The following is a 288,358-nucleotide window of genomic DNA, read 5'->3' as shown; positions in this document are numbered from 1 at the left end:
GCCCAGCACACTATCTATTGTACTGCCTAGCCACCTCTTTGTCTTTCCATTTTTTTCTTTCTTATAACTTTAACCACCAAATAAAATTAATGTTTTCATAAATTCATTAGAACAGAAAAAGATCATACATAAAACTCCATTATGTATAATTTGTCTTTCTAAGTATAATATATAACAAATTATGTATATAACTATTTCATATATAATAGAAAATATAAGTGATGCAATATAATGTTATATTATATAATGTGATATATTCAAAATACAATTTTCAAATCTGTACTGCTCACCAAATTAATTTTCCTTATGCACAAGTCGATTATATTGTTGTTGTTGTTTGTCCTTCATTTCGAAAAGGACCAATGACTTTACAGGGTGGTTTCTTTTTTTTTTTTTTCGGGGCAATGAGGGTTAAGTGACTTGCCTCGGGTCACACAGCTAGTAAGTGTCAAGTGTCTGAGGCCGGATTTGAACTCAGGTCCTCCTAAATCCAGGACCGGTGCTTTATCCACTGTGACACCTAGCTGCCCCCCAGGGTGGTTTCTTAACTCAATTGTGAATTGAATTTAAGCGAGGCAGAGTGACACAAAGTCATTAGCCTCACTCTCTCTTCCAGAGTCGTCAAAGGCCAAATAAAGTTCAAATTCCTTAATGTGGTGTTCAAGGGCCTCCATAATCTGGTGCTACTTTGCTTTTCCAACCTCATCTCATACACTTCCCTTCTGTGTTCTCTATACTCCAACCAAATTATTTATTGTATAGTCCTGTATACAAATTGTATTTTCCCACCTCCATGTTTTGTTCATGCTGTTCCTTGCTCCCTGAATTCAATCTTACCTGTTATAATCCTATCCATCCCTTAAGGCCCAACTCTAGCTTTAGCTCCTGCAGGAAGCCTTCCCACATTTCTCTAACAGTTATTAATCCTTTGCCTCTTGAATCTCAAATAGCATTTCATTTCTATTTCTTATGCATTCTTTTTTTTGACATGGAAATGATTATTAATAAAGATGTTGAAATGTGTGCATGCCAATTTAAGTACAAAGCATTTTTGATCTCAGCAATCATTACACTAATATGCATTCTTTTTTTTTTTTTTAGTGAGGCAATTGGGGTTAAGTGACTTGCCCAGGGTCACAAGGCTAGTAAGTGTTAAGTGTCTGAGGTCAGATTTGAACTCAGGTACTCCTGACTCCAGGGCCTGTGCTCTATCCACTGCGCCACCTAGCTGCCCCCACTAACATTCATTCTTTTTTTTTTTTTTTTTTTTTTTTTTAGTGAGGCAATTGGGGTTAAGTGACTTGCCCAGGGTCACACAGCTAGTTAAGTGTTAAGTGTCTGAGGCCGGATTTGAACTCAGGTACTCCTGATTCCAGGGCCGGTGCTCTATCCACTGCGCCATCTAGCTGCCCCTAACATTCATTCTTAACATTTTATATTATAGTTATTGAAGTCTGGGTTGTATCATGCTATGAGACTAGGAGCTTTGAGAAGGTTAATGTCAAGAAATAAGGAAGAAGGAAGAAAGTCCCTGTATCAGAGATGAATTTCTCTTGCTTGTGAGCCAGAGAAGAGAAAGTATTTAGGTGAGGTCAGCACTGCAATCTATGCTGTTGTAACAATTGTCCAGCTGGCTCATCCTTTGTGTTATGTAGTTTCAATGCTGATCCATGAGCACTTTTCTCTAGGGACAAAGTCAGGAATAAGCTCAGCTGGCACAATTCAGATAGGCAGCGCCCTCCCCGATCTGACCACAGTTTTCATCACCAATCACTTCCCCAATTCTGGTGCAATCCACTTTTAGACTTTACAACAGCAAGAGCCACACCCCTGATCCAACACAGATAGCCTTGAACAAACAGCCCCATGCACCACATCGATGGCACAAGGGTAGGAGGTCCAAGACAGAAGCTCTCAGTGCCAGAGCAGCATGACAAGTCTCAACTTCAGTTGGTCTCCCTCCAGTGAACATTCCATGGAGTCTTCTCATTGTATTCTAGCACCAAGTGTATATCAGCTTGCGCCAAGATATACCAGAAGCTGGGGGCAGCTAGGTGGCGCAGTGGATAAAGCACCGGCCTTGGATTCAGGAGGATCTGAGTTCAAATCCGACCTCAGACACTTGACACTTACTCACTGTGTGACCCTGGGCAAGTCACTTAACCCTCATTGCCCCACAAAAACAAACAAAAAAAATAAAAAAAGATATACCAGAAGCTTTTTCATTACTTGGCTCCCTTTGCCTCATCAGTGCCTAGCACATAGTAGGATGCTTAATAAATGTATTGTTTAAATTGAATGTGAGAAAGGGCAAGAGGAGATGGGCAACGGCAGAGAATCTAGTTTGACTGAAACACAGAGTTAATAAAAGGGATTAGTACAAGGGGAAGCTAGGTGGTGCAGTAGATAGAGCACCGGCCCTGGAGTCAGGAGTACCTGAGTTCAAATCCGGCCTCAGACACTTAACACTTATTAGCTGTGTGACCCTGGGCAAGTCACTTAACCCCAATTGCCTCACTAAAAAAAATTAAAAAAAAAAAAAAGGGATTAGTACCAAGAAAAGGAGGTTAGAGCTAGACAATTGAAGTCCTTAAATGTAATGCTAAGTAGTTTTTCTTGTATTCAATAAATAATAGGGCTCCACTGCAGATTTTCAAATTTTACAATTCCCATTTTATGGATGAAAAATTATAATTGAGAGAGATTAAAAAATTTTGTGCCAAAATCACACAACTGTTAGTGCCAGAACCAGGACTCAAACCTCTGAGGTCTCAACTTTAGATTGATTCCATTCAATTCAGCAATAAATCACTAATTACCTGCACAGTTCCAGGTTCTCTCTGCCCTCAGGAGCCCTGTGGTCTTTTCAAGATAAGATGACATAGATTGGAAGTCTTTATGGCTTACCTTTTTAATTCCTAGTATCATGATTAATCAAAAGAATTGTTTTGATTCTTATGATCATAAATATAGAGCTGGAAGAGACCTTAAAGGTTTTCATCAATCAATTAAGCATCAAGTGTCTGCTATGTGCCAAGCATTGTGCTAAGTACTGGTGGATACAAGAAAAGACAACAACAACAAACATCAAAAACTCTCCCTGCTCTCAAGGAAACTGAAGCCCAAGGAAGTTAAATGACTTGCCCAAGGTCATGCAGGTAATAAATGTCAAAAGCAGTATTTGGATTCATGTCCTTGATTCTATTTGGACTCTGTGTTCTTTCCACTGTACCATACTGCCTCCATCCCTAAATACTTTGTCTACAGCTTATAGAAATATTGGGAAATGATACCGCTGCCTGGAATAGCTATATCTGACTCTCTGTGTAGGCAGAGTAAGTGGATACTTTCTCGGTTTAATGAGAACTATCAAAAGGCTCACAAATCCCCAACTTCTTCCCACAGTGACTGGCCCCAGAAGAATTTGACTTCAACTTTGATATTTATTAAGAGCCTATTTTGCTCAGAGCCCTGGGCTGGGTGCTAGGAAAAAGTCAAAGATTATATAAAGTCCCAGTCCCTTCTTTCTTGACTCAATGTCCACTGCCAAGCATCCTCTCTTTAAGGACTGGGGATTGAGCAGAGCTCAGTCTGGAAGGATCAAATAAACTGCTCCATGCTGAATCTATGGAGCACCACAGGATGTGGCCATGAATTCTCTCTCTCTCTCTCTCTCTCTCTCTCTCTCTCTCTCTCTCTCTCTCTCTCTCTCTCTCTCTCTCTCTGTCTTTCTCTGTCTTTCTCTGTCTGTCTCTGTCTCTGAATATGCCTCTGCCTCTCGGTCTGTCTCTCTTTGTGTCTCTCTATCTCTTTCTGTCTCTGTGCCTCTCTCTGTATCTGTGTCTGTCTGTCTCTCTCTTCTCTCTGTCTGCCTTTCTATCTCTCTTCTTTTCTCTGTCTCTCTTTGTCTCTCTCTCCTGCTCTCTCTCTCTTATTTCCTTCTCTCTGTGTTTCTCTTTTACCCCCCTCTCTCTTTCCTTTCTCTCTTCTCTTACTCTCTTCTCCCCACCCCCACACACCACAAGAGGAACACAGGCATGTTAAATGAGTTCATCTGCTTCTCGTAGAGAGTCTGCAAACTAAAAAGCAGTCCCTGCCCTCAAGGAGTTTACATTCTACTGGACAAGTGGACATGCACACAGATAAATAAATGCAAGATAACAAGTGAGAAGAGAGGGCCCTTCTTTATGCCTGTAATGTTCTTCTTCCTCATCTCTGTCTTTTGAAATCCTCCCGTTGCTTTAAAGTCCAGGTCAGGCACCACTCCCTTCATGAGATCTCTGGTCCTCTCAGCGGTGATTCTCCCTTCTCAAAGCAGGAAGGAGCACAGGGAGTAGTGTGATTCTTTTGGAATTTCCTTTATTTATGGTGACATTCTGGTGCACATTTGCCTCATACCATTCATTAGAGAATTTTACATCTTCTATGGTAGGATTGGCACTATTAAAAAATGTGTTAATGCTTCTAAAGCACTTTAGTATCCCAAAACAGAAACTATGTTAATGTAGAGAAACATGCATCTTTCCGTCCTTCTTCATCCCCCTATATAGTAAAAGGAACAAGGGACAAAAGGAACTATAAAATTTGGGTTCTAGTTCTACCTTGCTGTTTGGCCATGGCCAAATGGAGTCTGTCTTGACCTCAGTTTCTTAACCTGTAAAACAATAGGATCGGAGTAGAGGATTGTAAAGGTCACTCAAGTTTATTAACATTCTATTATTCTATGACCTGGGAATAACCTAAGCAATCATGGGAGTCAGCTATGAAAAGTCAAACCAATTACCCATTGGAATTATTTTCATGGTACCGTTGGGTTATTTGACAAAGAGTAGCTCTTTAGCTATGTGTAGAGTGATCCTAACCCCAGAATTTCAGGGGTGCGGAAGGGGACAGTCTTCACATCTATTTTGCTCAGGTGGAGATCAACTCCTTCTGGTGGCTGAGCTGGAACAGCCTTTACCTTTAGGCTCCTGACTGGACTTTCAAGGTCTTGAGGTCATGGGAGTACAGACTTAAATCTGAAAGGGACCTTAAAAATCATCTAATCCAGTTCCCTCATTTTGCAAAGGAGCAAATGGAAGCTTAAGGCAGTCATAGATAATGCGTGTCAGAGGCAACATCTGAACTCAGGTTTTTTTGACTCCAAGCCCAACACACTATTTATTATGTCTCTCATCATGGAAGCTGGATAGAAAGGGGCCAGATGGTAGAAGGCCTTGAATGCCAGAGTTTCATTCATTTAATAAATACATATATGTGTATATATATATATATATATACATACATACATATATGTGTATCTATCTGTGTATGTGTGTGTAAACACACCCAAATTTAGCCATTACTTCTCTGCCAAAGTCCTCAAGGTTAAGGACGAGGACCCTCTGGCTTTCAAATGAAACTAAGATGTCAGAGAAGTTAAATTAGCTGGTACATTGATATTTTTGCTTAGGGCTCACCCTTTGCCCTATTTGTGGGGAAGAGATAAGATGAATTAATATTAGACAGAATATAAATGCCATTAGAGACATTTGTAGCAGATATATGCAGATAAAAGTCAAAATTGTTCCATCTTTCCCACCTGTGGGATGGATGGGCAGCCTGAGGGCACCTGTTTCCCAGGGAGACCCTGGATGGGGGGGAGGAACCATTGAGATTATTATTTCACAGAAGACCCCAAGATAGACCCTAGTCCATCACATCAGAAACTAAATATACAAGTTATAGGTGTAAACAAAGATTTGTGTAAGTTTTAAGAATCACCAACTCTCAGATTTGGAAGGTATTTCTTATGGGCATAGGGATGCTAAAAAGACTTCTGGAAGGAACTGGCATTTAGTCTGGGTTTTAAATTATGGGCAGAATTTAAACAGGATAAGAAAAGATTATCCTAGATTGGAGCTTCTTAAACTTTTTCCACTCACGACCCCTTTTTGCCCGAGAAATTTTATGCAGCCCTGGGAACATAGATTTATAAAATAGGTATACGTAATCTTTTACTGTTGCCAAATCTTTCATGACCCCCACATTCAGTTACACAACCTTATATGAGATCGAGACCCACAGTTTAAGAAGTTTTGCTCTAGATGGAGGAAATAGGATTCACAAGAGAGAAAAGACAGAGAAGTAAGATTTCATTGTGAGAATGAGGAATAGTTATGTTTGGCTATGTCATAAGGGGACAAATGGGAAATAGTCTAGTATTCAAGGTCTTCCACTATGTAACCTCGATTTATCTTTCCAGCATAAGGAATTGCTTCAGAAGGTAATATGTAAGTTATTAAAGTTTTCTGAGCAAAGGAGTAACATGATCAGAGTTGTTACAAACTGGTCAATTTAACTATAGGGGTGAAACTATGAAGGGAAGAAAGCAAGGATATGCTGGAGCCAACTTGAATTATCTCAAAATCAGGGCTTGATTTGTTTTGTTGAGTGTCTATACGAAAGAAAGTGTTGGATCAAATGTAAAATAATGCACATTAAACTTAAAGTATGTCGGGGCAGCTAGGTGGCGCAGTGGATAGAGCACTGGCCCTGGAGTCAGGAGTACCTGAGTTCAAATCTGGCATCAGACACTTAACACACACTTAGTAGCTGTGTGACCCTGGGCAAGTCACTTAACCCCAATTGCCTCACTTAAAAAAAAAAAAAAAACTTAAAGTATGTCAAGAGAAATTTTTCCCCCCTCAGAGAGCCAGTTGTTAAACATTTATTCACCAGCACATCACCGGAGGAAAATGAGACCAGAGCAGAGGTTTGAGAAACAGGGAGGGTTGAAGCAATAGGAGGTTGCAGTGAATACAATTAATACATTTTTGAGTATTAAGGCAAAGGGAGAGAGGAAAGGAAATAAAGTTGAAGAAGGTGAGGAGATGACAATTAAGGAGTTTAGACTTCTCTTGAGAGAAATTTGAAAAAATCAGTGAAAACAAAGAGGGTAATTGTGGGGAATTTGTGGGTTTTTCCTAAATGGTAATGGTGGGTTTAAGGCAGAGGAAAGTGGGCCATTATAGAAGGGGGAAGTGAGGAAAGCAAGCCAATAAAGAAAGGGAGAAGTGAGGAAAGTGAGTCAATATAGAAGGGGGAAAATAAGGAAAGTGAGCCAATATAGCAGGGATGAACTGGGAATGTATGAGATGGAAATTATGATGGGCCAATTTTCAAAGGAAAATCCTAAAGGAGATGAGGTCAAAAGCACAAGTGAAGAGGCCATCTTTCAGAAAGAGAGCTGCTTCTTTCCTCTAAAACAAGAAGGAAGGAGAAACTGAGTGAAGCAAAGAAGAAATTTGGTTATGAAGAGGGAACTTGAGGAAACTGACATCAGATGATTTTCAGCTTAGTGAAGTGGGACCCGAGGTCGTCTTCTATGAGTGAAGGGACTGAGATGAGAGGCCTGAGGAAAGAGGAAAAGTTCTAGAATTATTTATCTGGTATATGAGATTGGAAGTTAACAAGAGATTAACAATGGGATTGCTTAGCATTCAAGAGGGGCCAGTGGAGGTTAGATAGCTTGCTTTTTGTAGTGAGTCATTGAGTCAGCCTTTGGGACTCATGACTCTGCTGAATAAGTCACATTCTGGAATCGAAAGATGAGAGACTGGGGTCACCATGGAAATGGAAGTGGTGGGGAGATGGAGGACTTGTCTCTGTGGTTGGTGGATGTCCGGAAACAGCCCCTGTAGTCTAACTCTAAGGAACTGGGGTCAAGGTCAGCCTGCAGCTTGACCATAAGAAGTTTGTGGTGGGGGGAGATTCAGGGGAAGGAAGGAAATAAATTCAAAAGGAAATCCTCTTCAGAGGTCGGAAGGAAAGAGGATCAGTGTGCATCTTAGGGCCTCCCATGTCCCAGAGTGTGGAATGAAGGCTTCCAGGCCAGGAGGAGGTTGGAAGGTGTAATACCAATTAGCTCCCTACCCACTCATCCACCTAAAGTGGATGGGCATTCTCTCTTGTTCAGAAACACATTAACTATTCGTATTTTCTATTTTGAACACCAGGGACTACAAAAAGGCCAAGTAAAAGGCCAGGAATCAGTAATCTCCTGGGAGTAATAGTGAACAGTGAGAGTTCTCACTTGCCCAGACCAGAATCCCCACAACCGAAGTTTGAATTTGAACATCTTTAGGACAAAAGGTAAATGATAAGATAGAAAAGCAAAAAGGGGACCTCTGTCATTATTTTCAGTAGACCTCAAAAGCAAAAGAAATCAACTCAATTCAGTTCAGTTCAGTTCAGTTCAACTCAACAAGATAACTAGGTGGTGCAAGTGGTGGGCTTAGAATCAGGATAAACCTGAGTTCAAATTCTACCTCAGACACTTACTAGCTGTGAGACCATGATCAACTTCTCTTAACTTCAGTTTCCTCATCTGGAGTTGAACTCATTGGCTTCTAAGATCTCTTCTAGCTTTCAGTCTATGAGTCTATCACAGCTTATTAAGTACTCTGTGTGTGTGTGTGTGTATGAGAAAGGAATATAAGCTTATAGCCCATCTGTGAGAGAAGGTGGCATACTAATCCATTGTTGGTGAATTATATATTGCTTTGACTATTCTGGAAAGAAATTTGGAATTATGTGAGAAAAATGACAAAACTTTATACACTTTGACCTCCTCCATTGGTCCCACTTCTGAACTCCAAGAAAGCCAAAGACAGAAAGGGTCCCTATATTCCTAACAGCACTTTTTGATGTAACAAAAGCCTACAACAAAGAGCCCATAAATTAGGTAATATCTGAACAAATTATGATATGGAATACTATTGTGTTTAAGAAATTACCCCAAATGGCAAAAACAACAGATTCAGGGCAGCTAGGTGGAACAGTGGATAGAGCACCGGCCCTGGAGTCAGGAGTACCTGAGTTCAAATCCGGCCTCAGACACTTAACACTTACTAGCTGTGTGACCCTGGGCAAATCACTTAACCCCAATTGCCTCACTAAAAAACAAACAAACGCAAAAAAACCAACAGATTCAGAGAAACCAAGGAAGACTTGTATGAATGGAGGTGGTGAAGCAAGCAGAACCAGGTAAATACTTTATACGATGACTATAGCATTGTAAAGGAAAACAACTTTGAAGGACTTCAAAATTCTGATCAGTGCAATAGTCAACCACTACTCTAAAGCATTAATAATGAAACACACTTCTCACATATTGGCACAGAAATGATTTATTAGAGGTACAAGATGAAACATACATACCAAGACTCAGCCAATGTGCAATTTTGTTTTATTTGATTATAGGGATTGTTAAAAGGGAAGGCTGGGGCAGCTAGGTGGTGCAGTACATAAAACACTGGCCCCGGATTCAGGAGGACCTGAGTTCAAATGTGACCTCAGATACTTGACATTTACTAGCTGTGTGACCCTAGGCAAGTCACTTAACCCTCATTGCCCCACCCCCAAAAAAGGGAAGGATTTTATTTGGAGGGAGTAGAGAAGAGGGATATGTGGATGGGGTAGAGATAGTGATGCAAAAAAAGAAAAAAAAATTTAAAGTATATCAATAAAATGTTTAAAAAAATAAACAGAAGGAAATTCAGAAAGGAAACAGACAAGCGAGGTAGTGTTAGTTCTATCATGTTAAATTTAATAGACACATAAAACAAGCTGTGCATAATAATAGAGTTTCATATACAATCCTTTTTTGTTCTTCAAATATTGAAATATTCATCTTTATTGATTTTTGTTAAATTCATAATAAAAATAAAACTTGAAAATAAAATATTGTTGTGCCATAAACAATAAGCAATATAAAGAAGTCAGAGAAACATGGGAAAACTTGTATGAACCAATGTAGAATAAAATGAGCAAAAGGATCAATAGTATATATATTGAGTAAAATTACATAAAGGAAAAGAACAATCAAATGTAGCTGGTCCAATAAAGTCCAATCTTGGAACTGGAGGTGAGATGAAGAAATGTGTATCATGCTCCTTTTGTGTTGTATGCATTTGTGTTGCAACAGGCATGTTGCATGTGCCATCAGACTTGGTAGATGTGGGTGTGGGTATGGGTGGGAGGAAATGGCTATAATGAAAAAAGACATCAATATAACTCACACACAAAAGTATAGCCCCTGTTCTTAATAAGTTTATAGTTTATTGGGTGTTTTAGGCCAAAGTAGTGATAGAAATGGGGAAGTTTGAGTTAATCATCCATACTCATACAACCCCAGCCGGGGCAGCTAGGTGGCGCAGTGGATAGAGCACTAGCCCTGGATTCAGAAGGACCTGAGTTCAAATCCAGCCTCAGATACTTGACACTTACTAGCTGTGTGACCCTGGGCAAGTCACTTAACCCCAGTTGCCTCACCAACCCCCCCCCCCAAAACAAAACAAAACAAAACAAAACAGTGAAGGTAGGGAGCTGATTCCAGGCAGTCTGAGTTTGCTTTGCCCCCAGGTGGATCAATGTGGAACCAGCTCTGAGCTCTCTGGACAAGGAGAGGATTTAAAGTCCTTCACCTCTAAGAGCCTGTCAGTGAGCTCTTGAGACCTCTGAGAATATCCTTACTCTTTGCTTCTCTCCTCCTCAGTGAAAGTTTTTGCTTCTTCTTTTTCCTTCCTGTGGGCTACTTTTTAACTGCTTGGAGAGAGTTGGAATATTTGAATATGTTGCAATTCAATGGATTGTTTATTGAAACCTCAGGTACTGGGGTGATTCATTGCAGAGGGGGAATCACTACCAGAGCCGTGGGAGAAACAAGATAGATGGGTAGGAAACAATAAGACCCGAGTTCCAAGATGAGCCATCTGTATAACTCCTAATGCCTTGGAAGTTCAAAGAAAGGACAGATCACTATGGCCTGGAGTGGTCAGGGAAGGCTTCACAGAGGAAGTGAGATTTTTATCTGGATCTTGAAAAAAAAAAGGGGCAGCATTTTGAAGACTGATAGGGAGGAAAATTCTTTTTCCTTTTCTCTACCTCCATATACTAGAAATCTTATATTTAGAAGAAATGATGGTAATAACACGCCCTCCTGACTAATGGCCAGCCCTCTATTTCTAGAGAGATCACAGAGACTGACCTCAGGTCAGATCAGAACTATTTGCAATGGTTTGGTGGTGTGTGGGAAATGAGCCAGCACTTCCTGTGACAGCAAAGAAAGAATGTTGATGGACTTGGCAGGCTTCCATTCTTGTGGTTAAATTGTTCAGGTCCCATGGGGGACATGTTGTTCTCTAACTTTTTTTCGTGTATTGCTTGCTAAATTCCTGAGATGTACTGGGTGCTACATAAAATATAGACAGTCACAGTCACTGTTCATGGGGAACTTAATGTCTATTAAATGAGCCTAAATGTTCCTAATAGGGCCAACCTCAGGCATAAATGCAGAGTTATGGAGGGCAAAGAGAAGATCTCCCAATCTTGCAAAAAATTGCCAGTGTCTGAAATGTGACAAGTAGAGATTCACCCTTTCTCTCATGGAGGCAGTGAGGTGGTGGTGCAGCAGGAGTACCAGTCTGGAAGTCAGGAGGACTCATTTTCCTGAGTTCAAATCCAGCCTCAAGACACTAGTTGTGTGACCCTGGGCAAGTTATTTAACCCTATTTGCCTCAGTTTCCTCATCTGTAAAATGAGCTGCAGAAGGAAATGGCAACCTACCCCAGGATCTTTTTGCCAAGAAAACCCCAAATGGGCTCAGGAAGAGTAGGACACAACTGAACAATATCATGCCTTCACTGCATTGTCAGTAATGCACGCCTTCCCTCTTTCAAGAAACAAATGGTAGACTGTAGGGTATCAAATAAGGCACACATTTCAAGCATGACCAATGTGCTTTGTTTTCTTTGATTATGTTTGTTACAAAGGCAGGTTCTTTTGGGAGACGGGCAGTCACTAAGAAAAGATAGTGATATAAAAGAGAAAAGAACATTTAAAAAATGTTAATGAAATGAAATAAAATCGAAACACCCCTAAATGTTTAACACTGAAAAGTTATGAGTCACTAACACCTTTCCAAGCTTTAATTGCCATCCTTGCAGGTACTCTCTCTACACCTGTAGATCTTAATCCCTTCTCAAGTCTGGCAAGTCTTGTCCATGTCCTTCTAGAAATACTTCAAAGAAGAAATACCAAATGCTTTAGAATCCTTCTTATATTTATAGGTACCAGGACAGGATGTGAGCTATTCATCAGTTATCTATCTCTTATTGTTCATTCACAATACATGACCCATTAATTTCCTTTTTCTGGTCATACATGTATTTTATGATGGTTTTTATATCTGGCCTCTTAGTTAAAGGGCCATGAAATTGTGGCCTTTGGTAGAAAATTATCTATGAAAGCCTTGACTGTTTTCTTCTGTTGTTGTTTAGTCACTTCAGCTGTATCCAAATCTTCATGACCCCATTTGGGATTTTGTTGGCAAAGATCCTGAAGTGGTTTGCCATTTCCTTCTCCAGCTCATTTTATAGATTAGGAAACTGAGACAAACAGGGTTAACTGACTTGCCCAGGGTCACACAGCTAGTTAATGTCTGAACCTGAATTTGAACTCATGAAAATGTCTTCCTGATTCTAATTCCATTGCTCCATCCATGGTACCATCTAGCTGTATCTTATTTTCTTCAAGGATACCCTTGATTCATATATTAAAAACATTTATCACTTACTATGTGCCAGGCACTATGGTGAGTGCTGGAAATACAAAGAAAAGGTAAAAAACAGCTTCTGCCTTCAAAGACATAACATTTAAATGGAGGAGACAATATGTATATAAATAAATACAAAATAAATGGAAGGAAACCTTAGACAGTATGACACTAGCAGTTAGAGAATGCCAAAGGTGGTTTTTGAGAGGAATTTTGAAGGAAACTAAAGATTGTAAGAGACAGGTGAATAAGAAGATAACTCGAATCAATATGTTCCAGAGATGAGAAAGTAGACATTTGTATCAGCATCTGCTGATGTCTTGGTTGCCTTTTGCAGTAACCCATAATTCCTACCTCATAAGGTTGTTCTGAGCAAATGAGATCATATATGCAAAACATTTTATAAACTTTAAAATCCCATGTAGGGGGGCAGCTAGGTGGCACAGTGGATAAAGCACTGGCCTTGGATTCAGGAGGACCTGAGTTCAAATTCGGCCTCAGACACTTGACACTTCCTAGCTGTGTGATCCTGGGCAAGTCACTTAACCCCCATTGCCCCGAAAAAAAAAATCCCATGTAAATTTCAGCTATTATTGTAAATGTTTTTGGTACGATCTGGTTCATTTGAGCCCTAGACCACACTTTCTACAGACTCATTTTTCCTTCCAATGTTTTGTGATATTTTGTGAAATAATATAGTTAATCTCCTGTCATCTTTCTTCATGATGTCTTTTTGTTTGTTTGTTTTTTGTTTGTTTTGTTTGGTGAGGCAATTGGGGTTAAGTGACTTGCCTGGGGTCACACAACTAGTAAGTGTTAAGTGTCTGAGACCAGATTTGAACTCAGGTCCTCCTGACTTCAGGGCCAGTGCTCTATCCACTGCACCACCTAGCTGCCCCTATGATGTCTTTTTAAAGGAACATTTTACTCTGAATCCATGTTGCCCTTGATGGCAAAGAGATCAAAAATTTGCTGCCTGAAGGTGTTTATGGTCTCCTTTTTGTGATGACTGTTCTGCATTGCTTAAGTGAATGAATGAATGAATGAAAAAGCATTTGTTAAGTGCTTACTACATGGCAAGCATGGTGCTAAGAGATGAGGATATAATAGGAGCTCATACTGTCATTGAGAGAGACAACACATTGAAGAAAACTCCGCCTCGTGACAGATGGAAAGACCTGGAAGTCCTAAGGGTATTTCAGTAAGACAGATGGCAAGTCTCAGAGGTCTTTAGATTTCTAAAGTAGTTAAGATGACAATACCACATAGCCTGTAGGAAATAGAGGCAGGGCATCTGGTAAGGCTTGGAAGATGCAGTGGCAGGGCAAATGGTAAGGCCTCATGAACCTCTATCTCATTAGAAAGAATGGTTATTGACTTCTATCTCATTCAAACCCAGTGTTCTGTCAAGCAGCCATGGTCAGGAAAAAGGCAAGAGGGCAGAATACCTGTAGGGATGGTGACTCTTTCTACCAATCCTCAACATCTTTACTTCTGTCCATTTCTCCCTTTTCCATATAGCATCCAGAGCCCTTTCATAGTGGGCCCCCCCAAATTCAATGGCCAGCATTCACTCAAAATCACAGCTTACAAGCCCTTACTGATGTGTTCATTTTTACCAGACCACAAGAGTATACTGTTCAAAGCAAAAAATATTTAATCAAACTACATAGCAAATAAAGTGACAAGAAAAAAATCATCTTCATATATATGTGGGTTATACTTTCCCACAGGCTGTTATGTTATCAGTGGGATTGGGTACACATACAAGAACACATACGACCATACACATAGAGGGCAACACATGGAAACACACGGGGTCAGGGCACATACATGGCCAGAACCATTCATACCTCTGACTTTGCACTTCTCCTAATGTTCTCTCATTATGTCAACAAAGCCATTCTCTTCCGGACATGATGTCTCCACTATCTTCTGGGAGGGTCATCTCTGCTGCACATTGGGTACTAGTCTCCAAGCATTCTGCTCTATATTACCCACCACTATAAAATGGGCATCAGCTGTATTCAGTCTGTCAATTGTGGATCATTTACTATTTTCTGCTACCATATATTGGGATGGAATGGATAAAAAAACCACTTTCCTTGACACAATCAGACTGATTTTCTTTTAATGCAAAGCTAAGGGCTACAGCAAAATCTAGAAGAAGCCCCCAGGATGAGATCTGTTCTCTTGACCAGTGATGCAAGCTTTGTGTTCTTGGTTCTAGTCAACTGCCTGGCTTGGGGTTAAGAAAATTCCTTTGAACTCTTGCTCAAGCCATGATTGTGTAGCCGGATTCTGTAGGTTTTTTTTAATTACCATTCCTATTTTACAGTTGGAGAAATTGAGGCAGACAGTGGTTAAATGATTTGCCTGGGATCACATAGCTAGTAAGTGTCTGAGACTGGATTTGAATGCAGGTCTTATAGACTCCAGGTCCAGCACTCTATCTTCTGTGTCACCTGGCTGCTCCAGGATTGGTTAGAAGCCATGTCACATATCATCTCATTTTCCTTCTGACTAATAGCTGGGAACAGAGGACTTGAGGGAATAGCATTCTGATGGAAGCAAAGGAGAAGATGAATTTTAGAGGACTGAGGATTGCCAGAGGAGGTGATGTCCGGGGAATGAGATGCCAGGAAGAGAAGAGAGACACAGAAAAGGGAGGTTGGAAGATGCTAAAAATAAACTTCACCTTCCTAATTTTCCAGAAGGCCAATCCTTCTTCTTAATTCCACCCAACATGAATATGAGTTTGCAGATACCCGTGAAGGTATTTCCTTACTGATGATTTTCTTGTTTGTTTTTAGGGACTAGAGGAGGTGAGGAGAAGAGAGTATTTCCCGGTTGCATTCCAATGGACGCCACACCTCAAGTGGAATGAAGGCCAACCTCTCTAGACACTCCTTACTTACCCATCCATCCGTGCTCAAATGCAACATTCCGCATCTAACCCTTGACTTGAGGTTAAAGCGAGATCAAGGAAACAGGGTGGAATGGGAAGAAATAGAGAGTGATTTCTTAAAGAACTGTCCAAGCTCTGGAATGTCTGGAATCTTTGCTCTTCTCTTTCTTAACCAATAGATGAGGGGAATATTCTTTTGTCTTTGGGGTAGATGTGATAGGTGATCTCTACATTGGTACTAATAGTCTTTGGCAATGGTCAGGTGAACCATGATCTCACAGGACAAAGTGAGCAGTAAGGCAAAACTCAGATACAGGATAAATGGAATGGAATAGTTTAGGTTGGTAGGTTAGCAGACCCCCAAAGTTTTCCATTTCTATGTCTACATGGGAGTTGGGCTGTTTATCTCAGGGCAAATTATGTCCTAGGATGCTGTATGAATAGCAGAAGCCACCCTTTGAGAGAATGCCACCTTTGTTAAAAAAAAAACAAAACCAACCAACTCAGTTTTCCCACATAACTCAATGAGGAAACCAGTTTTTATGAAGCAGCTTTAACCAGATTTGGCCTGATATATGAAATGCCTAAACTAACTGTAATCTACAACTCTTCTTCCCACTTCTCTTTTTTTCCCCAAATTTTAAATCCTCTAAGAGGAAAATAACCAGGAAACAAACTAGTTTTAATTTGCTTATGATATCACCCTTTATTTCTAAATTTTATACTCATATTGATCCTGTTTCAGTATACAGTGTGAGATGTTGGTCTAAACCTAATTTCTGCCAAACTGCTTTCCAGTTTTCCCAGAAATTTTTGTCAGATAGTGAGTTCAACTCCCAAAAGCTTGGATCTTTGTGTTTATCAAACACTAGATTACTATAGTCATTCACTATTGTGTTTTGTGTACCTAATCTATTCCACTTATCCAACACTCTATTTCTTAGCCTGTATCAAATTGTTTTCATGATTACCGATTTGTAATACAATAGAATAATATTATTATAAAAAAAGAATCATAATTGAAGGAAATGGTGGCGCAGTGGATAAAACACTGGCCCTGGATTCAGGAGGACCTGAGTTCAAATCCAACCTCAGACACTTGACACTTACTAGCTGTGTGACCCTGGGCAAGTCACTTAACCCTCATTGTCCCACAAAAAAACCCCAAAAAACAAAACCAAAAAATTTCAATTAGAGGTTAGTGGTAATAAGGATGTCACTTTGTTCTGTAACGATTGGAATGACGCCACCTGCTGGATACTTACTGTAGAAGAGTTCTGCTCATGAAGGGAAGGTCTTTGAGGGCAAGACCAGGAGTCAGGAAGTGACCCGGGCTAGTGGGAGGAGGAAGAGACTGGCGCTCAGTCTCGCGCTTTTTCCTTTGGACTCTGGTGGAGAGCGGAGCTAGAAATGTGCTCTCCCTTTAATAGATAGGAATCTAGGCCTTTTTCTCTCTCTTTACCAAATTCTTATTCTCCTTAATAAATGCTTAAAAGTTTAACTCTTGCTAAAGCTTATAATTTATTGGCGACCACTCATTAGATATTTTAGACAGTTTAGCTAGAATTTTAGCCCTTAACAGTTCCCATCCAGGTTCATGGACACCTGACATCCATGGACCACATGTTAAGAACCCATGCTCTAAAAAAATTAAATTAAATTAAATTAAATTTTTAAAAAAGAACCCATGATCTAGGGGGCAGCTAAGTGGTACAGTGGATAAAGCACCAGCCCTGGATTCAGGAGGACCTGAGTTCAAACCCAGCTTCAGACACTTGACACTTACTAGCTGTGTGACCCTGGGCAAGTCACTTAACCCTCATTGCCTCACAAAAAAAGAACCCATGCTCTAGAGGAAGGAAACATGGCCCCCATAGCTAAAGGTACGAAGGAAAAAATCATTTATTAGGTATTTACTCTGTGTCTGGCACTATGCTAAGCACTGAGCATATAAATACAAGAAAAGAGATAATCTTTACCCTCTAGGATCTTTCATTCTAACAGGGGAAGACAACACACAAAAGGGAGCTGAAAAGCAGAGGACAAGGGTGAAGGTACCCATTGTGAGGGCATGGTTCTGAAGTCCAGAAAGAAACAGAACAGGGCCAGGAGGAGAAGAAAAGCAGGCTAAGCTAGACTGCTATATAAATAGAGTCTCCAGGATGAATTCTACCAATGGAAGGGGTAGGGGGCAGGATAGTCTAGGGCAGGGTTTCTTAAACTTTTTCTACTTCAAGACCCCTTTTTGCTTGAGAAATTTTTACACGACTATAGGTATATATAACCTTCTATTGTTACCAAATTTTTCTCTACCCCCATATTCAGTTACACAACAGTTCCCAACCCACAATTTAAGAAGCTTTGTACTAAGTTATTAACACTGATGACCCCGATGAGAAAGGGATTACTTGTCTGGCATACCCCAAGGTAAGTCTATGTTCTGTTAGAAGGTTAAACCCCAGAATGGTACTATGAATCTTGGAGGGAATATTTCAGAAAATAGAGACTCACTAAAAGTTCTATTTTTTAAAACAGAACTTGTTTTGTTTTTAAATTTCTGATAACTCTATTTCAATATAATTGGTTTCTTTCATAATCTTTTTTATGTTATGCTTTTAATAACATTATTTTGAGAGGGAGTCCATAGGCTTCACCAGACTGACTGCCAAAGGTGCATACACAAAAAATGGTTAAGAATTCTTACCCTAGGACATCAAAGGGTTACTCCGGTGGAAGCCTCAAGTTCAGTTTCCTTCAGAAGGGAGTTTAAGTGCTATTTGAGTACTTTTTGTGTTCTTATATTTCTTTACAAGCTCCTTTGAATCCTTCATGAATTTCATTTCTGCTTTTTCTTCAGGGAGTAATGAAGGCCGTTGTTTATGCTTTATTAAATGCCTAGAAGCTAAGACCTGGCTACCTATATTTGGGGAAACTTAGATATTAACTATATCTAAGCTTTATATTAAGAATAACTTTTTCTGGATTCTAGCTGTAGGTGGGGGCCATGAGTCAAAAGGAAAAACTGACCATTTGGGGGTCAACCCTCAAGATTGGAGAGAGTCTTTGTAAACACAAGGAGCTTTGGGGAACTCTGGGCCACAGATTATACTTAGACTAGGGATTTAGTTTAAAAAAATAATTCCAAATTATGTTTTGGAGTCAGTACCCGGTGAGCCCCCATTTCCAAGTTTTCCCCTTATAGGCCCGGTTAATGAGAATTTATGTTCAGAATAACTAACAATAACTTACACAGATGCTATGTTAAAACTTACAAGATGCGTTTCCCCACCCCTGTGATCTGTAAGTTCTTCCTGGTACCTCTGGTAACTAGGGGCTCAAGCTCATTTGTGCAATACTCTCCTTGACTTCCAGGTCACATGATAGAGGACTAGACATTTTTTTTGATCCTCATGACCTCTCAAAGCCTCTCCAATATAGGAATTATGCACAAGGTGTAAAGCAATTTCAACCATCTCCATGGTCTAGATCACCAAGAACTCAGAACAAGTTGAAAACCCAGTGAACTAATAATAGAGAAGACCTGGGGGCAGCTAGGTGGCACAGTGGATAAAGCACTGGCCCTGGATTCAGGAGGACCTGAGTTCAAATCCAACCTCAGACACTCGACACTTACTGGCTGTGTGACCCTGGGCAAGTCACTTAACTCTCATTGCTCTGCAAATAAAAAAAATTTAAATAAATTAATGAATGAGTAGATAGATAAATTTAAAAATAAATAAATAAATAAATAAATAAATAAGGACCTATAAAAATAATAGAGAAGACCTAACCCCTTAAACACTCAACACTCTCTCCCTTACCATCCACCATGGTCCTGTGGAGAAACTCATCATGAAATGTTGAATATGAAGAATTCAGAGAAATTTGGGAAAACTTGCATGAACTGTTGCAGAATGAAGTAGAACCAGGAGAACAATTTATGCAACGATGACTGTAACATAAAGGAAAATAACACTGAGAGATTTCAGAACACCCATCAGTGGAGTGGTTAATTATGACTTCAGAATGCTGATGGTGAGACATGACTCCTACATCTCTACAGAGAGGTACTGAATAACGCAAATCTTTTCAGATACAGCCAATATATTTATTTGTTTTGCTTGACTGCACTTATTTGTTACAAAGGAAAGTTCTACTGGGTTGTGAGTAGGTAGGAGCCATTGGTAAATGACATTTGTAGAAAAAGAAAAAAATTAGGAGGAAAAAAGAAAAACAGTTAAGCTCTTGGGAGTTGTTAGCCTTCTGGTGTTCCCTACAGATAATTACAGAAATCTTAGCTACTCCACATGCCTGGCTCCCCACAGCTGACTTCTATAAGCTATTTTTTAAGGCTGATTCAATGAGCTATTATCTTGTGCTGCCATCCTTTCTCCTAGCTCCCTTTCTCATTCTCCTCAACTTCCTGACAACCTCCCCCAGCCTTTACAAGACCTCCCATACTTGGAGGCTCCTTGCACTGTGAATTCATGCACAGTTTTCTAGGGGATATAGTTCCAAAGAGAGCACATTCCTTTTATACTATGTGAGTTATTATCATTATTATTAGAGTTTTACCTGAAACTTGAGTAACTTTCCACAGGGACAGTTAACACCCTTGTATTTATTTGTTCTAAGAAAATTATTCTATTCTGTTTTCTTTAAAAACAAGCAAAACAAATTGAAATTCTCTCATACATTCAGTCCTGTTTGATTTGTGACCCCATAGTCTTTGTCCATGGGGTTTGCTTGCCAAAGCTATTGGAGTAGTTGGCCATTTCCTTCTCCAATGTGTTTCCATTTTACAGATGAGGAACTGAAGCAGATAAGAGTTCAGTGACTTGCCCAGGGTCATGCAGTTAGCAAGTGTCTGAAGCCAAATTTGAACTTAGATTTTCCTGACTCCAAACCCAATGTTCTATTCACTGCCCCACCTAGCTGCCCACAAACCTATGTACTGTGCCATAAAGCATTAACTTTCCACGTCTCTCCCTTGTCCTACCATCCCTGACAATAACAAAACACTGAACAAGTTTTGTTTGGAGTCATTTTTAGATTTGAGTCTTTGAATAATTGTTACCAACAAAGCTGGTCCAAGGTAAAACTAAGAAGTAGGCAGATTTATTCCTCCTTCCTCCTTTCCAGGGCCTTTCCCTGTGTTAAAATGATCTCCCTTATTGTTTTCCCACTCCCTTATATTAGAATCCTCACTAAGGCTTAGGTGCACATGATTGAAGACACCTTTCCCTTTCAAGGAGATTTGCTTTTTAACAGGGATCAAAGCCTAAAGCTAAAGGGATGAGGCTCTGACACAGAATTTCAGACTTCAAGCAAGGACTGGAAATGATGATAGGGATGAATTTTTTTTTTAAACCTGACAGCCAGCCCTCCTCCACTCCTACTGGAGAGAGAGAGAGAGAGAGAGAGAGAGAGAGAGAGAGAGAGAGAGAGAGAGAGAGAGAGAGAGAGCGAGCGCGAGCAGGTTGGTCATCCTGTGATAAAAATTTCCATCAGTACCAGATCCAATAGATATCATCTCAACTTCCTCTTCATGGAAAATTATTTTTATTGTCAAAGGTCCTTACTTCCTAAAACTGATGATAGTAAGGTTCACTCATTCCCCCACTCCTTTCCCGTTTTCCCCTCCCTTCCATAAGCTTCCTAAAACTTATAATTTTTAAATGAAACCTGCTCTTTCTTTCTCTTCCTTTTTTTCTTATATCTTTCTCTTCCCACTCGTAGTTGCCCATTTCTCACTAACTCCCAGGGTCCTAAGCCATTAGGATGTGCTTTTCCTCCCACATCCCCCAACACAAACACCTCCCCCTCAGTCAAGAAATGGAAAAATAAAACAGCCCAAAGTAGATACTTTAGTTATTTTACTGGTCAAGAGAAAAATGTTACTGGTTTGTGTTGGGAAACAATATCGGGGTAATTCCCAGAGGCTACAGACACTCTTGTTCTTGCTCTACTCCTTGGAAAGCAAAAGAAAGTCTAGTTTCCCTCGTCCCCCTTAATTCTCTGTAGCAATCTGATCCTGTCCACGCTGTGCCCATGGATCAGGGAGAAGCAATAAGATGCCAGGTATCCTAGTTAATATTTTCTTGGGTTTCAGCAGGTCACTTGAATTCAGTTGCTCTTGACCCATAGCCACACTGGCAATGGAAGTGGGGCATTCTGCCAGGGCAACTGGATCACAAAAGTCTTTCTCTTCCCAGCCAGTTCAGCTCAACCATAATCCTTTGCAAACATGAAGTCCCAGTTTGTTTTCTTTACTGCGGGATGGATACATATCTGACTTTAGGTGGTCCTTTTTGGCACCTTTTATTTATTTATTTTTTAATTTAAAACCAGATGCTAGTTTTTTGTTTGTTTTTGTATCAACCTCTCTAGTGCTTGCCTTGGTATAGGTCTATTCAGAGCCAACTTTATACACAAAGTAAGTAATTCCTCCTATTTGGGCTTTAGTTTCCTTATCTGTAAAAAGAGGAGTTTGAACTAATTGATCTCTAAGGTACTTTCCAGCTCCGAATATAGATAAAATAGAATTACAGAATGTGATTACAGGGGTCCTCCTTCTTTCCCAAAATGCCTCTATCACTAAGGCCTGAATATCTATAGTTAGAGATTAATACCATCGCCATCATTACATGTATATATTTTCTCTTCTACTGGAATATAAACTGCTTGAAGGCAGGGACTGTACTTGTAATCCCCAGGATTTACAAAGTAAGAGCTTTATAAATGCTTTAAAAACAATCAATAAGTTAATTAAAGGGAGAGTTCAGTAGGGGAAGCCTTTTTTCCAAAAATGACTGATATGGATACAAAAAGCATCAATAAAATATTTTAAAATGAAATTAAAATTTTAAAGAGACTTGGCCAACGAACAAGCACACCAGGGCAGGGTATTGTGCCTCAGATTCATCAGTGGGGAAGGGAGCAGTCCTCCACATCTCTTTTAAGTCTTTACTTAATATTCACTCAACATCCAAAACAAAACTACCTGAAAAAAATAGCAGTATTTGTCTTTTTAACAACAGTTAGGATCTTTTTCTCCAGGTAAACATTTTACAGGCACTGAATGAATGAATGAAAAATTGATAATCGTTTCATGATTTGAACAGACATGCTAGGTTATACCTAGCATCCTGAACACGGATGGAGGGGGAAAATTGAACCAGAATAAAAGGGCCCCCCTTTCCCTTTGTTTCAGTCATGATCTATAGAAAGTGGATTCACTGAAGCTAATGGCTGAGAGACCAGAGAGCCAAAATCCTGCTAAGAATTTCTAAAGGTCACATCCTGTATGACTGGTTCCTATAAAGCATCACAAAGGGAGCAGGCATTTATTTTTCATTAGGTTCTTCTCATCTCACTCAGGCTCTCAAAACACTTTCTATCCCAAGCCTCCCAGCACCTCAGAGAGAAGTATTTCTAGGCTTACAGCAGGGATCCTTAATCTTATTTGTGTCATGAACCCCTCTGATAGTCTCTGGTGAAACCTATGGACCTCTTCTCAGAAAATATTCTTTTTTTCTAATAAACATTCTTATTTAAAATTTTGAGTTTCAAATTCTATCCTTCCTTCCCTCCCTCCCCTTCTCCCCTCCCCAAGGTAGTAAGCAATCAGATATAGGTTATACATGTGCAATTATGTAAAATACTTCCATATTAGTCATTTTGTATAAGAAAACTTGAATAAAAGACAAAAATGAAAGAAAGTGAAAATAGCATACTTGTGTGTGTTCCATCAATATCAGTTCTTTCTTTGGAGGTGGATAGTATGCTTCATCATTAGTCCTTTGGGATTGTCTTAGATCATTGTATTGCTAAGAATAATTAAGTCATTCACAGTTCATCAAACAATATTGCTGTCTCTGTGCACAGTGTTGTCTTGGTTCTGCTCACTATACATCAGTTCATACAAGTCTTTCCAGGCCTTTCTGAAATCATCCTGCTTGTCATTTCTTAAAACACAATAATATTCCATCACCGTTATATGCCACAGCTTGTTTAGCCATTCCCAATGGATGAGCATCAGAATAATATTCTTTAAAAATGGAAGGAAATGGGGGCAGCTAGGTGGCACAGTGGATGGAGCACCGGCCCTGGAGTCAGGAGTACCTGGGTTCAAGTCCGGCCTCAGACACTTAACACTTACTAGCTGTGTGACCCTGGGCAAGTCACTTGACCCCAGTTGCCTCATTAAAAAAATAAATAAATAAAATAAAATTTAAAAAATGGAAGGAAATGCTAGATTTCAATTACAAGTTTAATGCATTTTTTAACCACCCAAGTTCCCAGACTGCCTGAAACCTATCCATAGACCTCAGTTTAAGAACTGACCTAGAGGGGGCTACTAGGTGGCGCAGTGGATAAAGCACCGGCCCTGGATTCAGGAGTACCTGAGTTCAAATCCGGCCTCAGACACTTGATACTTACTGGCTGTGTGACCCCGGGCAAGTCACTTAACCCCCACTGCCCCGCAAAAAAAAAAAAAAAGAACTGACCTAGAGAAAACTGAGGCATAGAGGAGGAAATAATTTATCTAAAGCCAGGAGCTAATGACAAATAAATCTCCCAAATCCCAATCCAATGCTTTAACTAGAAGGCAGTAATCCTGGAAGATTGTTCAAAGTATAAATTAGAATAAGATAGAATTGAATATTATTGTTTCAAGGGACTTTATGTAATAATAAATGCATGGTTGAACTAGATAACCTTAGAGATTATCTAGTTCAGCCAGGCATTTATTATTTTACATTATTAACAGATTATTAAAATTTATTATTAATTATAAATTATTATGATAGTATTGTTCTGTTAGGGGCAGGGAAGTAATTTCTATTTGGATAACCATCCCTATCATTTCCTAGCTATAGACCCTGGCAATCTGAAGGGGAGATTCAAGACAGTGAAGCAGGTTCTAGGGGTAGTCAGTCCTATGGGTCTGTATGCCAAACACTGATCATCCCCACCAGATGAGCTTCCCATTGACAATTGGCCAGTAAACTCAACTAGATTTTACCAAACAAAGATATTTACACTAAAATGGTCCAGTAAGAACAGCTGGTGCAAAATATTCCTACCATGAGCCTGGAGCACATTCTCCCACAGATATACACAGCATCAATGGAAAGAGTATGCATAATTAGAGTATAACAGTAGTGAGGAACAGGTGTAGGATATGTTTATGGCAAAGGAGATTCATAAGTCTTGGGAATTCAGGACGTGGAAGTTCTTTCTCTCTTCATAAAGTCCTCATGCTGGATTCCCAGGGTCTTCTCTTTTCCACAAATTGACTCTATTGCCAAGAGTCACACTCCTTGAAACTATTTTCCTCTCTCTATATATGTATCTGTCTGGAGAGTTTCTGTGTTCCCACTGGATTCAATCTTCAGTAGCTCTGATGATATGACTGACAGAAATTGGGGTTCAGAGTAGGAAAATCCATTCCCCTTTTTGCTGCCCTCCACAAGTGCTTCCAATTACAAAACTCCAAAAGGGGTAGATATTTAAATCATGGCCAACCTTCTTGCTCAGCCAATCACTATTCCTTTCTTGATTCATTCAGAAAATTGCTTAAGCTTCATAAAGGAATAAGGAGTGTATTCATTTCATTTACATATTGTTTCTACATCATAATTGAGGGGAGGAATACTTGTTAAAGTAGGCAACCATCAACAAAAACAAACATTAAAATAAAATAAAAACATAATTATTCGTAAAGCTAAAAATGTCAAATTATTTCCAATTTATTTAATTAAAATGTTTACTTTATAAGACTTGTTTTAGCAGCAGCTGCCAATCCCTTTTCAGTCAATCAACAAGCATTTATTATGTGGCTATTACATGTAAGTTAAAAAGATAAAAATGAAATAGGCCTTGTCCTCAAGTAGATTACATTCTATTTGGGGAGAGAACACCTATACAAACAGGTCTCTATGAAATAAATTCTCCCCCATGAGCCCCTTTCCCTGAAAAGCTGCTCAGTTGACCTGCTTCCTGAAGCATTCCGGACGGGGTTCCAAATAACGCCCCCTTTTTCTCTATCTGTAGCCTGAGAGTAAGAACACATTTCTTGCTAGGTCCTTTTTGATCCCCTCTGCAGTTAGGGTTGCAGGAAGTGCAAAGAGTGATTGCTGATAATGAACCTGCTGACATTGACAAAGTCTGGGGTCAAGTGAAGATGTTCAAACACAGCAGCACTTTTACTCAAGGCCAACCTCCTGTCAGTCACTTGGAGCTCAACTGCAGGGAACTTGTGGGGATTTCTGCAATCTACTGAGGCCTGGAACAGGGATGACTGCTCAGTCTGGGGCTGGCTGGCTTTGGCCACTCTCCCCTTGGTCTCCTAGTTGGGCACTAGCATAATTTTAGAGTTTTCTCCTCCAGCTCCCACCACCTCTCAAACCTTCTCTCCCTTTATCCCTTAGAAGAGTGTTTTCAAGCTCACTGTCCTTCAAATCCAACTTTCAGGGAAAGATCAGAGACTTGCTGGTTCTAAATTGTCAATGGCTGTATTTGAGTTTTTTTTTACAAGGATAAAAGCCCTCAGAAGTGCTATCTCCAAACCATCTCTTTTTTTATTCCTAGTCTCCCTCTCCTTTTTGCCCTCTTAAAACTTCCTTCTCCCATTTCTTGTCATTTATTCTGTATTTACTTCTCTAAGTAGTGTTGATTCCCTCCATTAAAATGTAAACTTCCTTAGGACTATTTTTTGTCTTCTCAGAACCTCGGTCACTACTTAGTTCAGACAAGGTGCTTAATCTTGTTGAATTAAATAGAATTTTAATTCATTAAGCTTCTGGATTAAAGTTCCTAAGCAAAATATGAAGAATCTGGAATGTGAATAACTAATATTCTGCCAAGAGTAGGGGACCTCTACTACCTTCCATAAATTCATAAGGCCTAAACCTCAGCTCAGGTGATCAGGTTCTCTTTCATTCCAAGCCCTACCCAGGGATCTTTTTCTTTTTTTTTTCTTTTCTTTCTTTCTTTTTGGTGGGGCAATGAGGGTTAAGCAACTTGCCCAAAGTCACATAGCTAGTGTCAAGTGCCTGTGACCGGATTTGAACTCAGGTCCTCCTGAATCCAGGGCTGGTGCTTTATCCACTGAGCCATCTAGCTGCCCTTAAGTGGAGATCTTTACAGAAGGGCATGAACTTGTTTTTAAAACTATTTTGACGCAGTGGATAAAGCACCGGCCCTGGAATCAGAAGGATCTGAGTTCAAATCCGGCCTCAGACACTTGACACCTACTAGCTGTGTGACCCTGGGCAAGTCACTTAACCCCCATTGCCCCACCAAAAAAAAAAAAAAAGACTGGATTTTAGGGGGCAGCTAGGTGGCACAGTGGATAAAGCACTAGCCTTGGATTCAGGAGGACCTGAATTCAAATCCAGCCTCAGACACTTGACACTTACTAGCCGTGTGACCCTGGGCAAGTCACTTGACCCTCATTGCCCCGCAAAAAACAAAAACAAAACTATTTTGATCACCACGTTTCAATATAATTTGTTTCCTTGGTAATCCTGTGTATTTTTTTTTAGGCATTTAAAAACATTCTGAGAAGGGGTCTATCATCTTCACCACAATGCCAAAGGTGTCTGGGACACTGAAAAAGTCAAGAACCACTGTAAATTTAGCTGACTCCTCACAGTGAGAGTCTTAAGACACGCTTAAGAAGGTTCAGAAAACCACATACCAGACAGTAAAGAAAGCTAGTTTTATTGAGGGGAGATAGCCACAAAATGAAAGATGGACACAGGGCAATCTGCTGCAGTCCTGGTTGGACTTAGGTTCCCCAATCTCCAGGAACCCAGAGGAAATGGGGCACCCTCTACCCAACCGGTAGAGTCTGGTGGGGGTTTTAGAGGGTTCTTATCTGGGTCTAGCAGAACCAAGCCTAGGGGGAGGGGGAGGAGCAGCCTAGTGCTGATTCATGCCAGTGGGGGAAGGGAAGATTCCTGATGAACTGCCAGTTGTTATTAAAACTCCTGGGTGACTCTAGTTTTGCGCTTCCTCGAAGGGTGGGGAGGTTACTCAGCAACTTCTTCTTCTTCTTTGTCTTAATCAGGAACCTTCCTATTGGGCAGTCTTTATATTAAAATTCTGCCCAGGCTTTAGGATTTAGCTGATTAGGACTATTTTGACCTCTAAGAAATTTTGTTGTGTGTGTGAAGGCAATCAAGGTTAAGTCCAGGGTCACAAAGCTAGTAAGTGTGTCTAAGGGCAGATCTGAACTCAAGTTCTCCTGACTCCAGGGCTAGTGCTCTGTCTGCTGAGCCACCTCCCAGCAATTTGGATGAAGACTTGATCAGAGGACATTATGAGCTCTCCTAACCACATTCCTAACATAGAGTCTATATTTTAATTAAATGGTCTCGTTAAAGCAGATTTTTTTTTTTTTTGAGCAGTGGTGTGGCATAATGAAAAGAAATGAATATACTTTAGAGCCAAGAAGATCTGTGTTCAAGTCCCGCCTTTGATACAGTGCATGCTGATCTTGTGCTTAGGTAAATCATTTAATCTCTCTGTGCTCTAGGCCACTAAGACCATAATTTGTAGAGAAGGTACCAGCCTACATGAAAGAATATACTTATCTGGAAATTCCCTATCTTGAAAAAGGTTTTTTAAAATATCTTGTGCTTTTACACAGTCACATTTCATAGACATTTCTGGATATAATCATTAGATTGTAAACTCATTAGACTTTAAGTTCCTTGACGGCAGAGACTGTCTTTCATTTTTTTTTGTATCCCCAGTACTTAGCATAGTGCCTGGCACTTAGTAGGCCCTTAATAAATGTTTATTGATTAACCTATTCATATACTCCACCCCAGAGTACTCCTTTGAAACAAAGGAAAAAAAAGTTAAGAAAAACCAACCACCATTCAAACAATGTCTGCCAGCCAATGCAATATTCCAGGTCCATAGTCCCTTACTTCTCCAACTAGAGTTAGAATAGACAATTCCCCACCACTATTCCAAGGTCAAGATTGGTGATTTCAGTTACATGATGTTCAGCTTTGTTTTATTCTTCTTTTTGTTAACCTTGTTATAGTCTGTGTATATAATTTTCCTGGTTCTATTTTATTCTACATCCATTTATACAAGTCTTGCCATGTTTCTTGGAACACCTCATATTACTTGTTTCTTGTAGTACAAGAGTACACCATTACTTTCATCTGCCATAATTTCTTTATCCATTCTGTAATTGATGGGCACCTACTTTGTTGCCAATTCTTTGCCACCACAAAAAGTGCCGCTGGTAACATTTTAGTGAAGCTGGGACCTTTCTGTCTTTGACTTCCTCTGGGTGTGTGAACCAATTGGATCACTGAGTCAATGGATATGAAGTTTAGTCACTTTCCTTACATAATTTCAAATTGTTTTCAAGAATGGTCAGACCAGTTCTCAGCTTTACAAACAGTATGCCTATATTCCTTTAGCCCCTCCAGTACTGAGTATTTCAATCATTTGTTATCTTTGGCAGTTTGTGAGGTATGAGGTGAAACCTCAAGGTTGTTTAAATTTGCACTTCTCTTAGTAATTTGGAGCAATATTTCATATGGCGGTTGACTGTTTACAGCTCCTCAGAGAATGATTCTTGGTCTATATAATTATAAGTACTGAATTGAATTGTTGAATCCAGCTAAGGTCTCTCAAGAGCTCTGGAAACCCACTCTCCCAAACTCCTCATGTTAGTACAACTAACCATTCTCTTCTCCTTTAATACGGTTGATTGGTTAGTTCCTAACTGTGCCCTTTTTCTGTTCTCACTCCCTTCACAGGAGACAAATCTACCTTTCTGCAAACAACCTCAGGTAGGAAGGCCAGGCCTAGAGCTAGTTTCAGAAGTGAGGACTCCCAATGAATTTCTAAATACTTTGTTTAGTATTTAATAGTTAGCATTCATATAGTGCTTTAAGGTTTGTGGAGCCCTTCCCATGTTTCCTCATTTAATCTTCATGACAACCCTGTAAGATAGGTCCTGTTGTTGCTTCCATTTTACAGATAGGTTGAGAGAGGTTAAAGTAGTTTATCCAGTGTCACACAGCAGAATTTGAGTTCAGGTTTTTCTGACCAGCACTGTTTCTCCTGTACCACCTAGGGGCACCATTTAAAAAATGTGTTGAATTAACAGAACATTGTTCAGAAATTATGCTTGAGCTATTGGAATATACAAACACAAATAGGATTATAGATTTAGAGCTGTGGGGACCTCAGAGATCATCTAGGCCAACCCTCTAATTTTACAGATAAATTTTACAGGTTAGGAAACTGAGGTTTTTGTCTTGAAATCAAGATGACTGGAGCAGCTAGGTGGCACAGTGGATAAAGCACCAGCCCTGGATTCAGGAGGACCTGAGTTCAAATCCGTTCTCAGACACTTGATACTTACTAGCTGTGTGACCCTGGGCAAGTCACTTAACCCTCAATGCCCGCCCCAACCCCCCAAAAAAATTACATAGGGAGTAAGTGACACAAACAGGATGCTAACACAGGTCCTCTGACTAAATCTGGTGTTCTTGTCACCAGACTATACTGTTCCCCATACTTTATACCTACTTCTGTTTTACTCCTAGACACATTCTGTATCAACCAGGAACCCTAGAAGACAACCTTGATTGTGTTGTTTTAATGAATTTGATTCAAATATTTATCATTCACCTCCTATGTGAGAAGCACTGTGCTAGGCACAGAGAAAGATTCAAAGTTTAAGATAATGTTTATTATCCTATTCCCATGGAGTTTCTGTGTGGTTATAACAACACAAATGGCTACTTTATAAAACATACCAATATTATATTGTCGGTGAACACCATACAGATATTCTCTATTACAAGTCATCTTTTTTTTTTAAAACAGTTGTTGTTCCTAATCCCCCCTGTATCATATAATTAACACAAAAGGAGTTTTTTCAATAAACAGGTCCATCTCTTTAATGACTCATTGCCAGGCATTTCAGGTTCGATTAAGTACTCTACAGAGTATCACTTAACCCAAGTATCTATGGGAACTAGCCACTTCTTTGAAGTAGGGCAACCTTTGAAGGGGATGAGTTCACTACAGATTGCCTGAATGCCAATTTGACTAAACTCTTTACATTAAGACTGGTCTTTAAACTGTCCTCTTTAGTACTTTTTATCCCTGTGCCCTATTCCCAGTTTGCCTAGGGACCTATATAGGCAGGAAGTAACTGCCTTTTTTTTTTTTCCAGGGCAATGGGGGTTAAGTGACTTGCCCAGGGTCACACAGCCAGTAAGTGTCATGTGTCTGAGGCCAGATTTGAACTCAGGAATTCCTGAATCCAGGGCCGGTGCTCTATCCACTGTGCCACCTAGCCGCCCCAGTAACTGCTTTTAACAATGCTATTTTCTATTAGCCACCGCAGCCTCAATCCCAGCCTCCTAGTCCCTGTTTAGGCTTTCTGAATGACAATTCTGAACCAAGATTCATTAGAAGACATCTGTGGGAACTACATTCAAAACTGATTCTGTATCAGATCCAAGTTTCATACTCAGACGCATCTTCAAATAGCAGTTTGCTTTTTCTATGTGGGAAAAGCTTCACAGAGTATGACTTGGTTTATTCAAGTCCTGTCCCTCCAAACATAGCAGTTATGAAACCAAGGGAAGTAAATATTATAACTTCAACATTTTAATTTTTGTAAATGATGAAAACAAACCAGAAAATGAAGCTTAGAACTGGATACTTTAGCTCTTTCTCTTCTTGTCTCCTCTGAGTTAAAAATGGCTTAAATCTCTTTAACGGTTGCCAGCATCTTCTTTGATCTTCCTTCCTTCCCTCTGTTGATTATCTCCAAATTTATCCTGAATGTAGCTTGTTAGTATATAGTTGTTTGCTTGTTGTCTCCTCCATTAGATTGCAAATTCCTTGAGGGCAGGGACTGGCTTTTGCCTCTTTTTGTATCCCCAGTACTTAGCACAGTACCTGGCACATAGTTGGTGGTTAATAAATGTTTATTGATTGACTGTGTGACTGAGATCTGCAGCTGAGCTCAACATATTCAAAGCTCAGAGCAATTTTCTTTGTATTCTGCCCCACTCCTTTTTTTTTTTTTTTTTTTTGGTGAAAACTGGCTTCGTTTCACTACCATAACAATTCTGCTTCTGGTCCTAGTCCCTTTTCCTCTTTTTTCCCTGAACATCCTGGGCAAGAGTTCATAATCTGGGGTCTGTGAACTTTTGGAAAAAATATTTTGACAAGTGAATTTCAATATGATTGGGTTCCTTTGTCATTCTACACATCTTATTTTTTTTTAATTTTTTTTTTTAGTGAGGCAACTGGGGTTAAGTGACTTGCCCAGGGTCCCACAGCTAGTAAGTGTCAAGTGTCTGAGGCTGGATTTGAACTCAGGTCCTCCTGAATCCAGGGCCAGTGCTTTATCCACTACGCCACCTAGCTGCCCTGCATCTTATTTTTTTTACAAGCATTATTCTGAAAAAGGGTCCATAGGCTTTATCAGACTGCCAAAGAGGGCCATGACACAGAAAAAAGGTTAAGAAACCCAGGTACAGAAAGGTTCTTGCCTTTTTTTCAATTGTGCCACTTTTGTGAGGTTGGAGCTTGCTGCACTTCATGCAGTAAACTCTTTAGGTTTGTGTAACTGAATCTGTGATTGGGATTAGCAGGACAGCCTTCAAGGAGTCCTTCCACGTGAAGGTACTCAGGGATCTCCTTCAGAAAACTTGACAAAGCCCTTGGTTTTACAGATGCTTTCTTGGGTCCAGCAGAGAAAAGGAAACAGGGAGAAACCTCCCCAACTGTGCCACAGATCTAGGGCACTAATCAAAACGAATCCTGAACTTACTGAGCTGTGGGGTTAGGGAACTGGGCAAGGCTTTCCCAGAGTGCTCTCCCTAGACCAGAGAAGCTACGATGAGGCATCCAGCAATCTTTATGTTCTCCTCTAGTTATCCTAACTAGAGTCAGGGATTAGAGTATTATTTAGAGGGTTGTTGATGGCATTGAGTACCTCCTGGGTCAGGAAAGAAATGTTCTAATAAACATGTTTCCAAATAGGCAAACAAACAAAAATACTGTTAAAAATGTTTTTTTGTCTCTACAAGCCTTCACAGATTTCAGCCAGAAACAGATTGGGTCAATGAAACTCATAAAAATCTCCAAGGTCTAGCCTTTCAAACTCATTTTTTTTTCTGTACTATTTTTCATGTTGAAATTGGCACCTCGCTTACTAGCTGTGTGACCCTGGGCAAGTCACTTAACCCTCATTGCCCTGCAAAGAAAGAAAGAAAGAAAGAAAGAAAGAAAGAAAGAAAGAAAGAAAGAAAGAAAGAAAGAAATTGGCACCTCTCCCCCAATTTTTAAACCCTTGGTATTTTCATAGAGCAGTTAGGTGGTGAGGTGGATAAAGCACCAGTGCCTAGAGTCAGGAGTACATAAATTCAAATCCAGCCTCAGACACTTACTAGTTGTGTGACCCTGGGCAAGTCACTTAACCCTGTTTGCCTCAGTTCCTCATCTATAAAATGAGCTGGAGAAGGAAAGAGCAAATTACCCCAGTATCTTTGCCAAGAAAACCCCAAATGGGGTCACAGAGAATGACTAAAATGACTCACCAACAACATTTTCATAGTATAGTATAAAGAGCACTGGATTTGGTGTCAAGAATCTCCTCATCATCAGGATGACCTTGGCTATATCACTGAACCCCTTTGGGCCTAAATTCCCTCACCTGTAAAATGAGAAGGTTGGATTAGATGCTCCTCAAAGTTCCTTTCAGCTCTAATTACTATTATGCCCTTTCATTTTCCTTCTATCAAAACCTTCCTATCCAGAAGATACATTTACACCTGAGCATAAATGAAAATCACTGTTCCTTTTCCCAGAGTTACTTGTGTATTAAGCCTGATATCTGTAGAATGAAAAGCTACAGTATGGGGGAGATATTCTGATTATTTCAAGAGTTGGTAGTACTGAAAGCAGTGAAAACACTGATTTGGGAGTCAGAGGACCTGGGTTCAAATCCTATCTCTGACCTTACTTGGATCACTCTGGCCAAGGCAATTTAACCTCTGTGGGTCTCAGTTTCCTTATCCGTAAAATGAGGAGCTTGATTTAGATGGCCTTAAGAACCCTATCAGCTCCAAATCTATGCTCCTATGATTAGGAAAATAGGATAATAACTAAGGTTGTCTTAGTGGTCTGAGGGGAAACAAGGGTTGGACAATTTCACTTAGGTTTTGTCACTGATATGGTGTGGAGCAGGGGTTTCAGTCACCTTTTATACCTTTTTCCTAGTTCCATTACTAAAACAGGAATAACAAGTAATGTTTCTACTTGGATGTAGCAATATAAGTTCAGCTGTATGTAGTAATGGCTAATAATAACTAACTTTCCATATTGCTTTAAGATCCACAAAATTATATATACATATATTTATGCACACATACATATACATACATATTTTATATACATATACATATATATAAAAATTATTTCATTTGATCCTCACAATAGCCCTGTTAGGTAGGTGCCATTATTATCTTCATTTTACCAATGAGCAAACTGAGGCTAAAGAAGTTAAATGACTTGTCTAGGGGCAGACTGATAGTACCAGCTGAAGGATTTGAACTCAAGACTTCCTAAAAAGCTACTATTTTCCTATAAGCAAAATGGGACTATTTCTTTTTCTCTCTCTCTTTTTTTTTTTTGGTGAGGCAATTGGGGTTAAGTGACTTGCCCAGGGTCACAGGGCTAGTAATTGTTAAGTGTCTGAGGCTGGATTTGAACTCAAGTCTTCCTGAATCCAGGGCTGGTGCACTATCCACTGCGCCACCTAGCTGCCCCGGGACTATTTCTGAAGACAAATAATATTTATCTTAAGGAGATATAGACATAGATATGGCCTACATTTTGTGCAGTGTTCAACACAGTGTTGTGCCTTATTTTATTTAGGCTTATTTCTTCTAGAATTTTGATGAGCAGAGCCAGAGTTAAGTGAAATCCAGCTGACACCAGTAGAGAAGCTTCTCAGTGGCATCCTAGACTATCACAGTCATCAGATTTGAAGTCAGGAGACTTGGATTCAAATCGTAACTGCTACTTCCTACCATGTTTGACCTTAAGCAAGTCTCTTTACCTCTTAGGGCCTCTGAGTCTTCATCTATCCTATTGAGGGAATGGACCCCCAGGAACTTAAAGGCACTGCCTGCATAGAAAGTTTAAACTAGACTACCCTAAGCAAGGGGAAAATAGCCAGAAACTAAAGTCTGTAGGGGAATTTTGTCATAGGGTTCGCCTATGAGTTTGCAGCCTGGGAGACAACTGTTTGTTTTAAAGAAACTGTCTCGGGGGCAACTAGGTGGCACAGTGGTTAAAGCACCAGCCCTAGATTCAGGAGGACCTGAGTTCAAATGTGGTCTCAGACACTTGACACTTACTAGCTATGTGACCCTGGGCAAGTCACTTAACCCTCATTGCCCTGAAAAAAAAAGGAAAGAAGGAAGGAAGGAAGGAAGGAAAGAAAGAGAAAGAAAAGAAGCTGTCTCTAAGACAGTAACAAAAGAAAGCACTGAGGATGTGTGGGGGGGTGGGGGGGGGCAGGGTAGGGGTAGGTGGGGCTGACCTTGAAGTTAAAGGAGCTGAGCTGAGCCCCTCTCTTCTCCTTCCCTTAGGAATGTCTTACTAGCTAACCCTCTGTAAAACTCAAGCAGACAAAGGTTTCTTTCAGACCAAGATTAAAAAATTAATCTCAATGTGGGGAAGGGTCCTATTTGAGGACCATTTTACCTTTTCCCTCTGGATCTTTTCCTCTGCCCACTGGGGCCTCTTCAGAACTTCCTCCTACACTTGGTCTCCTCTGAACCTCTGGGATTACTGTCGCCAGGAAGGAGGCCACTAGTGTCAACAAGATTTTCCCCATACTAAGCCCAGGTCAAGCCTCTGTGGGTTTGCTTTTTTTTTTTTTTTTCCTCCCTCTGGGTTGATTGCATTTACCCACCTGGGAAGCAGGGGAGAAGGATTATAGTGGAGGAAGTCAGCATGAGCTTCTCATCTCTCTTCTCTTTACCCGCCAGAGGGAGTGAGCTTCTGGTGATCAGGAGCCCCTACCCAGGGATCTGAGTTTGCCTTGAAGCCTACTGAACCCAGCCACTGGAATTTGTTTATGAGACTATCCAGGGCCTGCTGGAATATAATGGGATGGGGATGATCCTGAACTTAAAGGGGAGTGGGAAGGAGAAAAACCTAGGGTTGATATACAGGAGGAAATGATCCATGATAGCTGGGCAGCCCAGTGGCCCGGCCTGGAGTCAGGAAGGCCTGAGTTCAAATCCAGCCTCAGACACTAGCTGTGTGACCTTGGGCAAATCGCTTAACCTCAGTTCCTCATCTGGAGAAAGAAAACGGCAACCCCTTTCAGTATCTTTGCTAAGAAAACCCCAAATAAGGTCACGAAGAGTAGGAGACAACTGAATAATGAGAAGCTGCTTGCAAGATTCTCTCTTGCCTAGGCTCTCCTTAGCTTTCCCCAGGGAAATATGGAGAGTCTTTTAGTCGGGGCTGTGAGATTAGTCAAACCCTGCAATCTTCTCCGCTTGCCCCAGAGGAAGCCGCTGCCCTTGGAGGGAGAAAGCTTTTTAGGATTCTGATGACAGCTGCCAGGTCAGGTTCCAGGGCTCCGTTCAGACTCAGCCACCCTCTTTAGTATGCACCCTCCTCCCTTTCTTTAGTTATTCATCTTCAGCTGTCTGGTACATGGAATGTAGTCTGGTGTCCACCCCCCCCCCCCCCGCCCCCAGTTCTCTGCTTTGTTTCAGAATAATCTGAAAAGGACAGCCCTTCCTGGTGGCATAGATCATCCCTTCTCCTTCACTCTTTTGCTTAGTTACTACAAGAACGTTTCCAAGGACTCTCTAGGTTTGATCTTGGGGATTGGGGAAGGGAGATGGAGAAGACTATCACTTTGCTGTCATTCCCTTTCCCTTCGTGAAGAGTCCAGGAGGATTCATTCGGGGTTCAGTTTTACTGATAAACTCCCCTAGCACTTAAACAGGGGCCCTCTTCTGTTGTGCTGTGGAAGGTGGATTCTATTTGGGCTGGTGTCTTTGGTAACCATTACTTCACCTCTCTGGCTTGTGTGATTCCGGTGAATGCTCATATTCGTGTTATTCCTGTTAGGGGAAGGAAGCCTATTTGGCTGGATGCCCCACCCCCCTCCAAATATTACTTGATTCCACTGGATCACTTAGATCCTTTGAAGTTTTCTGAGAAGGATCCATGAAACTCCTTTGTAAAGATGTGGATAAAGGGCAGGAGTGAGGCCTTCAAGGTAGGTTCTCCCTGTTAAAACAAACCTACAGGTATTTATTGAGCATCCCCACAGCTTTGGGTGACATTAAAAGAGAAGCAGAAGGACCTGTTCCTTACTTTGTAGGAGCTTGGGAGTTAGTTAAGACGCTTAAGATTTACATAGATGTACCTGCTAGCAAACAATTTAATTAAAGGAAAGTAGATTATGAATGCTATAGAAATTCAGGGCAAGTAAGAGCTAGGATGTAGCAGAGTATTGGGAGTGGGGGAGGGGAAGGTTTTACATAGAAGGTAGGACCTAAGTAGGTACTTGAAGGAATTGGTAGGGTTAAAAATACATGTAGAGGGGGCAGCTAGGTGGTGCAGTGGAAAGAGCACCGGCCCTGGAGTCAGGAGTACCTGAGTTCAAATCCGGCCTCAGACACTTAAAACTTGCTAGCTGTGTGACCCTGGGCAAGTCACTTAACCCCAATTGCCTCACTAAAAAAAAAAAAATAGATGTAGAGGGAGGCAAAAGTATCCTAGGGAGGAAAGATAGCTTGAGGAGGCAGGAAAGTATATAATGCAGGCAAAGTAAGGTCAAGCTTTTGTCATAGTTGTTTGTTAATTGTAGTTATATTTAGGGCAAGGAGACATGATTTTGCCTGGTTTTATAATAAATCCACCTAATGATGTGTTGTATTGTAATGAAAGGTCTGCTGCAGTTAATATCCAATCAATTTCCCAGCCAGTGGTGTTGTGGAACACTACCATTCTAGCATCATCTGCTGTAGGTTCTGAAACGGCCCTTAAAAGCCATCTAGTCCAACAGTCTCATTTTACAGTTGAGACAACTGAGATATAGAAAGAGGAGGTAGGGGGCAGACGTCACAGGAATAGCTGAGCTGGGATTAAAATCCACAATGTCTGTCTCTAAATCCAACCCCCCCATTTCTGTTGAAGCCATATGGGGCATGTCTTTTTTTTTTTTCCTGTGACGTGTTTCTTTTGGATCTCTTGACAAGATAGGGTAGATGAATTAACTTATCAGATAAGATAGAGGCAGTATGATTGAATGAAATGATGGTTAGATTTACAATCAAGTTGCCCTATTCTGGCTTTTGCTCAGTCATTAACTAGCTATGTGGGGGCAGCTAGGTGGCTCAGTGGATAAAGCACCGGCCCTATATTCAGGAGTACCTGAGTTCAAATCCGACCTCAGACACTTGACACTTACTAGCTGTGTGACCCTGGGCAAGTCACTTAACCCCCATAGCCCTGCAAAAACAAAAAAAACCAAAAACATTGGGCATCACTTCCCTTCTCTAGAGCTTAATTTCCTTATTCACAAAATGAAGGAATGAGGCTGGATTAGATCATAGAATTAAGAACTAGAAGGGACCTCATAGATTACTTGGTGCTGGAGTTTTTTAACCTGAGGTCTATAAACTTGGTTTGTTAAAAAATATTTTGATAAATGTATGTCAATAAAATTGGTTTCTTTCATGATCCTACTTATTTTATTCATTTAAAAAACATTATCCCGAAAAGGGATCCATAGGCTTCATCACATCCAACACAAACAAGGTGAAAGCCTATTTTCAGACCAATCTCTTACTGAGGGTGAAACTGAAGTCCAGGAATGGAAATTCAATTGCCCTTGAGTGATTTGTAACCTGTAAGGTCTCTTCTGGCTGTAAAATTCTATGCTTCTGTTTAATGGTGTTATAGGAGGCTATACAAGGGCTGGGTTACTTGTCCAGTATTCTTTCCACCACACATGAAGCTTTGTTGGCTCTGCCACTGATTATCCAAGTAACCTTGAGATAAGGACCCTGACTCATGATTTTATTTGTATATGATGCATTATAGCATTACAGGTCTCCTAAGCTGTTGGGGTCAGGCCTCTTTGTCTCTCCATCATAACTAAATGTGTAGCCTTTGACAAAAGTGTATAAACTGATTCTTATGTTTGAATAAGGGTATGAAAAAAAGAATAGCAAAGCCCTATTTTTTCTTCATTAACAAAAAGGGAGTAGACCCATGTATATTAATGCCAAGAAGGCAGTTTTTAAAAATTGCTTTTATTCATGCTTTTAAAAATCTTAACTGTTAAATAGCTCAGAAAAATTCCGGTGATTCACATCTAGCTCTATAGATCTTTTAAAGACATCCCAAACTACATGTTGGTTATGTGAATAATATCCAGTGAAGAAATTAATCAATCCAAGCAGATTATATTTTCTCTTTCCCTTAAAGTACTGAGCCGATTTGGCCCTACATTGCTAGGTGGTCCAGTGGATAGAGTGCTGGGCCTGAAAGACTCATCTTTTTTAGTTCAAATCTGGTCTCAGTCTTAGGGGACAGCTAGGTGGCACGGGGGCAGCAAGGTGGCACAGTGGATAGAGCACCAACCCTGGAGTCAGGAGGACCGGAGTTCAAATCCGAACTCAGACACTTGACACTTACTAACCGTGTGATCCTGGACAAGTCACTTAACCCCAATTGCCTCACCAAATCTGGTCTCAGATACTATGTGACACTGGGTAAGTCACTTTACCCTGTTTGCCTCAGTTTCCTTATCTGTACAATGAACTGGAGAAGGAAATGGCAAACCACTCCAGTATCTTTGCCAAAAAAGCCCTAAATGGGGTCATGAAGAGTCAGGCACAACTGAAAAAAGACTGAACACCTTCAACAAAAGCTGTAAGAGGGGGCAGCTAGGTGGCACAGTGGATAGAGCACTGACTCTGAAGTTGGGAGGACCTGAGTTAAAATCTCACTTCAGACACTTACTAGCTGTGTGATTTTGGGCAAGTCACTTAACCCCAGCTGTCTTAAACATCAGGGCCATCTCCAGTCGTCCTAATAACATATGTTGATGCCTCTGAGGCTGGTGACTTTGCACAGCCCTCCCTCACTTAAAACAAATTCAATGCAGGTCATGACATTTGTTGTGGTCCTCTTCAAGAATAAAGGACAAATGGTGGCAGCTAGGTGGCGCAGTGGTTAAAGCATTGGTCCTGGATACAGGAGGACCTGAGTTCAAATTTGACCTCAGACACTTGACACTTACTAGCTATGTGACCTTGTGCAAGTCAAAGCCCCGCCCCCCAAAAAAGAATGAAGGACAAACAACAATAACAACAAAAAGGCCAAGACTTATGGGGCACTACTTCAGTCCTGCCAGGTATGCCTTTTGCTTTTCTGCTGCTCCCCACAGGAGTAGGTCAAGGGATCATGCATTGTCTTCCACCTATGATGACATTCAGAGCCCCCCATGAATGGTTTGGGTTTTTTTTTTTCAGTCAGAGTAAATCTTGTAAGGGAAGAGATACAAGACAAGAGATTGTTTTTGTTTGGGGGAGGTTTTGGAAATAGAAAAGAGTAGAATTTTTTTTTTTTAGCTCTGCCTCTGGGTTTTTATTAGTATACATTAACTGTATGCTGGCTGCTGATGAATGAGCTTGAATGACAGGAGCTCAATATAACCCTTGGAGAGATATGGCTAGAAAAGGAGAAAGATTAGATTTAGGCTGTCTAGCTACATTCCATCCTAATTCTGAGTTGGATAATGCATTCTCTTTTCTCCTACCATAGCTTCCTTTAAAAATAATCATATTAGATCTCTCTGCTTGATGACCTCAGTGGAACTGTTGGCTTAGAAGGGCAGATCAATTGGCTTCATAATGTGGTCCTACAGGAAGGGAAAACATTTTTTGCAGGTATTTACATTTTTGTTATTGAATGTGTTCCAATTCTAAAAAAGTAACATCCACAAATATCTGAACTTATAAAACAAAGGCTGAGAATTCCCATTTGAAAAAGCTTTGCTTTTTATAAAAGGATTCCCAGTGGGGTTTATTTAGTGAGTCCTCTTCTAACCCCTCCAATCAGGTGAATTCTAAAATTTGTTTAATTCATGGATATAATTTTTTGACAGGTTTTCAGGAATACTTTTTTTTGGCAGAAATAAAAATATAGCTGTATCATTATTATTTCATGATTCATTTTTTCAGGCAACAATCCTTGAATATGTACTATTTTCATTTTATGGAGCAACTGTTTCAATCTTTGTTGAAAATAAACCCAGAATTAGGAGACATCTAAAGAATGGATTTGGTGCCAATTTGAAGGGGAAAAAACCTTTCCCTATTAAACAATGCATAGACTTTCTTTGCCATTGAAAATGCTGGTAAAAACTCAAAATGAGAAGCATTCAGGCACATAATGTTCTCCGCTATAATGAAACCAGCCAGTCACTCCTTCCTTTGGAAGGGAAAAAAAAAGCTGAAGTGGGGGAGGAGAGCTAATGAGCTCAATAATGTGCATGCTAAAAAGAAAAATTAACCAGTCCCACTTCACTTGTTTTCTGATGGTTTTTGGCTCTCATCTATCTTTCAGAGTCTGAATCCAATGCCACTCCTTCCCTTCCTTCTCTGCTAGTCTTTCAATTAGTTACAATTATGTGTTATAAGCTTGTACATTGCATACACTCATCCTTTCATGTGGAGATATTGCTACAGCCAACAATTATTGTCTGTCTGTATGAGTGTGCCTAGAGTTAGGTTGGATTCAGAGAAGCCCACCGACTACCAATTGTGAGCCTCCCTCTATGTTAAAGTGTTTGGTTGGGACTGGGTAAAATAGAGAGTGGCTTACAAGTCAAGAAGACATAGTATAATGATTTGTGAATTGTATAGTATGGGATCAAGATGAGATTATACAGTACAAACTTTGAATTCTGCTGGAAGAGTTTAGAGAAGAGAAATGTCTTTACTTGTGTGGGCTAGAATATGGGCAACATCATGGAATAAATGGGACTTTAGCCAAACTTAAAAGGATGATCTCCTGGAAACAAAGGCCTATAAAAAATTTTTTTTAAAAAGAAAAAACAAACAAAGGTCTATCTTTTAAATAATTTCCTTCCAGTGATGTTGGCTGGCTGCGGATCATGGAATGACAAAGTCTCCAAAGAATTTAAATTGAGGGTCATCCAAAGGGCAATTAAGAGGCACAAAGTGGATGCGAGTAGGCAACCAACCAAGAAAAGTGAAGATATAGCATAAAGGGCATCATAAGACATCTTGATGATCAGAAAAGATGGCTTATGTTATAAGAATGATGAACGACACACAGCTTGCATACTCACTTGTTAGGCATTACAATATCACAAGATGAAAGAAAGCCTCTAAGATGTTGGATGGCTTCCCTGTAGAAGATGAGAGGACATTGGCAAGAATCCCACAAGATGAGGGCATTCATGAATCAAACAAGTATGTACAAACAAGCTATATAGCAAGATAAATAGGAAATCATTAACAGAGAGAAGTCATGAGAATTAAGAGGGGTTGGGAAAGGCTGACGAGAGAAGGTGAGATTTTAGTTGGGGCTTGAAGGAAGCCAGGCAAGCCAAGAAGAACATTTCAGGCATGGGGGAGGGACATCCAGGGAAAATGATCAGAGCAGAGAATTGGAAATGCAAGGAGGCCTGTGTCACTTGATTGAAGAGTATGTGTGTGTATGGGGTCAGTTTGACCCCAACTCCAGTGCTTTTTCCACAGCATCTTGCTTCTTCCCTAAAAACTACCTTCTAGCCTAAGCCTCTACCACTCCTGGCGCCTAATGTATCAAGCAGTACTGTGTCTCTCCTCTCCTGTTTTTTTTCCTAGTTGGACAGCTCCTGTGGCAAGAGAAACCAGCCCTGGAAGGGAAGGATGCAATACAGTTTTCCTAAAGAATGCCCCAAACTGAGCATCTTCTGTGGGTGGTGTTTGAATGGGAGCCTTTTTTGGAGTGTGGCTAAAAAAATTCAGGAGCTAAAGGGCATATGGGAAAGAGCAAGCCCCAAGGTAAAACAATCAGATCTGCTACAGTGAGATTCTTATGGAGCTTGAAGAAGCAGAAGCTAATTTTAAAGTGGCAAAGATAGGAAGAGGTGGCAAGTACTTAGCCCTTTAATGAGGTTCTCTAGAAGAATGACCCTTTAAAAATTTCACTGAAACTTGGGTTGTTGGGGTTTTTGGTTTTTGAGATCACAGTGATTTTCTCATACATCTTCTCGTTTCCTTTGTTTTTTTCAAAAGTCAGCCAGTCAGTCAACAAGCATTTGTTTATCATTTACCTCATGCTAGGCATTGTGCTAAGCACTGGGGATACAGAAAAAAGAAAAAAAAAACCCAAACTGGGGCAGCTAGGTGGCACAGTGGATAAAGCACCCAGCCCTGAATTCAGGAGTATCTGAGTTCAAATCCAGCCTCAGAACTTGACACTTACTAGCTGTGTGACCCTGGACAAGTCATTTAACCCCCATTGCTCCCTCCCAAAAAACCCCAAACAACCAAACAACCCAGGTCCTGCCCTCAAGGAGCTCACATTCTAGTGGGGAGACAATTTGCAAATAACAATGTACATACAAAATATATATATATATATATACAATTTATATATTACATATGTAGTATATCCATTTATATATGTCTACTGTATGTGTATATTTACATATACATGTATTGTGTGTATTGTATTGTGTATTTATATATTGTATGTACATTGTATTTATATATAATGTACATATATATTTATATAAGATAGATAGATGGTAGGTAATCTCAGAGGTAAGGCATACACATTAAGAGGGATTGGAAAAGGCTTAATGCAGAATGGGGGACATTGAGTTGCATCTTGAAGGAAGGCAGGAGGTGAAGGTGAGGAAGGAGAACATTCTAAGTATGCTGAATAGCTGGTGAGAATGCACTGAATCAGGAGGTACGATGCCCTGTTTGAGAACAGGAAATGAGGCCAGAGTCGCTGCATCATAGAGCACATGGAGGGGAACAAAGTGTTAGAAGACTGGACAGGTTGTAAGGGTCTAGGTTATGAGGGGCTTTAAAAGTCAGAGAGTTTGATCCTAGGGGTTATGTTGGAATTTATTGAATGGGGGGAGTGAAATTGGTCAGATTTCTACTTTAGGAAGATCCCTTTGGTGGCTGTGTGAGATATAGACAAGTGGAGAGAGACTTGAGACAGAAGGCTATTGTAATAGTCTGGGAGAGGAAGTGATGAGGGTCTGCACTGGGATGGTGGTAGTGTCAGAGGAAACAAAGGAGGGTGCATGAAAGATGCTCTGAAAATGGGATCAGAAGGACGCGGCAAAAGATTAGATCTGAGGGAGAGGTGATGAGAGTGAGAAGTCTACGATGACACTTGGATTGTGAGCATGTGTGTGATTGACTGGGATGATGGCGGTGCCTTTCACAGTAACAAGGAAGTCTGAAGTAGGAGAAGTTTGAGGAGAAAAGATAAATTCCCTTTTGGACATGCTGAGTTGATGATATTCAGTTCAAAAGGACCAAGGAGATGCAAAACTGGAGTCCACAAGAGAGGTTAGGACTGGATGAGTAGGTCTGAGAATTACATGAAAAGAGATGATTGAATTCATGGGAGCTAATGAGATCACTCAATAAAACAGTGTCTAAGAGAAGAGGGCTCAGGATGAATCTTTGGGGGACTCCCACAGCCAGTGTTCAAGACCTAGATGAAGATCAAGCAAAGGAGACTCAGGAGGAGCACTCAGACAGACAGATGTAGAACCAAGAAAAAGCAGCAAGCAGCGAGAAATGGAGAGAGAAAAGAGCATCACTGAAAGGAGGGTGATTAACAAAGCAAAACTTGGTAGCTCATGCAACACTTCAGTCCTATAGTGTTTCTTCAATGAGTTTCTTCAACTGTTTTCCTATATGAAGCTAAGCAAGTCACTAAATTCTGTGAGCTTCCGTTTCCCCATCTATAAAATAACCCCTAATGTGTCTTCTATTTCCTATTTGATCCTATCAAAATCTATGAGTTGATAAAGGATTTTCTTATTTGTATTTTTATTAATGAAAACTTGTTTGAATAGTAATTTATGTCTTCGTGTCTAGTATGTGCTTTACTAGAAAATAACAAAGCTTTATTTCTTTTAAGATATTCTACAATCCAAACTTTTCACTCTGGCTGACTTTAACTTCCTTCCATCTCTTTTCCTCTCCTCCCCCATTATTTTGGGTGAATGAGATTTTATGACATTTTGCATACTTTTTACAGTATAATTCCAAACTGCATTTACTGCCTTTTATGAACATTATCTAGAAGCAGTGCTAGTTTTATGCTGACATGAGAATAAGCTGACTATATCCATTTGTTTATTTATTCTTTCAATAAATATTTCAATTCTTACCTTGTACACAGCTATGTTGGGCACTCTGAGGGATAAAAAGATTCAATTAAACAATTATTAGTGATTGAAAACGTAATCCCAGTCATATAACTGAGTACCAATCAATTAACCAAAAAGCATTTATTAAGCACATAGATGGTCCAGTGGGTAGAATGCTAGACCTGGAATCAGGAAGTCTCATATTTCTGCATTCTAATTTGGCCTCAGACACTTACTAGCGGTGTGATCCTGGGCAAGTCACTTAACCCTGTTTGCTTCAGTTTCTTCATCTATAAAATGAGCTGGAAAAGGAAATGGTGAACCACTCAAGTATCCCTGCCAAGAAAAGCCCAAGTAGGGTCAGGGAGGGTCAGATAAGACTGAAAAAAATGACTCAACAACACTCCGAGCAAGACACTCTGAAAGCTGCTGGCTTTCAAAAACAAAAAGGAAGGAGTCACTTGTATTCTACTAGTTAGGAAGACAATGTGTATACATATAAGTAAATACAATATTCAAATAAATTTAAAGAGGGAGTGTGAACTAACTGTTGGGTAGATGAAGAAAATGTTAGGAAATGATCCTGTTGGAACAGCCACTAGAGAGAGGAGGTGAAGGAAGCGAGATAGTCCTAAAGGTGGAAGAGACCTGGGGGACTGCTCATGGAGGTAGCAGATGGAATGTCATATGTGGGGAATAGTTAATAGGCCAATTTAACGAAAATAGAATGTATGAAGGGAAGTAACATAAAACAAGAATGGAAAGGTAAATTGGAGCCTTAAATACCAGGCTGAGGATTTTGTAAAAGAAATAGGTCACCTCTACAGATTTTTGTGTATCTAACAACTAGCTACACAAAGTAGATTTTTCTATAGCTAATAGCTAAACAAATGACATGGTTAAATCTGTGTCTTAGGAATATCAATTTGGCATTTATGTTAAGAATGGATTGAAAAAGGGGAGAAACAGGAAGCAGGGAGACCAATTAGGAGACTATTATGATTGTCTAAGAGAAAGGGGAGAGCCCAGAATGGAGGTCATATAAATGGAAAGTTGGAGATTTGAGAGGATGTTGTGGAGGTAAAAATTGAAGACTTCACAATTGACTAAATATGGGAGGTGAGGGAGAATGAGGAGTTGAGGATGTCCCGGAGGTGGTGAACCCAGATGCCTGGAAGAATGATGGTACCCTTAACAGGAATGGGGAAACTTGGAGAAAGTGTAGATATTTTAGGAAAAGTTAATGAGTTCTGTTTTAGATACGTAAAGTATGAGATACCTATAGGCACATCTAGAGAGAAACATCACTAGGTGCTAAACTGGAATTCAAGGGGAAGACTAGAATTGGATACACAGATCTCAGAATTACGGACATGCAGATAATAATTGAAACCATGTAAGGTCATTAGGTCACCAAGAGAGTATATAGAGGGACAGAAGAGTGGTGTCCATCTACATTTAGGGATCCGGATATGGCAAATGTTCTAGCAAAGAACGTGGGGTGGGAGAGGTCAGGCAGGTAAGAGGAAAGTCTGGAGTAAATCTGATCCTGAAAACCCAGAATGGAGGAAGTATCCAGAAGGAGGAAGTGTAACAGTGTCAAATGCTACATACGGAAAGGTTAAGAAAAAGGAGGGCTGAGAAAAGCTTATTGGATTTGGCAATTAAGAGATCACTGGTTACTTTGGAGAGAGCAGTACCAGTTGGATGAAAAGGTCAGAAGTCACATTATGAGAAGTTGAAAAGTGAGTAAGAGTGAAGGAAATGGATCCAACAAATGTAAAAAGCTCCCCTCCCTGTCCCCCGAGTTTGGTTGTAAAAGAGAAGAGAGACATAAGATGATAACTTAAGGGTATGTCAGAGTCTTGTGAGAGTACTTTAAAATTTCTTTTTCTTTTTTTTTTTTTTAAGAGTCAGGATTAAGTGACTTTCCCAAGGTTACACTGTTAGTAAGTGTATGAGGCAGGATTTGAACTCAGGTCCTCCTGACTCCAGGGCTGGTGCTCTGTGCCACCTAGCTGCTCTTAAATTTCTTTTTAAAGAATGTTTGTAGGCAGCAGCAAAGGGGTCAGTAGATTATGGAGAGGTAGAAAATCAGGTACAGAGATGGGGGATGATTGTGAGGACAATTTTCTAGTGAAGATGGGAAAAAATAGGATCAAGGGTATACATAAAGGTGTTAGCCTTGGTGAGGAGAGGGGCTACCTCTTCAGCAAAGACTGGTGTAAAGGAGGTGAAATGTGGGATAATATAAAAGAATTGTGAGATATAGTGAAGGGGATAAGAGGGGATGCAAGAGAATGGTTTCTATTTCTCAGTAGATTCAAGGTACTCAGATATGCAAGTCTGGGGGAAGAGGGAGGTGTGGGGAGGCTTGAGGGGTGTTTAGGGGAGAGTAAAAATATTAACTGTCTTTTAAATTACTCAACATATGAGAAAATTCATCTGTAGTTCTTGGTCCTTCTTGCATCTCTCTCTACATATTACTATCAACTCAGCAGTTATTAAAGGTCACAGCACCACTGAGGTGGTAGGTTCTGCCTGTATCCCCTCTTTTCCCTTAAGCACTATACCACCACATTCATTTTGGACATTTTGAATTGGATGTCCCAAGGACATTTCAAACTGGACATCTCTAAAACTGAACCCAGTACCTTTCTCCTCCAAACCCTCTTCTCTTCCAAACTTGCCTGTTGCTGTTGTAGGCATTATCATCCTTCCAGGCTCCCAGATTCAGAGCCTCTATTTTTTAATTTTTAAAAATTAAAAAAAAAATTTAATTTAAAATTTTTTCCAGATTCAGAACTTTAAATATTATCCTTATCTCCTCTTTCTTAGCCCCACATGTCCAATAAACTACCAGTCTTGTCATTTTACTTTCCACAGAATCACTTATGATCCCACCCCTTCTTTCAAATCACATAGTTACCTTCTTTAAGCCTTTATTGCCTCTTTCTTAGATAATAGAAACAACCTCCTAATTATCTCTGCTTCAACTCTCTCACCATCCTAATCTAATCCTCATGATGCCAAAGTGATTTTTCTTCTCTTTCTCTCTCTCTTTTTTTTTTTTTGGTGATGTAATTGGGGTTAAGTGACTTGCTCAGGGTCACACAGTTAGTAAGTGTCAAATGTCTGAGGTGGGATTTGAACTCAGGTCCTCCTGCATCCAGGGCCAGCGCTCTATCCACTGTGCCACCAGCTGCCCCCAAAGTGATTTTTCTTAAGCACAGATCTGTCATCTTCCTACTCAATCAACTCTTGTGGCTCCCTATTACATCCATGATAAAATAGAAATTCCTCAGTTTAGCTTTCAAAACCCTTCATAAGCTGGCCCCAAACCATCTTTCCAGGTTCCTTTTACATCATGGCCCTTCCTGCACCCTGTGATCCAGCCAAATTGGCCTTTTCTCTATCACCCATGATAGAGTGATAGAGAGATAGAACCTCCTGTTTCTGTGACTTGGCATTGTCTAGAATGCCTCCTCACTTCCATCTCTTAGAATCCTTCTCTTGAATTTCTTCTAGCTATAAAAGGATGCCACCTTCTACCTAAAGTATTTCTGATCTTCCCAACTCTTGGTGTGCTCTTCCCCAAACTACCTTTTATTTATTGTTTATGTATATATACTTATATGTGTACACATATATACACACATTTATATAATTTGTATATATATATATATATATATACTTATATATGTGTTCCATTATAATTTAGGTAGGGATTATTTCATTCTTTGTATCCTCAATACCTAGGACAATACTTGTACATAGCTTGTGATTAATAAATGCTCATTTGTCAGTTGTATCTCAAAGTACCACAGTCGGCTTGGGATTTAACCTTAAGTTTATTTTCATCCAAATGTGTACCTCTGGGGCAGCTAGGTGACGCAGTGGATAGAGAACCAGCCCTGGATTCAGGAGGACCTGAGTTCAAATCTGGCCTCAGACCCTTGACACTTACTAGCTGTGTGACCCTGGGCAAGTCACTTAACCCCAATTGCCTCACTAAAAAAACAAAACAAAACAAAAAAACCCAAATGTGTACCTCTTCTTTCTGAGGTTTCTGAAAAGGGAATGTTACTTGTTGATTGTCAGGGGCCTATTCATACCCTGGAACAAATCAATCATTTATTTATTTTTTATTTTCTTATTTCTTTAATTTTTATTTTTTGGTGGGGCAGTGAGGGTTAAGTGACTTGCCCAGGGTCACACAGTAAGTGTCAAGGGTCACACAGTAAGTGTCAAGGGTCTGAGGCCGGATTTGAACTCAGGTCCTCCTGAATCCAGGGCCAGTGCTTTATCCACTGTGCCATCTAGCTTCCCCCTAAATCAATCATTTTAAGGGGACTGGAAGAGTTGTAATAATGGCACCTAGTACATCATCATATACTTTTTTGGGTACCTAAAACTCAAGAGTTGAATGAGTAAATTAATCTTTCACTGATTGGTGGATTAAAAAGAACCCCATCATGAGCTAGAGGAAGCAGCAGTAAATGAGAAGCAAAATTACAGTTTTTTTTCTTAAAAGCAAATGTTAGGGGCAGCTAGGTGGCGCAGTGGATAGAGCACCAACTCTGGAGTCAGGAGGACCTGAGTTCAAATCCAGCCTCAGACACTTGACACTTACTAGCTGTGTGACCCTGGGCAAGTCACTTAACCCCAATTGCCTCACACACAAAAAAATTAAAAGCAGATGTTAGTCTGTCATTTAGTTTGGGATTAGGCTGCAGGTGATAGCCCTACTTTGTCAATTCTGTTAACTCTTGGCAGCTTTGGTAAGGAGAGGAGTCACGGGGCATTTGGTTGAGCTGTGAGTCTATCTGTTGGATTCCCAAGGTCAGCCCAAGTTTATCTTTTGATAACAGCCTAAGGCATTATATTTGTAAGAACTCTTCTACAGCAGAGTGGGCATTAGACTGAGGGCATTCACCCAGCACGAGACTGAAATAGAGTTCCAGACTTTCGTCTTTTTTCCTAAGAGCAAAAAATGTAATTGAAATCAGATCAGCGGATGAAAGAACATTGTGTGTCTGCGCCTGGCCTCTTTCTTTCAGCAGGCCATATCCGCTCTCCCTGTTTCAGTCAGGCTGTTTTTGTAATAAGTGGTTAGAGGACTACAAGTTCCCTTAAGTAAGTTATATCACTCAATGAGGATAACCGGAAGGTATCTCAATTGTAATGAATGAGATTAAAGACCTGTAGAAATGCTCCCTATAGTGACCTAGTTCAAGATAAGGTTTATAAATGTGCCGCTGACTAGATACTTTATAAATGTAAGCATAGAGGGCTGCAGAGCCTAGAGAAGGGAGCTAGACAATAAAAAATTATCAGTTGATTCCTCACTGTCTGAGACACACACACACACACATGCATGCAGTATCTGGCCCATTCCAGATACTGGAATAAGATGTACAGAAGGCATTCCTGGGAGGGAAGGTTACTCTGAAGAGACGAAATGACTGAAGAAAGTAATGATGCTTAACCTAAATGAGATATGGTTAAAGAAGCATGTAGTTTACCTGAAGGGTTGTCATGTAGAAGAAATTAGGGTTGTTCTGCAGTCCCCAAACTAGGAACGATGGGTAGAAGCCACAGCAAGGCAGATTTAATAACAATAGCAAACATTTATATAGTGCTTTAAAGTATGCCAGATGCTCTAAATAAATTATTTAATTTAAACCTAAAAACAGCCCTGGGATGTAGGTATTTTTGTATTATTGCCCCCATTTTACAGGTCAGGAATCTGAGGCTTGGAAGTTGAGACCTACCTATGATCACACAGCTACTAAATGTAAAAGGCAGGACTACAGTTTAGGTCCTTTAAGTTCAGCACTCTAGCCAATCTATTACACAGCTTCTCAGAGGAATTTCAGGGATGAGCAAGGAATATGCCTATAGATGCAAAGATGCCATGGAAGGAGTTCTTACATCGATAGGAAGCTGACTTGTAAGATGTCTTTTAAGTCTAAAATTCTATCAAAATAATTTATTTTTTAAAAATCTGGTGCTTACCCAATTAACCTTATGATTAATTATTTGATTTTCTAGGTACCTTGATACTAGAAAGGGGCTGCCCTGGATTATAGAAACAAGCATTCTGATCCTTGGAAAGGTATGATCCTTATTTTAAATTCATAGATTAGCATTCTGATTTGTTCATTATTTTCTTGGAATTTGGTTGGCTATAATCAATTATTCATGGGCTATATTTCTACACTGCCAATCCTAAAAAATTGGATTTTGAGAAGAATATTTTGGCAGCAGTGTGGGTACCTAGGTGGCGAAGTAGAGTGCTGGGTCTGGAGTTAGGAGCACTTAACTTCTTGAGTTCAAATCTGGACTCAGACACTTACTAGCTATGTGAGGCAAGTCACTAGGCAAGTCACTGAGCCCTGTTTGCCTTAGTTTCCTCATCTGTAAAATGAGCTGGAGAAGGAAATGGCAAACCACTCCAGTATCTCTGCTAAGAAAACCCCAAATGGAGTCATAAAGAGTCAGACAATGAAAATGACTGAACAACAATTGTGGAAGATATTATTCAAGGAAGAAGTGACCAGAAGTAGGATGACCAATTTGGAGGTTACTGAAGTAGTCCATGCAAAGGTAATAAAGGCCTTTTGAGTGGAAAGGAGCACAGTGCCTGGCACATAGTAGGTACTTAAAATATCTATTAACCAGTGTTTATTAAGTAGCATGTGAGAGATGCTAAATCTCAAAAGTCTATGCTTAGTAAGAATGATGTTTGTGGCTCTTGATGAGTATATAAGTAGAAGATAAAGGAAGTGGTAGTGTTGAAAAAATGATTAGGAATGGTCAGATAGCCAGAAGAGCAGTGTCATTGAAGCCCAAGGAGGAGAGAATGTATAGGAGGGGAGAGTGGTCAGCAGAGTTCAAATACAGAAAAGTCAAAGAGAAAATAATAAAAAATGAACAGTTTTCAGTTAAGTAATCAAAGCTATCTCTAGCCATATGGAAAAAAAGGCTCTAACACTATTGATTGGAGAGATGCAAATCAAAACAATTCTGGGGTACTACCTCATATCTATTAAATTGGCTAACAGGACAGAAGAGGAAAATGACAAATATTGGAGGGGTATATGGGGAAAATGAGACATTGACGCATTGTTGGTGGAGTTGTAAACTGATTCAACCATTCTGTAAGGCAATTTGAAACTATGCCTAAAGGGCTATGAAACCATGCATACCCTTTAATCTAGCAATACCACTACTAGGTCTTCATCCAAAAAAGAGATAAAAAACAAAAAGGAAAAGGACCTTTATGTACAAAAATATTTATAGCACCTCTTTTCTGGTGGTAAAGAACTGGAAATTTAGAGAATGCCCATCAATTAGGGAATGACTGCACAGATTGTAATATATGGTTATGATAGAATACTATCGTGCTATAAGAAATGATGAACAGGATGCTCTCAGAAAAACCTGGAAAGACTTATGTGAGCTGATGCAAAGTGAAATGTACTGTGTACAAAGTAACAGGAATATTTTAAGATGATCAGCTGTGAATGACTTAGCTATTCTAGCAATGCAATGATGCCAGAATTTGGAACTATGCCCAAAGAGCTATGGGACTGTCCATACCCTTTGACCCAGTGATGCCACTGCTAGGTCTGTGTCCCAAAGAGACCATAGAAAAGGGAAAAGGACCCAAATGTACAAAAATATTTATAGCAGTTCTCTTTGTGGTAGCAAAGAATTGGAAATTGAGGGAATGCCCATCAATAGGGGAATGGCTAAACAAGTTAAGGTATATTAATGCAATGGAATACTATTGTGCTGTAAGAAACGATGAGCAGGAGTTCAGAGAAACCTGGAAAGATTTAAATGAACTGATGCTGACTGAGAGGAGCTGAACCAGGAGAAAATTGTACACAGTAACAGCAACATTGTATGATGAACAGTGGGGATAGACTTGACTCTTCTCAGCAGTACGACGATCCAAAACAGTTTCAAAGAACTAATGATAGAGAATCTTCTCAACATCCAGAAAAAAGAACTGTGAATTATGAATGCAGATTGAACCATACTGTTTCTACTTTTGTACTTTTTCCCTTCTTTTTCTCTTGTGCTCTGATTCTTCTTTCACAAAATGACTAATGTAGAAATATGTTTAATGTAATTGTACATATAAAACCTATATCAGACTGCTTTCTGTCTTGGGGAGGAGGGAGGGAAGGGAAGGTGGGAGAAAAAAATTTGGAACTAAAAATCCTGTGAAAATAAATGTTGAAACCTATCCTTATATCTAACTGGAAAATAATAAAATACTTCTAAAAAAGAAAAGAAATACAATGATGCTAGAGAACTCTGGACTTATGATGAAAAATGTTATCTATCCCCAGATAAAGAACTGATAGTGTCTGAATACAGACTGAAGCATAATTTTTTGTTTTTGTTTTTTTTTTGTTGTTTTTTAAGTGACTCGCCCAGGGTCACACAGCTAGTAAATGTCAAGTGTCTGAGGTCGGATTTGAACTCAGGTACTCCTGAATCCAGGGTTGGTGCTTTATCCACTGTGCCACCTAGCTGCCCCCATGAAGCATACTTTTTTAAACTTTATTTTTCTTGAGCTTTTTTTGTCTGTTTTCTTTTACAGCATGACTAATATGAAAATGTTTTGCATGATTATACATGTATAACCTATATTGAATTGCTTGTCTTCTTAATGGTGGGGAGGAAGGGAAAAATTTGGAACTCAAAGTTTTAAATATGAATGTTAAAAAATTGTTTTACATGTAATTGGGGGAAAATAAAACACTAAATTTCCTATTAAAAAAGAAAAAAAAATAACCATAAATGTAGAGCTAGAATAGACATGTCATTCAGTCCAACCCTCTCATTTACAGATGACAAAATTGAAGCTGAGAGAGATTAAATGGCTTGTCCAAAGTCATACAGATGGTAAATGGCAGGGAGAGAATTTGAATACAGACCCTTGTGATTCCAACTTCATTGTGCTAGTCTTTCCACTGTCCCATGATAGATGAGAACTGAGGAAAAAATCATGGGGTTTAACAAGAGGCCCTAAGAGACCTTGGAGAAGATATGCTAGAAAATGGGCACTGGCTAAAAGGGAAAGGTGCAGAGGATACAACTTGCATGCTTTCTTTATTATGTGCCACCCTCCCCTTTGTTACTTTTTCCTGAGACTGCCAGAGGGAAACGAAGAGAGTACTGGCCCTCTGGGTTTTGTTGAGGTTCCATTGGTGGTGCTATTGAACACTACCAAGAACAGTTTTGTAGTAGTCATTTTTTGTTTTTACCAAACTTATTATTTTATTGGTGTAGGGAATGTCTGATTAGGAATTCCTTCTCCCAGTGAAGATTGGCACCTATTTTCAACTTATAGTCTTAGAGAGTTGACTGGGGTATAGAGAGGCTAAGTAACTTGCTCAGGGTCACAGCACTCCTAGGATATTTTGAGGCTTCTCCAATGTGGCTATATTCTATGATGTGGGAATCAAGTTTCTAATGTTATCCTCATAACATTAAATTTAAATTCGAGTTAATATTGAGCATATTGATGATGGGACCTTGGCCAACAAAGGAAGCTGACATTGGTGGTGGTAGTAGTAGAAGGGAGCTGAGCAGAGCTTGTTATGTTGCTAAATTGGGTGGCTTTTCTCTGTCTTCATCATCTTTAACCTCTGAAGCTTCTACTCCAAATGTAGCACATGGTCCCACATTCTAAAATATTCCTTGTGGCAGATTGTTCCTAGATACAGTAGGAGAAAGCAGGAAAGGTTGTGATTAGTTTCTAGGCTACCATTAAATGTATAGCAGCTCTTCTTCACAAAGAAGGTAGGTAGGAAGGACCTTTGGGAAAGTCAAAAGATTATCAAAAAGGAATCATATTAGGGGCAGCTAGGTGGCGCAGTGGACAGACCCTGGATTCAGGAGGACCTGAGTTCAAATTCGGCCTCAGACATTTGACACTTACTAGCTGTGTGACCCTGAGCAAGTCACTTAACCCCAACTGTCTTGCCAAAAAACAAAAACAAAACCAGAAAGGAATCATGTTCTTTGGGTTAGAACAATAGGTTAGGAAAAAGGGTCTGTGTTAATTATCCAGCTTGGATGTTGTTTTCTGGACCTCTCTCTGGGAACTTGTCTGCTCTTGCATATAATGAGAAATTATTCTGACCTTGTATATTTTCCTCTGTCCTTTCCAGTCCCGTCATTAACACCCTATTGAAACTCATTAAATCCATATCTAAACTATTTCAATAGCTTCTTTAAAGTTTTTTTTAAATGAGCAAAAGTTTATTTTCATTCCCATCTCTTCCACCCCATTAGAAAAAGAAAAAAGAAAAACAAAACCTTTGTAAGAAATATACATAGTCAAGTGAGACTAATTCCCACATTGGCCATGTCTAAAAAAAGGTATGTCTCATTGTATTGCAACAGCTTCTTAATACTATGTAGTGGAAAGATAATGAATTTGGAATCAGAATCCCTAGATTAAATTCCCAGCACTGTTTCTTACTACCTGTGTAAAATTGAGCAATTAACAAGCATTTTTTTTTTTTTTTTGCAGAGCAATGGGGGTTAAGTGACTTGCCCAGGGTCACACAGCTAGTGTGTCAAGTGTCTGAGGCTGGATCAGAACTCAGGTATTCCTGAATCCAGGGCTGGTGCTTTATCCACTATGTCACCTAGCTGCCCCCCATTAACAAGCATTTGTTAAGCATCTACCACTGTAATAACAAATACAACTGTATGTATACACAAAAATGAAACAATCCTTGCTCTCAAGGAGTTTACTAATTATATGAGAAGAAACAATTTGTACACATACAAGGAAATACAAACTATGTGCAACCTAAGTATAAGGTAATGGTGGGGAGGCACTAGCAGCTCCTGCAATCTGAAAAGGTCTTGTGTAGGGGGTAGCATTTGAGCAGATCTTCAAAGGAAGACAGGAATTCTAATAGATGGAGAGAATGAGCTAGTGAATTCCATGCATGGGAAGTAGCCTGTGCAAAGAGTTCTGGAGAACAAAGATGGAATGTTAAGTGTGAGGAAAGGGAAGTAGGCTGGTTTAGCTGGATAACAGAGACTGTGAAAGGGAGTAATGTGTGATTAGTCTGAAAAAAAAAATAGGCTAATGGGGCAGCTAGGTGGCGCAGTGGATAGAGCACCGGCCTTGGATTCAGGAGGACCTGAATTCAAATCCGGCCTCAGACACTTAACACTTATTAGCTGTGTGACCCTGGGCAAGTCAACCCCAATTGCCTCACCAAAAAAAAAAAAAAAAGGCTAGTACCAGATTCCAGCGGGCTTGAAATGTCAAATAGAGGAGATTGCATTTGGCTCTAGAGGCAAAAAAGGAACCACTGGAGTTTTCTGAGCCAGGGAGTGAGATTATCAGAGCTGTACTCTAGAAATAGAGAGGGACCAACTAGGAGGCAATTGTAATATAGTCAAAGCTAGATGTGATGGGGACCAAATTAAGGTGGTTATAATGAATGGAGAAAGGACTCAATACAAAAGAAGTGAAGGGAGAATCAAAAAAATATGGCATCTGACGTGGGGTGGGTGAGGTTGAGGAGTTGAGAATAACTGTTGGATTACTAAAATGATGGTGGTACCCTTGACAGAAATAGGGAAATCAGTGAGAGTGTAGATTTGGAAGGAAGAATGAATTCTATTATCCAAACGTGTTGAATTTGACATGCCTGTAGGATACCCCAATGGAGGTCTCCAGTAAGGACTTGGTGATGCAGGCCTGGAACTCAGGAGAGAGATTTGGGTTGGTTATATAGATATTGGCCATGAAAAATGATGAGAAAGTGTAGAGAAAGAATAGAAGAATAAGGCCCAGAAAAGACCCTGGAGGGGTGCATTCAAAGTTAGGGTATGGGGCATGGATCATGATACAGTAAAGGAGATGAAGGACTTGTCAGGCAGTTAAGAGGAATACCAAGGAATACCAAGAGGCAATAAGTGTCACAAAAATCCAGAGAGGAGGGGCAAGACACTTAACTTTCTATGGGGCTCAGTTTCCTGATCTGCAAAATCAAGTGCTTAGACTAGATGATCAGTGGTTCTTCATTTTGACAGAATAAATGATCTTGACGTAATAAACAATAATAACGATAATAGCACCTACTATGTACCAGGCACAATATACCAGGCACTTTACAAAGATTATTTCACTTGTTCTTCAAAACAACTCATTTAAGGTCCTCCATAATCTTGCCTCAGTCTACCTTCCAGCCCTATGTCCCCAGTCCTTGCTAATAATAATTATCTTGTCCAGTTTGACTGGTTCATTTACTGTCTTGTAAACATACTGATTTATCATCTCTTTGGGACTTTGTTTATAGGGTTCCTCTCATAAAGTCAAATCATCTTCCTTTTCCTTTCTTCTTCAACCTATCAAAATCAATTAAGATTGAGCTCAAATCCTAACCTCTCTGGAGAATACACCATCATCAAGCATGCTGTAATGATAACTACTTCCTCTGAATCTTGCTAGCATTCATGTTCTACATTACTCATTTTGCATTTTGCATATAACATATATTTTTAGTATATTATGAGAGCAAGTAGAGCAGTAGCAAATAAAGTGCTAGACCTGGTGTTGGAAAGACCTGGGTTCAAATTCTACTTCTAAAAATTACTAGCTCTGTGATCTTGGACAAGTCTCTCTTTTTTCCATTTTATTTACTTTTCATAATAAACATTTTAATTTAAAATTTTGAGTTCCGAATTCTATTCCTCCTGCCCTCCCTCCCCTCCTCACTCCATGAGGCAGTAAGTAATCAGATATAGGTTATACATGTGCAATTATGTAAAATATTACCATATTAGTCATTTCGTACAAGAAAATTTGAATAAAAGGAAGAACTGGAAGAAATAAAGTGCATGCATCAATCTGTGTTCAATCAATATCAATTCTTTCTTTGTAGGTGAATAGTATGCTTCATCATTAGTCCTTTGGGATTGTCTTGGATCATTGTATTGCTGAGAATAGTTAAGTTATTCACAGTTATTCATTGAACAATAATGCTTGGACAAGGGACAGCTAGATGGCTCAGTGGATAAGCACCGGCCCCGGATTCAGGAGTACCTGAGTTCAAATTCGGCCTCAGACACTTAATAGCTGTGCGACCCTGGGCAAGTCACTTAACCCCAATTGCCTCACCAAAAAAAAAAAAAATGCTTGGACAAGTCTCTTAACCTCCATGTGTTTCAGGTTCAGCTCTCTAGGATTTAGCAGCTAAGTCACAGGTGGTTGAAGTCTGCCTTTGTGCAGGGAGTTCCTACGGTTATGTGTCCAAGTCATGGATTTAAAGCCAGAAAAGACCTTAGAGGTCACCTAACCCAATTCCCTGTGTGTGTGTGTGTGTGTGTGTATGCACACACATAAATAATACATGTATATGTTATATGTTTATATGCATATACACACATATATTACAAATAGGGATGGGAACTATGATTTTTTTGGGTATAGGTAATTCCTGGGCAAGGAAACACCATTAATGCTACCTTCTTTATAACTTATCATCTTAGTTTCCTAGAGCAGAGATATCAAAACAAGAGGCCTACATGAAGGCTACAACATTACTGAGTAGGGCAAAACAATTCCGAAGGACTTAGGATGAAAAATGCTATTTAGAGAAAGAACTGATGGAGTTTGAATGCAGAATGAAGCATACTTTTAAAACTTTATTATTCTTAGGGTTTTTTTGTCTGTATTTTCTTTTGCGACATGGCTAATATGGAAATGTTTTTAATGACATTTATATAATCTATATAAAATTGCTTGCCTTCTCAACATGGGGGGAGGGGAGAGAGGGAAAAATTTGGAATTCAACATTTTAAAAAATAAATGTTAAAATTTTTGTTTGCATGTAATTAAGAAAAATAAAGTGAAAATTAAATGTGAAAAATGTAATGGGGAAATATTTAACAAAATAAATAAAAGTATAACAAAACATAGATAATATTATGTCATGGTTTTCTAAGTCAATGTGCCCCTGCAGATTTAGCAAAATAAATAAAAATGCAATAATACATAGATAATATTACATTGTGGTTTTCTAAGTCAATATGCCCCTGAAGAGATTCCTTTGTATGATTTAGTGGCTTTTATTTCTATTTGAGTTTGACTATACTTGCTTAGAATACCAAGACATTAAGTTATTTGCCCAGGGTCACATAGCCAATGTGTATCAAAAAAGACTTGATCTCAAGTCTTTCTGGCTTGGAAGTTAGTGCTTTATATACTATAACATGTTGCCTCTGTATACATACATACACACACTGTGTAATTTTTAAAAATTCAATTTTTAAACAACCTGTAGTATATGATTGTGACAGAATATTATTGTGTTATAGGAAATGATAAGCAGGATGATTTCAGAAAGGCCTAGAAAGACTGACATGAACTGATGTATAGTTAAGTGAGCAGAACCAGGAGAAGGTTGTATACAATGACAGCAATACTATTTGATGAAGAACCGTGAATGACTTAACTATTCTCAGCAATACAATGATCCAAGACAATCCCAAAGGACTTTTGATGAATCATACTATCCACCTCCAAAGAAAGAAGCGATATTGATGGAACACAGGCTGAAGCATGCTATTTTTCACTTTTTTCTTTTATTTGAGTTTTCTTGAACAAAATGACTAATATGGTCATGTTTGACACAATTGTACATGTATAACCTATCTCTGATTGCTTACTGCCTCTTGGAGTGGGGAGGGGAGGGAGGGCAGGAGGGAGAGAATTTGGAACTCAAAACTTTAAATAAAAATGTTATTATTTTTTAAAATTCAATTTTATTGTATTTTCAGTTTAAAATTCTCTCACTCAAACCTCTTCTTTTTCCCCAAAACAAAACCTATTAAAAACACATGGTCACGCAAAACAAATCCCCGTATTAGCCATGTCCCCAAATCTGAAAATATGCTTCAGTTTGTGCTCTCAGTATACCACTACATCTCTATCTAGAGGTGGATAGCATGGTTCATTATGAGACCTGAATTTTAGTTGGTCAATATGTTGATCACAGTCCTCAAGTCTTTCAAAGTATCATCTTTATTGTTGTTATTACATTAATTGTTCTCCTGGTTCTTCTTATCTCATTTTGTATTAGTTCATACAAGTCTTACCAAATTTCTCTTCATTATTTCTTATAACACATTCATATACTGTAACTTGTTCAGCTGTTCCCAAATTGATGGGCATGCCCTCAATTTCCAATTTTTTATTACCATGAAAATAGCTGCTATAAATATTGGGTGTGTCTGTGTCTGCGTATATGGATATATGTGTGTGTGTGTATTTCTTTATATATCTGTATGTATGTGGGATGGCTAGGTGGTGCAGTAGATAGAACAATGGGCCTGGGTCAGGAAGATTTATCTTCCTGAGCTCAAATCTGGCCTCAGATACTTACTAGCTGTGTGACCCTGGGCGAGTCATTTAACTCTGTTTGCCTCAGTTTCCTCATCTGTAAAATGAACTGGAGAAGAAAATGGCAAACTACTACTCCAGTATCTTTATCCAGAGAACCCCAATTGGGGTCAGGAAGAGTCAGACGCTATTGAAAAAATGACTGAACAACCACATATATGTATGTGTGCACACATACATATCTATTTAGGGGTATAGTGGTTTTGCTGGATGAAAGGACATGGGACAGTTTAATAGCTTTTGGGGCATGGTTCTAAATTGCTTTTTAGAATGACTGGACCAGTTCACTGTTCCACCAGCACTGCTTTAATATATCTATTTTCCTAAACCCCTCCGTGATTTGTCATTTTCATTTTTTGTCAATTTTGCCAATCAGATTTTTATTTGTAATTTTCTAAATGATTAGTTTTTTTGAGCATTTTTATATGGCTACTGATAGCCTGAATTTCTTCCTCTCAAAATGACCTAATCATATCCTCTGGCTATTCATCAATTGGGGAATGGCTCTTATTCTTATAAATTTGACTCAATTCCCTACATATCTTAGAAATGACTTTTCTCCCTGACCTTCCTTAACAGTTTTGCTTCTTTACTAATCTCTCCTTTAATCTACCCTCCCTCTTATTCCCCACCATTCTTTTACCCCTACTCTCTCCTGTTTCCCTCTTGATTGAAAAGTATATCTGTATCCAGCTCTGCATATGAGTATTTTTCTATTCTTTGGCTACTTTAGATGAGAGGGAGGTTCAAATGTCACCCACTCACTCCCCATCTCTTCCTTGTACAGAAATCTACTTTTGTGCCTCAAAACTGCAGCTGACCAATTTGTTGAAGTTATATGTGAATCTTCATGAAATTCATGTGTCATGATTTAATGTACTGCTCATATGTAGATTTTAAATGTACAGTTGCTCTTTTCTTCTGACAAGACCCATCTAACAAAGGGGTCCTTTCCTCTGTACACGAATGTGCTTCCCTTTTTAGCTCTGAACAGTTATGCTCCCACACAGTCACCTTAGGCCTTTCTGGGTTCTTTTCACATCTTTATCTCTGTCCTGACTTTATTTTCTAAAAAAAAGAAAAAAAACCCCACCCTATATCTTTTGTTGATTTTTCTTTTCATCTGCTTGGTGCTTCCCTGGCAAGGTATAAAACCATAGAATATATGGGATAGAATAGGAGAAGTGATATAGGATAATGGACTATGTCCAGTTTGGGCAAATTGGAGTTAGGATTTGGAGATGGGTAGCAGATGGAGATCTTTGTTACTGGGAGCATTATATCTCCCACCTTCCTGCCTTTACACAGGGGGTCCAGTATGCTTCTGATTGTTACCTTCACCTTTTGGTGAAGCTTCCTTTAAAGCTTATTCCAGGTGCAACTGCTATTAAGCCTTTCCTGATTCCCCCTTGTTATCTCCTTCCTCAGATAATCTTCTATTTACCTGTTTACATATCACAAAACCCAGTAGAAGAGAAACTCTCTGAGTAAAGAAACTCTGTGTGTGTGTGTGTGTGTGTGTGTGTGTGTGTGATATCTGAGCCAAATCACACTGTGTGGACTTCACAGTTAGTAATTTTTTTTTGTGGGGGGCAATGAGGGTTAAGTGACTTGCCCAGGGTCACACAGCTTGTATGTGTCAAGTGTCTGAGGCCGGATTTGAACTCAGATCCTCCTGAATCCAGGGCCAGTGCTTTAATCCACTATGCCACCTAGCTGCCCTCCATAATATTTTTAAAAAGTTGAAATCTAGTTAAAATGACAATAGGGGAGAAAGAGGGAGAGGCCTAGGAGTTGTAGAAAAGGGAAGGGGATTCTTGATGCCAAATATATTTACCAACTGCATAATACTGTTTTGCTTGCTTATTTCCTTTCCCCTTTCATCTCCCTCCAAATTGGGTTGAGAGAAGAATAATTTATCTGTTGTTTTTTTTTTTGCATAGATGTGTATATGTCTATCTAAAGGGATACCTTATCTATACTCAAAAGAACAGAAAATGTAGCTTATAAATTCAAGAAAAAACACAATAAAATGAATTAAGGGCAGTCTGTTAGAGCATAGTACATTGTAGTAAACACTTTGTAAGCAAATGCTTACTGAATGTTTAATGAATGGAATTACCAATCATTTACCAAATTATATAGATGATGGTACTTGGATTAATGGTCTTACTTTTTCTGTCTTTTCTGTCCCTGCTCCCCATTTTTGTTCAGTCATTTTTTTCAGTCATGTCTGACTCTTCATGACCCTATTTGGGGTTTTCTTGGCAAAGATACTGGAATGGTTTGCCATTTCCTTCTCCAGCTCATTTTATAGATGAGGAACATGAAGGAAACAGGGTTAAGTGACTTGCCCAGGTTCACACACAGCTAGTAAGTGTCTGAGGCCATTTTTGAACTCAGGAAGATGAGTCTTCTTGACTCTAGGCCTGGCACTCTATCCACTTCACCACATAGTTTTCCCCCCCAATTATATTATCTTAATAAAAAATAATGAGGTACAGGCAAAGATATTAATAACATATGAAAGGTACACACATAATATAAAATATTATATAAAAGATATACATAAGATGCATAGAGAATAATTTATATATAAAATATATTAAGTGATCCAGATATACACATGTACTTTCTAGTAGGTCCTGTCCTTTTTTTGAACATCTATGGCACATACTATCTGTACAATGTGTTTAGTATGGTATTTTTTTATTATAGTTGTTGGCCTCTATAGTTCCTTCCTATTCTGATTTTACAAAAGTGCTTTGTAAACCGTAAGGTGACATATAAATGTAAGCTATTATTACTATTAGATTTCAAGCCTCTGGATGTTGATGATGCACCTTTTACTATGTACATGTCTCACCCATGGGCTCAGTACATACTACTGTACATAATAAAATGGCCAACGATATTTGTTGAATGAATGAATGAATGGGTAGGTAGGCAAGTAAAATGACTTATTGTTTATTGATCAGAAGAAAGAAGTGTACAGAAAGGAAAGTGGAGTCAACATTGGAGAGAGTGTTATGATCACAGGATGCAAGTCCTTTAAATAGTCATCTGCTAAGTACTCTGTAATAGAAAAGAATTCCAAGAAAGAGAAGGCCCTGTTCAATGGGTTCTGTCTTCCTTTTGCCCACAGCTGGGTGACAAGATAGAAGTAGGTCAACTGAAACACTTGAATGTTGTTGAACTTGACCAACCACAGGTTTTTAGCCCTGTGAGATGGCAGATAAGAGAGTTCAAAAGGCTGCGTGAGCCAGTTAGAGATAAAGAGGTGTGGCTCCCGATATTTCCGGCCAGTTGTCAACTTTTTTTCTGCTAGAGAGCAAAACACGTGTGCTCTTGGTTTAGTCTGAAGCATTTGCACGGGGGTTAATGGCCTCGAGTCTGGTAGTGTTCCCTTATCTAGATAAAATTTAGTCAAGTGGGTGGCATGATGTCTCTCCTTCCCCCCCATCAAAGATCTGGAGACAGAAGGTAGTTTGCTAGCCATCCTGGTTGAAGTGAGGAATATGTACTCATTTGGTACATTGTAATATCCGTGACTATGCAACTTTCGGGCAATTGTGACTTATTGGTGGTGGGGGGCTGGGAAACAATTTTTTTTCTTTTCTTGGTGAGTTAGGAAAAGTGAGACGAGGTCTCCTTGATGGCAGATGGAGTGTGCTAATACAAGCAGCTTTCCAAAGGAAGACAAAGAACAAGGTGGGTGTGTTAGGCATGCAGTGTGAACTTGGCATTCTGTTTTTCCCTCCTCCTCCTCCTCTTTCCAATTAATTACATTTCCATTCACCCTTCTACCTCCTGCCTCTTTCCTAGGCTTCCACCTCCTTCCCTCTCTCCTTCCCTCCCCTCCCCATCTGGACCCGAAGTGCTGAGGTTGGGGGGAGGGGAAAGGGGAGGCGAGAGAGGGCTCCAGGCTGCGCGAGAGTTCCACCCAAGTCCCGCGAGACTCACTCGCCGCTTCTTACGTCTTTCCCTTTGACAAGTCGCCGCTGCTGCAGCAAAAATAAAGGACGCGGCCGCTGCTACCGCTGCCGCTGCCGCTGCCGCCTCGGAGCCGGAGCCGGAGCCGGAGTCGGAGCCGGAGTCGGAGCCGGAACCGGAGCCGGAATCGGAGTCGGAGCTGGAGCCGGAGCCGGTGTCGGCTCCTTCCACCCAGCCCCGCCAGCTCCCGGAGCTGTTCACGGTAACGCCTCCTACCTCTTCTCGGCTCTCCCTGCCTGCCTCCCGCGCCTTCGGGAAGGGTTGGCCGGGGCTGTGCCGGTCCTGACCCGCCGCCACTGCCGCCACTGCCGGCGGGTGTCCCCCTGAGGGTGGGGAGTCAGGGGCTGGGGGCGAGGCCTGAGGGGGCTCCTCCCTGGGCCCGGCAGCAGCTCCTTGGACTCTCTCTTGTCTACCCCCCCCCCCCACACCTTTTCTTCTTCCCGGGGCCGTTCGGAAGCCTTATATCACCCCGAAGCTTCCCGGGTTAACCGGCAAAGGGACCCCATTCCTATCCGTTTCGCCCCAGCTGTTGGGTGGGGGAGTCGGGGTGTCGCGCCTCTGATCTCCCTCTCCTTTTCTCCTTCCCCTCCCCACCCTCCCCCTTTATCCGCTAACGAGCGCCCCTCCCCCCCCCCCCCGCCCCGGTCCTCTGGGAGCCGGAGGAGCAGGAGGGCGGCGGCCCGAACCTCTCCCCCGGGGCTGATGCTGGGGTGTGGATGGGGGAGAGGGAGCACCTCTACCAGCCCCGGCTCCCGCTTTGTGGGGTGGTGAGTTCTAGAAGGAGTTTGGGGTAACGTGGGTCTTAGCTGCCTTTGGGCTTTGCTCTTAACTGGGTAAAACTATATCATATTCTCCCCCTTTATTATTATTATTATTTTTAAATAACGCCTCTCCGACTAGTAGGTGAAGTTAAACGCAGTATCCAACCCTGCATATGTTGATAGATTTAGAAATGGAAGGCACCCTTAGAGGCCGGTCCAGCATGATGGAGATGGTGCTGTTGATAGTCGAGTCCCAGGGAATATTATGTAGATGGTGCATTTATGGGTGGGAGGTGGTTGGGCAAGGGGGCCAGGCTACAGGTGCGCTTTTTTTTTCTTCCTAGAGGTTATGTAAAAGACAGGCTTATTCATCCTAAAATGTAAGTGAAACATAGGAACAGCATTTAAAACGTTAAAAAAATATGGCCCTTGATTATTGACACTCCAGGGTCCTCTGTTTGATTCCTTGCCATTTGAATATTTACCAAAAATGCCTTTTCTTTTCTTTTTTTTTTAAAGAGTTGACAGAGACTCCCCCACCCATTCTGGTTAAAATTGTGTTTGCTTGTTCACCATCATGACTGGGCTCTCTTTCTTCACTATCTTTTCATTTTAACCCTCCCTGTTCCAATTGATTCTTGGCTGTATGGTTTTTTAATGTATTTTTTCTATTCTGTATTTGGATTTAGTACATATAAGGTTCTCTCCTCCCACCCCCATTTCTGTCTGGTATTGAAAATGAACAGGGTTTTTTAAAATAGAAGGAACTCTTGATAGATTACTCATAGAGGGGAAAAACACCTTATCTGAAGAGTTTTTACAAAATTGATTACCAGTATTTTTGTACTGCAAGGTGTTACGTTGTATTGCTAGTTTAGAAATGCTTTTAGGGATTTGGGGGATTAGAAGAAGGGTGTGAATGTGACAGTCTGATTATTTATAGTGTACACATGTATACATAAACCTTGGGATTTAATAAAGGACAAAAAACCCCACTAATGTAATATTTCCCCAGTCATGTGACAGTCATTTCATGTTGAAATGAATTTACTAGGGAGGTTGGGAGTCTGGAGTTAAAAAAATGGTATAGTTTCTAATGTCTTGGATAATTGTAAGTGGATGAATTAAATGACCTCCTAAGGTCCTTGAGTTGCTTTGATTTTTGTGCATCTTATGATTACCATTGCTTTGCCTTTTAAGTTTCCACATATGCTATTTGCATATGATAACTGTAAACTGTTCATTTTTATCTAGGTATTAATCTATTTTATGCTCACATAATTCTGGTATGTAGAAGAGTAGACAAATACATGAGTATTTTAATCGAATATAAAATTATCTTTAAAATAAAATTAGAGAAAACCTTAGAGAGTTTAGTATGTTTTTTGCTAGTTTGGGGGTAGGAATGTTTCATTTTAGTGGCATATTAAAATTCTGTTTTTCTAAACATTTGTTTAGACAACAGACAACTCAATGTAAAAGAATAGTCACAAAAATATCTCAGAATTTAGATTTTTGAGACTTAAATGACAGAAAAACTTGGAATATCATTGTCGTGGGGAAGAATTTAGTGTTAGGATAAAAAAAATTCCCCACAATAGCAGATGTCTGTTGTATTATGTTACAAACTTTAATTTCATAGTTGTGTAACTACATTCTAATTGGAAAGCAAATTCTCCATAATTATGTTTAGTTTCCTTAAAAGAACTTTTATAGTAAATAAAGGCAAAATGCCAGTCTGCATCAGTGGAGGGTTTTTCCCCATTGGAACTTTACTGATGGGGATATACTGACAAAATTATTTGAGACTTTATTTGCCCCATTAATGAAAAATCGTGGTTGTAAGGCTGCATGGGATAGGTGATTTGTTCTTCTTGCCCTTGCTTATTTTTCCTGATATAGATTAACATTAGAATGTAAGAAAATCCCATACTGAGTCCCTTGAAGTACCAGGAACTTAAATAAAATTCCAGATAAGATCCCTGATTCTACTTCTGTATTTTTCTTTGTTCAGATAATCGATTTTAAAATATGCTGTATAATGAATGCAGTGATAATAGGTTCCTGCATTATTGTCATGCTCTTTTATTATAGAAAGGAAATTTCAAAACTTTGTTTACTAATAATGTTCTAATACATATGGGTTATGTGTTTAGTGAAATGATCAGTAAAATATGAATGCAATTTGCTGGCTAGTTGTGGTTGTTCATTCAGTACCATTAAGTTCAACAAGACCATAACAGTGATTGAAAATTCTTGTGCTTTAAAATGCTTGTGGAGGTTAAACAGGAAAATGTAAAATTATTGCTAAAACCACTTTCCCTGTGGTTTGCATAGGGCCTGTTGGTGTGTTTGTGCTTGGAACAATATGAATTATAGCTGTGTATTCATAACCCAACAAATTTCCATGAAAGATACAAGACAGTACTCTTGAAGGTGGAACTTAAGAACTCAAAATTTTGGATCCAAACAAATCATTCCATCACATTTTAGTGGCAAAATGAAACAACTCCAACATGAGAAATAATTCCATTTGATAATGTGGCATAGCAGAAATAATACTGTACAGTGTTTGAGGAGCCATTAGTCCCACCCTTTATTAGCTGTGTGACCTTGCCTCATTGACAAAATGAGGGTGATAATTCTTATCTGCTTGAAGACACTAGGCTGAATCCAGTGATCTTTTGAATTATCGATTCCATGATAACTCTCTGTCTTATCAATATAACTTAGAACTGTAATTTTCAGCTTGGAAAGGGACTGATATATCAAATAGTGACTCCCCACCTTTGGGTTGTGAGGATGAATCCATATATACGAATCAAATAAGCAAGCAAATATATTTCTTTTTTTTTTTAATTTTTAAAAAAATTTTTTTAATTTTTTTTAAATAATAGAATTTTATTTTCCAAAATATATGTAAAAACAAATTTTAACATCAATTTAAAAAAAAAATTGTTCCAACTTCTCTTCCTCCTCTATTCCCACCCCCACCCAGCAAATATATTTCAATAAGTTGAATAAATGTCTTAAATTTATATCACTTTTTTCCTGTGTTGCTGCATTTGTGATCAATACAATTTAAATTCATCTAAAAGCATTATTGAATTCATAGATTATACACTTTTTCAGTTGCCAGAAACGAATATTTTAGTTCCTATTCAGGGGGTCTGAGAAATGTTTTGAGCTTAAAAAGTCCTTATTATTGAAAAAGGTTGGCAAATCACTGAATTGGTTTTCTGCAACCCAGGTTTCCTTGAAAAAAGGGTGCTTTAGAAAGATGAATCTGGCAGTGTTGTTCAGGAATGGATTCTGCTTAAAGGCAGGTGCTGGACATGCATTCCGTAAGTGAATGGGCCCTCTGATCTTGGGGCAAAGAGAGAAAGCTTTCCCTCTCTCCCCAGAAGTTCCCTTAGGGTGGGTCAGCATGTGCAGTGGAAAGAGCACTTCTCTGCAGTAAGAGGACTTTAACAAAACCTGCTGCTGATACATACTACCTGTGTGATGATGGCTCTGCTCACTTCATCTACCTTGCCTTACTTCCTCATCTGTAAAATTGGGAAGGAGGTTGGGCTAAATGGCCTCTGACATTCCTTCCAACTCTAAATCCAAGATCCTGTGATCTTGCAACTTAGTAAGAAGTTAGTAAATAGAATTAAATTTTGAGCTAGTCTGCTCTGAAATATGGAGGAGAGAAGAGCGAGTACTTTAACCCAATTTAACTACTCTCCTTTTAGGACTCTCATGTGGCCATAGAAATTGTTTTGCTCCACTGATCCCTTTTCATTTGGTAAGACTTGAATTTGGTGGTTGTGGCCTGATTGGTTATTATTATTTGCCAGTTCTAGGAGTTTGCATTGGTGGGGAATAGTCAGGAGAGGCTGCAAGCTGTCTACTAATTCTTGTTTGGGTGCAACGACTGTTAAGATTTTTGTTTTTATATTCCTTTTGTTTCCAGGCAGTGCCTAGTGCATTAGTAGGTACTTTTGTTGATTAAGTAGGGCTCCCTATTGACTCTCTCTGTTTTACTTTGATTTTTGTTTCTATACTAGCATACTGTGTTTTTTGTACATGGTGTTAGTGCCCAGCTTTTCTGGGATCCCTTTCAGAGGTGTACATAAGACTCAGTGGATGAAAAGACTGCTTAGGCACATCACAAAGATTAGTGCCCTTGGTGTGAAACAAGCTAAAAGTGAGATTTATTTAGTTTATGTAAAATAGACTTTTTTAATGTTTCAAAACAAACTTGATACATTCCATAGTACAGTTTTTGGATTGGCAGTTGCAGAATAAATGTGATCGTTTAGTCCATTTTAAAGATACAGAGATAACAGGCACATAGAGGTTATGAAATTTTTGTATCCAGCATTTTTAACATAGGATTATTTATTGCTCTAGAGCTGGAAGACATTTTAGGTACTTTATTGCACATAGTAATTATGCTAGGCAAAGCAAAGGAAAAAAATCACTTTGAATTAAAGTTTGTGGGTTGTATTGTTATTTTTTGTGCCTAGCATAGTGCTTGGCATTTTGTAGGCACTTAATAGATACTTGTTGATTGATTGTATATAAAATAGTTTGGAATTATATTTGGTATACCCTCTATGCTGCTTTGGGGCAGCTAAGTGGTGCAGTGGCTGTATAGAGAGAGCACTGGGCCAGGAGTCGGGAAGACCTGAGTTCAAATCCCATCTCAGACACTTAGTAGTCTAGTGATCCTGGGCAAGTCACAACTGTGTTTGCCTTAGTTTCCTTATCTGTCAAATGAACTGGGGAAGGAAATGGCAAACCACCACATGTCTGCCAAGAAAACCCCAACTGGGGTCAGAAGAGTCAGACATGACTGAAATGACTGAACAACAACAAATTATGCCACTCTAATCAGTTTTTCTTTCTTTATCAGAACTCTAGATAGATTTACCCCAGTGTCTTCTGTGACATTTCCTCCAAACTCCAACTTGTTTTACATTTGGTGTGCTGTAGGAGAATTTGTATTAGTGTGCTTTCTCTCCCCAAATATCATTTGGATCTCTCCTTTATCCCATCAGTTCCTGTTTTGTATTACACTAACCTCTTCTCACCAGCAAATCTTCGATAAAATACAGGCTCTTTGAGAGCAGGAATCGTGTCATTTTTGGCTTTTTGTCCCAAGTACCTGGCACAGGTCTTTGCACGTAGGAGCTTTATAAATGTTTTTCTGAAATGAGGGAAGAGTGCTTTTTCCCCATCAGACAGTGGTTTGGGGTATGTTCTGGGGCTTAGGATCCTGTAGTTTTATATGGTTCATCTTAAATAAAAAATTTTGCCAATAACTTAAACATTCCAGTGTCTACTGTGTGCCTGGCATTATACTAGATGCTTAGGGCTACAATGACAATAATGTAACACTCCTGCCCTAATATTGGACCTAATATTTTCCTGTGGAAAATATAAGAGGCAACAGATGGAAAACATAACTTCTTTTGGCCTTGACCCAAGATTTTATTGGTGTGGGGAGCTTATGCTAGGGAAATTCACTTTATCAGTGTAGATTGGGCAACAGTTCTGTAATTTCAACTGCAATTTAAGAGAATTACTTGGGAGATTGAGAGGTTTAGTGACTTGCTTATGATTATTATATATAGCCAGGTTGAGTGAGACAACTTGAATCTAGGTCTTCTGGGTTCTCAGACTGGCTCCCAATTTACTAGATCACACTGCCTTTCAAATATAAATTATATACAAGGTAAATTCACAGGGAGAGTGGAATAGTAAATGAGAGCATGAGGAAAGGTCTCATCAAAAGTGGTGCTTGAACTGAACCTTGATGGATTCTAGGATTCTGAGAGGTAGAAATAAGGAGAAAGCACACCAGCAATGGAGGCTAGCCTTTACAAAGATAGGGGTGCCGTAGACAGCGTGTTGAGTTCAGAGAACAGCCAGCAAAGTTAGGTTAGAGTAGTGCATGTGGGTAAAGAGGAGTAATGAAATAAGCATAGAAGAGTATGTGGGAGCCAGACTATGGAGAATCTCCCACCCCCCTTTTATTGAAAAATTTCTAATTGCTTTTTTTGACATCTACATTACCAATAAATGCCTTATAACAGTGTATGAAGATGATGAAAAATCCCCCATTCAAAAAAACTAACCAACATCGAATTTGACTGTAACATGCTATATTTTATATACATAGTCAGTCCCTCATCCCTATAATGAAGGGAGAGAAGGTGGTACATTCTCATATTTCTTCTTTGGGGCCAGACTTGGTCCTTGGTCACTGTTATTCTACAACATTCAGTTTAGATTTTTTTGGTTTTTCTTTCCATTTACATTGTTGTACATATTTTTTCTTGGTTCTGTTTCCTTTTATCAGTTTTGTATAAGTCTTCCTATATAGTCTTCCTCTGTATTTTTTATGTATCTTTAATTTAAATTTTTAAAATTATGAACTCAGTATAAAAAAATGAATATTTCAGTATACAGAAGAGTATTATGTAGAGTTAGTTTTCTTTTTAAAAAGTATATATTAAATTTGACAGGATGATAACAGAATTGTCCTGCTTGTTTTATCTTGAACTTCCTAAGGTTTTTTCCTTCATTTGTAGGATTTTAAAATGTTTCATTGATATATGTTTTTGTTTTGTTTTTTGGTTTTGTTTTGTTTTTTTGTGAGGCAGTTGGGGTTAAGTGACTTGCCCAGGGTCACACAGCTAGTAAGTGTTAAGTGTCTGAGGCCAGATTTGAACTCGGGTACTCCTGACTCCAGGGCCGGTGCTCTATCCACTGCGCAACCTAGCTGCCCCTCATTGATATATATTTTTAAAAATTTCTCTTTTTAAGGTGTAGCTCGGTGGCACAGTTGATAGAGTGCTGGGCCTGGAGTCAGGAATATTGAGTTCACCCTCAGTGTGACCTTGGGCAAATCACTTAACTTCTATTTGCCTCAGTTTCCTCATCTATAAAATGAGAATAATGATTGTGAAGATAAGGATTGTGAGATAAGGATTGTGAAGATCAAATGAGATAACAGTTGTAAAGCTCTTAGCATAATACCTGGGCTATAGTAGATACTATATAAATACTTGTTCAGTTGTGTCTGACTTGTGACCCCATTTGGGGTTTTCTTGGCAAAGATACTGTAGTGATTTGTCATTTCATTCTTCAGCTCATTTGACAGATGAGGAAACTGAGGCAAACAGAATTAAGTGACTTGCCCAGGCACACAGCTAGTAAGTGTCTGAGGCCATATTTGAACTCAAGAAGATGAGTCTTCCTGACTCTAGGCCTACCTGCCCATGTAAATGCTAGCTATTATTAATTTTTGCATCATTATCAAAACTACTTCCTCCCAGTCCTCCCTTTAGAAATCCTCTTTTGTAACAAATAAGTATAGTCAAACAGATTCACACATTGAATGTGTCAGAAAATAATCTGTCTCATTCAGCACTTCTAGTTCATCATACTTCTATTTCTCTCTTAGGAGGCTCCTATAGTTGGCCTGTTCATTTGGGTGGGAATAAGGGTGGTGGCTGTATGAATAGAGAGGGAATTCCGTGCATGTGAATTGTACAGGTCTTTGGGGAAAAATAGTGATATGGCAAATTTTTGAGATGCAAGTTATTGATAAGCTTCCCAAGCAGCATTTTATGAGAACACTGGCTTTGCAAAGTCTGTGATCTGAGATTGAATCCCAGCTCAGATATTTAACTAGCACAGTGATCCTGAGCAGATCATTAACCTTTCTGATCTTAGTTTCCTTGTTTGTAAAATTTTACTTGGTGCAGAAAGTAGGCTATAAGAAGATTGGAAAGGTAGGAGGAGGCTAGGTTACGAGGAGTTTTTCGCTCTAACGTTTAAAATCTAATGTGGGGTTGCCGTTTTTCTGCCCCCAGTGTGGGGGGAATACTAGCTAGGGTTTACTATAAGTTAGAAGCCTTAGCACCAGTTTTTAGTATTAAGTATTTATTAAAGAGTAAAGAGAGAACACACCTGGGTCAGAAAACCAAGAAAAAACCTCTCTCTCGTATAGCAGAGATGAAGGTTCAACCTGGCCTGCTTCTTCTCCCCAGTCCTCCACCACAAGGTTGTTTGGAACTTAACTGAGAGAGGAAACAGCCCTTCTTCTTCCTGCCTCCCTCCCCTGGAAGAGGCCATCTTTCAAGCTGATTGGTCAACATTACTCAAATCCCTTGGTTCACTGGACTTGAGGGTAGTCTCATTGAGTTCAAAGTCCTTAGCTTCTGTTGAGGGCCGGCCTGTTGTGGTTTCGATTTGATTAACTTTAAGTAGTTTAATCAGCAAAGTCAATCACTCTCAGTCTAACTTAATTCAGTGATCTAGATTAATTTCCTCTGGTTGGGGCCTTTGGGTGTTGACAGAAAGCCCATTATATCTTACAACTTCAAACAGAGGATTTTGCATTTGGTCCCGGAGGTGATAGGGAGCTTGGAGTTTGAGTAGAGTAGTGACATGGTTCCATCTGCTCTTTAGGGAAATCATTCTATTTAAGGCTGAATGAAAGATAGATTGGAATGAGGGGAGATGATACAAAGGAGACCCACTAACAAGCTTTTGCTGTAGCCCAAGTGTGAGGTGATAAGGGCCTACATTGGAGTGATGGTGGTGTCAAAAGTGAGAAGGGGTGACTTATTGGAAAGAAATGGACGGCTGTTAGCAAGGAATTGGATATGAGGGGTGAGAAATTTGTAGGGAGCTTGAGTAAGCTATTTAGCTTGCAAGCCTGAGGGACTGAGAGGATGGTGTTGCCCTCCACAGTAATAGAGAAAATAGGAGGTGAGGAGGGTTTAGGGGGATAGGAAATGAGATTGTTTTTGGACAGGTTTAGTTCAAAATGTCTACTGAACAACCAGTCTGAAAGGTAGTTGGAGATGCAAGATTAGAGATCAGCAGAGAATAATCCAAATAAAATATCCACTGCACCATCCAACTTTGAGTTGGAATGGATTTTTATACCTGTCAGTTCTTGAATAGCCGGTCACTTGTAGATTCAGCATGGGTAAAATTTGAAAGTGTTTACAGTTGTTTTCTTAATTACCTGCGTTACTGGTAGTCTATCTGATTCACTTGAGAGTGTTTAGTTTTCTTAATTATATATTCTCTGTTGACATTTGGTTTTTCAGTTTCTTGGTTGTTGTTTTTTAAAATCTCTGTGGATGTCATTTTGAAATTGAAACCTTTATCTGTGGTCCTGGGCAGCTATGATACAGGGTAGATCTGTTTATGCTGGTGCTTTGTATCAGTTCTAGAATCCAGCTGTTTATTTCCAGCAAAGAAGGAATTTCAAGGTGGAGGATTCAGGATGAGGAAATTTGATACTTTATGTCCCCTGAAAGTTTTCATGGTATAGCTTCATTATTTTATTTAAAATGAATTCTCTTTGAAATTGGGTTGATGCCCCTCAGTTAGGGAATGGCTGAACAAATTGTGGGATGAGATTAGGATGGAACACTATTGTACTGTAAGAAGTGATGAGCAGGATGCTATCAGAAGGATTTAAGAAAAATTCAGTCCATCTACAGAGAAAGAACTGATGGTATCTGAATACAGATTGAAGTTTAATTTTTTTGTTCTAATGTGGAAATGTTTTGCATGACTACACATATATAACACATTGAATTGCTTGAGTAATTAAGGAGGGGTGGAGAGGGAGGAAGAGAATTTGGAACACAAAATTTTAAAAAATTGATGTGAAAATTTGTTTTTACATGTAACTTGGGGAAAATTCTAAATAAATGAAAAAATAAAGTGAATTCTCAGAAAATAATACACTTCTATATTCCAATGTAAATTGAAATACAAAGTCCAAAGCCAAATATAAGCAAACTTTTAGATGATTTGTTACTTTGGAGTACCTATACCTTTACTCACTTCTATTCATTTGGGTAAACAAAAATCGATTAGATTCTATGTGATGGGGAAGTTAATAACATTAAAAACTTTGCTTTTTATTATTATGAACTTGACAAGCACCCCAAAATATAAATACAAAGAAAGAACGGTAAAAAAGGACATCGTGGGGCATCTAGGTGGTGCAGTGGATAAAGCACCGGCCCTGGATTCAGGAGTACCTGAGTTCAAATCCGGCCTCAGACACTTGACACTTACTAGCTGTGTGACCCTGGGCAAGTAACTTAACCCCAATTGCCTAAAAAAAAAAAAATTAAAAAAAAAAAGGACATTGTATGAACCCTGGAATTGATAACTTTTTGTGTGTGTGGGGCAATGAAGGTTAAGTGACTTGTCCAAGGTCACACAGCTAGTATGTGTCAAGTGTCCATTGCACCACCTAGCTGCCTCCAATAACTTTTTTTTTTAAGTGAGGCAATTGGGGTTAAGTGACTTGCCCAGGGTCACACAGCTAGTAAGTGTTAAGTGTCTGAGGCCGTATTTGAACTCAGGTCCTCCTGACTCCAGGGCTGGTGCTCTATCCACTGCTCCATCTAGCTGCCCCCCTCCAATAACTTTTTAAAAGAGTGAAGGTTATTGCATGGTATTCTAGAGGAATATGCTGCTTTATCATGGAGTCAGGAAACCAATAGTATTCTAGCCTCAGTTCTGTTGCTTAGTTACGTACCTTAGGCTATGTATTTCACTTCTTTGGGCTTCACTTTACATATTTTAGATGGTTAGATTAGATGATCACCAAGATTCCTTCTAGCTCTAATATTTTATGATAATGTTTGAAGGATTGGAAAGTTATTCAGGGTCTTCATTGTTCAACTCTGTTCAGTTCTTCTCTGATCCTATATATCAGACTGTGTACACTGTACATAGTATACATAGCTCTAGAAAACTTGAAATGGAACCCCTCCCCCAACCCCAAATAAAAACATGCATGTTTGCCATCTTGGCTTAGTATGTCTTGTTTATAGCAGGACAGATAATTGTTTTGGTTTAGAAATCTCTTTCCCCCTTCCCTCTCCCCTCCCCATTTAGAGTAAGAATGTATTTAGAAATGATGTAATATTATTTAAGGGCAAATGATGTCACAAACAAAAAACAAGTTTTAGAGGTGTAGGACTTAAAGTGAAGAATTATTAGCTTAATTGAAGCTTTGTACTTTCAGATACTCAAATGGATCTCTTATCTCATCATTGTGATTCTTTATTCTAAGGATCTAGATCACTACCCATCCACAGCTGCCTATCCTGTTGTTTTTTTTTCCAAGGCAATGTGGGTTAAGTGACTTGCCCAGGGTCACAGAGCTAGTAAGTGTCAAATGTTCAAGACCGGATTTGAACTCAGGTCCTCCTGAATCCAGGGCCAGTGCTTTATCCACTACGCCACCTAGCTGCCCCCTATCCTGTTGTTAATGTTCTATCTAGTTGCTACAGTTTACCCAATGTATTAGGTGTCTTTTATTCTTTTACATAAACAGTGTACTGTTGGAACATGTGAATTGTCTATTGCTTTTTTCTTAATATTAGTCAAATGATCCCCATCTATCTCCTTTGCCTCATCCATTTCCTTGATGTCATTTCTATACCTTTTTTTTTCCTTTCGTAATTCCTTGTTTGTAATGTGTTGCACCCTGCCAAGCTCAAAGTGCCTCCATTTTCTTTTGGGTGATCCACTGAAGAAAATATTTAAAAGATGGCCCTTTGCTTCTGGGAGAAACTGTGGGTCATTAAAATAACTTTGTATTTTTCCATAGGCAATTCAGCTGTTTTTCTTCCACTTCTTATTCAATTGTGATTACAAAATTCTTTTTCTCTAAGCACATCAATAATTGATGTTAGAATCCATATGTGACCCTAGGCAAGTCACCTCTTCACTTTCCTCATATGTAAAAGAAGGATAATAATAAGACCAGGATTGTTATGATGATAAAGGGAGATATCTGTAAAATGTTTTGCAAACCTACCCTTTGACCCAGCAGTACCCCTTTTGGGTCTTTTTCCCAAAGAGATCATAAAAAAGGGAAAAGGACCCACATGTACAAAAATATAGCTGGTCTTTTTGTGGTGGCAAGGAATTGGAAATTGAGGGGATGCCTATCAATTGGGGAATGGCTGAACAAGTTGTGGTATTTGAATGTAATGGAATACTATTGTGCTGTAAGAAACAATGAGCAGGCAGATTTCAGAGAAACCTGGAAGGACTTACATGAACTTGATGCTGAGTGAGATGAGCAGAAGGAGGAGAACATTGTACACAGTATCAACAACATTGTGTGTTGATCAATTGTGATAGACTTGACTCTTCTCAGCAATACAATGGTCCAAGATTTCCAAAGGACTCATGTTGGAAAATGCTCTCCAAATCCAGAAAAAAAGAACTATGGAATCTAGATGCAGATTGAACCATACTATTTATATATATTTTTTGAGGTTTTTCCCTTTTGCTCAGATTCTTCTTTCACAGCATGACTAATGCAGAAATATGTTTAATATGATAGTACATATATAACCTATATCAGATTGCTTGCTGTTTTGGGGAGGGACAGGAGGGAGGGAGAAAAATTTGAAACTAGAAATCTTATAAAAACAAATGTTGAAAACTATCTCTACATGTAACTGGAAACTAATAAAATACTTTTATGAAAAAAAATGTTTTGCAAACCTTAAAATGCTATGTAAATAGTGGCTATTATTATTCACCCACAAATAGTATAAAATTGTATAAAGCATTTTGCAGAAATACAGACCTAAATAATTTGGAGAAACACTTGTTTATGTTTAGGTCAAGCCACTGTAATAAAAATGACATTATTACCTAAATGAATTTACTTATTCATAGCAATACCAAACTCTCAAAAGAATTTTATAGAGCTAGAAAAAAAATAACAATTCATATTGTAAAGAATTGTTATTTGAGGTTTTTATGACCCCATCTTCTGGCTAGAATTAAAAAAAAAAACAAACCTTGGCACGTGCACTGGCCTCTGGGGCTCCGCAAATAGCACGGTGCTCCACCCACTGGTTGTAGCTGTTGCCATGGCACTGGCACCTCACGTCATCACCATTCCCCGACGCCTACATGGGCCTGGCAAAATTATAATGATTGGAAGCCCAGTGAGGGCAGTCATGTGACTGTCAGTGACCAGCCAATTGGCTGGGGGCTGTGTGTGGTCAGCCTGGGGTTTGCTGGGAAGAAGGGAGGTTCTTGGCCATTCTAGCTTGAAGCTGGAAGGTGACAAGACGCTGCTGTTTGTTCTCAGCTGTATAATTTCCCTTTCCCCATTTTATTTCCTTTTCCTTGATCCTACTGATCCTGTTTGTGTTTTTTTAAGTTCGTTCTTGTTAAATAAATCCTGCTCTGTTTTGAGGGAGGCTGTCGGTCTTCTTCCTTGCCTCAATATTGTGGCGAACCGCTTAGCTAACACTCCCCAATTAAAAATTGGTTCACACAATATGGAGAAACAATAAGTCAAGAATCTCAAGAGTCATAATGAAAAAAAGGGGAAGGAACATAACAAATGTGTGAGGTCAGTGCTATTATTATCTCCCTTTTAATTATAAGGAAAATGAGGCAGAGGTTAAGTGGCTTGTCTGGCAGTGCCATATAGAGATCAAAGAAAGGAAAAGAATCAGTATGTACAAAATATTTATGGCAGCTCTCTTCATAGTAACAAAAAATTGGAAACTAAGGAGATGTCCTATTGAGGAACTGGTTAAATGTTATATAAGTGTAAGGAAATACTGTTGTGCCATAGAAGATTATAAAATGGCAGTTTTAGAGATTGGGAAGACAAGACCTCTATGAAAGTGGTGCAGAATTAGAAAAATCTATGCAATTGTAACCTTATAGAGAAAAACAATTTTGAAACACTTCAGAACTCTGAAAAACACATTGATAAGCCATGAATCCAAAAGAATGAAGATGAAATGTGTCACTTACCTATTGTCAGGGATAATTAATTTGAAATGCACAATTAGATACGTATTTTGGACATGGCTAATGTGGGAATTTGTTTTGCTTTACTAAACATCTGTGTATTGAGGGCTTTATTTTTTTTTAATTTGCTCAATTGGGAGGGGAGTGGAAGGAGGGACAGATCAATAAAAGAAAAAATAAAATATAAGGCATAGCTTTCAGAGAGGGAAAGAGGGGAGGCATACAGGGTGAAATTTGGGTAATGTAAAAACAGAACATATCAATGAAAACTTTATTTTAAAAATCCAAATCTGGTGGTTTCATTGTCCTTGATAGTGAAAGACTGCTTAAAAACATCTTTGCAGATTGGCTTGTTCTGTTTCCATTTTCATCTTTAAATGACATTGGAATGACTTTTCTTAACTTGGTGTCTCAACAAGTTTTCTGGAAACTTGTTTTTTTCTCTACTGCTTTTTGCTGTTTTAATATGATATTACAGGCAGCTAGGTGGCCCTGGATTCAGGAGGACCAGAGTTCAAATCCAGCCTCAGACACTTGACACTATCTGTGTGACACTGGACAAGTCACTTCACCAAGGTCACACAGCTAGTAAGTGAAACAAGTTTATTTTTACAAACCAGTATTGATGTTGGCTGCCATACCTGCCCTGTTTTTTTTCTTTTTCTATTATTATTATTTTTAAATAATAAACATTTTTATTTATCGTTTTGGGTTCCAGTTTTTATCCCTTTCTCTTCCTCCCCTCCCCCCTCCCTGAGGTGGCAAACTATCATATATAGATTATACATCATACCTGTCCTGTTAACAGATGAGCCAAGTATTTGTGGACTAATATAATTCTGAATTTTTTTAGTCTCCTAGTTAGGGCAGTTGATTTACATCAGTTAAACTTGCCTAGGAAATTGTAATTCTTTTCATTGCTTTTTTTCTCATTTCAGCTTAACAAATACTTATTAAGCACCTTTTATATGCTAAACACTATGACAATGAATAAAATAATCTTTACCTACAAGAAGCTTATTTTCTAATGAAGGAAGAAGGTAGAAATAGAATGAATACAAATATATTTTTTGGTTACAATAACTTTAGATGGGTCAGCTTGGAGTTTAATTGCATACCATATTTTTTAGTTTTCTTTTTTTCTAACTTTGTATTAATTTTGTTCTTTAACAAGTTGGTGGCCAGATTCTACCCAGAAAAATGATTCAGGCATGTTTCCCACATCAAAAAATGAATCATTTCCTGTCTGCTTAAAAACATAATTTCAATGTTTTGTTTTTGTGATGTCTAATAATTAGATGAAAATGTTATTGTATTTGCTTTTTACTTGAAATACAAGACAAACTTACGTAGTATTGATAAATTAAAGCACAGGCATTCATTCATATAGTTAAAGAAGTCAGAAACACCTAAGCTCAAACAAATAATTAATATAGAAAATAGATATGTTAATTGAAATAGCTTTCTGGTTGGTCTTCATGACACAAGTTTCTTCATACTCTACATAGGCCTTCCCTTGACTGCCAAAATGATCTTCCTAAAGTGCAAATCTGACCATACCCTCAGGAAACTCAAGTGGCTTTGTTACCTCTAGAACCAAATAGAAGAAATTCTCTTTGGCTTTCAAAGCCCTTCACACTTTTCCTTCTTCCTACCTTTATATTCTTTATTCCCTTCCATGCAATCCATCATGTATTACAATCCAGCCACAATGGCCTTCTTGCTGTTCTTTGAGCTTGACATTCTATCTCTCCATTCTGTGCTTTTCTCCCTGGCTGTTCTTCATGCCTGGAATGTTCTCTCCTTTCTTACCTCAACTTCTTGGCTTCCTTGCTTCCTTCTAGATTCGGCTCAGATAACATTTTCTGCAAGTGTCCTCAGTGTTTCCCTGCTTTAGTGCCTCCCTTGGGATCACCTCCCATTTACACTTTTTTTTTGGTGAGGCAGTTGGGGTTAAGTGACTTGCCCAGGGTCACACAGCTAGTAAGTGTCAAGTGTCTGAGGCCTTATCTGAACTCTGGTCCTCCTGACTCTGAGGCTGGTGCTTTATCCACTGCACCACCTGGCTGCTCTCCCCGCCATCCCTCCATTTACACTTGTATGTATCTTGTATATACATAGTTGTTTCTATGTTGTTTCCCCCATTAGAATGGGAGTTTCCTGAATGTAGGGACCTCCTCCTTTTTTCTTTTGTTTTTCATTTCTTTGTATCTTTTGCTTAGCACAGTGTTTACCAAACATCACTTAATAAGGTCTTGTTGATTGATTAATGAAGGTGCATTTCCTTCTGAATATACTATATATATATATATATATATATATATATATGAAAAGTAAATAAGTAATTCTTGAGTTGTGAGCCCTAGTGTTTTCTATGTTCTTGGTAATCTTTTGTTCTCTGATATTTTCTTGTGAAATTGATTATCATACGACAACTTATTTGGTAGAATTGTTGGCTATTAGTTCAGCAATGTATGTAATCAAAATGCTTATTTTTTAGAGGTTATGATTGTGGATAACCAAGAGTCCCATTTATGTCCCATTTCTGTTTCTTTCCTTCTCCCCCCCCCCCACTTTATATTCTGCTTGTTTACTCTGAGTTAGAATGTTCTTTTGTTAATACTAGCTAGAATTTCTGTAATGCTTTGTTTTGCAAAACACATTACATATTACTTTATTATTCTCACAATAACGTTGTTAAGTAAGTGCTATTATTATACCCATTTTACAGATGAGGAAACTGAGGCAGATAGTCTTGCTCAGAGTTACACAGATAGTGACTGACACCAGATTTGAACTTAGGTCTAATTAGTTCCAAATCTATCCTTCTTTCTATTTATTTATTTATTTTTTGGTGTGTGGGGGTGGGTGGGGGGGTTGCGGGGCAATGGGGGTTAAGTGACTTGCCCAGGGTCACACAGCTAGTAAGTGTCAAGTGTCTGAGGCCAGATTTGAACTCAGGTCCTCCTGAATCCAGGGCTGGTGCTTTATCCACTGCGCCACCTAGCCGCCCCCTATCCTTCTTTCTACAAAGGCTACCAGTTGTCTCAACATCTAGGCTCTTAATGAAAAGGAAATATTAAGTTTCCTTCCAGATTCAAGTTTAAAATCCTATGAAACTGCTTATTATCTCTATGTAGGTCAGGGGTGCTAAATGGTTTTTTTTTTAATATCATGTACCCCTTTGGCAGTCTGGTGATGCCTTTGTACCCCTTTTCAGACTATTAGTTTGTTCCCTACATTCATAATTGAGGGAAATGCTAAATTTAAGTTAGATATTAGTATAAAGATGTAATTTTTTCTCCCCTTGAGTGTTCATGGATCTCACATTAAGAATTGATATGATTACTAGATCTATTTATCTACCTGTAGATCCTCTTGGACATCTTTATCTAGCTATCCTGTTTACATCTTAAATTCATGTCCAAAACTCATTATCTTTTCCCCCAAGCCCTCCTGTCTTCCCAACTTTCTTGTCAAGGACACCATCAGTTTTCCATTTACCTAGGCTTGCAAATTCACTCTCATTCTTGACTAACTGCTCTTGATAAATGCTTATTGACTGACATTCACCATACACATCCAATTCATTGCCAGATCTTGTCATATCTACCTTCATATCATCTTTCATATTCATCCTCTTCACTCACAAGTGGTGATAATATGAGATTTGTAAATTATAATTTGTAAAGTGTTTAGGACCGTGCCTGGTACATAGTTGGCACTTAATAAATGCTTGTTCCTTCCCATCCCCCAAATACAACCATATCCATCTCATCACCTTTGACTTGGACTTCTGCAATAGTCTTCTGTAAGGGCTAAAATTCTAGATATACTGTCTAAAATGTCTAATGAGTGGTCGCCAATAAATTGTAAGCTTTAGCAAGAGTTAGGCTTTTAAGCATTTATTAAGGAGAATAAGAATTTGGTAAAGAGAGAGAGAAAGGCCTAGATTCATCTATCTATTAAAGGGAGAGAGCATTCCTAGCTCCTTTCTCCAGCAGTCTTCTGAAAAGAGCGTGAGCCTGCAAGCCAGCTTCCCCCTTCTTCCTCCCATCAGCCAACGTCACTTCCTGACGCCCAAGAAAAATTGCATGGTCCTGTCCTCAGAGGCCCTCTTCTCATGTTGGAGCTTTCCTACAGTAGGTCTCCAGCAGGTGGCGTCATTCCAATCATTACACTTCTAACCAGTCTCCTTGCTTCAGATCTCTTCCTTTGCCAATCCAACTTTCATTGCTGAGGTCATGTTTCTTTTCTTTTTCTTTTTAAAATCCCCTTTTAAAAATTCAGAACTTAAAGAACATTTTGATATACATATCAGACCACAAAAAAAGAGAGTTCCATATGAAACCATGAACTTCTATATTACTTCTTTTTAAAGTATATAATAAATTCTACAAATATCTCTCAGAACTGCTTCACTTGTCTGTGCTTCCTTCTGAACCTCCTTTGTGTTCTCATCTGTTCATCTTCAAAAATGTTAACAATGACTTTTTTTTGCATCACTATTACTACTCCCCTTCACTATGCTCCCCCCCCAATTAAAAACAGAGACAGAGAGAGAATGAGATAAAGAGAGAGAATGAGAGAAAATATACCACTTGTAATAAATATCTGTTATCCCCTTCACATACTCTGTGATCCAGTGTCCCTGGCTTCCTTACTGTTAACTTGAATATGATAGTCCATCCCCAAATTCTGAATTTTCAGTGGCTGTTTACCATCCCTGGAATTCTTTCCCTTCTCATCTTCACCTTATTTTAGGACCTTCTTTTAGGTCCTAGACAAATCCCACCTTCAGAAAGCTTTTACCCAATTCCCTTTATTGCTAGTCCTTCCTTCTAAGATTATCTTAAGTTTATACTGTGTATTTTCTGTCTTTTTATAGCTGTCTCCCTATTAGACTCTGAGCTCCTTGAGGGCTGGTACTGTTATTTGCCTTTCTTTGTTATCTATCCTCTTTGTATCTAGCACAAAGTAAGTGCTTTTAAATGCTTGTTGGCTCTCCTTGATTCAAGCAAACAGTGGTTATGTTAAAACATTTCTGTCTGTCTAGCTCTGTCTACACATGTATGTGTGTATGCATGTATGTTTCTGTACTTTGTGTCTATCACTTCTCTCTCAGGAAGTTGGTAACATGGTTTCTTCATAGGTCCTCTGGAAGAGGTGATTGGTCACTCCATTGATTAGAGTTGTTGAGTTTTTGAAAATTATTTTTCTTTATAATGTTATCTTTGCATAAAGTATTCCGGTTCTCACTTTACTCTGTCAGTTCATACTACCTAAGATTCTCTGAAATTGTCAGTTTCTTCACTTATAATGACATGATACTATTATTACATTGTTATACCATAATTTGCTAAGCCATTCCCCCAGTTATCTAAGCGGCAATTTAAGGGTACTCCCTTAAATTCTAGTTCTTTGTCGTCCCCCCCCCCCCCCCCCGCCTTTGGATCCCTTTTCAGTATTAGGAAGTTTGTTTTGCTTGTGATTCTTCCTTTCTTGCTGTTATCCTTCATTCTCTTATCCCTTCCTCCCCCTACCTTCTTTTTCCCTGTTGAGTTTTATGTATTTCTGCACCAGCCCATGTATGTGTGTTTAAAACCTTTCTTTGTTAATTTCACATGAGTGAAATTCATCTGGTGCTATTCCCTTCACCTCTTCCTCTGTTGGTATATTCTCACAGCTTCATTTGTGAGGAATAGCAAGATCTACCCCTTTTCTCTCTTTTGTAAACTTGTATATCTCTTCATTCTCTTTTTTCCTCTTCTAACCCTCAGAACTGAACCAATCCACCCCCAGGACCTCTGTTTTTCTTATTTAACTCCCTCAGTACACCAAGGTGCTTTTTCTAAAGCCATAGGTCTAATCATATCACTTCTTTGCTCCATGAGCTCCAGGTAACTCCCTGTTTACCTCCATGATCAGATATGAAGTCCTCAGTTTGGCTTTTAAAGCTCTTTATAACCTGGCTTCTTTCTGACTGTTTCAGCCTTCCTATACTTTACTTCCTTCCATGCATTCTACAGTCTACTTAAATTTGCTTACTTCAGTTCCTTGAACAGACACTCCAGCTCCCATCACCATTTTTTTGGTGCTGGTGATGTCCCTTGCATATTCTGCCCCCTCACCTCTACCTGCTGGTTCCATGGCTTCTTTAAAAACAACTCAAATCCCATCTTCTGCAGGAGACCTCTTCTGTTTCCCCTAGCTACTTTCCCCTCTCAGATTACTTTATATCTACCTTGTATATATCTTGTATGTATCTAGTTATTTACAGGTTTTCTCCTTTATTAGAGTGAGCTCTTTGAGGCCAGGGACTTCTTTTTGCCTTTTTTGGGGGTAGCAGTAATAATAATAATAATAATAGATGCTTCTTGACTGAATAGTTTTAATTATTGATCAACAAAAATATGATCATTCAACAAATGTTTTTGAATGACTGCTGTGTGCAATACATAGGACATACTCTAATGCTTCAGATATATCTGTAATTATGTTGATGTAGGTATTCCCTTTAGTGATTCAAATAGCAGCCTTTCCTTGCCTACTTATCATGTAATACTCTTGTTTCTCTTTTCTCATGAATTCTTCTGAAGCCCTGGCCTAGGACAGTAAGATGGATCAGAGCTTAGACCCAGCCCCATCTTGTGCCTAAATTCATGTCTTCTGTCCCTTAGTATCTGATGGCTTGTTTGTGTGTATTTTTATTTGTCCCGTTTTTCTTTCCTTTGGAATTACCTACTGGGAGTTGGTTGTTATTATTGTTATTATTGTTTTAACTTCTGTAAGTCTGACAGACCCTAATGATAGCTAGCATTTATATAGTGCTTACTATGTGACATGCATTGTGCCTTTAATTGTACACTTTACAATTGTTATTTCATTTAGTTCTCACAACCACCCAGGGAGGTAGGTTCTACTATTATCTTCATTTTACAGGTGAGGAAACTGAGGCAAAAGAGGTTGTGACTTGTCCAGGATCACTCATCCAGTAAGTCTGGGGTCATATTTGAACTCGGGTCTTCCTGACTGTAGGCTTGACACTCTATCCATTGCACTACCTAGCTGTTCTGATAGGAGACTAGGTCCCAGCCCCAAGGTGTGATGTGAGAGATGCTTCAACCCCTCTAAATCACCTATAGGGAAAATCGTTTTGTATCATGCTGTGGCTTAGACTGGCTAATCTTGCTGGCCGGACCTTTTTTACCTGAGCTTAGGCTGACTGTGAATGTCCCTTGAAGGGTCCCTGCTAGGGACACTGTGATGAATGTCACCAGGGCTTCCAGATATTAGTAGTACCTATCTCAGGGTTGTTGTGAGCATCACATGAGATAATATATGTAAAGCATTTTGCAAACTTTAAAATGCTATACAAGTTTTGTTACTAGAAATGGAATGTGTTACCTGAAGCTCCTTTTCACTCTGGGTCTTCAAACATGGTCTGGACAACCATATGTCAAGTATATTGTAGGGGAGGGTTCCTGCCCAGATATTGGTTGGATTAGATGGCCTTTGTGGTTCTTTCCAACAATCAGGTTCTGTGACTGAGAAAAGGTCACCTTATTTATTACATAAGAGATGATCAATAACCTCAGAAATCTTTGATAGAATAGTTTTAGTAGAGTGGTCAAGGCAGATTCCAATTGCTTGAAAAGTTAGTAGCTGTTCAGGGAATAGAATCTGAGAGTGGAGATTACTTTTTTAGGGGAAGTGAAAAGGAAGAGATACAGGATTTATCTAGCTTGAGGGTGTGACAGGGTCTAACTAAAGTTTTGGATTTTTTTTTTAAGCATGGAAAGACCAGAACTTGTTTATATTTGGTGATAAGGTGTTAATCTATTAAATAGCAAGCATCGATTAAGTGCCTGGTGTATGCCAGATATTGTACTGGGTACTGGAGATGCAGTGGCAAAAAATGAAATGGTTCTTGCTCTTAGACTTTAGATATTGTGTACACACAAGTGTTGGACTTGAAGTCTGGAAGGCCTGAGTTCGAATCCAGCCTCTTACTTAGTATATGTGTGATCCTGGGCAAGTTACTTTATCTCTCTGAACCTCAATTTCCTCATCTGTAAAATGGGGATAATAATAGAACTTTCTTCATAGGTTTGTTGTGAGGATCAAATGATAAATGTAAAGTGCTTTGGAGACCTTAAAGTGATATATAAAATGCTAACTATATACACACACATATAAAAATATAAAGCATATATCAGTTTAATATATCTATATATAATTTATATAATAAATATACACACAAAATCAATATAAGATAACTTTTGAGGGAAGCAAGTTCTACAATTTATTCATGAGAATGGAGAGTTGGAAGCAATCGTAAGGACAGCTCCTAAGCATTCTGCATCTAACTGGGAAGTTATTGAATGGCCAGACATATGGAACTTGGAGAAACAGGCCAGAATACAGGAGGGAAGTATAATATTGTCTGTCTTTGCCTAAAAACTAATGCCCATTGAATCAGTTCTCTTCCCCCTGAAACTTTCATTTAATATATTCTTCTTTGACTTTGCCACTGATGCCTATCTAACTGGTGTTCCATCTCTTAGTTTTCAACATTTCTTTAGGTCCATTACATTAGCTGACATAACAGTAGCAGCAGCACAACTATCTCTCCTGAAAGGTTAGCACCTAACTAGTTTCAGCTTCAATTGGATCTCTAGACATTGTGGAGGCTAAACAGCAGGTGAAGGCAAAAACTTACTTTAGGGATTGCTTTGCGCTGGCTCTATTTCTCAATCTTTTTTTTCTTCTGCTGTTTGAGACTACAGTGGATCAGAAAGACTTCATGGAGTACTTGAAATGAATTTTGCAGAAAGGTTTGAGAAGAGAAGGGGAATGAGTTCCAGGCATTAGGGACAGACAGCCTTTGCAAAGCCGGAGGAGATGGGAAATGTCATATGTGTGAGGAATGGCAAGAAAGTTAGTGTGGCAGGATTGTAGAGTATGTGGAGCTAGGCTGTGAAGGGCTTTAAAGGTTAAGCAAAGACATTCCTGTTTGAGCCAACAGGTGTAATAGGAAATCATTGAAATTTAATGATTAAGGACAGACTTATGCTTTTAAGAATATCATTTTGGAAAACAAAACAAAAAACGTTTAAAAAAAAGAATATCATTTTGGCAGCTCTGCGCAGGCTGGATAAAGAAAGGGGGAGGCCTGAGTCAGGGAAATCAGGTGATGAGAGTTTAAACTAGGATAGTTGACTTTTGGAGAGAAGAGGAGAGAGGCCATGGTTGTTAGAGGTTTTGTGGAGGTAGAATTTACCATACTTGGGAACTAATAGAGTATGTGTATTGAGGGAGAATAAGTCATTTAGGATGACTTTAGAAGTGGTAAATTGAGTGGCTGGAAGGATAGTATGTCCTTTGACAGAAATTATATCGATTTGAAGAGGAGTAGGTTTAAGGAGAAAGATAATCATTTTTGTTTTAGACCCATTGAGTTTTAGATACTTCAAGAAGATTCAGTTTGAAATGTTTATTGGTGGGACTAGAACTCGGGAGACAGACTAGGGCTAGCTATAGGAATCATCTTCATAAAGATGACAATTCAAACCAGAGAAGTTGATGGGGTCGCATGAGAGAGAAGAGAGGATAGGGTTCAGGACAGTGCCTTGGGGTGCACTCACACTTATGTCTTAGGTGGTCCAGCAAAGGAGACTGAGAAAGAATGGTTAATACTCAAGAAAAGAAGGCAAGGGCAGCTAGGTGGCCCTGGATTCAGGAGGATCTGAGTTCAAATTTGACCTCAGACACTTGACACTTACTAGCTGTGTGACCCTGGGCAAGTCACAACCCCAATTGCCTCACCAAAATAAAAAAAGAAGGAGAAGAAGAGAAGGCAGTCATCATTGTAAAATGCTGCAGAGAGATCTAGAGGCATGAATATTGAGAAAAGACTTATTAGATTTGGCCCTACTCTCCACAGTGATTGTTTCAAGCTTACCACCCCTACTTCCTCTCCCTTATATCTGAGGTTCTTGCCTCACACTTTGCTGGGAAGATAAGAGGCTCTTCCTTTTGATCTTCCATTCATCTCTTCTGTATTTCACAACTCTGACATGCTGTAGTCTCTGCTCTTTTACTCCAGTCTGGTAAAGAGGTAGCCCTCCTTGCCCAGGTCAACCTTTTAAATGTACCTAGGATCTCATCTCTTCTACCCACTTGGCATATGGATAGAGTGTTTGCCTTGGAGTCAGGAAGACTTGAGTTAGAAGCTTAGCTTGACTCAGGCAATAATTATCTGTTTGACCCTGAGCAAGTCACTTAACCTCTCTCAACCTTGGATTTCTCTCTGTAAAATGGGGTTGATAAAAACACATCCTATTTCATTCACAGGGTTGTTGTAACACACAAGGTTATATATGCATCACACTTTGGGGTGATGATGCGTTCTAAGAACTTCTGAATGTCTGAGGTAGAGTGGAAACGTAAGTTTTGAGAGTTGAGGTCAGGGTGTTTGAAGGGACATTAGTATGAATATTGAAGTGACAAAGGATGAGTGTAGGACACAGGATGGCGAGGAAGACTGTGATCCAGATACTGAACTTTTTGAGAAAAGAGATAAAATAATTGGAAGAAATTGGGAGGTTAGTATATGATAGAAGCAAGCATCTGTACAGTTTGAAATAGGCAGTTGTGAATACTGTAAAGAATATTAGATTTTATAATGGGGGAGGGGCCTTAAAAGTAATATGTTATGGATAAGGATCTTGAGGGCCCAGAAAGGCAAATCGATTGCTCAGGATTATGTGATAACTATAGCAGGGCTTAGAAGCTTCATATATATTGATATGTTTACCTTTTGTATGTCATATATTTAATAATGTTGATTATACATTATTAAATATTTGTTTGCTAAAATAATGTCTAATTTTGTGTTGGTTTAAGAAAACTACTAGTTTCTTGAATGTAGGCACCACGAACTTTACCTTAACACATCAAATTTGATAGAAATTCATTTAATATTTTAGCAAATATGTCCAGTTTTGAAAACTTTTGCCAACAGCAATATGTATATGGTAAACTGAACCACAGATATCTTAGTAGATTAGGGTTTTGTTAGTTGGTTCAAAAGTTATTTGTGGAACCAGTCAACAGATATGAAATGTTTCCCCAAAGACATTGCTTTAATAAAATACATTGGTAAATTCAAATATTCCTCTTAATATTTTTTCCTTTTAGAGGAGAATCCAGGCACTGTCTTTAATTTTATAGTATCAGTTAGAGCTGAAAGGAACCATTAGAGATCATTGGTTTAACTTACTTTACAGATGAGGAAATTAACACAGAATATATATGTTAATTTACCTAGGGTGAAGCATTAAATTAGTGACACCCCTAATCAGTCAGTCAACATTTATTAAGTGTCTCTTACATGCTAAACCACTACCTTAGTCTCTGGGGATGCAAAGACAAAAATTAAATAGTTCCTGACCTAAAGGAGCCTTACATTCTATTAGGGGAAATGAGTATATGTAAAATAAATGCAAAGTAAGATGGGCAAAGGAGGTACTGGGAGCTTGGAGGACCAGGAAACATCAGTCAGTCAACATTTATTAAGTGTCTTACATGCTAAGCCACTACCTTAGTCTCTGGGGATGCAAAGACAAAAATTAAATAGTTCCTGACCTAAAGGAGCTTACATTCTATTAGGGGAAATAAGTATATGTAAAATAAATGCAAAGTAAGATGGGGAAGGGAGGTACTAGGAGCTTGGAGGACCAGGAAACATCTCTTGTAGACTTGATTTTTGAAGATATTTTGGAGGGGGTGGGGCAAGGAGAGAGTGGGTTCTAGATATGTGGGGGACAGTCTATACAAAGGCATGAAGAGAGGAGATAGAATGTAATGGATTGTAGAGGGTCATGCAAGGTAGTGGTGTGTGATAAAACTGGAAATGTAGGTTGGAGCCTATTTGTAAGATGTTCTCCAGTTCCTAGTCCACTCTCATTACCACTTTATCCAGATTACTTTTAGGTAAAAAAGTGAGTTTGCAGATTGCATTGAGATATCACATAGATACTGTACCTAGAAAGATGATTTTGGCTAGGTTCAGCAGGACTGAAAGCATGTTGGAAAGTAACTCTTTAACAAGTGATTTTTGTTGTTACGAACAGGAGTCACCATATGCTGAAGACTGCTTGTTTAGCTCATATGGTGACATTAAAATTATTTCTTTTGAAGTGCCCATTTAGTGTAACACTCCTATTACAGATGAGAAAACTGAGGCATATGAGGTTAAGTGACTTACTCTTGGAATCATATAGGCAATAAATTGCAGAGCTGCGTTTTGAAAAGTGAGTCGTCCTTTAACTCCAAAATTCTTTGCTCTTTTCTTTGTACCATGATGCTTGTCATTTCTATGCTTTAGTGATGGGGAACTGTTTCATTTTTACCTTTATAAATGTAGAGCTTTCAAAGTTCAAATTTTTTGGTGTAGAAAAATATATGTAATTTGGGAATATTTCATTCCAAAGCAAGAAATCATTTGGTTTTATCAAGCTAAGTTATCTGCTTTTTTTGGGGAAAAAAGAGCAAACCTTATCTTTTCCTTTAAGTCCATAAATAGGAAGAGGAAGGTCAGGACAGTGGTAATTATATCAAACCATTGTTTTAAATTTATGTTGGCTTCATGGGTATCAGCTGTGTTTAGCTTTGTTAAATAAAACAAAGGAACGACAAAGGCTTTTGATAAGTATTTGTTGGTTGACTGATGTCATGTTAGTTTTCTGTCAGTGCTCTTTTTTCTCTTCAGATTACCTTGTATTGAATCATTTGCATGAGATAGTTGTTCCTTTAGGGCAGGGACAGTTTAAAAAATTTCTCAGTGCCTAGCACAGTGTCTCTCGCCTGTGGCTGGCATTTAATAAAATGTTTGTTGAACTCATTATTTTGCCCCTGAAATCCTCCCCTTTATATGACTTCCATCTTATTATGAAGGGTACCTCCATCCTCCCAGTTACTCACTCTTACAGCTTATAGTTCTAGATTCCTTACTGTCTCTTAACCTCTCATATCCAGTCTGTTACCAAATTCTGGCATCAGTATCTCTTTCAATACACTCCTCTCTTCTGACACTGCCATCGCAACATGGTGCAGGTCCTCTTCACCTCTTCCCAAGACTATTAAAATAGCCTTCCGGTTGTTCTCCTTAACCTCAATTTTCTCACTCCACTCACCTGCCCAAGTTATTTTCCAAAGGTCACCTCCCTCTTCAATATAATACAGTGATTTCATCTTGATTGAATATGAAATCTTCTGTTTTGTCTTTTAAATCCTTTCATAATCTGACCTCCTCCTACCTTTCTAATTTTCTTAAGTTTACACAATGCCTAGCCTGTGGGAAATAGCCACTTTGATAAAAGCTTTTTGAGTAATCTAAAAACCTTATTCCTCACTGCATTCTATGAAAGTCAGTGACTCTGGTTTCCTTACTATTCTTCTTGCAAAACCACCCCATCTTTTGATGCAGTATGTTTTCACTGGCTATCCCCCTATGCTTGGAATTCTCTCCTTCCCTGACCCTGCCTTCTGGTTTTCCTGGCTTCTTGCAGATTTTCTCCGAATTGTCCCTCTTAATGCTCATGCCTTTTTTCTGAGATTATCTCCAATTTCTCTTATCATTTTTTTTTTCTCTCTCTCTCTCCTTTGTATATAGTAGTTTGCATGTTGTCTCCAACTGAGTTTCTTTTTTCTTTGTATCCTCAGGGCTTAGCATAGTGGTTGTTGGCACATTATAAGTGCTTTATAAATGCTACTTGTTGCTTTGTCACACCTATATTACTACTGTAATAAGTACCAGTGATGTAGTTTTTGTTGAAAAAAAAAAGAATTAAAGTGAGTCTTCCCACGTAGGTTTTTTTTTGGGGGGGTGGGGCGGGGCAGTGGGGATTAAGTGATTTGCCCAGGGTCACACAGTAAGTGTCAAGTGTCTGAGGCCGGATTTGAACTCAAGTACTCCTGAATCCAGGGCCAGTGCTTTATCCACTGCACCACCTAGCTGCCCCCTAGATTTTTTTTTTTTTTGCAAGGCAATGAGGGTTGTGTCAAGGGTCTGAGGTCAGATTTGAACTCAGGTCCTCCTGAATCCAGAGTGCTTTATCCACTACACCACTTAGCTTCACCCCCCCCCCCCCAGGTAGTTTTAAATAAAAGCCATCCTGGGAGTATCCCTCGTTAGGCCAATAATAAAACTATTAAATGTGCTACTTTTTTGTATAAATCATAGTTGGCTCCTGCTATCTATATATGTTGGTATAGAATACTTTGCTGGGTTTGATTTAAGGCATTTGTTATATCAGTGACATTGCCATTTTACTACTATTATATGCCATTGAGTGAGTAGTAGATAGGTAGTTGTGAATACTGGAATAAATAGCTGCTGAGGACCTGGTACCTTCCTTTTCTGGAAACATGGAAGCTATGTACAATATTTCCAACATTCTTCTTGGTTAATAAAGCTGCTGATGTTGTATATAGTAAAAAAATATATATATATAGCATTCATAATAGTTTCACCAGTAATCTCTGATTGAGTGAAATTTGTGTAAATTCATTTTTTTTACCTTTTAAATTTATTATTTGTTGTTTGAACAGGGTGAACTTTTAAAGATCATTAGCATTCTATCCTCTTAACTCAGACTTCAAAGCATTTTCCCTCTCTCAAGATAACTTTGAATTTAGAATCAGTTATAGTATGAATTATGACAAAAATGTTCTCTTTGGAGAGAAATTTTCTTAAAGGAACCATCTACGGAATCCTTTATCACAACAAATGTACATGAAACAGCTAGTATTTATCAACTATTTGATTGTTTGTGCTATTTAATTTCTTAGTTACCTAATTTTGTTGTATTTATTGGCACTACTAACGTGAAAAGGGTGGTTGTTGAATGTGTTGAGTATTGCTTTTAACTCTTTTGTTCCCAGGTCTAATACTATAGGTTTAAAAAACTCCAACAAAACAAAATCCTATTTTATTGAGATGATTAAAATAGCTAATCAGGCTAAGTAAGCAAACTGATGGAGAAGGAATATGTTAATTGCAAATTTGGATTCTGGACTTCAGCTAGGCTTTTCTCCATGCAAAGAAGTGAATTTCAGATCTTAGGGCTAAAAAGAGAGAGTTACATTATCTTTTCTTTTTCTTTTCTTTTTTTTAATTTAATTTTTTAAAATTTGAATTTAATGAATACCCCAAAAAGATATTCCCATACGTAGAATAGAACAGAAAAATAGAATATGTGAAACTGAATCTCTAATATGTATAGCTTGCTTTTTTTCCTTTTTTTTTTTTGGCAGGGCAGTGAGGGTTAAGTGACTTGCCCAGGGTCACACAGCTAGTTAAGTGTCAAGTATCTGAGGCTGGATTTGAACTCAGGTCCTCCTGAATCCAAGGCCAGTGCTTTATCCACTGCCACCTAGCTGCCCCTATAGCTTGCTTTTTAAAAAGTATGTAATAAAGTATATAATAAATTCAGTCCGTTACTTTCAAAGCTATCCTGTTTGTTTCCTTTTGAACTTTCTTTTGTTCATTCCTGAGCATTTGAAACAAAAGTTTCGATGACCTTCATTTATTTCTTTTCTTTTGTCTTGTCCTTCCTTAAACAAAGTTTTTCTCTAAGAACTACATTATTTTTGTTAAGAGCTGAGACTTAGATTTGATTATCCCAGTGCTTTTCCCAGAGAATACATGCCCACTAAAGTTAGAAGTAGGTGGCGGTTTATATTCACAGTATCTAAGAATGGAGTCTTGTAAGAAAAAAAAATCCTCTGTAGTTTTTCTCATTAGGGGCTGCCAGTTAGGGGTTGCTAGTTTGAACTCTGCTTAGTTTTCACTGGCTGTTTATTTCGCCATGGATTCAGCCATTGTGAAGGGAGCGGTGTGTGTGATGCTGAGCATTTTGGTACTTGTTTGTATTTGTAAAATGTAACAATAAGTGCAGAAGCATTTCATTCTTGATAGTCTTTTAACCATTTTGATTTTCTTCTTTTATAGGATTAATGGCAAAATAGTTTACCACCATGGCGGCCATGGTTCCACCAGTGAAGCTCAAATGGCTTGAACACTTAAACAGCTCTTGGATCACAGAAGACAGTGAATCTATTGCTACGAGAGAAGGAGTTTCTGTCCTATATTCTAAGCTGGTCAGTAATAAGGAAGTTGTGCTTCTGCCTCAGCAGGTTTTGTGCCTCAAAGGACCTCAGTTGCCTGATTTTGAACGTGAATCTCTTTCAAGTGATGAACAGGATCACTATTTGGACGCCCTTCTTACTAGTCAGTTGGCTTTGGCAAAGATGGTATGTTCAGATTCCCCATTTGCTGGAGCACTTCGCAAACGACTTCTTGTACTACAACGTGTCTTCTATGCACTTTCGAATAAATATCACGATAAAGGCAAAGTGAAGCAGCAGCAGCATTCACCAGAGAGTAGTTCCGGTTCAGCAGACGTCCATTCTGTCAGTGAACGACCCCGATCAAGCACAGATGCCCTCATAGAAATGGGTGTCCGAACAGGACTGAGCTTATTATTTGCACTACTGAGGCAGAGTTGGATGATGCCTGTTTCAGGGTCTGGTCTCAGTCTTTGTAATGATGTCATTCATACTGCAATAGAAGTTGTGAGCTCTTTGCCACCCTTATCTCTAGCAAATGAAAGTAAGATTCCACCTATGGGTTTGGACTGTTTGTCACAAGTGACAACATTTCTTAAGGGAGTAACTATTCCAAATTCTGGAGCAGATACTTTAGGTCGTAGATTAGCTTCTGAGCTTTTGCTTGGTTTAGCAGCTCAGCGTGGTTCTTTAAGATATCTTCTTGAGTGGATAGAAATGGCTTTGGGTGCATCCGCAGTTGTCCATACCATGGAGAAAAACAAACTACTGCCAAGCCAGGAAGGAATGATCAGCTTTGACTGCTTTATGAACATATTAATGCAGATGAGGCGCTCTTTGGTATGTATTACATTTTTAAAAAATTTATATTAAGGTACAAAGGATGAATATTTTTACATGTTTAACTTTTGATATTAAGTTAATCTGCTTTCAGTGAATCAAATGGCAATGATAAATGATTTTGCACTTACTTTGATAAATATTAACTATTTCAATGTGTTTCTATCCTTTGATAAAATTAAGTTTTTTGAATGTTAGTTGTGAATATTTATAGAGAGAAAATGAGGTATAGTAGAAAGGCTGCTAGAGATGCAGCCTATGGAGATATTTGAAGCTTTTGTCTTGGCTTTGCCACTAGCTTAACTGAATACTCTTGGTCAAAGCATTTAACTTTCCTCTTCCACTGCGCCACCCAGCCGCCCCCTACAATACTTTTTTAATAAATTAAATGCCTGTGCACATGAAGCTGTTGTAAAATTTTTCTGGCTTCAGTTGGAAAAAAATGTATGAATACAATATGGCCCTTTAAAGAGTTAACACTAATAATTTTAAAAATATTGCTTTTTATTCTTCTTTAAAATATTACCAGTCCTTTTTTTTTTTTTCTAGAATAGGAAAAGAGTATGGAAATGACCATGGAACAAAGTATGGTAGGGTCAAGTCGTGGAAGATTTTGAATACTAGGCCAAGGTTTGGACTCTGTTGAGTAAGGTATTGAAGAGCCATTGCAAGGTTTTGATCAGTGATGTAATGTGATTAGAACTGTATTTTTGGAAGATTAATCTGACAATTATATGTAGTATAAATTAGAGAAGGAAAAGATTAAGAAGTGTGGCGACCAGTTAGGAGGTTATTATGAGGTAAAAGTTAGTTTGTTGAAGAATTTATTTCTAATGATGATTAGGTGGATATATTCTGTAGTCAGGAATTTTCATCACTTGGGAGAAAAATTAGGGCTGAAGATATGTTTGGGGGAGATATCATGTAGAGGTGTTTTTTGAAGCCAAAGGAGTAGATGACATGACTAGGGGAGAGAATGTAGAAAAAGAAATGGACTGTGTTCTCCCCTCAGATTATCATCTTCTATTATACTCTTCCCTTTTTTATCCAAACTCCTTGAAAAAGCTGTTTGTTCTCTCCTTACTTCTCAGGCCTTTGCAGTTTAACTTTTTACTATATTATCGCTTAACTGTAGCTGTTCTCTCCATAGTTAGTAATGATGTCTTAACTGCCATATATCATGGGTTTTTCTCAGTGATTCTCCTTAAACTCTGTCATTAGTGACTGTTGATCACCTCTCTCTTCTTTGGATTTTTATGCTGCGAGTCTTTCTTGGTTCTCCTATCCGTTTTTTGGATTATCCTTCATATCCTGATCCCTGACTGTAGATGGACTCTCAGACTGTCTTGGGACCTCTGTATTCTTTGTATTCTTTTGTCAAACTCACCACTTCTAGTCTCTCCTGTGCTCCAGTCTTGAATTGCTAACTGATTATTGGATATTTTGACCATCTAGGTTTCTTAATCTCACTTGATCTCTAATACAGCTCATTATCTTTACTCCCAAAATCCATCCCTCTCTAAACTTCCCTGTTTCTGTTGAGAGTATCACCATCCTACCAGTCACCCAGCTTCATAGCCTCATAATTCCTCATCCTCTTTCAGTTTCACATGTCAATCAGATTTCGTCAGTTCTACCACCATAGCATCTCCTGCATATTCACATAGCCACTACCCTAGTTCAGTCCTTCATCACCTCTTGCTTGGACTATTGTGGGAAATCTAATCAGGCTTCCTGTCTCAAATTGATGTCACCCATCAGTTCTTTAGTATCAAATTATTTGGTTTCCAATTAACTCTTCGCAGGGCAGTAAAAGGCATGTTTGATATTTCTGCCTTTTGGTATTAGTTTATGAGGTTTTTGTTCAGTTTTTGTAAAAGTACCAAACATAACTGAGAAATCTGTAAACTCTTCTTTCCATTCATTAATCATCAGATAATCTATCATATATAACTTTCCTAAAGTTATATTCAGGCCTTTAGTTTCAATATTATTTCTCATTTGTTAGATTTGTTTAGATCAATAAGGGGAATATTGATCTCCCTTTACTATTACAATTTTACTGGTTTTCCCTACAATTGGTTAGGTGGAACACTGCATAGTGCTGAGCTTGGAATCAGGAAGACCTGAGTTTGAATCCTGCATCAGACACTCTAGTGTGTGACCCTAGTCAAGTCAGTTAACTCCTCTACTCTGTTTCCTCCTTTGTGAAATGGGGAAAATAATAGCATGTATCTCATAGGATTGCTTTGAGGATCAAATGAGATAACATGTAAAATGCATTGCAAAACTTAAAAAACATTATAAAAATGTTAGTTGTTATTATGTACATATATAATGCATATAAATATATCATGATATTGATTCATTTTCTATGGTCTTTGAATATAATGTAATTTTCTTGCTTACATCTTTTTATCATGCCTACTTTTACTGTTGCCTTGTCTGAAATGATGATTGCTAACTTACACTCTTATGAGTTCAACTAAAGCTTAGTAGACTTTGTTGTTGTCCTCTCTTTTAACTCTGTGAATATCAGTTGTCTTTTGTGTACTCAACTTATTAGATTCTGCTTTCTAATCCATTCTGTGCTATCCTTTGTTTTGTAGGTGAGTTTATCCTAGTCAGGTTTACAGTTATGATTTTTGGGGGTAGGGTCGGGGCAATGAGGGTTAAGTGACTTGCCCAGGGTCACACAGCCAGTAAGTGTCAAGGGTCTGAGGCCAAATTTAAACTCAGGTGCTCCTGAATTCAGGGCCAGTGCTTTATCCACTGTACCACCTAGCTGCCCCTTATATGACTATTAATTTTCATCTCATCCTCTCCTATTATGTGAAGGTGGTAAAGCCCCTCTCCTTCCTTTAATCCCTAGTATATTCCCTTCCCTCCCATTTCCTTCTCCTGAGACAATCAAAACAGAACATAACTACCTGAGGTCCTCTTCTTGTCTTGTTTCATTTTCTTTCTACCCATTGAAGACATTAGTATTTTGAGAATGACATTTGTTTCTTCTCCTTCTATTAGGACATAACAATTCATCATTATATAGTCTCTTCCAATTGTACATCAAAGGTAATGGGAAACATTACTTCAGGGGACATTATCTTTAATGTTATCTTGTATCACAGTGTTCAAAATAAAACATTTACATAACTGCCTATTTATTTAATGCCAGTAAAATTGATAACTTAGATGAAATAGATAAATATTTACTATGATAATATACAAATGAACAGAACAAGAGCTAACCAATTCAAAAATCTGTCTCAGGAAAAAAATTGAACAAAATACCACGAAACTTCAAAAGAGGGAAAAAAACCTCAAGACCAGATGGATTTATAAGTGAATTTTTTTTTACATTCAACAAACAGTTTAATATTTAGAAGGCAATTTAGTCCAGTATTACATAAATTGTTTGCAAAAATGAGGAAAGAAAAGAGCCTATCAAACTTGCTCTGTGAGACAGATATGTTCTCGAGTCCTAAAACAGGGAGAGAGAAAGAAGAGAAAGAAAGCTCTATTGTCCCTAATGAATATCAATGCAAAAATATTGAATAATATTTTAGCAAAGTGGTTGAAACAACATTTAAAAAGATTATACTGTGACCTAGTTGATTTATAGTGGGAATGCAGACTGGTTCAGTATTAGGGAAACTATAGCTGCAGTTGACCATATTAGTTGTTTTTTTGTTTGTTTTTGTTTGTTTTGTTTTTTTGCCAGGCAGTGAGGGTTAAGTGACTTTCCCAGGGTCACACAGCTAGTAAGTGTCAAGTGTCTGAGGCCTGATTTGAACTCAGGTCCTCCTGAATCCAGGACTGGTGCTTTATCCACTGTGCCACATAGCTGCCCTGACCATATTAGTTTTTAACAAAAGACTGCATGATTATATCACTAAATGTTGCAAAAAAGGCTTTTGACAAAATGAGAGTTAATATTAAAAAGACCTGAAAAGCATACAGATAAATGGATCATTCCTTAGTATGGTAAATAGTATCTGTTTACCAAAAACAGCTAGCATTTTTGTAATGGAAAAATATTAAAGTCTTTCCATTAAGATCAGGGTTAAAGGAAGGATGAACATTGTACCCACTATTATTTGATATTCCAGAAATGTTAGCTCTAGCAATAAGAAAAGGAAAAAAAAAGTTGAGGGATTGGGCATAGGAAAAAAGGAAACAAAATGTTCACTTTTTACATTTGACATAATGATTTCCTTAAAGAACCCTAAAGAATCAACTAAAGTTTAATAGAAAAAAAAGTAACACCTAGCAGAATATCAGGGTACAATATGAACCCATAAAATCATCATTCTTTCTGTATATTACCAACCAAACTCCTCAGGAAGAGATTAAATAAAGAAATTCTACTCAAAATAACTATAGAATGTATATAATATCTGGGACTCTGGCTATCAAGAGACATGAAAAAATTAAATGAGTGAGATTATAAAATATTTTTATAGAAATAAAGACCTAAACCAGAGGGATGTGAATTGTTCATGATTGTGCTGTGCCAATGTCGCAATGCTGCCTAAATTAATTTACATATTCAGTGCCATACCAGTCAAATTATCAAAGAGTTACTTTATAAAATTAGAAGAAAAAAAATAACAATTTATTTGGAGGAGTGAAATGCCAAGAATCTCAAGAAAAGTTCAGTGGGAAGAAAAGGAGCTTAGCAGTAGCAGATCTCGAACTATACCACAAAGCAGTAATAATCAGAATATTTAGTACAGGAAACCTTTACCACTTTCCCTATATTCTAATGTCTTCCTTCTGTTAATAATTTCCTATTTGGCTCCTATATAGCTTGTTTATACATGGTTATTTACACGTTGTCTCCCATTAGATTGTTGAGTTTTTTTGTTGTGGAGGCAGTCAGGGTTAAGTGACTTGCCCAGGGTCACACAGCTAGTGTCTGAGGCTGGATTTGAACTTATGTCCTCTTGATTCCAGGGCTGGTGCTCTATCTCCTGCACCCATGCCCCTGATTGTGAACTCTTTAAAGGCAGTGACTATTTTTTATCGTTCTTTGTATCCTGACCTCTTAAATAGTGCTGTTTATTGACTAAGAAAATATAAAAGTTGACCCGTAGAACATAATATATGCAAGATATAGATACAGTTAAACAGTGGCAAAATGTTTGATAAGCCTAAGGACTTCTACTGCTAGAGTACAGACACTATTATACTCCTAAGAAAGTTGGAAAGCCATTTGGCAGAAAACATATTTAGATAAACATCTCATACCATATACTACAAAAAGCAACATAAATGAATATAATAGCAAGATTTTTAAAAGTTTATCTTATAAATTAGAGGACCAGGAAAGAGAATACTTTCCAGAGCTTTGGATAAAATAAAGAGGCTGTGATCAAGTAAGGGAGATAGGAGATGATAGTAGGACATAAAATGGATAATTTTGGTTATAGAAAACTGAAGGGCTTGTTTTGTTTTGCTTTTTTGAACAGACAATGTAGTTTTTTGTTTTCTTTTGTTTTGTTTTACGGGGCAGTGAGGGTTAAGTGACTTGCCCAGGGTCACACAGCTAGTAAGTGTCAAGTGTCTGAGGCTGGATTTGAACTCAGGTACTCCTGAATCCAGGGCCAGTGCTTTATCCACTGCGCCACCTAGCCGCCCTGACAATGTAGTTTAAATTAGAAGGGAACGAGTTAACTGGAAACAATTTTTACAGCAGATTTTTTTAAAATAAAGATTTGACATCCCAAATATATAGGAAATTAATACAGATAGAATAAGATGTACTCCCCAATAAATAAATGGTCAAGTAATAAGAATAAAGAGTTGTTAATAAGCAATTATTAGCAAGCATTTGAAAAAATGCTTCTCATAACTAATAAATGCACATCAAAACAATTCTGAAATTCGATCTCACATGTAAGATTAGCAAAGATAAGCAAAATGAGAACTGTTGGAAGGGCTTTGGGGAAATCCAGCATGTTACTCTGTTTTTTTGGCTTTTTTTTTTTTTTTTGTTACTCTGCTTTTATTGGAGATGTGAAGTGATCTAGCTATCCTGGAAAGCATTTTGGAATTATACCCTCAGAGTCAGTAAATTGTATATACTCTTTGAACCAGCAATATCACTTCCCAGCCTATGCCCTCAAAGAGACCAAAGAAAGTGGACAATGAACTATATATGCAAAAATATTTATATCTGGACCTTTTGTTGTAGCAAAGAACTAAAAGCAAGAGGGTGCCCATAAATTGGGCAATTGCTGAAAAAATATTATGACATATGAAAGGGACCGAATTCAGAGAAACTTGGGAAGACTTGTATGAACTGATGCAGAACGAAGTGAGCACAACCAAGAGAACAATTTATATAATGTCTACAACATTGTAAGGAAAAAATAACTGCAAGAGACTTAAGAACCACCATCAGTGCAATCACCAATTAAATGATTGTTACACTAATAATAGTTATAATTAACTCCAGAAAGCTGATAGTCAGTCATGCTTCCCCATCTCTTGGCACAGAGGTGATGGATTAGAGGTGCATAATGATATGTATTTTTTCAGATATAACCAATGTGTGAATTTGTTTTGAATGATTAATTTGTTACAAGGGGTTTTTTATTCATTCTTTCAAAGGAGACAATTGAAGAAATAGTGGGGTAATAGTGCTAGGGACTTTAAAAAGGAAAAAAAGAAAAAAGGATCAGTAAGTCATTAAAAATTAACAGAAGGGGCAGCTAGGGTGGTGCAGTGGATAGAGCACAGACCCTGGATTCAGGAGGACCTGAGTTCAAATTTGGCCTCAGACACTTGACACTTACTAACTGTGTGACCCTGGGCAAGTCACTTAACCTCAATTGCCCCCCCTCCCCCCAAATTAACAGAAGAGAACAGAAGGAAGTTCATATAATCATGTCAGGGTTGCAACTACCATGTGAAATGTGAATTTTAAAAGAGGTACATTTAAGTGAATTTTAAAACATGTACATTTAAGTGAAACTAATTTATGTAATGATTAGAGAAGAACAACTTTGAAAGGCTTTAGAACCTTGATAAACTACGCTTCCAAAAGAAGGAACATGAAGCATGGCACTCATCTTTGGGCATGGCTAATGTGGAAATTTGTTTTATTGGACTATGTAGCTATGTTTTAAGTGGTTTTTAAAATTTTTTCTTTAGGAGTAGGGATATTTGGGATGGACAAATTAATTAAAAATACTTGTAACTTGAAAAATAAACTACAAAAAAGTGAAGAGGTATAACAGATATAAGTAATATGGGAAAAAGAATTTGTAGGTTAAATGGATATTTTGCTTAGCTAATGGTTTTGTAAATAGTTGAATAAATCTTTCATATCATCTAGAAAGAAGATAGGTTTAGTGTGGTGCCTTAGTGTATTCTCTCAATAAATATATATTAAATGAAAAAAAAAAAGAGTAGGTAAACCAAATTGTAAATGGCACTTGTTTTGTATACCTTTACTTTTTCGTTTTTATTTTTGAACATACTTGTTAATATTTATTATGTTGATAGTCCTAAGAAAAAAGGGGGAAAACCCCAAAACCTTGAACCTTAGTATTGTAAAGAAAGGTTGACAACAAGAATATTATTAACTATTGACTTATGCCTACTTTCCCAAATTTATAAGAGCTCTTTGAGCTCCTCTTCAGTGCCCTATGGATTTCATAGTGGGGGCATCATTGATGATAGCTTCAGAAGAGAATCAGCAGGTTTTAACAAACTGTATTCTACAGCAGACTATATCCTTACAGTCAAGCAATTTAATTACAGGTGTAGAGAATACAAGTTCTCCTATGGGTGCTTATTGTTTGTTGCAAGAAGGTTTTGATTCATCAGAACAAAACAGACTTTAAAGACTTTCTTCTAACAGTCTCTCCTATGCATATGTGAAAGTCATTTAGATTTCTTGAAAGATGAATAAGATATATTTGTTCAATCCAATAATTATTAATATCAAAAGAGTCACAAAACAGTGATATATATTCACCGTTTAAAATATGTACAGCACAGAGTCCAAGTAGAAGAGCCTCCAGAGCCTCAAGGAATGAAAGTTGCGTTGAAAGGGCATTGAAGAAGGGCACACAGTATTTGAGTGTGCTGCTATACATTACCCACAATGATTAGTGCCGGAGAAGCAACCAAGAATGCCAGCAGAGGTATAGAACTGGAAAAGGAAGTGGGTCAGTCATGAAGAGTGAAGGGAGGCAGAAGGGGCAGAATAGTAAGTAGACAGCCTGAGTACAGTATTAGTGTCTGTACAATGCCAAGTTCTAGAGGAACTCTTGTTTCTCACCAAGGGCAAGGTGTTGGTCTGTCAAGAAGTCGGCTAAAGGGAGCATTCTCATTAAAGAACATATAGAGGAAGAGGAGGACTAGCATTAATGGAAGGGTGATGTCTCCTAGGGGCTCCAATACACTTAGAAAAAACTAGATGAGAGTTTATAGTCGTGTTAGCTGTCATTTGATTTTTATTTCTGTTGTTGAATGTTTAATTATGGTCCCTAAGTTTAGATTGAAATAACTTAAAAGGACATGAAAAAAGAAAATTAAAGCTCTCAGAGCATGTGTGTCTTCCTATGCTCCTGGTCCTGTGTGACTCAAACTATTGTTATGTCAACTATCCTATAGTGTGTGTGTTCTTTTGGGGCAGGAGTTTTTTAATTTGTGTGTCTGTGTCTTCATATACAGTGCTTGGCGATAGGTGCTTAATAAGTCTGTGTTGAAATTGAATTGATTTAAAAGAAACTAAGTACTGAGGGATTTTTTAAAAGTACAGATTTAGAAAGTGAAAATAACATACAGAGAAAGAATGGAGAGAAAGGCACTATGGGGGTGGGAAGGTAGCTGTGTGAAGGGGAAGGTTTTTCCCCCTCCCCCCTTTTTTGGGCTGGGCAATGAGGGTTAAATGACTTGCCCAGGGTCACACAGCTAGTAAGTGTCAAATGTCTGAGGCTGGATTTGAACTCAGGTCCTCCTGAATCCAGAGCCTGTGCTTTATCCACTGCACCACCTAGCTGCCCCCAAAATGGGAGGGCTGGGCACTGTGATCAGTCTAGTCTCGTCTTTTTTTTTTTTTTTAATTTATAATTTGATTTTTTTTTTTTGGTGGGGCAATGAGGGTTAAGTGACTTGCCCAGGGTCACACAGCTAGTAAGTGTCTGAGGACTTATTTGAACTCGGGTCCTCCTGAATCCAGCGCCAGTGCTTTATCCATTGCGCCATCTAGCTGCCCCTTTCCCTCCTTTTTTAAGGATATGGAAGATGTGAGCCTGATTGCAATTGGACTTGAAGAAACTAACTGAAAGGGATATATTTTAGGTACAAGAGAGAGAGGGAATAATGGACAAAATAAGGAAGTAAGGTTCTGGATAAGGGAATGAAAAGATGCTGGGCACAGGTGAAAAAAAGGGTGTTAGCTTTGCAGAGATGTGAGCACTAGAATAAAGTCTATGTATCTCATGCTGGAGACAACTCTACCCCTGTGAACTTTTCTGCTTATTTGTGAGGTACCTTTTCAGAAACTCCATTTGAGAAAGTACCTATGTCAACTGTGTTTACCTCTAACCTCATTTAGCTTCTGAATTTCTGGACTACTTTTCAACTTTGTCCCTTTGTGATTACCTTCTTTCTTCTCTCAACCCCTGACCCCAGCCCTTTCAGTTTCTTTTCATGTATTGTTTTCTCCTTTTAGAATGTAAACTCCTTGAAAGCAGTACTGTCTCTCTTTTTGCTTATATTTGTTCCTGTGCTTAGCACGGTGTCTGGCACATAATGAGGGCTTCATTTATGCTTTTTGTTGAGAATTTGTGAGTCGAGGAGGAAGGCAGATGAGAAAGTTTATGTCAGAGTCTTTAATATTTCCAGCAAAGTAAGAATAAAGTTATTTGAAAATGGGGAATGGAGGGAATAGGAGGAATAGAAATAGTGGGTGTTTGGAAGAAATGAAAAAGGATAGCTAAACAGTAGGGAGAGCCAGCTGCTTGTTAAGTTCAGTAACTTGAATTTATAGTGAACCTAATCTGCATAGTTTTAGATCTCACTTAATGAGGGGGGAATGGAAGGAGTGCTATGGAGGGAAAAAAGTCAAGAATGTAGAGGAATTTGTTAGTATTTTCCAAAGAATTCAGTGGAAGAGGACCTGTAGAGTGGCAGGTGATTGAATTAGGTGTGTAGAAGGGGTAGGGTGGTTCAAATGTTTAGGGATGATGGGTGAATGGCATGTATTAATGTATAGTAAAATACTATATTTACCATATTTCTTCATGATGCATTAATAATGTATAAAGTGCACATTTTTATTGCCTTCTCTCTATTTTGTTTCTTAGCAATGCCTATTATATTCATTATTATGAAACTAATAAGACTTATAGAGCAGTTACAGCATCCAGTGTTTGTATAGTCTCTTTTGGTCTGTTCTACAACTGTGGTACATTCATCAAATATTTTTAGTCTCTTATTACAGTTGAAGAAACTGCAGCTTAGAAGAGAGCGAGTGACTAGCCCAAGGTCACACACCTAGTCAGTGGCAGAATGAACACCTGAATCCAGGTTTCCTATATAAGTTATTAGTGTTTTAATACTTTTTTTAAAAAAAGAAATGCCATACTGTCCTATAATCCCCCCGATATATTCACCTTGTATAGGGTTTGCTGAGGGTTTTTTTTCCTCTTATACAGATAGCTCTTAAGTCCTAACATTGGGGAGAAAACTGAAAGATCTTTCCTTTATCTTTAGGTTTCCAAGGAGGAAAAAAATCCTTAATGACTACCCTAAAAGAGGCAGCATGGCATAATAGATAAGAGATCTGTCCTTGGGGGGGCGGCTAGGTGGCACAGTGGATAGAGCACTGGCCCTGGATTCAGGAGGACCTGAGTTCAAATCCGGCCTCAGACACTTGACACTTACTAGCTGTGTGACCCTAGGCAAGTCACTTAACCCCCATTGCCCCACCAAAAAAAAAAAAAGAGATCTGTCCTTGAAGACAGGAAGAACTGGGTTCAAGTCCCACTTTTAACTTGTACAGGTTCTGTGACCCTGGGCAAATCACTTAACCTTTCAGTGCTGTAGGCAACCTCTTAAGACTATAAATTGTAGAGAATGTGCCAACTTGTTAGAGAACATTTGCTTATCTTGGAGTTACCTATACCAATGAAATCAAAGTTTGGACTAGACGATCTCTAAAGTTTCTTATAGCTATAACATTTTGTGATTTTGAGAGTAAAACAATGAAGGATTTATTAAGCACCTTCTATGTACCATCCATTGTGCTAAGCGCTCTAGGTATTCAAAGAAAAGCAAAAGCCAGTTCCTGTTCTCAAGGAACTCACATTCTAACAGGGGAAACAGACAAACTATATACAGGATAAATAGGCAATAGTTCAGCAGAACGCACTAAAATTGAGGGGAATTGGGAAAAGCTTTCTTTAGAAGTAGGATTTTAGCTGGGACCTGAAGCCCAGGAAACAAGAAGGCAAAGATGAGGACTGAAAGCGTCTCAGGCATGGGAGATAGCCAGTGAAAATATCTAGAGGTTGGGGATCAAATGTCTTGGAAGAATAGTAAAAAAGCAGTAAAAGACCCAGTGTAACTGCGTCACAGAGCTCTGCTGTGCAGGGAGGTGTAGAAGGTGTAAGAAGACTAAAAAGGTGTGTGTGTGTGTAAGGCACATTATTTTAAATTTGATTCTGAAGGTGATAGGGAACCACTAGAATTTATTGTGAAGGGGATAGGAGAAGGTAATATGACCAGACATATATTTTAGGAAGATAGCTTTGATACATAAGTGGAGGATGGACTAGGATGGGGTTAGAGACTTATGGCAAGAAGACTACCGAAGGCTTTTGTGATAAAAAGCTGGGAGATGATGAAGGTCTTTACCATCATGGTCATAGTACTCCCTTCTCCACATAATTGCCCAGATGAGTTTCCTAAAATATCATGTTATAACTTGAAAAACTCCATTGGTTCCGTTATATTACTGGTCAAACAAAAATCTCTTATTTGGAATTAAAACCTTTCCAACATTGATGCTGCCTTTCTTATTATACACCCATACCACCCAAAGGGGCCTTATTGCTGTTCTTCACACATAGTACACCTAATCCTGTCTTTGCATGGGATATCTGTCTGTCCATAGTGCCTTGGATAGATTCCCTACTCACCTCTATCTTAGAATCTCTCTTTTTCTTTTTTCTGGTGGGGCAGTGAGGGTTAAGTGACTTGCCCAGGGTCACACAGCTAGTAAGTGTCAAGTGTCAAGTGTCTGAGGCCGGACTTGAACTCAGTTACTCCTGAATCCAGGGCCGGTGCTTTATCCACTGCACCACCTAACTGCCCCTCTCTCTTTTTTTTTTTTTAAGCTCAGCTTATGTATCACCTTCCACAGGATGCCTCTGTTGCACCTTTTAGCTAGTAGTGACTTCCCTCTCAAAAATTATGTTGTATATATATTCCATTTGCTTAAGTATGTATAGGTTGGGGGGCAGCTAGGTGGAGCAGTGGATAAGGCACCGGCCCTGGATTCAGAAGGACCTGAGTTCAAATCTGGCCTCAGACACTGGACACTTACTAGCTGTGTGACCCTGGGCAAGTCACTTAACCCTCATTGCCCCAAAAAACAGAAAAACGAAACAAAAGTATATATAGGTTGTCTCCCCCTTGAAAATGCATGTGCTTCTTGACTGTAATTTTTTGTCTTCATATTCCCAGGGTATAGCATAGAATTTGGCACATAGGAAACCTATAATAAATACTTGCTAATTGATTGGTTGGCTGTGTTTTATATTTCAGAACTTGCCTTCTGTTGGCTAAACTTTCAAATCCTAGGTTACTTTCCTGAACATAAAACTTTCTGAATGATCATGTCCCAGTTATAGAATGCAGAATTGGAGAAAATCTGGCCTTCAGAACCTTGTTTTAGAGTTTATTGAGGCAATTCACTTCTTGGGTTACTATTTCTTAATCAAAGGATAGTTTTTGAGCGTGACTGAGGTAAGAGGTTGTTTATGTCAGCATCAAAGTGATCCCTGAATCATCTTTGAGTTTTACCAGAAATTATTTTTTGTTGAAGGAGTGAAGAGTTAACACCTCTGTGGCTTTCAGCTGCTTTGAAGCTGAGGCAAGAGAGGAAAGGACTGGCTTATTGCTGATATAGTTATGGCCAGAATGAATTTATTCAGCAAACATCTACCTTGTTTGTATGGAGTGCTTGGGTAGACACTGGGGCCATTAGAAAGTTTAGATAAGACGTTTCCAGCTTTAATGGAGCTTAGGGTCTTGGTATAAGGTAAAGATACAGAAAATTATAATTCAGAGTGATGCATCAGAAAGTGACAAAATGGATATCAAAGTGGAAGACATTGAGTTAGGTTAATGTTTGCCTATCATCTGGAGTTATATAATTTGCAAGATACGGTGCTTTATATAAGGTTCCAAGGGGGAAAGTTGTTACTGACCTAGGGTGGGTCTTGGAAGGTTTGATGGGGGAGGTGGCATTTGAGGTAGGCTTTGCAGAGTGTGTAGGAATTCAACAGATAAAAAGGGAGAGAGACAGGGAGTGTCCGTGGCATGATAAACAACCTGAGCTACATAGCATAATATTTCTTCTAGGAACAAGAGTAGGCTCTGCTCAGAGTTGGATTAGCATTGTCCTGGCACCAGTTGTCTGTTCTTTTGAAGCTAGTGGCCAGGCAATATAGTTAGCTTGAAAACCAGCCCTGGTGAGTAGAGTCCTCACTAGGACTGTGACGGTTTGGTACCTTGTTGGGTCCATGCTCTGTCAAATAGCTTGGCTCTGGCAGAGCATAACTTTGTTTCCTTAAGTTTATGATTCTTCCAGCAGATCTTTCCTTTTATATAGGAATTAGTGGGGCTAATTAAAATCTCAATATAGAATTTTACTTTACAACCAAGGCTTTCGAAACATCAGATCTAAATACTAATAGATGCCTATAAATGTAGGTAATATATTGGCATCAGCCTCAGTGTCCTTAATGTCTTTAATACCCATAGTTTCCTGTAATAAATGAATTTCTTTTGTAGAAATTCATTTTTGTAGAAACTTGTAACCAATGTGTTGCTTTTTTTCCTCATTCCATTTGCCAAAAATGTTTTGATTATAGGGTTCATCTGCTGATCGAAGTCAATGGAGGGAACCAACTAGAACATCTGATGGTTTATGTTCTCTCTATGAGGCAGCTTTGTGTCTGTTTGAAGAGGTATGTAAATAAAACCCAAGTCTTGAATAAAAGCCAGTGATATGTTTGAATTGCATTTCACTTAATTATTTTAGCTTCAAATATTACATCATATGTAGCACTCACAAAAATAACTCATTCCTAAATCTAGGCTATGGGTGAGTAGATTATTTTGGCCTTTTTTAGTTTTGTTTCTTATTGCCCTGATTTCTTCTGTAAGCTCCTGCAGTAAAAATAAAAAAAAAAGATTCTTCCCTTTTTCCATTTCCCATTTTCTTTCAGTAAAACCTCAAGTCTTCTCTTATGAGCATGGAAAAATAGTCACTTATTAACCTTAACACCCTATATATTCAATAAATCCATAAGATTATCCTGATTTCTACTACTAGTATATCTAAAATAAATATATATATATATATTTAAAGAAAGCAGTTTTTAAAGATTATGTCTTAAGTTTCTTTTTCTACTGTACTTTATTTACTATTGTACTAGTTGTCCACTGTGTTGATTTTTGAAGGTAAGATTTTGTCAAGGAAAATAAAGGGACTAGATTTTTAAATTTAATACAAAGACCATGCCAGAGCTAGAAGGAAAGTAAAAGAAGACATATAAGATATGAGTTCTTTGGAACAATTTCTGCCATCTTTATAACTCCCTTTAAGTAGTCTGGGCACCCTTTTAAATTTTATAATTAAAATATCGTAAGGGGCCAGCTAGGTGGTGCAGTGGATAAAGCACCGGCCCTGGAATCAGGAGTACCTGAGTTCAAATTCGGCCTCAGACACTTGACATTTACTAGCTGTGTGACCCTGGGCAAGTCACTTAACCCCCAGTGCCCCGCACAAAAAAGAAAAAAGAAAAAAAATATAAAAGGATGCCCAACAGATTGTTTCAGAACATTTCAGCATTTGAGGGTATTGAAAGAGAGAGAGAGAGGAAAAAACCCAGTAATTTCAAAAAGCATTGGTTAAAGAGAGTCCTGAGAGTATGTTAAATATTAATTGTATATTTTAAATTTTAACAGGTTTGCAGAATGGCTTCTGATTACTCAAGAACATGTGCTAGCCCAGATAGCATTCAAACTGGTGATGCACCCATTGTTTCTGAAACTTGTGAAGTCTATGTTTGGGGTAGTAACAGCAGTCATCAGTTGGTAGAAGGCACACAAGAAAAAATACTACAACCTAAATTAGCACCAAGTTTTTCTGATGCACAGACAGTAAGTTCTTTGTGTAATTCTTTTTAATTACAAAATCTATGTGTGTGCATTCATGCCAACAAGTTGTGATAAATTGACATTTGGTTAAAGGAAAATGAAATTAAACTGTGGAGCTGCCTATTTTCTAGATTGGCTTTTAAATATCTTCCTAGTTAATCACTAGTATCCTAAAGAGATTTTTTTAAAAAGGGAAAAATACTTATATGTAAAAAATACTTATAGCAGCTCTTTTTGTGGTGGTAAAGAATTGAAAATTGAGAGAATGCTTGTCATTTGGGAAATGGATAAACAAGTTGTGGTATATGATTGAGATATAATATTATTGTACTATAAGAAATGATGAGCATGGTGCTTTCAGAAAAACCTGGAAAGACCTATATATACTGATACAAAATGAGTAGAACCAGGAGAACATTGTACACAGTAACAGCAATATTGTATGATGGTCAACTGTGAATGACTTAGCTATTCTCACCAACACAACTGATGGAGTCTGAATGCAGAGCAATGCATACTTTAAGAAATTTTCTTCTTTTTTGGTCTGCTTTCTTTCTCAACATAACTAATCCATGGAAATATGTTTTGCATGATTGTATGTGTATAACTTGTATCAAATTGCTTGCCTTCTCAATGAGGGAATGAATTTGGAGCTCAAAATTAAAAAAAAATAAATGTTAACAATTTTTACATGTAATTAAAATATTTATAAAAACAAAACAAAAAATCTATAGTCATCCTCTAGCTTAAGTGGAACTCTGTACATATTTTTTTGGGTTTTTCTTAAAATATATTTTTGCCTTATTGGCATAGAACATATTCTTAAAAAAGGATGTACTGTAATGGATCAGACTCCCTTATACTGTTTTGGGATTTAGATGGAAATTTGTTACCTTCTTTTTCTTTCCTCCGGTCATAAAATAAGGCTAAATAAATTTTTCAAATGTAATTTTATTTAATCTTGATTTGGTTAATGTCTGAAAAGGTGAAATGTAGATTACTTTTGAATTTTAAAAGTTCAGTTCAACATGGAAAAAGGCATTAGTAACTCATTTTCATATATTGTATTTAGTTACAACACAGGAAGCCATAAATTACATTGCCTTAAATGATTTCCTTTAGATTATCTTGTTAAATAAAACCAATTTTAAAGCTTTACAATTTTGGGGACAGTCTTTTTCTTTCATTAGTGTCAAGGTTTCCTTATGTACAGATTTATTTAATGGATATAAATCCATAATTCTTCTTAGGCAGTACTTGGAGGCACTAAGAAGTTGTAATTTGCCTCTGGTCACACAGTTTGTATCAGAAGCATAACTGGAAGCTTGGTGTTCTTAGCTCCAAGGCCAAATCTCTGTACTTGATCATTCTGCCTCTCAAATCCAATATTTTGTTTATAGTATAAGAAAAATGTTATATTTAAAATAATCCCTTTTTTATTTTATTAGATTGAAGCTGGACAGTATTGCACTTTTGTAATTTCTACGGATGGTTCTGTCAGAGCCTGTGGTAAAGGTAGTTATGGCAGACTAGGACTTGGAGATTCCAATAATCAGTCTACTCTAAAAAAGTTGACATTTGAGCCTCATCGGTCTATCAAAAAGGTATCATCTTCAAAAGGATCAGATGGACACACTTTAGCTTTTACAACTGAAGGTGAAGTCTTTAGCTGGGGAGACGGTGATTATGGAAAACTGGGACATGGAAATAGTTCAACACAGAAGTATCCTAAGCTTATTCAGGGACCTCTTCAAGGGAAGGTATGTAAATATTTCTTTTGTTGTTATAAATTGACAATAACTTTTTTTGGGGGGGTAGGGTTTAGTGACTTGTCCAGGGTCACACAGCCAGTAAGTATCAAGTGTCTGAGGCTGGATTTGAACTCAGGCCGTCCTGAATCCAGGGCCAGTGCTTTATCCACTGTGCCACCTAGCTGCCATGACAATAACTAAAGTATATTTTTATTTTGATATGTTCTTTTTGAAAAGCTTTTTTTTCTTTGTTCATCACTTGTATTTATACTCAATTTCATAAATATAATACAAGTGTAATTCTCAATGAATAGCAATTATCATTTGAATTTTCATACTGTTTTTTCTTCAAGGAAGTGAAGACACTTTACCAAATTTGCTAACATCTTTTTAACACTATGTGATTTTTTTTGGTATGATTTATTTTTTAGAGTTAAAATTTCGGTTTTACTCTTGATATTTAATTAAAAGTAAAACATTTGTCCCACATATCATCTGATGGATTTGTATGCCTAGCGAATTTCATGGTGGGTACAGAATTGATGAGGGATCACTCTCAATGCAATGTCTTTCTGTTCTTTGGCCTCTTTTTACCTTGAAAACTTTAGAGGAGTACTTTTGAAAAGGTGGATCTTGATAAATGGAGTTTCTTCTAGGAACTTGAGCTGAGCATTTTTTAAAAATTTAAATAAATTGGAACCTTCTTTCATAAATTCTTCTTTTTGATTTTCTCTACTTTTCCTTTTCTGGTTAATAATGTCAAACATTGCTATTTTAAAAATTCTTTCATGCCTAGCATAGTACCTTGGACATAATTTGTTGAATTGAATCACTGAATATTGAGCTCTTTGAAAGAAAGATGTCATATAATGATAGATTGATGAATTTTCTATGTGGTATAACATTCCCTAAAATGGGGACAAGTTATATCATGGCAAAAGGGCTCTGGCTGGTGCTCTTGCACTTGCTCTCTCTCTCTTGCGCGCTCTCTCTCTCGCTGCCCGCCTCCCCCTTTTTTCTTTTTGCCCCTACTGTTCCCATGCCTCTAGTGTTTAATCTACTTGAAAACTAAAGAGAATGAAAAAGCATTTTCGAAGTTTATTGCCTTATTTTCCCTACTTTCTTAGAAATATCTAGTTAACTTCTGGGAGTCATTCCCCTGGTTACAAAATATAACCATTTAGTCCTAAATGTTTAGATCATGGTATTTTGAAATTGTTAGAGTAGTAGCTTGAATTAGGTTCAGGGCAGTCCTAAACCTAGTCCCAGAAAAATAGTATTGTATAAGATAAAGTACTGAAATAAGAATCTGAATTTTCAAATTCTAATTCTCATATTTAACTTGGTGTGCGGTGCTCAGGAAAGCACGTAACCCCTCAGATTTTTTTCTCCTCAAATGTAAAATGGTGATAATAATATTTTTGCATTACCTATCTCCCAGGGGTCAAGGTGAGGAGTGTTTATAAACCCTTTTTTTTTTTTTTTTTTTTGCGGGGGGCAATGGGGGTTAAGTGACTTGCCCACGGTCACACAGCTAGTAAGTGTCAACTGTCTGAGGACGAATTTGAACTCAGGTACTCCTGAATCCAGGGCCAGTGCTTTATCCACTGCGCCACCTAATCGCCCCCTATAAACCTTTCTTTACCCAAAGTTTTTCTGAGGGGGTTGCTACATAAATGTAAATAGTAGTAGTTGTTGCTTTCATCAATAAGTAAGGGATTGATTCATTGGTGGCACAGTATTTCTTAAGGTTAACATGCTAATTTATTTGTAAATGTTGATAGCTGCCAAGTCTATGGGAGGAAAACTATTTAGGACTTATTGTGGGGAACTGGGTATTGGCATATATAGGTAACACAATGTTGTCAATTTTTTTTTCTTTTTGTTTAATGCAGGTAGTTGTGTGTGTATCAGCTGGATACAGACATAGTGCTGCTGTCACTGAAGATGGTGAATTATACACATGGGGTGAAGGGGATTTTGGAAGATTAGGTAATTCTAAAATTGAAATTATTTAAAGAGGAAAAAGTGAAAGGTTATAGTAATTAATGATAGTAGTTTTCTTAGACTAACACTGTTATATCTTTTTTTAAGCAACAGTGTTTCTAATATATAGGTCTGACTGTAGATTAAATATATACTTATATTGACAATTTTTACAAATGAGTTTTATGGTATCTTTTGTTTTTATAACAACACACATCTTAGAATGTTATTTAAGAGCTTTCACAATATGACTTTAGAACATTTTTCCAGCCTTATTTCATGCTATTCCCTTGTATGAATTCCATTTGATAAAATAGTATACTTGTTGATTTGTGATATTCTTAACTATATTCCCTCCAAGTATACTGTTCTTTCTTGACAGAAATACACTACCTTCTTTATTTCTCAAGTTGTGTATATATAACTCTAAAGCTTATAATTTTAAAAAGATCCCCTTATCTTGGCTTGTTGAGATCCTTATGGTGCTACATACTTGATAAGTGATCTGACCCCAGTTGAACATGATTGATTACTCTCTCCTAATTTTTCTAGGACATCTTGTATTTAACTTGCTTTTAACATATCCTTGCTATAAACCTACCTTTTATCATAATTAGTTACTTGTCATATTCCCCCTATTACATTAAAAGCAACGATTCTTGAAAAATGATTTTTTTCATTTTTTTATACTAAAGTACCTATCATAGTATCTTGCACTAGGTGCTAAATTTGTTGAGTTGAATATCAGGCATCAAGGAAATTTTGCATCTCAAGTAATTTTTAGTTTCAAGCTAAAATATCGGACAGATATAATGTGCTTTCTTATATTTTGGCAGATAATTATGTATACATATCTTGCTGCTAATCTGGGGAATAGTATTTGTATTGCTATGAATTTTTTTTTTCGGTGAGGCAATTGGGGTTAAGTGACTTGCCCAGGGTCACACAGCTAGTAAGTGTCAAGTGTCTGAGGCTGGATTTGAACTCGGGTCCTCCTGAATCCAGGGCCAGTGCTCTATCCACTGTGCCACCTAGCTGCCCTGCTATGAATTTTAATTTGGTTTGACATATAATCATGTAGGCTTTGAAAATTGCAAATGTGTGGAATATCAGTTTAAACATTTTTCAGGTTATTATAATAATAAATTGAAGTATAATTTGAAGACATTTGAGTAAAATGCAGTTAACCATATCACTTATATTGGGAAAACGTGTTTTTCAAAGAGAAAAGATCATAAATATCTACAGTGTATATGTGATCTCTGCATTCTGTTGTATTGGGTAGTTACTGTTTATAATGCCTAGCTTTACTTCAAATTATTCTTTCTGTGAAGTACTGGATGGGGGAAAACATGTGAATTTCTTTCTTTTTTTTTTTTAAAGTGAGTCAATTGGGGTAAAGTGACTTGCCCAGGGTCACACAGCTAGTGTCAAGTGTCTGAGGCCGAATTTGAACTCAGGTCCTCCTGAATCCAGGGCCGGTACTCTGTCCACTGCGCCACCTAGCTGCCCCTGAAAACATGTGAATTTAACAGTTTCTTTTTCCATCCTCCCCAAGGTCATGGTGACAGTAATAGCCGGAACATTCCAACATTAGTAAAAGACATTAGCAATGTTGGGGAAGTTTCCTGTGGCAGTTCACACACAATTGCTTTATCCAAAGACGGAAGAACTGTGTGGTCTTTTGGAGGAGGAGATAATGGTATGTAATAAATTACTTCATTATAGAATCAAGCTATTTTCTTGAGAGATTAAACTTTTAAAAGCAATTGTTTGTATTATGTGTATCCAAAGTTTGTTTTGGAACTTTGAATTTAGATAGGTAAATTTAAAATATGAAGTATGGCTACCACAAGAATGGAAAATAGCAAGTCAGTCAACGAACATTTGTTAAGCATTTATTGTGTGCCAGGCATACAAAGAAAGGGAAGAACAATTCCTGTCTTCAGGGAGCTCACAGTCTAATAGGAAAGACAACTTGTAAACTAGAGGTGGAGGTGTGGGTGCAAAGCAAACTAGGCATTGAGGACAACTTTTTTAAAGGTATGGAGATAGGTGGTAGCTGGCATATGTTTGAGGAGCTGCAAGCAGGCCAGTGTAGCTTGATTGTAGATGTTATGGACATGAGTAAATCATAAGAAGACTAAAAAGGTTGGCAGGAGAGGGGTCAGGTTACAAAGAGTTTTAAATCCTAAAGAGAGGATTTCATATTAATCCTAGAGGTAACAGGGAGCTCCTGGAGCTCATAGAGCAGGGGTTTGACATGGTCAGACCTGTGCTTTAGAAGAGTCACCTTGGGCAGCTAGATGGCGCAGTGGTTAAAGCACCGGCCCTGGAGTCAGGAGTACCTGAGTTCAAATTCTGCCTCAGACACTTGACACTTACTAGCTGTGTGACCCTGGGCAAGTCACTTAACCCCCATTGCCTGCAAAAAGAAAAAAAAAAAAGAAGAGTCACCTTGTCAGTTGAGTGGAGGATATATTGGAATAAGGAGATACTTGCGGCAGAGACCGGAAAGATATTGCATCAGTGCAGGTGAGAGGTGAGGGCCTGAACAAGGGCAGAGGCTGTGTGAGTAGAGAGAATGGGATGTTGTCACGGTGAAAAATGAAGAGATTTGGCAACTAATTGGATATGCTGTGGGGTGAGTGACAGAGGACTTGAGGATGACACGGAGGTTGTAGTTCTGGGTCATTGGGAGGAAGGTGGACTCCTTGAAAGTATAGGGAAGTTGAGAAGATTTGGGTTTTGGGGGAAAGATAGTTATTGAGTCTGGCTTGGGCTGCCTGTGAGACATCCATTTTGAGATATCCAAAAAACATTTGGTGATCCCTGACTATATCCTGACTCAGGAGAAAAACTAGTAGATCTAGAGAATCATTTTTGTTGAAATTATAATTGAGCCCATGGGAGCTGATGATATACAGTGTAGAGTGAAACAAGATGAGGGCTCAGGGCACATCTTGGGGGACATCCACATTACTGAGTGTGGATAATAAGATCAGCAAAGGAAACTTGAAGGAGTGGTCATACAGCTAAGAGTAGAATCAAGGGAGATCAATGTCTTGAAATCCCTGGGAGGAGACTCAGGAGGAGTAGGAGAGCAACAGTGTCAATTGCAGCATTGAGGCTGAGGATTGAGAAAAGGCCATTAGATTTCAACATTAGTGGATCATTGGTAACTTGTGATATGAAAGCTTTTTGTTGATGTTTTTTAAAGGCTCTGTAGCTACTGTTTCCTGATTTAAAAGCAACAAAAAAATCCTTTTAGAAATAGAATGCTGAGTTCATAATGTGAAAGCAATTAAAATACTTTTAGGAAGGATGTTACATTTTTACTTAATATACTAATGTAAGTAAAATTTAAAAGCATGCTTTGGAATCTTGCCTTTAGAAAGGACTGTGGAATATTATATATGCAAACACAGATACATGCATGCACACACACGCACATTCATACACACATATACACATTCATACATATTTTGGTCTTTGACTCAGATTGCACTGAACTAGATGGATAGCTTGTGTTTTTGAATTTCTCTAGTCCAGCAAATTCTATAACCTTTCTTGCTAAGGAGACTCGAATACTTTAATAATAATTGTTCTATAGAGTTGATTCATTGAATTTTCTGCGACCAAGCTATGAAAAGATGAAGTGATTGATTGTGTTTACCAGTAACAAAATAAGACATTTACTCCATAGGTCGAAATCTTATTAAGTTTCTGACTCTGTATCTTTTAAGATGGAAGAGGAAGAACGATAGAAAGAAATAAAGTTTGGGCCAGTGGATAAAGCACCGGCCCTGGATTCAGGAGGACCCAAGTTCAAATCTGGCCTCAGACACTTCACACTTACTAACTGTGTGACTTTGGGCAAGTCACTTAACCCTCATTGCCTGGCCTCCCCTGCCCCCCCCCAAAAGTAATAAAAAGAAATAAAGTTCAATTATTCATTAGTGAAATCTTTATTGTGTGCCAGGCACTTTTCTAGCCTCTGGGGATAAAAAGACAAAAACCAAAACAGCCTTTGCCCCCATAGAATCTTTTTTTTTTTTTTTGGTGAGGCAATTGGAGTTAAGTGACTTGCCTAGGGTCATACAGCTAGTAAGTGTCAAGTGTCTGAGGCCAGATTTGAACTCAGGTCCTCCTGACTCCAGGGCTCGTGCTCTATCCACTGCTCCACCTAGCTGCCCCGTGCCCCCATAGAATCATAAGGTCTTTGATCTAGAGTTGAAAAATCTGTCAGAAGCTGTTTAGTTCATACCTTTTATTTTATAGATGAGGAAACTGAGTCCTGTAATTATAAGGGAATTTGCCCATGGTCATATATATAATAATCATCAGAGACTATGAATAGCTTATATTCTATTTTAAGAAAACATGTATATAGAACAGTAAATACCAAATAAATGTAAGATAGAAAGTAACTTCTTGGGGAATAGGACTTTAAGAACAGGTTTCCTGTAGAAGATGGTATCTGAGATGAGCTTTGAAGAGAGCCAGAGATCCAGGAGGCAGAGGTAGGGAGGAAGTGCATTCTAGGGTTAGAAGGATAACCTAAGGGAGATGGAATGTCATTCTTAAGGAATGGCAAGTCAGTTGGCAAGCATTTACTAAGTTCCTACAATGGTCTAGACACTGTGTTAAGTGCTGGGGATACAAAGAAAGACAAAAGACAGTCCCTGCCTTTGAAGAGCTCACATTCTAATGGGGGAGACAACATGCAAACAGTTATCTACAAACAAGATATAAACAGGATAAATTGGAAACGTTCTCTTGGAGAAGGTATTAAGATTAAGGAGGACTAGGAAAGTGGCCCATTTTGTTTGCAGTATAGAATTCTGGGAGTAGAGAAATGTGCAGTAAACCTGGAAGGATAGACTGGGGCTAGAGTATGAAGAGCTTTGAAAAAAAAGTAGTAGTGTTTGTTACTAGAGGTTAGAGAACTTGGAGAACCAGCATAGGTAATTTAGAAGCTAATTGCTTTCAATTGTGTTTTCTTAGGCAAACTTGGTCATGGTGATACAAATAGAGTGTATAAACCTAAAGTTATAGAAGCTTTACAAGGAATGTTTATTCGAAAAGTTTGTGCTGGGAGCCAGTCTTCACTTGCCTTGACATCAACAGGACAGGTAGGTCAAAGGAAATGCATATTTACATGACTTTTAAAAATCAAAGTTGTAAGACTTTCTAATAAAATGCCTTCTTGATTCTTTTATGTCAAGTGAAAAGGCAGGATAATATTAGGAAATCTGATTTCTCTTTAAAACTATTTCTTCACTTATATATCTCACTTTTAAATAAAAGCCCATTATAATAAATTCCAGAGTACTTTCTGAAGTCTTCATTATATTGGAATTTTACTGTTTTAATCTTATTTTAAACAAGTGGTTCAGTTATTGACAGGGGCAAATCTTTTGAATTCAGATATTTTTCTGGTGGTGTAGTAGATTAAGGTCTGGGTTTGGAGTCAGGAAGACTTGAGTTTATCTTCATCTTCATGCTAGCTTGGCAGTTACATGGCATAGTGAATAGAACACTGGGCCTGGAGTCAGGAAGACTCAGCTTTCTGAGTTCAAATTTGGCCTCAGACACTTAGTAGCTAAATGACCCTGGGCAAGTCACTTATCCCTGTTTGCCTCAATTTGCCCATTTGTAAAATGAGCTGGAAAAGAAAATAGCAAACCATTCCAGTATCTTTGTCAAGAAAATCCCAAATAGGGTCATGAAGAGTCAGACATGATTGAAATGACTGAATAACAACAAAGCTGTGTGACCCTGAACTGATCATTTAAACTCACCCAGTCTCAGTTTCCTCATCTTTAAAATGGAGACAGTAATACTACCTATTTACCTCAGGGTTTTTATGTAATAAAATTAGACGGTATTCTAAAGCACTTTGCAAACCTTAAAATGCTAGCTATAATTATTATTGTAGTTATTGTTTCAAGATATTTAAAGGTCAAAAAATGAGAAAAAAAATTAGCTTAATCTTTATTTTTAATGACCCCTTTTTGTGGTATATATCTATTATGTGACTCAAAACTAAATCATAAATGTCCATTTTTAAGTATAATTAATCACTTTTAATACCTTTATCCAACTGAGCAAATATTCATTGAGTGTCTACTGTGACAAAAGTATTTCACTAGGGGAAAAATTACATAAGTAAGTTTCAGGTGATGTGAAGAATTTAAAACTTGTTCCACTCTGTTTTTCTTTTTGAATTTGATTTTGAAGCCCTTGAATACTCGAGATTTTATTGATTTCAAATCTTTTTAAAATTTACTTTTTTTACATTGCTTCTCTGAAGTGACTTGGTGCCAAGGGACTTGAAAAGGATGAACCCAAGTGGCTGAAGTTGCTGTCAGATTCAAATCTCTTTTATTAGAGCTGGTTTTAGAGCTCTTGCTTTCTCATTGATAGATTCTTGTGGAAAAGCACACACAGTTGATCCTCTAGTGATTATGTATGTGTGCACCTTGTAAAGACAAATTATACCTTTTATTCAGGACTCTGAAATTAGACTAAATGGAATGGTGTGGCTCTGATGAGTGTATTTATGAGAATGAAATCTACCTCAACTGAGTTAATTAGTGCTGTGTAGAATGAAGGCTTAGGTAGACAGAAGACCTTCCCTAGTACTACTGTCTGAAAAGATAATTTTTGTATAATTGTTCATTTAAAAATTATTCTTTGAACTTTGACTTTACTAATATGATACTTAATCTAGTACAAAGTTTGAATATAATTTTCACTGCCAGTTTGAGAATGTTGCTTTTCTGAAGGATATCATAATTGATATTTCCAGCGTTTAATTATAGTTATATTCTTTGTGTTCAAGATAGGTGTTTCAGTGTTATATTTCACTTAAAACCAATCTCAGTCCAGCAATATCTGATTGGCAGTTTTTAGAATTCAGGTTCTTGTATAAAAATGAATTGACTATTTTGGATTTGTTTGTTGCTGTTTGTAATTGTATTGTCATTGTACAAATGACTTGAAATGATTATTAAGATAGTGTGATATTAAATGTCAGTTGTGACCCAAATCCAGTAGAAGAGAAAACTAAATTAGAATGAGAAAAATACTTGGTATCATCATAATGAGCTGTTTTGTCCATCACATATTATGCTTTCCACATAAAGTAATAAGCATTTATTTTATTGTTTGTTTGTTTTCGGGGCAATGGGGGGTTAAGTGACTTGCCCAGCTGCCCCCAAGCATTTATTTTAAATCCTTACAATTTTTGTGGACTTAATTCACTACTTGATGTTTACATTTTATTTCCATTTCTTATGGTTCTAAGTGGTTTTAAAATCATATTGAAAAACTCACAACATAGAATTATTTGTTTACAATTTTTTTATTTGTGTTTTAGGTCTATGCATGGGGTTGTGGAGCTTGTCTAGGTTGTGGTTCTTCAGAAGCTACAGCTTTGAGACCAAAACTTATTGAAGAACTGGCAGCTACAAGAATAGTTGATATTTCAATTGGAGACAGTCACTGTTTGGCCCTTTCTCATGGTAAAATAATAACACACTTTGGTACATATAATGTTTCTTATTTTTAAAATGTCAACTCATATGTATCTTTTTTTCTTTGCAATGTATTTTTCTTCAGATAATGAAGTTTATGCTTGGGGTAATAATTCTATGGGGCAGTGTGGTCAAGGAAATTCCACGGGTCCTATTACCAAACCAAAGAAAGTTAGTGGTTTAGATGGAGTAGCAATTCAGCAGATTTCAGCTGGAACATCACATAGTCTGGCGTGGACAGCTCTTCCTAGGGACAGGTAAATGAGTTCCAGTGTTTTGAAACACTTTGGGTGTTTGTTAATTAACCAGCAAACAAAATTATTAATAATTTGAAGCACATTTCTTTATATATGAAATACTTTTTCAACATTTCTAATACTGATGTTTTCATTTGTTGTGTATAACTGCTTTGGAATTTAAATGTAGAATGTAATAGTTGGCTCATGTTTTACCCATATCCACAAGTTTCATAAACAAAAGAACTATTGTAGATTTTATTTTTTTAATTTAACATTAATTTATAGATTTCCATCTTAAAATTTGCATATTAGTATAACATAAAAGCTATATATTAGCACAACAAAAAAGGAGATAAAAATAAAGTGGATCTATGTTTAAAAACATTTAAAACTTTTTTGGTTTGAGTGCTTTTTTCTAGGTTTTTTCCAAGTACTTTATCTAGTTTGTTGAAATAAGAGTGGTCAGAATTTATATTACAATATTTGTTATATGAAGAATTTTAGGTTTGCCAGATCAGTCAACAAGCAGTCAGCTCTCTCAGAATAGATCATTAAAAATCTTCTTTGTTGCCATAAGTAGTCCCTTTGGAGAATACTCTTTGTGTTTAGTGCAACCCAATGTTAAGGTCTTTTTTCACCTCACTATCATACATCCATATTTTGATAACCATGCATTTTATAAGGACAAATATTTTAAAATGAAGTACCAAATTATTATAAAAATTATATTTTACAATATAGCTAGTATAGTTTGAAGGCAAATGACACTTTTAGACTTTAGAGGTGATTTTTCTATTGTAAATTTAAAAAAAGTAATTTGTGAAATGTTAGGTATATTTAAAATTGAGGATTGAAATAGGTTGAGAGTTATGAGCCCTTTGTAGGACAATGTGTTTGTGTTGTGTCACAGTATTATGTCTTCACCTAAAGAGTTATAGGTTTTTTTCTAGTTCTTAAAAACCTTTACAAGAGAGTCTGAAGCCAGTCTTTTAACAAGTTTCACCATTTTTACCACTCAGAAAATCTTTCCTACTATGCAATCTGAATCTCATAGAAACAGAGCTAGAAGTGATTTGAATAAGTCATCTGACCCAGGCTTGTGTTTTCAAGTGAATAAATAGTCAGGGCAGGTAGCAATCTCTTTCCTTTTTGAAGTTCTCTAGAACAAGTTTTCGTTATTTACTAGTCTGTTTTAATGCTTTGTCATCTCAACAGTCAAAAAGATTTTTCTATAATTCTTCTGCTTTTATAAACCAAGATATTTCAGACTTTATTGTTATTGTTAGACAGTCGTGGTTTTGGTAATTTATATTAAAACTGATCTGAATGCTTTTTTTAATCTTCCAGGCAGGTTGTTGCATGGCACAGACCTTATTGTGTGGATCTTGAAGAGAGTACTTTCTCACATCTACGTTCCTTTCTTGAGAGATACTGTGATAAAATAAATAGTGAGATTCCACCGCTTCCTTTTCCTTCATCAAGGTACTTCATATCAGTTTTATTTTTACATCTTTCTAAATTCTGTTTTTCTAATTATATGGAACATACACCTTAAAAGTAAGTGAATTTATGCTATAACAGATGACATTGAAATTTTTTTTCTTGAACTTTATAAGAGTAACATTTAGAATTCACTGGTCATACCTTTAGCACAATTTTACTAGGAAAAAGAACATTAAAAATTAGCCAGAAGAAAGTATTTAATGTATCAAAACTCATAGAAGTTTATTTACTTTTAGGGAACATCACAGTTTCCTCAAATTGTGCCTGAAGTTGCTGTCCAATCATCTTGCTCTTGCCCTGGCTGGAGGAGTAGCTACTAGTATTCTTGGAAGGCAAGCTGGACCACTACGAAATTTGCTGTTTAGGCTAATGGACTCTTCTGTCCCAGATGAAATACAAGAGGTAATAATAGTTGCTATAAGAATATAAGATGCAAACCTATATCAAATTGTTTACCATCTGGGGGGGGGAAGAGAATTTGAAACTCAAAATTAAAAAAAAATGTTAGGGGGCAGCTAGGTGGTGCAGTGGATAAAGCACAGACCTTGGATTCAGGAGTACTAGCTGTGTGACCCTGGGCAAGTCACTTTAACCCTCATTGCCCTGCAAAAAAAAAAAAGTTAAAATTTGTTTTTGCATGTAATTGGGGAAAATAGAACATTAAAAACAAAGAATATATACACGTACCCACGATAACATCCACCCTATTCTCCCCCACCCCCCCCAACACCCCTATAATAGTTGAATAATACTCAAAAGTGTCTAGGGATTTATATATCTAGGAAATGTATTCCACCCTATGAGAGATGCCTAGGAATGGATTTCCTCAGAAAGTGTGTATGGGACTTATCCTTGCAAATTCCACTTAAGACATACCTTCTACTTTGCTTATACCTATTCTTTTTTTTTTTTTTTAAGTGAGGCAATTGGGGTTAAGTGACTTGCCCAGGGTCACACAGCTAGTAAGTGTTAAGTGTCTGAGGCCAGATTTTAACTCAGGTCCTCCTGACTCCAGGGCCGGTGCTCTATCCACTGCGCCACCTAGCTGCCCCTATACCTATCTTTTTTGATGCTATATCACCTCCTAAAAGCCATCCTTTCTGGTGGTTTTTCCAAATTCTTTTGTACTTTTCATGATTTTCCATTAAGTTTCACTGGACTAAAATTTAATTTGATCTTAACAAGTCTTGGGAAGGAATTATGGTTTCTTCTTCCTTACCTGAGATTTATGATAGGGCCATATATTTTAGGCAGATTATTTTATAGTGTTTTAAAAATGTCACTGTAATTATCTTCAAAATTAGAATAAGAATCTCAAAGCTGGAAGAACCTTAGGAATCATCTTGACTGCCTCCCTCATTTTACAGATGAGGAGGTTAAGGCCCAGAGAGGTTATCTTTTAATGACACAAAACTGGGTGTAGTAGGATAGCAGATGTAGATATCTTAATCTTATTTGATTTTACGATATATAGGTATTAGTTTTTTAAAATGCCAAATTGAGAAGATTCTCTCTCTCTTTTTTTAATATGAGGTTGTAATCGAAACTCTGTCAGTGGGAGCAACCATGCTATTGCCCCCTTTAAGAGAACGAATGGAACTACTGCATTCTCTTTTACCCCAAGGACCTGATCGATGGGAAAGTTTGTCTAAAGGACAGGTAAGGTGTTAGATAATAGATAAGTTGTCCACTAGTCGTTTGAAAGAACATATTGAAATTTTTAAGTGGAACTGATTAAAGTCAACCAATTATTTCTCAGATCAATACTGTATATAAGACTTTTGAAGTATTTTCCAATGTTTAAATTATTTTAGCTTTAAAGCTCATATGGAAAGCCTTTATCTTTTCTGAGTTAAGTTGAAAGCTATATTGTTCATTTCTTCCCCCCATTAATCCTGTTGAGAGTTAAGCATTTTTAATAGTACTCAGTTATATACTTATTGTATTTCATATCTTATAATAAGGTGCTGTCAGTAACTTATATTTAACATCATTTGTAATGACAGGAAGACTAATATGGACATAGTGTGCTCGTATTAGGCTTCAGATTAAGATTATATATATGTGTGTGTATGTCAGTTGCTGTTCTCAGGGGTAGTAGTATTTTTAAAAATTCCTACCACTTTTTGTTTTGTTTGTCTTCCCTCCTGAACAAAAGTCCTTCTTCTGGGTTTTGTGGCATGGAATTGATTCTTTAGTTCTTAGTATTTCTACCATTGTTGGAAAGGCTTCAAGTATGGTCTCAGATACTGGCTGTCTATTGTCTGACAACCAACCTTATTAATTAGAGAGACTAGCCGCTAAATGGCTAATTGTTTGACCATGGCAACCTGTGGGACATAATAAAATATAGTATATGACCCTTAATCTATGGTGGCACCCTTTTTCTTTTTTAGGAGGAAAAAGGGAACAGTGTTTACCAAGAATCATGCAATTTTTAGATCATCTTTAAACATTAATTTAACACTTTGTTACTCAAATCTTTTCCAGTGACCAAGAGGCAACATACTTTTAAAGGAACAGAATCTTATCAGTATTGATGTTCTTTATTATTATTAAAATTTTTATTTTATTTTCAGTACCAAATTGTTACTCTTTCTGCCCCTTCCTTTATCCATTGAGAAGGCAAGAAATACAATAATCAATATATATATGAAGCCATGAAAAATATATTTCTGCATTATCCATGTTCTGGAAAAAAAAGAAAAAGATGGAAAATATACTTCACTCTGCACTCTGAGCCCATCACTTCCCTATCTGAAGTTGGATAGCATTTTTCATTATGAGTCTTTTGTAATTATCACCATTGTATTGATTGAAGTTATTAAGGTTGGGTTTGTTTTTTGTTTGTTTTTTACAGTTGATTATCTTTATAATATTGCTCTTACTGTGTAAATTCTGGTCCTGATTTTCCTCACTTGACTTTGTATCAGTCCATACCAGTCTTCCCAGGTTTCTCTGAAACTATCCCTTTCATCATTTCTTATGGCACAATAGTATTTCATCACATTTATATACTATAACCTGTTTAGCCAACAGATGGGCATCCCCTCAGTTTCCAGTTCTTTGTTATCACAAAAAGAGCTGCCATAAATGATTTTTTACATATGGGGCCTTTTTCTTTTTTCTTTGATCTCTTTGGGATATAGACCTAGTAGTGACATTTCTGGGTCAGTGGGCAGTTTTATAGCCCTTGGGGCATAGGTCCCAATTGTTCTTTAGTTCTCTAGTCACAGCTTCAGCAACAGTGCATTCATATCCCTATTTTCCACATGCCCTCAAACATTTGTCATTTTTTCTCTTGAGTATTAACATTCTTAAAACATTTTTTAAACAACCAGTTCTATTTTATTTTTAGTTTTGGATTCTCCCCTTTTCACCTTTCTACCTTCCTTTGAGAAAGGAAGAAAAACAAAACTCATTATAGATATGTATAGTGAAGCAAAACAAATTCTCCCATTAGTCCCTATATCTGTGTATTGTAAAAAAAAATTTAACTATATCTACTAATCTGAAAAATTATATAACTGTACTTATATGAAAAATTATAACTTTAGAAAAATTATAATTGGGCCATAAGTCCTGCCGCGGTCACCATTCAGTTGTAAAAATATTTTAACTTACTGGCCTAATCTGTAGACTTTTGACTGGCTGGCTATCTGACTGCTATTAATTGCCTAAGCCAGTGTGTTAGGGCCGTTTATAAAATTTTCCCCCACAACTGCTTCTCCCAAATTGATAAGCAAATGCCTCTTTTAATTTAATAATCAAAGCAGGGTTTATTTATAAAAATAAACGTAAGAGATAAGGGTAAAGAAATGCAAAGTTATATAACCTGACTGTTTTCCGGCATCTCTCTGCTGCCGCCGCTTGCGCTTACTCTTTGCCTTGCCTGCAACTTTCTTAGCGTCTTCTGCTCTCCATCCTGTCTCTCAGTCCCTTTCTCTCTTCCTTCTAACTGAAAAGCCCTTTCTCCATACCGTTGCTCAGTCTCCTTAGTGTCCTTGTAGCATCTGATCTTCTTCTAGCGTCCCCCCTGAAAAACCCCTCTCTGTCCCATTGCCCCTCTGGCATCTCTCTACCTTCTTGCTAGCTCTTCATCTCTGTCAGCCCCTCTCTTTACCATAGCGACCCCCGCCCCAGCATCTCTGCCTCCCAGGCTATATATATCCCTTCTCGCCCCTTAAACCTCTGGCTCCCCGTGCCCCCGCATACACCAAGTTAATTCACTGGCTGGCACTACAGCCAGGGGGCTCAAGTGTGCTGTGTGTACCACACCCAGGGCTTGAGGGGACCGTGCCCCCTGCTGCATGCCTGGGACCTACGTATTGGCCCACACTGTGCCACGCCCGGTGCTAGCCCAGGATCTTCTCGGGTATATCCTCTCAGGGCTGAGGGAGCTGGTGCTTTCCCCAGCAGTCCAGCCAGGCCCGCGGCCCCTAAGGCTCCAAGGTCCACAGGGCTTCTCAGCTTAGGCTGCTGAAGCAGAGGGGGAGGGGCACCAGCCCATCTTACACAGAGAAAAAACCTGAGGGCCTAAGATTTTTTAATCTCAGCCCAAAGGCAGGGTCCCCAAATCACAAATTCCCACAGTACATATATGTGTGTATATACATACATATATCTGTATATCTATATGCCTCATTATGCACTTCTGCACTCTGAGTTCATCATGTTTCTATCTGGAGTTATATAGCATTATTCATTGTGAATCCTTGCAAATCATGGTTGGCCATTGTGTTGCTAAGAGTTCCTAAGTCTTTCATAATTATTTATCTTTAAGATATTGTTGTATTAATTCTTTTAGTTCTTATCACTTTATTTTGCATTCATTCATATAAGTATAACTCATGTTGCACTAATAGCATGTAATAGTAAGAGACATAGTAATAGTAAGAGGAAGGTCCTCTTGTATGCGGGGTGGTGTTTATTGGAGAGAAGATCAGACAAGATGAGAAGATATGGACAGTAATGGTGTAGTCTGTACTATATTAAAGGAAGACCCTTCATCAATGTCATCACAGGTCCATTGGAACATTTTACTTGTCATGTACCTTTAAATAAAGGTGAACATTAACATTTTTATTATGTTGGAGAACCTAATATATCTTTGGGGGGGGGCAGTGAGGGTTAAGTGACCTGCCCAGGGTCACACAGCTAGTAAGTGTCAAGTGTCTGAGGCCAGATTTGAACTCAGGTCCTCCTGAATCCAGGGCTGGTGCTTTATCCACGGTGCCACCTAGCTGCCCCCAATTTGATGGAATTTTAGAGGGGAAGCTATTTGTTTTGTGTTCTTGTACCCTAGAAGAATGAATGAGAACTTTATTCTCTTAAAATGAGACCAATTAAGAGGATTTTAAAATATTTCAGATGAGAGCCTCAACTAAGGTAGAGGCTATGTGCATGAGATTTAGATGTGAAAGGTATATGTAATTGAAAAAAATAGGCAAAAACTAGTAAGACTTAATTGATTGGAAATAGGAATTAAAGGAGAGTCTAGAATGACATTAAATTCTGAAACTGGATAACTAGAAGGGTAGTGGTGCAAAAGAAATAGGGAAGTTTGCAGGGATAATTTTGGGAGGAAATGTGATGAGTTCTATTTTGAATGTAGGTTTGAGATGCCTGTGGAATATCTAGATGATGTCTAGAAGGTAGTTGGTCATAGGGGACTAGAGGGATTTAGGAGAAGGAATATGGCTAGATATTTAGATTTGGAAGTCATCAGCCTAGAAATGATAGTTGAACCCATGAGGTAACACAAGGAATATGTAATACAGAGAAGGAAAGATGGAATATGTACTTAATGGTTGGGATAAGGAAACATTTCTGAGAAGGTTTGTTTATGGAAATGGGAGGAAAACCAAGAAAGAACATTATCACCAAAGTGAAGTGAGATGACAATGCCCAGGAGAAAATGGTCCACCGATCTAGCAATTGGTAACCTTGGAGAGAGAAATTTCATTTAAATAGTGGGGTCAGAAGCCAGATTGCAAGGTATTGAAAAATGAGTGGATGGTGAGAAAATAGAACGAGTGGGACATTTCTTTTTCTCTTGATATTTGGCTCTGAAAGATGAGAAGAGTCCAGCAGATTACCCTCTCTATATTCCCCACTCTCATTTATTTTCATCTCTCCTTGTCTGCTGGTTGAGATAATAGTTGTAAAGCACTTACAACTAGTGCCTGGCACATAGTACATTCTTTTTTTTTTTTTTAATGAGATATTTTATTTTTTCCATTACATGTAAAGATAGTTCTCAACTTTTGTTTATACATGCTTTACAATTTCAGATTTTTCTCCCTCCCTCCCCCCTCCCCTAGACAGCAGGTAATCTGATATAGGTTATATCTATATATCTCTATACGTATACATATAGATATATATATATACACACACATATATATACACATAATAACATTAATCCTATTTCTGCATTAATCCTGTTACAAGAGAAAGAATCAGAGCAGTGATGCAAAACCTCAAAATAGAGAAAAAAAAAACAACAGCACCCAAAACAAAAGAAATAATATGGTTCAATCAGCATCTATAGTCCACAGTTCTTTCTTTCTTTTTTTTTCTTGGATTTGGAGATCCTCTTCTATCATGAGTTCCCTGGAACTCTTCTGTACCATTGCATTGGTGAGAAGAATATAGTCCATCACAGTAGGTCAACACTCAATGTTGATGATACTGTGCACAATGTTCTTCTGGTTCTGCTCATCTCACTCATCATCAGCTCACGTAAGACCCTCCAGGTTTCTCTGAACTCTTCCTGCTCATCATTTCTTACAGCACAATAGTATTCCATTGTATTCATATACCACAACTTGTCCAGCCATTCCCCAATTGATGGGCACCCTCTCAACTTCCAATTCCTTGCTACCACGTAAAGAGCAGCTATAAATATTTTTGTACATGTGGGTCCCTTTCCCCCTTCCATGATTTCTTTGGGCAAAAGACCTAAAAGTGGGATTGCTGGGTCAAAGGGTATGCACAGCTTTATTGCCCTTTGGGCATAATTCCAAATTGCTCTCCAGAATGGTTGGATCAGTTCACAACTCCACCAACAATGTATTAGTGTTCCAATTTTCCCACAGCCTCTCCAACATTTATTATCTTCCTTTTTTGTCATTTTAGCCAATCTGATAGGTGTCAGGTGGTACCTCAGAGTTGTTTTAATTTGCATCTCTCTAATCATTAGAGATTTAGAGCATTTTTTCATATGGGAATAGATAGCTTTGGTTTCTTCATCAGAAAACTGCCTGTTCATATCCTTTGACCATTTCTCAATTGGGGAATGACTTGGATTCTTATAAATTTGATTTAATTCCCTATATATTTTAGAGATGAGGCCTTTATCAGAAGCACTGGCCTCAAAAATTGTTTCCCAGCTTTCTGCCTCCCTTCCAATTTTGGATGCATTGCTTCTGTTTGTACAAAAATTTTTTAATTTAATATAATCAAAATCATCCACTTTGCATCACATAGTACATTCTTAACAAATACTTGTTCCATTTATGTTCCCTGATTCCTTACTGCTTACAATCATGTCCATGTCTCCTCATCCTCCAAAAAATCCTCACTTTATTGTTCTGTCCATTGTTGCTTCCTACATCTTCCTATATTATCTTCCCATATCTCTCTTCCCTTTTGTGTCTAAACTATTTTAGAAGGCTTTCTACAATAAACAAAGATTTATTCCTTTTCTCTCACTCTGATATCATTAAATCAAAACTATCCTCTCTGAAGTTACTAGCGATATCTAGGTGCCAAATCTAAAGGCCTTTTTTTCAATTCTCTTCCTTCTTGACCTTCTAGCCTTTGACATAGTCGGTCAACCTCTTCTCTTTGATGTTCTCATCTTTCTAGGTTTTCATATGCTACTCTCTTCCGGCTCTCCTCTTACCTATCTGACCATTTCTTGGTTTCCTTTGTTGGTTTCCACATAACTGTGGGTACCCTATAGACCTGTCTTGGGCCCCTCTCCTCTTGATATACTATTTCACTTGGTGATCTCATGAACTTCTTCTTCTTCTTCTTTTTTTTTTTTTTTGCGAGGCAGTTGGGGTTAAGTCACTTACCCACGGTCACACAGCTAGTAAGTGTTATGGGTCTGAGGCCAGATTTGAATTCAGGTCCTCCTGAATCCAGGGCCAGTGCTCTATTTACTGCACCACCTAGTTGCCCCATCTCATGAACTTCTAAGGATTCAGTTATCATTTTTGTGCTGATGATTTTCAGATCATTTCTAACCTTTCTGCTGAACTCCAGGTTCACATCTCCAACCATGTACTGGACATCTCCAACTGTATATCATGTAGATATCTTAAACTCAACAGGTCCAAAACTGAACTCAATATCTTCCCCTAAAACCTTCCCCTCTTCCAACTTCCCTATTACCACCATCTTCCCAGTCACACAGGGTTACAACCTAGGTATCATTTTCAATTCCTCATTCTCATCTCCTCCTCCCCCAATATCTCATCTCTTGATAAGGCACGTTAATTTTACTTTCTCTCATAATGCCCTCTTCTTTTCCCTAACACTGCCACTACCCTGGTGCAGGCCTCTTTAACCCCCCCAGCTGGACTCTTTCCAATAGCCTGATGATTGCTCTCCTTGCTACAAGTCTTTCCCCACTTCTGTACATCTTCCACTCAGCTGTCAAAGTGATCTTCCTTAAGCACAGGTCTGACCATGTCACTCTTTACTCAGTAAACCCCAGTGACTCCCTCTCACATCCACGATCAAATATAAAATCCTTTGTTTGGCTTTCACAGATGTTAAAGTCCTTCATGTGCTCTTTCCTTCCTTTCCATACCATCTCCTTATACCTCATATTCCCATGGTTCTCCCCTATGCCCCAAAATACACTTCCATCCAGTGGCACTGACCTTCTTACTATTCCTCAAACAAGACACTTTATCTTCCAGCTCTTGATATTTTCTTTCTTTCTTTCTTTTTTTTTTTTTAGTGAGGCAATTGGGGTTAAGTGACTTGCCCAAGGTCACACAGCTAGTAAGTGTTAAGTGTCTGAGGCCAGATTTGAACTCAGGTACTCCTGAATCCAGGGCCGGTGCTCTATCCACTGAGCCACCTAGCTGCCCCAGCTCTGGATATTTTCATTGGTTCTTCCTCATGCCTGCAATTCTCTTCCTCTTTATCTCTACCTCTTGACTACTTCTTTAATTCTAGTGCCTTCCTTTTGTGGATTATTTCTAATTTATTTTTATTATAACTTGTTCATACATCATTGCCTTTTGTCTCCTCCATTGTGCTGTGACTTCCTTGAGAGCAGGGACTATCTTTTGCCTTACTTTGTATCCCCAGCATTTAGCACAGTTCAGCACTTGGTGTAGATACTCAATGTTTATTGACTGACTTGGGGCAATTACAAGGTCAAGTGAAGGATTTTTAAAAATTTGATATACAGAGCATTATTAGGGTGACACCTTAATACTGGGGTCCCGGAAATATGAGGGACTCTTTTAGGTTTAATCTTCCCTTTGAACTTTCTTTTTTATATATTCCTCCCAGGCCAATAAGAAAAGGAGCCTCTGAGCTTTAGTTCATAAAGGATCAGATTTTATTACTTGGGAATTAATTAAACCACAAAGGTGAAACCAATTAAGGAAATAAGGAAGTAGAAATTCAGATAGTCTTAACTCTAAGCTTAGCTTGTGCAATTCCAGAGCCTTCCCAGTTAAGTTAGTTCAAAGGAATTTAGGGTTTTCCTTAATTAAAACTCACCAAACTTGGTCAGTAAACACGTGCCTCTGCCAGGTTCAGGACTGCCACCAGACTGCTGCCCCAGGCCGAAAGAGTGAGAGCTTTTGAACATGCCCCTCCTACCAGAAGTTCCCTCCTTTCCGGTCAAGTTCAGTTTTTCCTCCCCCAAAAGGGGAGGTCCTTCAAAAGCTGCTCAGTAACATGCACAATCTCAGGGTGGGCCAGGTGTGGCCCATCCAAGGGGATGAGGATCACAGTATCCAGAGATTAGCTTTGGAAAGGTGATCACTTCTTCATTAGAGGCTAGTGCAAAGGAGGAGATGGGGGATGATGAAGAGGTTTTTGTGGGTTTTTTTAAAACAATAATAAACATTTTTATTTATAGTTTTGAGTTCCAAATTTTATCCCTCCCTGCCCTCCCCTGTCCCTGAGGTGGTAAGCAATCAGAGGCTATAAATGTACAATTATGAAAAACATTACCATATTAGTAATTTTGTACAAGAAAACTTGAATAAAAGAAAAAAAATGAAAGAAAGTGAAAAATAGCATGTTTCAGTCTGTGAATATCAGTTTTTTTCTTTGGAGGTGGACAGTATGTTTCATCAATAGTCCTTTGGATTGTCTTAGATCATTGTATAGCTGAGAAAAGTTAAGTCATTCACAGTTCTTCATCAAACAATATTGTTGTCTCTGGGCATGATGTTCTCTTGGTTCTGCTCACTTCACTGTGCATCAGTTCACACAAGTCTTTCCTGGCCTTTCTGAAATCATCCTGCTTGTCATTTCTTATAGCACAATAACATTCCATCATCATATACCACAGCTTGTTTAGCTATTCCCCAAATAATGGGCATTCCTTTTATTTCCACTTCTTAGCCACCACAAAAAGAGCTGCTATAAATATTTTTGTACAAATAGGTCTTTTTCTCTTTTGGGGGATGTCTTTGGGATATAAACCTAGCTGTGGTATTGCTGAATCAAAGGGTATGCACAGTTCTATAGCCCTTTGGGAATAGTTCCAGATTGCTCTCCAGAATGGTTGAATCTTCTGGATCTATGAATTTTGAGCCTGTGTGGAGAGTATAATAGTGAATCGCAGAAGAATATAAGATTTCCCATAGAGCAGTAGAGGCCTAGCTGAGATATTAGTTATAAATTTGTAGTGAACCCAGTTTGCACAATTGCCCGATTTTCCTTTTGGGGAGCAGGGGGAGTGGGAGTGTTCAGCATCATGTGACTAAGAATAAAGAAGGCAAATAGTGGGAACATCCTAGAGCTGAAGTTTGACAAGGCTTGACTAGAGATTGGGGCAAAGAATTAAAAGGTAGCTAATTAACTGGAGGGCCAAGACTGAAGAGCTTCCTCTTCTACAGAGGAGGAATGTATGCATATATTTGAAAACTTCATTTAGCATAGTTTTTACATTGACTATTTTTATTTCTTTTCTAGTATGCATTAACAAGTATATTGTTCTTATTTCATTGATTTAACAGATTTTTAATTCCATTTTTCGTTAGAGAATGCAGCTGGATATAATTTTGACAAGTTTACAAGACCATACCCATGTAGCATCCCTGCTTGGTTATAGCTCACCGTCTGATTCTACTGATGTTTCTTCCATATGTATCTCCTATGGAAACCTGTCAGATCAGCCATATAGCACTCAGAGTTGCCATCCAGATACTCATTTAGCTGAAATTCTAATGAAGACCTTACTAAGAAATTTAGGATTTTATACAGTAAGTTGTTTTTAGTTTACTTACAATAACATAATACTGTTTTTGTCTTTCATGCAAAGATATTTTAACTTGTGGATTTTTTCCTTCAGATTTTTAGAAATAGTAAAACAAATAAAGAAAATCTGATATAACCAAAAGGAATGGGCACAGTTAATGAGCATGGAAGATTTGTTTTTAAGACTTCACATACTACTTTCCCCACTTATTCCTGGTAGTAGAGATGTTATTTTTAAACTAGATCACATTTACCATAATCCAAGTAAAGATCAGTTCACATTTTCTCTTCCCCTCCCCCCCACAAAATAACACGATTTACAAAATTCTTATATCGTATGTACAGTATTTTTCTGATCTCCCTCTCTAGAAACTCTAAAAAATAAGGTTGGTTTCATATGACTTGGTATGACTCATTTAAATGAGTGAAACTTTTAAAAAAAGATTTAAATAATCCATTCTAGAATTTGTTTAGATATTAAAGCCAAGATCACTGATGTTTATTTTTCTTCTCTATTTTCAAGATAACTGGCATTTTAGCCAGTCTCCATTTGGGGTAACTAATTTTCAGGGAGTTTCCAAAAAAAGAAAAAAGTTTACCAACAACATTTTATTGATCATATGTTTTATTCTTTCAGTGTTCTTTAAACTTTTTGACTCTATTATTTACAGTTCATATCATTCTTTTATTATTGTACTTGTTTTGTCTACCCACCACAACCCTAGCCCAGCCACTTTTTATATGTATCTGCCTTTTTAAAATCTGAGTTTATTAATGACCTCTGTTAAATCTTTTTAGGATCAAGCATTTGGAGAACTAGAAAAAAATAGTGATAAATTTTTACTTGGGACGTCATCATCTGAGAATAGCCAACCTGCTCATCTTCATGAATTACTTTGTTCACTGCAGAAGCAGCTACTGGCATATTGCCACATCAATAGTATTAGTGAGGTATTTGATTGTCTGTCTTGAGAAGATTGTGACAAATAAGTGTCATGACTTCAGTATTTGCAGTTTTGAGAGCTATATTTTTGTGACTTAGATCTTTCAGGAATTATAGTAATTTAAGCAACTCTTCTTCTTTATAGAATTCGAGCAGTGTGGCATTACTTCACAAACATCTTCAACTCTTATTACCTCATGCCACAGATATCTATTCACGTTCTGCAAATTTGCTGAAAGAAAGTCCTTGGAATGGCAGTGTTGGTGAAAAACTAAGAGGTTTGTGTTAATTGAATTTCAGGTTTAGTGTATTTAAATCAAAAGTCTTTTTCCTGTTCTTGAGCCCTTTGGAAGGGTGAAATTCCTTGCTAGAGATTTTTTTAGTAATTTTGAAAGTAATAGAGAAGCAAGGATATATTTCAGTGGTAGCTAGCTAGTAGCTTGACCTCTTAAAAGTCTTTAAAACTATGATCAGCATGTTGGAGAGGCTTGGTTTTAAGGGCAACTAGATGGCACAGTGGATAAAGCACTGGCCCTGGATTCAGGAGGACCTGAGTTCAAATCCGGCCTCAGACACGTGATACTAGCTGTGTGACCCTAGGCAAGTCACTTAACCCTCATTGCCCCCCCCCCAAAAGAAGAATTTAAAATAGCACAACTTAAGATTTTTGTATGTATCTTGAAACTGTTGTTTTCCAGAGTAGTTTTAGGTAAGTTCTTTATTTTAGTTTGTGTTGCTAGCATGAAATCTTGAAGCATAATTGTTTTAAAACTAGTTGAAAACAACCTCCTTTGAATATTGGTCAAAAGTTGCTTTGTCAAGGTATTTTTACATGCATGCAGTTTAAAAATCTAAAGTGGTGAGTAAATTTTTCAGGTATCTACATTGGTGTCTTCAGACAACTCCTATTTTTTCTTTTTTTTTTTCTTTTAAAGAATTATTTTCCTTTTTGTCTTTAAAATTTAGTTCTTGAGTGTTTCCTGTCTTTCCTGGGCTGATTTTCATTGTAGATTGTTAATCTATAGAAGCTATTTGTTTTTTCTTTGCTTCCCCAACTAGGGTGCATGTCAGACTGTGATTTGCTTTCCTTTCTATTACAAACTCTAGGGCAGGAATGGTCATTTCCCCTCAATGTTCCCACCATCTTTTTTGCTTCAGCAATTAGTTCTTCCCACTAAAGATAATCAGAATTGTCTAGAATTTATACTTGGTTTCTCTTCCTTTTTTTTTTTTTGAAGGATGAATTAATCATTAAGACAAGTCAAGGGGGCCAGCTAGGTGGTGCAGTGGATAAAGCACTGGCCCTGGATTCAGGAGGACCCGAGTTCAAATGTGGCCTCAGACACTTGACACTTACTAGCTGTGTGATTCTGGGCAAGAAACCCTCATTGCCCCAACAAAAAAAAACCCAACAAACAAAAAAAAGACAAGTCAAGACAAATCAAGAAGTTATTAGCTTCTCTGCTTTTCACAGAGAAAGAAAACTTGAACAAATATCTGGATAGTTTGAAGTCTCCCATGCCTTTGTGACAGGCTTGTGATATTTTGCCTAAACTTCTCATATGTTTCCTTTTTCTGTCGAGGTGATTTGGATACAAAATTCAATTTTTACCCCCTCTCTCCATTGATTTTTATTCAGATAGTCTCCACATCTTTCCCCCTCTGATTCTTGAATTTCTCCATATCCGTATGCTAAATAGGCAATGCTATCCCTCCTTTTACCTATCCTGTTTCTTTTGAATAAGATATATCCATTTAGAGCTATGTTACAATCATGGATTTCATCCCTTTAATTGCTAAACCCTCTAGATCCTCTTGTTGCTTAAGCTTTAGGTATTGGGGTTTAGACAGCCAAAGCTATAGGTGTTTCTGTTAACTTCTTTAGTGATTTTTTTTTTGTCTCTCTTGAATTTCTGGGTATCTTAGATGCTATTCTTCTTCCTTCCACTTACTCTTTTTTTGGGGGGGTCAGTGGGGGTTAAGTGACTTGCCCAGGGTCACACAGCTAGTAAATGTCAAATGTCTGAGGCCAGATTTGAACTCAGGTCCTCCTGAACCCAGGGCTCGTGTTTTATCCACTGTGCTCTACTTAGTCTTGATGCTTGGTGGATATACACAGGCAATTTCCCCCCATAATTTTTAGGTTTAAAGCCCTTTTGATTAGATTTTCAAGAAACCTGGCACAATCAGTCTTGCTAGCTTTTCTGAAGATGTACTTTAGCCCTGGCCATAATTCTCTTATTCTTATATTTTATGATGGGATCTAGATTTCCTCAGTCTCATATACCGCCTTCATAGTCAGCAATTCACTTCTCAAATACTTTTTCCCCCCATCTATATCCTTTGCTTTCAGTAGGCAACAGTGAGGAAAATCCAACTTATGCCCTTGTGGTCTTTAGTTTTTGGCCCAAGACTTCCTAGTCTCTGTGACACTTCTTAGGTTCTTTCTGGTAGTATCATTTGTGCTCACCTAAATCACCAAGGGTAGGTAGTAGTCATATTCTTTGATGAGCCTTGGGAGGTTCTTTGTTATGTCTTGACTATATGCTCTAGACAGATAATATATTGTTGGCTTAGTATGCCTCCTCAGGTAATTGCCAGTTTTGCTTTTTCTTGGTCCCTTCTGAATGACTTCTACTGTATCATGCCTGGAAGATAAGCAGTCGCTTCCTTTTCTGAGCATCTAGCTCTTTTCTCTTCAGGAATGGCCTCATCTTTTTTTTTTTATCTCTAAGTGTTACCACTGACTTTTCCACTTCCCTTCCTTTTCTACTCTCTAACTTCCTGAAAAGTAGAGGATTTCCTTTTTTCCCTTTTGTGTCAGATCATTTTTTCAGGTAAATCCCTAATTTAATTTCCTTTGGGAACACTTCATTGTCCATAGTAGCTCAGGGTGTGGAAAGAGATTATTAGTCCATTCACTATCTCTTCTTGGAGGGAAACAGCTTATGCTTGAAATAGAGATGGCTGTCAGGAAGGTGAAGAATGCACACATAGGACCACCTCACAAAGACAACATATTGGGTTTAGGTAAACTGAGGATCTCACCTAAATATGGGATTTCTTAGATTTTTTAAATGAAATTGAAATAATTGCTTAATTTTGCTTTATTTTTCCCTTTATAGATGTCATTTATGTATCTGCTGCTGGCAGTATGCTCTGCCAGATTGTTAACTCTTTACTGTTACCTGCCAGTGTCAGTGGCTCGGCCATTGCTCAGTTAATCTACTAGACTCTTGCCACCTCTTGATTGCCTTAATAGACTGTTGCCAGCTGCTGCTCTTTTAGAAGACCAAGAGTTGCAGTGGCCTCTCATGGTAAGCAGAACTACTTATTTAAGTATTATCATCCTAATAATGATATGGAAAAAGAGCAAGTAGTTTTGGTAAATTAAAAGTTTTTACTCTCAGGACATTAAGGTCTTTGTTTTGTAGGAGCTTGTAGCCTGAAGTAGGCAACAACCTGGAGCATACATAGATTGTTCAAGTGAAAATGTATGAGGAAAAATAGCTACTGCAACATGATTTTACAATGATTTATTCTTTTAAATAAGCTGAAATAGAGTTTTTAAAGTTTAAGTGAAAGATACATGAGACATGGTATAGAGATAGTAGTTTGATATGTAGAGGGTAGAGTTCAGAAGACTGAATTGTTTACTTTCGACTAATTTGTGATGGTAATTTGAGGAGTTCTCTAAATTCACTTTTATGTACTTAAAAAATGAAAATACTTATTGGAATCCATAAAAGTAGTTGAAGTTGAAAATATTCACTTTAGAAGTACATAAATATATTGTTTCTTTGAAGACATTTTAAGGTTGCTAAAATAGTCTTGTTAAATTATGAAAGAAAAGTAAAATTTGAAATTTTTTAAGTGAAGTATAATATAGTCTTGTGGAAAGAGCACTTGACTAAGAGAGAAGTTGAATTTTTGTCCTGACCCTGATAGTAATTAAATTGTCTGATCTTTGGCAAGTTACTTTTCCTTTTGAGGGCCTTTGTTTCCTTATCTTTAAAATGAAGGATTTGAACTAGATGATATCTAAGGCCCTTTCTTGTTCTTAAATTCTCGATGTTTTTTCAAATAGTGATGAAATCAAGTACCAAATCCATAAATCTTTAAAATTCTGGTTAGAATGTGAGCTATTCTTTGTTCTTTCAGACTTTTAAAAAAGCAGCTTTTAAAATTTGTTAACATTAACCATTTCTTTAAGATTGGAGATAAAATGCCAATAAATCCAATAAATGAATAAACTTGTGTAATTTTTTTAAAAAAAGATTTTCCTTTAAACCTGATAAAATTAAATTTAGAAAATAAAAAAGTATAGAAAATTCATTAAAAATTTTTGTAATATATTATGATTATATTAAAATTCATAGAATGTAAAAAGGAAATGTTAATTATATTGTTTAGTTTTTCACGAATGCAGTTCAACTGTGATATACTATGTAATAAAATAATTTTTTATGTATTGTTGAGTAAAACGCTTTCTTAAAAGTGTATTTAGTATGGTAAAAACATTACACTGCTCAGTTGACTACTTTTTCAATATAATTTTATACTTCAGGGAATATAAGATAAAGCAGCATTCACTGATGATTTTCTCTTTAGGAGGACCAGAACTGATTGACCCAGCTGGGGTGCCACTTCCTCAGCCTGCTCAGTCTTGGGTGTGGCTTGTAGATCTGGAGAGAACTATTGCCCTCCTCATTGGACGGTGTCTTGGGGGCATGTTGCAAGGCTCTCCTGGGTCTCCTGAGGAGCAAGATACAGCATACTGGTTGAAAACACCACTGTTCAGTGATGGTGTTGAAATGGATATCCCTCAATTAGGTAAAAACTGCCTCTGAAAAATTTACAACAGTATCTGGGTTCCTACTTTTTTGTTGGGTTTTCCTCATCATGTGATGTCTTAATTGGAGTACTAATGGAAAATTATCCAAGAACAGTGGAGTAAAGGTTCTGAGACCTTAACTTCAAGTCTTCATAAAGACAGATGGGGTAATATGATATAGTAGAAAGAACAGTCAGTTTGAAATTAGGTATACAGACAGTTCTTACTTTACATAGATTTGCATTACACAGATTTGACTTCACCATAAAGAATTCTGAAAGAAATCTGCTTTGCAAAAAAACACTTGTTAGTTTTACTATATAATACTGTGTTCTCTCTTACCACTCATGCCTTGGAGTTGGTATTGGCTTGGTATTCCATGGCCTCCCAGTCTCCTACCCCCTCCACCCCTAAAAATAACCCCTCCAAGTAAAAGCAGAACATTTATGGAGAGACCACCAGTGCTAGATTGAGGGCTTGGCTTGATGTCTCCAGTGGATGTCTCCGCTGAGAAAGGAGACCTTTGTCCTGCTCTGCCCACTTGCGCCATGTGTCTGTGTGTCGCCCATTCTTCCCCCCCACCCCCCAGGTGGCTGGCCCTGGCCCAAGCCCATTCCTTCTCCTCTCTGGCCCCAGGCCCCACATGTTCTTGAATTGTGTGCCAGCCCCTTCCCTCCATGTATGTGAGGGCAAATTCATATTACATTAAAATTATTTTACATAGAGGTCTGTCGAACAGTCTACGTGTGTAAACTGAGAATTGTCCGACTTGGGTTCTTTTACTAACTAGCCTAGTGCAACTTAAATATACTCTTTGCCCTAAGCATTTTTATCTGTATGGTATATATGTGACTCTACTCAATTACTGACTTGTTTTACAGGCTTAATTTATGGTTCAAATCAAATAAACTGACTGACACAATCCTGGAATATTCTCCCCTTATTGTCACTACCTTCCCATCAGTGCTTTCTTCAATCAGTCAAAAAGCATTTATTCGGTATTTCTATGTTTCAGGCACTGTACCAAGCACTTGGGGTATCAAGAAAGCTAAAAACATTGAAGAACGCACAGCTAATGGACAAAACAAGATAAAAATAGTTAGAAAAAATAATCAGTAAGAAATGTACAAGAGAGTCAGTCTTAGAAGGAAGGCACTAGCAGCTTGGGCTGAAAAAGACCTCCTTCAGAACATAGGAGTTGATCTAAGACTTGAAATAATACAGGAAAACTAAAGAGATGGGGGTGAGGAGAAGAAAGCATTCTAGACATTGGAAACAACTACTGCAAAGGACAGAGATGGGATGGAATACTTAATGTATACAAGAAATAGTAAAGTCAGTCAGCATAGCTGGATCATAGAAGGCATGGAGGGTTTGTAAAGTATAAGAAAATTGAAAAGATAGGGAGGAAACTGAGTTGTAAAGAGCTTTCAATGATGAATAGATAAGTTTATATTTGATTTTAGAGGTTAATATTGGACCATTCAAATTTATTGAGTAGGGGAATGTCATGGTCAGACATACTTTTTAGAAAAATTACTTTTTCAGCTGAATAGAGAATGGATTGGAATGGGGAGAGACTTGAGGTAGTCCAATTAGAAGGAATTTGCAGTGGTTTAGGTAGGAGGTGAAGAGGGCTTGAACTAGGGTTGCAGCTGCGTTGAATGGAGAGGAGGGGGTATATATGAGAGATATTGTGAAGGTATAATATGACAAGATTTGGTAGTGTGAGGTGAGTGAGAATGAAGCTTCTAGGATGAAAAATAGATTGAAAGCCTGAGTGCCTGGGAAGATGGTGGTGCTCTGGACAGTAATAGGAAAGTAAAAGGAATAGTAATAGGATTAAAAAATAGTAATAGGAAAGTTTAAAAGAAGTGAAGGATTAGAAAATAGGCCAGAGGGGAGGATAATGAGTTCTGTTTTGGACATAATTGAATTTGAGGTGTCCACAGAATATACTTTTAAAAATATAAAAAAAGAAAAAAAATTATTCAAATTACAGTCAATGATGTGAGACTGGAATTTGGGATGGAGACTAGGGATGAATATATCAGTATGAAATTCATCTGCATAGAGATCGTGGTTAGATTCATGGGAGAGCTGATGAGATAACCTAAGCATGAAGTATAGAGGAAAAGAGAAAAGGTCTCACAGATTGTTGGAGGTTTATCCATACACATTGGATGTAACATGAAAGAAGAAACTTAGAAGGAGCTATTGGACAGGTAGGAAGAGAGCCACAGGAGAACAGTGCCATGAAAACCTAGAGAGGAGAGACTGTAGGAAAGGATTACATTATTTCCAAGGTTTCTTCTAGCTTTAACATTCTGTAGTTCTTTGCCCTTAGAAACCAAACAAAAAACCTGACATGATTAGAGTCAGAAAGAGAAACAGAACCACTCCAAAACAGAATGAAAAAGAAATTTTTCTTTGAAGGTTGAGGAAATTTTGTTGTCTTCCAAATGAAAGCATTATGCAGATCCCACGATGAGCCAAAAGACTGATTTTATGAGTACTGCTAATCATATCCCTAAACCAAGGGAAAGGGAAAGCCCTTTGAAGTGAAATTAGATGTAACTGCAAGAAATATTCATCTACTTTCTTCATCTTCTGTGATTGATTGGGCCTTCTACTAACATTCAAAATAATTTCAGAAAAAACATTCTTTTTCATTGCTATTGTTTGATATGGTTTGAATGTTTAAAATCTTATTCAGTATAATTTTTGTCTTTTTAAGTGCAAATGTTTTTAGTAGTTTAGTAGTTCGGTTACATTATGGGCAAAATATGTTTTTGTGAGCTAGCCTAGGAACCTAATTCCTATTTATGACATTATTTGAAAGAAATGTTGCCTTCTTCATTCCCAAAAATCTTTTTATAAACTAACTTTTGGAACATAGTCTACTTATAAATCAGGTTTCATTTGTACCTCATAAAAAAAGACATGGTCTTTTAATTATGGATTTATCATTATTGAATTGCCCCTTTATGATGAAATCCAATTAAATCTAAAAAAGGAAAAGACTTCTCTATTAATCTGTGTATATACCTATCCTCAGCTGTGCTTAAGAGCTTTGCCTGAAAAAAAAAAAAGATCTTTGCCTGATTTCATTTGTTCAGATTACCTGTATTTATGAAAAAGTTATGGTTTTATTTGTAACATTAAAAAAAATCTGAGAAATTTTAAATGATGACAAATTTGTTTTTAGACAAATGTATGAGTTGCCTATTAGAAGTGGCTCTTTCTGGAAATGAAGAACAGAAGCCATTTGATTACAAGTTACGCCCTGAAATTGCTGTCTTTGTTGATTTAGCATTGGGTTGTACAAAAGAACCTGCTCGTAGCCTTTGGATCAGCATGCAGGATTATGCTATTAGTAAAGGTAAGATGAAAAAAATAAGTGGAATAAACTATATAATTATGGTAGTTGATTATCAAGTGTACCTATAAAGTGATACAATTATCATTTGTTTTGTACAAATATTGTAATACCAAATTAATTTATCAGTAAAGTGACTTGAACTTGTTCTCCCTTTGGTGTGAGATGTTTTGTACTACTTGAGGTAAATTTAGTATACAGTAATTGAGAATTACATAAATATAAATTGGTGGATCATTATTTACAAAGGTTTCTGTTTTTCAAATTGGTCATTATAAGATCCCCTTAAAAATCTGCTTGTCTCTCACTGGACATTTGGTATAGTTGGAAATCCCTAGATTCTGGTTGTGGCTTTGATCTTAATTAGTTGTATAAACTTGGTCTGTACACTCTATTGTTATGACCTCAATTTCCTTAATTGTAAAGTAGAAAAAAATCTCACAGAATTATAAGAACTAACCAACCACATGAGGTAATGTATGTGAAAGTTGTTTGGATACTGTCAATATTGTCAATGCATTTTTCAATTTTTTTCCAAATAATTTTTATATACAATCTTTCTAAGCATATGCCTATTGTTTGAGCTTCTTCACAATATCCCTTTCTTCTATGACACTTTAGTTTCCATTTTTTCTTTCTAAATAATGACCTCTGGATTGATCAGGATCATATTTCCACAGTTGACATTCTCCCCATCATCCTCCCTTACCCTACCTTTTGTTTTCCTCTGTTCCTTTGCAGTTTCTCCTTTCTGCAACAAAAAAAAATGAATAAAGATCACATTCAGAGGTTTTCACCTACTCCGCTCTATTGTTTTGGTGTGTAGTGGCAAAATGAAATGTAAATGATTCAGATCTTTAAAATACCAGCAGATGGTGCCTTTGTAAGTGTCACCCTATTTATTGATTCATTGATTCATTCATTCAACAAATATATTTTGAATGCCTACTATTGCAGGTAGAGGCAATGGAAAAAGAAAAACTAGTTAAATTTCTCCTTCCTACTTATTCCCTATTTTTTGTTTGTTTTGTTTTGTTTTTGCGGGGCAATGGGGGCTAAGTGACTTGCCAGGGTCACACAGCTAGTAAGTGTCAAATGTCTGAGGCCAGATTTGAACCCAGGTACTCCTGAATCCAGGGCCGGTGCTTTATCCACTGCGCCACCTAGCTGCCCCCATATATTCCCTATTTTTTAATGGATCCTGAAAAGTATTTTAGACACTTTTAATTATGTTTGTTTTGTGTTTGGGTCTTCTTCTATAATATCACTTTGTCGTGATCTTATATTTGTCAAAATTTTTTAAAAAGAGCCATTGTAATAGATATTGTGCCTGATCATTGGGAAGTAATCTGTAGTACTTGGTTTGAAATGAATACAAGCTTCAGAAAGAACCCAATCTAAAAAATCCTTCAGGACAATAATACCTGCTAATTATAAAACTCAGAAAATGAAATGTCTCAGTTTTTCTGTTTTATTTAATTTTGTTGTTAATCAAATAGTGGTGCCTTTCTAGGACCCAACTGTATTGAAATCATGGCAATTTTAGATAATGCAGACAGCCTCTTACTACAATATATAGTAATGATTTGTTGTCAGAATTGGTTTGAGAAATCAATGGCTATCTCCCTACCAAGAATGTTTGTTGATCACAAGATCATATTAAAATCTATCATGTTTAAGTTTTATGAAATATTTAAAGTATAAAAATATTGAGTCTTTTAAAAAATGTGCTTATTTTATATGCTAATTTTATTGGGTATGGGCAGTGTGGCTGGGGAGCCTAACCCCTTGATATTTTTTTTTTTTAATTATTTTATTTTGGTGAGGCAATGGGGGTTAAGTGACTTGCCCAGGGTCACACAGCTAGTAAGTGTCAAGTCTCTGAGGTCAGATTTGAACTTAGGTCCTCCTGAATCCAGGGCCAGTGCTTTATCTACTGCGCCACCTAGCTGCTCCTCCCCTTGATATTTTAGATAATTTTCTGAGTTAATGATTTAAAAAGTTGAATCACTTGGTGGCCAAACTGTTGTAATAAGGTTTTCTGAACTAGCTTACTGGTTTTTGGATGATGATCTATTGCTGGCCCTGTACTCAAAGCCTTTTCTAGTTTGAATAGGACCTGTCAGGACTTATATTCCTCTGGTACAACCTTTTGACATTCCAGGACTAACTTTTAATATCATTATGGGGCATAAGAATAGGTCTTTAATGAACAATTTAAAATATGGCCTTTTTATTTTTTATGAATTTTATTTCCAAATTACATGTAAAAACAAATTTTGATATCATTTTTAAAAACTTTGTGTTCCAGCTTCTCTTCCTCCCTCCTTCCCTCCCCCAAGAACTCAAGAAATTCAATGTTATACATGAGTAGTCATGCAAAACATCTCCATATTAGCCAGGTTGTGGAAAAAAACAACAGACAAAACCAAAACTTCAGATTAAGGAACTATCAAAGAAATTATGCTTCAGTCTGTTTTCAGATACCATCAGTTCTTTTTCTGTAGATGGATTGCAATTTTCATAAGTCTTCAGAGTTATATTGGATCATTGCTAAAATATGGCCTTTTAAAACAAAATGGTTGAGTTTAAGCTTTCCTTTTTTAAAATATTTTTTCTTTTTAAAAAGAATGAACTGTGATGTAGTTGAAAGTAGTGTTATAAACATTACTTGGAATAGTTCACAAAAAATTAAATAAAATAAAAGTTCCTAATGTGATTAAGAATACATTTAAAAATTGGGGCTTGTCTTATTTTGTTTATCTCGTTTTGTTCAAAGTCATCTAAAAGTGTATCATCATGACTATACATATATATACATGTATATATGTGTGTGTGTGTCTATATATATATGTATATATATACATTGTAGGCATTTCCTAAATGCTTGTTGAATGAATGAAGTTTGCATCTCCAGCAATCGCTGTTTAGGAAACATTTAGGTGGCAGAACTTTACTACATCTGAAAAGTAAAGAACTTACACTAACGTAGAATAAAGAAAAGAAAATATTTTTTTTGGAAATATCTAACTGACCCTCACCTTTCTACCTCTCTTGTCATTTTTTTAATGACCTGTGATGGTCTCAAACCAAATGTTATTTTAGTTCCTTACCCAAATAAGTGCATATTATTCATGGTGTCAGAAAGCATCTCTAAATAAGGTATTACTAAAACTATTAAAATGGGATAAGGAGCAATTTACCTTTTTTAATTTTAATACGTATTTTTCTTTCAGATTGGGACAGTGCAACTTTAAGTAATGAGTCACTCTTGGACACTGTATCTAGATTTGTTCTTGCAGCTCTTCTGAAACACACAAATTTACTTAATCAAGCATGTGGAGAGAGCAGGTAAGTAATCTGAAACTATCTTCAGAATAATTTTCACTCTTGGTATTAGAAGTTACAACTGTCCTTCTTTACTTAGGTATCAACCGGGTAAAACCTTAGCAGAAGTATACCGCTGTGTGTATAAAGTTCGAAGTCGTTTACTTGCTTGCAAGAACATGGAACTCATTCAAACTAGGTCATCCTCAAGAGACCGATGGGTAAGATTAGAAACCATTTATTTGAAGAAGATGTGCCTTTTATGGAGTTAGTGTTAAAAAAAAAATGTTGGAATGGGCAAAAAAACAATCTTGAGATTTTAATTAAGCATAGACTTAATATTAAACAGTGGTATGATGCAACTACTACAGAAGCTGGTGCAGTCTTAGGCTCTCTTGATAACAGTATAATGTCTAAATCATGGAAAATAATAATCCAAATTGTGCTTTACTCTTTGAACTTTGCCACCATACTTTAGCTACTTTCTTCCTTCTCCCCGAATTCCATGGAAGAAGAACTTTTAGATCCAGTAGGTTGAAGTTGCCAAGAGGCAGATTTTAGCTCATAACAGCAAAGAAAAATAAATTAAAACTAACAACTTTCAAATAATATGGACTTTCTGATAGTAGAATAAGATTGCTTTGTCGCTGTAGGTAATGAAGGCAAAGGCTCAAAACTCCCTCAGCAACTTTGAGATAGCTTTGGCTGCCTAGAGATAGCAATGGTTGCTTTGTCACTACAGGTAACAAAGGTTATGGCTGGATATTATTAATGATTGTTTAGAAGGGCTCCTTGGATTGCTGGATATTGTAGAAATGCCCTTTAGAAATATTTGCTTTGTTAATGTTTTTGTAATAACTTTTAGTTTTTAAAAAATCCAAACATAAGTTGAAACTTATATCACATAGCTAAAATTTAGCTAACTTAGAACTTGCTGTTGTTGATTGTTAAGAGGCAGTACTAAGGGGCCTAGTTTGAGCAAGGAAGATCAGTGTTTAAGTCCCACCTCTATCAGCCTGTGTCACGCTGATCAAATCACACTTGGTTCTCTAGGCCCTAGTTTTTTAATCTGTGGGTAGCAACCACACATGGGGTCACATAACTGAATATGGGGGGTTGGCAGCAGTAGAAGGTTATGTGTGCCTATTTTATATGCTTATATACCCAGGATTGTATAACAATTTCCCTGGGCAAAAAGGGGTCGCGAGTGGAAAAAGTTGAAATCCTGCTCTAGGCGACTCCATTTCTAAAAATAAATTTTATTGATATCTTCTGTTTTTTTATATCATAACAGTTTTCCACAAAATCCCCCCCCCAGAGAACTAGCTCATATAACAATAGTATTTTTTAAAGAGTAAAAAAAAAAGAAAAAGAAGATGAAGAAAATTAGTATAAATGATCTTTATATTTTAAAAGCCTGAAAACGTGCAATGTGCAGTATCTGAGGACCTCCCACCTCCATGAAGAGGTGGGTAGGGGGTGTCCTGTCATGTCTCTTCATTGAGTCATGCTTATTCTTATAATTTTGTTATATAAGGTGTTTTTTCTGGTATGTATGTGGTTTCATTCTTTCCATTTACATTGTTTTAGTTTCTGTGCATATATATTTTCTGGGCTCTGCTTACTTTGCATTAGCTCATGCATGCCTTCTGTATCATTACATGTATAATTTCTTATAGCACAGTTATATTCTGTTACATTCATGTATTATGATTTGTTTAGCCATTCCTCAATTGATGGACATCTACTTTGTTTCCACTTCTTAGTTATCTCAAAAAAATGATGCTATATATATATATTTTGGAGCATATGAAGACTTTTTTTCTTGTCATTGTTTTTCTTGGTACATAAGCCAGTAATGGAGTCTCTGGTTCAAAAAGGGCATATAGATATTTTAGTCACTTTATTTTCATAATTCCAAATTACTGTCCAAAATGGTTATATCATATATAGGTCCACCACCAATGTATTAGTGTGCCTATCATCCTGTGACCCTTCTGTGATTGATTGTTGCTATTTTTGTAACCTTTGCTATTTGTAGAGTGTGAGGTGAAACCACAGCATTGTTTTGATTTACATTTCTCTTACTAATGATTTGGAGCATTCTTTCATGTGGTTGTAAATACTTTGCAATTCTTTTCATATCCTTTGATCACTTATCTATTGGGGAATGGTATTAATCTTACATATATTTATTGTTTATCTATCTTGGATACCAAACCCTTATCAGAGAAGTTTGATACAAGGATTTTTTTTCCTATTTGACCACTCTAGGCAATTCTTTTAAGATTTTAAGTTGAAGAGAAATGCCAACCTGCATTAGTAAAGGTAAAGGGAGTTTTCTCTATCAGTGAAATATAAGTCTAGCTCCTATTGCTATGATGGTCCTAATATTCCTTAACCCTAGATTTAAATAAATAAAGAAAATTTAGTTTGGGGATATAGTTAAGCATATAATAGATCAATTTCTGGTTGTTCCTTAATCATATTACAACCTTTTTACTGTATAAGATATCTTTTTTTAAAAAATTAAATTTTGGACTTAAATGCATCAAATTTAAACCTGCATTTCCATGTACAGAGTAGAACAATGACGATGGTACATGAAACTGTCAGTCCCTTATATATACAACTTGCTTTTCTTTTTAAATATATACTTTAAATCAGTGTTACTTTGAGTTGTACTGTCATCTGTTTCTTTCTGAACTTCTGTTTCTGTGCGTTTTAAAGAAATCTTCAGTAGCTCTTTTTTCTTTCCTTATTTGTTTGATAATACTATTGCTACTCCCCTTTACTGGAAAAATAAAAAAGGAAAACCAAATTCTTGTAATGGACAGGCAAAGTCAAGCAAAATGGCCATGTCAAAAAATGTATGTCTTATGCCACACCTTAGAGTCATTACAATCTCTCGCAGGAGTGGAGTAGTATGTTTCATCATTGATTTTCTGGAGTTGTGGTTGGTAATTTTATCTGTCAAATTTCTTAAGTCTTTCAGAGTCTCCTCCCGCCCTCCTGCACACCCCCCCTCCATCCCCAAACTGATGCATAAATAGCTCTTTGGTTAGGCTCAATTTGCATCATTTCATACAAGTCTATTAAGTTTCTCTGACGCTCTCCCTTTCATAATTTTCTCATTTCTGCATTCCCTAGTTGGTAGGCATTTCATGAGTTTTCATTTCTTTGCTACGAGTAAGCAGCTATAAACGTTTTTGTACAGGGTGGGCCAAAAAGTCATGAAGGGTTCCAGTATTTAATACCACTTTTATTTTTGATTTACAATACCATAGTAAACCATATAAAGGTAATATATGGGAAATGAAATTTATATTGTGTGAAATCAAATCTCATTAATGTTGAAAAATAAAGAAAAATAATTTTCAAAAAGTTATTATAATTACATATGACTTTTGGCCTGCCCTTACATATGGGTCCCCTCCTTCTTTGGAGATTAGATTGGCTCATAGTAGTATTGTTGAGTCAAAAGATATTCACAGTTTAGTGACTTTTAGGGCATGGTTCTAAATTGCTTTCCGGAAAAGTGGACCAGTTCATAGCTTCACCAACAGTACATTCTTTTTTTGTCATTTTTACAATCTGATGAGTTTGAGGAGGAAACTCAGAATTGTTTTAATTTGAATTCCTCTTATTAATAATTTGAATTATTTTTTAAAACATGGATATAATTTAAATTTCTTCCTTTGCGAACAGCTTGTTGTTCTTTGACATTCACCTATCTGAAAATGACTCATATATTTAATCAGAACTAGGTAACTGATCTTTTATCAAAGAAAACTTGTTGCAAAATTTTTTCTCAATATTTTTCTTCTAATTTAACTCCATTTATTTTCCTTTTCATTTTAACTGTTGCATTCATTTGTTTATCCAAAACCTTTTTGAGTTTTATATCATCAATATTGTCCATTTTATCCCATCATACCTTGTTTGGTCACAAATTTTCCCAATCAGAAGGGGTATTTTCTTTCTTGCTCCTCTAATTTGTTTGATATATCTCCTTATATCTTAAGTCATCTATCCATTTAGGGTTTTTTGCATCATGTAGTATGATATGTTGGTTTTAACCTAATTTCTGCCAAACCTACAGTCCGTTTTCCCAGTATTTTTTGTTGCATAGTGAACTCTTATTCCAGTAGTTATAGTCTTTGGGTTTATCAATCACTATATTATTAGTATTCATTTGCTTCTGAATGTTGTTAGCTGATTTACTCTACTCTTTTTACCTGCTATCTTTCTAGCTTTGTGAGAATATGTAAGAATTTCATATAATTTCTGAAGTTTTCTTGTTTTTTTCATATAGATAATAAGTACTTATATATGGTAGTAGTAACATACAACTGAGCAGTATTGTTTAAAAAATATTATAGGGGCATCTAGATGACACAGTGGCTAAATCCGCACAGCCCTGAAGTCAGGAGCACTTGAGTTCAAATTCAGTCTCACATACTTACTAGCTGTGTGACCCTGCAGAAGTCACTTAACCCCATTGCCTTCCCCCAAAATTATTTACATAGACTTTATTACCATTCTCCCCAAACCATCCCTTTTCAAAATTTCTGCTTTCCAAACTACCATTCTTCTAGTCACGCAGGTTTGCAACCTCTGTGTCATCATCAAATCCTTATTCTTACTTTACATATATAGTTGCCATATTTTGTCATTGTGATCCCCATAATATCTTTGTTTCCTTCCCCTTCTTTCCATTAACATATAGCCAGCCTAGTTCAGCCCCTCATCACCACTAACTTGAACTTTATTGAGATATCTTTTTAATTGGTCTTTTTGGCTCAAGTTGCTTCCCAGTGTATTCTGTCTTCCTCATAGTTGCCAAAGTGATTTTTATGAAGCACAGTTCTGACAACGTAACTCCTACACATGAAAACTCTCAGTGGCTCCCTTTTACCTCAAGGATCAAATGTAAACACCCTTCATTTGGCATTTAAAGCCCCCCTCAGTATTGGACCCCAACAACTTTCCAGCCTTTTTCCACCTTAATTGCTGTTACTCATGCTTGGTCCATTGGAATGTCTCTTACGATACTCATGAATAAACTTTCCTCTTCCTTCTCCATGCCTTTGTTCTTCTGTCTGTCATACCTGTCAACATGCATACTTGGCCTCTTAAATCCTAAGTCTCAACTCAAGGGCTGTCACCTTCATGAAACTCTTCTTGATTTCCCAGCTGCTCATGTATTCCCATCTAAACTACCCTGGTATCTTTCTCCCCCTGTATTCTTAGGATATACATGTTTGTCTCTCATGATGGTAAACTTCTTAAGGGCAGGGACTGTTTGACTTTTGTCTGTCTCCAGTGTAGTCGTTGTCTCCATATAGTAGGCACTTAGGTAAATACTTGTTTACTAAGTCTTTAAACCTCTTTGTGGTCTTGGAGTGCTGTGCTAATAATAGCATAGCCTAAATTTTATTCTGTACTACAGATGTGGATGAATTTTATTGTAAAGTCTCCTTTCATTCTTTGTAAACATTTGTATTTAGATATTTGTAGGAAAATGTGTACATTATTTATCTTAGCATTTTTCCACAAATAAAAATGTTATTAATACTGTAAGGTTTTTGAAAATTATTTTCATTATATGATTTCTAATTATTTTTTTCAAGATTTTAGAAAACCAGGAATCCGCAGATACTGATGCACAGGAGCATTCCTTTACTCGAACCATTGATGAAGAAGCTGAGATGGAAGAACAAGCAGAGAGAGACCGAGAGGAAGGACATCCAGAACAAGAAGATGAAGAAGAGGAGAGAGAACATGAAGTTATGACAGCTGGTAGTAAGTACAGTTTTCATATATACATAAAATGTTATACTTTGGGTTTGTTGGTACTTGACCTTTTTAAGAGCAAAAATTTTTCTGCTTTTTATTTAAAAGGTGGTGATGGCTTAGTTATCAATCATGATGTTTATTTTATACTAATTGAAGATAATCTTGTATACATTAAATGAAATGAATATAATAGTTGTAAAAAAGTGCCTTCTCTTGTGTGTGTATGTTCCAGAATAAGCTTGTTGTAATTTTAAATACAGCATAGACTTTATATACTTACTAAGTTCAATGATTTGAATTTAATTTATGGCAATCCAGTGTTAGTTTAATCTTACTATTATGCATTTGTAGATCACTTAAATATTGTCAGGGACTCAAAAGATGCTTTGGTTCACTTTTTAAAAATTGCCTATTTACTTAAGTATTCAGATTTAAAAGCTCAGGACGCTGTCCAATTAGATTTTTGAAAGCTTTACCACTCACTTAACTTCTTGAAAGTTGTCACAGCTTGTGTCATTTCAGGTCCTCTGTAGCATGCCTTGTAGGAGGTAAAAAAATGTCTGGCAACTGTGTAATTTCTTGTATATTGGGAAGGAACACATTTCTTGAAAACAGGTTTCTCATGAAAACCTGGCAGCTGCTTCTTTAGCTATAAAATCTTACCCCTGTGAATGTTACATTGCTTTCAGTAGGATCTGGAATCCTGTATGGTACCTACTTTGCCAGGTGAATAGATTTTTCGGGTATCCTTAAATTTTCACCAATCATGAAAGATAGTTTTCAGTTGCTATCTAATATTTAGATACTTAAAGAAAATTGTCAAAATTCTTTGAAATATGGTAGTTTTTTGATTCGACACATTCTTCTTGTGCCAAAAAAGTCATTTAATACATAACCTAAAATTGTATGCATGCCATTGAGGCTTTTTCTCCTAGGATGTGTGAAAGTATCTAGGTTGGAGTTATTGTTCATACAAGTCATTGGGCATGTGTCATTTTTATTGCTTAGTCTTATTTATGATCTTTTCATGTATTTGTCTTTTTTCCCCACATGGTACATATTCATGATAATTTCTCATAGGCACTTAAGATATGTGTTGATTGATTGGGTTGTGATAAAGTGTGGGTAATATAACATTAATAACTTTGCTAAGGTGAACATTTTCATATATGCCAGTCTTTTTTCAATACTAATAGTATTTTTTTCAGTTACATGTAAAGATAGTTTTCAACATTTGTTTTTATAAGATTTTGAGTTCCAAATTTTTCTCCCACCTTCCCTTCCACCTCCCCAAGACAGAAAGCAGTCTGATATAAGTTATATATGTACAATCACATTAAACATATTTCCACATTAGTCACATTGTGAAAAACTAATTAGAACAAAAGGGGAAAAACCTTAAAAAAGAAAAACTAAAAATAGTATGGTTCAATCTTAGCCAGTCTTTTAAAAATAATTATAGGCAGAAACTTTGGTAGGTATTAACAGAACCTCATAGGAGAAAAAACTTGTTTAATTATAACTTAGGGTACATGTCAGTTTCTCATTAATCTTTATAACTTGATCCTTGATATAAAGGCTTTAATCATTTAAGTAACTGATAATGTCTTGTAACAACACCTTTTAGCCAACTCTCCTTTACTGGGGAGTAGAAGTTGACATAAAGCTAAGTTGTTGTACTGCTTTTTCCAGGTTATTCAAATCAGTGTAAAAATAAGATAATGCAATTGTGGATAACCAATTTTTGAAGAAATTAACTTATTTTTCTATGATTAAATAGCTTGGTTTTTGTTTTTTTTTTAAGTATTATTGAGTGTTTGGTCCACATGTATTTACTATTTTTAATGGTTTTGTTGTTATTGTTGTTGTGTTTTTTTGCTCTTATTCCCCTATGTGTTAAGACCTTGTTTTTGTGTTGCATTATTACAGAAATCTTTCAATGTTTCCTATCAGCCCGAGAAGTAGCACGCAGCCGGGACCGAGATAGAATGAACACTGGGGCAGGGTCTGGGACTCGTGTTGATGATCAGCCTCCTCAGTCTCAGCAGGAGCGAAGGGTCAGCACAGACCTTCCAGAGGGCCAGGATGTGTATACTGCTGCATGCAATTCTGTGATCCATCGATGTGCCTTGTTAATATTAGGAGTAAGTCCTGTTATTGAAGAGCTTCAAAAGCGAAGAGAGGAAGGACAGTTGCAGCAGCCGTCCAACAAGTACTTTCTGATGGGGTTTTACTTATGACCAGGTAGGAAGTGCTAGCAAGTTAGCTAGCATCTCTTTTGTTTCTTCCTTCTTTGCTACTTTGTTTCCTAATGACTTTTTAAAAAAATGTAAATTGAACTTCTAATATAAACATAAATATATGGGTGAAATGACCATATTGAATTTGAAATGGTAGAGTCAGCAGTGACTTAAACCAGCAAGGTAGTTTCTGAGTTAAAGAAGATTGAACACTCTTGTTATTAAGAACTGTAGCTAAGGCAAAATATGAATATACTCCTTTCTCTAGGTAGCTTATATTCAAAAGGAGAAGCAAGTAAGCTATTTCAGTGTGAGGGAAGGTCCCTTTTATTAGTGAATAGCCAAGGTTTTTCTTTGATAGACAAGGGACACTTCACAATCAGTCTATTATCTCTGTTGTTAACGCTACTTAATTTTAATCTTTTCACAATCTCCAATTGAAAAAAAACTTTTGTGTGTCTGTACATGTATGAGGCAGGAGTGAAAGTCTTACTGCAGAGAGCCCGCTCAGTTCATGCAGTCCAATTATAGACTGATCAAATCAAGGAGTGAATCTGATTTGTCTCAGCCTGAATCAGATGAAGAAGGTTACGCACTGGTAAGTGAAAAGACTTTTTGTTATCCTTAGTTTCTGTAATGAGGATATTTTTGTCCTCAAAATGTTATAGTAAGAAACATATGAAGCTATGGGTATAGTAGATATGGGTAAGTTTTTAGTAGCTCTATAGACAAGTTGTCTCTACAGAAAATTTACCTTTCTTATAAGAAAAATTTATACATGTGACCATTTAAAATATATAGACATCTTGTATTTTACCCTAATAGAGGTGAACAGTAGCAGTGACAATACAAACATTTATTTGGCATAGTTCTGTTTATTTCATGAGAGGAATATTTGATTAGTTTATATAATTTCAAACAAAGGAATAAAGCCATTTCCTGAATCCTTATAAAGGAGGAAGTATAGAGCTGTCCTACTTACACATTTTGTCCAGCTTCTCCATCCTAACTTGTGTTCAGTTTTCTTATTTCTCCATAACATGCTGGAGAATTACTTTTCTAAATTTATTTAAAACATTAGTCTGAGAAGAGCTGCTGCCTTTTCTGTATTTGTATTAGTTCACACCTTCCCTGGGATTAAGGAAGGTAAATTAAAGTAGATAAGAAGCCCTTTTTTCTCTTAACTGAGCCAAATATTTTGGTGCAGATTGTTATATCTAAAGTTCCATTTTCTGACATTTGAATGGCACCTCATTTATCTTGCTTTATTGAGAATGAAGGGCAGCAAGGTGGTACAGTGAATAGAGTGCCAGGTCTGGAGTCAGGAAGACATATTTTTCTGACTTCAATCTGGCCTCAGACACTTACTTGTCTGGGCAAGTCACTTAACCCTTGGGCAAGTCACTTGACCCTATTTGTCTCATTTTTCTCATCTGTAAAATGAGCTGGAGAAGGAAATGGCAAACCACTTGAGTACCTTTGTCCAAAAAAATCCAAATGGGGTCACAAAGAAGTCAGACACCATTGAAATGACTGGACAATAACCAAACTGAGGGATGAAGAACTCTGAATAAGAAATTTTCCTATATAGAGGAATCTTAATCTTTAAACTTTGAAAAACTTTTATTGTTAAAGGAAATTCTTTTAAAAATGAATTCTTATATATAACTTATATCAAATTACTTATTACTATTTTAGAGAGAGGGGAACTCTGGAACTCAAATTTAAAAAAAAAAAAAGAATGAGGGGCAGCTAGGTGGCGCAGTGGATAAAGCACCGGGGCCCTGGAGTCAGGAGGACCTGAGTTCAAATCTGGCCTCAGACACTTGATACTTACTAGCTGTGTGACCCTGGACAGGTCAACTTAACCCCCATTGCCCCACAAAAACAAAAAACAGAAAAAAAGGAATGCTGGACAGCTAGGTGGTACAGTGATAAAACACCAGTCCTGGATTCAGGAGGACCTGAGTTCAAATCCAGCCTGAGCCACTTAACACTTACTAGCTGTGTGACCCTGGGCAAGTCACTTAACCCTCATTGCTCCAGAAAAAAACAAAGGAATGCTGACAATTGCTTTACATGTAATTGGAAAAAAAATAAAATGCTATTAAAAGTAAAAAGGATTTTAGAATGTCAAAACAAAACAAAAAGAATCCAAAAGTAACATATCGTCAATGAAAAAGAAAATCTCTCCCAGAATTTATAGATACCTCTGATTCCATCCAAAAAAGGAAAAAAAAAAAAAACAGGATCAGAAAATTCCATGCATTAGAGAACAGTTTCCCTCTGGAAAGGAACTGATTAATGAAAGATAAAAGAGGAAAGAGGATCTAGGTTCTAGGATCTATTTTCAAAGGCCTTTAACTCTAAGTCTTTGGAGCTTTTTAATTCAGCACAAGTAGAAGCCTCTTTAGAACCTTTCTAGGAGGTTCAGATTGCTACAAATCTGATAGCTGGTTAAAAAAATGACATTGTTAGTGTCTGGATTATTTTTTTCTCCCTTTAAAGCTCGTATTATTAAATCTTCAGTCACTAAATTGAAAATTGCTTTTAATTTCACAACTGAATAGGTTTTATTTTCCTTTAACTTTATAGAGTGGAAGACGAAATGTAGATTAGACTTGGCTTCCCTCTCACAGAAAGAGGGTAAGTATTCATCAACATTTTAAGTATTGGATCAAATTATATAGCTGGTAATAAACCTTTGTCTAATCTAGAATGACTAATATTGAATTATTTTCTTAATATCATTAGAAAAATAAGCTAGGTATAAGTATTCAATCAGAATACATTAAAAGGAAAATATTCCTTGTTTACCTGAAAGTCTCTAGCAAAGAATAACATTCAGTATAACTTATTTTGTCAATTTCTATTCATTTTGGAGATGCTGGAGGGTTCTGTAAACAGTACATTACATTATATAAAAATAACCTTTTAACCATGTCATAGAACTTCTACAACTTAGGGTACTATTCAAAAAATTGAAAGGTACCTTTTTTATATTATTTGCCTGATATCTTTAGTTAAAGCTACTGGGAGATAATTGGTTCCTGTGAGGTTCCCCCTCCTCCCTTCTTTGGATTAAGGAAGCAGTTTTATGCTGTCATCAAGCCCTACTTCAAAGCATTTGATGTAGTGGGTAAATATATAGTAAGTTCTTTTTTATCTTTGTGAATGGAAATAGGGAGAGCAGAAACCAGGAAAATGATCATTTGAAAAGTAATTAATAAAATTAAATTCTCTTTTTTCAAATATTCCACATTGTAGAATTTCTTTAATTTTTGGTACCTCTCTTAAATCTATTTGTGGTTATATAGAAAAAACCTACATTGAAGTGTTTCTTCACAAGTTTTAAAAATATTTTGAATTTCTTCCTTCATTCCTTTCTATACATTTTTGCATGTACATGCATATGTATACTCTCTTTCTGCAAAGTACTTTATATACATTTTCTCATTTGGTACTGAGAATAACCTTTGAAATAAGGGTGACTAGTAACATTATTACCCATTTTACACATGAGGACATTAAGATTTAGAGAGGCTAAATAACTTGTCATGTCAATCACACAGCTGGGACAGAGGTGGGCTTTGAATCCTGGTCTATTTCGATTAGCACCCCTTCCACTGTATTATGCTGCCTCTGGAATGTCTGGAAAGGCAGAGAGTTAACAAGTAATATAAGTATTTTTTTAATATTACATATCCTAGCATCTAGTAATTTAGATTACAACCTCTTATTCTGTGAAAAGTATGTTGGGAATTAATTCATGTTAAATTGTACCACATTTAGTGATGACACTTCATCTTGGAGAACTGCCTTAATGAAAACAGTCTAATATTTGATAACTGAAAGTTGATATGAGGTAGTAGTTTAATAGAAAGAAACCTGGGTTAGGAGGTGGAAGCCCTCACTTGGTTTCTCACCAGTTGTGTGACCTTGGACATCTTTCATAGTCTTTTTGGACCTCGGTTTTCTCATCTATAAAATATGGCTTTTTGACTAGTTGATTTCGAAGGTTCCTTATAGCTCCAAGATGTTATGTCCCATCACTGGCAAAGTGCTTACTTTTAACAGAAAGTTGCGAAAGGAACTAATGACCACTTATTTGGGGGGGAAATTCATATCTCTCCTTCTAAAAGTCCTGACTTTAAAATTCAGTATCCAAGGGCATTGCTGAGGATGAGATTAGACTCACTTTTCTTATTCAAGGCCCCACCCTGGTGGAAGTTACTGTGTTCTGCTCAGGCTTAGGTGGGCATATATTCTTTGAATTTATAGCCTAATGTGCTGGGTGGTCTTGTATAGAGATACTTTCCCTATCCAAGAGATACTCAGCCTTTCATTTTAATATAGCCCACTTCCAACCACTTAACAATCAGACTTGATTGCTGTTTGATGGGCCACCTACTTTTTGAAGGGTATATAAATTGTGAGTCTACCTCTTGCCATTTTGTCTTTGTTCTAGAGAGATGGCTAAATGACTATCCTTTTATTAATAACATGCTGGCCTTGCTAATGGAATTGGTTAAATATCCCAGGAACTGTGTTTCTTGAACCTTTTAAATGTCACAGTCATTTTTCTTTTCTTACTTTTTTCTTTCTCTCTCTTTTTTTTTTCCATTTTTCTTTTGAAGTGTTTGCCATATGTAGTATTATCCCTTAAGATGTTATGGTTAGGGCAGCTAGGTGGTGCAGTGGATAAAGCACCAGCCCTGGATTCAGGAGGACCTGAGTTCAAGTCTCAGACACTTGACACTAGCTGTGTGACCCTGGGCAAGTCACTTAACCCAATTGCCTCCCCCCCCCCCCAAAGATGTTATGGTTAATGGGGCAGCTAGTTGATGCAGTGGATAAAGCACTGCCCTGGATTCAGGAAAACCTGAGTTCAAATGGGGCCTCAGACACTTGACACTTACGAGCTATGTGACATTGCCCCACCAAAAAAAAAAAAAAGTTATGGTTAAATCAAATCAACTTTTCTTTGGTTAATGCAATTACAGAGTAGAAATCTATTTGTCAGGGCACACTTTCAAGTAGTTGTACCTGTTTGCTAGCAGATACGTGGGCCTGGCCTACATATGTTTAGAGTCTTTTAGAGCCATTTAGACCATTTATATTGTTAATTCTGTGTCTGATGTAAGCGTAATAAACTTCAACCTGTGAAGATATTCATGCTTGTAGTTTTCATTTTTTATATTCTTCCTGATTTTGAGGAAGAAATGAGATACATACATTTTGGGTTTTTTCCCCTCCATGTAATTATTTGATCCTTTGGATAGCTACATTTATTAGCAGGAATAGTTCCAAACTCTTGAAGGCTTTTTAGTAGGAGTAGTAGATGTATTGATTTGTATTTTGTTGAATCCTTTTTCCTGAAAGCAAATGGGTCAGTAGATGGGAGAGTTAATGAGTACTGATGCTTCTCAGATACTTATTAAGTCTTCACTGGCTTCCTTCTGAAAGAAACTGTTGATGGTGATATGCATAGCGGTCTACCCTAGCTGAAGTTATGTTTTGGGCTGTCAGCACTTTTTGCTTTTGCAGTTATATTACTGTATAATTAAGCACCCTTATTTTAATAGTTATATAGCTGCTTAAGAAACAGAAAAATTGTGTGTAAATAAATTCATTTGCCTACCTTTCCTTTTCAAAGTAAAGCTAAATTCTGAAAGCTGCCTATAGATTCAAAAGTACATTCAATTCCAAACAAAGAAGCATCTTAAAAGTAACGAAAACTAGGGGCAGCTAAGTGGTGCAGTGGATAGAGCACTGGCCCTGGAATCAGGAGGACCTGAGTTCAAATTCGGCCTCAGACACTTGACACTTACTAACAGTGTGACCTTGGGTGAGTCACTTAACTCCAGTTGCCTCACTGAATTAAAAAAAAAAAAAAGTAACAGGACCTTTTTAATTATATGAAATGTGTCTAGTCCAGCACTGTTTTTGGATTTGAATGATGCTTAAAATTCTTATATTTAGGTAATATCTATCTGATTATTCATACATTGTCATACGTTTTTGTAAATTGATCTACTTTTTCTGACCTCTCCTGCTATTTTGTGACATAGATTAAGTCCTTTTCAGGGGCTCAGTTTTCCTTATCTGTAAAATGAGGTTTTTTTGTTTAAGTTCTAAATCATCTGATGCCATGAGGTTGTCAGATGTAGGCTGAAACATTCGTAGTAAACATTCATAGTGAAGCTTAGTGAAGATCAAGAGCTAACATCTGTGAGGTGTTGTTGTTCTTGTTGTTTTGTTTTTTGAGTTCCTTAAATTTAGTAATACAGCTTTGTTAAGATTAACTTTGGAAATAACTGTTTCAAAACTTGTTCTACTTGATGTATCACATATGAGTGATACATCATTTTAACTATGTATTTCAAGTTAGGGTTGTATGAAGAAAGAAAAAAATCATAAATGTTGTCTCCTATATGAAATGTTTCCTTTTGTCTTCTGATTCTCATGTGGTAGTGTACTTACTCCTTTTTGGCCAGTTGAGCCCCAGAAAAAAGAAGAGCTTCAAGCAAGTACATGATGGCATGTTTACTTTTTTTCCTTCTAGCTTGCCTACATATTTTATGATTTATAAAGTATGTATTGCAGCCATGCCACATTCATTTAGAAAATTCTATTTTAGGAATTAATTTATAAGGATAAGTAAACATTTAGTTATTTCCCACAAATTTTTTAAAACCATGGACTTTGTATTGTGTTTTCTTATGTAGTAACAATCTTATGAATTCAGTGTTTGAAGAGAATTGGACTTGGGGCCAAACACATTATAGAAATTTTTTGATGCATCTTTTCATGCCCTCTTTTTGGGTAATTGGTTACAAAAATACATGGAATGAACATACCTGATTGCTATAATACACTTTTTTCAAAAGATTGAATACTTTTCCATATTGCATTTCCATGTTTGTAGGTTTCAGTTTTTAAAAATATTTTTGGTTAAAAAAAATTTAGTTGCTGAATGAGCATTTTCTCACATTTTTATTTTATAGTTTTTAGCTAGAACATTATTGTTCTTGATCTTTTAATAGCTGTTATTAGAATTATACTAGATTTTTCCTCATACTTACTAAAAAGATTGACTTTTGATCTTGGTTAGTTGTTAATTAGCATTTTCAGAGATCTTGATCCTATATACTGTTATCCTTTATCATTAACTGGTGTTAAAAATAGAAGTTTCCAACATATCAGTGAGGAAACTATGAATTAGCAATACTGCCTGGAATTCTAAGGATCACCTCTATTATTGAAGAATTGATTCTGTCTTATTAACCTGGGCCTTTCACTTCTCTGGTTTTCATTTTCTTCACCTGTAAATTGAAGTCAGTCAATAAACATTTATTAAGCTTGTGGTAGGCTCTGTGCTAAATACTTGGGATACAAAAAAGAGACAAAGGAGAATTCATTCGTTCCCTCAGAGAGCTGACAATCTAATCATGGAGACAACAAGTAAACAATGTACAAACAAACTATAGTATAGGATATGTAGAAAATAAGAGAAAGTAGTAGAATTGAGAGGTTAGAAAAAGTTCCTATAGAAGATGTAATTTTAATTGGTACTTAAAGGAAGCTAGGAAAGCCAGTAAGTGGAGATAAGGAAGAAGGACATTCCAGGCCTGTGAGACAGCCAGAGAAAATGCCTGGAGCATCTTGTTTATGGAACAGCCAGAGGCCAGTGTTGCTGGACTGAAGAGTACATGGCCAGCAGCAAATCATAAGAAGATTGGAAAGGTAGGAGGAGATTAGGTAATGAAGAGTTTTGAATTCCAAACAGCAGATTTTGTATTTGATCATAGAAATGATAGGGAACCATTGGAGTTCATCTAGTAGGGCAGTGACATGGTTGAACTTGTGCTTTAGAAAAAAAAAACATTTCGGTGGCTGAATGGAGGATGAGTTGGAGTGGGGAAAGATTTGAGGCAGGCAACAGGATGTTATAATAATCCAGGCAAGAAGTGATGAGGGCCTGCACTAGAGTGGTGGCATTATCAGAGGAAAGAAGGAGGTGAATTCAAGAGATGTTGCAAAGGTAAAATTGACAGACCTTGGCAACAGTTTGGATATGGGGGGTGAGAGTGAGTAAGGAGTTGAAATTGACCTGTATGTTTTGAGCCTGAGGGCTGAGAGAATGGTGTTGTCCTCTGCACTAATAGGGAAAGGTAAGCACTGGGGAGGGCTTAGGGGCAAGATAATGAGTTCATTTTTAGACATGTTGGGTTTAAGGTGTCTACTAGACTATCTAGTTTAAGATGTCTGAAAGGCAGTTAGGAATGTGAAATTGGAGGTCAGTGGAGATGTTGGGACAGGATAGGTAGACTTGAGAATCATCATCATAGAGATGGTAATTAAATCTATGGGAGCTAATGAGATCACCAATTGTGGTTTAGGAGAAGAGGACCTAGGACAAGGACCCTAAGGGACACAAGGTTAGAGGGTGTGAAAAGGATGAGGATCCAGTAAAGGACATGAAGAAGAAGGGGCATCCTGATAGGTAGGAAGAGAACCAGGAAGGAGAGGTGCTCTGAAAACCTAGAGAAAAAAGTGTAGCAAGGAGGCAGCTAGGTGGCACAATGGATAGAGCACTGGCATTGGAGTCAGGAGTACCTGAGTTCAAATCTGACCTCAGACACTTAACACTAGCTGTGTGACCCTGGGCAAGTCACTTAACCCCAACTGCCTCACTTTAAAAAAAAAAAGATGATATAAAAAAAGAGTAGCAAGAAGAGAGGGATTAACAGTGTCAAAGAATGGAAAAATGATTGAAAAAGGCCATTAGATTTGGCAGTTAAGAGATCATTGGTAACTTTGAAGAGAGCAGTTTTTGGTGGAATGATAAGGTCAGAAACCAACTTTTAAGGGGTTGAGAAGCTAGTGAGAGGAAGGAAGAAGGCACCTACCTTTTAAAGGCTGCCTTTTCAAGTTTGGCCACAAAACCAGATATATACATATACATATACAGATACACATACATATACATGGATATACATAGACACACATATATATATTTATATCTCAGGCATACACATATATCAGAATTATATGTATATAGCCACATATGTGTGTGTGTGTGTGTGTATCTCTATATATCTCTATCTCTATCTGTCATCTATCTATCTATCTATCATCTATCTGAGACAAGTTAGCAGGGATGAAAGAATGGAGTGAGAATTTTTTCATGATGGGGGAGAGCTGGCATGTTTGTAGGCAAATAGGGAGGAAGCCAGTAGAAAGAGAGAGATTGAAAATAAGTGTTAGTGGGGATGACAGAGGGCGCAGTCTTTTGGAAGACAGAGGATAGAATAGGATCTCTTGAGTGGGTAGATGGGTTAGCCTTGATAAGGAATAAAGCCACCTCAACATGTGAGATGGATGAGGGAGAGGTGTCAGAAAGCACCTGAGTGATAGGAGGTGAGGATGAGGGGAGAAGAGGGAGCTCATAACAAATGGCCTGATTGCTCAGGACTGTCCCTACTCTATGAAAGAATGGAAAAGCATTTGTTATGTGGAAAGTACTCTGCTAAGTGCCTGAGATGCAAAGAAAAGCAGTTAAGTCCCTACTTTCAAGGAGCTCAAATTTGAATAGTGAGGAAGACAACTCATATAGGAGATTTTAACTGCGGGGTAAATGGAAAAGCCTGGTGGTCCTTAGGATGCAGAGTGAAGGCAAATGGCAACGTATTTACTTTAATAATTCTGTATGAATCTAAATGTAAATGATATTTCTTATTTACCATTACTTCATCATTAAATAAGAATATATATTAGGAAATTGAAATTCTGAAATTTGTTTAAAAATCAAATTAAAACATAAATGAGGGACTAGAACAATATTTTGAATATTGGGGTGGGGGGAGAGGAATGTATCCTTTTTTTGTACATTCACATCAGTATTTATCCTTCATTAGTTGATACACTATATTCATGATATTGTTTCACACCATCTATTTTCTCAATTTTAGAAATAAATGTTTAGATACATAATACAAATTTCGAATTTGCTTTGCAAAATAGTTTAAACTTTTTTCTTAGTTGCTCAAAGCTTAACTTTAATTTTTATTTGTTCTTTTCAAAATCTAGAAGGCAATTAAGCCTTATATTACAAGATGGTTATTTGTAACAATGAAAATTATATCAGGTTCACGCAAATTATTTGAAAAAAAATTTTAATATACTTGGGGTTTTTCCCCCTAAAAAAAAAATCTAATTTATTTTTAAGCCCTGACAGTTTGGGGGGGTTTTGAATGAAACTTTTGACACACAAGTACTGATAATCTTGAAATAGAATTTTGAATTTCATATGGCCTTGGCTCACTTCCCTCTGAAGGTGGTTAATTAAATAGTGTGAAAATAGTTTATTTCTCAAATCTTTTCCATAGGTGACAAATACAACCGATGGTACTTGCTTCTTGTATTTGTTGCCTTTACATGCATTTCTTTTTTTTTTTTTTTTGGTGGGGCAGTGAAGGTTAAGTGACTTGCCTAAGGTCACACAGCTAGTGTCAAGTGTCTGGGGCTGGATTTGAACTCAGGTCCTCCTGAATCCAAGGCTGGTGTTTTTTCCACTGAGCCATCTAGCTAGCTGCCCCTACATGCATTTCTAATAGAAAAGTACGGTAATGTTTTGGAATTAACTCTACAGCTCTAATATTTTATATAGACCTAGAGTAAATTGACACTTGGTACATTAAAATTGATGTTGGAAACCTCCAGTACATTTTCTCTTGTGTTCTTGAATTTTAACATTTATTTAAAGTCTACTTTAAACATTTTAAGAGTAGATTAGAAAATGTTTACTTGTAAAATGAATGATGTTTCACCTTAGTGTGTATATTGTGGTACCAGTAGATAAGCACAAAGCTATAGAAATTATTTCGTAGTAAATCTTTGATAATCTTGACTGCAAAACTGCTATTTGCTTCCTGCAGGTAGTAATTTTATAAACTCTAAAATATATACACATGACATGCAATTAATGAAAATGGGTATTTCATATATAAATAAAACAAGTGGCATATGTCCTTTTTGTGTTAGTTTTACCCATTACCATTCATTTTTTTCATTACAAAGTAGAGAGACATATCATAAATGATACTTTTAAGAAAATTCTTCCATTAAGACAGGATCTTACCAGTATGTCTAAACTTGGTGTTTCCTTTTGGAATGAATTTATCTTTATCCTGTTTTATCTTTGTTTAACTGAATAGTGTTAGAAGCAGCTAGGTAAATAGAGTGCTAGACTTGGAGTCAGGAAGATGTGAGTTCAAATTCAGTCTCAGATACTAACTGTGTCACCCTGGGCAAGTCATTTGTCCTCTGTTTCCTTCAGTTTCCTCATCTGCAACACAGAGATAATGATGGCATCTACCTCCAAGCCTTTTTTTTGAGAATAAAATGAGATCAGATTTGTAAAGTGCTCTGCAAACCTTTAAGCACTATCCAGTGCTAGCTATTTTATTGAGTGTTCTGATTTTAAGCTAAACCTTTTGAGAGCAGCTTTAACCTTTTTCTTTAGTCACCTTTGTGCTATAGTGCTGATAGGATTATACAATAGTACAAGCAGGATTTTTTCCTTAATTTATTACATTGCTATAGTTTGTGTTTTAACTGAAGTTGCTTGGATTCACTTAATATGCATGCTTTTGTTTTAAAACATGACTATCCATTTTTCACTGGTTGTTATAGCAGCATCATTTCAGTCCTCATCTAGTTTCAGAATTATGTTTTCTACACACTCGAATTGATACAGACTTATTATTTGTGCATGTAGGACCTGTCCACAGTCAAATGGAACCTTTGAGTGACTCCTGGACTCGCCTAAAACACAGTAGAGACTGGTTGTTTAGCTCCTCTTACTCATTTGAATGTGATTTTGACCTTACTAAGGCCCTTGGAGTTCATACTTTGATCGAAAATGTTGTCAGCTTTGTAAGTGGAGATGTGGGGAATGCCCCAGGTTTTAAAGAACCAGAGGAAAGTATGTCCACGAGTCCCCAGGCCTCAATCATTGCAATGGAACAGCAGCAGCTAAGGGCAGAGGTAAAATATCTTGATTTGTTCAAAATGAACTGTTTTGGATTTTTGAAACTTGAAGAGAACTGTGGCATATAGAATACATGTCCTCGTTCCCTATGATTTTAACTGAGCTAAAACAAAATAGAAATTTATTTGATCAATAATCAAAACTTAAAAGCATGACTTTAATAAGTATTTGGCTGAATATTTAATAAAAAATGAAGCTTCCCTAATTTTCTGGAAATAAAATGAATACTGGTTTGTAGCCATGGGAGTATGACTTGGATTTTGGAGGCCTAGCCAGTATATCTGAGTAAAAAAGGACAGTGATTACACTCATAGCATATTGTCCAGCAAGAAAATTTCAGCCAGAAATCTCTCAGAAACATTTTATTTTGCCCGCCTTTGTAAAGCCTTTTCAGAGCTTTCTTAAGTTGACTTTTTCTCAGATGCTAAAGCATAATGTATACAGATTTTTGCTAGATTCTTATGTGAAAATAGTCATAGATATGAAAGTGAGAACTATTGTTATGGGATAAAATATATGAAATGTTACAATAAAATTTTTTTCAAGAATTAAATTCTAAATATAACAAATAACCTATGGTATGTATTTGCCTTGTTCCTTTGTTTAGTGGAGAAACTTAAAATCTCTTATTTTTAATTTATTAAAGCTTCGCTTGGAGGCCCTCCATCAAATCTTAGTTCTGCTATCTGGAATGGAGGAAAAAGGCAGCGTACCCTTAACAGGAAGCAGGCAAGGATCAGGATTCCAATCATCCTTACTTCTTACATCAGTTAGACTGCAGTTTCTAGCTGGTTGTTTTGGTTTAGGAACAGTAGGACATGCAGGAGCCAAAGGAGAAAGTATACGATTACATCATTATCAGGTATGATGCCATTTATGTTTATGTTTTCATTTTGCTTGTGCTTTTTGTAAATTTGGTTTTCTATAACCAATTTTTATACTTTCTAAAGTTGAAGTTTTAAATACAAAGTATTATCTGAGGTTTCTACAAGTCCTAGGTGAATAGAATTTCTGGAGTAGCATCTTAGTATTTTGTACACTAATCTTTCCAGATGGTTTTTCATTCTAAATTTATTTGGGCAGAAACTTCTTTTTACATATGGCTATGGGTATGTATATTTCTTTTAATGCAGGAAATTTTAGTTTTAAATAAGCCATCTTTGAATTTTCATGATAAAATTCTTTTTCCAGTATTCTTAAACCTTATGAGAAGAAAAAAGACAAAATAAATTGTGGGAAGAGAGACAATGTGAGTCAAGAACACCTATGTTAAAATCCTACCTCTGATGCCTTCTAGGTGCATGACCTCAAGGAAGCAATTTAACCTTGTTGTTAAACTAAAGACAAAGCACTAGCACTTATATATCCAAGTTATAGATACAGTTCCCACAGGATTTCTCTTCATTAAAATCATGGATTCATGTTTCCAAATTGTAGGAAAGGGAGTGATCCTAAGAAATGTTGAAAATGTAAAATTAGGTATGGTTCAAGTTAAGTATTTTCATAATAATGTATTCACACTGTTCATATATTCCTGCTTACAAGCTCATTAGAGGCAGAGCAAACTCTAGCAGACACTGGGGAGCAAATCAACAGTATAATTTCTACAAGGTAGGGGTTGATATTGCTGTTAATAAGAATAAATTACTATTTTTAACTTAGGATGGCATTAGAGCAGCTAAGAGAAATATTCAGATTGAAATTCAAGTGGCTGTACATAAGATTTATCAGCAATTGTCTGCAACTTTGGAGAGAGCCCTACAAGCAAATAAACATCATATTGGTAAGTGACTGTGAAACTTCAGATGCAAATGCCAGTTGGTCCTAAGTTTACAAATATAGCTTTCTCTACCATCATTGTAGCAGTAATGGATGAATTCATAGAGAAACAATTCATCTAAGTGTTTTATCTCTCAAGTAGAATTATTGTTAGTATCAATTAATTAATTTATTATTTAATTTTTGTTTTTCTTAAATGTTCATTCATTCATTCATTCATTCATTCATTCATGCAGGGCAATGAGGGTTAAGTGACTTGCCCAGGATCACACAGCTAGTTAAGTGTCAAGTGTCTGAGGCTGGATTTGAACTCAGGTCCTCCTGAATCCAAGGCCAGTGCTTTATCCACTGTGCCACCTAGCTGCCCCATTGTTAGTATTTATTAGGCTGCTTCTATATGCCAGACAGTTGAAGGCCAGGTCTTTAGAATATAGAGACAAAAATGAAACATCACCCTCAAAGGGCTTATATTGTATGGGAGAAGAAAACTTGTATATATACAGGTATGGACCAAAAAGTTCTAGAGTACTGGGTGGGGAGGGGCACTAATAACCAGGATGACGAGCAAAGGTTTCATGTAGAAGGTGGCACTTGAGCAAGGTCTTGAAAGAGAAACGGGAATTGTAAGAGGTGTACATGAGGAGGGAGTGCATTCTCAGCATGGAGGATAGCCACTGCAGAGGCATAGTGATGGAAGATGGAATGTGGTTGATGAAGAATGTAAATAAAGGGGCCAATTTGGCTGGACCCTAGGGTGGGTGAAGGGCAGTAGCATAATGGTCCTGGAAAGGTAAAATGGGGTCAGATTGTAAAGTGCTTTGGATACCAATAGAGGAGTTTGTATGCTCTACAAAAGTCACTTTATTAGTGTATGCTCCTTGAGAACAGGGACTGGTTTTGACCACTGCCTAGCATAATTCTGCCTTCCAGATGGTAGGTGCTTAATAAATGCTTATTGAATTGAACATTCAACCACCAACCGCTAAGAAAATAACACTTTATGCTTTGTGAATTCTGTACTTTACTATTTTCTCCATCAGTGACTACCATCTAATTTAATTTTTTTAACCTTATTTTTCAGAAGCTCAACAGCGTCTCCTTTTGGTAACAGTTTTTGCTCTGAGTGTTCACTATCAACCAGTTGATGTTTCTTTGGCAATTTCCACTGGTCTCCTAAATGTACTGTCACAATTATGTGGCACAGACACTATGCTAGGGCAGCCTCTGCAACTGTTGCCCAAAACTGGTATTTCTCAGCTTAGCATAGCTTTGAAAGTAGCCAGTACAAGACTGCTACAGATTCTGGCCATCACCACTGGGTAAGCATTTTTCTTTATTGTGCTTGTTCCCTCTTTATTAGTGACCTTAGCTTTTCCTAAACACTTAATTTATCTATTTTACTAAACGTTTTCTTTCTCCCATTAAAATGTTTTTCAAGTTGTATTTTTTATTGTTTCTTCTGACCTCTTCCTTAGGACCTATGCTGACAAACTGAGTCCCAAGGTAGTACAGTCCTTGCTTGATCTACTATGTAGTCAGTTGAAGAACTTGTTGTTACAAGCTGGTGTGCTGCTTATGGTTTCCTTTGGAGAAGGGGAAGAGGAAGAGGAAGAAGAAGAAGAAAAAAAGGTGGATCCTTGTGGAGATATTGAGAAGAGAGACTTCAGAGGTATCTTGTAACCTTAGAAAAATGTTTCATTGATGTTTTTGGTCATATCTCAGTTGATTTGTACCTTCCTCCAAATTCCCCTTTTGTAACAAAGTAAAATAGTTAAGCAAAAACATCTTGTACAGAATTCTTGCCTATGTGTATACTCTGTCTTTTCCTCTTATTTAGCCATTTTTCAAAGTTCAGCTTCTTTTTAGTGTAATCTTTTCATTTATATCTTCTTTGAAGTCATATTTTTTTCTTATTTCGCTCTGCATCAGTTCATATAGATCTTCCCATGTTACTCTAAATTCCTCATATTTGTCATTTTTTACTGTACAGGAGTATTCTTTTGCATTCTTATACAGTCTTCTTTTTCCAGCCATTCCCCAGTTGATGGCATTAACTTTATTTCCAGTTCTTTGCCACCATGTAGATAAATATATATGTATATATATATATATATATTTTTTTTTTTTAATTTACTTGTATCTGTCAAGTAATAGGAATACTAACTCAAAGGGTGTGGCTAGTTTAATCACTTTTGCATAATTACAAAATGGGAGAACTGTTGGATCATTTTACAGTTCCACCAACAGTGTATTAATGTACTTGTCCTCCCATACCCCTTCCAACATGGACTATGCATGTTTTTTCATCTCTGCCCATTTGTATTGAAGTTAAACCTTGTTTTAATTAGAATCCCTTTTTTAATGGTTAGAATATATTTTTATGTGGTCATCTGTAATTTTCAAATCATCCTTTGAAAATTGTTCCTATTCCCCGAATACTTATCTCTTGAGGACTAGCTCTTGGTATTATTTATTTGTGCTAATTCTGTGTCTGTTTTTGATGTCAAAATGACATTTGCAAATATTTTCCCCACTCTAATATTGCTCTTCTACCTCTGCCTTCATTGATGTTATTCATGTAAAAGGCTTTAAATTTTATTTCGTAATAATTTTCTATGTTATCTGTTCCTTTATCGCTTGTTTAAGAATTATCCTCCTACCCATTGTTGTAAAGAGTACCATATCTTTTTATCTTATGTTTTTATTGTGTTACATTTTATATTGCAATCATACATCCATTTTCAGATTATTGTGATATTTAGTATAAAATGTTGGTCCAATTCTAGTTTCTTCCAGATTTTCTTTTCCAGTTTTTCCCAACAGTTTTTGGCAAAAAGGGAGGCCTCCTAATAATCCATATTCTTGAGTTCATGAAAAACAGGAGTATGGCTTTGCATTGCTTCTGATTTTTTTTCTAGTTCTGTTTTACTGATTTATATTTTTTAACCATTACCACTAGTTTTGGTGATTACTTCTTTATAATATCGAAGTCTGGGATTGGTAGTCTCTTTTCATTTATACTTTTTTTCATTATGTCCCTTGAGGTTCTGACTTTTTTTTTTTAACCAAATAAATTTTGTTTTTTATCTTGCCTAATTCTAATATGTATCCCTTCAGTACTTTGGATTAGAATAAAATCTTTAACTTAATTTAGGTAGTATTGTCATATTTACATCACAAGCAGGGTATATCATTCTAATTTAAGTCTCCCTCTATTACCATCAAAAGTACTTTTTTTTATAGTTGTACTGATATAAATCTTATATATTTCTCTGTATGTTAATACCTCCTTATTTTATACATTTGGTACTAATTTTTGTTTTTGTTTTGGGGGGGTGGGGGAGGGGCAATGAGGGTTAAGTGACTTGCCCAGGGTCACACAGCTAGTAACTGTCAAGTGTCTGAGGCTGGATTTGAACTCAGGTACTCCTGAATCCAACTCCTGAATCCAAGGCCCGTGCTTTATCCACTGCGCCATCTAGCTGCCCCTACTAATTTTGAATCAGATTTCTCTAATTATTTCTTCTTGGTTTTTATAAATACTGCATCAAAATGCTAATGATTTTCATGGCCTTATTTTTATGTCTGGCAGCCTTGTTATATAATTGTGTTTCAGTTATTTTCTTAATTTACTGGGGTTTTCTAAATATCTGATCATGACATCTGCACATAGGGATTTTCATACTGTTTTATTGTCATTGTCTTAAATCATCAATTATTAAGTACTTTTTCCCCGTTCCTATTATTTGGCTAGAAGATGATACTTTTTATTTACCTTTCTTGTACTAAAAGTTTTTGGTGTTGATGACCAGCATTTATCTTTATATGGCATTTGAAGGTTTACAAAGCACTTTTGTAATGTAACTCTGTGAAGTAGGTAGTGTAAATATGATTGTCTATGTTTTACATGTGATGAGACTGAGGCTTAGCCAGGGACTTAGTAAATATTTATTTATTTATCTATCTATTTATTTATTTATTTTTGTGGGGCAGTGAGGGTTAAGTGACTTGCCCAGGGTCACACAGCTAAGTGTCAAGTGTCTGAGGTCAAATTTGAACTCAGGTCCTCCTGAATCCAGGGCCGGTGCTTTATCCACTGTGCCACCTAGCTGCCCCATCAGTAAATATTTATTAAGCTTTTATGTGCCAATCACTGAACTGAACATGGGTAAAAAAAAAACCAAAAAAGCTATGAGACAGTCTTTGACCTTGCGGAACTCACACTCTCATAGGCGGGAGACAACATGCAATTAATTATGAACTATATACAGAAGAAACCGACTGCAATCAGCAGAGGGGGAGGGCACTAGAATTAAAACAGGTTGTGAAGGGCATCTTGTAGAAGGTGAAGCTGGGACTTGAAGGAAACCAGGAGTCAGAACAGAGGAAGAGAGCATTCTAGCATGGGGGGCGACCAGAGAAGTTGCCCAGAGTTGGGAGATGGAGGGTTTTGTTTGAGGAACAGCTAGGAGGCCAGGGCCACTGGGTCACAGAGCTTGTGTTAAATTATAAAAAAAACTTAGTAAATAGTTGAACTGGATTTACTGAGTTTCTTTTATACATTCATTTGATTTCATCACTATTTGTATGTGTGTGTGTGTATCTTTGCAGTGCTCATCAGTATTTCCATCACATGTAGGATAATTTTGGTGTCATTGTTTACATGTTCTGTTAACTTAGCAGCATTCTCTTTTAAGTTGGATGGGCGTACTACTTTGTTTTAGAAATTGTTACAGAAATAGGGTTGAAACTCCTCCAAGGCTTGGAAAAGCTGACTTGAACTTAGCCAGAGTAAAGGCCTTACAGAGCAGGTCTATTGGAATAAACAGGGTTTGGGCCCTCCTTGTCCTCAGGAAGGAGCTGGTTTTGTCTGAGGATTCCCTGGTGACAGATAACTATTCCCATCTGATATTTGGAAGAAAAGATATGGAGCCCCAGGCTAAATTCTAAAGGAATTGTAATTATAAATTCTTAAGTAGTGAAAGTTTAAATGTGGTACCCCTCCATAGCTTCTGCCTTTGTCTATGCCTTTTCTTTCTCTTTGTGTGCTCTCTTTCCTTCTGGAGAAGAGAGCCTTCCTCAGCCTTTAGTCATAGTATTTCCTAGGTAATATTGGGAAAAGTGAAGGAAAAGTCTTTGTGGCCCCCAGTCTCAAAGGGAAAATGGAATCACTGTTCCTGTTCTTGCTCAGCTTTATCAGCTTCTTGTCTTAAGCCTGGGTTATCCTACTAAGACTGTCAAATGAGATAATATCTGTAAAATGTTTAACTTAGCCCAGTATCTAGCACCCAGTAGACACTTAATAAATGCTTCTTCCTTCCTAACCCTGGATGGAGTAGTATGAACTCCAGCTGCAGAGAACTAATGGATAGAGCCAGGAACATTTGAGTTCAAATCTCCGCCTCTCATACTTACTATCTGACCATGGCCAAGAGTCTCATCTCTCTGAGCTTTGGTTTCCTCTTTTATAAAATAGATATAATGCCTAATTCACATGAAATAACATTTGTAAAACACTTTGGTAACTTTAAAGTTATGTAATATAATAATATCATTAATGTTAAGCCAACCTTGGCCCAGGAACTTCAGGATCCCCCTTGTTTTGTTTTTCAGAACCCCTGGAGTTATTTATCTTCAGTCATTGTAGAACTCTTTAGATTTTTTTTCTGTGTCTTGTTTTCTCTACCCTCTTTTAGCTCCACCTCTCTTCTTCCTCAAACCCAGGTTCTCTGACTTCATGTCTAGTACTTTTCCATTACAAGTTAATTGAATATTGTATTTCAATATGGCTTTGTGTCTTGGGTTTTAAAACTTACCTTGTATTACATTTAGACAAGGGGGGGGGATGATCTAAAACTAGCCAAACCAGACTTTTTGTGTGTGTTAGACAATTGGGGCAAAGTGACAGGCCCAGGGTCACACAGGTAGTAAGTGTCAAGTGTCTGAGGCTGGATTTGCCCCGAATCCAGGGCCAGTGCTCTATCTACTGTTCCACCTAGCTGCCCCATCAAACCAGACTCTTAACCTTGAAACCATTTCTTCTTTAAAAATATCTGGGAATACAAAGTCTACTAATTAATTCATTTCACAAGCATTAAGTGTCTACTGTGCTAGGTGCTGGAGGGGGATTATAGTTCATATGATACATGGTTCTTGGCCTCATGGAGCTTACAATATAGTATGATAAAGGCATAGATTATTGTACTTAAATATTTCAATAGATCTGTGATCTCATTGATATAGCTATTCTCTCCTTCGATACAGATTGCAACTTTTCTTGCTCATGTTTTGAAGTTTTTGTTTTTGTTTTTGTTTGGGTGAGGCAATTGGGGTTAAGTGACTTGCCCAGGGTCACACAGTGAGTGTCAAGTGTCTGAGGCCAGATTTGAACTCAGGTATTCCTGAATCCAGGGCCGGTGCTCTATCCACTGCACCACCTAGCTGCCCTCCATTTTTTGAAGTTTTAATCCATGTTCTTCTAGAGAGTCTCTACCCAGTGTACTTGCTCTAGATATTTTTACATTTCACGTGTATCATCATACCACTTGTAGCCTATCTTGCCATCCCTTGCTGTTTTTCTGATCAGTGTTTTCCTGAATATCCTTATACTACTTGGACATAGGTTATATTTGGATACTATGTCATTACGTTGGCCTTTCTAAAGATCACCTGCAAATTTGAATCTTTAGAGATTATGATTACACAGTCACACAGAATAAGAGGTTACACAGAAGTGGAGATGGGATTTGCACTCAGAATCTGTGACAATACACACCCTTTTCACTGTCCCAACAGCCTCCTGTTTTTCTGGTATTTTGTTAGATATCTTTTGAGTAATCATGAATCTCACTGGGGAGACTACAGCATCATCTGTAAGCACAAGGATTTCACCTATAGAAAATGTCATTTTCATTTGCTGTCTGCTTAGAACATTTTTCATGACAGTGGAAGACACTTCTGGCACATAGACACATAGTAGGTGCTTAATGAATGTTTATTGACTGACTGGCTAATAACATCATTTTGTTCTCCCCACTTTATCTTCAACTTCCAGTTACCTTTTGGTGTCTTGCTTTCAGGATTATACCACCACTACCATTGAAACTTCTCTTTCCATAGTTATCAGCGATTATTTGCCTGCTAAATCCAATGGCTTTTCCCTCACTTTTCATCCTCCTTGAGTTCTTTCTAATTTCTAACACTTTTGACTACACCCTGTACTCTTTTCTCCCTTGATTTCCTTGTTCTGCTCCCTCCTAGTCATGCTGCCTGACTGTCTTTTTAGTTACTTAGCAGTTTCATCAACCATCTTCTGTTCTCCAAGTACCAGCATCTCACAAAAGCTCTATCCTGTATCTTCTGAATCTCTTGATACTTCTCTCTTTAGCTCCCATAAATTCAGTGATTATCTCTGCTTGGATTATTCCCAGATTTAGCAGAGGCATCTTGGCATGGTAGATGTAATGCTGTACTTGGATATAGGAGGATCTAGGTTCAAACCAGATATCTGAGACTCACTACTTACGTGACCTTGGACACATCATTCTTTTTTCTTTTTTTTTTGGTGAGGCAACTGGGGTTAAGTGACTTGCCCAGGGTCACACAGCTAGTAAGTGTTAAATGTCTGAGGCCGGATTTGAACTCAGGTACTCCTGAAATCCAGGGCCGGTGCTCTATGCACTGAGCCATCTAGCTGTCCCCTTGGACACATCATTCTAACCTCACTAATCTTAGCCACAATTTTTCCTTATCTGAAAAATAAGCATCATAATAACTGTTGCAAGCTGCCAAAAAGAAAGAATTCAAATACTGTGGAGCCCCAGTCAGGATAGCAAAAGATCTAGCAGATTCTACATTAAAGGACTGGAGGGCATGGAATATAATATTCCAGAGGGCAAAGGAAACGGGATTACAACCAAGAATCACCTAACCAGAAAAACTGAATATAATCTTTCAGAGGAAAAAATGGGACTTTAATGAAAAAGAGGACTTTCAGGTATTTGTGATGAAAAGACCTGAACTGAATGGAAAATTTTACTTTCAAATACAAGACCCTTGGGGCAGCTAGGTGGCACAGTGGATAGAGCACCGGCCCTGGAGTCAGGAGTACCTGAGTTCAAATCCGGCCTCAGACACTTAACACTTACTAGCTGTGTGACCCTAGGCAAGTCACTTAACCCCAATTGCCTCACTAAAAAAAAAAAAGAAAAAAGAAACAAATACAAGACCCTAGAGAACCATAAAAAATTGAAGTTGGGGTACATATCTGGGGTCATACAATGGGTGACTGTCCTGTGTCTGAGGTCAGGTCTTGGCTGGAATCCCCCTGGGTCCAGAGTGGATGCTTTGTCCACTGTGTCACCTAGCTGCCCCATGATGACATCCTTAGGGTTAAATTGAGGGGTGTTTCAAAGGCAATTGACATTTTCATATTAGTTAGTCATCTCTTCTCAGTAAGAAAAACTAGTTGGAAACAAAATTAATAATCTCAAGTTTTCTAGTGAACGGAGTTTTACAAGGCAGGTAAATTCCAACTATAGTCAAAAGTAGCCAGTTTTTTCTCCTTATCGCTTACTGACTTTGGTGCACAGTGAATCTAACTCTGCCCACTCCTTTGTTCCCTTCTCCAGATAGAACCTATAACCTTTCCTTCTGTTTAAATGCAACTTTCTTTTGTCTTCTTGTTTGATTTTTAGCAAGAATATTAATATTGATCATGTTCAGTCATCTAATAATAGGTTGATTGGACAGAGCTTACTTTTAAAATAAAACCATGTCACTTTTTTGCGTCACTTTTTAAAAAAAAATGTTTTATTTTCTTTCTCCAACATCATTGTTCTTCCCCCACCTGCTTCTAGAACCCTTCCTTGTGACAAATTAAGTAGTCAAGGAAAACATCAATACATTGGCCATTTCTGAAAAGTTTCTCTTTTTTCTGCACCTGTTATTCATAACCTCTTTGTTAATAGGTGATAGGTATGCTTTACCATTAGAGTCCTTTGAATTTATTATTGGTCACTGCACTGATCAGAGTTTTGAAGTTTTTTGGTGTTTTCAGTAAGTCAATCAATAAACATTTATTAAGCAGGCTGTGATCATTGTCTAAATTGTTCTTATCATTTTGTGTCTCAACATCAGTTCATATGTTTTCCTGTGTGTCTTGGAATTCTCCGTATATGTCATTTCTTATGGTGCAGTAAATATTATATTACATTCCTATACCACAGTTTGTTAGTCATTCCCCAATTGAGGGGCACCCAATTTTCTTTTTAGTTCTTTGCTATTACAAAAAATGCTGTTATAATTGGTTTTGTGCATATGGGACTCTTCTGTCTTTGACCTCAATGAAATATATTGCCTAGGTCAAAGAATGCAGTTGTGTGACTTTAAATATAACACTAAGCTGTTTTCTGAAACATTTGTGCCAATCCACTTCTCCAGTGATAAAAATGTTAGCGTATGTCTTCCCAGAGACCCTCTAACATTCATCTCATTCCCCACTTTTGTCATTTTTGCCAATATGATATGGGTATCAGTTGAAACCACAGAGTTGTTTTAAGTTATATTTCTCTCATTTGTAATTTAGAGGATTCTTTCATATGCTTTTCAATCACTTGCCTTTCCTCTTTGGAAAATTGTATCATCATAGGTTTTGACCACTTGATACATTGGAGAATGGATGTTAATATTATATTTTTGTATCAATTCTGTTTATCTTAGAAATCAGAACCTAATTGGAGCTTTTTGCTATAACAATATTCCTTCATTTAACTAATTGCTTTAATTTCATAAATGCAAAAGCTTTAATTTTTATTTAAGCAAATTTTATCCTATGTGATCACTTCTTTCCCTTATTTAGTCATAAATTTACCTATTATTCTTAGTTTTGCAAGGTACCTTTTATTCTCTAATTCTTTTATGATGTGTTCTTTATATTTATGTCATTTATCCTTTTGGATATTATTGTGGTATATAGTATAAGGTATTGTTCTATTGTTTTCTTGTTTTCCCAGCAGTTTTTGTCAAAAAATTATATTTTTATTTTCCAGTATTTTGTGTCCTTTATCAAACACTATATAGGCTATTATTGGTTCTGGGTCTTGCTTATCTAGTCTATCTTACTGTTCAATTTTTGTTTCTTTTTTTAAAACAAGTACCAAATATCTTTGGTGATGAATACTTTATAATATAATTTGAGATATAGTGATACTAGGGCCCCTTTCATTCTTACTGTTTAATTATTTTCCTTGACCTTTTGTTCCCTTAGAGAAATTTTGCTATTATTTTCCTAGTTTGGTGATATAATTATTTCATAATTTGATTAATATTACCATAAATCATCATTTATAATATTATTTCTTATTTCATATTTGTTATGTAACCTAAACTTTTCTTTTAAATCTTCAGCTGTACTTAGGAAGCAGCATGCAGCAGAACTACACTTAGGGGACTTTCTAGTTTTTCTGCGAAGAGTTGTATCTTCAAAAGCTATTCAGTCAAAAATGGCTTCTCCCAAGTGGACTGAAGTGCTTCTTAACATTGCATCTCAGAAGTGTTCTTCAGGTATAATATAGGCTTTAAAAAAGTTTGCATTGAATATTTGTCTCATTCAGACATGTGTTATGTTTAACACTATTGGGAAGATAACAATTTTGAGAATTTTCTTGAGAAATCTAGATCATATTGATAATAACAGTATTTTTCTTTTTCAGGTATTCCACTGGTGGGTAACTTAAGGACCAGATTACTCGCACTTCATGTCCTTGAAGCTGTATTACCGGCTTGTGAATCTGGGGTCGAAGATGATCAAATGGCTCAGGTCTATATTTTTTAAATCATTCTAAAATGTCATTTATAATATTCCAAAGCAATAAATGAAAATCAATCAAGCATTTATTGCCTATGATTTGCCAGGGATTGAACTAGGTGCTAGGGATATAAATACAAAAATGAAACATTCTCTACTTGTGTGGAGTTTTTATCTATTGAGGGATGGATACAACAATTACATATGAAAATATATGGCACAAAAAGAAATATTAAATACTTAATATTTAAATATATATTTAATAATATATCAACATTCACATACTTGAAATATTTATTAATAAAGATTAACTATAGATTATGATGCTGCATAACTTCAGATTCTCATTCCTTTGTCTACTCTGCTGTCCTTAGCAGATAGTAGTAAAGGAGATCAAAGGGATTGGGACCATTCAAGTTGATCAGCCAGTTTGTTATGTAATTCTAAATGAGTCCTCACTGTTGCATGGTAATCCTTTATTTTTTCCATAGCAGCTATTCTAAACTTTTGTACACTCTCTATACCATTCCTGAACCCTACATGCCCCAAACCCCTTCAGCCTTGCAGTTACCCATGAACTACCTTCTGCCTCATGCCCCTGTCCATTCCACTTCTATGTTCTCTAGAGTGCCCATTTCATCTGAAATATACAACACCCCACCTAGTTGAGGCCCTTTGATCTAGACTAGGGGAAGAGCTCCCATACTAGTCTCCTTGCACCCCTTTTCCTCCATCATCAAACCATCTTCCACATGTCTGCCAAAGCAATAATCTTAAAGCACAGAACTATCTCCTTCCCCCTCAGAAATCCTAGATATTTCGTCTACTTTACAAGACAAAATTTAATCAGCCTGAAGACCCTTTACATTTGAGCTTTCTTTCTAATCTGATTTCTTACTAGTCTTCTATAGGCATTGTGTGTGCCAGACAGATTGACATGCTAGGGTCTTTTGTGACTTCTGTTCACCTCATGTCTAGATGTCTTGGCATATTTTGGTCAGCCATGTCTGGAATATGCTCACTTCTTACCTTTATCTTCCAATATGGCTCGGGTGCCCCTCAATGTAGTGCTTCTTCTGATTTGTTCTCTTCTGTCCCCTTAGTGATTTACACTCTTCCCCTTTTTGAAATTACTTTATATTTTGTTTTTGCTGATTTGCGTTTTGTTCCCCCACAAAGATGTAAGTTCCTTGAGGTCAAAGGGCTGAGAATGTTTGGTTTTTGTCCTTGTCACCATTGTTTTCTACTGCGTTGTTCATAGTAGACATTTAACAAAGTATGTTGCATTGAAGACAAAGATCTGTTTGAGTCTGTGATTCTGTGGTGAAGATATTGTGACCTTTATAAAACTTAATTCAGGTTATGAACAACTCATGAGGATGATTTGGGCTGGGCCATTTTCTTGTAAGCATTAGCTTTTGGGTTTCTCTGCCTTTTAAAACCTGCTAAGTAATATCTGCTCCTTTGTATTTGTACTCTTGGGTGTTTCTATTTGTCATCTTAAGGATTTAGCACTAATTCAATTCTCATATTGTCCAAGATATTTACTGTCTGCAGATTAGCTAACTTTACAAGCTCCCTTATTCTTTTCATAAGTTATTAAGAGAGGCTACTCTGGAGTCAGACCCAATTTCAAATTTGACTTCAGATACTTTACTAGCTGTGTGACAAGTCATTTAGCCTCTAAAGTTTTATCAGTTGTAAAAAGGAGATAATAAGAGCACCTACCTCCTAGGGTTATCATCTGGATCAAATGAGATAATGTTTGTAAAACTCTTAGCACCGGGCCTAGCACAGAGTAGGAGCTTAGTAAAAATGCGTGTCATCCCCTTCCCCTACACATAATAGATGCTCGGTATGTTTTTGTAGAATGAATAAAGTTAATGTTTCATTATACTGAAAAAATTAATGAGGCTTTTAAAATGATTAACTTACCAACAGAAAGTAATATGTTATCAAATTATGTAGTTTGTATTTTCTAATAACTCTTAAAGTTGCTATTTTGGAAGTAGACTTGTCTCTCTTTTTTTCCCCCTTGCAATGCAACAGGTTGTTGAACGATTATTTTCCCTTCTCTCGGATTGTATGTGGGAGACACCCATTGCTCAGGCCAAACATGCAATTCAGATCAAGGAAAAAGAGCAGGAAATGAAGTTACAGGTAACAGACCTTTCTAACAATTATCTTTAGTTATTACCTGAAATTAGCTTATTCTGAAATACTAATAAAACTTCATTTCTGATAGAAGCAAGGAGAATTAGAGGAAGAAGATGAAAATCTTCCTATTCAAGAAGTGTCTTTTGACCCAGAGAAAGCTCAGTGCTGTTTAGTGGAAAATGGACAGATTTTAACTCATGGCAGTGGAGGAAAAGGATATGGGTTAGCATCAACAGGTGTGACATCTGGATGTTATCAGTGGAAGGTATGTGAAATTCCAATAAACTTTTAAAAATGTATTTATAATTTTTAAAATAATTCTAGAAATATATGAAAGATATAAAATTTTTTCTCCCTTTGATATAGTTGTATGAAAAAAAATCATTATAGCTAAATCTAATTAGAAGTCCCCATGGGAGAATAGTAAGAAATTCTAAAAATCATTTAAACATTCCTTAACAAATCCTTTCTGAAAATTCTCAGTCAACTCAAGCTTTTTAATAAGATGTGAGTAGAAATTAAGATAATCTTGGCAAGGTGATTGAGAGTTGCTTAAAGAATAACATTTTTCTCATTGCCCTGCAAAAAAAAAAAAGAATAACATTTTTTAAAAACCTCTGTAAATGTAAAAACTGTAAACAACCTTATTTAAGACTTTGTTTGGGGGCAGCTGGGTGGCTTAGTGGATAAAGCTCTGGCCCTGCATTCAAGAGGACCCGAGTTCAAATGCAGTCTCAGATACTTGACAATTACTAGCTGTGTGACCTTGGGCAAGTCACTTAACCCTCATTGCCTAGCAAAAAACAAACAAAGAAAAAAAGACTTTGTTTTAAAGTAATAAAAATGGATCATACATTTGCAAATTATATTTTATTTGACACCTTTTAATATTGCTTCCTTGAGTATTTGTGTGTTGATTATAGATATACCTCTCTTCCCTTATGGATTAACATAGTCAATTAGTATAATTACAGGAATACTTAATATTAATGAAAATTATTGATTTTATTTTAGTTTTACATTGTAAAGGAAAACCGTGGTAATGAAGGCACATGTGTTGGTGTTTCTCGATGGCCAGTACATGATTTTAACCACCGCACTACCTCAGACATGTGGTTGTATAGAGCCTACAGTGGTAACCTATACCATAATGGAGAACAAACTTTGACATTGTCCAGTTTTACTCAAGGAGATTTTATCACTTGTGTATTGGACATGGAGGCCAGAACTATTTCCTTTGGTAAAAATGGAGAGGTAATAAAATTTGTTTATAAGATTCATATTATCTGTGTGTATTCAACTTGTTTAGGGCTGATTTCCAGTTTATAAATTATCTACTCTCCCCTTGATTCTCTTCTTTCTTCTTACTGTTTCCTTTTCTTCTGTTACAATACTTATTAGTATCTACACTAGAGAGCAAGGAGCAAAAAAGAAGAGGTTGTGTAATTCCATTTCATAAAAGTTGTTGAAAGTAATGCTTAAATTAGCATTTGCGGAATTTCCCCATTTAGAAATGATAATCAAGAACTGGTTGTAGTTACTTTATATGGTGGATTTGCATGAATTCTTATTGTGAATTTTATCAAGGAAAATTTTGTTTCATAAAAATGCTGAGTGTTTTAGAATTTTTGGATTGGAAAGGACCTTAGAGGTTATTTGATCAAGCTTCTATCCATTGTAGGAATTCTTTCTACTGCTTCTCTAATAGGTTATAATCCAATTGTTGCTTGAATATATCTAGGGGCAAAGAACATACTATTTCAAACACTGTCCATTCTATTTATGGACTGCTTGAATTGTTAGGGAGGCATATTTTAGTAACTTCTTTTTCCTAGTTCTGCCCAATGGAGCTACATAGAATAAATCTAATCCTGTTTCCAGAAGGCAGCCCTTCAGATATTTAAAAATATCTCTTGTGCTGTGCTGAACTCTTTTTTAGACAAACATCTCTAGTTTCTTAAACTGTTATTCAGATACTTTGCCCTCAAATCTTCTCCCCAGCTAGGTGACCTTCCTCTCAAGTTTGTGAATGTTCCTCTTAAATGTGGCAAACCTAACTGAATGCAGTAATCCATATGTGGAATGACCAGCACAGAGTATGGCAGGAGTCAGTAAACTCAAGCTTTTTAATAAGATGTGAGTAGAAATTAAGATGGACTGCTTAAGATAGTCCTGGACTATCCTGGATAGTCCTCCTTTGTCCTGGACGCTGTACCTGTATTAATGGAACCTACATTCTAAATAGTGGGGGTTTTTTTGTTTGTTTGTTTGGGCAGATATCACATTGTCTATTCATTGAGCTAACAGTCAACTAAAAACCCTGTAGGATTTTATAGGGTTAGAGTTATAAAAGACCTTAGAGATTATCTCATTGACACCTTTGAAACTAGTTGGTCTTTGGTTCCTGTGCAGTTGACTTTTTTCAGCCTATGTGCAGGACTTGACACATTTATTTCTTGCTAAATTCAGTCTATCTTTAGAGCCTTTAAAGGACTTTCTGAATCATGAATTTTGTCATCCAAAATAATAGCTGCCTTTCTAAATTTTGTGTCAGATGCCTTTCATGTTTTTATCCAAGTAATTGCTAAAATGTTGAGTATAATAGGATCAATGACATCATCCTATTATTAACCATTAGAACTCTCCCTCTTGCTTAACATCCATCATTTAACACTTTGGGTACAATCTGTCTAACTTCATGATCACTTCTTCCCTTCTTCATCTTGTTCACAAGAATATAAAAAATAACTGTTATATAACTTTCTGAAATCTAAATATATGTCTGCAACATTTTACTGATATATTAGTCTAGCAAGCCAGTTCAAGAAAGGAACTGTACTTGGTTTGCTGTGCTCTCTAATAGTTATCATTTCTCTTTCTGGGTGCTTACAGTCCATTTGATTGATTGTTCTGGAATTATCCTAGGGATCATCATAAAGTTTGCTGATTTGTGGAATTTTCATCTTTCCCCTTTTAGGAAACTGAGTTGTTAATTGAATTATCCTGTTATCTCTCTTGATCTACACAGTCCCTCCAAAATTAGTGATAACAATTTAGCAGTAACATAAACAGGTTCTTATAAAAGTTTGGAATATAATTTATCAGGACAAAGGGCTTGAACTCATTTAGACCCATTTGCTTATTCCTTGTAGTTTCATTCCCCACCTATCCCTGTATTTTTCCGTGATTTCTAGTTTGAAGGCCATTTTTCTCAATAGGGAAGATTGAATTGAAATAGTTCACTACTAAAGTTATACTGTCAATTCAAATGAAGAGCTTATTTCCCTTTCTTTCTTGTTATGAACAACCTACAAAAGCTTTCTTTCATTGTACTTAATGTCATACATAGTCTTACATTCTTTGACACTGACAAGCTTTTAGGATTGGGACAGTGGATAAGAGAGTGTTCTTGGGGACATAGTCTCTCTTCATTTGGGGGTTTATCTTTTTGTCACAGTTTTACTCCTGTACCTTATGCAGCAGCATACACATTTACATTCAGAGCACCTCAGGAACATATAGGAACTCTTATCATACTGTTTGTAGCAACTGGGGAAATAACAGAACGTGCATGAAGCCCATGATAAACTTATGGGTCCTAAATTCCTTGCTTATATTGCCTGGCCACTTTCACAAGTTTTATTTGGATTCAAGAAAATTTTTTTAGTCACATTATCTATTTAGATCCTCCCATCTTTGTCTTCATTGAGATAATTTGTGATTGTATTGCTACAGTCTTATTTTGAGAACTTCCCATTCTTATTTCATGAGTCTTTGGTTATGGGATTAGGAAACCTAACCTTTACCCCACTCTTGGTATTTTAATATGTATCTTCCTAAAGTCTAGGTATGTGTCTGTGCCCTGAATTTCCTAATTTGACCATTATGACTTGGTCACATTTTTCCAAGGTTCTTATTCCTTTAACTTCACCAATTCTTTCCTCTTGATCGGTACTAAATTTAGATTAACAGTTAATTTCATTGCTGTTTCTACATACTGAAAGGTAAAGGTTGTTAAGAAAAGAAGCCAGTAATTTATAAGATACCCTCTTTTTTTCAGAATGAGATATCTAGCAGACATTCTAGTTGATTTCGCTTATCATTACTGTTACTTGCCTTGGTGCCAGTTTTGTGATCTTTATGAAGTAAGCATCTTCCTCTCCATTAATTTAGGCAACCTATAGCATACTTCTACAATGATATTATCTATAGATATTTTAGGTAGAAATTGCATTGTTTTATTCGTTAATTTTCCTTTTCTTTTTCCTTATCCATGCCCAAATCTAGGAACCCAAACTAGCTTTTGAAGATGTGGATGCAGCAGAGTTATACCCTTGTGTAATGTTCTACAGCAGCAATCCTGGAGAAAAGGTATTTGAAAATTGTACTATATACTAAGGGGAATAGTTACTGGCTTTGGTTATCACTAATTTCTGCTGCAATTTACAAATAGGTGTAAATATTCTCTTTTCTTCTCCTTTCCTTCTTGCCATGCCTCCCAGTTTTTCTCTCTAACTGTGGGACCAGTAATCAAATTAATACTAGCTTTCTTGGAAATTACATTATCTGTTAGTTGTCCTGTGGCTCTACTAATGATTCCTGTGACTTCCTTCCCTAGCCATTACTTCCTTTTGAGTTATTTTAACTTATTGGAATAGAAGTTCCTTGAAGCCAGGGACTGTCCATTATTGTACCTAAATGACAGTACTTAGTTAGCTAAGTGTCTGGCACATAGTTAGCACTTAAATGCTTTTTTTTTTTTTTGTGCTTATTCTTGTTCTTTTATATTTCATGAAAAAACAAAGCCCTATTTATCTAGATTCTCATAGGAAATAAAATGAAATAGCTTCTAAAAGTGTTTTACTTTGGGTAAGTTGTATTTATTCTTTGACTATTAAAGTAACATTTGAAAAAGGTTGTTTTTTTTTTTTTCATTTAATGACGCATTCTGCTGAAACAATCTTCTTTCTAAAGTACCAAGGTTATAAGTAATTTTTTTTGAGAAATGTGGTTCATTATCAGCTGTACAAATATAAAACCCATAAACATTAGAGAACCTTAAAATTAAAAATGTATTAGTGTTTTTGGTTTCTGGTTGAATATTGAATTGTTCACACAGTCATGTTTCCATTTTTCATTCATTTATGTGTAGACTTAGGCCAGGGATAGAATTTATACAATTGTTGACACCAATTCATGTTTCTACATTTTAATTTTCCTTTTTTTATTCTATACTATGTCACTACTTTTTCTTGAATATATGTTATAATCTATCTAGAGAACATTTTTGGCAATTTTTTCTTCCCTGCTCATTTTGTTAAGAATAATGGCTGGGCGGGGCAGCTAGGTGGCACAGTAGATAAAGTACTGGCCCTGGATTCAGGAGGACCTGAGTTCAAATCCGGCCTCAGACACTTGACCCTTACTAGCTGTGTGACCCTGGGCAAATCACTTAACCCTCATTGCCCTGCAAAAACAAAACAAAAAGAATAATGGCTGGGCATTTATAAAATACTTAATGTTTTCATTGTATTTTACAATGATTTAAATTTGATCCTCACAGACCCACTATGAGTTAGATAATATAGATATTATTGAATCCATTTTACAGATTAGGTTGTTTCCAGTCGTTTCATTCATGCCTGACTCTGTGATCTCATTTGTGATTTTCTTGGCCAAGATCCTGGGGTGGTTTGCTATTTCCTTCTCTAGCTCATTTTACAGGTGAGGAAACTGAGACAAGGTAAAGTGACTTACCCAGAGTTGTATGGCTAGTAAATGTCTGAGGCTGGATTTGAACTCAGGTTTTTCTGACTTTAGGCCTGCTATTCTACCCCGTATGCCACCTACCTGCCCTACCAGCCAGGTACCTGAAATTTTACGTGACTTTTTAAAGGTTACATAGTGATGATGATGGTGATAATGATAGCAGCTAACATTTACATAGCACTTACTGACAATTATTATTTCATTTAATCTTCATGACCACGCTAGGACGGTAGGTGCTGTTGTTATCTCCATTTTCCAGATGAGGAAACTGAGACAGAGATTGACTTGCCCAGTCACACAAGTAGTGTCTATCACCTATTTGTACTCGGGTCTTTCTGATTCTAGGCCCAGCACTTTATCGACTGCATCACCTAGCTGGGGGTCTTTTGGGGACTTGAGCCAAGTTTTCTGACTTGGATTCCAGTTTTCTTTGTGCTTTCCAATGACATGCTTTATTCTGAATGAGAAGCTTGAGGTTTTGTTGCTGATCTAAGAAGAGAATTTCACTGATTAATGGAAATGGCAATTTTACATATGAGAAGAATGATATTTGATTTCTTATGTCCTATTATTTAGATTTTTAGTCATCTTGGCAATGTCAGGTAAACACTTTTATTTTGAGTTTAGTACTGTTTGTTAGAATTAAAGTCTTTAGAAATTTGTGAGATGTATAAAATTATGTTTCTTGAAAAAAAAGCAGATATTTCTTGAACTTTCAAGGACTTAGTTTGGTATTATTGTTCAGATTTTTAAAGATTTTGTTTTAACTCATATATATATATACAGATATGTATATATACAGATGTATAGATAGATAGATAGATAGATAGATAGATAGATAGATAGATAGATAGATAGATAGATAGATAGATATGTATATACATGTACACATACATACACACAACCTTATGGTTGAAAATAATTGAATATGTACTCCAGATTATGTGGGTGACTCTAGCTCAGTGATTCTTGGAACATGCTAAATCATGATATTCCAGTATTTCTACATGGAAACATCATATCATAAGGAAGAATGAAAGTGACAGGAGACCCCTTTTCTCCTCCCCCCAAAATTAGATAAGGAAGTAAAATTGTAGGTCAGCTTTCCATGATGGGTAAGTTTTTCTTTTTGTTGTTTTTTGTTTTTATTTTTGTGAGGCAATTGGGGTTAAGTGACTTGCCCAGGGTCACACAGCCAGTAAGTGTTAAGTGTCTGAGGCCGGATTTGAACTCAGGTACTCCTGACTCCAGGGCCGGTGCTCTATCCACTGTGCCATCTAGCTGCCCCTGATGGGTAACTTTTTCATGGATATTTTGTTCATAAGATTGGCCTTTAGGGGAGGGGAAAAGAAAAATCAACTTCTGTTACTTTAGTTTTTCTTTATGACATTGATATTTCCCTTAGAATATACTAGAATATGATGGTTTAGCATATTCCCAAAACAAGTGAGCCAGAGTGTACATAACACATTCAATTATTTTCAACTTTGAGATAATTCTTTCTAGTTAGTAAACTTCAGAAGCATATTTGGGATACTAGTCTAGTCTAGCAGGTAAGTTGGTATAATGAATAGAGTTCTGGACCTGGAGTCAAGAATACTTGAATTCAAATCCTGCCTCCAGTGTTTACTAACTATATACTCTGCACATGTTAATTAATCTTCCCCTCACGCTTTCCTCATTTGTAAAATGGAGGTTATATTGATTGGTACCTTCCTCACAGTCTTATTGTGAAGATAAAATGAGATACCATGTAAAAAATGCTTTGCAAACCTCAAAGCCATGGAAATGTTAGTTATTAGAAATTTCTCCAGTAATACAGATCACAATTCTCACTCCTTGAACCTTAAATATCTCTCAAGAGAACCTCAGGATTGACTCTTGTGGAGTAGTCTGAACTGAAGTGTTTAGATCTCACTGAGATTGGCTATGAAGCAGATGGTCATTCAGGGTATATACCTTGACCTCAGTTCACTTTTAGAATAAACCCAGTTTTTGTGGAATTGTTCCAATTTATTAGGGTTCCCAGGCCATGGAGAACTCTTGTAGCCAAGTAACTTTCACTCTAGAACAGGTACTCGTAACCCAGGTTTCATGGAAATCAATTTCAGGGGGTTTTTGAACTTCAGTGGGGGAAAAAAAACTACATCCTCATTTTTACTAACTTCTAACTGAAATTTAGCATTCCCATTAGTTACTTAAACACACTATCTTGAGAAAGAGGCCCATAGGCTCGATTAGACTCGCAAAAGTACATGTGACACATATGTTAAGAGCCCTTCATATAGAGGATATGAATACTGACTGGAAGATCTGATGTGATCTCATAAACTCCTCTAAATTGGTAAACCTGATGCTGTAGCTTAAGCAGATAGTCAAGAGTAGAACTCATAATTATGGCTTTGGTTCAGCATCCTTATTCATATTTTGGAATGGCAAAATTACTAGTTCTTATTGCTGTTGTTAATTTGACATTTGACCAGTCTCTCTTTCTCTTTTTCTTTAGGTGAAAATCTGTGATATGCAGATGCGAGGTACACCCAGAGACTTGCTTCCTGGAGATCCTATATGTAGTCCTGTAGCCGCAGTACTTGCTGAGGCCACTATTCAGCTTATTCGTATTCTTCACCGGACAGATCGATGGACACATTGCATAAACAAGAAAATGATGGAAAGATTACATAAAATTAAGATTTGCATTAAAGAAACTGGTCAGAAACTAAAGAAAAGTCGCTCGGTTCAAAGCCGAGAGGAGAATGAGATGAGAGAGGAAAAAGAGAACAAAGAGGAAGAGAAAGGTAAACATATTAGGCACAGTCTTGCTGACCTCTCCGAGCTGCAGTTGAAGACACTCTGCGTAGAGGTGTGGCCTGTTCTTGCAGTGATAGGTGGAGTTGATGCCGGTCTGAGAGTTGGAGGTCGATGTGTTCACAAGCAGACTGGGCGTCATGCCACCTTACTTGGTGTGGTCAAAGAAGGTAGTACATCTGCCAAGGTCCAATGGGATGAAGCAGAAATTACTGTCAGGTATGATACATTCAAGTAAAATTTGAATAATTGAACCAGGTGTCAGCTATAGAAAATTAGTACACATTTTAGATGAGATACTAATGAGCTTTTTTCTTTTGAAAAAATAGTTTTGTTGTTAATCCTCTGATTTTAGATGATTGTGTTCATTTCTGATCTGATGATAGTTGAAAATATGTGTGTGTATATATTTTTAGAATGGCCATTTTAGTTTCAGGTATTTTCACAAATAAGGTAAGTAAGTAGTTCAAGATTAAAATGAACCTTTCGTTTCTAGTATTTATTTTGATCATTTATCTTCTGGTCATTTCGTGTGTTTCATTCTTTTCTTTTTTTTTTTTTTTTTTGGTGAGGCAATTGGTGTTAAGTGACTTGCCCAGGGTCACACAGCTAGTAATAGTGTGTTTCCTTCTTAAATCCAAATGTGAAAAGGAGGGGGGAGGGGGAAGAGAACTCAAATTTGTTCATTACATTATACTTAGTAGGTCCTTGAATTGGAGAATAGGAAAATTTGAATTAGGTTTTGGATTGTGTGTGATTTTCACTTATTTTTGCTCTATCTTGCCTCTATTAACATAGACAATCAAATTATTGTTCTACATGTGTAATCATATCCTTCACTGAAGCAATATTTTGTGGTAAAAATGAAAGATTTTGAGTACTAATGAAAATGATACAATCTCTAGGAATATTGTTATTAATCATCATCATTATGAATAAATAGACCTAAATGTACATGTGTGACTTTGAAAGGCAGAATTTGTGTCTTTCATATGTCTACCTTGAATTTCATTATTGAGGGAATTTCACTACAGATTTGTTTTATATAGCTCTGTACTTGATAATTGAATCTGTTCTTTGTAATGATGCTTGAATCATTCTTGAACACAATAACCTCCTGACTTTGGAGGTTGTTTTGCTAATAGCAACAGTGGATAATCTCGCCTTAAGGATATTTCAGAGCTATTTATTATACCTCATTTGAGCTTTGTTACAACTCAGTGAGATATATACTAAGGGGGTATTATCTCCATTTTCCAGATGGGAAAATTAAGGCTTATAGAACTTGAGTGACTTGTTTATGATTGTATGGCCAGTAAGTTCCAGAGGCAGGATTTGAAGCTAATAGTTCTTTTCTGACTCTGAGGCCAGTGCTTTTTCACTATGCCAGGTTTTCTTTCACCTGATAATTTGTGTTTAGACTGTATAGTTTTAATGTTTGTTTTACTTGCTTCCCCTTTAAGTTTTTTGCTTATCTTTGGTGTTTAGGAAAGCTTTTAAATAATAAAATGAAATTATATTAATCATCTTTCTCAAGCAACCTGTTGATGACAATCTCTTACTTTGAAGGATGCAATACATTTTTAAAATGAGTTAATTGAAATAATGATAGTAATCACTATTCAGTTTATCATACTACCTATTGCTATATCTAATTGAGATGCTGAATATGGGCCTGACATCTGTTTGTAGTAATAGTTTGACACAGAACAATGCCTAAATCAGTAAAACTTTGGAAATGATTCTTGCAGAAAAATTTTGGGGAATTATAGTATTATTAAATTTAAGCAAATTCTTATGAGACATTTAAAATTTAAGAATCTTATAAATGGTGAGCCTTAGTTTTAGGATAAAAGAAGTGAATTTTAAAATGAAACACTCTTCTGTGAGGTTGGTAAATGAACCATTACAAAATTAATTAGGTGTGTTAGATGAGCATTTTAAATAAAGGTACATTATATAATAATTTCTATGCATTGTTGAAAGCATGTGCATGTCTTGTTGCCTTTGCATTCAGCATCACATTTCCCTATTTTCTGATCACATTCTTATTCCTTTCCCTGTTTGCATTAAGTTTTAAAGACTTCTAGTTCATTTAAATTATTCTCTATTATATGCATTATGCACCTTATTTTTGTCTACATGATTTCCTGTACTTTCCTCCTGTCTATCCCTCACTTGCTTCTTCCTGTGTCATTCTGATCTTTATTAAAGCTTCCCAACTTTTTGGTCGCCTAGTGATACTCCATTGTATAATCTGGAACCCTGTGAACCGCTGCCCTTTGATGTTGCAAGATTTCGTGGATTGACAGCTTCTGTGCTACTTGATCTCACTTATCTGACTGGCATTCATGAAGATATGGGCAAACAGAGTACTAAGAGACACGAGAAAAAACATCGACATGAATCTGAGGAGAAAGGGGAGGTTGAACAGAAAACAGAGGGTGATTCTGCTTCAGATGGAAGACCAAGCTTAAGTTCTGATGATATCAAAAGTCATGGCGCTACAAACTCCAAGTCAGAAAATGAAATCGCTTCATTTTCTTTAGATTCAGTGCCACAAAGTACCGAGTCCCAACACCAGTTAGTAGAAGGAAAACGAAAAAACCATGAACATACTTCCAAAAATCATGACATTGCTCAATCAGAAATAAGAGCTGTACAGTTGTCTTACCTCTATCTTGGTGCTATGAAATCACTTAGTGCTCTTCTTAGTTGCAGTAAGTATGCTGAGTTGTTATTGATACCAAAAGTCTTAGCTGAAAATGGTCACAACTCAGATTGTGCAAGTTCTCCAGTTGTTCATGAAGATGTTGAAATGCGTGCAGCTCTGCAGTTCTTGATGCGACACATGGTGAAAAGAGCAGTCATGCGTTCTCCCATAAAGAGAGCTTTGGGACTGGCAGACTTGGAAAGAGCTCAAGCTATGATCTACAAATTAGTAGTCCATGGTCTTTTGGAAGACCAGTTTGGTGGCAAAATCAAACAAGGTATGTTTTCTATTGTTATTAGTGGTAGTAGTTGTTGTAGTAGTGGTGGTGGTGTCCTTTTGTAAATTACTTATAATTACACAAATTGTTATCACTACAATAATTTAATCATTTTTTCTGTAGTAATTACCTGTAAATTTTTCCCTCCAAAGGCATTGTAACTGTCCTTCTTTGTTACTATTTGTACTGCCACCTTATTTATAGAATTAGCAATATTTAGAGCATTTTTATATAAATTATGTTATTGCATTCTCACAACATTACAGTGTTATTGATTGCCATATTCCGCCTGAGAAACTGAGATTTGGAAAAGTTGTGACTTTGTCTAAGGGAAAGTCAGAACTAGAACTCAGATGATTATTTTTAAAATTATTTATGTACGTGCATTAGGACAAGATAAAATTTCATTTGGGAAGACTGAAATTTAGCATGCTACAGAAAACACTTGATATTTAATGATGTGATTTTAATATGCAGTACAGTATTTAAAACTCAGATAAATTTGATTTTATTTCCATTAACTGTAACATATCAAAACTAAAACAGGATTGTATTTTAAGGCTATAATCTATCGCTTTAGAAGATAATTATAAAATAATATTGAGTCATATAGGTTTGAAATTATACCTAAAGGAAATATGTGGGAAAAAATACATATTCCTAGATTTTAGAGGTGGGATAGGACCTTAGAAATCTAATCTAGCACCTTCATTTTACAGATGGTGAAACTGAAGCCAAGAGAGAGGAAGTCAGTTACATTCAAGGTTACATTCCTACTTGGTGACAGTCAAACCTAGAAATCAGGGGTCTCCTTATTACAGTTTCAGTGCTCTTTCCAGTGTACCACACTATAGTAGTCTCAGTTGGTACCATGTGCTACTTGATTATGAAATGGTGACATAGCAACTCCATTGAAATTGTTCATCATAGAACATTCCTGTTGATGTGGCAAAGGTTATTTTAGTTGTAATACACCACATACAGTTCATCAGTCAACAAGCATGAGTCTTGAAAGAAGAGAGGGATTCTTTGAGATGGAGGTGAGCTCAGAAGGAATGCATTCCAGCCTTGGAGGATGGGCTTAGAGGTGGGATTGAGTTCATAATTACCCCTTGCTTAGATGATGGGGGGAAAAATAGAAAAAAAATGGAAGCATTGAAGTACCCTTAATTTCTATGTAGAATATATAGGTCCAGTCTAGCTTTTATAGCCTTATGACCCTTATATGTCTTCATTTTTTGTTTGTAGACTAAAATGCGAGACTAAACCAGAATGCCTGGAAACACAGTCAAACGTAGTTGAGTCAGACATCTTTAAAACATCTACCAACTCAAGCAAAAAACTAGATGATTTTATTGAAGAAAATCTCCTTTTAAAAAAGCCAGTATACTATTATAAAATGTTTTCTACATTAATGTGTGCATGGTATAGAATACAAGTTATAGTTTAAAAAGATATTCATGTCAATGCAACATGCATTTTTCTGTGACTATTTCTTGATGGCTTATACTTTGATTAAGTAGTATGTTAAGAACTTTTCAACACCTTACAATTTGAAGTTAGTTGCGATTTCTCCTGCTCATTATCACTTTTGAAAATATTATTTCCTCATGTCTTTTATAAAATACTTATTTTCTAGAAGTTGATCAGCAAGCAGAAGAAAGTGATCAGACACAACAGGCACAGACACCAGTTACCACTAGTCCATCAGCTTCCAGTACGACATCCTTTATGAGCAGTTCTCTGGAGGATACAACTACAGCGACCACCCCAGTAACTGATACTGAGACAGTACCTGCCTCAGAGTCACCAGGGGTTATGCCACTTAGTCTTCTCAGGTAGAAAATGTAACTTCTAACTTATATACCGCTAATACATGTAGTTCTGAATCATGTAGGTTATTTTCTTTTTGCAAAGTATACTCCACTAAATTCTAAATTATAGAATTGAAAATTTTCACTGCTGAGGGAATCGTTTAGAGATTGTCTAATATCCTTCTGCCCTCTCCACTTTACACTTGGGGAACCTGATGCCAGAGGTTAAATGACTTTCCAAACATTGTTCACTTCAATTTAAACATTTATTAAGCAGCTCCTTTGTTCAAGTATAGCTGAAGTATAGTGAGTGAATAAAGAGCCAGAATTGAAACCAGGAAGTCTTGGATTCAAATCTCATATTTTAACACATACTACCTATGTAACCCTGGAGTAGTCACTTAATTTTTCATTATTAGGCAGCTCTTTAACACTGTGAGCTTCAGAGAAAGTAGAGGGAGCTTGCTCACCTAGAAGTTTCGTCTGTAAAGGAAATCTCAACTCCCTGCCCTATTCCTGTTCTGGGAATGCAAAGACAGATTTATTAAAACTTAATTTTGAGGTACTTATGATCTAATGGGGTGAATGAATGAATGTCAAAGCATTGATTAAGCACTTAGTACATGGCAGGCTCCCTGCTAAGCTTTGAAGATATAAAAACAAGGAAGCAAGAAGTCTGTCATCTTCTCTAGAGCTTCTCATTTCTCATCACTCATACTTCCCTCTTCTGGCACAAAAGGTATTCTTTTTCTCTGCCAAGGCAAACCTCTTTATTTGGACCCTTCATCCCATCCACTGCTGTCTTCTCCCACAGATTTTTTCTTAATTGCCATCCCTACTCTACCTCTAAATCTTTAATCTTTTCCTCTCTGCTGACTCTCCCTGTTTCCTATACACATTCTCCAAGAACCTCTAACCTACCTCTTTTCTCACTCTTCTAACCCATATGCAATCTGGCTTCCAGCAAACACTGTTATTTAATTGAAACTGCCCTCTTTAAAGTTATTGCCAAATTTAATGATTCAGCCTTCATCCTCTTGATCTCTCTTCAGAAAGATTATTTTGGTTGTGATGAAAGGATGGATTAAAGGAAGGATAGTTTGGAAGTAGGAAGATCAGATAGGAAACTCTGTATTCATCTCAGTGAGGGGAGTTGAGAGCCTGAGTTTGAGTTGTTGTAAATGGAGAGAAGGGAATGTTAGTGTCTTCCCCTCATTGAGTATCTCTAGTTTATCTTGTATACATCTCCTTTGTGTATAATTATTTGCATATTATTTACCTCTTGAGTTCCTTCAGTTTTGTTTGTTTTTTTAACTTTCCTTGTATCCCCAGTGCTTAGTACAGGTGTTGGGCATATGGTAGACATTTGAATGCTTGTTGACTATATGAGGGAGATTGTGGAAATGAAAATAATAGACGTTCTTATGTTTTTCATTAAAAAATCATGGGGGCAGCTAGGTGGCGCAGTGGATAGAGCACCGGCCCTGGAATCAGGAGTACCTGAGTTCAAATCCGGCCTCAGACACTTAACACTTACTAGACGTGTGACCCTGGGCCAGTCACTTAACCCCGATTGCCTCACTTTAAAAAAAAACAACATTTTGTAGAAGTGTTCAACTGGGAAAGGAAAGAGTTGAAGATGATTGAAATTATGAGTCTGAGTGATTTGGAGAGTGATGATGCCATCAACACAAATACTTCAGGAAGTAGAGGGATTTTGAGGGAAAAGTTTTGTTTTAGATATATTAAATTTGTATCCAGTGGAGCTTTGAGGTGAAGAGATCGGTACTACCTCTTTCCCAGGGATTGGAAGGTAGCAGGAGAGCATAGGTGAGGACTTTGAGCACTTTAGAGGAGTAGAAGGGGGAAACTAAGGAAGTTCAGACCATTAGGTCTGAATTAAAGGACCCTTAATCTTCTTAGCAAAGTAAAATCATTTTGCTAAGAGTATAAAGGAAAAGAGACAGAGCTGGGGTCCCAAGGAGAAAAAAGGAAGTTTGGAACAGATGTGGAGAGTCTAATAGAGTCAGTGAGAAAAGAAGAAAGTATTACTTTGAAGTAGGGAGAGCTCATCTGAGGTTAAATGTGTAAATTTGTAGTGCACTCAGTTGTGCTTTTGTGTCTTCTTCTAAGAGTTGTCATTAATTGGGGTGTGAAACAGGAAGAGACTGATAGGTAGGAGTTATCTTGTACTTAAGGAGGTAGGGCAGAAGTGGTCGAAAGTCAGGAGAATGAAGGGTTTTAGGACAGAGAAATGAGCATTACAGAAGGGACTTGTGTATCAGATCAGTCCTGGGTAGGGAAGACAATGAGGCCAGAACACAGTTAGCCAAGTCTTTAAAAAGTGACTGCACTGCATAGGTTGAGTTTTTATAGTAGAGAGACAGCTTTGGAGATGAGAAGACCCAGGCTCAAGTCCTGTCTCTGATGTGAACTAGCTATATGCAAAAAGTCATGGAACCTCTCTGTCCCATGTGGTTGTCATTGCAAATGTTTGTAGTGAGCTTTCTCACCAGATGCTCCCTTTACTAGTGAGGTCACAAATCAGACCAAAACCATGGAACAAGATTGCTGGGTTGGGAGGCCAGATATCGGGGTGGGACTTAAGTGGTTAAAGCCACTCAGTGGATGAGGTGTTGGTATGAAAGGAGTGAAGGGAGGCTCAGAGATGTGAGTGAAAAATGAAAAATGAAAAAATCCAAGTCATGCATTTGGAAAGTTGGACAGTTTTGAGTGATGGCAAGACTTTAGTTATGACTACTTTGGTGAGTGGCTGAAGTAGATTAGAAATGTCAGCACCTTTAAAGGTGAAGGATGTAATGGCTGTTTTTAAAAATATTAGTTTTAATTTTGCTCTGTATTTGTGTATAAGATTTGAGTTTTAACTAGAGCTTGAGGTAGGAGAATTGGAGTGGTTCTTTTTTTATTTTCCTCCTCCTTTCCCAACTCCTTTACCCTTTTTCCCCCTTCCTGTTAGATTAATATTTCCTGGTACTTAGGATTTGCCAAGAAATTAGCAGAGCCCCAGGAGAAGCAAGAGATGTACCATCATTGTAGTGGCCATTGACCCTTTATCCTGCCCTCCCTATTGTCAATTCTTTTGCTCCACCCAATATCTAATACATTACTCATACTTGTCTACCCTGGCCTAACTCCCAGTTCTACTTGCTTGTCTAGTTTTTCATTTGGTGAATCAGTTCTTTGAAGAAATCAGAGGATGGTCTGAAGTGGTATTTAAATAGCTAGCACTTAAATAGTGCTTTAAAGTTTGTGAAGTGCTTTACAAATGTTTTCTCAATTTATCCTCATAAGAACCATGACAAATAGATACTATTCTTATCCCCATTTTACAGACTAGGGAACTGAAGCAGATAGAGTTTAAGTGATTCGCCCAGGGTCATATAGCCAGTAAATGCTCAAGGACACATTTGAATTCAGATCTTCCTAATTCCAGGTCCCACACTCTATCCATTGTGCCACCTACCTGCCTCTTGCAGTTAAAAGAGAATTAAATACAGTTTACATTTCTATAGCAATTGACAAAGTGCTTTAACATAAATTTTCTATTTCATCTTTCTCCCTTATATAAAACATATTTTGTAGGTCTTAAAAGAATGTCTATTTTTGTGCACAAATGTGCTCATATATCTTGAGCCTCTTTCTCAGTAATCTCATTTTCCTACTAGTGTAGTAGTGCTAAGATCAGGAATTTAAATTTCAGTTTTATAGCAATTAAGTAGAAGTACCTCTTGCCCCATTGGGCAAAAGGTAGTCAAAATATATGCTGCGTTGGGCTTTTATTTTAGTCTTAGTATTTTTTGCTGATATGCAGCTAACTTTCTCTCATTGCTCTACTCAGTTCTCCATATAGATTTAGGGAAGGGGGTATCCTTGATCTTTTCCACCTTGCTGTATTTACTCAACAGTTTTATAAAGAAATTTGTGACTTTTATAATTGGAGTAAACCTGTCGTGCCATTATTGTTCTTTTAAAGGCAAATGTTCTCCAGTTATCCAACTACTACAGTTCTTCCCACTCGACGCGCACAGACTCCACCAATATCCTCCCTACCAACTTCTCCTTCTGATGAAGTTGGAAGGAGACAAAGCCTGACTTCTCCCGACTCACAGTCTGCAAGACCTACCAATCGAACAGGTTTGTGGCCATTGACACTAGTATTTAGGGGGGAAAAAAAGAAGAATTCACAATATTATTTGGTGAATAGTAGGAATTCATTTTCATCATTATAAGTGAGACTTCTATTTTAGCCACCGGAAATGATGGCATAATAATTTTGTTTTAATGAAAGAGGAATTAGTCTGCTGAATTATATTGTCTTTTGCTTTATGCTGAAATTATGATTGAAACTATAGGATTTTTCCAGGACACAGTGGATTAGAAACAACACATTGAGCGTAGGAGAGGGCTTGAGAAAGGGGGTCTGCTTAGATGCAGGCAGTACTGACAACATTGAGAGCTGACAGACTGGCAGCAAAAGAAAAGATGTGGAACATGAAAGCAGACAAAATAGACATGAGCCATTCAATTTTGTGCCATTTATCATGGAATAAATTATCCTGTAGGCTTCAGTAACCTTCTGACAGTATTATTGTATATTATGGCATAAAGCAAAAATAGCAATATTCAGTAGGGTAATTCAAGAAAAGGTTATGTTCGGCCTACTCTGTTAAATAACATATTTACTGTACTACTTAAATGTACAAGTGGCTACAAAATTATATCCAGTTTGTAAAGTGAAGTTTGGCAAGGGTCACCTTAAGATAGTGGACCATGATGACACACTCCCCTATCAGGACAGCAGTAGCCCCAGGGTAGAGTTTGAAAGTTGAGTGGATTAATTTCCATTGGGAACAATGGGCAGAGATTATGAAGAGGCAAGTTTAGGTTGATGTGAAGAGAAATCTTCCTATTAACTATATCTGCCTGGTCAATTAATAAGCACTTGGCAGGAACCTGCTAAGTACTGTGCTTGAGCCAGGAGCTCAAAAAAATAGATGAAATTGTCCCTGCCTGCCCTGCTGGCAAGAAGCTCACATTTTACTTGTAAGTGGAATAGGTAGGTCACAGATTCCTTACAGACTGAAATTTTGTGATAACTGTGTAAGAATTTATTTCAACAGAAATGATGTAAATTAGTCACATCTTCATTATTTACCTATGCTTTTCTATGCCACTTTAGTGCAATTACAAAACCATAACAATGATTGGTATTTTAATTCTCTAAAGGTCCTTATTTTTCTTTCTTTTCAGCTCTATCTGATCCAAGTAGCAGACTTTCAACTTCCCCTCCTCCACCAGCTATTGCAGTGCCATTGCTAGAAATGGGATTTTCTCTTCGGCAAATTGCAAAAGCTATGGAAGCCACAGGTAGGACAAATGGTTACTGCTCTGAATCTGTAGAAGTAGGAAGCACTGTTTATTTTTTTTTTAATAGAAAAATTTTTTTTATTCATTTTGAACTTGAATATATAAAGACAAAAAAAGAACATTTTCTTGTACACAGCACAACCTAAGAAGATTCACTGTAAGACCATGAATTTACATTTCACACTGTTTATTTTTTGGGGGAAAAACTATATAGTAAGTACACTTGTTTTCAAAGTTACTCTACTTTTTGTGCTTCCTTCTACATTTTCTTTTATTCTCTGCTGTGCAATTTTTATATTCCCCCCCCCATTGCCTCTGTCCTAGAAATGGCTATCATTGGACATAAATATGTGTGTGTGTGTGTATATGTATATATATATGTGTATGTGTATATATATATATATACACACACATAAATAAAACCATACTAGTCATACTTCTATTTATCAGTTCTTTCCCTGGAGGCAGATAGCATCTTCCTTCATAGGACCTTTGCAGTTAATTTGGGTATAAAATGTCACTCAGTTGTACCTTAAAAAAAATTGCTGTTACCGTGTACAATGTTTTCTTAGTTCTGCTCATTTCACTCTTCATTTTTTCATGAAAGTCTTTCCATGTTTTTCTAAAATCAATGAGCTCATAATTTCTTATATCACAGAATTCCATCATGATCATATAATACAATTTGTTTAGCCATTTCCCAGTTGATGGGCATCTCTGCAATTTCCTTTTTTTTTTTTTGCCACCACAAAGAGAGCTGCTATAAATATTTTAGAACATATAGGTCCTTTTCCTTTTTCCCTAATCATCTTGGGAAACAGACCTAATAGTGCTATTGCTGGGTCAAAGGCAGTTTAGTAACTCGACATAATTTTAGATTGTTCTCCCAAATGGTTGGATCAGTTCACAGTTTCACCAACAGTGAATTTGTGTTTCAATTTTTCCACATTCCCTCCAATATTTCTCACTTTCCCCTTCTATTATTTTCACCAATCTTATAAGTATTCAGTCATATCTCAAGATTGTTTTAATTTATATTTCTCTAATAATCATTTAGAGCATTTTTCATATGACTCTAAATTGTTTTGGTTTCTTCATCAGAAAACTGCCTGTATTCTTTGACCATTTATCAATCAATCAGGGAATGACTCCTAATAGATTTGACATTGTTCCTTATATATTTGAGATATGAGACCTTTGTCTGAAAAATTGTTTATAAAATCTCCCCTATCCCTGCAGTTTTCTACTTTCCTTAGGATCTTGGCTACTTTGGTTTTATTTGTATAAACACTTTTTAATTTTTAATTTCATGTAATCAGAATTATCCATTTTATACCTTTTAATGCTCTTTATCTCTTTTTATTCTTAAATTGTTCACCTGTCCATAAGTCCTATAGGTAATATTTCCCCTGTTCTTCTAATATCTTCCTTTATATATAGGTCATGTATGCATTTTGACTGTATCTTGGTAAAGGATGTAAGATATAATGTCTATGCCCAATTTCTGCCCAACTGCTTTCTAGCTTTCCCAGTAATTTTTATCAAGTAATGAATTCTTATCCCCAAAACTTAAGTCTATACTTGTCAAACACAAGGTTACTGTAATAATTTACTATTGTAAATTATATTGTTCCACTGATTTACCTTTCTGTTTCTCAGCCAATATCAAACAGTTTTGAAAATTACTCTCTTATAATAAAATTTACCGCCAAACTTCCTTCCTTTACATTTTTCTCTCATTAGTTCCTTTGATGTTTTTTTTTAAACTTGGTAAAATAATTTTTTGGTAATTTAATTGGAATGGCATTGGATAAATAGATTAATTTGGGTAAAATGGACATTTTTATTATATTGGCCCTGCCTACCCATAGACAATTATTCTTTCTCCAATTATTTAAATCTAATTTTATCTGTATAACAAGTTTTTTATAATTTTCTTCATAGAGTTCCTGGGTTTGTTTTGGCAGATGTACTCCCAGTTATTTTATACTAGAGTTGTTTTAAATGAGATATCTCTTACTATCTCTTCTTGCAGGGTTTTGTTGGTGATATATCAGAACACTGATGATTTATGTGGGTTTACTTTATATGTTACTTCTTAAACAATTAAATTTTTGTTGCTTTTAGAATTTTCTTTTTTGTTGTTTTTTTTTATTTGAAAAACAAGATCATTACTTTTTTTATAATTTTATTTTCCAAATTACATGTAAAAACAAATTTTGACATCAATGTTTTACAACTTTGTGTTCTAACTTCTCTTTCTCCCCTCTTTCCCCAAGAACTCAAGCAATTCAATATAAGTTATACATGAGTAGTCCTGCAAAACATCTCCGTATTAGCCAGGTTGTGAAAGAAAACAGACAAAAACAAAACTTCAGTTTAAGGAACTATCAAAAAAAATTATGCTTCAGTCTGTTTTCAGATACCATCAGTTCTTTCTCTGTAGATGGATTGCAGTTTTCATAAGTGGTCTTTAGAATTTTCTAAGCATATCATATCATCTGTAAAAAGAGATTGTTTTATTACCTCATTGCCCATTCTGATTCCTTCTATTTTTTTTCTTCTCTTATTGTTATTGCTGGGGTTTCCATTACAATATTGAAAATTATTGATGACAGTGTGAGCATCCTTGTTTTATAACTGATCTTATTGGGAAGGCTTCTAGCTTATCCCCATTACAGATAATACTTGCTGATGGTTTTAGGTAAATGTTTCTTAACAATTTAAGGAAAAATCCATTTATACCTATACTTCCAAGTTGTTTTTTTTTAACGGAATCAATGTACTTTATCAAAAGGTTTTTCTGCATCTGTTGATGTAATCATTACTTTTATTATTGATATAATCAATTACATTAATAGTTTTCTTTATGGTAAACCATCACCACATTCCTGGCATAAATAGCACTTGGTCACAGTGTACAATGTTTGTAATATGTTGTTGTACTCCCCTAGTTAGTATTTCATTTAGGATTTTTGCATCCATACTCATTAATGAAATTGGTCTGTGATTTTCTTTCTCTGTTTTTACTCTTCCTAGTTTAGGTATCAAAACATATTTGTTTCATGAAAGGAGTTTACAGGACTCTTCTTTCCCTATTATTCCAAATAATTTATTTGATATTAGAATTAGTTGGTCTTTAAATGTTTGCTAGAATTCACTTGTAAATCTATCCGGTCCTGGTGCTTTTTTCTTAGGAAGCTCATTTATGGCCTGTTCAATTTTTTTTTTCTAAAATAGGTTTCTTTAGAAATTATATTTCTTCTAGTGCTAATTTAGTTTATATTTTTGTAAATATTTTCCCATTTCATTTAAATTGTTAAATTTATCGGTATATAATTAGGCAAATAACTTTGTGATTGCTTTTATTTCATTTTCAGTAGTGGTATAGTCAGATTTTTCATTTTTAATACTAGTGATTTGGTTTTCTTCTCTCTTTTTTGTTTGTTTTTGTTTTTGATGAGGCAATTGGGGTTAAGTGACTTGCCCAGGGTGACACAGCCAGTAAGTGTTAAGTGTCTGAGGCCGGATTTGAACTCAGGTCCTCCTGACTCCAGGGCTGGTGCTCTATTCACTGCGCCACCTAGCTGCCCCTCTTCTCTCTTTTTTAATCATATTAACCAGTGTTTTAGCTATTCTGTAGGCTTTTTTATAAAATCAACTCCTATTTTTATCTATTAATTCATTGATTTTCTTATACTCAGTTTTCTTAATTTCCCCTTTAAGTTTTAGGATTTCCAGTTTAGTGTTTAATTGGAGAGTTTTAGTTTGTTCTTCTATTTTTAAAAATTTCACACCTAGTTCATTCGTCTGCTCTTTCTCTATTTTATTGATGTAAACATTTAGAGATACAATTTTTTCTCTGATTACTGCTTTTGCTGTATGTATCCCATACATTATTGCCATTCTCTTTCATGAAATTAATGATTGTTCCTTTAATCTACTCATTCTTTAAAATTAGTTTGTTTAATCTTCAATTAGTTTTTATTCTGTGTTTCTGGGGTCCTTTATTAAATATAATTTTTATTGCATTGTGATCTGAAAAGGATGCATTTAATATTTCTGCTTTTCAACTTTTAACCATAAAATGTTTATGCCCTAATACATTGTCATTCTTTGTAAAGTTACCACGTACCACTGAGAAAAAGGTGTATTCCTTTCTATTCTCATTCCATTCTCTTCAGATATCTATTATATCTACCTTTTTAAAAATTCTATTCACTTTGTTGACTTTTTTCTTATTTATTTTTTGTTATATTTATCTAATTTTGAGAGGGGAAGATTAAAGTCCCCCATGATTATAGTACTACTGTCTATTTCCACCTGCAATTGTTTTTACTTTTCTTTTAAAAATTTAGATGCTTGTTGCATAGAGGTTTAGTAGTAGGTTTAGTAGCATTGATATTGTCTTCATTGTCTGTGGTATTAAATCAGTCACATACTTTTTAGTAGTTTTAACTTTGGCCATATAGCCAACAGATCAGGTTGTTTATCATAATGTAGTTTTCTTGTTTATCTCTTTTAAATTAAATCTATTTTAGCTTTAACTTTGTCTGAGATCATGATTACTACCCCTATTTTTTTCTTTTTCCATCAGTGGATGCTTCACAAATTTTACTGCAGTCCTTTATTTTAACTCTGTGTATCTCTCATTTTAAAATGTGTTTCTTGTAAATAACATATTGTCAGATTCTGTTTTTTTTAATCCATTCTGCTGTTCCATTTTCTAGGTTTGTTCATCCTATTCCCATTTCTATTCACATCTCCACTTTGCAAAAACATTTTAGCAAGATCACTGCAATACAAGATAACCAAATTTTCCATTAAATATTTCTTATTGCCTTTGGGTACACAATAAAATTGACTCTATCATCTCCTTTATTTTCCTCATCAAGTAGAAACAGTGAACTCTCTTTCCCTTTAGCTATAATTTCCTTCTGGTATTATTTATAATAAAGTATGACTATGTCAAGATCAATATAATTCAGTTCCTCCAGTATTATGCTCATTCGTTCATTGTTGGATAAGGATCTCATATTTAAAATACTAGCAGCTAATATCAATTGTTTCCAATTTAAAAATTGATTCTTATTTCTCTCTGACCTCTTTTCTAATTCCTCTACCGCTGCCATTAAAAGAAGCTATACAGTACTGAAGGCCATTTATATTTTTCTTTGTTTTATGGGTTGGCATGTTGACTCCATTGCCAAGTGGCCAGTCTACTTGTAAAGAGTCTCTTAATACTTAGCTATGCTGGTTCTAACAAAGCAAATTCAATTGGTTGCTGGGATCTCACTTAAATTTTTTCAAACACAGTAGGTAGAACCTCTTGGTGAATCCTTTTAAGAAGGGATTTTTGGAGAATATGCTCCAGAATTGCACAGGATGAGAAAGCGTCATTGGTATATCAGAATACTGACATCATTAGTAAGATCTTGAATTCATAGTTGTTTATTTTTAAATAGCTATAAAATTTGATAGAAACATTTAAATGTTACCAAAAGTAGTTAGAGAAGAACACTGTACAGGATGAATGTCTGCTCTACAGAAAGGTAGTTTAAATTTTTTTTTCCTTCATCAGGTGCGAGAGGTGAGGCAGATGCTCAGAATATTACAGTCCTGGCCATGTGGATGATAGAACATCCTGGTAATGAGGATGATGAGGAACCTCAGTCAGGTAGCACTTCTGATTCACGTCACGGAGCAACAGTTTCAGGCACCAACAGCGGGAAGTCTAATGACCCTTGTTATTTGCAATCACCTGGGGACATACCATCAGCTGATGCCGCTGAAATGGAGGAGGGATTTAATGAAAGGTGAATTGCTGATTTTAATTTTTTCAGTTCTATATGGCAATAGTGATAAATTTGAGAAATGATTCTAAATTCTACTTTGACTTTCCCCTACCCAAATGCTTTATGATCTATAGATTTCTTGAAAAACTGGTATATTTTATTTAGCAACCATTTACTAAGCCTTTTTACTGCATATAGCATTTTCATTCCTTTTTTTTTTTTTTTTTTTTAGTGAGGCAATTGGGGTTAAGTGACTTGCCCAAGATCACACAGCTAGTAAGTGTTAAGTGTCTGAGGCCAGATTCGCACTCAGGTACTCCTGACTCCAGGGCCGGTGCTCTATCCACTGCGCCACCTAGCTGCCCCTGCGTATAGCATTTTGTAAGCGATACAAAGATAAAATAAGACATGTTCTCTGTCCTTGTGGAGTTTACAACTAGGAATGGTAAAACTATATTGAGGGGCAGCTAGGTGCCGCAATGGATAGAGCACCGGCCCTGGAGTCAGGAGTACCTGAGTTCGAATGTGGCCTCAGACACTTAATACTTACTAGCTGTGTGACCCTGGGCAAGTCACTTAACCCCAATTGCCTCACTTAAAAAAAAACAAACTATATTGAACATTTTTAGGGAATTTACTTCAGAGACAGCTTGAACTTGGGTTAAATTGTGCCCTGGTTTCATGACTTTGGGCAAGTCAATTAACCTCTCAATGCCCCAGGCAGTTCTTTAAAACTTAGTCATTAATTTTGCTTAGAAATAGAAAACATCAGCTTTTATGATGAGAGAGAAGTAAGAGAGAGAGAGAGAGAGAGTGTGTGTGTGTGTGTGTGTGTGTGTGTGTGTGTGTGTGTGTGTGTGTGTGTGTGTGTGTGAGTGAGTATAAAATCAGTCACAGACTTTGTATTTTAACTTTGGCCATATAGCCAAGAAATCAGCTTGTTAAATCTTTGTCCTTGGTATTAATTTATTTATTTAATGGCTGTAAAGTAATTATTGTCCACAGCACTATGACATTGCTGCTGAAGGAGATATAAAACTTAGTTGATTTCAGTTACTACCTTTAAACAGTATACAGTCTAGGTAAATACAACAGAAAAAAACAGATGCTGGAACATATATTTTGAAAGTTCATTAGGTTTGTGTTTGGTTTTTTTTTTTTTTTTAAGTGCTATTATGCTTGCTAGGGAGAAGGATAGTACTGACAAGTGGAATCAGAGAGGGCTTCGTGAAGGAGGTGGCATTTGAGTTGGGTTTAAAGGATGAGTGGTAATCCACATCTAAGGAGGAGGGAAAAATTTCTAGGCATAAGAACATGAGAGGCAGAACCATTCAGGCATATGCAGTGTAAGATGCCAGTAAGTTGACTGAAGTGTAATAGGTATGAAACATGAGGGTAGGATGAAGTCAGGCTGAGGAATTGAACTTTGGTAAATTATAGGTAGGCACTGAAGATTTTTGAGGATAGGAGTGATCAGAGGATCAGAGCTATGCATTAGCAATACATTGTATGTGCGTGTGTGTGTTCAGTACAGTATATAGATTAGAGAAAAAGAGTATAGAATCAGGAATAGGTGTTAGGCTATATTGCAAGAAGCAAATTGGGTAGCAATAAGAACTTGTGTAAAGCCAATAGCAGTGGGAACATAGTGAAAGGGAAGACCATGTGATATGTTGTAGAAGTCGAACTGATGGGAATTGGATTTAATGTGAAAAGTTGAGAGAGAAGGAAGAGTCAAGGATAAACTCGAGTGTAGGGTGTTAAGTGTGGGATACTGGATGAGTGATGGCAGCACTGAAAAAATAGAGAATGAGATAGAATCCAAGTCAGCAAACATTTAACAAGTCAGTAAAGTTTTTTTCTATAGGCATGGTACTATATACTAGGTGTTGGGAATAAAAAACAGAAAAAGAAAATGGTCCTTATTTTGAATAAGCTCGGATTCTACTGAGGAATACAAGCTGTACTGTGCTCCCCGCTCCCCACAAGAATAATAATTATAAAGAATAGAATATTCAAAGGGAGACCAAATGGGAATATTAGAAAAGGTCTCATGTAGGAGATGATACCTCACCTCTGCTTTGAAGGAAGTCATTTCAGAAAAGGGAAATAGGTTTTTCAGAGGCAAAGGTGGGAGATGGAATATGATATTCCATATAAGTAACAGTTTGACTAGAATAGAGAGTGCATACAGGAGAACCATTGAGGAATACTACAGAGATGGTGGAAAGCAGATAGTGAAAACGTTAAATGCCATCCTGAGGATTTTGTACTTTATGCTAGGAGGCATTTGGGAGCCACAGAAGATTTTTGAGTAAGTATGAGAGTGAGTAAGTACGTGAGCGCGTCCCATCGTGTCTATGTTTTAGGTATATCAGTTTAGCAGCTAAATGGAAGATGAATTAGAGAGATGAGAAACCAGCTAGGACACTAATAAAATTATCCAGACAACAGGTAATAATGCCTGAACTAAGGTAGAAGCTGTGTGAATATAGAGAAAAGTACAGATGTGACGTGGAAATGAGAAAGACAAGACTTAGCAACTGATTAGGTAGAGGAGTTGAAGGAGAGGGAACAGTGTAGTATGGCATCAAGTTTGTGAACTTGGGTGACTGGGAGAATGGTGGTTTTATTTATGGAGAGTGGTAAAAATTTGAATGAGATGTGAGATGAGTTTTGTACATGTTGGGATTGAGATGCCTAAAGGTAGAAATATTCGTTGGGGTATTAGTAACACAAGAGTGGAACACTGAGGAGAGGTCAGTCCTAGATGTATAAATTTGTCAGTTGTTTACATTTATGTAATAATCCTATGGCACCTGGAGAGATCACCAGGGAACAGAGTATAGAGAGAAGAGAAAAGGCAGTATGAAGAGTGGATAGGGCACTAACTCTAACACATAACCATTTGTATGACCTTAGGCACCTCACTTAATACCTCCATGCTTCATTTTCCTTATCAGTACAATGAAGTAAAGACAGTGGACTTTAAGGACCCTTCTAGTTCTACATCTGTTATTCTGTGAACAGAAGAAAAACTATTTTGAGAGACGATTGTAGAAAAATGATCTGGAAAAGCACTGAAAGGAGTAAGGAATATACTAAATCCTCTCTTCTATTGGAGTAGACTTCACTGGAGTAGGTTAAAAAGGCATGTAGTGTCATCAGATATTGGCTTTCAATTAAAGTCATGAAGGAAGCAAAGAATCTTTGTTGAAAACTTGAATTTATGGATATCAGGGCAAGGTTTCCAAAGGGCATATGGAATATGCTAGCTGGTGGACAAATTGGACAAATTGGACAAATTGTGGGCCTGAAGAAGAGTGGTACTGATTAAAATAGGGATGGATAAAGATTTGGGAAGAGGTAGTATGGGCGTGTTCCTTATACCTAAAGACATGAGACTGGGTGACAGGAGTGGAGAATGAGTAAAATGGGAGATAAATTGTTCTGGTATTCTTGGGTTGAAGAACTAAAATAATGGAAGACTTTAGGGGCCAATTTATACAGAATTCAAAGTAAGAACATGCCTATATCCCTTTTAGGCTCCATTAATATATATAGACCATGTTACCAATATATGGGCTTCCTAGGCAAGAAAGTGTCTGAAAGATGTATAGGCATTGGCAGTTACATTTGGTCTTGCTTAGATTAACCATTTTAATTGCTCTTACTTCTTATCTTGCATTCTAAGAAGTGGTAATATGAGTCAAAAGTTAAAATGTTTTTTCTACCTACAACCATTCCAGTAATGACTTTTTAACAAAGTTGCAGAATATTGCCCCCTTTGTTACTTAGGGCATATGCAGGAAAAAAAGAGGTTTGTTTCAGAGCATATCTCTTGCTTAGAGTGATAAATCACATAGCCCTGGAGCTGGACCTCGGAGGCTATCCAATCCAACCCCTGAATTTTAGTTGAAGAAATGGAGACTCAGGGACGTTAAGTGACTTTTCCAGGGTCAAACGAGTAGTGAGGGTTCGATATAGGATGTGATTGCATCCAGGTTTCTTCTTGCAGAGGCAGTGCCCTGGCCCTTGTGACACAGTATCATTCTTTTCACTTCAACAAAATAAGTACCTACCTGATGTATTAAAAAACAACAACAAAAAATAATCCGTGCCCTCATTTATATTTTAAAACATGGGAAAAACATCACCAAGTTATTTCATAACTGAGAATGTTTGATAGATTATTTTTCTTCTCATTGGAATTTTTGATTTCTGCTTTTGTTTTGAAACTAATTTGCAGCACTGATAATTTGGATCATTCAGATAATACAGCTTCTGGAAGTGGACCTCCTTCCAGGAGTCGATCTGCAGTAACAAGGAGACACAAATTTGATTTAGCTGCTCGGACATTGCTGGCAAGAGCAGGTAATTCTATATTTAAACTATTCTGTTAGATTATTTAGTCTGGGCCCCTTAATTTTATTTATGAGACTGAAGCCCTGGATAGTTCAATGACTTGGTTATCACACAGATAGTAATTAGCTAGCAGAACTGTGATCCAGATCCAGTTCCTTTGACTCCATTCCAGTGCTCTTTCTAGCCCCAGCTTGCTGTCCCTTTGTGTCATTTATTTTTGAGTCTTTGTGGATAAAGCACTGTGCCAGGGTTAATGCCTAAGAGCTAGAAAGGACCTTAGAGATCATTCTGTCCAGTGTCCTTTTTTTATAGCTGATGAAACCAGGGCTCAGAGAACTGCAATGATTTGCTCAAGGTACTACTCTGGTAGATTCTTTAAAATCCAGCAGTCTGTCCCTCTGTCTCCCAAAGGTGTTTACAACATAGGTAGGAGGGGCAGCTAGGTGGCCCAGTGGATAGAGCACCAGCCCTGGAGTCAGGAGGACCTGAGTTCAAATCCAGCCTCAGACACTTAACACTTACTAGCTGTGTGACCCTGGGCAAGTCACTTAACCCCAATTGCCTCACCAACCCCCCCCCCAAAAAAAAAAACCCAGCATAGGTAGGAGACAGTACACACATTTTAAATAATGGCATTAACAAATGTTGGTTTAGTACCAGGAGTAAGAAAGAACAGGCAAACTGATAAGGGCTCAGAGGGCCAATATTGACTAGAGTAGTTATTTCTAGTTCTTATCTTTAAGACAGAATAGAAAATTTTGTATAGAACATATAATTATCTGGATGTTAAATATCACTTGAATGTAGAGAGAATATGCATAATTTTTTGAATAGTTATATTCTTACCTTTGTGGTCAACAGTCTTGTACACCAGCTAAGCCCCCATCTCACACCTTGTTTTAGTAGCAATTAAAATTGAATGAAATGTTCAGAATTATTTTGTATGCAAGTAAAATGTTTTTCTTTCTTTCTTTTTTTTTTTGTTCTGAGCGGGGTTATACCGTTCTGTACAAGCTCATAGGAATCAAAGTCGGAGAGAAGGAATTTCTTTGCAGCAAGACCCTGGTGCACTATATGACTTTAACTTGGATGAAGAATTGGAAATTGATTTAGATGATGAAGCAATGGAGGCAATGTTTGGACAAGATCTGACCAGTGATAATGATATTCTGGGAATGTGGATCCCAGAGGTATTGGATTGGCCTACCTGGGTGTGTGTGACTGCAGCTGGGGCTGCTTTGACTTACTTTTGTTGTGCTTAACTCTTCTTAACAGCTTATTGTCTAGTATCTGAAGTTAAAGTGTGAGTCTTTATGTTAGCTATCTTTAAAAAATTTGAATTCATTGCTTAGTTACTTTCATGACTGCAAACCAATAAGAAAAAACTGTGCAAAATGTCTTCTCTTTTTTTTATATGTGTTATTAGTTTGTAGCCCTATAATGAAGCATAGTATTTGAATTATTCTGTTCTAAACAAATTATAGTGCAGGAATCATCTTAGGAAGATTAGATGCTCCATGTAACAGTTTTTATGTTACTATGGCTATTGGAATTCACAATTATGTTTTATTCTGTCAATATAACCTTTCATCCATTCTAAGAAATAATATGTACTTAGAACTTGCCAATAAATTCTAAAAATTTTTTTTTTAATTTTAGTGGATCTAGATGTGAATAGAACAGAACATTACACTCCTCAATAGCATGAAAAATTCGTAGATTTACCGATTTCTTCTTGGGTTTCTTTATCCATTAAATCCTGCAGAGAAAAAAACAGTATTACATAAACAAATAGAATAAAATTTAATGATTCTACAAGAGACTGTGAGAAATCCAAATATAGAAATATTAGGCATTTTAAATTGGAAATGAGTTTCTTCTAAATTTGAGCCAACATTTGTGATGCCTGCTTGAGTTTTTGAAGTAGAGGTAGTTTTTCATTTTTATTATTGAGTGTTTCTTAGAAGGCTTAATGGTTTGCTAGTTAATTCTTTAGACCAACAGAGGATCAGAAACAACATTAGTGTGCTCTAAGAGATAAATTAATCATTCAGAAGAAATTGTTAATAGAGCACAGTTAAATTTAAAGCAAAATTTTCAGCTCATATAATGAGTACTGCATTATTTAAATGAGTGTGTTGTATCTCATTGTGAATACTTGCTTCCCCTCCTAGTAGTTTTAACTCATTCATGCTTTGTCATCATTTGAAGATCTATCCATGGCCTTACATAATTTTCCCTAGAGGATCCACATAATGCACTGACAGTCTTCCTTAAGACTTTTAATTTCCTAGACAATACTTTATCTGTTGGGTTGCCCTTCTGTTGTCCTTTGCTTTCACTTCATGACCAGTTCAGTTTCAAAGGGCTTAACTTTTATTGTTTGTCATTTATGTAACTTCTTGCATAGGGGCAGCTAGGTGATACAGTGGGTAGAGCACTGGCCCAGAAGTTGGGAGGAACTGAGTTCAAATCTCACCTCAGACACTTAATAATTCTGTGATCCTGGGCAAGTCACTTACACCTGATTGCCTTAAACATCCAGGGTCATCTCTAGTTGTCCTGATATATACCTTGCCACTGGACCCAGATGGCTATGGATGAGAGAGTAAGGTTGGTGACCTTGCACAGCCTTCCCTCACTTGAATCCAATTCACTGCAAGTTCTTCTGAAGCCATGGTGTTCTATTATTCACAAGTATATAATCTCTGGGAGAATAGGAATAGGCTACATTTTTATTAGTATAGAAAACTCCCTTAACCAAAGCCTGTTAGTAACTTCTCTGCAATTCTTAGTCATAAGAACATATTGATATTAAATAAATAAGCACAAAAGTGAAGCGAGTTGGCCAAAGTTGTGCAAAGAGGATGTAGCAAAGCCAGAATCTAACTTGGTGCTCCAACCCAGGACCCAGTGCCCTTCCAACTGAACCATGTTGGTCTCAAGGCATCTTCTAAGGCTGTTAATTCTCTAATCCTGGACATAGCTTTTCTTAATGTACCCTTGCATGAATTCTTTGGCTGCTATCTCAGACTTCTGATTTATTAAAGTTGTAATCTGTTAAAATTCTCTAATCTTTATTTAGACAAACTTCTGCCTATCCATGTTTATCCTATCTTATACTTGTGAAGTTGGTTGTTTGAATTCTAATGTAAGACTTCAAGTTGATCCCTGTTGAATTTCATCTTATTACCTTCAGCCCCATGCTCAAGTCTGTCAGGATCTTTTCAGTGCCTAAATCTATCGTTTCTTTTGTCAGATATCCCTCTAGCTTCATGTCAGCTGCAAATTTTCTAAGTATTACATTTTTGCATTTATGAAAGTCAATTCAGTGGACTGCCTGTCCAAATAGATATAAGAAGCCTAGATTTAGAGTTGTAAAGATTTATTCAGAGATGTTTTTGTTCAGCTTCACCATTTTAGAACTTAGGAAAGTGAGAACCAGAGAAGTGAATGATTCTTGTCCAAGGCCACACAATTCAGAGATCCAGCATTTGAACCTAGGTCATTTGGTTTTGGATCTGTTTCTCTTTCTATTATATTAAAGAGTGTGGGAAGTATGCATTTTTCTTCTCCAACAGTTTACTAGGCTGATCTCCTTTGAATGTTCATGAATTTCCAGGCCCTGTGAACTGGGTAGTTTTTATTAGAATTGTGTACCTTTAATGCCACATTTTATACTATAATTATAGCATCAAATTTCATAGCACAAAATGTAAATAATTTAGTATAAAAATAATTTTACACAGCATGTTTGCGAGTCTGAAGACAGAGAAGAAGTGGTGGTGTGTGAGCTGTGTGAGTCCAGTGTTGTCAGCTTCAATCAGCATATGAAAAGAAACCACCCTGGTTGTGGCCGGAGTGCCAACCGGCAGGGCTATCGGAGTAATGGTTCTTACGTTGATGGATGGTTCGGTGGTGAATGTGGAAGTGGGAATCCATATTACCTCTTGTGTGGCAGCTGCAGAGAGAAATATTTGGCTCTGAAGACTAAATCTAAGACATCAACTTCTGAGAGGTAGGAAATTGTTATTTTCAAATATATCTGGAAAAAGGGCAAGGAGATGCTCTTTGTATAGTTCTTGCTAGGTCTTTGAAGAGGAAGCATTTTGTTTTTCTTATTTTCTTCTGACAGCTTATTAGCTTAATGTCCTGTATTTAGTAGACACTTTAAATGATCTTTAAGTAAATTGAATGATTGCTTACCAGGGTTTGGTATGGGAAAGAGGGAGAGTTTATCATATTCCTAGATGAATATGAAAGTGGAAATCTAGAAGTACTGACTGTTGGGGATATGGTTCTCATTACACTACTGTCTCTTTTGGGAATCTTCTGAGAGGCAAACAGGTGGGATGGGAGGATCTAGAAGGGGTTGGTAACATTGATTCCAAGGAATCTAATGAGCTCAGACTTTGAGATCTATCATTCAGTTGTTATAGGCTAGCTGAGCTGGGACGGCCCTAACTTGAGTGCTTAGATCATTTACTGACATCAGTAATTTGTACTTAGTGCCAGTTTTTCAACCAACCATTTAAGATGATTTTAAGATAACACAGTTGATAAAAATAAAAATGTTTTATAGCTTTTATTTAAATGAGCTTATTTAAACTAAATTGGTTTTGGTGGAATAAGTTGCCATAAGCAGTATTTTTAATTTAGTTAAGTCAGTTTATTGGGAAATTTTAGGGGGTTGTCACTCTTAAGCTTTTTTTCTTTTCCTTTTTTTAATGAACATTTTTTATTTAAAGTTTTGAGTTCCAAATTCTATCTGTCCTTTCCTCCCTCCCCCCTTCCCCAGGCAACAAACAATCAGATATGGGTTATACATGTATGATTATGTAAAATATTACCATATTTGTCATTTTGTACAAGAAAATTTGATTAAAAGAAAGTAAGAAAGTGAAAAATAGCATGCTTCAGTCCGTCTTCATTCAAAGTCACTTCTTTGTTTGGAGGTGGCTAGTATGTTTCATCAATAGTCCTTTGGGATTGTATTGGATCATTGTATTCCTGAGAATAGCTAAGTCATTCACAGTTCTTCATCAAACAATATTGCTGTCTCTGTGCACAATGTTCTCTTGGTTCTGTTCACTTCATTATACATCAGTTCCTTTAAGTCTTTCCAGGCCTTTCTGAAATCATCCTGCTTCTCATTTCTTATAACACAATAATATTCTATTACAATCATATACCACAGTTTGTTTAGCCATTCCCCAATTTTTTGATATCCCTTTGATGTCCAATTCTTAGCCACCACAAAAAGAGCTGCTATAAATATTTTTGCACAAATAGGTCTTTTTCTCTTATTTAGGATGTTTTTGGGATATAGACCTAGTAGTGGTATTATTAGATCAAAGGTATGTACAGTTTTATAGCCCTTTAGTCATAGTTCCAAATGACACTACAGAATTGTTGGATCAGTTCACAACTCCACATACAGTGGATTAACATCCCACTTTTCTCACATCCCCTCCAACATTTTCCTTTTTTGTTACATTTGCCACTCTGATAGGCGTTAGTTCTTTTAATTTGCATTTCTCTGATCAGTAGTGATTTAGAGCATTTTTATATGACTATAGATAGCTTTGATTTATTTTCCGAAGACTGCCTGTTCATATGCTTTAACCATTTATCAATTGGGGAATGACTTGTATTTTTATAAATTTCACTTAGTTCTCTGTATATTTGAGAAATGAGGCCTTTATCAGAGATATTTGTTTCAAAAATTCTTTGCCACTTTTCTGCTTTCCTTATAATTTTGGTTGCATTGGTTTTGTCTGTGCAAAAGCTTTTTACTTTTATGTAATCAAAATGATCTCTTTTATATTTTGTAATGCTCTCTATATCTTCTTTAGTCCTAAATTCGTCCCCTGTCTATAAATCTGACAGATCAGTTATTTCCTGTTCTCTTAATTTGCTTATAATATCACCCTTTATGTGTAAACCATATACCCATTTTGACCTTATTTTGGTATGTGGTGTAAGATGTTAGTCTATACCTAGTTTTTGTCATACTATTTTTCAGTGTTCTCAGCAATTATTGTCAAATAATGAGTTTTGTACCCAAAGCTTGGATCGTATACTAGATTACTGTGGACATTTACTATCGGCTTTTTTTTCTTAATATTATTTTATTTTCATTGATACCTTTTTCTTTTTATATTACTTCCATTTCCAAGTATATCCTTTCTTCCTCCCCTATAACGTGACTCATCTTGTAAGGAAGAGGGGGGGGGTGTGAGGGAGAGAAGTGATTGAAAAAAGACTAACCAACACATCAACTGTATCTTAAAATCCATATAATACTTGATACTCATAGTCCTCACAACTTTGCAGTGACAAGAGGAAAGTGAATTTTCTAAACTTTTCCCTAGGGCAGAGATAATTATAATCACTTAGCTTTCAGTTTAAAATTTTTTGTTCTTTATTTTTATATTGTTCTTGCTGTGTACATTGTTTCCCAGGTCCTCCTTACATCACTAGCTACCGGTTTATATCAATCCTCCCATGTTTCTCTGAATTCTTTATGTTTGTGGTTTCTTATGATACAATGCTATTCCCTTATATTTATATACCACTATTTGTTGATCCATTCTCCAGTGAATGGGCAGCTACTTGTTTCCAATTCCTTGCTGCCACAAAAAAAGTGATGTTATGGATATTTTGGTGTACATAGGACCTTTCTTTCATGATCTCCTTGAGTGTGTATATGTCTAGCAAGGGCATCTGTGGATCAAAAAGTAGGGAAAGTTTTAGTTATTATTTTAGTATAATTCCTGATTATTTTCCAGAAAGGTTGGACCAGTTCACAACTCTCTTAGCAACAAACATTTATTTTATTTTCCAGTTACATATAAGGGTAGTTTTCAACATTCATTTTCATAAGATTTAGAGTTTCAAATTTTTTCCTCCCCCCTCCACAAGATCACAACCAGATTGTATATGTACAATACACAAGTGTTCTTTTTATCAGTTCTTTCTATAGGGGTGCATAGTAAGCTTCATCATTAGTTCCTTGGGATTGTATTGGATCATTGCACTGCTGAGAGTAGTTAAGTCATTCACAATTGCTCATTGAATAATATTGCTGTCACTATGCACAATGTCCTCCCAGCTCTGCTCACTTCACTATACATCGATGTTCATTAGTCTTTCCAGGTTTTTCAGAGATCATCCTGTTTGTCATTTCCTGTAGCACAAGACCATTCCACTACAATCATATAGCACAGCTTTTTCCATCATTCCTCAATTGATGGATATTCCCTTGATTCTCAATTCTTAGCCTCCACCAAGAGTTGCTATAAATATTTTTTGTACAATTTTTCCCCCTTTTCTCTTTTTCATGATTACTATTGTTAACTGTTTCCCTTCCATCCTATTCCCTTCCCTATGATATTTATTCTATTATCCATCTTCTTTCATCCTATCACTCTTTGAAAGGGATTTGCTTCTGTCTGTCCCCTCCCCCACTCTGCCCTTTCTTCTTTTGCCCTTCTCTCTTTATTCCCTTCCCTTCCTATTTTCCTGTAGGGTTATAGAGATCATTCCACCCAATTGAGTGTGTACATTAATCCCTCCTTGAGCAAATTCTAATGATATTGAGGTCTTTGAGCCATTTCTGATGAGTGTTAGACTCATTTACTGCCCAGATTAAACAGATTACTCCACCCAGTTGTGTCTGTTAGTCCCTTCTTGAGGCAGCTCTGATGAATTTAAGGTCTTTGAGCCTTTTCTGATGAGTGTAAAATTCATTTACTGCCCTGCTCCTCTCCCATCTCTTCCCCACTCCATAAGCCCCTTCCTGCTTCTTTCATGTGGGACTTCACCTCTGCCCCTCCCCTTCCCCCTCCCCCAGTGAATTCCCCTCACCCCTCATTCCAACCCCAAAGATGTCATCACCTAGTTAAATGACACAGTGGACAAAGCATCACCCCTGGACCCAGGGGGATCCCAGCCAAAACCTGGCCTCAGACAGAAGACAGTTGCCCACTGTACGACCCCAGCTCCAATTTTTTATGGTTCTCTAGGGTCTTGTATTTGAAAGTCAAATTTGCCATTCAGTTCAGGTCTTTTCATCACAAATATCTGAAAGCCTTCTTTTTCATTAAAGTCCCATTTTTTTCCCCCCGCTGAAAGATAATGCTGAGTTTTGCTGGGTAGGTTATTCTTCCTTGTAATCCCTTTTCCTTTGCCCTCTGGAATATCATATTCCATGTCCTCCGGTCCTTTAATGTAAAAGCTGCTGGATCTTGTGCTATCCTGACTGGAGGCTCCACAGTACTTGAATTCTTTCCTTTTGGCAGCTTGCAATATTTTCTCCTTGACCTGAAAGCTCTGGAATTTGGCTATAATATTCCTAGGAGTTTTCCTTTGGGGACTCCCTTTCTGGAGGTGATCAGTGGATTCTTTCAATTTCTATCTTAGCTTCTTCTTCTAGAATTTCAGGACAGTTTTCCCTGAGAATATCTTGGAAGATGGTGTCTAAGCTCTTTCCTTGATCATGGTTTTCAGGTAGACCAATAGTTTTCAAATTATCTCTCCTGGACCTATTTTCCAGGTCAGCAGTTTTTCCCAGAAGATATTTCACATTTCCCTCTATTTTTTTATTCATTTGGATTTGGTTTCTCATAAAGTTCACTGGCTTCCATTTGCTCAATCCTAATTCTTAGGCAATTATTTTCATCAGAGAGCTTTTGTACCTCCTTTTCCATTTGGCCAATTTGACTTTTCAAGCTGTTGACTTTTTTCTCATGTCTTTCCTGCATCCCCCTCATTTCTCTTTCCATTTTTTCCTCTACCTCTCTAACTTTATCTTCAAAGTCCTTTTTGAGCACCTCTATGGCCTGAGACCAATTCATATTTTTCTTGGAAGCTTTAGATATGGGGGCCCTGTTGTTGACATCTTCCTCTGAGGGTGCCCCTTGGTCTTCCTTGTTACTGAAGAAACTTTCTATGGTCCTCACCTTTCTCTGTCGGCTCATCTTGCCTTTCTTTTACTTGACTTTTAGCTCCTTAAAGTGGGGCACTGTTTCCAGGCTGCAGTATCCCAAGCTTAAGAAGTCCCAGGTGGTATGATTTAAGGAGAATCAGGTTCTTCACTCGCCCAGCCTGTTCCCTGGTCCTTAGATGACCCCAGACCAACTTGCTAATCAACCAGCTTTGTGTGTTGTGGTTGTTAGCTCTGATGAGCCTGTGCCCCTCCCCAACCTGGGCCACTGCTACTCAAGCCTACCTCCTGTTTCTCAGCAGGGGTGTAAAATCCAAGTTCTGCCTCAGCACCAGCATAAACCCCTGTGGTCTCCTCCAGGGGAGCCCAGGGCTCAGCCCACTCACCAGACTATGAGCTTAGTTCCAGACACTGGTACTTCAGCTAATTCAGAGGCTCTGGGGGTCTGCTTCTCTGGTGAGGCCTTCCTGGGACTGGATCTGTGTCAGGGTGACTGTGGGGTTGGGCCCGACTCCTGTATCAGCACAGCAGCTCCCTCCTTCCGACCTTCCAAGCCGTTTTTGGTTAGAAGATGATTTCAGCACATTCTTGTGAGTTTTGCTGCTCTGGGCATTTTCCTATGGCGTTATTTGGATGTTTTTTGGAGTGATCATGTTATAAGTTCGGGAGCTCACTGCCTTTCCTCTGCCATCTTGGCTCCTTCCCAGAAGTTCCTTTAACAAGCTTTTCCTTCTGCAGGTCCCAGTTCACAACTCTAATCATAACTAATTTTTATTGTTATCTTTACCAATTTGTTGGTTGTGAGGTGAAATCTCAGAGTTATTTTGATTTGCATTTCTTTTATTACTGATTGGGAGCTGTATTTCATATGGTTCTTTTTTAAAAAAACACAAAATTTCATTGATATCTTTTATTCTTACATCACCTACATTTCTTACTGTATTCCTTAGAACCCCTCCCAAAGAACAACCTGTTAGAAAAAGCCCCATGAAATTAACCCCTCCTCCCAAAAAAAGCTTGAAGTTCTATGCATCTATTGCTCTACATATTTGATTCTCTATCTGTGCTGTGAAGCAGTGGGGGGAGGTATCTTCGCATATCTCTTGTTTGAAATAAAGATTGGTGATTATATAATCTCACAGCATTGAGTTTAAATTGTTTTCTTGCTCATTCATCTGTATTGTTCTACTTGTTAAATGTATTGTTTTCCTGTTTTTACCTTACTTTACTTTGCATCAGTTTATGTAATTTTTTCCATGCGTCTCTGTATTTGTCATGTTCATTCTTTCCTACTGCATGATAATATTCCATTATTTTCATATACGACAATTTGTTTAGCTATTCCCTATGAGCATTAATTTGTTTCCAGGTCTTTACTACCACAAAAAAAATGCTGCTACAAATATTTTGATGTATATATACCCTTTCTTTTTGTCACTGATCTACTTGGGGTATCTGCCTATCAGTGAAATCTCTGTGTCAAACGGTATGTTTATGCCTTTTCTTTCCATAATTCCAAACTTTCCAGAATGTTTATACCAATTTACAGCTTCAACAGTGCATTAGTTTGCTCATCTTTCCATTATCTCCACAACTTTTTGCTGAATGTGAGTTGAACATCAGTGCTTTTATGTGATTCTTATTAGTTTAAAATCTTTCAAAAATTGCCCACTTCTTTGACCATTTATCCATTGGAACATAACATCAACTATATGTAACTTTCGTTGGTAAATAAAATAGTTTATTGAGACTCTCAAACATCAACTATATGTAACTTTCATTGGTAAATAAAATAGTTTATTGAGACTCTCAGTTATTAAAGTCAAATGAAAATTTCTAAGATCATTTTCTATTTAAATTTCAGTTAATGGTTACACAGAAGCCTATATAAAATTTGTCATGAATTTGGTTTTAGATTCACATGTGCTTGCTTACTCTAAATTTTTTTATTGTTTTTATTATATAAGGAACAGAACATTGATCTTTATTTTTCTATTTTGCATAGTTTTAAATTACTCCTTAAAATGTTTTAGTGATTTAACTTGCATTTTGATTATTAGCTATGTTTTATGTACAAAAATAAAATGTTTTTGTTTTTGGTACAGGTATAAGGGACAGGCTCCGGATTTAATTGGCAAACAGGACAGCGTGTATGAAGGTAGTTGTTTTGAGAGCTCTATTTCATTAGTCGTCCATAGTTTATGGTATAAACATGAAGGAACTTTTCCTTAGCTATTAAGATTTCCGTATTTTAAAAATTTCCATTTATATTTTAAAATTTAACTTACCTAACAAATGAAAAGGTAGTAAGTATATTGGGGGGAAAACCACTTAAATGGAAAAATCTCAGTTCTACTATCGCCATTGTTACTGATTTGTTTCCATGTGAAAAACACTCATCACTACTTGATTTCTTTGCCAATATATAAAATATTTTAAATATGTACTTATACACACACACACACACACATATATAAGTGTGTATACAGTCTTGAGCATGTATGTATCCAGTGTGTGTATTATAGTTGTAATCAGCGAGAAACATGTAGAACTTCTCAGTGCAAAAGTCAAGATATAATGATGAATAATTTTTGAAAGCTAGGTGGCACAGTGGATTGGAGTTAGGAAAACTTCTCTTCCTGAGTTCAAATCTGGCCCCAGACACTTACTAGCTATGTGACCCTGAATTAGTTACTTAACCCTGTTAGCCTCAGTTCCTCATCTGTAAAATGAGCTGAAGAAGGAAATACAAAACCGCTCCAGGGGTCGTGACAAAATGGACCCAATTGGACAACAATGGCAGTTTTTGGAAGCAACAGTCATTCTGTAAATCCTGTATAAGAGGATTTTAAAAGTTTTTTAGTAGAGTAAAAAAAAAATCACAAAATTTTTATATTAAATCATATACATTTGAGTATAAGAGAACCTCCAAACATTTACTCAGAGCTTATTTTTATTTACTTAATCTTACCTTTGATCATGCATTAGGTATCTGGTTTTAGTCCATACAAGATTACAAGGCATGAATGGTTGATTGCTTTTGCAGGCTGACAATCAGGGAAAGTCATGTTTTGTAGTTTAATAGGCAAGAGACAGAAAAACAAAAGCAAAGCCATAAACTCAAACAGAAGTGAATAGTTCGTGGTCACCATCTGAATTGTTGCTGTCTGTAATGTGGCTAAAATTCTAGCTAGTCTGTCTAAAAATCTAATGAGTGGTCGCCAATAAATTAGAAGCTTTACCAAGAGTTTAGACTTTTAAGCATTTATTAGGAAGCATAAGAATTTGGTGAGGAGAGAGAAAGAGGCCAAGATGCCTATATCTATCTATCTCAGGGAGCCAGCATTTCTAGCTCCACTCCCCACGAGGTCCTGCCAAAAGAGAGAGCAAGAGTGAGCGAGCCTCACCCCTTCTTCACCCCACAAGCCTCCTGTAACAGGGAAACAGCCTGTCCCCACACACACAGCTCCAAGCTAATTGGCTGGTAGCTTTCATCGACAGTACCCACAAACAAACGTCACTTCTTGATGCCAAGGAACTGACTTTCCAAGCCACATGGCTTGCCCTCAGATGCCTTCTCCTCATGGTGGAGCTTTTCTGCAGTATCTCTCTAGCAGGAGGCGTCAATCCAATTCTCACAAGAAGCCTGTGTATGTTTTAATATAGGGACTTCTACTTTTAAAATACTAATAACACCTGAAGGCATTGTGTTGCATAACAGAATGACTTGTCATAGGATTTAGATATGGAGAAGACTCAGGTCATCTCTTCTAATCTTTTCCTGTTAAAGAAGAGACACCTGAAGCCCTGGAAGGGGAAGTGATAGGCAGTGAGTAGTAGAGCAATCTCACATTTGTCAGCAAGCCTGTGGGCCTTACTGTCCATATGCAGTATCCCTGTGTTTGTTCATTATGCTTTCCTGGGGTCATGAAGAGTGTGTTAAATCTATTCACTATTTTTTGTTTATAAATTCAAGAAAGCTTTGTGGGGGCAGCTAGGTAGCGCAGTGGATAGAGCACCAGCCCTGGAGTCAAGGAGTAACTGAGTTCAAATCTGGCCTCAGACACTTAACACTTATTAGCTGTGTGACCCTGGGCAAGTCACTTAACCCCAATTGCCTCACTAAAAAAAAAAAAGAAAGAAAGAAAGCTTTGTGAATCAAGTTCAAGGCATTTCATTCTTTTCTAAAAAAATGTTAAGTAATTGATCAGGGCAGTTGGTGGCACAGTATAAAGTAGGGGCCCTGGATTCAGGAGGACCTGAGTTCAAATCCAGCCTCAGGCACTTGACACTTACTAGCTGTGTGACCCTGGGCAAGTCACTTAACCTTCATTGCCCCGAACCCCCCCTCCCCAATCCCCCCCCCCAAAAGAAGTAATTGATCAGTGAGAGAAACAGTTATTTGAAAAGTTTACTTTTGTGAAACAGTATATTCCTTAGCAGTGCTAGCACTTCTATGGTCCATGCTGTGTCCCATACCAGTAATTCTTAAATTATTTGTAACATTAGCTCCCCTATGTGAAATTTATTTTCATTGGTTTAACTATAGTTGTGTTCATGTAATTAATCCCATTACATTCTCCCTTGCTTCAGAGCAATATGTAGGATTATCACCATGAGATAGCACCCTTCTTGTTCATTCTGGTAATATTTCTTTTAGTGAATATAGTTTTGAAAATCTGGATCTGTCATCTGTCACATATAATCTAACTATGCCAATATTATTTATTATTCACTTAAATTATAGAAGACTGGGACATGCTGGATGTTGATGAGGATGACAAACTTACTGGTGAAGAAGAATTTGAATTGCTTGCTGGACCATTAGGTTTAAATGACCGTCGTATCGTACCAGAGCCAGTTCAGTTCCCTGATAGTGATCCACTTGGTGCATCTGTGGCAATGGTTACTGCCACCAACAGTATGGAAGAGACTCTGATGCAAATAGGTACACTTAAATGTGCTGGTGCTGATTGTTCTTTCTTGGAGAAACAAATGCTCACGGGATTTCAATATAGTAGCAGTAACTTTTTTTGGTTTTCCTAAATCAGAGGCCCCAGTAGTGTTCTATCCCAGTCAGCAACATTTTAGTGTACAAGAACTTGATCCCCTCCACCCTGCCCAGGGCAGTAGAGGATGAAAATGGACCAATTATCATATTGCCTTTCTAATTTATGTTTGGGTGTAGGACACATAGGAGACATGGACAAAAAAAAAAAAGGTTAATTGAAATAAACATGTAAAAAACTAGATTAAATCCCATTTTAAAGAAAAACTATGTACTGGACATTACTAAGCCCTTCCATTAGTCCATTTCAAGTGGTATTGAATAGAACATGATTTCAAGAGTTAAGATTGAAAATGCATTTTGGGGGGGCAGCTAGGTGGCGCAGTGGATAAAGCACCGGCCCTGGATTCAGGAGGACCTGAGTTCAAATCCAGCCTCAGACACTTGACACTTACTAGCTGTGTGACCCTGGGCAAGTCACTTAACCCCCATTGCCCCACCAAAAAAAAAAAAAAAGGATTTTTGACCTGCTTGGGCTATCTCTTGTGCCTAGAATACATTGCTCACTCATCTTGGACTTATTTCAAGAATTGGCTCAAATGCAACCTCCTAAACAAGGCCTTTCTTGACCCCCTTAGTTGCCAGTTCTCTCCCCCCTAGAAATTATTTTGTACTAACCTTGATTTTTTTAAAGTTATCTTTCTTGTATATATGTTATTTCTCTTTAATAGAATGGGTTCTGTGAGAGCAGGGGCTATTTCATTATCAGCTTTTTTATCTTTAGCACCTAGCAAAGTGTCTGTCACATTATAGGTACTTAATAAAGCCTCGTCCATTAAATAAATAAGTTGCTATTTCCCCTTTGTATAAAAATCTGTCCTGAGCTGGAGGACCAAAACATGCTTTAATTATAACATCTGATGCTAATATAGCAGGGAAAAGCCAAAGTCATTTTCTTGCTTGCTTATTCAGAAATAACCAGAGTTTTGTGTTCTACAGGTTGCCATGGCTCTGTAGAAAAAAGTTCTTCAGGTAGAATCACATTAGGAGAGCAAGCTGCTGCTCTGGCGAATCCACACGATCGTGTAATGGCTTTGAGAAGAGTCACTGCAGCAGCGCAAGTTCTTCTAGCACGGACGATGGTCATGAGGGCACTTTCCCTGCTTTCTGTCAGGTGACTTATCAGTTTCTATATCTTGTTATGCTATTTAACTTTATCTGTGAATTTTCATTGGTATAGTTTGAGTTCATGGGTAATTTAAAACTTTAAAGTATGGAATGTAGCCATTCCACTAGGGGATACAACATTTAAATTCATAATTTACCTATAAATTCATCTACTACTATTACAGTCAAGGTACATAAGTTCGTATTATAGGATAGAACATAATTTACACTGGTAAACATACACATATGCACTATTTTTAATTTAGTTAAATTAGTTTATTGGTAAAAAATCTCAGACAGGTTATTGATTAAATAAGCCACTGCTTGATTGAAGCATCTCAGAGATTTAAGTTAACATGGTTCATGTAGTGGCCCTTTATTGTCATACTATATTGACAAACTAGTGGGGGAGAAAAGAGAGTTACAAATAGTGAAAATACTTACAAGGCAAGAAATACAGTAATTAAATAAACTGAAGATTAGTTGAAGTAAATCAAAATAAAACAAGGTAATGATTAAAAAAATTCATGTCTTGTGCTAATGACAACATGCTTGTGCAGCTTTTATTTTTATTGGTACCTATAATGAATATAATATGGGTTTCCAAATTATTTCTTATAAATCTATCTTATTTTTCCTCTAAAGTATTTTTCTTTTCTTAACAGTGGTTCCAGTTGTAGTCTTGCTGCTGGCCTTGAGTCCTTGGGTTTAACAGATATCCGTACTCTGGTTCGATTAATGTGCTTAGCTGCAGCAGGGAGAGCTGGCCTCTCTACAAGTCCTTCCTCTATGGCTTCTTCTTCAGAACGTTCTCGAGGAGTTCACAGCAAGACCAACAAGCCAATATCATGTCTAGCCTATTTAAGCACAGCTGTGGGCTGTCTGGCATCCAATACCCCTAGTGCTGCAAAACTGCTGGTCCAGTTGTGTACACAGGTAGATGGATTTCATCCATGCTAATCTGTTTGCTTCTTACCTCCTCCCACTCCCAGTTTTCCCTCTCTACTCTTTTTGTCCTAGCCCAGCATTGCTCTTGAAAATCATTGAATAGGAAATTATCTTTTGTCCTAATTTGTAAAAAAAAAATTTGAAAAATGTTGTCTTGATTGTCTCCTTAGAACTTGATTTCTGCTGCAACAGGTGTTAATTTAACTACAGTTGATGATCCAATTCAGCTCAAGTTTCTGCCCAGCTTTCTCCGAGGAATTGCTGAAGAAAACAAGCTTGTGACTTCTCCCAACTTTGTAGTAACTCAGGCTCTTGTGGCATTATTGGCAGACAAAGGAGCTAAACTGAGGCCTAACTATGATAAAGCAGAAATTGAAAAGAAAGGTAGGCTTATATTATATTATATGTTGTTCAATCATTTTAATTCATGACAAAGTATATATTTTTTACATGTTTTGTCCACCTATTTCATTGTAAAATCTGTATTTTTGCATATTTTGTATTATACACTTAGGAAATTTTGTGTGTATGGGGGGGATAGGATGCATAAAACAAATGTCTGAGTCTATATATGTTTGTGCAAGGAATATTAGAAGATAAAGCCATGCTTTTAAATGAATCAATTTATTGCTGAAGCTAATTTGAGTTATAGTTTTTTTCTGCATAATTGTATTTGGAAAAATAAAGTATTGTTTTTCTCTTTATATTTAATTGGCCTAATGTAAAACTTGGAAATACTTTAAAATTCTTTATATCAAACTTTTTATCTTCTTAGTCCTCCCTAATCCATTTTCAGGTCTAGGTGTTAGTAATACTTTTTGAACAAGAAAAATGTGCTTTTACAACCTGACTTCCCAGTTCCCCAGTGGGTCGATGGGATAATTTTGGAGTAGCAAAAGTTAAGCCCAGCTTAATCTTAGTACATAGTGCTTCCAGCTCTGATGATCTCTATCTGTATTTTGCTCAGGGTAAAGACTTAAGTGTATTTAATATGGAGTGTGAAAATTTAATGACTCCATTTTAGTGAAACTATCTCTTGTAAGAACTTTTTCTGGGAAGATGTGGGTTATGCCATTTTTGCTTGTTCAATAATACCAACTCTCATCTGGGCATCATTTTACTGTTTTGTTTAAGCAGGTTTAATTGCCCAATTGTATGCCCATCCTTCCTATGATCCTTCTGCTGTAGGCCCTCTGGAGCTGGCTAATGCCCTGGCAGCTTGCTGCCTGTCTTCAAGGTTGTCCTCACAACATAGGCAGTGGGCTGCTCAGCAACTTGTGCGGACACTTGCTGCACATGATCGAGACAACCAAACTAGTCCTCAGACATTGGCTGACATTGGAGGAGATCTGAGGAAATGCTTCTTTATAAAGTTGGAGGCTCATCAGAATAGGGTATGTATTGTTATGGTTCATAAAGTTAGAGCTAGAAAAGACCTTAGAGATATTCTAGTCCAACTTTCTCATTTTATAGATGAAGAAACTGAAGCCTAGAGTGGTTGAGTGACCTGGCTGTAGGAGGTCCTCTAACTGCAAATCTCCTAGTATTAATGGATTTTGAGCATCCTGAATGACTGAAAATGTTTCTGAAATATAAAGCTAATTCCTGACACACAAAGCTCAGTATTTAAATACTGCACAATTTTTCCCTTATGAATCTGAATCACCTAGATTTCTTAGATAAGAATTCTTAGCCAACTCTTGACTAAATAGGTCTGTATGGATGTGGTGATAGTCTGATAGAACAAATGAGATGTGAGTAGGAGGAAACTCCTAAGGAAAATATTCTCAAAATAAATAGCTTTACTCTTTCCCCCTAACTTTTGGCATCCTGAATAGGGATAAAGTATTGTAGAAAGTAGAGACTAACTGCCCCTCTTCCTTTTAAAATTAAGAACAAAATGGTAAAAATCCCTTCTTGTTCTGTTTGCTTCATAGGATTTTAAAATCTGTTTTTTTAGCATTTTAACATTTTAGTGAAGCTTATTAATTTTCAAGCTTTAAACATTCCTCACAAAAGCAGAATGTTCATTAGTGTTTGGAAACCGCATTATGCTAACTCATACTCCAAATAAACACAAACATGATTTATAGCATATTTAGAAAGGAATAAGACTATATATACAAATTCCATTGTAGAAGTGATGAGTTTTCTTTCCTTTTGTAATGCCACAGGCATTCCCTGCCCCAGCCCCCCTTATTTCAAATTACTTTGGACTCATCTTTTTTCAACTCCTCTAGGTAATGACATGTGTTTGGTGTAATAAGAAAGGACTTCTAGCAACCAGCGGCAATGATGGTACCATAAGGGTTTGGAATGTTACCAAGAAACAATATTCACTACAACAAACTTGTGTATTCAACAGATTGTGAGTTTTAACATAAACATTCAACTTTAGAATACTTGTATACATACTGAAAATTCAGCATCCCAAATATATATTCCTTTGCTTTTTTTATTAAATAAAAGAGGAAACAAAATGCGCTAAAAATGTTTATTTTTCACATGTATTTAGCAAAAAAAAAATACTGTATCTCCAATAAGAAATGTCTTTAATTTCTACTAAAGTAATTTAGATTATATATATTTTTAAACAAGGGATGAATTTGAATTTATTTGCGGTTAAGCTAAGACTGGTCATGCTAACAAAATGTTCAACTGTTTAATGCATCATACTTGAAGTATATTGTTGGTTCATTATTCTTCATAGACAATTTAAGAATTTCATCTTTTTAATTGTTTTTATTTTAGTTTCTATACACACATGCACACACACACATATGCATACACATATTCATATGGGGTCAGGGAATTGAACCTCTGATTTCATTGGTATAGGGGACTCCCAGTGAAGAAACTTCCTCTGTCCGTTCAGATACCAGAATCACTAGGGAGTTTTGCATGAGTTTGACACCTCTGGCCCAGAACATGAAAAGATGAAGAATTTGTTCTGGTTCAACATAGTCATTACATGTCAGAGACGCAGTTTGCACCTAGGTGTTTCCAACTCCAGGGACGGAGCCTTATCTACTGTACTACACAGTCTCTCATGTATTTAGTGATTCATGAAGCAGAATTGAGCACCATGTCTGTCTGTCTAACAGTCGGCAGAGGTAGACAGTCATGGCATTGGGACTTCCCTGGGGATTTAGTAAATGGGAAATAATGAGCACTGGACCTCATGCAAAAAATCTTAAAAAACTCAGTACACTATTGTTTAGTGAATTGTTTTCCTATAAGGAAAACAGTTGGATATTGAATGTTATGGTGGGGGAGGATAAGGGTAGGACTTGGGATTTCATCAGTGTAAGTACTCCCTTTGTGGTAACTTCTTTCACTGATGAAGATCAGAAATTTAGTTTAGTCTCCTTAAGGTTTCCATGACACTGAGAGGTTAAGGGTTTTACCCATGGTCACCCAGCTGGTATGTGTCAGAGGAAGGATTTGAGCCTGACTCCAGGCTAGAATGCTGTCTCCACTAATCCGTGAGTTCCTAATCTTCTTGTGTCATGGACTGTTTTGGTGTAAAGTGAAATACTATGAGTACCCCTTCTCAGAATGTTTTTAAGTGCATAAAATTAAATATATAGGATTGCAAAGGAAGCCAATTATATTGAGAGACAGTTATCAAAATATTAAAAAAAAAACCCAAATCCATAGATCCCATATTGAGAACCCTTAACACTACAATGCTTTCTCTCTCTGAATGGTAGTATCACTGATTTTTTTAGATTTATAAATTTCTCAAGTGTTAGATACAAGAGAGTACAAAACTCAGTTAAACTTGCTATTCTTGTAACTGATGCCTTCATGATTAAATATGCATAAATGTATGAAACCTGTCATTTTGTTTGATGAGGGGTTTAATATAACTTTTAATAGGATGAGGTTAAAGAAGAGATAACTCCACAGACTTGTACATATTGACTTTTTATGTTCTAGGGAAAGCGAATCAGAGGAAAGCCTGGGATCACCTAGTGATCCAAGCTTCTCACCTGTCTCTTGGAGTATCAGTGGCAAATATCTAGCTGGTGCTTTAGAAAAAATGGTGAATATTTGGCAAGTTAATGGTAAGATATATATAATTTTTCTTTGACACAGATACTTTTTCTGTACAAATATAATTCTTTGAAATCCTAATAGACTATGAATATAGAGCAATTATGCAACTATCAAGGTAAAACCAAATTGTGTACACCTTTCATTTCCCTTTGTTTTGTTAGACCAAACATTGATGCCTTTAAAGACAAACAAAAAACTTAGATTTTAATGTAAAAGCTGTTAGCCTGGATATATTCAGGTACCTAAAAGAAACTGTTTCACAGAACTGCTAATCTCATAGTTCTGAATAATCCTGTGATTCCCATCAAGCTCATGATTCTGTTTGTTTGTATTTGGAGGTTGGGGTTAGGAGAAAATAAAGAGATTTTGTTTGCATTTGCCACACACATGAAACGCTTCATAAATATTTGTTATATTGAACCTATCTTCTTTGTGGCAGATGACCCCTCATCTGTAAAGCCTTCCTTGATTCTTCCCGGTTGGTAGTGTGGTCTCCCTTCTCATATTCCTTTACATTGTGCTTATCTGTGCATGGGGTTTATCCCACCATTCCCCTCCCCCTCAGTAGAATGTATAGGCAGGGATTATTTTGTTTCTGTCTTTGTATTACCAGAATATAGATAGCACCATGTCTGGGACATCATTGGCACTTAGCAGTCTGTTGGCTTGCATTGAAGTTGTCTTATTTTTAGTATAAAAAAGTCAGTATTTTGTGTAATATTTATTATGTCCACCAAAGTCTTCCTTTGATGCCTCATTGTTGCACCATGGTGAATTTCAGATCCAGAAAGCTTTGCCAACAGGGTTCCTATGAAGCTCTAGTGGTTTCTACCACACTCAGAAGTTTTTAAATAGAGACTGGTGTCCCAAAACCAGCCTAGCTAAGTTTGTAAAACTTCATTCCCCATTGGAAGGATGGTCACTAAGTAATAAATTATTTTGTCACAACAATTCATGAAATTATTTATAAAGACTTAGAAGGGGTTATGATCTTTGGTAGTGGAGGAAATCCCCATAGCAACTAAATCACAGATTTATTAAAAATGGAAGTAAGTATATTCACTCTAACAATTAGGTAAGAACCTTATAAGATATACATACATTCAGGTGTGGGTGCATTTATTTTTTTTTCCTTTGTTTTTTGTTTTATTTTTTTGGTGAGGCAATTGGGGTCAAGTGACTTTCCCAGGGTCACATAGCCAGCAAGTGTCAAGTGTCTGAGGTCGGACCTGAACTCAGGTCCTCCTGAATCCATGGCCGGTGCTCTATCTACTGCGCCACCTAGCCGCCCCATGGGTGCTATATATATATATATAAATATATATATTTACAGATATACTACATTTTCTCTTTTCTTTCTGAAAGTATCATTTTCATCATGTTATATTGAATATAATTTAAGCTTTTCTTGATTACATTGTAAATATCTATTGCATGATTCTGTAATATGATAATATGCTTATTAAGTAACTGAGAAAATGTTATCACTCCAATTAAAAGTCCAAAACTGAATATTTTTTGTCTTATCTGGCTCTGTCTCTTCCTTTGCTGCCTGCTTCTCAGTTCCCACTGATGTTCTGTCAGAATACATGCCTCTAAAGCAGTACCTCTGGCTCAGCTTTCCTTACCTATCAACTTGGTGCTTTGAGTCACCTATGCCCTGGAAAGCCCTTAGAGTTCATGTAGGAATATAGCAATAGTATATCCTGGGGGCAGCTAGGTGGCGCAGTGGATAAAACACTGGCCCCTGGATTTAGGAGGACCTGAGTTCAAATCCAGCCTCAGATACTTGACATTTACTAGCTGTGTGACCCTCAGCAAGTCATTTAACCCTCATTGCTCTGCACCTCCCCCCAAATAGTACATCCTGATGAGCTGCTTCTTCCATTATTAAATATTATTTTGCTGTTATTTCCAATCAGCAAAACAGAATGCCCAGTTTTAATGATGAACTTATTAATATAATAGTAGTAGTAGTGATCATAATAATAACAACTAGGGGCAGCTAGGTGGCGCAGTGGATAGAGTACCGGCCCTGGATTCAGGAGGACCTGAGTTCAAATCCGGCCTCAGACACTCAGCATTTACTAGCTGTGTGACCCTAGGCAAGTCACTTAATCCCAATTGCCTCACCAAAAATAAAATATAATAATAATAATAATAACAACAACAACAACTAGCATTTATATAGTACTTTAAGGTGTGCAGACCACTCTCTATATGTGATCTCCTTTGGTCCTCACAATAACACTGTGATGTAGGGTAAGTCCATAATTCTATTTACTGTGCCACCTAAGTGCCTGTAAAATGTTATAAAATATAAAAGGGGTTATAATAAAATTAATTCTGTAAGATCTGATTGCTTTCACACTTCAGTGGACTGTGAAATGATTTGACATTTTAAAACTATATAAGAACTTAGTAGTACTAGATAATATTTCTTTCTCTTAGGAGGAAAAGCATTAGTAGATACTCAGCCACATTGGGTATCTGCTCTGGCTTGGCCAGAAGAGGGTCCAGCTGCAACTTGGTCTTCAGATTCTCCAGAATTATTGTTAGTGGGACGTATGGATGGATCTCTTGGGCTAATTGAAGTTGTAGATGTGTCAACTATGCATCGAAAGGAGTTGGAGCATTGTTATCGAAAGGATGGTAAGAGATTATATCTAATGATGAGACTTTGGGTAGTTAAATCATAAATATAATTATTGTTATATCTGTCTTCAAAATGACTTTTTCTCTAGGTCAAGTTGGTGCTTCATTTTGAATTGGTTACTACTTGAAAAGTGATTTTTACCTTAAAAAGGAGGGAAAGTAGTCATCTAAAACATAAATATTACCAATATTTTGTATATATGATGTAGGAGCTGAAAGAGTCTCCAAGACTCACCCATCTGAAGGTTGAGCATGTCCAGAAAAGTAGTCAGAAATACAGAATCAAGGGCATTGCCTCTTTCCCTTTAAAATTTAGTATTTGCAGAATAGATCACATTTTTATAGTACTTTATGTTTTACTACGCACTTTTGAGGTTGGCAGTATGAGTGAAGATCAGGAAGCTGAGGCACAGGGAGACTGAATTGTCCGTAGTCACATAGTATAGTCAAAGCTTTGGATCCAAGCAGCCTGATTCCCATTCCAATGTTTTATTGACCTTTGAAAAAAACAGTGGAAAGCTAGTTGATTTTACTAATTTATTTATGGAAACCCTGTTACCATCAATTGACCAATTAGAAAGGAGTGTTAGAGATTTATTTAAAACTGTCTGTTCTCACATAGGTTTTATTTAAAGATCAGCTAATAGACATTTAATGACCAGACATATCAAGTGGGGCATTTTGGAAAAGTAGAGAGCAAATAACAAGTAATATGTCTTATATAAAAATATCTACACATTTTGTTTTATGACTCAGGTCACTTGTTGCCAGCCTTTTCAAATATGAGAATCTCTTTTTTTACATAAGAAATGTTTGGGGGCGGCTAGGTGGCGCAGTGGATAGAGCACCGGCCCTGGAGTCAGGAGTACCTGAGTTCAAATCCGGCCTCAGACACTTAATACTTACTAGCTGTGTGACCCTGGGCAAGTCACTTAACCCCAATTGCCTCACTTTAAAAAAAAAAAAAAAAGAAATGTTTGGGTTCCCCTACATAATGAATCAAAGCTACAATCTGTTCAGTTGCACTTTTGAGTTAGTATTTAATCAATAACAACAGCAGCTTCACGCATGGTAAAGCATATTTAGTTGAGATATTTAGTTTACAGAAGCAGGTTTGCTTATCATAGCGAATCAAATTGAATATTTCTTCACAGTTAAATAAAAATTAGAATGAGAATGTTTTGGGACAGCATGTGGATTTGTGTAGACCCCTTTCACTAACTTCTTCATCCCCATGCTAGACAACATTGACTTAAGATGTTTGGTTCTCCACTTTGGGGTATAACAGAGATGAAAGAGTGGGGGAAGAGAATGAGTATAAAAGCAAGGAAGGTACTTATTAGGATTGTCACTATTTTCTGGTAAATATCTTAAAAAGAATGAAAGCCCCAAATGAAATTATTCTTATCACTCAAGAATAGTACTTAAAAGGTACTAGGGTTGCATGTGGAACTCACGTAATTTTTATCTTTGATATTTAGTCTAAATGCATTCAAGGGAATTTGGAAAGATTACCTATGTTATTTGCTTCATTAATTTAAATCATTGCCTATATTACCAGTTTCTATTAAATTGTTACTGACTAAACTAGTTTATTTGTTTTGTTTTCTAGTATCTGTTACCTGCATTGCCTGGTTCAGTGAAGATAGACCTTTTGCAGTGGGATATTTTGATGGCAAATTGTTGTTAGGAATGAAGGAACCACTTGAAAAAGGAGGAATTATTCTGGTTGATGCACATAAGGTATAGCCATTTTTTTCAGGTCATCAGCTCTTCTTATTTTCACTGATTAAAATGATGGTATCTTAAAAATTTTGTGTGTGCATTTAGTTTGGATAGACATTTTAAAGCAGTATATAGCTCTTCAAGAAGTTCAGCCTTTAATTGAAATGTAATGATTTGGTAGAATCTGCACACAGATGATAACACTTGTGGAAGGTGTAGATTTCAGAGTAATTAAGTAGCAAAAATATTCGTTATCTTCATTTAAAGACAAGTTCTACTGATTATGTGCTCTATTTTAAATGCTGAAACTTGTGAAATATAAATCAATTTACTTGTCTGCTTCCTTTTTGATTAAAAGGTCCTCTAAGGGGGCAGCTAGGTGGTGCAGTGGATAGAGCACTGGCCCTGGAGTCAGGAGTACCTGAGTTCAAATTCGGCCTCAGACACTTAACACACACTTACTAGCTGTGTGACCCTGGGCAAGTCACTTAACCCCAATTGCCTCACTAAAAAAAAAAAAGTCCTCTAAGGGGCAGCTAGGTGGCACAGTGGATAGAGCACCGGCCCTGGATTCAGGAGGACCTGAGTTCAAATCCGACCTCAGACACTTAACACTTACTAGCTGTGTGACCCTGGGCAAGTCACTTAACCCCAACTGCCCAGCAAAAAAAACAAAAACAAAAAGGCCCTCTAAAAAGAGATGTTTTATTGAATTTCCTTTTTTTTTCTTTCCATTTTTAAGGACACTCTTGTTTCTATGAAGTGGGATCCAACTGGTCAGATTCTTATGACTTGTGCCAAAGAAGAAAATGTGAAGCTCTGGGGGCCTGTGGGAGGTTGTTGGAGATGTTTACATTCACTTTCACACTCATCAATCGTGAATGGCATTGCTTGGTGCAGCCTCCCAGGGAAAGGACCCAAGTTGCAATTATTGATTGCTACGTATGTTACCATTCTCTTATAGCCTGTATTCAGTCTTGAATTTTTTTAATTCACTCAATGAAATGTCTAACTGTAGTGTGGAAAGAATAAGATGCACAGGTCCATTGTATAGAGAAGTGAAAAAACGGAATAAAATTATGGGACATTTATTGCATAGGTAGCATGATATAAGAGTGGTTATAGATTGGAATTAGATCTGAATTCAAGTAATATCCCTAATGCATTTGGCTGGGGGACCCTTAATGAGCCCCTTCATTTTTCACTATTCCAGGCCACTCTCCAATATAAGTTGTAGAATAGCTACCATTCTGCATTGGTAGAAGAAGTTTCCTTACTAGGAGTTCCTCATGTGAATGAAATCACAGAACCATAGTCCCCTAATACTTGACCCACCCAAATACACAATGTTATATAGAAATAATAGGGGCAGCTAGGTGGCGCAGTGGATAGAGCAACGGCCCTGGAGTCAGGAGTACCTGATCAAATCCGGCCTCAGATACTTAACACTTACTAGCTGTGTGACCCTGGGCAAATCACTTAACCCCCCAATTGCCTCAATAAATTGAATGAATGAATGAATGAATGAATAAATAAATAAATAGAAATAATATATGGGGATACCATGTAAAGTATTGAATAATATTTTTGTTGGTGTTATCTCATAAACTATATGCTTGTTGAACATACACTTATACATTTTCTGGTTTTGTGTGATCTATCTTTTCTTTTAGTGGTTGTCAAAATGGTTTAGTGTGTGTGTGGCGTGTTTCCCAAGATGCATTGAATATATTACAGACTAGCTTAACTAGTTCTGAAGAATGGTGGGAACAAGAATCAAATGGCAAGGTAAATTATTCAGTATGTTATAGGACTTGTTGAAAAGGGCTTACCTATTTGAACCCATTCAGCAGATGCCAAAAATAAGACAATTTTTAGAGAATTTTAAAGGGTCATTAGAACTTTTGACCTTAGTGAACTGTAATTGAGTTTATTTGCTCTAAAGTAGATTTATTTCATTATAAAATCATTTTACATTCTGTGTTTTTTTTAATGGAGTTATATACTATGCTGTACTTACTGATTTTTAACTAAATAATTATTGGTGATGATTGGTTCTGCTTATACTGACAAAGTTGGACTTTTGTAGGATGGCCTTAGAGAATTTTGTGGTATTATTTGAAGGGGGCCAGAAAAGTTCCTCCCTCTTCTCCCTGCCACCTGAAGTCTAAAGTTCTACTGTTAGAGACTTAGCTCTTTATATTGACCTCATCCTTTGATCCAAGATAAAGATCCTTCTGAAATGCATAATAAATTGAATCTCTAATATTTGCGTGTGAATGAATTCAGCAAGACTTTTCCTCAATGAACACAGAGAAGGAACAGTCTGATGGGGAAGGCCAACCACTCAAAACGAGTGAAAGCTGCAAAAGAAGTGGGAAGTAACTAAAGATAAATCTGGCCTGCTTTACAGTTTTACCAGTATCTAGTCTTGCTAATTAACATATCAAATTGTGTTGAAATGGGATCACAGGATCATTAAAATATTGGATCTGAAAAAAAAACTATGAGCCCTCATTTCATCCAATATATTCATATCTTCAAGAAAGTTGAAGCCAGAGAGTTATACTACCCACATCTCGTGACTTACTCCAGTAGTTCTTGAATGTAGGCTTATGTTTTAAAAAGACTAAAATAGAACAGTTCTGAAAACTTCTATAACCAGAGTTTATTTCCTCTTTGTGTATCAGTTAGTACACAGAGCAGTGTAAAAATGTTTGAACAAAGTTGAGCGATGTAATAATTTCTGGCGGTTCAAAGAAAATAAAACTAGATAAGCAAATTGTGTTTTAAAAGTCCTAAGTCTAATTTCAGTTATACTTGAATAGTTTATGCAATTATGCTAAAAATAAGTCTTGTCTTTTATTTTTAATTCTTTGTTAATATACAAATAGGGAAATATTTATAACCACCAAGCTTAGGATTTGTGAGGACTGTTTTTCTTTCAAGATCTATAACTGTGAAAATTAATTACAGGATAACTACAAAAAATCTGCAGGTGCCAAGTGTCTTTATCAGTTGAAAGGGCACATCACTCCTGTTCGTACAGTTGCCTTCAGTTCTGATGGTTTAGCATTGGTATCTGGTGGACTTGGTGGGCTTATGAACATTTGGTCTTTAAGGGTAAGGACATAAACTTTATTAAAAAGTAGAATTTTTACATTTGCTTAAATAATTGTATTTAAATGAACCCAGGCAATCCCCACAATATTTTACTTGATAATATGTCTTATTTTGAAGATATAATTTCTTTTCAGAATCTTCTGTCCTTGATTATTGCAATAGGTCAGAAATACTTTGAAGACTAACTTATGTGATATGAGTTAGTAAAAGACACACAGTGGACAAAGATGCATATATGTTTGAAGGGTTAGTTATTTAGAATGTAGTTCTGGAAATAAAAATAGGTATTTTAAATTATCAGTAAGAATTAAAATATAAATTTACTTCATTTCAGGATGGTTCAATATTGCAAACTGTTGTGATAGGATCTGGAGCGATTCAGACCACAGTGTGGATTCCTGATGTTGGGGTAGCTGCTTGCTCTAACAGATCGAAGGTAACCTTTTAGTTATAGAGAATCAAAGATTATAGAGATGAAGGAACCTCATGGCTCATCTAGGCCAGCCCCTTCAATTTACATCTGAAGCAAACTTAGAAAGATTGCATGATTTGCTTAAAGTCACACAACTAGAAAGCAATAAAGGCAAGACAAGAAATGAAGTCTTTTGACTCTCACTTCTTCCTAGTCTATCACATTGCCCCCATGTTCTTGTCAAGTTATTTTATTTTCATGTAAATCAAGAAAGATTTGTTTATTGATTCCCCTAATGAACATTTTAAGATTGTGCCAAACTAGGTCAGATTATTTGTCCTAAAAAAAAATACCTATGAAGTCTGCATTTTAGTTTGCAAATTTAATGTTAGTAAAGTTATTAGCTTCTACTGTAAAATAATTTTGTGATAGTTACTACATATATTATTGTTTTGAAGCTGCATAAAACATTCTTTAAAGAAGTATGTTCAAGTAAGAATTGCACACATTACAGACACCCCACTAGATTTAATAAGTAGTCAGAAAAAAGTGGAGGGCAGAAGTTGGAGCTGTATTTACTTTTAATTCTTCCTGCTTCTAGAAGTAGAAGGAAATATAGCTTCTTCTTGGGTTCTGGTGGACTTAAGAGAATTTTGAAAGGTGCTGGATTTTGTGTTTAATGAATCCTAACCAGTAGGCAAGTAGCTCTTTTTAAAAGACTAGATTCATTGTAAATTCATTCTAAAAGACACTTTTTCCTTGGAAAGAAAGCTATAGAAAATCTGGACAGCATACTAAAAAGCAGAGACATCCCCTTTCCAACAAAGATCCATGTAGTCAAAGCTATGGTTTTTCTAGTAGTAATATATGGGTATGAAAGTTGGACTATAAGGAAAGCTGAATGCTACGGAATTAAGGCTTTGGATTTGGGGTCTTGGAAAAGTCTTTTGAGAGTCCCTTGGACAGCAAGGAAATCAAATGAATCAGTACTTAAAAGAAATTAATATTAATTCAGAGTACTCATTAGAAGGACATACTAGGGGGCAACTAGGTGGCATGGTGGATAAAGCACTGGCCCTGGATTCAGGAGGACCTGAGTTCAAATCCGGCATGAAACACCTGACACTTACTAGCTGTGTGACCCTGGGCAAGTCACTTAACCCTCATTTGCCCTGCCCCCCCCCAAAAAAAAGATGTACTAGATAAAAATAAAAAGGACATATACTGAAACTGAAGCTTAAATACTTTGGCCATATAATGCGAAAACAAGACTCACTGGATAAGACCCTGATATTGGGAAAGATTGAAGGCAAAAGGAGAAGGGGATGATAGAGGATGAGGTGGGTCATGTCATGGAAGCAATAGCCATGAGCTTGAACAGACTTTTGGAGATGGTCATGAAGAGTCAGACACGACCAAACAGATGAACAGTAACAAAGGAGAAATACTTCGTTAACATAGCTAAGACTTATTTCCTTAGTTTATTTCATCCTTAAACGTGGAGCATAATATACGATTTCATAGAAGGTAAAATTGAAGAACAGAATGTACAATAAACAGATATCTATGTTTGAGACTGCATTTTATTTCTATTTCATTCAGTCATTGAAAAAAGTTTTTGAAATGATAGTAACATAATAGACCTTTATTTTTTCTTCCACATATTAATTGTGTATATTGTCTTTTAACCAGGATGTTTTGGTTGTAAGTTGCACATCAGAATGGGTAGCTGCCAATCATGTTCTAGCAACGTGTAGGACTGCCTTGAAGCAACAAGGTGTTTTGGGATTAAACATGGCTCCCTGCATGAGAGCCTTCTTGGAACGACTACCCATAATGCTTCAGGAACAGTATGCGTATGAAAAGGTAGGAAGCTAAACCTAAATTCAAACTTAAAACCCTGTAAGTGTCTAAAACTTTCTCAATGTAATTTTTCCACTCCCACACTCTTACAGAAACTTATTTAAACTCTTATTCCTTCTTATTTAGACTATTTTAATGGCCTCATTATACCAGGTATTTCTGTCTCTAAATGCTTCTGTCTTAATCCATCCTTCACATCTCTTCCCCTACTGGTATTCTTACTAATGCACTGCTTTGATTATATTCTATCTCCTCCTCAAAAATCTCTAGAAATTCCCCATTGCCTGAGCATCTGTCTGTCTATCTATCCATCCAGTTCTGGTCCTGGCTTTCAAGGCTCTTCACAGTCTGTCTGCCTACAACTCATCTTCACAGGTTTATTTTGTACAACTAACTTTCATGTAAGTCTGCACAAGCATTTAGCCATACTGGACTTTTGTCTAGCTCATGGTCTTATCTATAGAGCATTCTCCATTTTCTTTGCATATTTCATTTCCAGGACCTGGGACTCCAAAAATATCTTTATATCTTCCCTTTCTTTATGGCCCAGCTTCTATATGAAGCCTTCCCTTATCTCTCCCCCCTCTTTCTCCCACTCCCCTACCCCCCACTCCAACCCCCAAGCAAAAGTGAAAGTGCTTTTCTCTACCTCACATGGCTCATAGTTAGTTTTAGTTGTTTTTTTGCTTAGAGTTCTACTTTGCATTTTTCTCACACTCCTTTATTTGTATCACAATTATTTGTGTACATATCTTTTTCCTATTAGATCATAAACTCCTTTTTTTTTTAAGTGAGGCAGTTGGGGTTAAGTGACTTGCCCAAGGTCACACAGCTAGTAAGTGTTAAGTGTCTGAGGCCGGATTTGAACTCAGGTACTCCTGACTCCAGGGCTGGTGCTCTATCCACTGTACCACCTAGCTGCCCCTGATCATAAACTTCTTAATTCTAGTGTTTATGTTTGTTGAACTTCTTTTATTGACATCTTTAGTACAAGTTCCTAAGGCATTATGTGAAAAATAATGGCCAAAACTGAGAACCTACCCTCTAAAGAAAGGCAGAATATTCCATTGGTTAATCAAATTTCTTTTATTTACTTCAGTCAGTATATGCATTTTTGGATCACTCAGTTTACCTAATCATCCAAATTATCAGTGAAGGAAATACTCTATTAACCATGCTCTGAAAACCACAGAATACAATATGAATAACCTAAGATCCCTGAGAAATACTATAGGGAATGAATCCCCTACTGAACATTCTATTCAAACTATCAAAATAAGCTCATTACTCCTAAAAGGGTGGAAGTGATGATGGTCATCAGAGGTCCAAGATTTGGAACTAAATCCAGGCAGGCAGAACTGGTGGTTGTGGTCATTGTTTTCTGAGGACCAAGACCCCACCTGGTCTGAGCTCTGGTGAATTTGTAGTTAGTCGCCTCTGTGATCTAGGATCCAAGAGGCTCAGTGTAGTTTCTTCTCAAATCTTAGATCATTACCAGTGTGGACTTAGCTGATTTGACTTTGTTTGGGCTTAGTCTTGGTCTTCTTTGTCACATCAGACTATTCCGTCTTGATTATAAGTGACACTTGGGTCCAGTGTTCTCTTTTATTTTCATAAAATTTATTTTTCCAATCAGCAAATTCACCTTCTCTCACTCTTTACTCTCATTAAGACCAAAACAAAAACAAAAATTCTGTTCACCCCTTTTAGAGGGAACTTGACCAATTAACTTTTTGCTAATGTAATCACTAAGATTGTACCAATATAGAATATATTGGATTACTTCAGGTTGACAGATAATAGACATAGATAATAAACAAGTAATAGGTGGATTATAGATAGTTAATAAACAAATCTGGCCATCTTGACCTGTCCATCTAAACAGTCTGAGTGTTTACATATTTTGGGTTTTAGAGTGTGTGTGTTTGTTACAGATTTAAAATGGAGTTACTCATGTCAGGAGTACTTCTTTGACAGTGTTGTATCTTTATTCCCTAGAATCTTCTGTATAGGAGGTCCTTGATACATATTTGTTGAAGTGTCCCAAAATTCATTTCAGTAAGGTCTTGTAAAATGGCTGTTACCTTCAAGATACTATTCTAGGCCTTGGGAGTGCAAAGACATAAAAAAAATGGACCCTGGGGCAGTTAGGTGGCACAATGGATAAAGCACCGGCCCTATATTCAGGAGGACCTGAATTCAAATTTGGCCTCTGACACTTGACACTAGTTATGTGACCCTGGGCAAGTCACTTAACCCCAAACAAACAAACAAAAAAACGGACCCTTCATTTATGGAGCTCATACTGGGCAAATACAACACATACCAAGATAAGTAAATATGAAGGAGATAAAAAATAAATACAGGGGCAGCTAGGTGGTGCAGTGGATAGAGCACCGGCCCTGGAGTCAGGAGTACCTGAGTTCAAATCCAGCCTCAGACACTTAACACTTACTAGCTGTGTGACCCTGGGCAAGTCACTTAACCCCAATTGCCTCACTAAAAATAAATAAATGAATGAATGAATAAATAAATACATACATACATACATACATACATACATACATACATACATACATACATACATACAGATAATTGGGAGAATAATTACTATACTAATAGGATCTGATTGATATCACCCCAGGAGAAGGTAGAAAGAGAAAAAGACAGAGTTTTGAGGGATATATACATGTAGATGAGAATCCAGCAAAGGAGACTGAGAAGGAATGATAAGACAAGGTTGCAAGAGAACCAAGAAAGATCTGTCACAGAAGGCACAGGATGAAATTGTATCTTGGACTTATGGCTAAAATAGCTGCTTAAAAAGAAGCCAACTGTCCAGCTCCCTTAAACCCACTCAAGCAAAAACCCAAAATTTGTACTAGATCTAATAGCGATCAAGAAATCTAATGAGAAACTATAGTAAGTTATTTCTTCCATCCCACAACTGCATAAAAGTTAAAAGTCCATGGGCTACCTCCATGAGAGAGGAGGCCATCACCAGTACAGACAACCAAGCTGGCAGCTTCTCAGCATAACTGAAAATGGACTAGAGGTATATGTGAGCTGTGTCTGAAGAACAACAGATAGATTAAAGGAGGTATTAGTCAGAAGCAAAACAGACTTTTAAAGAGGTAGCAGGAATAAGAGTGTACTTTTAAAAGAATAGGATAGAGGGAAATACATAGCTATCAGAACTGTGAAAGTGAATGGGATGAATTCACTCATGAAGTGGATTGGCAACTAGAATATATTTTTTAAAAACACCAAACATACTAGAAACAAAGATACAGAATTAAATAAGGAGCTAGAGGGAAAAATCTATTACACTTCAGGTGAAGTTAAAGTGGTAGGGCTACAATCGTATTCTCAGACAAAGAAAAAAACAAAAATAGACCTAAGTTAAAGAGGAACAGGGAAATGACCTTTTGCTAAAAGGTGCCCTAGGCAGTGAATTATATCACAGTATTAAAATATCTGCATTACACTTGACACTTGCTAGCTGTGTGACCCTGGGCAAGTCACTTAACCCTCATTGCCTCACCCCCCACCCAAAAAAACTATTTGCATGAAACAGTGTCTAAATTTATAAAAGTTAAATCAGTTACAGGATAAATAGACAGTAGAACTATGATAGTGGAATGAGGCGCTAATTTTACCTCTCAGACCTAACTAAATAGATCCAAATAATAAGCATAAAGAAAATTTAGATCCTGATTATAATTTTAGAAAAGTTAGATATGATAGACCTCTAGAGAATATTGAATAAGCACAGAAAGTATTGTACCTAATTTTCATTTGTGCATGGCACCTTCATGAAAATTGTCTAGGGCATAAAAACCTTAGAAAATGCAGAAAAGTATAAATATTAAAGTATCTTAAATGCAATTAAAATTATAGTCAATAAAGCACCTTTGAAGCAAAGACTAAAAATTATTTAAACACTAACAATCCTAAAGAATGTTTAGAAGAAATCATAATAGTTGAAGAACAAATCATAGAAACAATAACTTCATTAAAGATGACAATGAAAGTATACAAAATTTGTGACATGCCCTCCAAAGTAGTAATTAGAGGAAAATTTATATCTCTAAACTCTTTCATCAATAGGAGAGAGAAAAAACTAGAAAAACAAAGTAAATCTCCCTCCCCCAATTAAACACCAAAATAGATCCAAAAATGAAAGAGAATATTAACAAAATTAATAAAACTAGAAACTGGTTTCTTAAAAGAAAAAAAATAGATAATCTAATAGCTAATTTGATTTTTTTAAAAAGCAAATTATCATTACCAGAAGTAAAAAAGGTAAATTCACAACTAATGAAAAAATAAAAGCAAGGAGCTACTTTCCCCACTATATGCCAAGTAAAACTAACAACATCAATGAATATTTACAAAAATACAGATTGCCTTGATTAACAGAACAGCAAATAAAATATTAAATAGCCCTATCTTAGAAAAAGAAATTGTAATAACCATAAATGTTCCTACCCCTCCCTCCAGAAAACTCCAGGACCATTTGGATTTACGAGCAAATTCTACCAAACATTTAAAGAACAATTCTATTGGAACAATTAATTCCATTGGAATACTATTGTGATATAAGAAATGATAAAGGGGATCCTTTCAGAGAAGCTTAGGAAAACTTGTGTGAACTGATGCAAAGTGAAGTGAGCAGAAGTAGGAGAACAATGTATACAATAACAGCAAGCAATATTGTAAAGATATTCAACTTTGAAAGACTTAGTAACTCTGATCAACACCATAACCAACCACAGTTCCAAAAGACTTGGTATGAAACATGCTATCCTTCTCCAGACAGAGAGCTGATGGACTCAGAGCATAGTTTATTATATATTTTCTTCACTGTCTTTTTTTCTTTTACTTGGACGTTACAAATGCAGGAATTTGTTTTGCAAGATTGTACATACTTGAAATAGGGAATCTTGTTTTCCTAATAGAATGGGGTAAGGGGAGGAATGAGGGAGAGATTTTAGAACTAAAACAATTTTTTTTTTAAATGAGGACTCAATTGAGGATATATAACATGATTTAGTAGAGAAACTAGCATGATTATGTGATTTCTTCCAGTTGCTTTCAGCAGCATGCTAGAAAGAGCAGTGAAAGCTGATGGTGGGAGTAACTTATTATTAGTCTTTGACAAGGCATGAATAATGAGAGGACAAAGAAGAGAGGGACTAAAGGGGAGGGAGATGGCGGGGGCAATGTGTAGTTGAATGTTTAACTAGAATATTGGGATTTTTAAGGGAAAAAAGCGAGTGATGGACTGGGAAAATAGGGAGGGATGAAATTATTTGACGTCATGGTGAGGACAAATAGTAGATTTAGGAATAAAGCAAAGGGAGAATGGGAGGATAGACTGTGGCTGGTGGAAGGAGATATAGTTCTGGATCATGAAATTGAATGGTGATGGATGATGGTGAGATGAAGTTTTTGACCATTCCTATGCATGAATTAAGAAGACTAAAAGCAGAAGTTGAGATCAAGAGGAAAACTTTGAGAATAATATTGAAGTCCTTGATGTAGGAGGGAGAATTTCCTAGGTATTGGTAGGTAACAGAAACTCAGATCTATATAGGGTGATTGAGATGGATGAAATGCATCTGAAAAATGAGAGTCAAGGCAGAAATTGGGCATGTTTAAAAGTGGGAATGAGGGAGCAGCTAGATGGCGCAGTGGATAGAGCACTGGCCTTGGAGTCAGGAGTACCTGAGTTCAAATCCGGCCTTAGACACTTAACACTTACTAGCTGTGTGACCCTGGGCAAGTCACTTAACCCCAATTGCCTCACTAAAAAAAAAAAAAAAAGTGGGAATGAGGAACAAAGAGTATACCTTTTTTTCTTTACCCATTGTTTGGAATATGAGAAAAGATGTATGTTATACTGGAGAGGGTGAAATCATGAATAAAATACAAAGCAAAGTAAATAGGGCATGGTTTTTGACAGAATGCATTGAAATGAATGTGCCTTTCCTAAGCTCACAGAAACTTTGAGCCTATATTTGCTAAACTGTATCTGAATAGGGTTTCTCTCCATAACATCTCCGAGAAGTGATTATCTATCCTTTGCTTGAAGATCTCTGGTAAGGGGAAACTGACCAGCTCTTAGGCAATTCCATTCCACTTTTGGACATTTCTAATTGTTAAGCTTTTGTTAAGTTTCTACTCTTCATTAAGCATTGTGTAAAAATACTGAATAGTGCAGAGAAAATAATTGGTTACTCTAGCAATTGACTAGAGATCTCCCCACTTCTGAATCCATGCAACTATTATCATTTAGACTGTATGCCTTGGGCAGCTAGATCGCCCAGTGGATAGAGCACTGGCCCTGGAGTCAGGAGTACCTGAGTTCAAATCCAGCCTCAGACACTTAACACTTAACTAGCTGTGTGACCCTGGGCAAGTCACTTAACCCCAATTGCCTCACTTAAAAAAAAAATAGACTGTATGCCTTGCTAAAGCTATGTAAATTAAATCTTCTGTACCCCTCTGATTTATTGATTTATTTTCTTTCTGAAGAGGAAGTGAGGTTAGTCTTGTTTAATAATGTTGTTATGCTGGCTCTTAACTTTTCCTGTAATAGTGTATTCCAGGATTTTGACAGGAATTGACTTTGAGTAAATCAGCCTATTATTTGCAGAGTGCATTCTTGTTCCTTTGTAAAAAATTGAGACACCTCCTGTGTCATTCTGTAGATTCAGATTTTTCTATTGTGTCAATTATTTCTGCTGTGCAGGTCATAAATTCAGCCATCAGAATTCTCATTTTTTTTTTAAACCACTCAGGAATGGTATGTTGTAGTACTGTGTTCTCAGAATCCACAGGATCCTCAGTTATTCAATAATTTTTCTCTATTTTGTATTAATTATTCATAGGTACCTGAACTTGTTTTCAGATCTGGAGGCCTTTTTTCTTTCTGCAGTTAAATGTTTCCCTTGTTGGTGTATCCTTATACTAAAGATTTTTGAGTTTTCTTTCATCTGAGATGGTAATTTCAGTCTCCAAACCTGCCCCCCCCTCCTCCATTTTCCCTTATTGCTCACTTTTGAACTCCCACCCTTTTAATAGTGGTTTCCCTGGGAACTGGATCTCAGTGTCTTCTTGCATGCTGGACAATTCATCAGCCTAGTCCTCTGCCCCAGGTGAATTTTGTGGGGACAGAACTGGCCCCTCTTAATGCTGAACTCTTTCTCTAGGGTTTAGTGGGCTGCAATGGCTTCTCCAGACACAGCATATCCTGTTCCCTCTATATCTCAGTTCTCTGGCCTACCAGTGCAGAATGCTGGCAGGCTGGGTTTGTAGTCTGGCCAGATTTCAGACCTTTGGAGTTGGGAATTCCTGGCACTGAGTGAAAGAGAGCTGTGATTAGAGTTTGTGGTTGAATTCTATTATGTGGCCAACCTGTGACTTGCCCTGTTCCCTCTTATACCCCCCACCCCACCCCATCCCAGCTACTTCCTCCTCCTGCAGAAAATGCTGCTGTGGCATTGGCTATTGAGGCCTCAGCAAATATAAGCAATCTGGAGCTTGGATCTCCAGGGCACTGAAATTGTTACAAGCCCATGAGTCAGGTGGCCAGTGCAACCTTGCTGCCTGGTGTGTGAGGAAGGAGGTTCTGTGTGAGTGCAAGTTGGTTGTTATTTTTTGGAATTTTACCTTCATTTGGGTTACTGGTCTTCTGGACTTTGGAGTTAGGTGAAGTGACTTTATCTTTGCCACATAATTTCTGTTTTGAAGAGGTTGTGAGGATCAGAGAAAATGGCTAATCCTCCATCTTGTTTAGTCATGTGACTCAAAAGTCTCCCCCACAATTTTTCAAAGACCATCTGACAGTGGATTGACAGTTGTAAGGGTCTAGTAATTTGAACTTATTGGGGTCTGCTTGGTTGCTTTTTTTATTCATCTCCATAAATTATGGTTTCCGTTTCTTGTTAAGTTTGCTTTTCAAACATCTTTCTCCATGGTAGAGAAAACAGAAGCAAAATAGAGTTAAATAATCTTTCTTTGTGTCTTCCTTTTCTGCCCCATCCACTCTGAAAAGTGGTCCTCTCCCTATCCCTTATTTTAACGTTTCTCTTTCCCTCAACATAACTTTAAAAAAGACAGTCCCCTTTTTTTATTTTTAGAATTCATTATCAGTCTTAGTTCATTCTGAACTTCAGTGTACTTGACACTGTTCTTACAGATGTATTCTTTTATTTTCATCTTCCTTCATTTGCTCTTGCTTCCATCTATCATGCATTTTCTTTATAAATTGTTGAGCTCTTTGTAAATATACAGTGATCTCTCAACAGTTTCTTTTCCTATTTTTGTTTTTGTGCAAAGAGTTTCTTATGAGTTTCTCAATCTTTTTGAGTCAACTTTCCTAATTGAATTTTAGGTACTTGGATTGTATCTATCCTTTCTCTGAACTCTAAAATTTGTTCACCTGAAAATTAAAGTATGTGTCAGACTATATACATGGTTCTCTTCTTTCTTTCTTTCTTTCTTTCTTTCTTTCTTTCTTTCTTTCTTTCTTTCTTTCTTTCTTTCTTTCTTTCTTTCTTTCTTTCTTTCTTTCTTTTTTTTTAGTGAGGCAATTGGGATTAAGTGACTTGCCCAGGGTCACACAGCTAGTAAGTGTTAAGTGTCTGAGGCCGGATTTGAACTCAGGTACTCCTGACTCCAGGGCTGGTGCTCTATCCACTGCGCCACCTAGCTGCCCCAGTTCTCTTCTTTCTAACACAAATTCTAAAGTGGGCTGTTTTCTTCTAAGCTTCCCATTATTTCTACATCACCATAAAATTCTCTTTGTGGATAAAAATCAGATCTGGAATAGTAGTCTTCTTGCTTGCTTCTCCTACTTTAAGAAGAATGAAATTATTAAGGGATTGCCAGCATTCATTAATTATTAAGAGATTGCCAGCTCTTCTTTTGATAGAGAATTCTTCCCTCAATTGTTAAAATCTAGATTCTAGATGCCTAGATTGCAATGTTTCCAAAACTTTTTATAAGTTGTCTCCTCTGTCCCAATGGTCATTAGTATATTCCCATACCAGTGTTATTTCTGTTTTTCTCTCTATTTATTCTCATTCAAATGCTCTCTACCATGATTTTAATTTCAGGTTCTTGGATTTCCTTATGTGAATATACTTTCTTGATATATTATTCCACCACTTCTTTTTATCTATTCTAATACTTTTGATTAAGATACACCCTTCTACCCTTCTAGAGCCATATTCTAGTCACAGGTCAAAGAATTAAAATTTCTCAGAATTGTAAGAATCCTTCAAGGCCATCGAGTCCAATCTAAACTTAAACAAAAATGAACTTTACAGCATATTTGTAAAGTGGCAATGCATCCTTTGCTAGAAGATCTTAAGTGGGGGGGGGGACCTACTTCTTGTTTCTATTCTATTCCTATATCAAATATACATTCCATAATGCATATAAATCACTTTGCAAACCTTAAAGCACTATATAAATGTCTGCTACCATTGTCATCTTTTTAGGTACATAAATTTGTATAGAGATATCTGAGAAGATATTTCCTGTTACTGACTCTTGGGAATTTCTTTCTGCGAATTACTGATTATCTCTACTGTTCCTTATACTTTATTGTACCTGCTACTCTGTGATGTCTGACTCAATGGAGATATAAGGGCAGTTTTCTCCATCTCACCATCTTTAATTTATAGCCTATTTGATCAGATTCTCAAGATTCCGTAATTTTTTTAACCATCTCATCAATTGCAATCCATCATTCCAAATCTAAATCCACAGATAATATCTTCTTAACGAGTTGTTCAATCCCCAGATCTCCCCTTCTTTTCTAAAGCCTTGTCCTTCCAGCAGTTAGTAGTAGTAAAAACGTCTCCTGTTTCCCTAGATGCTTCACTTCTTCATGTCTGCTAGTGCTTTCTGGGTTCCTTCAAGTCAACAAGCATTTATTAAGTACTTACAGCATGCCAGACACTGCTAAATGCTAGTGATACAGATAGAAGTGGAAAAAACCAGTCCCTGCCTCAAAGGAGATTACTTTCTATGGGGGAAGACAACACATGAAAAGTAACCAAAAAGAGTGTGAGAGAGAGAGAGAGAGAGAGAGAGTGTGTGTGTGTGTGTGTGTGTGTGTGTGTGTGTGTGGAGGCTGTAGAGGAATGAAGATAGTACTGACCTAGGTGTACTTGCCTGGGCAAAACCATCCAATCAGAGGAACAAGTCTCAGGGGCAGAATGATGTTCTGGTGTGAGAAGTCCCAGGTTGTAGAGTGAAATTCCAGAGTGAGGAGGCAAAATTATTTTTCTCTGTCTGAATCACTAGAAATGCCTTATTTGGGCACTCTTGTATGTCCTTGATGAACACCCTAGGAAGACAGCTAAACTCTCCATTCTTTGTCATGTCAACAAATAGCTGCTTCGCTTATCCTTTCTCAGGCAATAATCAACTATATAACATGTGAAAAGAATATTGCTAACTTTAAAGTGCTCTATAAATGTGTATTATTCTTTTTTGGTTTTTTGTTGTTGTTGTTGTTGTTGTTGTTTTTTCTTTTTGGTGAGGCAATTGGGGTTAAGTGACTTGCCCAGGGTCACAAAACTAGTAAGTGTTGAGTGTCTGAGGCCAGATTTGAACTCAGGTCCTCCTGAATCCAGGGCCGGTGCTCTGTCCACTGCGCCACCTAGCTGCCCCTTATTCTTACTGGTAGTATTATTGTCCACAGATAGTCTCAAGCAGAATCCAATTAATAGTCACTTCATATTTGTTATGATCACTTTTCTCTTTCCTGCTAAGAGACTGCTACCAGCACCTCCTTGCTTACTCTGTCTGTGATGCCCTCTCTGTTAAAGTGTACTAACTTTCCAGTTTATCTTTTGATTATTAATTCTCAGATATCCATTGCTGCCCGTTCCTAGTGACTTTATAGAATATTTTTTCAGTTTATCAGAATTGCTTTAAACATATACTAATAGAGATAGATAATTCCCACCCATAAGAAGTCATTACTTTCCAGTCTGAATATGGTATCTGAACAAAACTTTTGTTTATTTTTAATGATTTGCCATTGACCCTATTCTAGTGTCATCAGCATTTTATCATCATGTTAATTTCACTGGGGTATCAGAACCAACCTATTTGTTTTTTTTTTATCATAGAACTTTATCATTTCTGTGTGGAATATTGGGAGGATGAATTATTTTTTTAAAAGGCTATCTCGTCGGGCAACTAGGTAGTGCAGTGGATAAAGCACTGGCCCTGGATTCAGAAGGACCTGAGTTCAAATCTGGCCTCAAATACTTGACACTTACTAGCTGTGTGACCCTGGGCAAGTCACTTAACCCTCATTGCCCTGCTCACCCCCCCCCCCGGGCTATCTCTTTTTACCAAAGGAAATCCCTTTATAATTTAGACATAATACTTTAATTTCTATTAGTTAAATTGAAATTGGTGCTATTTTTTAACTTTTCATCAAATTTTTTAACATTAAGATATATATATATATATATATATATATCAGTGATCTCATCACTGTTTCTATTGGTGCAACATTATAACCCAGCTTCTTTCTCATCCTCTGTAATTCTTACCTACATTTTCTTCTACTCAGGGCACTTGAGTGTCTATCTAGGCTACTAGAGGCTTTCTCCAGGTCTTTAAATATTTAATGAGTTCATGTGTAGTACTTACTTTGCCTGCCTCTCTTTTCCTACATGATTATATCCACCTCCTTGTGGAAGCATTTATTTCCTCAGTTATGCCATTTATACAACTTTATAATAAAGTCAGGGTGCATATTATGTTATAGTTTTCCATCTACCATGTGTTTCTCCTTTGGCTCTTCTGTTATTTGAAATGTTGATTCTTTGGAATGCTTAGGGGCTTAATGATGTGTAGCCATATATAATCATAAAGAGAACATTTATGTTTTGTATTTTTTTTTAATTGGATTTTGTGCCATGGAGCATGATGGTAAGCACTTTATATATTTCTATGTATCATCGATCCTCACTCTTTAACCTATTCAATTCTGGATATCTCATTCATCTACAGTGCCTAGCTGAGATACATATATTGGTGAACTAACTCAGTAGGGTAGCCTGTGCAAGGGGAAATACTGGTGGGTTTTAAAAATTTTTTTATTTTGATGCTTTGATGGAACCATGATCTCATTGATTGGGATCTTTCCCGTATATGTTCATACCAGACAGTCATCTGTATATAGGGAATCTCTTTTTTTTTTTGGACTGTGCAAGCCACACTCAATGACAGATATATTTGGTGAGCATAAATCTCCCTACTTTATGCATTATTTGATATTTATTATAATCAGAGACTATCCATGTAGTAGGATCTGTTGGGGTAATTTTGTATAATTATCATATGCTTCAGAGATGCTTTGTTCTAGAAATGCCCTTAAGGGGTTGTGGGTTGTTGTTGTTTTTAATCAGCAAATAGGACATTGTAATCTCTACAGCTTTCCACATCTTGTCTCCTGTAAGAAATTGCAAAATCCTGCCTATTTCCCTTTACATTTTCATCAAGAATATCTTCAATATGTATAGAAACCTTTGCCATAAATACTTTATAGAGATGAGTGGCTTAGTAACAATGTCCTTTCCAGTACACACATGTGCTCTTTCACTCTCTCGCACTCCCTTGTTCTCTCTCTGTCTCTGTCTGTCTCTCTCTGTCTCTCTCTCTGTGCTGTTATTTTTCCCATTCTTTTGGAATTTTCCCCTATTGGATGCCTTGAAACTCAACCCCTGAGCACCTTCAGAATTGTCACCTCACGCATGAATTTCTTCATTTTGTACTTGGTGATATTTTTTTAAGATGAAAAGAACATTTTATCAATTTTCAAAAGCTATTTTAAGCTCTTCAAAAACATTTTAGGGAATTTAGTCGTCTTCGTTTACCTTTCTCAACATAACTATTCCTTAAATTTTCTTTTAGCCACATGTAGTTTGTGGGGATCAGCTCGTTCATAGTCCTTATATGCAATGTCTGGCTTCGCTTGCTGTTGGACTGCATCTAGATCAGCTTTTATGTAACCCGCCAGTACCACCTCATCACCAGAGCTGTCTTCCTGATCCTTCATCATGGAATCCCACTGAATGGGCATGGTTAGAATGTTTCTCAACCACCATCAAAGCTGCTGAAGCGCTGGCAAAGGGAGCACAGTTTCCAGAGTCCTTCACTGTCCCTGACCTGGAGCCAGTTCCAGAAGATGAACTTGCATTCCTCATGGTAAATTACTCTAAAGCGATATTTATTTTTGGCTGGGTTGGGGAGAGGTGTTATAAGATTTCCTAGCACCTGTGACCAAGTGAGAGACAGCAAGCATGATGCAGAGTAAGGTCTGCTGAACTTGAGTCACTATACTCAAATGGGAATACTATCTTTGCTCCTTAATACCTGCCTGACCAGTGGGAAGTAAGTCACTTAGACCTTTTTGGCCCTCACTTTCATCATCTGTAAATAAGGAGACTGGGCTAGAAGAACAGTAAAGTCTCTCCTGCTTCCAGACCTGTGATCCTGTGATACAGTACATTACTTGATAGCAAGTAACTCCTATAAATAGAAATAGACCTATAATCACAGAAAATCTAAAGTGCATTAGTCAGATGTTAACTTTGATAGACTCCATTTTCTTTCATCTTAGACTAGTTTTTTATTTCCTAATGTAATTTTTTTTTTTTTTTTTTGGTGAGGCAATTGGGATTAAGTGACTTGCCCAGGGTCATACAGCTAGTAAGTGTCAAGTGTCTGAGGTCGGATTTGAACTCAGGTACTCCTGAATCCAGGGCCGGTGCTCTATCCACTATGCCATCTACCTGCCCCTTAATTAATGTACTTTTAAAAAATAATTGCACCATTCTCCTTTGAACATGATTTGATTTAAACAAATTTAATCGATTTTTATTCATTCTGGCCACCTTTATAATCACTCTTAAAGATTCCCATGAAGCTCATCATTATTATGGCTGCAGTATAATGGCATTTTCTTTTGACTGCATTGAAGGCTGTTTGGCTTCAAAAACCTTATAAAGAACATAGATGGGGCAGCTAGATGGCGCAGTGGTTAAGCACCGGCCCTGGATTCAGGAGTACCTGAGTTCAAATCCGGCCTCAGACACTTGACACTTGACACTTACTAGCTGTGTGACCCTGGGCAAGTCACTTAAACCCATTGCCTGCAAAAAAAAAAAAAGAATATAGATGCCTGACCAGAATAGTGCTGCTTTATGTCAAAGTAGATCAGCCCATTGATAGAGTATATATTTTTCTTCTCTATTTTTGTAAGCATATTTTTATATTTTAAAAATACAATATGATAGAGAGCATATTGAATCAGTAAAACCCAGTACTTTTCACAGAGTAGACATTTAAATATTTATCAACATGCAACATTGATAACAATTTTGTTACAGTTCATTCTCTTGGGTTTTTATAATTTACCATAATCTTGCCAATTAGAAACAGGAGTTGAGCTTTCAGGAGGTAATAAGTAAATATTGATTATGATATTCACCCTAATATGTTACGTGCTTTTGCAGGATAACAGTAAATGGATTAATGGTATGGATGAACAGATTATGTCTTGGGCAACATCAAGACCTGAGGTTAGTAAAAATGAGATTTATATATGTTTGAAGTACATTCAAATATGATTGTTTTTCTTTTCACATAGTTTAATTAGTCATTGTATCCTTGATCTCATATGGAACACCTCATTTTATTTAAGTAGAGTAATTAATTTTTATTAAACATTTTCTACAATTAATGGCTTTTACTTATTCTTTTTTAAAATATTGGAATCATTTCCCAATATGACTCCCCCCACTTCGATTCCTCCCCTGTATAAATACAAATTTAAGCAAAACCCGAATGACAAAATGACTGCATCTGACAGTTTATACATCATTTCACACCTGTATGTCCCCATTTTCTTTATGGAGAAGGGATAGATATGTTTCCTTCCCACTTCTTTGGGACCAAGATTGGTCATTGAAATTAATTTGAGTTTAATCTTATTTTAGTGTTGTTTTTATTTGCTTCATTTTAGTTGTGTTTACTTTTCTGTTGGTTTTGCTGTCTTAATTCTACATCAGTCCTTTAAAGTGTTCTTGAATGCCTTATATTTGTTGGGCCTTAGGACTCAGTAACATTGGATCACATTTGTATGCTACAGTTTATTCAGCCATTTCCCAAATGACTCTTACTTTCTTTTTAGCTTTCTACTACCCCAGAGAATGCTGCTGTGAATATGTTGTTATATCTGGGCTCTTTCCCCTTTTTTGATATTCCCTTTGCTGGATAAATGTCTAGTAGTAGGATGATTGATTCAAAAGATATGAACAGTTTGTGGGTCATCCTACAAAATTTCAAATTTTTTCTAGAACATTTGGATCAGTTCACAGCTCCACCAGCAGCATGTTGGTGTTTCTGTTTCTTCACTGTCCCTACAGCACTGACAGATGCCCTCTTAAGTAATTTTTGCTAATTTAATGAATTTAAGGTGACATCTCAGAGTTCCTTTAATTTCTGTTTCCCCTATTAGTGATTTTAAGATGATTGTCTATGATTTTCTAGGACTGGCATCTAGGAGGCAAATGTGACGTCTATCTGTGGGGTGCTGGAAGGCATGGACAGCTCGCTGAGGCTGGTAGAAACGTGATGATTCCAGCTGCTGCTCCTTCATTCTCACAAGCTCAACAGGTAACTAGGTTCAGTGATAGAGGAGACATTTTAAAGGGCTGAAAATTCTGATACCAGCACTGACAATAACTTTATGGTAAAGATGTATATTTCATGACCTTATTGTCAGGAATTCCAAGTAAAGTGATTATAAAGTATACTTTACCAAAAAAAAAAAAAGTTCTACTAAAATTAGCTTCTTTAGGTTAATTTAAAGATGTAATTTAGATGATTTCTAATAGATTTTTAAGTGAATTTTTTCCCAAGTGAATTGTCATCATAATTCATTACTATGTATCATAATTCATTACTATGTCATCATAATTCATTTCTTAGTATGTATTCATAGAAATATTATGTAGAAAATTATTATAGAAATATTACTATTTTTTACCATGCATATATAGAGACCCCTAATTAATGATTTCCTTTTTTAATCATGCATACTTCTTTGGACATCTAAGTTTCTCTTAGCCTTAAAAAAAAAAAATCAATGCTTAAGTCTCCCAACTCTTTAACTGATCTTTCATGGCCAAAATAATCTTACTAGTGTTCAGGTCTGATCACATTCTCTCCTGCTCAAAAAACTTAAGTCATTCCTTTGCTTATAGGATAAAACATACTCAGCCAAGGGCAGCTAGGTGGCGCAGTGGATAAAGTACCACCCCTGGATTCAGGAGGACCTGAGTTCAAATTCGACCTCAGATACTTGACACTTACTAGCTGTGTGACCCTGGGCAAGTCACTTAAACCTCACTGCCCCACCAAAAAAAACAAACCCAAAAAACATACTAAGCCTAACACTTCATAGTCTAGCTCCATCCACCTTGTTAGCCTTATTTCACCCTATCTCCATTTATATACTTTACATTATGACTTGTACCAATCATTTCTTCCTTTCCTCCTCATAATGTTTTGGTTTTGGTTGTATCCCTCTTCTGAAATAGCTACCTTCATATTTTTCCATCTTGAAATCCTCCTCTTTATTTATCATTCAGATGCTACCATAATCCAGTATTCCTTGATCTCTCTTTCTTAGAATATTCCTTTAAACTTATTCAAGTCTGCCTTGTATCACAATTATTTGTTTCTGGTATGTATCTCCCTGGAAGGGTTGTAACTTTTTTAGGGGCATTAATTGTGACATTTTTCATCAATATGTCCTCATAACCCAGATAGTATAGAACTTTAGAAGTAGTAGATGATCAATAATATCTATTGAATTGGAGTTGGGATTGCTGATCTGTATTTCTTTTTTCTGTACTTCACATGATTTGTAGGACCTATTTTTGCCTGCTAATCTCTATTACTTATCTGCTCCTGGTACTAGTCTCTGAAATAAACCTTCTCTTTCCTAACAAAGTTATCCAGGATCTCACAAAACTCTGGAAGAGTTAAGCTATTTTCATAGCCATCTTAATAAACTAGCAGGATTGTAATGGTCAGGGAGAAATGGCTACTTTAACTTCAAGATTGAGGATCGGGTAGCTTTATATCAAGCCTGAGAGAGTACTGTTTAGCATGTTGTAATTTTAAAGCTTATATATTAACAGAAATTTAAAGTGTGACTCCTAAGTATGTGTATATGTTTATATAATAAATTTGTATGTGTATTTTTAATTCCAGGTCATTTGTGGACAGAATTGCACCTTTGTTATCCAGGCCAATGGCACAGTATTGGCTTGTGGGGAAGGAAGTTATGGCAGATTGGGACAGGGCAATTCAGATGACCTTCATGTATTGACAGTTATTTCAGCATTACAAGGTTACATTTTTTTTCAATTGAAAATGTAGATTTCATCAAAACTTTCTGGGAGTTAATTGATAGATGAAATTAAATCCAAAGGTCTATATATGCATTTATGTGATATATATGTGTGTGTATAGCATTTTCACATAAATTTAAATGAATAACTAGATATTGAATTCTTTCTTGCATGTGGTAGATGCATGGATACAGCTTTAATTGCTACATTTTAGCAGTATTGTTTCTGAAGTTAATTATTAAGTAATGTTAGTATCTGTGGAACTTATAAATATCATTGTGAGCCACTGAAGAATATAATCAAATGCTTGGAAGATGCATAAATAAGGGGTCAGCTAGGTGGCACAGTGGATAAAGTACCAGCCCTGGATTCAGGTGGACCTGAGTTCAAATGTGGCCTCATACACTTGACACTTACTAGCTGTGTGACCCTGGGCAAGTCACTTAACACTCATTGCCCCCCCCCCCAAATTAAATGCATAAATCATAATTACCTTAATGACATTGCTATAATTTTACATGTATTTCATTTAAAAACAAAATAGTTTGCACATGATAATAGAAAGTCATGTTAAAGGATTTCAGAGCAGCGCCTCTCTGTCAGAGGGAGTTTTTACCAGAAGAAAAAACATCAACAAATAATTCCCTGAAGGAATGACTAGCTCTTGTTTTTAATTTTAGAAATGTAAAAGTGAACATTTTCTAAAAATAAAAGTATATGAATCACAACTAGAAAATAGACAACTTCTAATTTTATAGGATTTATTCTATCTTAAGCTTTGCGATGGTTCTTTTCAACAACTAACTACAGTTTTGCTAGATAAATAAGGAAATTTTATTTTTAAAATAAGTAAGCCATTATGGATATTTTTAGAGAACTTAGTTATGCTTTGAATTTGTTATGACAAGTATGTTGTGGCTGCACAGAGTTTAGAACTGATAGAGATGAATAGAAAAATTTTTATATAGCATTGCTACCTTTTTTTTCTTTTTTTTTTTGTAGGCTTTGTGGTAACACAACTAGTAACTTCTTGTGGCTCTGATGGACATTCCATGGCCTTAACTGAAAGTGGTGAGGTCTTCAGCTGGGGAGATGGAGACTATGGCAAGCTCGGCCATGGGAACAGTGACCGGCAACGCCGACCTAGGCAAATAGAGGCTTTGCAAGGAGAGGAAGTGATTCAGGTTAAGAGAATTTATCATTCATTCTTTATTTATTTTTGTTGTTGTTGTTTTTGTTTTTTTGGTGAGGTAATTCGGGTTAAGTGACTTGCCCAGGGTCACACAGCTAGTAAGTGTCTGAGGCCGGATTTGAACTCAGGTACTCCTGAATCCAGGGCCTGTGCTTATCCACTGCGCCATCTCATTCATTCTTGTTTTTTGTTTTTTGTGTTTTTTTTTTTGCGGGGCAATGAGGGTTAAGTGACTTGCCCAGTGTCACACAGCTAGTGTCAAGTGTCTGAGGCTGGATTTGAACTCAGGTACTCCTGAATCCAGTCCTGGTGCTTTAACCACTGTGCCATCTAGCTGTCCCTCTCATTCATTCTTTAAATGTAAACAAATTAGTTGCTTCACAGAAAATATAGGAAACATTATAAAAGGTCAAAAATAAATGAATTAGAATTGATATTGTCTGAATATAGACTGAAGCATGCTATTTTTCACTTTCATTTTTTTTTTAATTCAAGCCTTGTACTAAGTGATTAACATGGAAATGTTTTACTTGATTACACATGTATAACCTATATCTGATTGCTTACCATCTCAGGGAATGGAGAGTAGGAGGAAGGAGAGAAAGATGGAATTTAGAACTCAAAACTTTAAAAAAAAAAAACAAAAAAAACCCCCCCACAAATGTTAAAAAATGGTTTTAACGGAGCAGCTAGGTGGCGCAATGGATAAAGCACCGACCCTGGATTCAGGAGTACCTGAGTTCAAATCTGGCCTCAAACACTTGACATTTACTAGCTGTGTGACCCTGGGCAAGTCACTTAAGTCCCATTGCCCCACCAAAAAAAAAAAAAAAACCACACAAAAAAAATGGTTTTAACATTGAGTTATTTAAATTATTGGGGGACTAGGCTGGGTTTTCTAAAAGTATTACTAAATTATATCTTATATCTTAATGACTATTGTACCAGTTTTAGCAGTAAACATTTATTATTAATTAATATCACATATTATTAAAGTATTGACTGCCTGTCTCCCTGTCTTCCCCACTCACAGGCTTACTGGCCTAAGCAATTACATACCTAGCTATTGAGCCAAGAGAGCTAGCAGCTAGAGGGAGAGCAAGATTTTTATCTTCCTTTTGGTCTAAGCTCCATTGATTGACATGACTTGGGAGGTGGCCTAGAGATCAAATTCCAAAGATCTAAGTGTGCTTCTTCCCCTACCTAATCAAAAGAATCAATCTGCATTCCTTTTTGTTAAGCTGAAAGCTAGTTTCTGGTGTGAAGGGGAGGGAGTTGCTAAAACTAATGTCTGGGTTTCTCCTAGAAATCCATTATTAATAATTATTTTCTCACAATATGTAATTGGAGAAAAAATAACTTTATATATTAAGTACATATAATACTATATAATAGAAGATTTTTAAATAGGAAATGAATTTTGGTTATTTCAGCTCAGTGATCAAATGCAATCAAGACAAACTTAGTTTCTTTCTCATATAAATGGTTTTACTGTGAAATGGAATTGAGTTCAGTGTGAGGAGGTGTTGCACCACTTTTGATAATGAATATTTGGACTAGAAATATGGTAACTTTGAATTTCAGGCTGTTATTATTTGCTGAGCTGAAGTTAATGTATAAAATAAAAGACTTCTTGAAAGCCAAACAGTTGTCCAGTCCACAGTTAGCTTTTTAAAAGAAACTCACACTTAGTTTAGCCTTCAGCTTGACCTTCATGTGGAAGAAACATAAAGGTGGAATAAACTAGTATTCAGGTCCCTAGATTGAATACTTAGTTTCCATGATTGTGGAAAAGAGTGTTAGATTGAGTCAGAGGACCTCAAATCGGCTTCGAATTCCATTGCTGCGTTTTGCTATACCACCAAATTGTGTCTTCTTCACCTATCAGATGAGGATGTTAATATTTACACTACCATCCTCACAGAGTTGTGAGGAAAAGTACATGCTAAATTGTAGGCATGTGTATAAATGTGATTTAATAGTCATAAAATGATTTTTGAATTAATTAATTAAACTTTTTAAATTGTTTTAAAATATGTGTATTAATTAAGGCTGCTAATTATACTAATGAAGTTTTTTAAAATATGTTTTGTTTTGTTTTAAACTTCAGATGTCATGTGGCTTTAAACACTCAGCAGTGGTGACATCAGATGGCAAGCTTTTTACGTTTGGGAATGGTGACTATGGTCGTTTGGGCCTTGGAAACACTTCTAATAAAAAACTTCCGGAGAGAGTGACAGCATTAGAGGGATACCAAATTGGACAAGTATGGAAGGAGTCTGTCCAACAGTGCATCTGCTAACGATTTCTTGTCTCTTCAGTGTTCATTTATGCACCCCATCCTTAAGATCATGCTAGTTAGTTGTATTGCAGGTTCACTTCTTCATCCTTTTTTTCTGGTTTTTGGAGTGTTTTTTTTTTAATTATGAAAGTATTTTATTATTTTCCAGTTACGGAGTGTTTTTTTAATTCATTGCTACATCGAATTTTTTTTCTAATGTGAAAATTTAAATATTAACACATGCCTTTATTGTAAGATGGCAAAATATAAAATATAAAATGGCCCTCTTCTTTTCTAACCTTCAACAGTAGATCATCCTGGATGTATCTATGTTCTGTGCTGAGTTAGAAAGGAGAAAAATTTTGATTATCATTTGGAAACTTTATTTCAGTTGTCCTTTTGCAGGATAATAATTATTTTGGCTCTTAAATAATAATTATATATGCGTTGTGGTAAGAATGTAGAGGTTGCTGTTAGGGGACCAAGGATCTCTTCCTGACATGTAGAGAGTATAAGTACCCTCTTAGAGCCAAAGAAGTTAAGAGAGAGAGAAATATTAGCCTACATGTGGATTGTTACATAAGATTGTCTAGTAGTTATTGAGTATTTTTAAGGCATGGTGTACATACAAACCTTTTCCTAATTATTAAGTTCTTGGATTGCTAGCTAAGGCCAAGTATCATTGTTATCAAGGATGTAACTTTTAGGTAGCACCAGATATGGTTTGGTTCTTAATTCTGTTCTAACATTAGGAACTGAGAACTATTGATGCATTACCGCTAATAACTTATAAGTAGCTTTTGTACTGCTATTCTAGGAGAGAGTGAAGAAAAATATTTTAGAATTGGGGAGGTGGGAATAAAGGATTTCAAACATGTGGAAATTTGTTTTGTGATGTTTTGGTAAGCCTACTGAATGTTCTTTCAATAGGTGGCTTGTGGATTAAATCATACCCTAGCTGTGTCTGCAGATGGTTCAATGGTGTGGGCTTTTGGAGATGGAGATTATGGAAAACTTGGCTTGGGTAATTCTACTGCAAAGTCTTCACCACAGGTTAATTCTCTTGATCTTCCTGTTTTTCATAATCTTTAAACATTTTGACTATGTACCATTTTATTTTTAATTAATATTGTTTTATGAAAGAAAGCATGGTGTTGGCTAGAGAATTAGCCTTACAGTCAGGAAAAACAGAGTTCTATTCCTGTCTGTGGAAGACACTGGATCTATGACCCTGGGCAAATCCATTTCATCTCTCTTGGCCTGCAAGTTTCGGAGAAGGTGCTGACCTGCATTCAAAGAAGGAGCTTCCAACAATGAAATCATAAGCATACTTTAAGAAACCCTTCTCTTTTGTTACTTTATAGTAAAATTGGTAGCAGCCTGAAAAAACTGTATGACCCAGGGCAAGCCAGTTAACTCTACCCCCACCACCTAATAATTTTATCGTAAAATGAGATTTTATTTTAATAATATGTATGTGTTAAAGTTAGGAAATAGCATAGGTCTTTTTCCCCTTAAAATGTATGTGTATAACTATAGTTTTACTTTTACAGAAAGTAGATGTTCTTTGTGGAATTGGAATCAAAAAAGTTGCTTGTGGCACACAGTTTTCTGTTGCATTGACAAAGGATGGTCATGTGTATACTTTTGGACAGGGTAAGGAATCTTTATTTTTAAAAATCAGTTTGAACAAGTTAACAAAGAGTGTAGGAGTCTAGTGGGGTGGAAGATGGGGAAGGTGCATCTAGAGAATATTAATTTCTAATTCCCTTTCTGTCTTCATTACTGGCTGTATGTTTTTATGGAGTTGCAATCAGTGGGTACATATAGTTTTGTCTTTTTCTATGTAGCATTTATTTTATATATATCCATTTGTACATATGGCTGTAGGCCACATATTTTAATAGTTTATAGTTTTTCATATATTTCAGTAACTTCTTTTGTGTTATTCAATTATTGTTCATATTTTTAATCCATCAAGATCTGTCTTCTTACCCTCATAAGAAAAACAAAACCCATTACAAACACAGATAGTAATTCAAAACAAATTTCTACATTGGCCATGTCCAAAAAACTGTTTCATTCTGCTCTGAGCCCTTCACTTCTCTGTCAGGAGGTAGGTATCATGTTTCATCATTAGGATTCTTCTGGAATCCTCTTTGGTCATTTTGTTGATAAGCACAATAGTATTCCATCATATTTATATACCATAACTTGATCTTCCATTCCCCAGTTTATAGACATACCCTCAGATTTCCATCTTTGCCACCTCAAAAAGAACTAGAAATATTTTTGTACATTCTTAGAGTTTGTTTTGCTTAAGACCAATCCCTCCCTTCATCTGCCCTCCCTCGGATTCCCCTTCTCTCATTTCTTCCCTTTCCCAACTATTTCCCTTTTGAATAAAATGTGTTTCTCTGTGTGTGGGTGTGTGTGTGTTTTCTTTTGACCTGTTTAGCTAATTTCTTTCACCCACTCCCTTCTCTTTGTGTTATGCACTCTAATTATATGAGATCATTTATCCTAACCTTTCTTTCCCTTCCCCCAAGCAGTTCCTCTTCCCCTCTCTTTCCATTCTTTCTTAAGGTAATCAAGACACAACAGAATCACTCTCAGGCCATGTCTAATTGAACTCCCTCTGTCAACCCTGATAATGATGGGGTTCAGAAAAGACGTGTATCATCTCCCCATATTTGAATATAGGCAGAGTATCCTTGTTTCGTTCTTTATCATTCATTGTTCATTTATGTTTATGTTTTTATGTTTCCCTTCACACCTATGTTTAAACTTCAAAGTTTCTTTGCAGCTCTGGTCTTTTCATGAGAAATATGTGGACATTTTCTATTTAATTAAAGGTTCATTTTATCCCCTGTAGAATTATACTGGGTTTTGCTGAATAAGATTTTCTTGGCTGCAAACCCATATCCTTCTGGAATATCATATTTCAAGTTCTCTGCTTCTTTATAGTTGTGACTGCTAAATCATGTGTGATCTTCATTGTGACTCCTGGGCACTTGAATTCTTTCTTTCTAGCTATTTGCAGCATTTTTCTTTGACCTAGAAGCTCTGGATTTGGTGTATGAATATTTCTAGGAGTTTTCAGTTTGGGGTTTCTTTCAAGATATAACCAATATATTCTTTTTGGTTCTGTGCTGCCCTCTGGTTGTGAAAGATATAGAGAGATCTCTTACATGATGTTTAGGCTCTTTTATTGGTCAAAGTAGTCAGATGGTCCAATGATTCTTAAATTTTTCTTTTCGATCTGTTTTCCATATCAGTTGTTTTTTCTATTGAGATGTTTTCCCTTTTTTCAGCCTTTAGACTTTATTTTATTATTTATTGCCTCATGAAGTTATTGGTTTATATTTAGTCCTTTGTAATTTACAGGGAGTTTGTTGCTTGAGCAAGGTTTTGTGAGAGACATAATAATATACCAAGTTGTTAATTTCCTTTCCAGTTCTTTCTTACATGGCTTTTATTTCTTTGCCACTTTTTTTCCTCAAGTGCTCTCATTCCATTTGTAAAAACTTTTTAAACTCTTTCTTTATCTCTTCTAGGAATTCTAGTTAATTTGTGCCCAAGCTGTGTTTTTCTCTGAGGCACTGCTTATAGATGTTTTAGTCATTCTCTTCTGGGTTTTTGTTTTGAAGGTCCCTCCCACCATAATAGCTCATTGTGGTAGGGTTCTTTTTTTGTTTGCCCTTTCCTCCTGACTTTGGCCTTGATGTTAGCATTGGGCTCTGTCACACTTCTGGGCTGGTCCTATTGCTTCTTTCTTAGTGTATTGAGTATTGTGTTACTCTAGGATCTCAGGGACAGGCTGGGGACCTGCAAGCTTTCAGTGCTTCCAGAGTGGTCTGATCCAAGGCAGAGTTTGATTGCTGCCAATTCCTGACCTGGGTTTGGATCTGAGCAAGAGTAGCCTGTTGCTGGACTCTGCCCTTTTCAGCTAGATGGAAAGCTCTGTTGATTTAGAATGGCAAGAGTTGTAGACTTCCCTTTGGTTTGGGATTCCTGCCTTGATTATTTCTCTGCAAGCTGAGCTAGATGCTAGAAGTGAGACCCTGCTTTGTTCGTGGGGTCTGAGCCAAACCGATGCAGCTGCTGCTACTGGCTTCTGAATTTCCTCCTTTCTACACACAAAAGCCCAAGACCTCCCTCCCCTGGGATGCCACTCCCCTCTGTGGGTCCTCTTTTCACTTTGTACCAGATCTGTGACCTGGAACTGGGTAGTAGGCAGCAAAACTGCCATTTGGCACCTGTCTCCTCCCACAGCCTCAGTCTGGGTCTGGCACTTCCTCCTGCCCTGTGCTCAGCCTCTCCTTGAGCACAGCAGTGCTCTGAAAGCAGCATACTCCTGCTCTGGCCACATATCCTGTGTTAGCAGACCTCATCTGTCTCCAGAGGACATACTGTTATGTTTTGGGGGATTTCTCCCATCAGAATTTGGGCTGGTGCATTTTCTAGTTCTCTTTTTACATCTCCCATACTTAGGGCAATGCCTCACAACATAGTAGGCACTTAATAAATGTGTATTTACTAACAAAAAAATGTAGACCTGGAGCCAAGAGATCTGGATTCAAGTTCTGCCTCTAATCTGTACTAGCTCTATGACCTTGGGCAAATCATTTAACCTCTAATTGTCCTACTCTACTCTCAAAGTGTGGCCTAAATTTCACAGAAGGTGCAAAGGGAGTTTCCTATACCAATGAAATTACAGGTTAAAAAAAAAAAAAGATTGTAGAAGAAGGGCCACATAGTACAATTTACCTTATATTCACATTTTTTTTAGATTAACTGAAAGTTCTATATTACATAAAAGTATAATCAGAAAAAAAGAGGTGAAAGTGGAAGAATATCTTAGTTTATCTATGGAATCTAGTCTAACAGTTACAGGATTTGGATCAAGGCTAAGATTTTTTATAAGCCAACTAGCATTTTTTAAAAGGCAGACTATTTGGGGGGCATCTAGGTGGCACAGTGGATAAAGCACCAGCCCTGGATTCAGGAGGACCTGAGTTCAAATCCAGCCTCAGATACTTGACACTTACTAGCTGTGTGACTCCAGGCAAGTCACTTAACCCTCATTGCCCTGAAAAACAAAAACAAAAAGGCAGACTATTTCACAAGAATTATGTTCTTCTTTCCCTTCCCTTCCTTTCCCTCCACAAACACTTATTAAGTACCTTCATTGTATGCTCAGGTGCTAGGAGAAATTAAAGATAAGTAAGGTATAGCTCTTGCCTTCAAGGGGATCTTAGTCTAGGTAGGGAAGGTAAGATATGTACCCAGGTACTACTAAAACTACTTAAAATCTGTGTGTAAGAGAAGTATATAATAGCATGAAGGCGGATGATCTCAATTTAGTTCAAGCACCAGGATAAGACTTGGGGGAAATTTGTCACTTAGGCTTTTTTTTTTTTTTAATAAGTTGGGATGTCATCAGGCAGAGATTGGCAGGGGCAAGAGACATAGGTAGCAGTGTACTGAAATGCAGAAAAGCATAGGCCGTGCTTAAGGGACATAAGTCATCTGGTTTGGTTAAAGTGCAGTGACTGCCATTAGTGCAAGATAAAGTATGTGGTGTTCATATTCCATCTGCCTAACCAGTCATCTCTTCCCCTAATTTTTCTCATATATATATACAAAATGAATTTAAAAAAAAAACTCAAGAGATGTGTTGTACTATTAAATGTTTGCTTTTTGGGGTGTTACAGACCGTTTGATAGGCTTGCCAGAAGGGCGTGCTCGAAATCACAACCGACCACAGCAGATTCCAGTCCTGGCTGGAGTTGTTATTGAGGATGTAGCAGTAGGAGCCGAACATACACTTGCTTTAACATCAACTGGAGATGTGTATGCCTGGGGCAGTAATTCAGAAGGACAGGTACATTGATCTTTTTTGTCTGGTTCTTTGCTTGCAAAATTGTAGAACATTTATTAAAGGGTTAGGTAGTGGACATCTATTGGATCTACTAATTTTCTTCTTGCCTCCTTTTAAAAACATTTTATTTATTTTTTCTCTGTTGCTTCTCCAAAAGTGATGTACTATTTTCTTTTCTCTAATAGTTCAGTACCTAACTCAGATTTCCTTTTTGCCCCATTCCCCATAGCGATCTTAAAGATTTCAGCATTTACATTGGTATTCTTTTAAAAACTGCAGGCTCCTTCAGAATGAGATGTAATAGTGTTCTATTCTGACCACATCTGTAGTAATGTATGTCTTGTGTACCACAATTTTAGGAAGGACCTTGATAAACTGAGACCTGAACAGAAGAGGGCACATTGGATGATGAAAGGCCTCAGAATTCTATCAGAAGGGGATCAATTGAGATATTTAGTCTGTAGTATAGAAGACTTAGGGGGGACAAGATACTATAAAATTGAAGATGGATTGGACTTTGCCTGCTTGGTTGTAGAAGGAAAACATAGGAACAAGTAATGTAAATTACAGAGAAGTAGATTTTTGATTCAATGTCTAGTCCATTCTCCACTTAGCTGTGAAATTGATCTTGGGGGGAGAGTAAATTGGGATTAAGTGACTTGCTCAGGGTCACACAGCTAGTAAGTGTCAAGTGTCTGAGGCCGGATTTGAACTCAGATCCTCCTGAATCCAGGGCCGGTGCTCTATCCACTGCACCACCTAGCTGCCCCAATTGATCTTTTTTAAAGTCCAGGACTGTTCAAGTCTCACTCCCCTCAGTAACCTCCAGTGAGAAGGCAGAGCTACGAGTAATAGTTTGAAAATTTCCAAGAAGCAAATTTAGGCATGATATAAAGAGAAACTTCCTTTCAATTAGAGCTATCCAAATGTGAAATCATGTGCCTCTGGTTGGTAGTGGAGTCCCCTCACTGAAGACCTTTAAGCAAAGGCTAACCAAGTGTTGGATAAATCTTAGAGGGAATTATTATTCAGATGTGGGTTGACACATTTGTTTTCTGTTCAATTAAAAGTTAGACTAGATGACTTCTGAAGTCTCTTCTAAATCTGAAATCCTGTAATTCTAATTGTTCTTCCTTATTGTAAGCATTGTATGATATAAACTTTATCCATAATGTAAAAATACACAATAGAGGAGTAACATTTACTTCTCTTTTATCCCTATACTATACTGTGTAAGGCATAACGAATGAACATTATATTAAGGTATTGATGAAAGAAAGGGAAAAGTTATTTTTTTAAAAACTTGTTAATTGAATATAGTCATTAAACACTACTTTTTGTTTTCTTAAAACCCAATAATTTATCATTTCTCCCTCTTCGAGGGCTTGGGTTAAAGTTAAATGGGTTATAAATGAAACATTTATGTGATAGAGAGATGTTCAAGGACAGGGCTATTCGTTTCTTGGACAGTACAGGGTCTGAGGCATGTTACATTAGGTTGTGCCACTTTTTAAAATAAAGATCTGTTTAAAATAGCCTTGAAAGGAAAAAGTCACATTAGCTGCAACAATCTGAGGTTGCAAGCACGAATAGGTGGTGCTGCCCTCATTGACAACTCCCTGAGTTACTGTCCAGGGTTCTCTATCAGTCCTCATCACTGAATTATACCCTTATTCTTCCATCCAGTCAAAGTGTAGATCCTTGGTTTAGAGAGACCAGAGGAATAACCTGGCTCTGGGACCATGGGCAAGTCACTTAAACTTTAGTGCTCCAGGCAGCTTTTGAAGGCAGTACAATGCAGCAATGCCGAATTGAACCAAATCCAGACGTTATCACTTATTACCTGTATGCCTTGGGGAAGTCAACCTCTCCGAACCTCAGTTTCCATATCTGTAAAATGAGAGAGTTGGACTAGATGATATCTGAGGTCCTTTTCAACTTTAAATATATGACTCTCTATGCCTATGTCCTTATTAGTCAATGTGGTAGGACACAGAGGCAACTAGATAGCATAGTGGATAAAGTGCCAGGCCTGGAATCAAAAAGACCCATCTTCCTGAGTTCAAATCTGGCCTCAGACACTTACCAACTTTGTGACCCTGGGCAAGTCACTTTGCCCTGTTGCCTCAGTTTCCTCATCTGTAATATGAGCTGGAGAAGGAAATGACCAACCAGTCTAGTACCTTTGCCAAGAAAACTCCAAATGGGGTCCCAGAATCGGACATGACTGAAAACAACTGATACAATAATATAGCAACTGAACAACAATAATAACATGCCTGTCTCCTGATTATAGTCAGTGTGGTGTGGTAGAAGGAGCACTGAATCTATATTTAGAGGACCTAGGTTTATGACCTGCCTTTGAGGCTTACTACTCACATTGCCTTGGCCAAGTCCCCTTACCTCCCTAGACCTTAATTTCTTCATGTGTAAAATGAGGAATTGAATTGGATGTCCTCTGAGGTCCCTTTCAGTTTTAGATCTATGATTCTATGGTCCTACGATACTTAGGATGATTTATCATACTCTTTGATAGGGAAGGTTCTTGTATTCAGGTTAAGGATGGCCAGAAGAATGCCTTGTTGGCTGTTAATGATAACATGTTTGTCCAAAAAAATCACCGCAAAATTGTCATTTCTTTTTTAAGTGTGGATGATCGTATTTCTGTTATACCTCAAAGGGTTGTCATGAAAAGTCCTTTTCAACCCTTGAAGTGCTATATAAATAAAGTTACCATTATTATTTCCCCTCTGTTTTTAACCCACAAATAGAGGTTTGCTCTTGCTTTTTAGTGGAAAAAAGTAGACAGTGAGAGCCACCTGTAGGAACTTGTTATGTTTCTCCTTTCCAATATGGAGATGTTCAGTGGGTGAAACACTTGCTGTTCCAGTTTAACTCTCAAGATAAAATCAACAGTGCATGAATTTGCTTATTCGAGTATGTTCTCAGTGCAAGAATTAGAGATCATTTATTTGATTACGTGGGCAACTTTGTTTTCTTTCAAAGAATTCATTTCCCTCTTTTGAACTGGAGGCCATTGAGTGTTTCATCTGCAAGGTTGGGAGTGATAATAAAGCTAAGTGAAACAAGCTCTTTCCAGATGACTTTTAAGGAGACTGGCAGTCTAAGCTTGTGGAAGTGGGCTTCATGAAAGAAACATAATTATGTTTGTTCTTCTGATATTAGTGATTAGAAATGTTAATAACTTTTCTCATTTTAATCATATTTCATAATCTTTGTTTCCTCTCTAATTCATTCTGCTTTCATCAATTACCAGCTTGGACTGGGCCACACTAACCATGTTCGAGAACCAACTCTAATAACAATTCTTCAGGGGAAGAATATTCGACAGATTTCAGCTGGCCGTTGTCATAGTGCTGCCTGGACTGCTTCACCTGTTCCACCAAGAGCACCAGGTAAAGAATACAGTAGTTCTTTCTTTTTTTTTTTTCCATTGACAGATTGGTTTCCTTTTCAGTTTTGAATGGCATCAAGTAATCATTCTGATTTAATAAAATTTTACCCAAGCTGTTAAGCAGTCTTCATGAAACTAACACTGCAAATCTCACAATATGAATTTTTCAAGGTAGCATATCTATAAAGCTCTTTCTTGCCCAGTGAAAGAAATGACATTTCTAAGAATCAAAGAAGATCAAATTTTTATCAGCATATATAAAAGCATTTTTTGTTTTAATGAAATAAAGAATGGAGCTTTCTAATGACTGTTGTTTTTCTCTCTCAAGGGATGAAGAGCATAAAAGGTTTTTTTTTGTTTTGTTTTTTTGTTTTTGTTTTTAGTGAGACAGTTGGGGTTAAGTGACTTGCCCAGGGTCACACAGCTAGTAAGTGTTAAGTGTCTGAGGCCGGATTTGAACTCAGGTACTCCTGACTCCAGGGCCAGTGCTCTATCCACTGCGCCACCTAGCTGCCCCAAGCATAAAAGTTAATGAAGCCATGTGGTAATTGCATTAGGCTAGTTTGATACATGGAGACTTGCTGTGGTTTGATATACTGGGCAAGCAGTTCAAACTAGTATCAACACGTCTTAGTGTAGAACAGGAACTATCAGAAATATCTCTTTTCTTTTTCTTTTCTTTTTTTAAAGAATTCCTTAGAGTCTACCTACCACTCTCTTCAGATGATTGAGGCATCAAATTATTCAATTATCTTAGGAATCCCTGGCTAAGATATGATGGTATCCTATCACATTGCCATGCCCTTTCATATTGCTAGACTCTCCTTTCTTGGCCATATGTTCTGGGGACCTATGGGAGTGTCTTGGCCTTGTATATACCTCACAAAGATGGAAGTGTATTGGTTAATGTTACTCAAATGAGATTTCTTGTGTGACAGCCTGTACTGGCTAGTAAACCCTAAAAGATCTTTTTTTCTGGTAGTAGACGACATCTTCGGTTTTCTCAGAAATATATTTACAATATAATATAATTTAGAATTATACTTTATAAATTGTCATTTTCCCCTTCCTCTCCCAGAGAACCATCACTTCTAGCAATGAATAAAAAAGAGAAAAAAATAAAAGTTCAGTAAAACCAACCAACACATAGGGAAAATCTGAAATATACACTATTTCACGCCCTGTAATATTCCACTTCTGCAAAGGGGGGACAGGTTGGCACTTCTGTTCTAGATCTAGCATTTTCTCATGCTTTTAAAACTGGATAGAATTATTATTTGTTTTTAATGAATCATGGTCTCTAAGGGGGAAAGCCAGTGATAGTGAAATTTTGTGTTCCTTTCCTTTCACATTATGGCACTCTTAGTTCCTGCAAAATCCATGGCAGGCATTAAATTAGTCACACCAGGAGCATCCTCTTTTCAAGAGCTTTGTTTACTTTTTGTTATTTTGTAGATGTTAGTAATCAGGACAAAATGAGTCATGTAATTTTATTTTCATGGAAGAGCTATTAAAGGTGGGTAGTGTAGTGTTGGACTTTTCTAAGCTGTTCTTAATTGAAACAAAATAGCAGAGGAAGCAAAAACATGTTGCTGTGATAATATAAATGCTAAAAAAGTATTAACCTCCAGAATGTATTTGGTTTTTGTGGCAGGTGTCTCAGTGCCTTTACAGCTGGGTTTGCCTGATGCTATCCCACCCCAGTACGGCGCTCTAAAGGAAGTGAGCATTCATACTGTAAGAGCCAGGCTCAGGCTTCTCTATCACTTTTCAGATCTCATGTATTCTTCTTGGAGATTACTGAATCTAAGCCCCAATAACCAGGTAAACATGAAATGTTATTTGGGGTGAGGGGGGAATGTAATAAATAATTATGCTGTAAGTGCCTTTTATTTTAAAAGCATAGAATACTTTCACAGCTAATGGGGTTTTTTCCCTCAACATTTAAGTGAAATGGAAAATATTAGTGGTAAGAATATCACCTGAGAGACCAGTTCTGAGATCAGTGATAGGGTTAGGATAAGAACTGTGGTCTCCTGACTCTCATCTGGGTATCTTTTCCATTAGACCAGTCTGCCTTTCTACCCTTTTACATACTTTGATATGTCAGAAGTTGGAGCTATTCCAAAGAACTAAGCATATGAAAATAGTGAGTCACTTTAAGTTATGTAAAGCCTCATATAAAGTTTTAGGACTTTTTAATATTCGGTGTTTGTCCAATTAACAAGCACATAGATTCTGTAGTGTGCATAAAAGTTGGATTTATGTAACAATACACTTTTACAAATACCCATAACCTTCCTGAAGTAAAATAAATTTTACCCAAATTACAGTCTTATAACAACTTGTAACTTTCAGGAAAGGAGCAAGTGTGGTTAAGTTTTTGGTTTATTTTTGGTACAGAGGCCCGCTAAAATCTATGCCTAAGATCATTTTACATTGATTCCAATAATAAACAAATTTCTTTGGGGCAAGAACTGTTTTTCAGTTTTGTTTATGTATCCCCAGGACTTAGCACAGTGTCTTGAACATAATGCTAGCTAAATTAAATTATCTGTTCGTTATCCTTAAACGATTTTTTTTCTCTGAATGTCTAGTAGATTTGGGGGGGTGGATAAAAAAAGTTTAAATGTTTCCAACATATTCTTAAATGAAATTTTCATTCTAATAATGAGAATTATTTCTAAGCCTTGGTATAGCACACTTTTGAATGAATGAAAAAGCACTTACCAAGTGTTTACTGTGTGCCAGACCTTCTGCTGAGCACTGGGAATGCAAAAACAAAAGGCAGTGACATTATAATAGAGAACACTGACTAAGGGCTGTTGTGGCCTAGGAGGGGCACTTTGGTCCAGAAGGATGGTGCCTGACACCTTTGGGGAGTAGTTCTTGGTTACAGGGAGAGAAGGTTGTGAGGAGAGAATTGGAGTAGCAGGGTTTCTGATTACATTGTCCTTTGTTACAGAATAGCACGTCTCATTATAATGCTGGAACGTGGGGAATTGTACAAGGACAGCTTAGACCTCTGTTAGCACCAAGAGTCTACACACTCCCCATGGTACGGTCCATAGGAAAAACAATGGTGCAGGGCAAAAACTATGGTCCTCAGATAACTGTAAAAAGAATATCAACAAGGTTAGTATCTGCATGGTGTATATTTTTAAGTTGTCTGGAATTCTTCTGATGAACATTAGAATCAATAACAACCCAAATTATACCAAATCTTATTTATTTAAATATCTACCTGCCTTGTTTATGCACAGCTAGTCTCTTGGCAGTTACCAGTAGGTATTGGGGGCTTTGGAACATATAAAATAATGTGTCCATGTAGTACATAGTGATTGCTTGTAAAGTGGGGAGGAGATGCCTGTGCCTGTTTTGTTTTGTTTTAATGCCAAAGAACACTGGAGCTAAAGGTCAATTGTTCCAACACGATACATGGGCACGTGCCCTCCGTCTCTAAGACTGTTATAATAATGTGTGAAAATTTGTGAGAGTTGGTTTTTATTGCCTCTCTGCTTTTCTTTTAGAGGTCGAAAATGTAAGCCTATTTTTGTACAGATAGCAAGACAAGTAGTTAAGCTAAATGCTTCAGACCTTCGTCTGCCCTCTCGAGCCTGGAAAGTTAAGCTGGTTGGAGAAGGAGCTGATGACGCTGGAGGTGTATTTGATGACACAATTACAGAGATGTGCCAGGTATTTTTGATGGCTGGTGTGCTGGAAATAATCACAAATGTAGGGAAAGTTTTGTTTTTTATTAATAGTTTCATAAGGAACCAAGGTACATATATATTTGCACATTAAATCTTTTAAAACTAGCAAGGATATATTTATGAATTATTGCCCTGGGCTTAGTAGACACTTAATAAATATTTGAGTTGGACTAATTATATAAAAGTTATTATTATTAAGCATGTAAAAGTAATGTTTGGATTTGTAGAAATGAGTATCAGCTTATTGCATTCTATTAGTATTTTTTAAATCATAAAAGTATTTTATTATTTTCTGGTTACATGTAAAGATAGTTTTCAGCATTTGTTTTTATGAGATTTTTAGTTCCAAATTTTTCTCCCTTCCTCCCTTTCCTCTCCCCTCCCCAAGACAGAAAGCAATCTGGTAGAGGTTATATATGTACAATCACATTAAACATATTTCTGCATTAGTCGTGTTGTGAAAGAAGAATCAGAACAAAAGGACGAAACCTCAAAAAAACAATCAATCAAACAAAAAAATTAAAAACAGTATGGCTCAATCTACATTCAGAATCCACAGTTCTTTTTCTGGATGTGGAGAACATTTTCCATCATAAGTCCTTTGGAGTTGTCTTGGATCATTGTATTGTTGAGAAGAGTTAAGTCTATCACAGATGATCATCTCACATTGTTGCTGTTACTATGCACAATGTTCTGCTCCTCTCACTCAGCATCAGTCCACTTAAGTCTTTCCAGGTTTTTCTGAAATCTACCTGCTCATAATTTCTTACAGCACAATAGTATTCCATTATATTCACATACCACAACTTGTTTAGCCATTCCCCAGTTGATGGACATTCCCTCAATTTCTAGTCCTTTGCCACCACAAAGAGAGCTGCTGTAAATATTTTTGTACATGTGGGTCCTTTGTCCTTTTTTAATGATCTCTTTGGGACACAGATCTAGTAGTGGTATTACTGGGTCAAAGGATATGCACAGTCCCATAGCCCTTTGTGTATAGTTCCAAATTGTTCTCCAAAATGGCTGGATGAATTCACAGATCCACCAACAATGCATTAGTGTTCCAATTTTTCCACAGTTTCTCCAACATTTATTCTTTTCTTTCTTTTTTTTTTAATATTAGCCAATCTGATAGGTGTGAGGTGGTACCCCAGAGTTATTTTAATTTGCATTTCTCTAATCAGTAGTGATTTCTTTCTATTACTATTTGCATGTGCATCATAATATTTTGACTAAGATTTTTAAAAGATATATTTGCATTCATATAAGTCGGAAAGCACCTGTGATTTTTAAAAGTCTTATTGGTACTTTGGGCAAAAGTCAGATATGCAGTCTTCTAAGGCAGAATGCAGCCCAAACCAGATAAATACTTAACAAAATAAATAAAGCTGCAATAGAACATAGATAATGTTAACATGTGGTTTTAAAAGTAAATGTGTGTCCTGCCAGGATCCTTATAATATGGTTTAACTGCTTCATTTCTATTTGAATTTAATACCATTGCTCTAAGGTAGCATTTCTAATCCTACAATCCCCATTTCCCCAAGGGACTTGGTTAGACTTCAGGAGGTACATAAACTTGTATGGGGGGAAATGCATCTTTATTTTCACTGACTTCTAACTGAAATTAGTATTTCCTTCAATTATTAATGTAAGCAATGAACATTATTCTAAGCAGGGGCATACAAGATTCACAAAAGTACCATGATCCTCCCCTCCCCAAAAGTTTTGAAACCCCTCCTGTGGGGTGGGGGTACAGTCTGGAGAAAGTCCCAACAAACTCAGAGTTTTGACCTTTCCCTGATAGTAAGATCCACATTGGCAGAATTGATCCCATATTGGTTCTAACACATCTAGCTTGTCATGGTATCAAGATTTACTAGTAGTACATTGTCAGTACTGGAGGAATCTGTGACTAAACAATATTGAAAACCCATAACTTCAGGAGCTGTTTTTCTATTGTTTATTTGATTGAATCATAGCAATATGGTATTCCCAATTTCCATTCACATACTATTTGTTTTCTTACTTTGGTTCATCACACACCTCAATATTAGTCTTAAATGAAAAACTTAGAAACCTGTGAAATATAAAAGTAAAAAGCTGGTTGGTTGTGGTATATTATAATTTCATTAAACTCTTTTTTTTCCCCTGGAGGATAGGGATTGGGAAATAAGTAAGATTAAATGTATTTAGTTAACTTTATTTAGGCACTTGATTGTTATTTTTTTGAAGAAAATATGTTTTTAATTTGACAGGAACTTGAAACTGGTGTAGTTGACCTTCTTATTCCATCCCCGAATGCTACAGCAGAAGTGGGTTACAACAGAGACAGGTAAGTTAGTAAGAATGTGCTAAACACCTACAGTAAATTCAGCAGTCTAAATGGTAGTACATATAGTGTGTATCTTATGAAATGTTTGGTTTCAAAGTCCATTAAAAGATAATCCTATAAGGCTAAAACTAAACATTTTACATTTTATAACATTTAATTATTAGCTTCTTTTCTTTGTGGACTTGTAACAATAATAAATACAAGTTATTTAGAAGATACATTATTATGGAACAAATTAATAATATCTTTATTTTCCCTAACTTATTCATTATGCTTTTTAAATTATACTAATTTATAGCCAAGGCCATATATTTGGATAATAGTACTTCATAGATTTTGCATCCTAACTTATTACTAAAAGAACTGGGGAAAAGTTTGTCCAATTTCTTTTTTTTAGGTTCCTTTTTAACCCTTCAGCCTTCTTAGATGAACACTTAATGCAGTTTAAGTTCTTAGGAATTCTGATGGGTGTTGCTATCCGTACTAAGAAGCCTTTAGATCTCCACTTGGCTCCGATGGTTTGGAAACAGTTGTGCTGTATCCCACTCACATTAGAGGATTTGGAGGAGGTGGATCTGCTCTATGTGCAGACCCTCAATAGCATTCTTCACATTGAAGACAGTGGGATTACTGAAGAGAATTTCCATGAGGTAAATTACCTACTGCAACATCTTATTATTATTATTTATTTCAAGACTTATAGAAGCTGAAGTTAATGGGAATATTTCTTTAAAAATTCAGCTTCTTACATATAGTTGTCATGTAGTTTGACTCATTTTTCTTTGCTGCTGCTCAAATACCTGCTAATGGGGAAAATCATATTACCTTTAGTTTCTGCTGCTGAGGCCCACCCCCCCATTAATGTGTCATAATTGGGGAGGATCGGGTTCTGGTACAGTGAATATGGTAGGAAACCTCAATTTGGGGACTGTTTTAAACCATGAAACTATATACTATAACATGGTAAATCTGTTTACATTTTTTGGTTAAAATTTACAGTTTTAACAAATAACATGTTTACTTTTTATTCTCTATTATCTAGATGATTCCGCTTGATTCTTTTGTGGGTCAGAGTGCTGACGGCAAAATGGTTCCTATAATCCCTGGTGGGAATAGCATCCCACTTACATTTTCCAATAGAAAGGAGTATGTGGAAAGGGCTATTGAGTATAGACTTCATGAAATGGACCGGCAGGTAAGATGAAATCTGACATCATTGATTGTGATTTTCATATTTCATCTCTTGGGGATAGACATTTACTCTATTTGATTTGTGAAGATTTTTCATAGTAATAACTCAGTATTTCTAATGATACCATTTTCTTTGCAACATGTTTCCATTGTTCCAACCAATACTATTCTTAGAATTCCCTAAAAACATCTTAATAATTTTCAACTTTTTCTTTGATTATTAATGCTTATCATTTTTGTGCCTAGAATTCTTTCCTCTTCAATAAAGTCCTTAAGAATCACCTTTTCCATACAGCTTTCTCTGACTGGTGATAAGTTTTTGACAGTAATCATATGTCATTGAGAGGCAGTGTGGCTTTGTAGAAAAAAGCACCTGGAGTCAGGAATTGAATCTAGCTTAGAATATTAGCTATAAGACCTTGAACAAGTAATGTAACTTTTCAAATCCTTGGTTTCTTCATCTGTAAAATGGGAACAATAATACTTGCACCACCCATTTCAGAATGTTACTGTGAGAAATGTTTTGTAAATCTTAAATTATGATGTAAATGTCATTCATTTCTTATTATTTGTTATGTCTAGTATATTTATAATATGAGTTTTACTAATTAGCCTCTAAAATGTAGTTCATCTTGTGCATATATGTAAGGATAGTATTCCAGATATTCAGGTTGAAGAGACCATGGAGGTCATCTGACCCAACCCTCTTCATTTTACAGATGAGGAAACTGAAAGCTGGGGGGGGCGTTAAGTGATTTGCCTGTGGTCACAAAGGGAACAAATGTCAGAGTCATGATTTGAATCTGGTGCTCTTTCTATTGTATCACACCACTCTTCTCTCTCTTTGAACATTCTGTGTAGCCCCCAACCATTTCAACACTTATATAATGAAGGCCTGCCCAGAGTTGTGCTGGGTGATGTGAGAGGAATAAAACAAGTGGATATAGCCCTTGTATTCAAGAGATAGCCCTTGTATTCAAGGACCTTAGTCTTGATGGAAAGTCAAGACACACATAAAATAACATGAAATTGTCTTCATCCATCACTTTTAAACAATAAGTGCTGTCAGAGAAGATAAAGACCAGTTTGGGCAGAAGAATAGGCTGTAAAGTGGTCTCTCAACAGATGGGAAGGTTTTTCATAGAGAAATGAGAACATTCCCGGTTGGGAAAGTTCAAAGGAGTGGCCGAGTGCATTTGGAGACTTGTGACTTGACTGAAACAAAGGGTAGAAATTCTTTTGTAGAAGTATCATGTGTGGGTAAACGAGATCATTGAATTGTCCTTCAAACTCTTTCGGGGCTTCAGGTAGCTGCTGTCCGAGAAGGAATGTCATGGATCATCCCAGTCCCCTTGTTATCCCTCCTGACTGCCAAGCAGCTTGAGCAAATGGTCTGCGGAATGCCTGAGATCTCTGTCGAAGTTCTGAAGAAAGTTGTTCGGTACAGGGAGGTGGATGAGCAGCATCAGTTGGTACAGTGGTTCTGGCACACCTTGGAGGAATTCTCCAATGAGGAGAGGGTCCTCTTCATGAGGTTTGTGTCTGGGAGGTCTCGGCTGCCTGCCAACACTGCTGATATCTCTCAGCGATTCCAGATCATGAAGGTTGATAGGGTAAGCTCCTCTTTATTTTGGTCTTCCTCTTCTTTATTGGTTAGTGTATAGAACGAAGAAAAAAAAGCCATTGTTCTTACGTAGGCTCAGAATCTATCTGATTTTAATAGAGATTTCCAAGTTCCTCCTTATTAAGTAATCAGATTCATGCAACACAAGAAGTTAATATAAAGAATATTTCATAAGTTGAAACAAAGTGCACAGCACTTTGCTAACAGAATCTTTCTTTCTTTTTTTCTTTTTTTTAATGTATAAGGTATTTTATTTTTTCCGTTACATGTAAAGATAGTTCTCAACTTTTGTTTATACAAGCTTTACAATTTCAGATTTTTCTCCCTCCCTCCCCTCCCTGCCCCCTCCCCTAGACAGCAGGTAATCTGATATAGGTTATAACAGAATCTTTCTAAGCCATGTTCAAGAAATGATCACTTGTTTTGTAATCAGCATTTTGTTTACTTTCTCCAAATCATCTTTGAACACTGTTTTCACTCAAGTATGAGTTTCCATTAGAGATTAAATTTTAGTTACTGATGTATTCTCCAGAATGAATTTTAATATAAACAGTGTTAAGCATTTGAACCCACTTATCTAACAAAATTTGACTTTCTGTTATGCTGAAAAGGCAATTTGTAAATGAAACACGGCTTTATTTCTTCATCCTGATTGATGAAAGAAGTTTTGTGCAGGTCCATAGAAATATGTATGATCAATTCATAGATGACTAAAATAAGAAGGCTTTGTTGTTTAGAGTATAAAATCTACAAATAACAAAATCAGCCCCTCACCCCCCTCCCAAAAAAAGTTTCACTCTATTTTCTTTAATGTCAGTGTCTTTAAATCTTCATTTTCAAATGCAATTCCTATAGTTCCTGGCTTTGTAGGTTTGGAGGCCTTTTCTTCTCTTGCCTATCTCTTAGGAGATGCCAGACACAAGAAGTCCTATGATATATAGATATAGATATATAGATATATTTTTCCCCTCCACATTAAGGCCTTGCCAAAAACTATGAATGAAAATTTTTCTTTTACTGTTTTAGAGAAAAAAAGAGGAAAATGTTCAGTTTACATTCACCCCTAAAAAAGAACAATGCCTTTTTTATTTAGTATGCCCAAGTGCACCCAACCTCAGCAGTAACTAATCCTCTACTTCTTTAAGAAATAACTTCAGTTGCATAGAAAATTTTAACAATTTAATGTGTTCTTTATTCTGATTGTTCAATTTTCAAATTTAATTTAATCATCCCTATCTCCTTACATTTTCCCCTCTAGTATAAATTGGTAGGTAGTTCTGTTTGTTTCCTGCTCAACACCTTTTAAATACTAGGTCCTTAATTGTTAATATAAAATCTTATATACCACTGCTACAAGCCTGACCCTTTATTCCCTAAATATGGCAGTCTAGTTTCTGTGTATGAAGCGTTGAATGCTAATAGTATGTATGCCAAGAGAAGCGCACCAGAGAGCATGAGATGGGGTTGTTGTTGATTTCAGACAGTGTCCTTTCCTTGAGGAGGACAGGCTTGCAGTGCAATAGTCAGGTGCCTTTTTGCCTCCTGATGAGTCTCACTCACTTCAGTGACTGATTCCAGGATGTAGTGGTTGAGAAAAGTATGACTAGGGTGGTAGTAGTAGTAGTAGTAGTAGTAGTAGTAGTAGTAGTAGTAGTAGTAGTAGTAGTAGTAGTAGTAGTAGTAGTAGTAGTAGTAGTAGTAGAATCTCTGAGGTACAGGATTATTTCGTGTTTAGGCTATGGTTATGAAAGGTGAATAATGAGAATGTAATGCTTGGCAGGAAGAGAACTGTGACAGGAACAGTGTCCTTTTTTGTCTTTTCTAACACTCATACTCATAGATTTCTTTTTCTCCTCTCTACAGCCTTACGACAGCTTGCCTACCTCACAGACCTGTTTCTTTCAGTTGAGGCTTCCGCCTTACTCCAGTCAGCTGATCATGGCAGAGCGTTTGCGCTATGCAATCAATAACTGCAGGTCGATAGACATGGACAATTACATGCTCTCCCGCAATGTGGACAATGCAGAGGGCTCAGACACAGATTATTAACCTGTGAACCAAATCATCTTCCTTTTATTACAGAATAATGCCCAATTCCAACTCAATGTCAACACACTTTTATGGTAAACATAGATGTTTTAGGAGCATAAACCAACATTATAAACAGTGGCCACATTTAGTTACTCTAAATGTAACAACAAAAGAGAATAGATGTTTTTATTTTTCTGTGATTGTAAAAAAACAAAAAAACAAAAAAAGAAATTAAAAGTGCTCTCGGTAAGGTTTTCTCCCCCTTCCCCCCCTTTCTTCCCTCCATATTTTGGTCACTTTTGATAAGTTTGCATGGAGCCATTTGGTGCATTTTTGGTTGGGAATGGTACATTTGTAAGCCCTCCCAGTGAACATGAAGTTGTACATTGTGTATAATTGTTCATTAGAAAGGACAGTTTTACATGAATATTCATATATTTATTTTGTTTTAATTTGAATTGCCTGTGCAGGGTTCCTTATGCAGAGAAATAAAGCAGATTCAAGAATCTCTGTGTGATGATTTTGTTACCATCCGTTCATCTGGGCCTCTCTCAAATGACTGACTAGAATAGTATCATTGAGGCAGAAATTAGAAAAGAGAGAAAATAAGGTTTTCTGTGCTACAAGAGCCTTGTCAGGTTGGTGAGTAAAGACATGTACTATGTTCATTTGGCATCAAGCTTTTTAGCCCAGTTAGAGTTCAATCATTAACACATCAGATTTTTAAGTTGAGTTTCCAAGATTCAAGTCCTTATTCCAGCAAATAATTTTTTTGGTTTTTAAGACTGAGAATGGTATGGGTCAGGGACAGATGTCTGTCTGACTAGGAACAGATGAATTTGGAGAACCAGCCTAGCTAAATTCAGAGAGGCTTATCATTAGGTTGGCTACCTGATGACCTTTGTAGACAACAGCAACTCTCAGATACCATTTGCCAACTCCCTGGAGAGATTTTGTTCAGCATTGTTGACAGGTATACCCAAGCTCATGAAACCACAAATCCATGAGGAATAGTACCTTGCTTACTGTTTTTGCACCTAGGTGCTTAATAACATACTGTATGAAATTAAATTGGTGCTGAAGAGTGTGGCTGGTAGGAGATACAGCAGTAAAGGAGAAATTCTAACTGACTTAAGACAGACAGACATGTCAGGGGATACTGTTCCTTTATTTGAAGATTTGTGAACATCTGGTTGGACAACTCTGCCCTCTTTTGATAAACTAGAATGGGATGTGAACAAGTTAGGATGGGAGTCCATCTGAAGAATGGTTTTTCTCTCTCCTTTAGAACACTTAAGCTCTTGATAAAGTATTGCCCTTTGGGTTTGTTCTCATGTTTTCTTTTAAGATGTCTAAATGTCAGTTTTATTTTATTCTTTCTTTTAAAACCAGCCCTTTAAAAAGCTGCCCCTATTTATACAGTTTTGGGGACAAAAGAAATAACCTAGAATCTCCTAATTCTGTTAGTAGAAGTCAACGATTAATCATACGATTATAATCTGAATAGGTTTTATGTATCTTATTACTTTGTATTGTGTTTTATTACTGATATATTGAGGATGATAAGGCTAAGTTTGGTTTGGTTTTGGCTTTAAACTTGATGGAACTGATTAGTTTCAAGAAACAGCTAAAAATGGTAACATGGATAGTAGGCAAAATTGTGCAATGAATTTCATCAAAGAGTGCAACATTTTTCTTTTTCACGACAGTTAAATGATTCTGATATGCTCCAAGTGTAGCCTGATTCCCTTCTGACGGCAGTGAAGAGGTAAGAACACTTTTCCACACTCCAGGTTGTTAGAGAGGGTGAAGTATTCCTAAAGAAACCAGAAGCATGGCTTTAGTGGAAGAAACAACAAGAAGTTTCTGGGATGGAGGAAGGCAAGTAAAAGAAAGAATCTAGGAGTGTTACACAAAAAAGGAAGGAAAAGGGCATCTATGCAATTAGTGCTGAAACTCCAATCAAAAAGGGCAGGAAGTATGTATTTGCTAGATCTCTTGTTTTTGTTTTTGTTTTTTGCGGGGCAATGGGGGTTAAGTGACTTGCCCAGGGTCACACAGCAAGTAAGTGTCAAGTGTCTGAGGCCAGATTTGAACTCAGGTACTCCTGAATCCAGGGCCGGTGCTTTATCCACTACACCACCTAACTGCGCCCTAGATCTCTTGCAAAGCTAATTAAATTAAAAATGAATATCTGCCAAGTTAGATACTATAGAGAAAAAGAATAGCAGCTGAGACACCCACAAAATAATCACAAGGCAAAATCCAAGAAAGGAGACAGGAGTAAAACGTATGGCCTCAAGCATCCATGCACAAATTCCCAAATTGTCGACAAGAACTAGAAATCCTAATTAATGCAAGGGACATAACTATAACTGAGACTTTGTGGTATGAAACCCCTGTTGGAATATGGCTCTGCATAGGTATATTTCATTCAGAAGAAGAGAACGGATCGACTTGTAGATGGGAGGGTAGCACTGTGAATTAAGAAGGTAGCCTGATTGATGTGAGGAACGCCAAAAACCACTGAGGGGGAAGCAGCATGGAGGCAATTTGGGTGGAAATCACTGAAAGGAGAAACAGAAGTGATTCTGTACAGAGACATGATAGAGTAATGATGGGAGACTTGAATTATCCAGACATCTGCTAGAACTCTTCGTGCCCAAAGCAGAGCAACTAACAAACGTCGTGACTGGCCTTAGTGATCATTTCATCTTTCAAAAAATGGAGGAACCAACAAAGGGGAAATTGTATTTTGAAACAGTAATTCTCACTATCAAGGACAAAATAGTTATTGGGGTGGAAATTATGGGCGTCTTGGAAGGAAATTATCATTCCATCCTAGTGTTAGTAGTAGAGGAGAGGAAATCTGGCCTTAGTTTGACACGCACCTTAGAGTTTGAGGAAACTAGATTTCAAAAGTCCAAAGGAAAGTTAGATTATGGAGAAAAAATGCTTCAGGGGAAGAAGTCAGCCCAGGTGGAATGGGAGTTACTCAAGAAGGGAATTCTGAACACACAAAGGAAAACAATTTCAATGAGGAAAAATGGGATTTGTCTGAAGAGGCCAACTTAAATTGAAAAAAAAAATGTACAGAAGATGGATGCAAGGCCAGGTAACAGAGGATGACTGTAAAAACATTCAGCATACACTGAGGCTGGCAAAGGAATCTAAGGACAACAAAAAGATGTTTGATCCCAGAAGGGATGGGATCTCTGCTTGGGGGCATTGATAACTGATACCAGAAAGAAGAGCTGTTCCATTGCTATTTTGTTTCTACTTTCTCTGCAAAGAAGAATGATGATTTCCACTGGAAAGGGCAGAACAAAAATGACCAACAGGGATTTGATAGTCATAATCAGTCAAGAAATAGAAAGAGTGTACCTAGCTTCCCTTGATGAAATCAGGTCACCTGGCCCAGAGAAAATGCAGGTTCGGGGCCTGCAGTTCCTGGCAGATGTGATGATTATGGAACTTTTATCAGTGATATTTGAAAGATCATTGAAAACAAGTGAGGATACCACAAGAGTGGAGAAGAGCAGATGTCCCTGTTTGCAAAAAAGTCCAGAAAGCAGAGTCTGCAAACTATAGGATGATGAGTTCACCTTCATCCTGAAAAAAAATTCTAGAAGAGATCATTGAAGAGAAGGTTGCTAAGTATTAGGAAAGGAAAGGATGACGAGAAATAGCCAGCCTAACTTCATCAGTAACACATCATGCCACACAAGCCTTATTTTTTTTTTTAAACAGGAATACTGAACCAATAGATGAAGAGAATGTGTGGGTATAGTTTCCCTTGATTATAGGGAAGGTTTTTGTTAGGGACAGGCCTGAAGTTGGCAATCTCTTCAGGTTTGATTCTGGGAGGAAATGAGGCACGCATAAATCATTGAAGGGTTAATGAGGAATTTCACTTATCTCTAACACGGCAAGGATAATCAAAAAGGATATAATGACACATGGCTTCTGTTGCCACAGCCCCCTCATATCTCTGTGGAAACCTGTCTATTCAGCATGGCAACGTGCACTAATTTTAATGGTCTTTTAGACGTCCACCAAGTTGGAGGGACCATGTGGGTGGCACTTCGTAACGGCCTTTAGGTAGCCAGGCTCAAAAAGGAAAGGGCCAATCGGGTCCCAGGGGCTGCTTTGTTGCTTTTTAGGGAAAACATTCTTTGTTGTGTGGAAATGGGAGGTGTGGTAGGAAGAAAACCCTGCCTCCATCACATACCATCGCTACAGTGACAAGATGCTAAGGCTCTTCCAGAGTGCATTCCACCATTTAAATGCTTTTAGGGGTTTTACTGGACGCCATCTTCATATTCACATAGGCAAGACTAAGGAGGGAAAATCCTTCTCCCTCAACCTCCAGAGTCATAATAAAGAAAAGGAAGAAAAGAGGAAAAGTAGAGGACGACAAAAATCAGAAATACTCGGCTTTTCCTTCCCCATTAGCAGAGTTCTAGCCTTAGATCCCAGTTATCTGGGTTGTGTTGTGAGTGTTGCCACACATTTGCACTTCATGTGGTGAGGATCAGAAGACAAGCCAGAGGACCATGAAGACCATGAGGGATACAGCACAAATGATAATGCCACAAGCATGGGCAGTTTTTCCTCCTGATGTAAGGTGGTGAACAGGATGGACACCAGAAACATCAGGGTCTGCACAGATAAAGAGACTAAGACATCAAGCCAAGTTAATACCGAGGTTCGCCCAATACTTCTCCCCATTCAGTATTCCCTGCATCATTCCCCAAGATCTTCCCCCTCGCTGAGAGCAACAGTCCAGGAATGATGGGAAATCTTGGCCCCTTTAAGACACCCCTGCAGAGAGGACTCTTACTCCAATCCAGGCATGACCGCTTACCACCACATCAGCTGCGAGATCCTCTTTCTTCCAAGTAAATAGACACACGCTTCGGGTATATCAACGTTTTTACTTCTCTCATTCTTTAAGAAAGCAACGTACCTCCTAACAATACCAACCCTTGGTCCTCTAAGTCCCTTTTAGGGAAAAGTTGTCTAAATTATCCCAGAGGAAAGTTTGCTAATTGAGGGAAATCTTAGCTATATTTTCAGGATGGACAGAGCTTTCTGAGGGGAACGTGGACCTTGAGGCCAAGGCAGCTCTGACCTGGAGAAGGAATAAGGAAGGGTTGGAGAGGGTC

The 288,358-nt window shown here is 37.1% G+C and overlaps 1 protein-coding gene across 1 annotated transcript; it reads left to right on the top strand.

Annotated features, from left to right (window-relative positions):
• Nucleotides 1-64,402: 64,402 nt before the first annotated feature.
• Nucleotides 64,403-283,693, top strand: HERC1 (HECT and RLD domain containing E3 ubiquitin protein ligase family member 1). The gene is given in 83 exon segments (XM_043980938.1): nucleotides 64,403-64,634; nucleotides 95,048-96,003; nucleotides 110,124-110,219; nucleotides 111,223-111,417; nucleotides 112,863-113,174; nucleotides 115,061-115,157; nucleotides 116,710-116,853; nucleotides 120,159-120,286; nucleotides 122,536-122,680; nucleotides 122,778-122,949; nucleotides 124,279-124,413; nucleotides 124,671-124,836; nucleotides 125,968-126,093; nucleotides 135,684-135,905; nucleotides 136,699-136,851; nucleotides 136,989-137,121; nucleotides 139,969-140,030; nucleotides 140,032-140,160; nucleotide 140,472; nucleotides 141,455-141,676; nucleotides 144,886-145,059; nucleotides 148,293-148,407; nucleotides 148,484-148,604; nucleotides 154,017-154,188; nucleotides 156,112-156,395; nucleotides 156,398-156,426; nucleotides 156,901-156,944; nucleotides 156,947-157,020; nucleotides 159,018-159,068; nucleotide 159,316; nucleotides 168,205-168,473; nucleotides 169,124-169,339; nucleotides 170,140-170,260; nucleotides 171,338-171,575; nucleotides 171,732-171,925; nucleotides 180,664-180,819; nucleotides 180,969-181,075; nucleotides 183,113-183,223; nucleotides 183,309-183,485; nucleotides 184,235-184,474; nucleotides 187,508-187,591; nucleotides 191,496-192,016; nucleotides 194,012-194,787; nucleotides 196,427-196,625; nucleotides 200,596-200,756; nucleotides 201,873-201,989; nucleotides 207,571-207,805; nucleotides 212,034-212,158; nucleotides 213,140-213,360; nucleotides 215,899-216,167; nucleotides 223,202-223,254; nucleotides 225,844-226,044; nucleotides 227,104-227,278; nucleotides 227,937-228,207; nucleotides 228,390-228,603; nucleotides 229,408-229,613; nucleotides 230,460-230,587; nucleotides 232,162-232,289; nucleotides 234,733-234,933; nucleotides 236,549-236,679; nucleotides 237,404-237,603; nucleotides 238,335-238,449; nucleotides 239,638-239,784; nucleotides 240,119-240,220; nucleotides 241,889-242,062; nucleotides 255,014-255,307; nucleotides 256,618-256,683; nucleotides 257,654-257,779; nucleotides 259,385-259,523; nucleotides 260,527-260,708; nucleotides 262,827-262,982; nucleotides 263,928-264,050; nucleotides 264,551-264,653; nucleotides 268,715-268,884; nucleotides 272,159-272,297; nucleotides 273,951-274,120; nucleotides 275,262-275,431; nucleotides 275,827-275,992; nucleotides 278,268-278,344; nucleotides 278,742-278,994; nucleotides 279,387-279,539; nucleotides 280,843-281,148; nucleotides 283,023-283,693. Coding segments are annotated over 82 exon segments (14,595 nt in total). The 5' UTR covers nucleotides 64,403-64,634; nucleotides 95,048-95,073; the 3' UTR covers nucleotides 283,209-283,693.
• The last annotated feature ends 4,665 nt before the right edge of the window (nucleotides 283,694-288,358 follow it).

Source organism: Dromiciops gliroides, chromosome 2, assembly GCF_019393635.1.
Source record: "Dromiciops gliroides isolate mDroGli1 chromosome 2, mDroGli1.pri, whole genome shotgun sequence".
Lineage (NCBI taxonomy): Eukaryota > Metazoa > Chordata > Mammalia > Microbiotheria > Microbiotheriidae > Dromiciops > Dromiciops gliroides.
This window is presented reverse-complemented; position numbering and strand designations above follow the sequence as displayed.